A 216,050-nucleotide genomic window follows, 5' to 3' on the forward strand; every position below is an offset into this window, starting at 1 on the left:
CTCATCTCCTTCAGGTACCAGAAAAAATACAAAGTCAAGCAGGTAGAGGTAACAGACAGATGCAACACTTGGCTCTACAAAATATTGGTAAGGCCACTTCTAGAAGACTGTGTACCATTCTGGTCACCCTGTTATGGCAAGGATGTTATTAAACTAGAAAGGGTATAGGAAAAATTTACAAGGATGTTGCCAAGGCTGGAGGGTTTGAGTTATAAGGAGAGGCAGGGACTTTTGGACAGATATATGGATAGGAAAGATTGAGGGGGATATGAGACAAATGCAGGCAAATGGGACTAATTCAGTTCAGAACACCTGGTCAGCACAAACGAGTTGGGCAATATGGTCTGTTTTTGTGCTGGATGAATCTATAGTTGTGTTTGCTCTAAACTCCCATTCCAGAGCTTGATGACCACAGAAGGTGCATTTGTCATGTGGCTGAATATGGATTATTAACCTGCAAATTCTTCCAGTATGTCTATGTCAGGTAGTAAGAGTTGATCAGCAGAATCTCCTGATCAGCCATAATTGTTTCACAGTGATACCCTTATAGTCTCTGGCAATAGACCGGTGAGCTGTTTCAGAAAGAGCTAGCCTTGGAAGCAGATGGAGATGTTTCCTGAAAGAAGGATCATTTGACTCAAAGTTAATTCTGCTTTCTAACCACAGATGCTGGAAGATCTGCTGTATTTTTCAGCAGTTTCTGTTTTTGTGAAGTATATTCTTTGTCTGCTTCACACCAGTAGCTGTGGGAAGAGGACTGAAGAAAATAGAAATGCCTTGTTTCCATTAGCAGATAAGCCAATAAGTAGGAGGCATAGCTGGAAAAATAACAGAATCAGCAAACTTTTACAGCACAGGTTATAGAGTCATAGAGATGTACAGCATGGAAACAGACCCTTCGATCAACTTGTCCATGCTGAACAGATATGCCAACCCAATCTAGTCCTACCTGCCAGCACTTGGCCCATATCCCTCCAAACCCTTCCATATACCTAACCAGATGCCTTTTAAATGTTGCAATTGTACCAGTCTCCGTCACTTCTCTGGCAGCTCAATCCATACACATACACCTTCTGTGTGAAAACATTGCCCCTTAGGTCTCTTTTATATCTTTCCCCTCTCACCCTAAACCTATGCTCTCTGGTTCTGGACTCCCCCATCCCAAGGAAAAGACTTTGTCTATTTATCCTATCTATGCCTCTCATGATTTTATAAACCTCTATAAGGTCACCCCTCAGCCTCCGACAGTCCAGGGAAAACAGCCCCGGCCTGTTCAGCCTCTCCCTATAGCTCAAATCCTCCAATCCTAGCAACATTCTTCTAAATATTTTCTGAACCCTTTCAAGTTTCACAACATCTTTCCGATAGGAAGGATACCAGAACTGCACACAGTATTCCAACAGTGGCCTAACTAATGTCCTGTACAACCCCAACATGACCTCCCAACTCCTGTACTCAATACTCTGACCAATAAAGGAAAGCATACCAAAGGCCTTCTTCACTATCCTATCTACCTGCGACTCCACTTTCAAGGAGCTATGAACCTGCACTCCAAGGTCTCTTTGTTCAGCAACACTCCCCAGGACCTTACCATTAAGTGTATAAGTCCTGCTAAGATTTGCTTTCCCAAAATGCAGCACCTCATATTTATCTAAATTAAACTCCATCTGCCACTTCTCAGCCAATTGGCCCATCTGATCAAGATCTCATTATAATCTGAGGTAACCTTCTTTGCTGTCCACTACACCTCCAATTTTGGTGTCATCAGCAAACTTACACACTATACCTCTTATGCTCACATCCAAATCATTTACATAAATGATAAAAAGTTGTGGACCCAGCACCAACCCTTGTGGCACTCCACTGGTCACAGGCTTCCAGTCTGAAAAACAACCCTCCACCACCACCCTCTGGTCTTCTATCTTTAAGCCAAGTCTGTATCCTAATGGCAAGTTCACTCTGTATTCCATGAGATCTAACTTTGCTCACCAGTCTCCCATGGGGAACCTTGTCGAACGCCTTACAGAAGTCCACGTAGATCACATCTACTGTTCTGTCCTCATCAACCCTCTTTGTTACTACTTCAAAAAACTCAATCAAATTTGTGCGACATGATTTCCCACACATAAAGCCATATTGACTATTCCTAATCAGTCCTTGCCTTTCCAAATGCAGGTACATCCTGTCCCTCAGGATTCCCTCCAACAACTTGCCCACCACCGACATCAGGCTCACTGGTCTTTAATTCCCTGGTTTGTCCTTATCACCTTTCCTAAACAGTGGCACCACGTTAGCCAACCTTCAGTCTTCCGGCACCTCACCTGTGACTATCGATGATACAAATATCTCAGTAAGAGGCCCCGCAATCACTTCCCTAGTTTCCCACAAAGTTCGCAGGTATACTGACCAGATCCTGGGGATTTATCCACTTTTATGCGTTTCAAGACATCCAGCACTTCTTTCTCTGTAATCTGGACACTTTGCAAGATGTCACCATCTATTTCCTTACATTCTATACCTTCCATGTCCTTTTCCATCGTAAATACTGATGCAAAATACTTGTTTAGTATCTGCCTCATCTCCTGCGGCTCCACACAAAGGCCACCTTGCTGATCTTTGAAGGGCACTATTCTATCCTTAGTTACCCTTTTGTCCTTAATGTATTTATAAAAACCCTTTGGCTTCTCCTTAACTCTTTGCCAAATCTACCTCATGTCCCCTTCAGAGAGAGACAGAGACAGCGAAACATAGAGAGAGCGAGAGAGAGACACACAGAGTGAGAGAGAGTGAGAAAAACAGAGAGACAGAGAGAGAGAGACAGATTCTGACGAAACACAGAGAGAATTGTGGTGAATTTGCCCATCATTGTTGCCCTGCCTAGCTCAGAGTGAACAAATCAACTAATATAATTTTCCTCAACTCTTCCCATAACACTGCAAATTTTCCTTTTCGGATAATAATCCAAATTCCCCTTGGTGACCTTGTCTGAACCTGCTTCTTCTTCCCTCCCCATCATCTCTTGTACATGGAAATGGTTTTGAAGAGGTTAATATTTCTGTTACAGTGGCACCATCAATTCTACTGACATCACATGGTGTGAGGGTGGAATCAAGAGTTACTTGCGCTTTTCAGAAGGACCAGTTGCATCTGTACTCGCTCTCCAAGTTCCTAATAGTTACAGTTCTAAGGAAGGGTCACAAGACCCAGAAGGTTGACTCTAATTTCTCTTAACAGATGCCGCCAGACCTGCTGAGCTTTTCCAGCAACTTCTGTTTTTGTTTCTGATTTACAGCATTCACAGTTCTTGCAGTTTTTCCTAATAATTATGCCTGACCAAAATGTAGTTGTACTTATTAGATCATAAGAGATAGGAGCAGAAATTAGGCCATTCGATCCATTGAGTCTGCTCAGCCATTCGATTATTGCTGACGGGTTTTTCAACCTCATTTTTCTGCTTTCTCTCTTTAACCTTTGAACCCCTTGCGACCAGGAGCTTATCTATCTCTGTTTTAAATATACTCTGTGACCTGGCCTCTACAGCCTTCTGTGGAAATGAATTCCACATATTCACCAGTCTCTAGCTATTATGCAATGAATATTCTTGTCACCAAAGAGCAGTGTCTTTTCTGCAGATACTGTCCAGTATTGTACTATCAATCAGAAATCACTAGTAGGCCCAAGAGAAAGCAAAAATAGAGGATCGATGACAGTAAACTATATCACACAACACAGTGCCACATACGGAGAGAGGATCCAAATACCACGAGGTAACATGAGTGGTCAGCTGGAAAAATACCACACAAGCAGGCAGCTGATTCTAAGTCTTAATTTCTCCAAGCCTGAAAAGGTTTATCTACCCATATCCATTGCTCTTTTTCCAATTTCATGAAATCTGTACCTTCGCATTCTCAATATTTCCACCAGTATGAACAGACTCTCTCAATTTTCATTTTCCAGATTCCTTGAGATTTTGAACACCTTGAATCACTTTGGTCTTAAATGTTCTCATTTCTGAGGGGATTAGTCCCAAATATCAAACCAAAGAGTGCAGATGCTGCCGATCTCAAACAAACAAGAACAGAAATTGCTGGGGAAACTCAGCAGGTCTAGTAACGTGTGAGCAGAGAGAACAAAATTAATGTGTTGAGTCCAGTTCTAAAGAAGGGGTTCACTGGAACCGAAACTTTAACTATTTTTTCAGAAATGCTGCCAAACCTGTTGGGAATAATCCCAACGTCTCCCAACTATCCCCAACATGAGGGCAGAAAACATTTTATCCAGAAAGCTAGAGCTCTGAAAGAGTCAAAAATAGAAATTGCTGTAAAAGGTCAGCATGTCCGGCAGCATCTGTGGAGAGAAATCAGAGTTGACATTTCAGGTCAAGTGTCCCTTCCTCAGAATTCCAAAACTGCTGGGTAGAGGAACCTATAGGTGGAATAGAATAGAATCCCTTCAGTGTGAAAACAGGCCCTTTGGCCCAACAAATCCACACCAACCCTCCAAAGAACAACCCACCCAGACTGACCATCCCCCATCCTACATTTACCCTTAACTAATGCACCCAACCTATGCATTCCTGAACATTACAGGCAATTGAGCATGGCCAATTTACCGAACCTGCACATCTTTGGATTGTGGGAAGAAACTGGAGCACCCGGAAGAAACCCAGGTAGACACGGGGAGAATGTGCAAAGTCCACACAGACCAGCACCTGAGGCTGTAATTGAACCCGGGTCCCTGGTGCTGTGAGGCAGCAGTGTAAACACTGAGCCACCATGCCATCCGAAAATAGGGTTAGGTTGGAATCGAGACCGTGGGCTGAATGGCCACTTTCAGTGTCCGACACTTTGCATGTTCAGAGCATTCCCTCCCTTTCCCCCTCCACATGTCCCCTGGATCACAATCAAACAGATCCCACACATTCTGTATTCCTGATACAACCCAGGAATCAAACATCCCTGGCAGCCAGTGAAGTACCATCCTCTACATGAAAAAGTTGCCCTTTAGGTCCCTTTTGAAATTTCCCCTCTCACACTAAACTTATACCTTCTAGTTCTGGATCACTATACCCCAGGGAAATGACCTTGTCCAGTTAACCTATCCATGCCCCTAATGATTTTATAAACCTCTATAAGGTCACCCCTCAGCCTCCGACTCTTCAGGGAAAACAATCCCAGTCTATTTAGCCTCTCCCTACAGCTCCTCGTAGAGGCAACATCCTTGTAAATCTGGTACAACATTTAAAAGGCAATCTGGATGGGTATATGAATAGGAAGTGTTTCGAGGCACATGGCTGAAAATGTGTTGCTAGATAAGCGCAGCAGGTCAGGCAGCATCCAAGGAGCAGGAGAATCGACGTCGATTTTCCTGCTCCTGCTCCTTGGATGCTGCCTGACCTGCTGCGCTTTTCCAGCAACACATTTTCAGCTCTGATCTCCAGCAGCACCTGCAGTCCTCACTTTCCTTTAGAGGGACATGGGACAAGTGCTGGCAAATGGGACTAGATTAGTTCAGGATAACTGGTGAGAATGGACAAGTTGGGCGGAAGGGTCTGTTTCTGTGAGATTAGATTCCCTACAGTGTGGAAACAGGCCCTTCGGCCCAACTAGTCCACACTGATCCCCCGGAGAGTAACCCACCCAGACCCATTTCCCTCTTGACTTAATGCACCTCACAGTCTGGGCAATTCACCTGATTCTTTGGGCTGCGGGAACAAACCCACGCAGACATGGGGAGAACGTGCAAACTCCACGCAGACAGTAGAATCGAACCTGTGACCGTACAACTTTGCGGGCTCTCAAGCACCTGAAGCCGGGGGGGGCGGGGAAGTCTGGGGGATGGGGAAGACAGGGGGCGTCAACACGTCAGAAGTGGGCGTGTACACGTCAGATACCGGCGCGATGACGCGTCGGTTATAATTAAAACGTGCGTCATCCGCGCGAGAATGTGCGTCAACGGCTGAGGGCCGGCGCCACGTTCCCAGTGAGCGGAGCCGGGGCGCCGCTAGGGTCCAGACACCCGCCTCCTTTCCCATTACACCCCCCCCCCCCACCCCAACCCCAACCGCCTTGTTCGTCGGGAGCTGTCCGGATGGGAACGCCTTTTTACCAGGATGAGGCAGCGAGCGTCGGCGGCCGGCTCCAGACCGTCCCCATCATGATGTTGATGATGGAGAAGAAAAGCGCGGCCGAGCGGGAGCGGCAGCAGCAGGCGGACAGCCCGCGAGCAGGAGCAGGCGGCGGCGCGCTGCAGCGACGATCCCCCGAGCTGGAGAAGGCGGCGGACGGCAGCGGCCCCAGGCGGGAGCTGGAGGCCCTGGTCCATCCCTTTGTGAAAGGTATGGGGATGGGGAGTGTGCGCGGCGAGGCCTTGGGGATTGGCCCAGGGCTGGGGTAAGGAGGTGGGCGGGGATATCCCCAGGAGCCCAGGCTTCGGGCGGCCAGAAAACTCCGTGCTTCCCCCTCCAACACTCTTACATGTCAGCCCTTTAACTTCCCGTCAGCTCTACCCTGAGCCGGTTTGCAGTCATTTCCCAGTCTCTCATTTCCCCCAGCCGCTCCCTGCATTCTTTGGTTAAAACAAAGCTGCCACTGTACGTGTCTGAGACTCTGTGTCTGTCTGTGTTTCATAAGGAACTATCCAGCTTGACAGCCTTTTTTTTTAAAACAAACTTCTTCCAACTGCACACGAACACTTGGTGCCTGCATCATTGTCTTGCTCCTGGTAACCTTGAAAACGGAAGGTTTCGGGACTTTCGAGGCAGCCCCAGGACGTGACCTTAACACACTCCTCCCAGTCTTCCACAAAGTTTTCTTGAGACCTTGTTCTTTAATTCCGTTTTGCTCACAGACTGTTAATCCTCGGCTTGGTGCCCGTTCCACCTCATCTTGCTCCAGTCCTTTTGTAGAACGCTAATGTTTTTGTCTCGGTTTGAGGTTCTGAGCTGTTGACAGTCCTGAGCAGAATGGTAACCATAGCGGTTTTTTTTTGTGTGAAGCTGCTGTTTTAAATTTTTTGGTTTCTAGTGTGTATTTTACTGCATTCTTAACCCGTGAAAGTTTTAACTTGAGTGAAAGATGTCTTGGGTATTTTAAAAACATATATATTGTATCTTTGTATTCCAATTTTCAGGTCGAGAATTCCTAGAGGGAAGCAGAGATCAAATGGAAAACTCTCATCCCTACTGTAAGTATTTATTTAAGCCTGTAGGATCATTATTGTAGAAGTAGTTCGTTTGGGTACATACAGTGCTTCAATCTTTTTATTGGGCTGTATGGCAGATATGGCCAGTGGAGGCACAGTGTTTCATAGGGACACTGAGTTACTAAACTAGTTTAGTTTAGTGAGGGATCTGAAGATGTGCAAGTTAGGTGGATTGACCTTGGTAACTTGCCCATAGTATCTAGGGGTATGCAAGCTAGCTGGGTTAGTCATGGTAAATGTGGAGGAAGCTGGATCTCTGTGTGATGTTCTTCAGAGACTCGGTGCAGCCTTGATCGACCACATGGCCTTATCCACCAACTAGCAATTCTGTTAAATTATCAAATCTGGAATCAAGGAAGATGGATCAGAGCATTTTCAAGTAGTTTAAAAGTTCAGAATTCTGGCAGGATAGTGGTTTTGGGTTCAATGTAATGAAATTGCTTTAAAAACTCTAGGTACAATACTATACAGAAAAAAGCTAGTGGAATGTTGATCTTTGTCACTGTTTGGAATGCAAATGATGGATATTGTTCTGCAGATGTCCCAGTCCCAATAATTTTGACAGGGAGAAAGTGAGGACTACAGATGCTTAAGTTTGAAGGTTGGGACTGGGATAAGGTTGGGGGAAGGGAAATGGGGAAACTGGTGAAATCCACATTGGTCCCATGTGGTTAGAGGGTCCCAAGGCTGAAGATGAGGCATTCTTCCTCTGGGCTCAGGTGGTTAGGGTTTGGCGATGGAGGCAGCCCAGGACCTGTTTCCTCATTTTCCCCTCTCCTCACCTTATCCCAGTCCCAACCTTCCAACTCGGCACTGCCCTCTTGAACAGTCCTATTGTCTATCTTCCTTCCCACCTATCTGCTCCACCCTCCTCTCCGACCTATCACTTTCACCCCTGACCTTCATCGATCTATTGCATTCCCAGCTACATACCCACCCACCTCTCTATACCCCGATCAACCTCCCGTGTTTCTCTGCCTCCTTGACCCAGACATCTCATTGTTGATGAAAGGCTCATGTCTGAAGCATTGATTTCCCCTGCTCCTTGCACAGCCGGTCAGGCAGCGTTCATTTCCAGCATCTCACTTTCATTACATTCGCAGTCTATTGATTCTATCCTCTCCATTTAATCCTTTTTAATGCATGGATGCTATTGTGGCAAATCTGGGTTGCAATCACACCAGTACCACCATTATAATGTTCTTGAGGTGCAGTGCCCAGAACTGGACTCGGTACTCCAGTCAGTAACAAAGACCAATGTTTCAGTAGTTTTTTTTGTTTGTTGTTGTACCAAAAGTTTTCAAACAATTTTCCTACATGAATCTCTCAATCTCTCCTGCAAAGTTTTCTAATTATCAAGCTATTTTAATAATCTTAACCAACTTCCAGATTTGATAAACCTGCATTTCTCCTCTCTGAGCATCGTGAGCAAAGTATTTTTCAATTTTGCTGTTAAATAGAAATGTTGAGTAGTGAAGCAAAAATTACACTGAACTGTTATGAAATCATGGTTGGGCCATGGTTAGAGTTCTGTGCTTGGTTCTGTTTGTTGAAACTTTTCAAGAAAGGTGCAGTCCAGATTTATCCAGCTTCTGGGTTTAGGGATTTTGGTGATAAGCTTAGGTTGAGAAGCTGAAGTTGTCCTCGGGAAATGAGATTGGGAGATTTGTTGGAAGTGTAGAAGGTAATTATAGTTCCAGGTAAATTGATTAGATTAGCTTCCCTACAGTGTGGAAACAGGCCCTTAGACCCAACAAGTCCACACCAACCCTCTGAAAAGAATCCCACCCAGACCCATTCCCCTATATTTACCCCTGACTAAAGCATCTAACACTATGGGCAATTTAGCATGGCCAATTCACCTAACCTGCACATCTTTGGACTATGGGAGGAAACCGGAGCACCCGGAGAGGACCCACGCAGACACAGGGAGAATGTGCAAACTCCACGCAAACAGTCACTAGAGGCTGGAATCGAACTCTGGTCCCTAGCGCTATGAGGCTGCAGTGCTAACCACTGAGACACTTGACTTAAAAGCCATTCCTAATGGTACAAGCCTAGGAGACAATGACTTAAATCCCCTGTATCATGCCTGCTGATTTAAGGTGAAGTTTATTGATGCACTAAAGGTGTGTGGGTTGTTCAATGTTTCTAATACTTTTTTTAAGAAGCAAATTGAATTACTTCTGACCAATTGTATTTTCTTTATTTGATGTTTGAATGCCACAATCGCCAGATACTTCCAATGTTGCCTCAGTAATTATTTGAATATTATTTTTAAAGACTTTGCACCATTGTGCTGTAGGACTTCAAATTGTATAGAAGCATGGTAGTTGTGGAGGACCCATGTGTGTTTTTTGGCTTCCCTTTTACAGAGCTATGAGTGGTTGAGCTTTAAAGTTTCAAAGGTCATGTCGTTGGCTCTAGCTGAGCATGTGCACCTGGAAGTAACTTAGAACTAGTCATAGTTTTGGAAAGTACGTTAGACACAGATCATGCAAAGCACATGATCTTCCAGTTTGTTTAGTAGCGACATGTCAAAGAAAATGAATAGATTATAAATCCTTGCCCTAAACTGCAGTCTGAAAATCTCGTATACACAGATGTTGGTATGACATTGCAAGACTTCTACATACTCTGGTATGTATAACTTAACAACTTTTAAGATGTAAGCATTGCATCATCTAACGAGTGTCCTGTAATTTTATAATGTAATACTATTCAACCCTTGCAACATTCTGAATGATTAGTTTTGGTCCTTTTATTCAGCTTTCTAACTTGATGATTTGATTAGATTGGGATTGGGAAGGTTACTGGTCAGATGATGTGTTTAAAGAGAATGTGAAAAATGCTGTGATTATTGCTATAAAATAGGCTGTGTATCTAAAAATTCACCGTGGGTAAAATTCAGACTTTTGATCGTAGGCTGCCTCATAGATGACACAAGTTTCTAGAATAAAAATACCCTTTTAAAAAGGTCAGCATCTCTGTTTTGGTGACTGGACGTCTACCTTAATGTCATGTGTGGATGTCTTTGTTCAAAGGAAATTCAGTAAGATTATCAAGAGCAGGCTTGGTCTGAATGGCTAGTCCTTTTTTTTTTGCCACATTGGTTTTAACTGACAGTTTCACAGGGAACTGATGGAAGACCATGATCTTTTGTAAGCAGCAAGAGTGAAGCCAGTTTCCACTGAAAGCAAAACCTGGACTGGCAGTACAGTTACAATTGAGGGAGAGGCCAAGACAGAAGGACAGCAGGAGCTGAGGTAATGACCTATTCCCAAGAGGAATACTGAAGGCATACATTACTGTTGTATGCAATGGGTGTGAAATGATTGTGATAACCAAAGAAAACAAAACAATTCATTAACTTGTTTTAATAAGACTTGACAGGACTGAATATATAAACATATGTATAGTAGTGATAAACAAATCAGACAGGATCTAGGTGACTTTTAGAAGGCTTGTCTTGTGGCAGTACCTAACTATACTTCTTCAAAATGAATGGGTGAAATGTTGGTGTGGAGGAAATAATTGTTTTTAAATTTTGTATTTGAAACAGCTAAAGTTCAAGAACTTGGCATGGACTTTCAATGGAGAAATCATTCTATTTTGGGAATTTCCGAACTCTAATGTTCTTGTTTTAAATTTGAGTTCAAAGAAATTCACCCATTGTCAAATAAAAGCCTTAATTTTGAGATTGTGAAGTTTGAATCTGAAATAATGTACACCCATATCCTAGAAATAAAAATGGGGGAAGCTAAAGATGACGAGAAAGGAATTGGGTAGATACTTGAAAAGGAAAGTGTTTGAATCTTACATCAGATGTTAAGTCTTTCAGTTGGTTGGCAATATGCACAGTTGACTGAAAGGACTTTCTTTGCTGTGATACATAACATGGCCATTTTGGTGATTTTTGCTTTTCTTTCTTTAAAGCACTGCAGGATTTGCACAAGCAGAGCCAGCATCTAGTTTTGCCTGGAACTCCGTGCTCCGGCCATAGCTCCACTTCAGTCTATCATGGTAATCTGCATCTGACCCAGACAAAAGGAGATGTTCCTGTATATACTAACCTCAGCACCTACAATCCAAGCCTGCCTAACACTGGTCCTGAAAATTACTCCACTGGCCATGTTCCCTATGCAGGCCCAGCATCTGCATCACACCATTTCTCAACCTTGGCTCAGCTTATGTGTCCAAAATATCAAGAGGAGCCCCAGACGGTGCCTGAAGTAGGTCCACTGAATGAATCTCCCCCACTTTCTCCAATAGACCAAAGAGGGCAGCAGATCAAAGCTGAAAAGAAGAGACTGAGAAATCGTATCGCAGCATCCAATTGTCGGAGGAGGAAGCTGGAGCGGATTGCTAAACTGGAAGACAAAGTAAAGACTCTAAAGTCTGAAAACTTTGAATTAACCTCAACTGCCAGTGTCCTGCGTGAGCAAGTGGTGCACCTCAAACATAAAGTAATGAATCATGTTAATAATGGATGTCAAGTGGTCCTTGCTTCCTCTAACCTCTTAAAACCAGAAGAAAATGGCAGTTTCTAATAAAATACCCTATAAATTTAACTTGGTTAAAATCAAATTCTTTTGAAGAATGCTAGTTTGGATGCTTACCTTGACTCACTTTTGTATCCTGTAAGCTGCTAAACATGATCAAGGTTAATCAACTAAAAGATTATGTGGAGCAAATTCATCTTGAAGAATAAAGAGTGACAATCTCTAGTCCAATGCAACTCCTGTTCATATCTGATGTAATTTCAGCTTTCTTGTGAAAAGATTCTTGTTAACATTTTACTTATTCTTGGAAACTTATTTAAATATACGTTAAACTTTTCTTACTGAGCCACAAATTAACATACGTTGAGAGTTCTGTCTCTTTGCAAAGTAAGTTTCTTCACTCCCCCTGCCCCCAACATGTTACTGAGTGAAATTGAAAATTTGTACAAAAAGAATGATCTGTGATTTACCAACTGCCACAATTGCAGATTATTTCCACCCAAGAGTAATCTCAAGTATAGTTAAGACCATGAAATGTAAAATTATGAATTTCTAATTTAGATTTTGAGAATATCTTTGTGTTGCAATTTTTATACTGCTGATGGTTCCTGCTTTCTATTTGTGTTTGGGTTTCTTGGAGTTGGTGATGTCATTTCTTGTTGTTCTTCTCAGGGGGTGGTAAATGGGGTCCAAGTCAATCTGTTCCAACAGGAACTCTTATCAACAAACACATTGACTTGGACCCATTTACCACCCCCTGAGAAAAAGAAGGGAAATGACATCACTAACCCAAAGAAACCCAAACATATCGAAAGCAGGAATCATCAGCAATGCTTTGTCCGGAGGCTCACTGAAAATGTTATCTAGTATGGTGACAAAACGTCTGGAAATGAACCTTCCAGCTCGGCGAGCAAACCTATATCCAGAACCTCAACCTGAGCAACAAATCTTCTCAAAACTCGCTAAAATCAAGATACTATCAAATACACTGGAACAAATGTTTGTTTGAATCATAATGGTACTGTCAGAAACTAGGTTAATACAAGATGATTATCAAATGATTGGCACACTTGAGCAAGAGCTTGATATTGTCTATTATCACTATTTTCTGCAATTGTTTTGTTAATATCCTAAGATTTTGTTACTTTTGTATAGGTATTGCATGCTTTGGCAATCTGATGCACATCGGTGCTTAAACATTTGAAAGAAAAGTGTTTCACTATTGGAACAAAGCTGTTGTGTTGCCTGCAAATTTGGGTCATTCACCCATTCTCTTGTGTAGTGCATATATGTACTTAGGGAGAGATTAAACCAAACTTGATACCTGAGTTTCAGGGTCAAGCTCCTCTCTCTCAAGTTTGAGAACAAAACGTATGTGATCCGAGGAGTGCTAATGCATTTACAATACTGATTGAAAGACAATACCTTGAATGGTAGCTGTCAGATGACTGGTCAAACCAAAGCCTTGATATCAAGTACCACTATTTGAAGAAGGGTCGCAGGTCCTTCTGTCTTAGCTAACACCTAAAGCAAGCATGGTGACACAGTGGCTAGCACGGCTGCCTCACAGCGCCAGAGACCCGGGTTCAATTCCCGCCTCAGATGACTGACTGACTGTGCAAACCCCACACAAACATTCTCCCCGTGTCTGCGTGGGTTCCCTCCCACAGTCCAAAAATGTGCAGGTTAGGTGAATTGGCCATGCTAAATTGCCCGTAGTGAGTTAAAGGGATAAATGTCAGGGAATGAGTCTGGGTGGATTGTGCTTCGGTGGGTCAGTGTGGACTTGTTGGACCAAAGGGTCTGTTTCCACACTAATCTAAAAAATGATTTCAACTTATTTGATTGCACACTTGGATGCCAAAAATTTTCAAATTAGCTTTTCAATTCCTTCATTATGTGCTGACACTTTGAAAGCACAGTTTGCTGTATTGGCTTGAAATATTGAGACCAAAAGAGGCATGATAGAAGTAAGGTTCTTTGCTCATTTCTGTATCTGTTATATGCTCTTGATCTGCTTTAACCAGAAAACTTTATTAAATTTGAGTTTGTGATACACTTAGTACAGTGGTGCAATGTTATTTGTAGATATTCACTAACTTAAAATCATTTAACTGTTAAACTATCTGACTAATTTTTAGATAGTAGTCAAGATGTTTGTGAATTGATTGCTCTTGTATTAAGATTGAAATTGTTATAAACATCTGCCATTTTCAGTGATATTTAATACTTAATGATCATCTTATATTCAGATGAAAAACATTTAAGAAAGAGCATAAATGAAAGCACACCATGTGGCCATGGTGGCTGAAATGGACGTGGAAGAAATGTGCCAATCTCCCAGGGACTTTTAATACTAACTCCTGATGGTGTTGGGGGCAGGAGCAAAGAGGTTAGGAAATTCCCACAATTTGAGTTGTTAATGACTTTAGTTTGTCCTCTACCATGTCTTTCATATGCACTTGTGTAAACTTTTTCATTTAATCATAAGATTTATGGGTTTAGTAAATTTTACAAAGTACTTGTAGATTACTGTATTCTATTTTATGAAGTATGCCAGTTTCTTTAAGAATGAACTTTTTGTACTAATCTGTTCATTGTTAGGCTGTTCTTTGCAGTAAAACTGGGAGTAACTATCAGCGTCTTTTTAATGCATCTATTGTAAAGGATTTTAGAATTGGTGTTCTACAGCACAGGAAAGGGCCATTTGGTTCATCAGGTCTGTGCTAATCAAAGACAAACACCATTGCGTAGTTAATCTAGTAGTTCAGTGCTTTCCTCCATCCATGGGAGTCAGTGTTCAGTGAACTGACTTGTATTCTGTAATGGTCACCTTTTTTCATTGGTCTGTGCTAATTTCCTCTGAATATTTGCAGCATTTGGGACATTGCTCTCAATAAAGCTCCATTTAAAAAAAAAAGTATTGTCACCATAGTGGTTTTTTTTTAAACTCTGGGAAAACCGAAGCCTCTATTTCTCAATGTTTCAACAGATCCTCTTTCTCATCTCCTGTAACTCCCATTGTTCAAAATCAGTAAAAACTTTTAGTCTGGGACTATGCAACAAAAGTCACTTCCTTATTTTCTAACGTTTTGGCCGTAAGAAGGTTTACGTTATTTTTCAGCAGCTCTAAATCCACTTTTGCCCTTTTTTTTATATCTAAAGAAATTTTTACAGTCATTGTTTATATTACTGCTTTGCTTGTCCTATTTAATTTTTTTCGTTGTTGTTGCCCTCTGGTCCTTATAAGCTTCCCAATCCTCTGGTTCCCACTGACCTTTACCACATTATATGCTTTCTCTTTTGTTTTTATGCTAATCCTGACTTCCCTAGTCAACCATGATTACCTCATCCTCCCTGTACTATGCTGCTTTTTCCTCGGGATGAATCTCTGTTGTGTCTCATGAATTACTCCCAGAAACTCCTGCCATTGCTATTCCATTCTTTTTTTACCCCTATTCTGAGAGTTCCATCACAGACTGTAAATACTTTCTACTGAAGTAGACAAATCGAGGCAAGTGTGGGGATACTGTTCCTTTTTAACAAGGTTGTGTTGTCCTTGGTTTTGTTTTCCAAAGTGTTTTACGACTTGGGTTCTGAAATCTGACTTTATCTACTTGAAGCTTTTAAATTTAAAAAAAAGACTTGTACAATGGAAGAGGAGCAGTAGGTTGTGAATTGGTCATGCTAAATTGCCCATTGTGTTCAGGGATATGTAGGTTTGGTGTATTAGGGGTAAATGTAGAGTTGTAGGGAAGGAGAATGGGTCTGGGTGGGTTACTCTTCAGAGGGTTGGTGTGGATTTGTTGGGCCGAAGGGTCTGTTTCCACGCTGTAGGGTTTCTATGAATTTTAGTTCTCCCAACTCTGCTTTTCTCTGGTTTGGGTTTTTTTACAGTCTGGCTGTTCAGAGCAAGCAGTCAATCTGTTTTGAGGCTGATGGTCAAATAAACAGCTACATGGAAGGAGTTCTGTGCTGAATTGCTGATATCTGTCCTGTAAGACCCTGTGTTTCATTAAACTTTTGTGTCAAGGGATGTTTACTGGAGATTGTTGCAAGAATTTGAAACAGTATCATTAAGTTGGGATAATCCATTGGGGGTTTTTGATAAATTAAGTTATTCTATATCTGTTCTCTTTTTGTGTTTCATTTGGTAATAAATCTTTAAAACTCTCTGGTTTGGCCAGTTGCATCGCTCCTGGGATATCCACATTGCTAGTTGTTTTAAGCAGGTTTAAAGTTAGGATCTGGCTGACATTATTGAAATATTTTGAGCGTGTCTGGTCTGAACCGTAACAGAATTGGGGCTCTTTCTGGGATTTGTTTTTTAATTCCAGTTTGGGATTAAGGCTGCTGGACTTGAAGGAAGCAAGTAGTTGGAGTTAGTGTCTTTTGTTCTGGGTGTTGAATTTGGTTGGTTTAAACATTTGCTTGGGATAGCAATGGCTCTTTCAGTCACTCAAGAGTTTTCTGGAGGTGGAAGAAGTGACTCTGGGGATTTTTACAAAAGGTGAATAAGACCAAGCTGCTGGAATTAGCAGACAATCCTGTGAGTAAAGGAGAGATAATTACAGCAATAGCTCAGCATTTAAATTTGCTGGAAACACCATCAGAATCTTTGGAGATGGCTAAAATTCAATGAAAATGAATCAGCTTGAATTGGAGGCAAAAGACCAGGGCAACAGAAATGAAACTGTTTGAAGGCCAATCGAAAGCAGAGAAAAAGAATGAATTGCTTTGGCAGAACAAGAGCGTTTGACCTTCAGAAATTGGCACTTATAGACAGGAGAATCAACTTAAATGGATGGAGATAAAGGCTGAAGGTAAGCTGAGTGAGGATAGGCAAACTCTTGGTAGCCAAAGGCCTGGTGAGGATCTGTTTAAGTATATTCATGCATTTCCTAAACTGGATGAGTGGGATGTGTAAGCTTTTCTTCATCTCATTTAAGAAGGTGGCTAAACAAGTGCAGGGGCCAGTGACTATGTGGATTTTGTAGGTACAGCTGGTGAGGTATTTGCATGGCTATCAGAAGAGGTATCTGGAGTGTATGAACAGGTGAAGAATGCTATCTTAAATGCATATGAACTTGTGCCAGAACCCACAGACAACGTTTTAGGAATCTAAGATTGAGTTTGACAGGATCAAACAAAGTCATTTTGATTGGATGAATGCATTGATAGTAGAGCAAACCTATGACAATGTTAGACGATTATTTTGGAGGAGTTAAAAAATTCACTTCCTGAAATAGTGAGAACTTGTCTGGAAGAGCAGAGAGTTTAAAAAGGTTAGATAAGCAGCTGAAATGGCTGATTATTGAGTTGGTCAGTAAGTTGAAGTTTGGCTTCCAAAATCAATTTCAATTCATGAGGGATAGACATTGGGGGAAAAGAGAAATCCTCATGTGGAAAGGGAGAGGTAGATCTATGAAGATCAGAAGAATAACTTATCACAGGGTAAAAAGGCAACCTTTTGAAGGGGAAAGAAGTTATAAATCTCTGGTATTTTCATTGCAATAAAGCAGGCCACGTGAATCACAGTGGTGGGTTATGAAACGCACTGGGAAGCTAGTGAAATTTGTTGGCGTAGTAATGCAAAGCACAGTGAAGACTAGAAAGCTCCATCAGAATATACCTGGTCGGAGGTTGCTTAAGGAGGAAGTGCCACATCTTAAACCATATACGAGCGAAGGTAAAGTTTATGTGCATAGGCCAGGAGCAGCAGGTAAAGAGGTTACAATACACAATCCCCTCAATCTGTGACGTTGAAAGATGAGATATGTACCTCTGAAGGACTATTGCCAAAAAAGGTGCTAGTATTGGGAATTCATGGTGAAACATGTGCTCAATTATGTAGAGTGTCCGTTGAAGAGTGAAGAAGTTGTGGTAGGAGTACTGGATAAACTCTCAGATCCAGGAATCCAATTTGATCTTGCTAATGATATAACTGGTTTACAGGTAGGCGTGCTGCCTACTGTGGTTGAAAAGCCAGTGGAGACTCAGGCAGCGGAACTATTGTAGGATGCAAACCCTGGGATTTTTCCCAACTGTGTGGACATGAGATCACAAAGTCACCAGTACAGTTAAGGAAGTGGAAGTAGTAGAGACCCTGTTTGATGAAATGTTTGACACAAAACAGGAGCAGATAGGTGACAAAGCAGATATTTTTAGTTCAGAGAAATTAACTGAATTACAATGGCTTTAAATTTTCATTTTTCTGCTGTATCAAAAGGCATACATGGAAAAAGAATCTGCATGTAACCCTGAATGCTATTATCTTAGTCTCCATTTCCTCATTAAGATATCATTTCTATCACATGTTCAGGTAGATGAGAAATGGGCAGAGGTTCATTAAGTCACATCACCAGTGGGTTATAGAATGGAGGTGTTGCAAGTGGCATATGAACTACCAGCAGGGGGTCACTTAGGGGTGAGGAAAAACTCAAGTTAAAATACAGAAATCTCTTTACTGACCTGGACTGCACAAAGATGGAATTGAATTTTGCAATATATGTTAGATATTTGGAAAATCACAGGCAGTAATAAAACCTGCACCTTTAATACCTATAACTGCAATTATAGAGTCAGATGTACAGCATAGAAACCAATCCTTTGGTCCAACCCGTCCATGCCGACCAGATATCCCAACCCAATCTAGTCCCACCTGCCAGCACCCGGCCCATATCCCTCCAAACCCTTCCTATTCGTATACCCATCCAAATGCCTCTTAAATGTTGCAATTGTATCAACCTCCACCACTTTCTCTGGCAGCTCATTCCATACACATACCACTGTGTGAAAAAGTTGTCCCGTAGGTCTGTTTTATATCCTTCCTCTCCCACCCTAAACCTATGCCCACTAGTTCTGGACTCCCCGACCCCAGGGAAAAGACTTTGCCTATTACCCTATCCATGCCCCTCAATTTTGTAAACCTCTAAGGTTACCGCTTAGCCTCCGTTGCTCCAGGGAAAACAGTCCTAACCCGCTCAGTCTCTCCCTATAGTTCAGATCCTCCAACCCCAGCAACATCCTTGTAAATCTTTTCTGAACCCTTTCAAGTTTCGCAACATCTTTCTGATAGGAAGGAGACCAGAATTGCATACAATATTCCAACAGTGGCCTAACCAATGTCCTGTACAGCTGCAACATGACATCCCAACTCCTGTATTCAATACTCTGACTAATATGGGAAAGCATACCCAACACAGTTGAGGAATCTTTTACAAGAGTCTTAATTGATTGTGTAGGATTCCCGAGGAAAAGTGGGAATCAGTATTTATTAATAATAATGGATGAGTCCACTAGATTTCCAGAGACCATTCCATTATGCAATTTCACAGCTAAGAGGATTATAGAGGAATTACTCAAATTTTTCATGAGATACGGACTAGCCATAGAGGCACAGACAAATCAAGGGTCAAACTTTGTGTCAAAATAATTCAAGAAAGTTATGGACAGTTTAGGAATAAAATAATTCTAATCTACTGCATACTATCCAGAGTCGCAGGGAGCTCCAGAAATGTGGCAGCAGAAATTAAAGACCATGTTGAGGGCTTATAGTCAAGACTATCCAAAGAATTGGGATAAGGGAATTCTATTTGTACTTTTTTGTGATCAGAGATGCTCCAAATGAATTGACCAAATTCAGTCCATTTGAATTAGTTTATTAGCATGAAGTGAGAGGACCACTAAAATTGCTTAAGGAGAAATTGGTAAGTTAGAATTCAGAGACCACCTATTTGGACTGTGTGTCAAATTTTAGGGAATGATTAAATTGGGTGGAGTTGGCTAGGCATACAATGAAAAGGAAAGCAGACCAAGAAATCAAAACCTTGCAATTTTGCTATCAGGGATAAGGTGTTAGTGTTACTTCCAAAGGTAGGTGAACCTTTAAAAGCAAGGTGTTTGAGTAAGGTGAACTATTTGATAAGGACTCCAGACAGCAAGAAATCTCAATTTGTCATTTGAATATGCTCAAAAGGTATTTTGATAGGGAAGGAAAGCAGAAGGAGACACAGAGGGAAGAACTAAGTTCAGAGGATTCTGGAACCAAAAGAGAAAATGCTGGAATATCTCAGCAGGTCTGGCAGCATCTGTGTAAGGAGAGAAAAGAGCTAATGTTCCGAGTCTAACTGACCCTGGTTGGGCCAGCTGCATCACTCCTGAACCATGTGCTCCATACTTGCTTAAAACAACGAGTAAAGATAAGAGCTGGGCTACTTTCTTGAAATATTTTGTGGGGGTCTGGTTTGGTCCATAAAAAGTGCCTTGGAAGAATAATGTCAGCATTTGTTATCAAGCTGAGCATTAAGAAAAACGTCAGAAAGCAAATGGGACTTTTTAAAGTTCTTGGGAGCTCACTTGTGGCATTCTTCACACAAATTGTAGGAATTCTCTGGTAATGTATTGGTTTTATTCTTCCCCAGAGCTGGAAACACAATGTCTACTCTTAAAACCCGTCATAATTTGAAACCGCACTATTAAATCGTCTTTTTTTGTCTCTCCCAGTTTTTGTTTTTTAATTTTTTAAAATCTTTGCTTCTCCATTTGCTATTTCTGCTTTTTTCAGCATCAGTTTGCTAACTTGTTTCCCCTATCTTCTCTTTATTCCACTTGTTACTATGCCCCTTTCCTTCATCATTTTGCTATTCCCTTTTTGTTCCGTGCTACCTTTTTGCTGTTCCTCAAAACATCCTCTGTTGTCAGTTGTTTTTCCCTGTGACACTCCATCTTCCTCCCTAGATCTGATAACTGCTTGCTCATTTGGCAGCCAATAAGCTTTACTGCATAAACATTTTATATAAGTTCAAATGATTTTCTATTCCCCAGCTGCTTCATTCTGGCAGTATTCTTTGGGCATGATTGAATTAAACAAACACAAATACAATCAGCAATGAGGACTTTGTAAGCTTAATGCCAAGAATTATGAAAAGCAGTGACAGGCTTGTGGAGTAGATCAGTGAAGGGCAAGGCTTAGCTGGAAAATAAGGCAGGTTTAAAAACGTCACAGCCTACCTTAAGCAGGCATCAGCTGAAGATTAAAAGGTGCTCAGTAATAAAACCTGCCTGCATGTAATATGGCTCAAATTTTAGTAAAGCCTTATCGGAAAGATAATGATTTTGCCTCAGTGGTAAAACATGAACTGTCAATATAATGTGGGTGTCCATAGCTTGCAGTTTAAGACACAGTCTGGGCATGGAAAAAGCATAAATATATATGATTGTTACTGAAGGAGTTACAGTGCCAAATATTAAAGATTTATAATACTGATAGTGGGGAGGTTTTAAACTAATGTGGCAGGGGCCTGGGAACCAGAAGAGAAAACAAGCAGGCAGCAAGGTGGAGACTGGAGACTGTAAGAATTATGAAGATAGCATTAATAAAGGGGTGAGTAGGCAGAGAGCAGATGAGCGCAAAAAGACTGGTGGCCTGAAATGCATCTACTTTAATGCACGGAGTATAGTGTGTAAGGCAGATGAACTTAGGGCTTGGATTGGTGCCTGGGAGTACGACGTTATTGCAATCACAGAGACTTGGTTGAACGAAGGGCCTGCTGATTGGCAATTAAATGTTCCAGGATATAGACGCTTCAGACAGGACAGGAAGGGAAGTAAAAGGGAGGGGGGGGGGTGGAGTTGCATTGCTGGTCAAGGACGATATCATGGCTGTGCTAAAGGAGCACACTATGAAGGTCTTGGGTAGTGAGGCATTATGGGTGGAGCTGAGAAATAAGAAGGGTACAGAAACACTGTTGGGGCTCTATTAAAGGCCTCCCAACTGTGAGCGTGAGGTAGAAGAACAAATAGGTAAACAGATTGTGGAAAGATGTAGAGGCATTAGGGTAGTGGTGATGGGAGATTTTAATTTTCCCAACATTGACTGGGATACACTTAATGTTAGAGTCTGGATGGAGTAGAATTTGTAAGAAGCGACCAGGAGAGTTTTCTAGAGCAGTATGTCAATAGTCCGACAAGGGAAGGGGCCATATTGGACCTGGTACTGGGGAACGAGCCAGGCCAGGTGGTAGAAGTTGCAGTGGGGGATTTCTTTGGGAACAGTGACCACAATTCTGTAAATTTTAGAAAACTCTTAGATAAAGAAGAGAGTGGTCCCAAGGGAAGAGTACTTAACTGGGCCAAGGCCAATAATATCAAAATTGGGCAGGAGCTCAGAATTGTGGATTGGACACAACTATTTGAAGGGAAGTCCACATTTGAGATGTGGGAGGCTTTCAAAGATAGTGCAGGATAGGCATGTCCCATTGAAGGCAAAGAATAGGAAGGGCAAGATTCATGAACCATGGATGACAGGAGAAATTGTACGACTAGTCAAGAGGAAAAGGGAAGCATACATAAGGTCTAGGCAGCTAAGAACAGAACGGGCCCTGGAAGAATATTTGAAGAGTAGGACAATCCTTAAATGAGGAATCAAGTGGGCTAAAAGGGGTCATGAAATAGCGTTAATGAGCAGAATTAAAGAGAATCCCAAAGCATTTTATTCTTATATAAGAAGCAAGCGGGTAACTAGAGAAAGGATTGGTCCGCTAAAGGATAACGAAGGAAGGCTGTGTGTCGAACCTGAGCGAATGGGTGAGATTCTGAATTACTTTGCATCAGTGTTCACTGAGGAGAGGAACATGATGAATGTTGAGATTAGAGATAGAAGTTTGATTAGTCTGGATCACGCTGACATAAGTAGGGAAGATGTGTTGGGTAGGCTAGAGATTATTAAGGTGGACAACTCCCCAGGACCGGATGGGATCTATCCCAGGTTGCTGAGGGAGGCGAGAGAGGAAATAGCTGGGGCCCTGACAAATATCTTTGTGGCATCCTTAAATACAGGTGAGGTGCCGGAGGACTGGAGGGTTGCTCATTGTCCCCCTGTACAAGAAGGGTAGTAAGGATATTCTGGGTAACTACAGGCCAGTAAGCCTGACGTCAGTGATGGGAAAGTTGCTGGAGAAGGTACTGAGGGATAGGATCTATATATATTTAGAAAAGAATGGGTTTATCAGTAATAGGCAACATGATTTTGTGCGGGGGAAATCGTGCCATATCAACTTAATAGAGTTCTTCGAGGAAGTGACCAAGTTGATAGATTAAGGAAGGGCTGTTGGTGTCATATATATGGACTTTAGTAAGGCATTTGATAAGGTTCCCCATGGTAGACTAATGGAGAAAGTGAAGTCACATGGTATGCAGGGTGTTCTAGCTAGGTGGATAAAGAACCTGGTTGAGTAACAGGAGACAGTAGTGGTTGAAGGGAGTTTCTCAAAATGGAGAAAGGTGACCATCGGTGTTCCACAGGGGTCAGTGTTGGGGCCACTATTGTTTGTAATAGACATATATGATCTGGAAGAGGGCACGGTTGGTATGATCAGCAAGTTTGCAGATGACACAAAGACTGGTGGAGTAGCAGAAAGCATAAGAGACTGTCAGAATACAGGAGGATATAGATAGACTGGAGAGGTAGGTGGAAAAGTGGCAGATGTTTTTCAATCCAGAAAAATGTGAGGTGGTGCATTTAGGTAAGACTAATTCTAGAGCAATTTATACAATGAATGGAAGAGCCTTGGGAAAAGTTGATGGGCAGAGAGATCTGGGAGTGCAGGTCCATTGTACCCTGAAGGTTGCTGCACAGGTGGATAGAGTGGTCAAGAAGGCATATCGTATGCTTGCCTTCAGTGGACGGGGTATTGAGTATAAGAGCTGGCAAGTCATGTTAACATTGTACAAGACATTGGTTCGGCCGCATTTAGAATACTGTGTATGGTTCTGGTCGCCACATTACCTAAAGGATGTGGACGCTTTGGAAAGGGCGCAGAGAAGGTTTACGAGGAAGTTGCCTGGTATGGAAGGTGCTAGCTATGAAGAGAGGTTGAGTAGATTAGGTTTTTTTTAAGAGAAAAGGAGATTGAGGGGGGTTGAGGTTTACAAAATCATGAAGGGTATAGACACGTTGGATAGAGTCAAGCTTTTTCCCAGGGTGAAGGATTCAATAACGAGAGGCACACTTTCAAGGTGAGGTGGAAAGTTTAAGGGGGATAGACGTGGTAGGTACTTCACACAGAGGGTGGTGGGCATTTGGAACGGTTGCCAGCAGAGGTGGTAGAGATAGGCACGGTAGATTCATTTAAGATGTGTCTGGACAAATTCATGAGTAGGTGGGGAGCAGAGGGATACAGATGCTTAGGAAGGGCCTGTTCCTGGGCTGTAAATTTTCTTTATTCTTTGTTCTTTGTTTTGTAAGAGTAGTGATATACTGTACTGGAACAGTAAGATTGCATTATGCTTAAAGCTTGAGTATGAAGAAAAGAATGCCAATATTGGGAGATAGAATTACAAACAGCAGAAGACAGAAAGGAAAATGGTAATGAGAAAACTAGAATTAAAATTGCTAATAAAAAGCAAGGCCACATGAATATAGGCTTAAAATGCTGCTGTTGAAACAGGAAATATCCTGATTTTAGGAAGAAGAAATGGTGATGTCACAAACATTTTAAAATAGTTTCATCAGAGAGAAAAGGAAAAAAGGAACAAATCTATCAGGTGGTAAAAACACTGGAGGATGACAGGGACAAGTAAAAGGGTGAAGTGGGACTAGATTGGGTTGGAATATCTGGTCGGCATGGACGGGTTGGACCGAAGGGTCTGTTTCCATGCTGTGCACCCAAAGTGGAAGGAGAAATAAATAATTCTCAAAGTGAATCTCCTACAATTGCATTAGTCAACACAGAAACACTGGGACAGTTACACACTGTTCTCATATTTAGAGAAAGGATGACAGGAGGATCTTGTACAGTTACTTAAATATAAAATAATCTGTAGAGGCACACCTGAATAAACTATGTTCACATGGCATAATGTAGACATAGGAGAGTCCTAACTGATTGAACTCTGGGACAGAAGCTCAAATGGAAATACAGATTTGATACTGGAAAATCACTAGATTGAACCTAGTCAAAGCTGGAGTTCACTAGTGGTATTGATTCCTAAAGAGGATGAATCAACTAGATTTTGTGAATTATAGAAAGGAACATACAATTGCAAAAAGAAATACTAAAATTTCATGGTTAGAAGTCAACATTGATGGGGTTGATAGTACCTCATTCCTTTCTCTGATTGATCAATTAAAAGGACACTAGCAATGCTATTAACATCAAGGCTGATGAAACAGCTCTTCTTGTCACAGCAAATGCGATATATTGATGTTGTTAAACATTTTGGGATAAAGGACACCTCAGCTCCATTCCAAAGTCTTTTGAATCAAGCTGTAGATGGAGTACATAATAATGTAGTTTATTTAAACAATGTTGTAACATAGAGTTATCTGTGGGAAGAGCCATGTGAGACAATTGGAAGACCTACTTAAGCAAATACAGTTGGCTGACTTAGTAACAACTTTAGGCAAAAGTGAATTTCTGAAAGCAAGATTAACTTACCGAGTATACATTATAGGACCAGAACAAGCCTTGTCAAGGAGAACAAAAATGAAGGCTGTAGTAGTATTCCTTGTTGCTAAAGCTAAAGAGATTTATAGAATGTGGGTTTTACCGAAACTTTGTGTAATTTCAGCATAATAATACTACCATTAACAAATTTAATGGTTAACAAGCAAAAGCAGTATAGTTAGCAGAATGCCAGGCAGTCTTTGAGAAGCAATCCTAATAAATAAATGCAGGTTGGCCATCCTAATTTTCCAGACCATTTAAAATGGCAAATGATGCCAGTGACTTGGGAATAGGTGCAATTTTGTTACAGGGTGAAAAGTCAGGAATAGCGAAGCCAGTACAGTACATCTCAAAAGTTAATCCAGTATCAAAGGAAATACACTACACAAAGGAAAAAGGAAACTTTGGGATTATTATTGGCTCTTCAAAATTTTGAAATCTATGTTTGACATAGTAAGGAAGAAACATTAATCTATCCTGATGCCAAAGGTCATCAGCCTGACAGCAACTGATCGGCTCTTAGATAGCTGAATAGTTTGTGTTATGAACGATACTGACAAAGGCCTTCAGACCTCCAGAAGGGGAGGTGTAGTATGTCTGTCAGCAGTAAAATCCCTAAAATCCAGAGAAAGGAAGTTGATTTTTCTCCTGCTAGTTTATGTAAGTTCTCTTAATTTTTGCTGGAGAACCAAGGAAAGCAAGATAATTCTATACAGCTGTATCTCAGTATTCTTCATGGCACCAACTTCATTACAACTATCGACACTTGTTATGAGCATCCAAAAGTATTACCATTATCTGGGTTTGAACAATGGCATAGATAAAATCACATGATCCAATTCTTATTTTGGGCTCTTCCAACTTCATTCAATAGGAACAAATGTAGATCGGTTTCTTTACCCACTGCATTTTTAAGCTAATTTTGAATGAGTACACTTTGCATTAACCGCACTTTTATTTTGATGATATCTTCTCAAAAATCTCTTAATTCAAATAAGTTTCTCAAACTTGAAATCAGAGAAAACCTTAAGGCACAGCCATTTTTATCCTTTACCTTTATTCAAACATCTGTAACAACTATTAGTTTATTAAGCTAGAGATTATTGCATTTGAAAGCAAAAAAAAGTTCAAGCAAAGAGAATAGCAGGGTAATTTTGACTAACCCAGTTCCAAGTAAGCACCTAGGTACAACTGAATGGAAAACTATCTAATCATGGAAGGTCCCCTAAGAATGCCCAACCCTATCTTCATCTTAAATCTTACAACAAAATCACATTTGCATTCAAATAGTTCTTGCTCATGGTTGTCGATAACATTGGCAGATTTCTTGCTCCTTCTTAGAGTGATAATAAACACAACTGCAGCTCTCTCAATCACAAAACATTTGACACAGTTCAATTTGAACATTGCTGACTAAAACAAGCTACCAGGTGCTTTATAATTATTTCCAGTATTTCTTCAATAGGATCTGTCTGTGGAGAAGCATCTCATCACTGATTCATAGTACCTAGTTTAAATAGGGAAGCGTGAAGGAATGAGCCTTTCCCAATAAGTTGATTCAAATATGTAAGCATTCCAGTCTATTATGCCACTTCTTTTCTATTCAATTCCATATATGTTCAACTTCATTATTTTATCTTTTAAATATTTCAGCATTGAGTTAATCATTCATGTGTTGGTGATTTTCAATTTATGAAGATAGCACTCAACCAAATGAATGAAGCATCATCAATTAATTTAATATATTTATGCATTCTCAGCATTTCTGGCAAGGCCAGATGCTATAATCCTAATTAGCCTTGAGGAGGAGGTTTTGAGCTGTCTTTGTGAAATGCTGCAGTCTGCACTCTAAATGTATCTCTGGGAAGTCGTTAGGTCGAATATTCCAGGATTTTGATCCATCTAAAGAGAAGGAAGAGCGATCCATTTCCAAATAAGAATAATGCAAATTGAAAGGGAACTTGGAGGCAGTGAGTTTCCATACACTTGTTGTCTTTGCCCTTCTAGATAGTAGAGATCAAAGCTTTGGCAAGTTGTTGCAATGTATGTTCTAACCAGGCTGTGCAGATAGCAGAAAGAATGCAAGTGATGAATGGGGTGCCGATCAAGCGGCTTTACAAACAAGGCATCCAAACACTTTTAATAAAAAAGGAATAATTTGTTCACATTTTGTTACATGCTGGGAACTGAAAATCTTTCCAATATCAAATAAATGTTTTTAGCATAGAAAATATGCAGGCAGAAAATTCCTGCATTCTATTTACAATAAGCTCTGGTCCTTAAACTCCTAAGTAGACATACAATGGACATTTTCAATTTTCCTCCATATCTTTATACAAAGTGCAAAACAACAGGAGAAGCCTAACTCAAAAGCACACAATCTAGCTTCATGATTTACCAGTGTTGCAGTTTTCATCTAAACAACAAAAACTTACATTTAAAAAATTCTATCTCTGACTGTTCCCAAATTGGACATCTCAATTATACCATTTAGATTTCACGTCAGAGACCTATTCGATCTGTAATAATTCAAATTTTAACTCTTTAAAAAGCTTTGCAATACACAAAGATTAGTATTTCCTGACTCGTTTCAACCTGAATTACATCAGTTGACAAAAAAAATGCTGTAATTGCAAATTTAAGAATTGCATTTTTTTTTGGCTATTTATTGTTAACGTGGAGTTTGCAGAAGTTCACAGTTTGCGAAACCTTCTAACCAGGCCAACAAGAGGTAACAATATAATTTCCAGGAAATTGTGCACATTTAACTTCAATTCAGTCAGGTTTCTCTTGTTTTCGGAATATTAATTCATCTATTCAATCTTTGTGTTACCGCTTCTCGATACATGATGGAAATATAGATGAGAAGTAGAAAAATAACAAATAGGTCATCCAGAAAACCCAGAATTCCAAAAAAGGCTTCAGGAATAAAGTCCAGCGGTGATGCTAAATAGAATAAGGCACCAGCCAGACAGAGGAAGATTCGTATTCGGAACATCCAGAAAAGGCCGCTGATTGAAAACAGTTCAGTGAAGGCATGACGCAGTAGTGTGGGAACATCCAATATACGATCTATAAGCTGCAGCAAAAATGTGATAAGTTATTCATAAAATGCCCATGTGTACCAGTTGAGACTGACAGTTTCTTATTTTAAACATGAGAAAGAATATATATGAAATGAAGCCATCAAAATAAAAGGTGTGATAAAGGAAGCATTCACTTAGAATACTAAATAACCATCTGTAGTCTTTCTCTAATAACTTCTAGATCATTGAAATGAACTGAATGACCTGTACATATAAATGAATTTGTCTGTGTAATATACAGTTTTTACCTATACTTCCTTTTGATGTCTTTTTTTTAAACTTAACATATATTTTGATTAAAAGTTAGAATCAGATCACTGAGAATTCCTTCTCAGAATTAAGTATACTTTTCTGACTTGATAGTCCTAGACCTGCTGAAATGAAAGAGCCTGGGAACTTTTATAATCTATCTCAAATTGAAATGGGTTGGCCTTAAATACTCATTTGATAAGCAAAAACAGCTTCAAATGTTGAAAAAAATAGGTTTACAATGCAGATGTTCTTTAAAATTGCTATCTGAACAAAGCTGAAGTTCAGTCCAAACATAAACAGGGATTCTTACTAACATATTACAGGGAAATTCATACCAGTAATGACAGGGATTTTCACTAACACATTCCAGGGAAATTCATACCAGTAATGACAAATCCATTCCATCCTAACGCAGGAGCAGAGATTTTAAGAGCTCAAGTAATACAATCATTAGGGCTATTCAAACTGGAATCATTGATCAGCAACTTGGCAAACCGTATTCAACAGAATGGGATCAAAGGTCAAGATTTTCGTCTCCCTCATATGCAAGATTGGAATAATTAGAGAAATGCAGAGGACACTTTCTAAAATTAGTGCCAAGCAGTACAGGGTCACTGCATTGTAAAACACGGCAAGTATTCAATATAAAGGCAAATTTTGCATAGGTAAGAGTGATAGGAAATAAGTGATAAGGAAATAAGTATTCTGATCATTCATATATTAAGTGAAAGATAAATCAACATTTGAGCTTACAATTTGAATTTCTTATTATCTTGCCTTTTTGACGAATACGATAGCATGTAGTGACATTTGAACGGGCGGTAATTTAGGTCATGATAATAGGAGTGTGATGGAAAGAACGATGCGGCACAATGGCTAGCATTGCTGCCTCATAGTACCAGGAATCTAATTCAATTTCATCCTTGGGTGAGTGTCTGTTGGAGTTTGCATATTCTCCCTGTGTCTGTGTGGGTTTCCTCTGGGTTATCTGGTTACCTCCCACAGTTCAAAGATGTGCAGGTTAGGTGGATTGGCCATACTAAATTGCCCATAGTACCCAGGTATGTTCAGGCCAGGTGGGTTAGCCATGGGAAATGCAGAGTTACAGGGATAGAGTAGGGATATCAGTCTGGGTGGGATGTTCTTCAGATGCTCTGTATGGACTCAATGGGCCAAATAGCCTGCTTTCATTCTTTAGGAATTCTATAATTCTAACAAAGTACAAATAAAGTGCACCAGAGATTGCAAACATAGTAAAAAGACAGTTAATGGCTCTGTATCTGAATGTGTGCTGTGCTTGTAACAGAATGGATCAACTGTCAGCACAGATAGAAGTAAATGTTTATGACCTGGCGATACTACAGAGATTAAGTTGCAAGTGGGCAATGCTGGGACCTAAACAGTGAAGGATATTTGACATTTCAAAATGAAAGCAAACTAAGAAAAGGCAATCAAGTAGTTCTGTTAATTCAGGGTGTCATTAGTATAGAGGTGAGAAAAAGCACAATGCTGTATCATGATTTGGAGATGCCGACAGGGGTATCAATTTGCTTAAAAGAATGAAATAAGAAAAATAAGATCACTTCAGGCAGTTTCAGGTAATTGACCTGAGCACAGTGGGCCTTAGGATACCTGCTACTGGTCTCTGCTTAAGCCATTTGTCCCAGGTTCTGCTCGGGGACTCTGTCTGACCATTCTCAAAAAAGTAGCTCAAGATACAGATTTCACATTTTTTAATGCAAATTATTGAATCCTGAAGTGTAGCTGTGACACTATGATAAGTTGAAGTCCAAAAAGTCACAATCAGAGATGACGTTAAATATGAAGGACATGTTTGTACATATCTTGAAGAGATGTAGGACATAATAAACTATGATGCATCCAAGTGGGAAGCAACAAAATTAAATTGATCTTAAGGACATTTTGGTCACAGCACAGTTGATTAGTTGAACGCATGTTTGAGAAGATAATTACCCCTTGAAAATTACCAGCTGAAACTTCATGGGGAGATACACAACAATTTACATTTAACTATTTTGCATGAAATGTGGACACCAATGACTATTGAAACACAAAATATTTTAATCAAGAAGTACTTTTTAATAATAATTTTTTTTCTAATTTCTAACCGTACAGTCATAAAATTCTAGTATACTTACAGATCTGGGCTGACCAGAAAATCTTCTGTTGTAATCATTTATATTTTGAATAACCTGCATTGACTCTTGCTGCTCATCATTTACTGGAAACAGTGGGAATAATAATGTAACCTGCCAATAAAACAATTAAAATCAAATTAGTGCTGCACATATTCAAATCATGCATAGTAAGTAATCTACTAATTTATTTATAATTAAAATAATTTTAGCTGCAAAACTCAGCGAACATCCTTACTTTATGTTTTCATAATTACATAATGATATTTGTTTTAGATTTTAGTCACCTTCATGTTAATTATCCATATATGCTCTGAGAAGAGGTTAAAATGGTTAACTGAAATTCAGGATCACAAATACTATACAATACAGCACAGCAACAGGCCCTTCAGTCCCGCGATGATTTTTAATCCTTATTAGACCCACTACTTATTGCCGATACTGTACATGGTTTCCATCCCTCGTTTATGTGTCCATTAAAGATACGCCTTAAATGTAGTTAACATGCCCGCTTCTACCACCTCCACTGGCAGTGTTCTCCAGGTACCTATCACTCTTGCAGTTGATCTTCCCACCTGGGAAAAAGCCTCTGACTATCCACCCTATTTATGCATCTCATAATTTTGTAAACCTCTATCAGGTCGCCCTCAGCCTCTGTCTTTCCAGTGAAAACAATCCAAGTTTATCCAACCTCTCCTATTAACTCAAACCCCTTCAGACCAGGCAACATCCTGGTAAACCTTCTCTCCACCCTCTCCAAAGTATCCATGTCCTTCTGGTAGCGTGGTGACCAGAACTGCATGCAGTATTCCAAATGTGGCCTAACTTAAGTTTTTTACAACTTGTCAACTTCTATATTCAACGCCCTGGCCGGTGAAGGCAAGTGTGCTGTATGTCTTCTTGACCACCTTAACCACCTGTATCACTACTTTCAGGGATCTGTGGACCTGTATGCTGAGATCCCTCTGTATGTCAATGCTCCAAAGGTTCTACCATTTGTTCTATAATTTGCACCTGAATTTGATATTCAAAAATGCATCACTTGCATTTGTCTAGATTAAACTATCTGCCATTTCCCTGCCCAAAGCTGCTATCTATATTCCACTGTAACCTTTGACAATTCTCCTCACTACTCCACCAATTTTGGTGTCATCTGCAAAGTTACTAATCAGACCACCAACAGTTTCCTCCAGATCACTTACGAACATTGCAAACAACAGAAGTCCCAGCACTGATCCTTGCTGAACACCAGTAGTTACTGATTTCCATTCAGAAAATCACCCTTTCACCACTGCTCTCTGTCTTTTATGACCAAGCCAGTTCTGTATCTATTTAGCCAGTACACCCTGGACCCCATGAGACTCTGCCTTTTGTAACAGCCTATCATGAGCTATCTTACCGAATGCTTTACTTAAGTCCATGTAGATAACATCTTTGCCCTTGCCTCATCAATCATTCTTGTGACTGCCTCAAAAAATTCAAATCAAGTTGGTGAGACATTAACTTTTCCCACACAAACCCATCCTGCCTATCACTAACAAGTCCATTCACTTCCAAATTGAATAGATCTCGTTTCTCAGTAAGTTCTGTAACAGCTTCCCTACCACTGACATCAGGCTCACCAGCCTGTAATTAGCTGGATTTTCTTGGTTTCTCTTCTGAAACCAAGGAACAACACTGACCATTCTCCAGTCCTCTGGAACCTCAACGGAGGTGAAAGACGGTGCAAAGATATCTGTTAAGGCTCCAGCTACTTCCTCCCTTGTGTCCCACAATATCCTGGGATAGATTCCACCTGGCCCTGGAGACTTATCAATGTTAATGCATTTCAAGACACCAACACTTCCTCCTTCATCATGTTGACCTGCCCAAGAGTATTCATACTCCTTTCCCTAACCTCAACATCCCTCATGATCCTCTCTTTGGCGAATACCGACATAAAGTACTCATTAAAGATCTTACGCATTTCCTCTAGTGCCATACATAACCTCCCTCCTTTTTCCTTGAGTGGGCCTACTCTTTCCCTAGCTACCTTCCTGCCCTTAATATGTATAAAATGCCATGAGATGCCAGCTGGCCAGGGACATTTTATGGCCTCTTTTAGCCCTCCCAATTCTCTGTTTGAGCTCCTTCATCATTTCTCTATATTCTTCAAGGACTTTGTCTGTTTTTATTTGCTGAAAGCTTAGGTATGCTTCCTTTTTTTGACTAAGGTGGTAATTTCCTGTCATCCAAGGTTCCTGAATCCTGCCATTCCTTCCTTCATTTTCACAGGAACATGCTTGTCTTGCACTGTAATCGACTGGTCTTTAAAAGACCATGTCAAATGGGGATTTACCTTCAAACAGTCACTTCCAATCTACATTCTCCAATTAGTGCCTAATTAGGTTATCACTGGCCTTCCCCAATTTAAGATTTTCATCCGAAGTCCTTATTCATAAGTATCCAAGAAGTTACACAGTTATGGTCACTGTTCCCAAAATGCTCCCTTACTGAAACTTTGATTACGTGGCCGGGCTCATTTCCCTTCACCAGGTCTAGTATAGCCCTCTCTCTCATTTGACCATTCACATACTGCTTCAAAAAACCCTGCTGGACATACCTAACAACTTGATCCCCATCCAAAACCCTGGCAGTAAGGACAGATGCTTTTTCCCCATGGTAGCACAGAGGTATTATTATGCTCATGAAGATCTTAAAGCCCTATCTTGCTTAAACTAGTATGATCAGTCAGTACAGTTTCACCACCTGTTAAGTGCATTGTAGGCATGTCCTTTCAATACCAAACTCAAAAGCGCTGCTTGGCTGCTATCACTATTGTGAATGAAAAATAGTACTCGGATGTCTGAGTGTTTCATGGTCCTTGAACATGCACCAAGCGTATAGCTAAATCACTATCCTATATACCCAACAAAAGGCTGTAATCTAACTGAATGAAAGAAACTATGAATAGCACAAATACTGACTGCAAATATTAGACTTAAATAGAACAGTTCACAGATAAACTGTGTCAATATCAGATATAAATTGTGTAAATAGCTGTTGCCAACTGTTTGAACTGTTCAGATATATAACTTGTGAATGTAACAGATATAAACTGTTTAAATGATTCATAAATGATATTAAACAGTAAACCACTGAAAGCATGTTAGAATCAAAGAGCTGGAAAGTAATCTGTAAAAAGAAAGGACAGTTGTGACATTTTAGATACATTTCTTCTCTTTTGTCTTAAACCATGCATATATGGATTTTATGACATGGATAGTGATTTGGCATGCGTTGAGTGCTACCTTGTAGGCTACGATGGACAATGAATAGAAATTAATGTCTCTGGGTTAATGTGTAAACTGCAGGCTTCTGGTACCCAGAGGTGACTCTTGCAGAACACAGTGCATGAGTATTTCCTGTGACACATCTGCTCCTGCATGCAGACAGAGTGCGTTTCTATCCAGGGTTGGGCGGGGAGGGGAGGTTGATGTGTATGAGTGTGTTCTGTTGCACTGATATCTTTCCTTGATGCTGCCACAACTTTTAATCCACTGATCCTTTAGCAGCAAGGATTTCAAATATTTGATCATTTGAATCCTTTAGGAACAACGAATACTAGCTTGCAACAAGTTTGGATGTTGTCTTTCAGGATCTGCAGAATCCAAATTACACCATAATGTCTGTCCCATTATTGGGTATTCAGAACCCAATGGTCACTGGGTATTCAGAACCAGGACATAATGCAAGTGGAATGAATTCTTTACCTTTATGATGAAAGCTTGTGTGATCTTTATTAGCCAGTCTCTTCAGAATGTTCCAGCTGGTGCCAAATGTAATAATGCTAACTAAAGCATTAACTCAACATCAAGAGTGCTGCTGGCATTACAAGCCCTGACAGCAAAGCCAGCTCAGTTCTAGGAATATTGTTATACCACAGTGCAACCAAGCTAAGATATCTCCTAACCAATACAGGGAGACACTGGGGTAAGATAAATAACTGCTGTTTGTACATGATAAAATCATATAAAGACATTAGTCTTGTGCATCAAGCCAGGTTTATTATTTGGTTTGTAAAGTTGTGATGAATGGAAAATGCAGTTCCTTCTATGCATCCTTAAGGAACATTTGCATTTTTTAAAAACAGATCTTGAGGACACAACCTTGGGAAAACAAGGTGGTCTTCTTTGCTATAGAAATTAACCTACATGCCTCAGGTGTTTTCTGCTACTATTCTGCTTCCATCAAAATGAATTGGAAATGGTCATACTGAACCCCAAGTTCAAGGCTGTTAGGTTACAGGATCTTTGTTTTTTTTCTTAGAAAAGCCAGTTTTTGGAATATTGTGGCTCTCCGACTGGTTAAAAGAGAGAGTCCCATCTCAAACTGAAGTCAAGCTGGTTCCCAGTTACTTTGAAAATAATAGAATAATTGCACTAACAACAACTTTCATTCAGATTGTGTCTGTAGCAATTGCTACAACCAAGAAAATACACAAAGATCCAAAGTTGCTATGTTTTTATTCCTGAAGAAATAATTTTTATGATAACCTAACAGTTTCACTGTAATTTTTTTAACTGGCACTGTACTAAGTTTACGTTTCCATTTTTAAAAGGCTGTATTAAAATTTTAAAACCATCACTGTAAATTTTGATTTCTATTCTCTGGATTATTAGGTCCCTGAATTAGCACTCCAGTAACATAATCATTATTTTATCACTTATTCTTCAGTTTATAAGAACATAAGTATAAGAAATAGGAGCAGGAATAGACCATCTGGCCCGTAAAGTCTGCTCTGCCAATCAATATGATCATGGCTGATCTTTTTGTGGACGCAGCTCCATCTACCATTCACTCACCATAACCCTTAATTCCTTTACTGTTCAAAAATCTATTGACCTTTGCCTTAAAAAATATTCAACCACTTCACTGGGCAGAGAATTCCACAGATTCACAACCCTTTGGGAGGAGAAGTTCCTCCTCAACTCTGTTCTAAATCTGCTTCCCCCTATTTTGAGGCTATGCCCCCTAGTTCGTCTCACCCACCAGTGGAAACAATCTCTCAGCTTCTATCTTATCTATTTTCTTCACAATTTCATATGTTTCTATAAGATCCTCCCTCGTGCTTCTAAATTCCAATGAGTATAGTCCCAGTCTACTCAATCTCTCCTCGTAAAACAACCCTCCCAACTTCAGAATCAACCTAGTGAACCTCCGCTGCACTCCCTCCACCACCATTACATCCTTTCTCAAGTAAGGAGACCAAAACTGTACACAGTACTCCAGATGTGGCCTCACCAGCACCCTATATAGCTTCACCTACAGCATCACCTACCTGTTTTTAAACTCCGTCCCTCTAGCAATGAAGGACAATATTCCATTTGTTTCGCATACATACAAGATGCTTTTGGTGGAAACAGTGGCTATTATATTGTGATAAAGTGTTATTTCCTCTAGAAAGCCATTGACAAATCCTCGTCCTGAATACAGAAGTCTTTGGAAACTAAAACAGGCTGCCACTTATTAAAACGTCCAGCTTTTGCAATCATGTTACTAAAAAGGCAGATCCAGTTACACATCTGGTCAAGAATAATGCCCAGTAAGTTGATGGCGGTACAGCTGATAGTCAGGGGCAGGTGGCTGAGCTTTACTTGTTCGAGATCATAATTATTTGGCACTTACGCTGCAAAAGTTTTGCTATTTGCCAAGCCAAGCCTTCAGCAGAAACACTGCACAAGTAGCTAATAGCAAAGCAGGAGGAAAGAAAGAAAATGAAGCTCGAGGCAAAAGATGCTCCACCTAAACCTCTAATACAGTATGCAATTACTCACTGTGTGAAGAATTTAGAGGCACACCCAGACCATTTCACAAAAACTGCTGTTTGATGATAATTAACACTGAGTGTTTGCATAACCTCTTCCCAATTTGAATGAATACAGGGTTCAGTTTAGTGCAAGACATTCCCCTGATGATTGTCATCTGACTTCCTATTTTCTGTATGACAAACTGCTCTTTAGCTGAAATATTTATTCTGCTTAGATATGTTTTTGAAAATCAATAACTAAAAACATTACAAATACACTGCCAAACTATTGTTCGGTATAATTCTATTACTGTAACACTCAAAACTCTTTCAATTTCCTTCAATTTCATATCTTTCTCACTATCTCATTTTGTAGAATTTTATTTGACACTTATTGGGTTTAATTTTCCTCCTCCAACACGGTTCCCATTTTACATCAAACAAGCAAGAAAATACACTTATTTTGGAATATCCAGAATTCTTTCATTAGTAATATTTGTTAATAAATCACTGGAAAGGTTTGAAGAGAACTACCACCCTCTGCAACCTCAAGGATTTCAGGTCGGCAGAGTGAGGCACATTTTCCATGAATACATTTTTCTTTTAAACCTTGCAAAGGTCCTCCTCAAACCCATTCAGAATTTATTGGGAAATTTTCTTCAGTGGTGGATATGACACTGGCATAAGTAATCAATATATTTATCATCATGTTTCGAAACAGGCTTTGTTCTGAAAAGGAACATGAAGTTCACCTTATAGGCAGGAAGTGAAACCCAGATGCCAAAGCCATCAGAAATTTAGTTTCGTTCATAATTGGGTTATCTGGGAAGCTTTTCCACTTAAATGAAATATTTCCGATTCAAGTCCTACTCTAGGCTCAGATGACACAACTACACTGATGTGATTTTCTACTTCACAGTTGAAGAAAGTAATTTGAGAAATACGTTTAAAGAGTAGCTCCATTTTGCTTGAGCAATTGCAGTTTACAGAATAATAGAAATTTCAATGCAGGAGATTGTCACGCATCCCACTACGTCTGTGCATGTGCACGGAATTACCTTTACTCGAATATTCTTTTAATATTTTTCTTGAGGAATGCTTAGCATCAATACTTTGTCAGGAAGCAGTCCAAATTACAAGCCTTTATGAAATTTTTTCGAACACTAATCTAAACACTAATGACCTCTCTCACCTACTCGACCCTCACCCTTAATGAACAGATATATCTGTGCAGTTCTAATGATGGCTTGTTAGGCAGCTCCTGCTGTCTGTATTGAAAACTGCAGTAGGCGATTGTCCATGTTGCTGATTATTAATTCCAGCGTTAATCAGGAATTTATTGAAGAGGTGTAGCTTTTTATTCTGTTAATCAGCTAAGTGGTTGATTTTATTTAATTTTTATAGGTCTGATGAACAAATTTTAAATTTTTTCTTTTTTAATATTTTTTCAGCAGGTAATGAAGACAGCTTATTTTATTTATGAAATGTTATGGAAACATCTTTTTTTTTAGGTTTAGTACTATTAAGGACATATATGAAATATAGAGTGAGATGGTTAGTTGATATAGAAAAGTTATTACACTGCAGGCTCAGTTAGATAGATGGATGACTGTCGGGAAAAGGAAGAAGGTAGTTCAAAAGTGTCTGGTGGCTATTCCTCTTATCAAATAGATTTTCAGTTTTTGCAACTATAGAAGGGGATAATCTCTCGGAGGAAAATGAGGTGCAGTTAGTTATTGGACACTTGGAATGATTCTTATGTTAGGCAACATTTGACAAGATTTAGCAGAATTCTTGTTATTAGAGACTCTCTTGACAAGGCAATAGATAGGAGATTCTGTGGGAGGAAGCGTTAATCTAGGATGGTTTGTTGTTTTCCTGGTGCTAGGATTAAGGAAGTCTTTATACATTGTTATGAAGATGTGGGTGTACCGTACCATTAAGAGAGTTAAAAGCTAGCAGAATTACCTGACACAGCACCAAGTGTGCTGAACAAGATATAATGTAACATGTGGTCAAACACCTCGATTAATTGGTTGCCTGGAGATGACGAAACAAATTTGAATTAGGCCAATCAGATTAAATTATACCACAAAAAATACCAAACTCAAATCAAGTTTGAATTTAGTATATTGACAATATTAAAAGCCAATGACACAATCCGATGCTTTGGGGGTATAAGACCGGGGAAAATTGAAGTTGAGGAATAACTGCCAAGCCACCAGTATCTGCAGACTGCCTGTAGAATAGCTCTCTTAAAGGTACCTTTATCGATCAGTAACCTATGAAATAGAAATCCCTAAGAAGAAGAAAAGACAAAGGAAGATACGAAATCTGGCTGGGTTTTAGAAAATTTGAATTTTGGTAAATTTTCACCAATTGTTTTATCGGAGTAGTATTGTAGAAGGGAAAGTAAAAGATAGGTTAGAGAAAGAAGTTGTAAATAGTTGTTAGTTAATTGTGCTTTGTTATACTTTAAGAAATAAACTTGTTAAGTTTTACTTTAAATAGTTCTTGGCCTCTCGAATTTTCACAGATTACGGCATGGAATAAATCTTTTCCGTGTATCTGGTTTAAATTAAGCAGGAGGGTTTACCCCATGTTGTAACAACATATCAAGCCTATTGTCAAAGGTGAGATTGAGAAGCCAGTAATTATTGTAAAAATAACATTTTCAGGGGAAAAAAAATTAAAGAAGTATACAGTGAATTTAGGCAGTTAGGTAGAACATTTAAAAAAGGAATCTTAAAAATAGTAATTTCTGGTTTACTCCTAATGTCGAACTCAAATGAGGGAAAGAATAAAAGGATAAAAGTGATAAGTTAACGGCTGAAGAGCTGGTGTATTATTCAGGTTTTTGGACAATTGGAATATCTTTTGGGATAGAAAAGACCTGCTCAAAAAGGATGGATCTAATCTAAACTAGAAAGAGACCAATACCTTTGCAGGGAGATTTGCTCATTCCATTTAGGGCGACTTTATGCTGATAGAGAGGGGGAGTGGAGGAATTCTAAGTGTAAATAGAAAGATTGATGGGGACGTAGCAGTATAAATAGAAAAATTGATGGGGGAGGTTCTGCATGGGAGGAGAGCATGTCAATTAGAAAAGAAAACAAGAGAAAGTTAGAGTATGTTGTAACTCTGAAGAACTAAATTGCATTTATTTCGATGCAGAGGATCTTGCAGGTAAAGCAGATGAACTCAGGGCAAGTTGAAGAACATGGGATTGGGATGTAATAGGCATTACAGAAACCTGACTGAGAGATGGACAAGACAGGTAGCTCAATGTTCCGGGTTTTAGACGCTATAGGAAGGATAGAAAAGGAGGTGAGAATGGAGGTGGTGTGGTGGCATTTTTGATTAAGGAATATATTACTGCTATAATTAAGGAAGATATTTCTAGACAATTGTCTAGTGAAAATTTATGGGTAGAAATTACGAATACAGTCTATTCTGATATAACACGGTAGTTCCATTGTCATGCAATCCCGTGTTGCAAGAAAATCATGTAATAGCAGCACTATTTAAACTAATGGGGCGAGAATCACGTTACAACCAATACACCCTTTAAAAGTTCGTGCTTTCAAAACTGTGTCCCTAATTCGTCAATTGTGTTACAGTGAACTTGCATTAACAAAATGCGTATTAAAGTAGAACCACTGGTCAGAGAGGAAAGATCACTTTGAAGGGATTGCACAATAGGCCCCCCAATGGTAAGGGGGAAATTGAGAAACAAATATGTATGTAGCGAGATCTCAGATACATGTAAACATAACAATGTAATAATGGGGAATTTCAATTTTCCAAACATTGACTGGGACTACCATAGTGTTAAAAGTTTGCAGAGTGAAGAATTTGTCAAATGTGCTTTAGAAAATTTTCTTTATCAACATGTGGATGCTTCTACTAGAGAAAGAGCAAAATTAGGTCTTCCTATGGACAATAAGACAGGGCAGGTGACTGAAGTAAAAGTAGGGCAACACTGGGTCAAACAAACATAATTCTATTTGTTTCAAAATGGTTATGGAAAAGGATAACCTTCCATAAAAGTTAAAGCTTTTAATTGGAGTAAGGCAAATTTTAATGGTATAGACAAGAACTTTCAAAAGTTGATTGGATAGACGGTTTGCAGTTGAAAGGATGACTGACAAGTGGGAAGCATTCAAGAATGTGATGTTCAGAGGCATTTTGTTCCTATTAAAGTGAAGGGTAAATCTGGTAAGATTAAGGAACAATAGTGAATAAAGATATTGAGGTTCTAGTCAAGAATAAAAGAGAATCTTATTTTAGATATAGATGACTTGGTTCAATTGAATCTCTTAATCAATATTAAGAGTGTAGGGACATTCTTTAAACAGGTCAGGAAGGCAAAGAGGGGATATGAGATAGCAATGGCAGATAAGTTTAAGGATAATCCAAAAAGATTCGACAGTTATATTACGAGCAAGAAGGTAACGACAGAAAGGATAGAGCCTCAAAGATCAAGAAGTTGTCTTTGTGTTGAACTCCAGGAGATGGAAGAGATACTAAGTGAATATTCCGCTTCAGTTTTTACTGTGGAAAAAGAAATGAAGTCCAGAGAATGCAGAGAAATAAACTCCGATGTTTTAAAAACAGTTCATAGTACAGAAGAGAAAGTTCAGGAAGTCTTAGAGAATATATAGGTGGATAAATCTCCTGGACCTGATCTAATATATCCCAAAAACATTGTTGCATAGAAGAAAGTTACGAGATTCCTTGCAGAAGTATTTGCATCATCCATAACTGCAGTTGAGGTGCTGGATGACTGTAGGGTGGTTAATGTATCTTCGTTTAAGAAAAGTTGTAAGGAGAAACAGGGGAACTATTAACCTGCGAGTCTGACTTCATTTGTGTGTAAATTGTTGGAGGTGATTATAAAAGATAGGATTTAGAGAGGCAAAAATTGATTAAGAATAAACTTGATTGAGTTTTCTTTTGAGGAAGTTACCAATAAGATTGACAACGCAGATATTTATTTGGATTTTGGTAAAGCCTTTGACAAGGTTTCAGATGATAGACTAATGAGTAAAGTTAGGTCACATGGGATTTACAGTGAGCTTGCCAAATGGATACATAATTGGCTTAATGGCAAGATACAGAGATCAATGGTGGAGGGTTTCTTTTCAGACTGGAGGCCTGTGACCACCGGTGTTCCACAGGGATCGGTTATGGGTCCTGTTTTGTTTGTCATTTACATAAATAATTTGGATGCAAACATTGAAGGATAGTTAGTAATTTTGTGGATGACTCCAAAATTGGTGGCAGTGTAGACAGTGAAGAATGTTTTCTAAGATTACAAAGGGATTTTGATCAAATGTGTCAATAGGCTGAAAAATGGCAGATGGAGTTCAATCTGGATAAATGTGAGGCATTGCATTTTGGTGCAACGAACAAGGGTAGGACTTAAACAATTAATGATAGGGCTTTGGTACTGTTGTAGAACAGAGGGACCTGGGGGTGCAGGTATATAACTCTTTGAAATTTGTGTCACATATAGACAGGGTGTTTAAAAAGGCACTTGGCAAGCTTGCCTTCAATGCTCAGTCCTTTGGAGTATAGGAGTAGGGAAGTTATGCTGTGGTTGTACAGGACTTTGGTGAGACTTCTTCTGGAATACTGGGTCCAGTTCTGGATGCCCAGTAATAGGAAGAACATTATCAAGCTGGAGAGGGTTCCAAAGAGATTTACCAGAATGTTGCCAGGTATGGAAAGTTTGAGTTCTAAAGAAGGGCTGAAACTACTTTCCACTGGAGCATAGGAGGTTGGGAGGCGATAGAATAGAAGTTTATAAAATAATGAGTGGTATAGATAAAACTAATGGTAGTGGTCTTTTCCCTAGAATGGGGAATTTCAAGACCATTGGGCACATTTTTAAGGTGAGAGGAGAGAAATTCAAAAGACATAAGAGGCAATTTTTTTTTAACCGAGGGTGGTTTGCACGTAGAATGAACTTTCTCAGAAGGTGGTGGATGTGGGTACAATTACAACATTTAAAAGACATTTGGATAGATACATATTTAGTTTGGAATTATGTTCGTCATGGACTGGTTGGCCTGAGGGGTCTGTTTTCATGCTGTATGACACTATGACTTATAGAGTCAGAGATGTACAGCATGGAAACAGACCCTTCGGTCCAACCTGTCCATGCCAACCGATATCCCAACCTAATCTAGTCCCACCTGCCAGCACCCGGCCCATATCCCTCCAAACCCTTCCTATTCATATACCCATCCAAATGCCTCTTAAATGTTGCAATTGTACTAGTCTCCACCACTTCCTCTGGCGGCTCATTCCATACATGTACCACCCTCTGCATGAAAAAGTTGCTCCGTTGGTCTCTTTTATATCTTTTCCCTCTCACCCTAAACCTATGCCAAGCTCAAATCAAAGCCCACTATGAGCTCCAAGGCCTGCCATTGCAGTTCTGACTAGTTCACAAGAGAAAAAAACAAAAAAAATTGACTTGATTTGCACTGTTTCTGGTATGAGTGTGATTAAAAGAAAATAGCATGATTATCATCGTGCAGGCATTATTTAATATTTTCCTTGTTCCACAATGACAAGGCCCATCTTTAGTGTTTTTTCAGATAAGAATAACCGCATTATGTATCCCAACTATTGAAAAATGTAATTACTCCTTCATCAGTCATTCCTTTTGAGTAGCTGAATTTACCATAATGAATAATATTAATAGAAGCACTGAGTACATGAGCAAGGAGGTTTTGCGTAATATTTATATACAAATCCTGAGATCACTGTTCCTTGATCTTATTTTCAGCACAGGCCTTTGCATTATCATTATTTCCACAGATATATAAAGTAAACACCTGATAAAATTTAGCAGCTAACCCATCAATATCGACTTGAAGGCATGAAGACAAAAATGACAATTTGTTGCATAACATTCATTTCTGAAATTGCTTGTTAATTCCTTTCTAACTTCCTCAGGTATGCAGACAGTTTCTATTTTTAGAAGAACTATTTTTCTTTGTCTTTGATCTTTTTTCTCATATTTTCTCCAGACTTGGGAAATGCTGCAGCATTTTTTTTTAAAACCTCGGATGTCCACAGACACAATTTCAATTTGAATCCAATCACTGTCCTTTCCCTGCTGTTCACAGTCCAGCTTGGTCAGTTTTGACACGGTCTGTAAGAAACCAAAAGTCAAACAACCATGCATTCTGGTAGGTGACTGCACACTTCATTTCTTGAATGAAGGAAAGTGATGACTTTAGGAATTCAACCTAAAATTCTTTGCAGGACCCTCCCTGAACTTAGCCATCTCAGATCAGCACGGAGGACTGTTTCATCAAAGACCATATTAAGTTCATCGAGTAGGGATTTACATAAGCATTGCTGAAGGACACTTGCTCGAGTCAAGTTTATAACCTTAACAATACCTTTCATTACATGAGAAAATGTAACTGCACTTGCTAAAGCTTGCTGGTGTCCTATACAGTAATTAATGATTATTGATAGAAAATCAGGATCATTTTTGCAAAATACAACATAGCCTGCACTAGCACCAAGCATAGCTAGTATACCATCAGTTGTGATGGAAATCAGTTTCTTGATTGGAATGCTTTTGAACAGCTTACTTTTTGAATTTGTTGTAGATATCCTCACCGCTTATTCTCTCTTTCAGTGGCATATATGCAAAAAAATATCCTCTTTAGTTATTAGGTCCTTAACAATCATCTGCACAAAAATAATCAGCTGAGCTGTGTTGGTTGTGTTGATTCATTGAACTGTAGTGAGAAGCATTCCCAGTCCTTCAGGTCCTGCTGTACTTGCTGAAAGACACCTTCAGACTAAGATTCTATTTATGTTGCTATTGTAAACAAACACACAAAGCAAATGCTCTTATCTTTTACAGTTGTGAACAGAAATTTATTTTACGTGTAAGTTGGACATTTTCGAGTTTCTTTTTAGATGGTCCAGGTTCATCAATCATTATTATTCCTTCAACTTGGAGCTCTTCACTCTCCTCTTGGTCAAGCTGTAGATAGGCCTCTGGATCCATGCCTCTAGAAAGTTCAGAATGTTGCTGACAGTTGTCAAGTGTGGAGAGATGGAAGGTCAGTTGGTTGCAATTTGTTTCCAGGTCACTTGATTGGCTTATGTTTAAGAGATATTAGATGTAAGATGTGACCAACATTGTGTGATTAGATAAGCAGCTGAAGCAATACAGAGAACGGGTAGAGCAGGACTAACTGAATTGTTCTTCCACAAATATGACGGACAGAATAGTCTCCTAGGTTTCCAGTACTAGCATCACACATCAGTCTTACTATATTTCAAATTCATTTAGTCGAAATGGTGGTAGAGTAGGACACTCAAACTGGAGTTTCTCAGCTCCATCTGTTTATTTTCCATTTCCTTCCCTTTGTTCCCCCTTTCTCGTGTATTCCCCTGATGTACAGTGGGCTGAAGGAATGGAGCGGAGCAGGCTGGAGGTCTGAACAGAGCAGGGACGGCTGATGGGCCCTGAGTGGAGCTGGGAAAGCCAGCAGGCTGGATGCTCAAGCGGAGTGGGATGGATAGAAGACTGGGGACTGGTGCAGTGGTCAGCAGCTTGCTAGCCTGGCCAGATCATGTGTGGAAGCCCCCTATCCTGAATTACTGCAGGCTGTAATGCATATCTTTTTAACTTTATACCTTATTTTTTTCTAACTTATTTGATTAATAACTGTAAGTAATATAACTTATTTCCGTTGTTTTCTCTAGTTTGCAGCTAAGTTCTGTACCTAGGTACTTAGTATCCAAAATGGTGCCATGTGAGGCAACATTGTAAACTTTTCACTGTATTCTTCTACTTGAGTACATATTACAATTTTATATTATACTTTATTTTGCAATGCTAATAGAATAAGTTTAGTGGTGGCAATGATAAACAATCTGCACCAAATGGAAACATGATGCAAAAGCTGGCAAAGGATTTACTTTTCTCTTGGGGCCCGGACATCGGCAGGTGGTGAGATGAACTCTCAGAGATACACGAGACAAGGTTAAAAGTGATGGTCAACCGCAGAGAAAGTGAAGCTTCTGGAGCAAATGTAAAACCCTAATACAAAGCCAAAAAGGGATATCATGAAGGAATGGAAGATTTCACCATTGAGTTCAAAAACTGTTCTGAAGCACAAGTCAAATAACTTGGAATAAGGAACAGGATGAGAATGGCTGCCTATTCTGACATTGGCTATATTAACAGAGCTTCTCCAAAGTCAGCTTGAGCAGAAAACATTCCCATCTCCAGTCTATTCCTACAGGCAAAGACAGCCCCCAGCATAAATCCTGGGGTACAAGGAGTCCATCTACAGCATTTGATGGCTAGAATGATTTAATATCCAGGCACGGCATCATCTTCCACACAGTAAGCAAAAGGGTTACAGCAGCAACGACAGAAGCTTGGCTGCAGAATGGTCTCACCCAAGTCCAAGATAAGTATGACCAGGAGAAATTTTTAACACTGATGAAACAGGATTGTTTCATCTGTCTTTATCCAGATTGCTCTTTGATATTTAAAGATAAAATGTGAAATTGTGAAAAGTGAAGCAAGGAATGAGTCACTGCTCTGGCCTACACCAACATGGGTAGCACTGAAAAGTTGCTGCTTCTTACTACTGGAAAGTTGATGAACCCATGTTGATTTGCAAATGTAAAGACACTACCCATCTTAGAGGTTAATAAATTGACTTAGGCAAAAGAATCAAAGATTATTGGGGGTAGATAGAATGTGAAATTCAGAACACAAACAGAAACCACCAATGACTATACTGAATGGCAAGGCAGGCTTGGAGGGCCAAAATGCCAACTTCTGTTGCTAATACATCTATTCATATACAAGTCCATAGGATGACATGAAGCATTTTTGAGGCACACATCAGCAAAGTGGACAAAATGTATCAATGGTGATTAGGAAACTGAAAACTCACTTTTGAGGCTACTGATCTCTTAGGTCCATTTTGGAAGTTACGTTCATGATTTTAAAAAAAAGCACAGAAGATGATGAAGCCACAACCACCAAACACTTTTGCCTATGCTGGGTTCAAACCTGTGATGGATGTGCAAGATACCAAAGATCAAGAGGAATGGAGTGATACCAACTCACCTCACTAATTCTGCCCCAGGAACAAAGCTCTTCCTTAACAACATTGCTGCCTCACAGCGCCGGAGACCCGGGTTCAATTCCCGCCTTAGGCGACACTCTGTGTGGAGTTTGCACATTCTCCCTGTGTCTGCGTGGGTTTCCTCCGGGTGCTCTGGTTCATCAGCAGATCTAGCTTAGCCACATTGAACTCTAGTGTGTTTTCATCTCCTCAACCAAATGCTGCCATTAGAGTCATCGAGATGTCCAGCAGAAAACCACACCCTTCAGTCCAACTCGTCCATTATCAGCACTTGGCCCATATCCCTCTAAACCCTTCCTATTCATATACCGAAACCAGATGCCTTTTAAATGTTATAACTGTATGAGCTTCCGCCACTTCCTGTGGCAGCTTATGCCATATATGCACCACTGTGTGTGAAAAAATTGCCCCTTTTAAGTCCCTCTTAAGTCTTTCCCCTCTCACCTTAAACCTATGCCCTCTAGTTCTGGACTCCCCCAGCCTAGGGAAAAGACCTTGTCTATTTAATTTATTCATGCCCCTCATGATTTTAGAAACTTCTATAAGGTTACCCCTCAGCCTTTGACATTCCAGGGAAACCAGCAAGTCAAACCAAACAACCCTAGCAACATCCTTATAAATCTGTTGCAGAACCCTTTCAAATTTCATAACATCTTTCCTATAAGAGGGAGGCCAGAACTGCACACATTCTTTCAAATGTGGCCTAACCAATATCCTGTACAGGTGCAATATGACCTCCCAATTCCTATATTCAGTGGTCTGACCAATAAAGAAAAGTATACCAAATGCCTTCTTCATTATCCTATCCACTTGTGACTCCATTTTCAAGGAACTATGAAGCTACACTCCATGGTGTCTTTGTTCAGCAACACTCCTCATGACCTTTCCATCAAGTGTATAAGCCCTGCCCTGATTTGCCTTTCCAAAATGCAGGAATCTCACATTTATCTAAATTAAATTCCATCTGCCACTCCTCGATCTATTGGCCCATCTGATCAAGATCTCATTGCACTGAATTAACCTTCTTTGCCATCAACTACACCTCCAATTTCAGTGTCATCTGCAAACTTATTATTACTTGAGGATTATTTTGGCGAGTGAGGGCGATCTATGTTCTCCTTTTTATTACCCTCACCTTTAAGACCATGAGCAAGGACCTCCTAGATTTGATTGTCTCTATAGTTTCTTCGCCACCACTGTCACTGTCCTTTCCAGGCTAATCTCTTTCTAAAGATTCACCCCGGATTTCCTCCCCATTTGACTGTTAAGCCAATTACCTTCCCTGGCTTAAATACTTACAATATTGGTAATTGCCTTCGTTGTCAGGGTTGGCACACCATACAATTAACATCAGTTCCAACAAGAAAAAAATGTTTATTGTGGATAAACCACATGACCATTTCATTATTAAATATACATGTTTCCATCAGTTAATGCTTTATTACAATTGTAGTCACAGAAATTATGACAGTAAAAATTTTGCTTGCAAGAATCTCGGAAAAGAAAGGATTGTGGCAACATTTTGCTGAAGTGGACAGATTTATTAAATAGTACGGGATTCAAAGGTTATGGGTAAAAGAAAGGAAAATAGAGTTGAAGATTATCAAATCAAACATGATCAGGGATGTACTTTTGAGGCTTTATAAGGCTCTGGTCAGACCACATTTAGAATTTTAACAGTAATTTTGGGCCCCATACCTCAGGAAAGCTGTACTGGCCCTGGAGCGGGTCCAGAGGAGGTTCGTGATTATGATCCTAGCAATGAAAGGCTTAACATATGAGGAACGTTTGAGGACTCTGGGACAATGCTCAATGGAGTTAAGAAGAATGTGGGGGCTCCTGATTGAAACTTACAGAATACTGAACGGCCTAGACAAAGTGGATGTTGGGATAATGTTTCCGATGGCAGGAGAGACAAGGACCCAAGGGCACAGCCTTAGAGCAAAGGAAAGAGCCTTTAAAATGGAGATAAGGAGAAACTTCTTTAGCCAGAGAATGGGGAATCTGTGGAATTCATTGCCACAGAAGGCTGTGGAGGCCAGGTCATTGAGTATATTTAAAACAGAGATGGCCTAATTTCTGCTCCATATGTCTTATGGTCTTATCTTACTGAATGGCAAAGATGACTCAATGGGCTGAATGAAAATATCCCTTCTCCGATGTCTTATGGTCATATTTCTATTTTTAGCACATTAGGCCATTTCTAATCAATTTTGTATCCTTTAACATAATTAACTGACTTTATTTGTCTTACCATTTGTCTGCAGATGGGACAATTAACTGCTCCCAACCACGTGCCATAAGTCCAATATGCAACAATACAGGAACCTAAGGGGGAAAAGAAAAGGTATTGTCGCAGATAATTATATACTTTTTAAACCCCACCCCCAGTTTGGGGTAACAAACTTAGCACAAAAATATAATCCATATTAATTTTAAGAATGCTTTTCTCTCTCAGCTACTAGATCTGTAGTTCAATGTTGTTAACTTAAATTCAAGCCTTAAAGCAGAGTCAACTACCAATGCATAAGAAGTGCATTGATATGCTCTTCACATTTTCAGGATATCCTGAACCATTTTATAGTCAATGGATCTCTGTTGAACTATAGTGCAGTCTTTTTTGTTATAGTTATTTATATCCCGAATGCTTACTCTTCCTTTACAATAACAAAATCTGGAAAAGACTGCATCTACTGTACAATGTTGGTGTTCTTCATATTTCAAAATTAACATTTGGTTTTCCTTTAAATAGAATGTTATCAGCATGGAAATAAAAAGGTAAGTTTATTTATAACTTGTACTTAGAATTGAAATATAATTGTTCTTCAAACTAAAATATTTATTAATTTAGTTAAATTAGGTTGGGACTGTTAAATAAAAGCCATTAACCTGTTTGTCAGAAGAATGTAACAATTGCTTTGTCAGTGTTTCTTGTGTGATTAAGAAGCAAGAGATCAGACAGAATTACAACAGCTGGTAAGAGATTGAGTGAGTTTTAAATGATGGGTAGAATTACACACAAAGATGGCACAATTTAAAAAAAAATTGAAATATTTGCTAAGTATTTTGATTTCTCCAATGCATTTCCCCTGATTGAAAAGGTGACTTACTTCCATGTGTTTTGGTATGACTGGATACAAAATCTCAGCTTATTTTTAAAAAGGTTAATCTACATGAAAGTTGTATACCCCCTGCATTATTTTTCTATTTCTTACTGTGTATTTTTACATTGACTTTAGGAGATGTGTTGATGTTTTCAATTTTTTTTGAGGGATGTTGATATCTTGAAGAATCACTTGGTCAGGGTTTACTGCAGTGATGTGTACCTTTTGATTATCCAGAATGTTTGATCAACTGGCCCACTCCTGGTCTCATAGGTACTGGTTAATAAAATGTTTGCTGAAGTAATTTCCAGATTCTTATTTAAATGAATGCTCTGATTTTTATCCTAAAAATCTTACTCTAACGCTGCAGAATTTGTGTTCAGTTAATTTCGTTCTTTATATCACTTTTTTTTCCCGGATTCATTTTGAATGATTTTTGGATTATGGAATTTGATTATGCTTCCCAATCGAAATGAAACATGTATCCTCTGTGCACAGCTTTATGGTTTTAAAAATATTGAACATTTCCTGCACAGCAATGAGTTAAACAAACCAGTTCAATCATCTCCTTAACACCCATTATCCCCTTGAGTTAGCCAGATAAAATTATATCCTAGGCTCCTGGTTTTCTATATTTGTAAATGCCAGAGAATATTGGACTTGATCATTCTCTGGTTGATGTTCCCCTAAAGAGGTCAGAACTTCAATTTCTGCATGATATGTGGGTCAATAACTTTTAAAGATCTGTACTACTTTTAATATATTTGGTCATGAAGGAGCCTAAGTTCCTGTTGATAACCCAGTTTCCTACAGCATTCAGGTATTTCCGATATAAATTTGGTTAAAGTCTCCAAATAAAATCTATTTTAATATTACGTGTTAGTGTCCTAGACTAGGTTAAGACAAAGTGCACCTTCAGGTCATGTTTTGATCTTTGCATGTCAGCCAAACACCTAAAGAATGGCAAGGCTGATACATCAAATTTGCGAACTAAGACAAAGGTACAGAGTGACTTATCCTACTAAGCTTAAAATTTTATCGAAGTGTTTTTTCAGCATTGCTGGAGTAGAAAACTCATGAAGCAAACACACCTCAGTATCAAGAGAATCTCCACCTATCTTTAAATCTTTAAAATGATAGAAACAGCACACTCCGAAATCTCAAGGACCATGGAAAAGATAAACTAACTCATGATCAGCATAATTAGCACACCTGGAAACATTCAAAGAAGGTCAGACTACTTTTAATGAAATCCTGAAGCTAGGCATTAACAAGCTCTTGATAATGTATCACATACAAGCCAGTCTTTAAGGTGAGATTAAAACTGCAGACTAATTTTCCCTCTCTGCTGAACACAAGACTTCAGCAATTGGACATCAAGGATGGATTTCCTGTTGCCCTGACCATAACTGTCCCTCAATCATTTGCATTTGGTTATCATTTCAATGCTGTTTGGAGAACATTGCAATGTACAAATTGGTTGTTGTGTTAATCATCATTACAAAAGGTATCCTTTGGTTGGAAAACATTTTGGAATGCTGAGCCAATGAAGGTATAATACAAGCACAAGTCTTCCTTGTTTTACTAAGGTAAAACTCACCATTTTCATTCAACTTATCAAGTAAACTTTATCCAATTTTGATTTGCATATTGTACTGTGAATTTTCTAACCCTGTGCAATTTTTTTCATGTAATTCACTCATAGGATGTGGACATCACTAGTTGGGTCAGTATTTATTGCCTATCTCTAACTGTCTTCCAGAAGGTGCTGGTGAGCTGCCTTCTTGAACTGCTGCAGACCATTTGGTGTCAGTTGGGTTTGGGAGGGAGTTCCAGGATTTTGACTCAGCCACACTGAAGTGATAGTGATATATTTTCAAGTCTGGAGGGTGAGTGGCTTGGAGAAAAACTTGCAGATTATGTGTTCCCATCTATCTACTGCTCTGGTTTTTCTAGGTGCTAGTGGTCGTGGATTTGGAAGGTGCAGTCTAAGGAGTCATATAGATGTACAGCACGGAAACAGACCCTTCGGTCCAGCTTGTCCATGCCAACCAGATATCCTGAATCAATCTAGTCCCATTTGCCAGCACTTGGCCCATATCCCTCTAAACCCTTTCTATTCATATACCCATCCAGATGCTGTTCAAATGTTGTAATTTTACCAACCTCCACCCTTCCTCTGGCAACTCATTTCATATATTCACTACCCTTTGTTTAAAACAGTTGCCTGTTAGATCCCTTTTAAATCTTCCCCCTCTCACCCCAACCTATGCCCTCACCTTAGAGAAAATACCTTGTCTATTTGCTCTATCCATGCCCCTCATGATTTTATAAACATCCATAAGGTCATCCCTCAACCTTTGACGCTTCCCGGAAAACAGCTCCAGCCCATTCAACCTCTCCCTATAGCTCAAACCCTCCAATCCTGGTAACATCCTTGTAAATCTTTTCTGAACCCTTTCAAATTTCACAACATTCTTCCTGTAGGAAGAGAACAGAATTGCACACAGTATTACAAAACCAATGAACTGTACAGCCGTAACATGACCTCCCAATCTTATACTCAATGCTTTGACCAATAAAGAAAAGCATACCAAACTCCTCCTTCATTATCTTGTCAACCTGTGACTCCACTTTCAAGGAACGATGAACCTGCACTCCAAGGTCTCTTTGTTCAGCAACATTCCCCAAGACCTTACTATTAAGTGTGTAAGACCTGCCCTGCCTTTCCAAAATGCAGTACCTCACATTTATCCAATTAAACTCCATCTACCACTCCGCAGCCCATCTGATCAAGATACCATTGTACTCTGAGGTAACTTTCTTCGCTGTCCACTACCTCCAACTTTGGTGTCATCTTCAAACTTACAAACTATACCTCCTACATACACATTCAGATCAATTATAGAAATGATGAAAAGCATTGGACCCAGCACCGATCCTTGTCGCACACCACCGTCACAGGACTCCAGTCTGAAAAGCAACCTTCCATCACCACCCTCTGTCTTCTACTTTCAAGCGAGTTCCGTATCCAAAAGGCTAGTTCTCCTTGTATTCCATGTGATCTAACCTTGCTAACCGGCCTATCATGAGGAACCTTGCCGAACGCCTTACTGAAGTCCATATAGATCACGACCACTGATCTGCCCTCCTCAATCTTCTTCATTACTTCTTCAAAACAACTTAAGTTAGTGAGACATGATTTCCATTCACAAAGTTATGTTGACTACCTCAAATCAGTCCTTGCCTATCCAAATCCATATAAATCCTGTCCCTCAGGATACTGTTCAACAACTTGCCCACCACTAATATCAGTCTCATCGGTGTATAGTTCCCTGGCTTTTCCTTACCACCTTTCTTGAATAGTGGCACCATGTTAGCCAACCTCCAGTCTCTGGCACCATGCCTGTGACTATTGATAATTCAGATATCTCAGCAAGGGGGCCCAGCAATCACTTCCCTAGCTACCCAGAATTCTAGGGTATACCTAATCAGTTCCCGGGGATTTATCCATATTTATGCAGTTTAAGCCACCCAGCACGTCCTCCCTTGTAATTTTTCAAGATGTCACCAACTATTTCCCCACATTCTATATGTTCCATGTCCTTCTCCATAAGAAATACAGATGCAAAATACTCATTTATTATCTCTCCCATCTCCTGCACTTCCACAGATAGGGTGCCAAATTGATCTTTGAGGGGTCATATTCTCTCCCTACTTACCTTTTTGTCCCTAAATGTTTTTATAAAATTCTTTTGAATTCTCCTTAACTCTATTTGCCAAATCTATCTCATGTCCCTTTTTGCCCTCCAGATTTCCCTCTTAAGTACACTCCTCCTGCCTTCATACTCTTCTAAGGATTCACTCGATCTCTGCTGTCTATACCTGACATATGCTTTCTTCTTTTCCTTAATCAAAACCTCAATTTATCTAATCCAGCATTCCCTACACCTACCAGCCTTGCCTTTCACCCTAACAGGAATATTCTGTCTCTGGACTCTCGTTATCTCAATTTTGAAGGCTTCCCATTTTCCAGCCGTCCCTTTACCTGCAAACATCCATCCCCAATCAACTTTTGAGAGTTCTTGTTTAATATCAACAAAATTAGCCTTCTTCCAATTTAGAAGTTTAACTTTTAGATCTAGTCTATGATTTTCTATCACTATTTTAAAACTAACAGAATTATGGTTGCTGGCCCCAAAATGTTCCCCCACTGACACCACAGTCACTTGCCTTATTTCCCAAGAGGAGGTTAAGTTTTGCACCTTCTCTAGTACTGAATCAGAGGATTTTCCCGAGCCTAAGTGAATTTCTGCAGTGTATCTTGTGTGTAATACACATTGCTGCATCTGAATGTTGGTGGTAGAGGGAATGAATGTTTGTCGATGTGCCAATCAAGCAGATTACTTTGTCTTGCTTGGTGTCAAGCTTGAGTGTGTTGGAATAACACTCATGCAGGCAAGGGGAGAGCATTCCACCTCACCTTGTAGGTGGCTTACAATCTGTGAGGAATCAGGTGGTGAATTACTTACTGCAGATTCCTAGCTTCCGACCTGCTCTTGATAACCCACAGTTCTTATATGGTTAAGCCAGTCCAGCTTCTGGTCAATGGCAACCCCCAGGATATTGATACTGGAGGATGCAACGATGCTGATGGCTTTGAACATCAAAGAGTGATGGTTAGAATGTCTCTTTTTGGAGATGACCATTGTCTGGAACTTTTGCACACCATTAAAAGAAACACTTTGACACTAAAGAAGGAAGTGAGGAGAACTGGGCTTCTCAAAATAGTCTGACTTGGTCTCTTTTGTATTAGTAGATCACAAAGTTTCTTGTAAAGATCAACTCGGATATTTAGCTCATTTTATATTCAAGTCGTGTCACCATTCCGAAAGTCTTTGATTGGGAGATTACTTTCTATCCATCAAAGTTCTCTGTAGAGTTTAGAATGTCTTTAAATATCAAAACAAATGCTTCAATGCTACACTTATAGCCGTCAGATCTTTCATGAAAATAAGCGAATCAAAGTTTAAACTAGCTGTTAGCTACAGATAACAATATGAACAATGGATCTATCCAGACAAATAAGATGGAATGTATATTACATACACCAATAGACAGTCACTAAACTTACATTCCAGGAGGCTATCCCAAAGAGAGTCCGGATAACCAGCATGTCAATGGATGAGATTATATAAAATAAAAACACCTTTTATCAAATTGTTGAGTTCTTCAACAATGAACTAAGTTAACTAGGAAAGCAAATTACTGAGGATTTTGAAATCTGAAATGCAAATAGAAAATGCTGGAAACACTCAGCAAGTCAGGCAGCACCTTTGCAGACAGAAATATTCTGATAGCCTTGCATTAGAATCTGCAACATCAAGTCTCTCTCTCCCTATAGGCTCTGCAGATTTACTGATTATTTGAACATTTTCTATTTTTGGTTCTGAATTTTGACCTATCCATCAGACTGGTTACTCCAAGTCATTAATTTGTCAACTGCAGGAGTCTAACCCTAAACTAACATCTCAGTCAACATTATGTTAATCTTCAGCTTTGGTTGTGTCGGCCAAGATAAATTCTGCCAAAGTTTTATTAAGAATGTGGTTAGTGATGTGATAATGAGCAGATTCTGTGTTCATATTAAAGAATTGAAAAACAATTTTGTTTCTGATGTTGAGGTAAGAATAGATATTGGTCAGTACGGGGGATAAATTGCCTTTTCTTCTTGAAATAATACCATAATAACTTTTGCATCCATCTGAAAATGCAGATGGACCCACCCTTGGTTTAACATCTTGTCTGAAAGATAACAGTTTGTACTGTTCCCTTAATGCTGCTCTAGAATGTCAGCTTTGGCTTTTATTTGCTCAAGCTCTGGAACCTTGCAGTTCAGACTAAAGAGTAACCATTGATCCATAGCTGTCAATTTTGTTTAAGCTAAAGAACACAGATGCTAGACTTAGGAAAGCTGTTAGAATACAATGTGGAAAATGCAAGATAATACAGACTGAAATATGAAACATGCAACCTAAATGGTGAACAGGAGCTCACTGACAATTAGAGAAACAAAAGCTATTTAGTTGTCTCTAATGGCCTTGCCACTTCTACCTCTCAATTTGCCTAACAATCACCTTGGGTTATCCAGATGATACAAGAATCACTGCACCCTAAGTACAATTCATTAGTAGTAAAGTTTTAAGATATGGGAATGTTTTAAAGGAAGTTCTTCCCTTATCAGTGATAGTTATTGGAAATTGTATTTGGTACAGAGCTTTAACGGAAACTTTGTCTGGGAGAGAACTTAGCCACGATCAATACTGCAATGGGCCATAATTTGTTGTTTCTACCACTTGTTATAGACTCTCTGAATTTTAAGTTTGTACACTTTTTGCATGGCAAGTCACTGAAAGTGTAAGCTGAAAACATCAGTGGGGGAAACTAGACATATGAGATCATCGTGAACAGGACAAGCAGATGTGTTTCTTTTAGATTTAAGATAACTGCAAATATTTTTTTAAAAAGTGATATCCTAAGTAATTTTCATTACTTGACATATGTGGAGTTTAGCAGAACTGTGTCAACAAAAAAAAATTACTTTCATAATGACATACCACAAAACAGGTGACCACAGTTGGTTTCAACAGGAAATGCAGCTTGCTGTAAACAGACTGGACAGGACATATCTGTGTAGAATTGCTGCCTATCCCTTTCAAATCCATCCTGTAACAACAGAAAGAAAATCAAACAATCTACTAAGTAACCCATGTTTCTAGAATCAGGCTTGGCATGCTGCAGTAGATTTGAGCATTGTATCAAATGGGTATACTGATTGGCTGTCCTTTCTGATGCTGGAAAAGCGCAGCAGGTCAGGCAGCATCCAAGGAACAGAAGAATCAACGTTTCGGGCATAAGCCCTTCTTCAGGAATGAGGAAAGTGTGTCCAGCAGGCTAAGATAAAAGGTAGGGAGGAGGGACTTAGGGGAAGGGGTGTTGGAAATGCGATAGGTGGAAAGAGGTCAAGGTGAGGGTGATAGGCCGGAGTGGGGTGGGGGCGGAGAGGTCAGGAAGAAGGAGGCGGTGCTGAGTTCGAGGGATTTGACTGAGACAAGGTTGGGGGGGGGGGGGAAGGGAAATGAGGAAACTGGAGAAATCTGAGTTCATCCCTTGTGGTTGGAGGGTTCCTAGGCGGAAGATGAGGCGCTATTCCTCCAACCTCGTGTTGCTATGGTCTGGCGATGGAGGAGTCCAAGGACCTGCATGTCCTTGGTGGAGTGGGAGGGGGAGTTGAAGTGTTGAGCTACAGGGTGGTTGGGTTGGTTGGTCCGGGTGTCCCAGAGGTGTTCTCTGAAACGTTCCGCAAGTAGGTGGCCTGTCTCCCCAATATAGAGGAGGCCACATCAGATGCAGCAGATGCAATAAATGATGTGTGTGGAGGTGCAGGTGAATTTGTGGCGGATATGGAAGTATCCCTTGGGGCCTTGGAGGGAAGTAAGGGGGGAGGTGTGGGCGCAGGTTTTGCATTTCTTGTGGTTGCAGGGGAAGGTGCTAGGAGTAGAGGTTGGGTTGGTGAGGGGTGTGGACCTGACGAGGGAGTCACGGAGGGAGTGGTCTTTTCGGAACGCTGATAGGGGAGGGGAGGGAAATATATCCCTGGTGGTGGGGTCCGTTTGGAGGTGGTGGAAATGACGGCAGATGATACGCTGTTCATGGAGGTTGGTGGGGTGGTAGGTGAGGACCAGTGGGGTTCTGTCCTGGTGGCGGTTGGAGGGGTGGGGCTCAAGGGCGGAGGAGCGGGAAGTGGAGGAGATGCGGTGGAGGGCATCGTCGACCACGTCTGGGGGGAAATTGCGGTCTTTGAAGAAGGAGGCCATCTGGGTTGTACGGTTTTGGAACTGGTCCTCCTGGGAGCAGATACGACGGAGACGAAGGAATTGGGAATATTGGATGGCATTTTTACAGGGGGTAGGATGGGAGGAGGTGTAGTCTAGGTAGCTGTGGGAGCCGGTCGGTTTATAGTAAATGTCCACGTTGATTCGGTTGACCGCGATAGAAATGTAAAGGTCTAGGAAGGGGAGGGAGGAGTCTGAGACGGTCCAGGTAAATTTGAGGTCAGGGTGGAAGGTGTTGGTAAAGTGGATGAACTGTTCAACCTCCTCGTGGGAGCACAAGGCAGCGCCGATACAGTCATCGATGTAGCGGAGGAAAAGGTGGGGGGTGGTGCCAGTGTAGCTGCGGAAGATGGACTGTTCCACATATCCTATGAAGAGGCAGGCATAGCTGGGGCTCATGCAGGTGCCCATGGCTACACCTTTGGTTTGGAGGAAGTGGGAGGATTGGAAAGAGAAGTTGTTCAGTCAGTCGAAGGAGGGTGTCAGTGGAAGGGTACTGGTACTGGAAGGGTACTGATGGTGAAGAAGTCTCAATGACTTTGACGCTGAAGTTTCATTCAAAATTCAGGTGAACTGCCGTGCAACAAGTAGATGTTAGACTAAGCTCTCCAAATTAAGGCAGTAAATTGGTATGGAGTTACATTCTATAAGTTAAATTTCTGGTGGGAGTTGTGACTGGGACCATAAGCTGGAAAGAGTTATGATTGTGAAGGGGGTAGGAAGGGTGGCAGTGGTCAATGGTATGTGTGAGACCTCCAGCAGATCACCTCCATCAGTTCACATGATCTCATGATCTGTGTTGTAAACCTACCTGAGAGCAAGATCAGATTGATAAAAATTACTACCCAAAAAAACCCCAGGAAAACTGGAAGAAATTGTAATGCATAAAAAGAAATATACTTATATTTTTAGGTATTTTTCAGAAACTCAGAATATTTCAAAGTGCTGCACAACCATCGGAATAATTTGTGCAATGTAATCACTGCTGTTATACAGGAAAGGTGGCAGCCAGCTGGCACATAGCAAGCTTTCACAAATAGATGATGTGATAATAATCTATCATCATCAGGTTGATTCTGGAAAAAAAATGCATTGGTCAGAACAATTGGGCTAACCTCCCCGTTCTTCAAAATATTGCCATATTTTTGCATCACAGTGGACAGGACCATAGTTTAAGGCCTCATCTGAAAGCTGGCATCTCCAACAATACTGTATCAGAATTATTGCCTATATTTTTATTCATCTTGAGTAAGTTATTTCTAGTGGCAGCACTACACAATATCTTTGCTTCTGGAATGGACTTGAAACTACAGCCTTCTGACTCAGGGGTTACCAATTTAGCCAGAGGTGATGGGATTAATGTACTGTCTTTCACATTCCTGGGCTGTGTCAAATTGCCACAAAACTAATGAAAACGTTTAGTCACTGTGCTGTAGGTAAAATTCAGCAGCCAATTTGTGGGCAGAAATATGTCATAAACTGCAAATGGTTGAATAATAAGTCACTCAGTTTGTGGGGGTTACAGTTGAACACAAAATGTTGTGTAAACTTTGCACTCTTCACATATTAAATTCTTTGCTTCCATATAAAGTCATAGAGATGTACAGCAAGGAAACAGACCCTTCGGTCCATGCCGAACAGATACCCCAACCCAGTCTAGTCCCATTTGCCAGCTCATTTCCTAGCTCATTTCCATCTAAACCCTTCCTATTATTATACCCATCCAGATGCCTTTTAAATGTTGCAAATGTACTAGCCTTCACTACTTCCTCTGGCAGCTCATTCCATTCACATACCACCCTCTGCATGAGAAAGTTGCCCCTTAGGTCTCTTTTATATCTTTCCCCGCTCACCATAAACTCACGCCCTCTAATTCTGAAGTCCCCCACCCCAGGGAAGAGCCTTTGTCTATTTATCCTATCCATGCCCCTCATGATTTTATAGAACTCTAGAAGGTCACCCCTCAGTCTCTAATGCTCCAGGGAAAACAGTCCCAGCCTATTCAACCTTTCCCTATAGCCCAAATCCTCCAAACCTGGCAACATCCTTGTAAGTCTTTTCTAAACTCTTTCAAGTTTCAGGACATCCTTCCAATAGGAAGGAGACCAGAACTGCAGGACAGACTTGACCACAGCTTATTTTGTATGAACAACACCTCCAAAAATGCAATAACCCCCAAAAGTGTACTATGTGCCTACACTTTGTAAGTCATGTTGGGTGCTAAGTTTTGATTTTACTTATTTGGCATTTTCTGCATTTTAGAGATGTCAAACTATATCAAATTATACTTTGAAATTCTTAGTGAATTATGAAACTCTCACCTGATAACTTAAAGCCTCAGCTTGGAGGTGTTGCCGAAGCTCCCTCACACGTTCTTGGTTCTCAGGATGAATGTTCTGGTGCTCAGTTCTACTATAACAGAATTTAATAAAATTAGTTGAACTTTAAATTGCATAATAGATTTTACATGTTCCAAAAGATTAATGTCACTTCCATAAACCTTTGCAAAAGTTAGGATTTAGATGAATTTTGAATCTGGCTTCAAGAAATGTTTTAATTTGAAGATGGAGTTGAAATAGTTTTGGTACTTGCTAAAAATTTATCTCCATCTTTATTTTGGCTCACACATATGAATCTCACAAGCAAGTCCCAATTCCTGTATCTTCAAGATGTATAGCTGAGCTTTCAGTCACAGGGCCAGCTACCCAAACACATCCAGCCAAGCAATCACATTCATATACAGGAATCAAATCATTCTTTCATAAGATACTAATATAATCATTACAATTTTATAGCAACATTGTCAGGATCGCTTTAAGGTTTGAAATTATTTTCAATTTATTGTATAAAAATTTCAGTCATACAGTAGAAATACTTAAAGTACACAATCTTCCATTATTCTCTGAATAGACAAAATAATCAAAAATATAAATACAAGAAAACCAATTTTCTTAAAATCTATCTATCTCAGTCTGTAAAAATTCTACATCTGTACACATTCATGTATGGAAAAAGCAGATTGTTGAAAGGTTCTTTCATTTTATCCCACTTCAACTTCTGAAGCCAACTGCTCATATTTTCCCACAGCTTTTCATTCTTTCTGTACCATTGTCCCTGGTATTTGTCTGTTGCAAGTTCATTTAAAAAAATTTAATTTATTATTTTTTCCTGTCTCTTGTACAGCCATTAAACACATTCTAAAAGATTCGAAGGCTTGAAAAACTGGATGTTGTTTGTCATTAGGAAGATAGACATGTCTATTGAAGTATTTAACATTAAAAGTGCTTACAATTTTTTAAAAATTGAAAATGGCATAAAGAAGCAGACTATTTCCAGAATGATATAATCTAAGTCAAAGGGCCATAGCACAAGATCATATGCAAGAAGTGTGGAACAGAGACAAGAGAAACCTGTTTATATGAATGGTCCAGAATAAATAATTGAGTGAAAATTATGCCAATATTCGAGATTAGATTCAACAGGAGGATAAAGGAAAATAAACAAAAGAGGATACATATGACTAGGAGTACTGGGATAGAATAATAGTAGATCCTTACGTTGATTAATTAAGCCACCTTGTCACTGAGTTGTAATGTTTATACATTTTTACATACATCTAATTCATATCATTCTACTGCTAATCTTCTGATTTTCTCCTGCTTTTTTTTGCTCTGCAAATAACATTTTTAATCACACTGGTTTTGGTTGTGATTAATCCAGCATATTGCTTTCATGATGACTGTTAAAAAAAGTGAAACAGAAAAAGCTGGCAAGGTTGCATTTATTCTGTGGAAATTAAGAATCACCAACTGGAGTCAAAAATGGTCTAGACCAGATAAAGGTAGCAGGGAGCTCAGAGTGACCCAGTTGTCTATTTATGATCGTTCAGAACCATTGTTCAATTGTGCCAATCCATAAATGACAAGGTTTAATTAAGTCAAATTTCAAAATATGCCATTATAGGATTGGATTCTTGGTCTCTGAATTTAAAGTTTAGAACCACACTACAGTCATAATATCACTGTTACCCTTGATCTTTATTTCTACTAGATACTTTTACACTTCTGATAACTTTAAACTGCTCATTCAGACTCTCCATCTTTTTAAAAATGTGCATTACAGTTCTTGCAAGTCACGCTCTTTTCTTAACAATTTCCCTATCACATTGTTGATAACACCACAAAAGCAGTAAAATAGCACAGATCCTTTTTTTTAAATTCACTGACAGATGAGGGCATCACTTACTCGGCCAGCATTTATTGCTCATCCCAGAGGGCAGTTAAGAGTCAACCACATTGCTGTTGGTCTGGAATCACATGTAATCCAGACCAGGTAAGGATAGCTGCTTCTCTCCCTAATTGACAAATTTTAACAACATTTTCCCACATTCCTTGCATTGTTTAAATCAATAGCCTGTATCTTACTTTCAGTAGCTAATTATTAGCATTTGCCACTGTCCTACTCTGATTGTAGGCTACTCTTACAGCTGCAGCATACAGCCAATGGTGAAGTCAATAGATAACCATTGTGGCATGGCACATTGAAAGTGAAAGTGTACCCCAATTTCATAGGCTCAAGGTAAATCCTCTGAGCTTCGTATTCAGCACAGGATTAAGTGTTTCTTGACTCTCCTAATCCGATATCAGAAAATTCACTGTGTCTAAGTTTTAACATTAGCTTCCATTCTGCCCTATAATCTCCTCCATCAAGAGGTGTTTCTGATACAGGCAGGTCCAACATGTTGGATAGAAAAATGCAAAGACTGGAGGGAGGAGGGGCGAGTGCTGAGAGTGCTGAGCAAAGGCGAGTGGAAGTTGAGCCAAGTTCAGAAAAGATTAAATCTATAAATAGAAAGTATATTTGAAAGCTTGTTACTCTGTAATTGCACAATTTGATCATCTGGCAACTTTGCTTCACAAACAGTGAAAAATATTCATGTTATTTTTCTCAGCCTGTTCCATTATCTCTCTGAAGTCAGTAAGAGGCTTTTCTTACGCAAAATAATCATGCTCAACAAGTTGAGAGCACTAATAGAATAAGTAATGGTCACTGGCAGTTTAATATACTGTATTGTAGATGTGGCTTAATATTTCTAAAATATGGTGATGAACAGTTCAAAAATTGAATAAAATTATGTTCAACAAACTCTAAATTTAAAATTGCTTTGGAAGGGTATTATCTCACCTATACAGGAATGTTGCTAAACCACCCAACATTGTAATGGTGACAGCTAATGTCAGAAGTACTTGGTTGCTTACTCCTTCAATTAGTGAAGACTCATCAATTCTTGTTCCAAAAAATTGCTCTGGATTCTGTTCCATGCCAGAAGACAGCCGCCTTGGGAAGAAAACAAAATATTACACAGCTACCAGGGTAAATAGCTTTGATGAACATTATATTTATATTCAAAGCTGAAGGGAAAACCATCACAACTTAAGTGGAAAAAAGCTCTATTGTTAAAGCCATAAAATTTATTCTGTGATGAATACATAGTTGATCACCAGGAAGAAAATGGCTCAACTTATTTAAAACAAAATTATAAACTATTAACATAAAACAACGGGAATAGGAGTTGTATGAGGTTATACAGCCCTTGAATCTGTCACATTATTCACTCCGATCATGAATTAACTTCTGCATCAATTCTACTTTCCTGCCCTATTATTTATCCCCAGATTCTCCGAGTACTCAAAAATCTAACAATCTTTAAATATACTAATTGACAAAGAATTCAAATAACTAATGAAGCAATTTCTCCTCAACTCCATCTTAAGTAGCTGACTTTTTATCCTTAGTCTATAACTATTAATGCTAAAGTGTTCAGCATTTTGTTTTCTTTATTCATTCACAGGACAAGGGCATCACTGGCTAGGCTAGTTTATTGTCTATCCGTAATTACTCAGAGGGCAATTAAGAGTCAAGCACATTGCTGTGGGTCTGGAATCACATGTCAGTCAGAGTATGTAAGGATGGCAGGTTACTTCCCTAAAGGACATTAGTGATCCAGATGTCTTTTTCCTGACAATTGGCAATGGATTAATGTTCATTGTTAGACTCTTAATTTCAGATTTGTATCAAACTCAAATTCCACCATCTGCCATAGTGTGATTCAAACCCGAGTCCCCAGAACATTACCTGGGTCTCTGGATTAACAGTCCAGTGATCATACCATTAGGCTGTTGCCTCCCTATCAGATATCAGTGTGTGGATGCAGTGTAGTGGGGGACAGCCTCTCAGCATCTTCTCTTGTCAAGGCCTCTTATGAACGTCATATATTTCAATGAGATTACATCATATTCATCAAATTTCCACTCAATCCCTTCTCATAGGACAGACACCTCATCCCAGGAATTAATTATGTAAACCTTCATTGTATCTTCAGTAAAACAGGTATATTTTTGCTTAGGTACAGAGGTCAAAACCATACACTATATTCTAGGTGTGGTCTTTCCAAAGCCCTGTATAATTATGAATCTTTCATAAGGTGTTATGTAAATATAAGTTATTTCCTTTAATGCTAACCTTGTCAGCAACACTTACATTTCCTTGACCAATTAAGAAGAAATATATTGGGATTTAATGGCATCAGTGCTTCTTTAAACAATCTTGTCTGTCCTTTTCATACAACAGTTAATTGCAAATATCTAACATCTGTAAATTTGGCAAACCCCAGTGCATAAAAATGAAACTCCCTTGTAATCTTGTTTGTATCTCAGTGTCTTAAAATAGCAGAACTTCTTAAATTTCATATTATTTAGTCCTGTTTGTATGCATTTTCATTCCACATATAGGACATGAAAATATTGATTCTGGATTAGTGGTGCTGGAAGAGCACAGCAATTCAGGCAGCATCCAAGCAGCAGCGAAATCGATGTTTCGGGCAAAAGCCCTTCATCAGGAATAAAGGCAGAGAGCCTGAACCGTGGAGAGATAAGCTAGAGGAGGGTGGGGGTGGGGAAAAAGTAGCAGAGAGTATAATAGGTGAGTGGGGGAGGGGATGAAGGTGATAGGTCAGGGAAGAGAGGGTGGAGTGGATAGGTGGAAAAGGAGATAGGCAGGTAGGACAAGTCCGGACAAGTCATGGGGACAGTGCTGAGCTGGAGGTTTGGAACTAGGGTGAGGTGGGGGAAGGGGAAATGAGGAAACTATTGAAGATATTGTGCAAGTCACTTGATACAATCATTTTCAAAAATAAAGAACACACATTCATTAACTATATGGGAATTCTTAAATTCAGAAATGTTAATTTATTCTGCCATCTGTCCCATCAACCAACAATACATCTTTTTGAGTGTCCCTACTTACAGTCATATAGTCATACAGCAAGGAAATAGAACTTCCGGTCCAACCAGTGCACGCTGACCATAATCTCAAACTAAACTGGTCCCGTCTGTCTGCGTGTGGCCCAGATTCCTCCAAACATTTCCTCTACATGTACTTAATCAAAGTATGAGAAATTTACAAGTAAATCCAGAAATAAGCCTGAATCTCAGGAGCAGCTGCAAAATCCACACTATTCTCAGTCCACCATTTTAGAATTTTTACTTATTTACTTCCTTTGCAATTATCCTCTGCTGTATGTATCCTCTACTTTTACATTTGATATTTCAAAGCTGCCACCCCGTTTCAACTATTTTGTCAAAATTGAAGTGATAACCGTCTTTGTGACAGACTAATTGTTAACAACTTAGCTATCATTTTGGCTGTGTAATCAAGCCAAATTACTAGTCCCAATGATAGCAGTGTGGCAGTTTCTCCCATCCTATGACAGGAGGATTTAGTGTCAGCCAAAGCATTGGATATGGAGCTGGAGTTATGATTGGTAAGACTTACAGCTTAACAGTAAATTAAACAACAAAGGAAACAAGGTTCATTGCCATGTAAATAGCAAAACAAACCAAATTTATTTTATGAATTGAACATAATTCATAAATGTAAAATCAATTACAATCAGTTACAGAATGATTGACCTATTAAATTAAACAATCTCCATTCTGGCCAGATATAGATATGTCACTCTATTCAAACTCCGTTCTCTGTCTTTGGCTCACCAGTCCACAGCGGAGTTATTGGGAGAACTACTTCCATTCAGCCAAACCACATTAAAATCAATCATCTCCAAGACTTTGCTGTGGAAAAATGGCTGAAGAGATCCAAACCATGACAGTAGATTAGATTCCTTAGTGTAGTAACAGGCCCTTCAACCCAACCAGTCCACACCGACCCACCGAAGAGTAACTCACCCAGACTCATTTCCCTCCAATTAATGCACCTAACACTATGGGCAATTTAGATGGCCAATTCACCTGACCCGCACATCTTTGGACCGTTGGAGGAAACTGGAGTACCCGGAGGAAACCCATAGATGCCAGATAAAATGTTGTTGGAAATATAAGGGAAGGATAAGTGAAAGCAAGCACACCAATGTGAAGCTTCAAAAAATATCAAGAAAGAGAATTAGGGTTTAGATGCATGAACCATTAAAAATAGGAGGATGAGTTGTAAAAGCTGATTAAAGGTAGCACAGGAAATCCAAGGTGTAATATATAATGACACTCAATGCGAGGTGCTGCATGTTGGGAAAGCAAATCTTAGAAGGACTTATACACTTAATGGTAAGGTCCTAGGGAGTGTTGCTGAACAAAGAGACCTTGGAGTGCAGGTTCATAACTTCTTGAAAGTGGAGTCGCAGGTAAATAGGATAGTGAAGGCGGTGTTTGGTACGCTTTCTTTTATTGGTTAGAGTATTGAGTACAGGAGTTGGGAGGTCATGTTGCATCTGTACAGAACATCAGTTAGGCCACTGTTGGAATATTGTGTGCAATTCTGGTCTCCGTCCTATCGGAAAGATGTTGTCAAACTTGAAAGGGTTCAGAAAAGATTTATAAGGATGTTACCCAGGGTTGGATGATTTAAGAAATAGGGAGAGGCTGAACAGGCTGGGGCTGTTTTCCTGGAGCATCAGAGGTTGAGGGGTGACCTTAGAGAGGTTTACAAAATCATGAGGGGCATGGATAGGGTAAATAGACAAAGTATTTTCCCTGGGGTTGGGGAATCCAAAACTAGAGGTCATAGGTTTCAGGTGAGAGGGGAAAGATATAAAAGAGACTTAAGAGGCAACTTTTTCACACAGATGGTGATACGTGTATGGAATGAGCTGCCAGAGGAAGTGGTAGAGGCTGGTACAATTACGACATTTAAAAGGCATTTGGATGGGTATATGAGTAGGAAGGGTTTGGAGGGATATGGGCCGGGTGCTCGCAGGTGGGACTAGATTGGGTTAGGATATCTGGTCGGCATGGACGGGTTGGACTGAAGGGTCTGTTTCCATGCTGTACATCTCTATGACACAGAGTGCAAAAAGCAAGAAATAATGCAGAATTTATACAAAACATTCATGAAATGAGTTAATGTGTCCAGTTAAAGTGTTTTTATTTGAAGGAAAAACAAGAATCAATGGCTCGTCATTAGAATAAAAAAGCTCAAAGGACGATATAATCGATGTATTCAAAATTGTGAACTTTTGATTAAGCATATTATAATACCACCCCATGTCAACTATTTTGTAGCTGAAACTCATTCATGTATTTTTACCTTTTCCTGTATTCAAGGACACCACTCTGGGCTGGCTCCCGACATTCTGTCCTCCAAAATGTCTTAAATTGCAGTACATCCCATTCAACTACCATATCAATGTTCACTAACTGACAATGATACTTGGTGAAACAATGTTTTGATTTTATAATTCAAATCTCTTTAAAAAGCCCCACAATCTCAGAGATACCTGTGCTCTTCTAATTTTGATCTTTCTTGTGTTGTTAATTGCGATTGGTCTACCAATGATTATATTTTCATTTGCCTAAGCTCCAAGCTCTGGAAACCATCCTCGGACCTCTCTACCTTATTTCCTCTTTGAAGACATTCCTTAAAACATGGTGAAAAGGGTCGTGTCATCATAATGCTAGTGGATGAAGTTCACACTTATACACTGTAGAAATGGATTTAAATTTCACTGTAGCAGCTGGTAGAATTTGAATTCAGCTAACATCTGGAATTGAAATCTAGTTTCACTAATGGTATGTGAAATGATCTCTTATTGTCATAAAACCATTTCCGGTTCATTAATGTCCTTTAGGGATGAAAAATTGCCATCCTCATCCTGTCTGACCAACACTTGATTCCAGATACACAACAATATAGTTGACTCTTTACTGGTCTAGCATGCCACACAGTTCATGGGGAATTAGGGATGAGTAACTAATGCTGGTCTTGCCAGCAATTTTCACATCTTGCAAAAGAACAATTTTTAAATAAAACTTAACACTCACAAAGTTTCGGCATCTGGCCTAATATCTTTTGAGGTTCAGCATCATCCTTCATTTTATAATAATCCAGCAAAGCATCTTGAGATATTTCATTAGATTAAAGGCTCTCTGTGTCATATTTTACATCAGAACACATATTGGTCATTCTCTACATATGGAGGAATAAACTTTTGATCGTCAAAGGTATTGTATGAAAAATTAAGAGTTTTGTTTTAAAATAGACACCTGTTAGGACCTGAAATATTTGTATCAAAAATAGCAAGAGAAAATAAATCCATAATTTAAAAAAGATTTTGGATACATTTAAAAAAAAAGGTTTTTGAAGGAGGCACTTTGGGACTTAGGTGGATAGGGTTTCAGAGGGCTAGGACAGAAACCACATCCTACCATTCTACAACTTCATGATTTTATTGTGAAGACATTACATTCTTAGAAGCTTAGAGCACAGAAGACTCACCCTTGTGTGTGCTCACTTTTCCCTAGAGCAATCTGAAACCAATCCAATTTCCTGTTCTCTCCCTGAGCTGTTTTCCTATGCTTCAAATGTTTGTCAACAATTCCCTTTATAGAAATCTCAATTATTCACCTTTTGTGGCAGATTACCCAATCCTCCAATCCTTGCCTGAAAAGATGTCGCCGAATCCCTCTCCTCATTGCTGACAATTTTAAATTGGTGATCTATTGTCAGTGACTCACCAACCAAAGTAGTGAGTGGAAATAAATGAGACTGCTTTTATAAGGATTGCACAAGCCATTCCTTGTCTTTGTTTAGGTTGACATTTAATTCTCATCAATAAATTCAATATGTCGATATGAATAATATGAGTAGCAATGCATATATAATGCTACTGGACAGGATAGGAATGCACAGTGGAAATCCCTTGCAATTGATGTAAGTTATTTTAATATAGATTTGAATGGTGCTGGAAAAGCACAACAGGTCAGGCAGCATCCGAGGAGCAGGAAAATCAACGTTTTGGGCAAAAGCCCTTCATCAGGAATGAGTCAGTGACCCTCTGCCTCATTCCTGATGAAGGGCTTTTGCCCGAAATGTCGATTTTCCTGCTCCTCGGATGCTGCCTGACCTGCTGCGTTTTTCCAGCACCACTCAAATCTAGATTCTGGTTTCCAGCATCTACAGTCCTCACTTTTGCCTTATTTCAATATAGACTAACTGACAAATCTGAAGTAAGTTGCTATTCACAGGATATATGAAATGGTAACTTTTGATAAGAAAAACATTCACAATGAAAACTGTGCTTCCACTTTGTGCTTTCAGAAGCAGATTGTCTTGATAAATATTACAAATTTATGCATATGCGGTGTACAATTTTTCAACATTGTATTTAAATGGTTGCAAAACAATGTGTGTTCTACAATTCTGATGCATACTTCCAGTAGGCCTACATCCAGGTAAAGATCATGAAACCTAGCCAAAGCAATTCTGTCGAACTTATGGGTGTGACAAGAATTATTACTTAATCACATAGACATAATACTTAAATAATAAGTTTTTAAATGTACCTTTAAAAAGGGAAGCAAAATGATCTTGCTCACCTGTTTGTGAAAGGGAAGTTCATAATAGGGAATTTCTATTTTCTTGCTCCGCTTTACCATTATGATTTGTCTCATTTTTATATTTGCTTTGGATTACTAATGAATCTCTGATATTGGTATTCACAGCAAATTTAGGAAACTTAAGCAAAGAAGTGCAAACAAGAACTTTTGAGAACACTTGCTATCATTTGAAATGAATCAGCAAGTGTAGCACATTTTGCTAATAGCTATTCTAATTGCCACATTACAATTAGCTGCTTGATTGAAATAGCAATATTTTCTGATTCTACAATCTAATTCATTGAAGAAGCTCCACAATAATGTATCACTAGCACACACTCAGATAGACACATGTATTGATTCATAAAGATACATGAGAACACCATCATCTGCAAGTTCCCCTCCAAGACACAAACCATCCTGACTTGAACTATATCCTTCATAGTCACTGGGTCAAAATCCTGGAACTTTCTACTAAATGGCATTGTGGATTTTCCTCCACCCCAAGTCATTCAAGAAGGCAACTCACAATTCACCACAACCTCCAGGGCAACTAGGATGAACAGTAAATGCTTGCTCAATTAGTTATGCCCAAATCCCATGAACAAATAAACAAAAAAAACAAATACAGGATATTACATCACAACTGATTGCCCCTCACAAGCAGTAACTGGAATATGAATTTGCATCATCCATAGATTCTTTTGTGGGATTTACACTGTCAGTTGCTTCCTTAAGTGGTCCAATCATCTTACTTGACTGATACTGTCCTATGGTTTCTTGTACAATGGTTTAACCAAGATATTTCAAGCATCCAATGTCAAATGACAAGATGAATGTGACTTTTCCATATTTTCAATTATTTTCAATATTTAAAATACATACTGATCAAACAGTTGGCATAAAAGAACGATAACGAAATCAATGCCATTTCATCATGGTGAGGCAAGTTTCGAAAAAAACACAGGAGCCCAGCCTTTATAACTAGAGACATAGAGTACAAAAACAAGGAGGAAAGGTTCATCAATCACCGGTTAAGGCCCAGCAAGAACATTTAGTTCAATTCTAGATGTCACACATCTGGAAGAACTTTGAGACCGTGGTAGAAGAATAGAGGAGGTTGATTGGAACAATACTCAGATGAGTGACTTCAATTATGCAGTGACTATAGAATCAAGGTTCATCCTCCTTTGTGCAGGGAATGTTAAGCAGATATTTGACGGTGATGAGAACTTGGATACAGTTGACCAGATTTCAGATAATTGGCCAAAGAACCTGAGTGAAATGACTCACTTTGTTTCCCTATACAACAGAATAATGGTGGAAGAAGGTTCAACAGTAACATTCAAAAGCAAATTGGGCTTGTACTTGAAAAGGAAACATTTGAAGACAGTGGAAAAGTTCAGGAGAATTAGACTAAGTGTATAGTTCTCTCAGAGTCTATCATTCTATGATCTTATGAATAAGCTGCTTTATTTGGCATCAGATGAACATATCGAGCAGGATTCATGTCTGATATGTTTGCCCAGAGGTGTTTGCTGCCTGCTTGGTTCTAATTCTCACAATGCTTCACTCTACTTGACAAATTTGAGTTTCTTAATTTGGACCTTCAGTGCTGCCTCTGAACCCTTTGGTGTACTGCAGGCAAATTCAGTCATCTACACCGAAAGCTTTGGAATTTCCATCCTCAACCTTCCATTGAACTGGTAGTAAATCTATGGAATAGATCCATTCGGTGATACTGGAAGCAGATTGGAATGATTAATTTAAATTAGATTTATTCAGGAAATTATATTTTGGGGACACAGTAAAGGGTAATTTGAAACACTTTTTAATGTAAGAAAGTTAGAGTCATACAAAGATGTGACAAAAGTACATGGGATTTTTCAAAATGGACATGGCATAAAGAAACGAAAGGTTAATGCTAATCATGAATTCATTGATGAATCGATACTTCAAAGCTGTGGAAAGGTTCAACATGGAATGTCAGACATGTGGGCAAAGGACAGGAGTACATGACAAAAGTCACTCTGATCATCTTGAGTTCAGTGTCAAAAGATTGCCAAAGAGTGGAAACTTTGGTAGATTTAAGTGATTTGAAAGGCATTTTTGTCTGCAGGTAGATAATGTGAAAAATGTGAAGACGTTGACTTTTTGTTTTAAAAAAAACTAAAGAGCAACATTATACCTGAAATAACCAGCCTCAAACTGAAATGGAATTTGTAGCATTGGGAGAAATATATTTTTTAAAAGTAGTTAATGCAAAGAGTAGGCTTTGATGGAACTAAGTATCTTCCATTTATAAAATTTTGTGATCCCATTATAAAGATGACAGTTGTTATAAAGCATAGTCTGCAAGAGGTTACAATGTGAGCTAGTTTGAATAAGATTGCTACAATTCATTCGAAGATCATCACTTGCAAAGCTTTCAAATTTTGTTTATTAACTTGCTGTGATGAATGCTGCTCTAACAACACCAGGGGGCATAGGCTTAAGGCGAGAGAGAGGAAAGATTTAAAAGGGACCTGAGGGAAAACTTTATGACACAGGAGGTGGAGTATGTATGGAATGAGTTGCCAGAGGTGGTGGTGAAGGCAGGTACAATAACAACACTTAAAAGACATTTGGATGTGCACATGAATACAATGGGTTGAGAGGAATATGGGCCAAATGCTAGCAAATGGGACTAGGTCAGATTGGGATATCTAGTTAGCGTGGATGAGTTGAACTGAAGGGTTCATTTCCATGCTATGACTTTGTAACATGGCAATTATGGTCTGTTTCAGTGAGAACCCAGTCCCCAAAGCTTTCCAATGAGAGTTTTCTCATCTTTTGCCTAATGCTTCTGTTTGATTAGTGAAGCAATGATCTGTTTTCAAATGGATTAGTCAGCACAGAAGTCTTTCCATCAATTACTGAAAATTGAGAATAAATTAGAAATCTTGAATAAAAAGTCAATCTGTATTCTATTAAAAGGGCCTTGTATAAAATGTTGTCACTTATTCATTATAGTGTATATTGATGTGAAAACATTTTTTTCCTCTTCAACTGAAGGGTTTCTATTTCAGCAATATTCTAGTTGAATACTTTATTGTATTGCACCTCACTACACCAATAGGCTCTCACTTGAAACACTGGTACAGTTTCAGTTGTATTCGCTAGACAGCTGTTGGATGTTTAGGAGCTACCCACCTCTCTATTTACTATAGCCTGTATGCACTAGAATATTGCTGACAAGCTGTCTAGTTTGTGACACTTTTGTATTCAGGACACTGCATACAACTAGGACAGCCAACTGTGTTCACCAGACCTGCAGAATCACAATAATGGGTTGCATTGATATTATTTTATTTCACAGACCTCCTGGAAAGTTCTCCAGACTTGACTAATCATGACTATTGATTAATTATTAGATTAATTAGTCTGATTGATCAATAACTGTATTATTAGTGTAACATACAACAACCAAGATGGTAGAAGGCAACAAACTTTGGTCTGAATCTTCTGCTTGTTCAGGAGAAAAACAGACTAATCCCAATGGAAGGTTACTACTTGTGTGAACAGCTACATACGTCCAGCCATTTCCAACATAATTGTGATATTTCTGCACACATCTAAACCTCATAACACAACATGAGTCATAATATTTTCTCCCAACTTGACTAAATATAAACTTTAGTGCTGTGTTCAATGCCTTCTTCTTTGGGTTCTATCTGGTGGTAGGATAATAGTTTGGAAAAAAATTAACACCTGACTTAAGACATCATATAAGAAAATGAGAAAAATAAAATTTATACTGGTGCAGCAACTATGTACTTTTAATGTTGAGGCTTACTGTGGTACATTGGAGTGTATAGCAAAGCCAAAAGTGTGAAAAAACTGCAAATGTTCTCTTTCTCACAATCAACATCTTTCAACTCAAAACATTTCAATCCTGTGTAACACAAGGTTGGTTAAGTCACTTATTGAAAGACTTACAACCTGACATATCTAAGTTCAGTTACTGTCGCTGGGGGGGGGGGGAGGGGGGGGGGTTAACTAACATCCTTCAAGTGTTGACAGGGTTGAACGAAGGACAATTTTTTTTAAAAAAGCTCATGTACAGGATGCAAATATTTTCTTATGGATTATTCTTTGGTTATGGCTCCTTAAAAAGCTGGGTTCAATGAGCCTGTCAAAAGCTTTACAAAAGAGGATGAGGAAAACAAAGTATCTCTCATTTCGCATCTGCGGTATCAAAGACGCATTGAGAGTATTTTCATTGTTAAAACTGTGAAGATTGGAAATCGGAAACAAAAAGAGAAAAAAACGTCAGTTCCGCTGCCAGCCCTGATTGTTTCCAATTGTTTTTTTTCAAAATCTCTGATTAACCCTCTCCATGTCACATTTCCCCTTGTTGCGCCTAATAACAGTACAGGGAGTGAAATTCTCAGAGGCAACTACATTGAAAGAGGACACACAACATGATGAGCTGTACTATAGCAAAGGGTTGAGGCTTGGTACCAACAGGCCGCACCTTATTACCTGTCCCTTCCAGGAGAAACAACTCCGTCGACACTTTCAACAAACGTGAGATTCTTACTGTCCGTATTGTTCCCGTCTATGAACGCCCCTTTCTTTCCTTTTTCTAGTCATACCGTGCCTCAAAAATCCGCCCAACTACCGAACTGTCACCTTCCTAACTCCCCAAACCCACAAACATCAGACACCGTCAACACCCCAGCCCATCGACGCAGGCGCGATGAAGGGGGGGGGGGGGGCTTTGGATCAAGGGAGGAGGGAATTGGCGCAAGCGCTGTCCGTCTTCAGGGGAGGTTGGGTCCAGAGAGTGGTGGCGTTGGCGCAGGCGCCGTGACGGCGGGTGGGTCCAGCTGGAGCTGGAATGTGGTGACGTTGTGGAACCTCGGGTGGTTGGCGGCGCGAGCAGTAGCGGCGGCGGCTCCTTTGTTGTCGGCGACAAGAGACCGTGGCAAGGGGAGGGGGCGGGGAGAAAAGAGGCAGAGAGATGAACGTGGACCGGATCGAATTGTGCGAGAGCCTCCTAACGTGGGTAAGTGAGGCGAGAACCAAATGGAAAGCGATCGTCCCCTGTATCGGGGGCCCGGTATCCTGTCACTCTCGGACCAGCACCAAGAGTCTACCGTCGGTGGTCGGACATCACCCGAATACGGGGTGGAGGAGGGGCCCCTGTGGCTGATGATGCTTTTGTCGCTGCAGTTAATGACCCGGTCGCCATTGTGTGTGTGTGTGTGAGAGAAAAGCAAAGCACTGGCTTCCTGTCTTTAGTTCCGTTGGAGCTGTGAACACGGTTGACAGCGACCGTGTGGTTACCGGCATCGACATGGTCTGTGTTGGTATGTGTCAGCTGACAAGGGCGGGCGTGCAGCCTCTGCTGCTCTTTTAACTCGCTTTTATCAACGCCTTGTCAATGCCTCTGTCTCGAACACCGGCGCGTTTCTGCTTAAAATGTCCCCCCTTCCCTTCCCTTCACTTTCCCCCTAGGTCTCACTCCTCTGCCGCCTTCACTTCGATTTACATGGAATGCACTACGCGGAAACGGGCCGTTCGGCCCATCTAGTCCGTGGTGTTTATACTGCACCAGAATCTCCGTCCCTTGTAACCGCTCTTTCTCAGTCTTTTAGCATATCTGGCATGAGTGAGATGCTGGGGATCAGAGTCTAGATTAGAGTGGTGCTGGAAAAACACAGCAGGTCAGGCAGCATCCCAGGAGCAGGAGAATCGACGTTTCAGGCATTTTAGCACATTCCATATTCCTTCATGCCTGGTTTCCTTTTGAAAGTATGCAAGCTATGTGCTGCAACCACTTTTTGCGGTAGTGATTTCTCAATTTATTTATGGGCGAAAGTGAGGACTGCAGATGCTGGAGATTAGAGTCAAGAGTGTGGTGCTGGAAAAACACAGTAGATCAGGCAGCGTCCGACGAGCAGGAAAATCGACGTTTCGGGCAAAAGCCCTTCATTAGCACGGGCTTTTCAATTCTTTACTGTGTGACCTGTTATTTCCTTGCTGAATTTATTAGCAGCTATCTTATGTTTGTAGCCTCAGGTTTTGAACTCTCCTACAAATAAGATGATTATCTCTGTTTCTATCTTTCTAACCCATGAACAAATGCAAAATAAAACACAAACGTTATAGCAAACCTTCCAAAATGTGTTAAGATAGTCTAGACTCTAACGTTTACTTATTTTAAAGGTGTACATTCCAGATATAATTCAATTGCTCAAACTACTTGATGTTAAGCTAAATACCCTATATTTTTACACCACTTAAAATATAGACAAATTAAAGAAAAGGCTTAACTGTAACTATTGAAATGCAAAACAAAATAATAAATATATTAACTACTACTAATTAACTGTTCAAATATTGTAACATCCCATAAATACACTCCCGGCAAAGGCAAATTCAGTAAAATAGATTGTCTCACGTGCAATTCCAGCAGCAGGAAGAACCCCAGCTTTTAGCTGCAGAGAGGAATACGAGCATTTATGTGCAGCTTCAAGACCACAGCAACTGTTAGTGAAGGCTAAAGCTTAAAAAAATCCTGGTTCTTTGGAGCTTGATCCCACCCATTCAGGCTGCTTCTATTGTTCCAACTTTTATAAAAATCCCAAGCCTTGCAAGCTGTTTATTTTATTTACTTTGGAGCGAACTGCTCAGCACCACTCTCTCAACCTTCCTTCAAAACAAAAAAGGATAAAATACACCTCTTGAAGCCATAATATTCTCTCTCAAATTTCAGAAATGCCCAACAAGTCTGTTGGGCATCTGTCATTAGAAACAGAAGTTGACATTTTAGATCTGTGACCTTTCATCAGAGGTCCAGCACACAGGCATGTAACAGATATTATGTTAGTCTTCAAAAGCGAAATACTTTGATGCAGGGATTTTAACTAACATGATGCTGAAAATACTCAAGGTCTGGTAATGTCTATGGAGATAAACATAAGTTGATATTTCAAAATTGTGACATCATGTTTAACTTCTACAAATACTGCCTTACATGTGTATTTCTAGTGTTTTCCCTTCTTGAAGTCTCCATTCTAAAGAAGCCCCATCTGTTTAGTCAATAGCTCTGAACTTTGTACTAATTTTTCACATTTTATTTCACTTTCCCCAGTGTTTCTATTTCCCTTTGCTTGTCTTTGTGCAGCACTTTTAATGTAATAAATGATTGGTAATTTCCAGTAACTTTATCACACAAAATTTGACACTGATTCACTTACAACATGAAGGCAAATAATTAAGAGCTTTACCAAAGAAGAGAGAGTGGTTTAGGGTAGAAATTTGAGATTAGTGCCTGGCAGTTGAATGAATGTCTGATGGGATATATATTAAATATATTAACTACTACTAATTAACTGTTCAAATATTGTAACATCCCATAAATACACTCCCGGCAAAGGCAAATTCAGTAAAATAGATTGTCTCACGTGCAGTAAAAGTGAAGGACTCAAACAGAATACTGGTTGCAGGCCTGAAAAGGTCTGTGGTTTAGAACTTGCTGCCCTCAAGTCAAACTAACAATGATTACAACATTGGCTTCTACCCAATACTAAAACAAAATGTCCAGGCACACAATATCTACGAAAGCACCAGCAATCCGATTGAACTAGTTATTGTTCACTCAACAAAATAATGAAGAATTTATAGTGTACTATCAAATGGCACCAACTCACCAATAAACTGTTTATCGATACTCAGTTTATGTTCTGTCAGATTGCTGGTCTTCAGACCTTGTCCAGTCAAAGACATAGTTGCTAGATCAATTGGTGAAGTGAGAGTGACTATCTATGATATTGACAGCAGTTGACGTTCAGAGTAAAATTAAACTCCATGGTAATTCAGAAGAAACTAGCTTGTCTTGAACTTGGCACAAAAGAAAAGGATTATCGTTCGACACCATTACTTCAGCTCCAGGACATGGTTAAATGAGTTCCTTAGGGTAATCACATAGATTCAGTTACCTATCCTTTTATGATGTCAAGTGAGAATGTTTGCTGAATTTCATTTGTTGTACTGGACTGACAACTCCTCAGATAATGGAATAATCCATGCCAGGTGCATTGAGACTTGGTCAATGTTGAACTTAAGCAAATGCAAGTGTTGGACAATGAACATCTACAATGAGAAAGCCTAACCATGTCATCTTGACAGTTAATGGCATTCTAATTGCTGATTTCCCCACAATCAACATCCTGAGGGCCAGCACTGTTCATAAGCATAACTGGACTGGCCATACAGATTATTGTGGCAACAAAGGAAGATGAGAAGCATTCTACAATAAGGTAATAAAAGAAAACAAGCATAACTCCAGTGTAACACAACTGGGTTAAATGATCCATGAAGCATTCTAAATGATAATGCTATGATAAGCATTTTCATTAAAGGTGTTTATTCCAGAAATTCCCCACTCTTTGGTAAATTAACTTGTCTAGACTTAGTAGCAATCTTGAGCACAACATCAGAGTTTATCTTCTGTTTCCCCAAGGATCTTAATTAACATCTGTTGAGTTAGCTCCTCTTCAGAATAAACAGTTGCAAGTTTTCCAAATGTGGTAAGCTTAGATCTGATGCCTTAAGCTAAGCAGCTAAGTTGATCTTTTCTGCTCTGCATCTTGTACCAAGTTCAGAAATATATAAATTACTCCAGTTATCACTATATCAATGCCTTAAACAAATCAAAAGTTACCTGGACTTATGTGCACTATCTTTCTATACATTTTTAAATTATCTTGGGTTTCTTTCAACTTTTGTCATACAGTGCCGTACAAAATATCATTGATACCACCAGATTCTTGTTGTCCTGCAGGCAAAAGCTGTTCAGTTTACATTCCCACTTTTTATTTTACGTTCCCATTCTTGTCACTTTGCATTTGTTCATATTGAATGTTATTTCTCACTAAACAGCATACTTCCTAATCTGATCAGTTTGCCACTTTGATATTGCTTGAAATCTCCAAACCTGCAGTTTAGTAGTGATTGTAACTTTACAGACTTTGGATGATGTCATGCTTTCAGAGTATACAATGAGAGAGATATACAAACCACATGTTAGAATTGTCTTAACTCCACAAGTGAGGTAGATGAGCTGAGACAGTAGCATCACAGAACCATAGAATCCCTATAATGTGGAAACAGGCCATTCAGCCTGTCGACTCCACACTGACCATACCACCCAGGCCCACCTCCTTACCCTATCCTTGTAACCCTTCACTTGGCATAGCCAATCCACTTAACCTGCATATCTTTGGATTGTGGGAGGAAACTGGAGCACCCAGAGGAAACCCACACAGACACGAGGGGAATGCCTGTGGAGTTTATACAGTTGTCCGAGGGTGAAATCACACCTACGTTTCTCGTACTGCGAGGTAGCAGTGTTAATCACTGAGCCATAGAGTTAAGCAACATTATGAAGATTGAAATAGGCTCAGTTATTGCACAGAGGTATGCTTGGGTGGTATGGTCAATGTGGACTTGGGCTGAATGGCCTATGTCCACATTGGGTAGGGATTCTACGGTTCTGTGATGCTTCTGTCTCAGCTCATCTACCTCACTTATAGAGTTAAGACTATTCTAAAATGCAGTTGGCATATCTCTCTCATTGGATCATCTCATGCTTTCAGAGTATACAAAGTGTGCCCATGCCCTAAGTTCCCCTTACCTTAAAATCTCCTCCAGCTTCCAATGCTCAGCTACCTGCTACTTCAATTCTGTCCCCTTGGTGATCACCACTGATGGGTGTGCCTTCGTTTGCCAAGGCCCTAGGCTCTGGAGATGTTTCCATAAACCTCTTTGAACCTTTACCTCACGTTCCTCCTTCAAAATACTTCTTGAAGCCGACCTCTCTGTCAGTTGTTTTTATCAATTTTGCTAGCTTCCCGTTTGGGTTCGTTGTCAAATCTTAACTTTCTTATGAAATGTTTTGGGTCATTTTACTATGTGATTAAAAATGTATTTCGATGTTGATGTGAGAGTGGAATGCTAAGTACTGGATGGGCACAGAATTCCTGTGATGAACAGAAAGAAAATATGAAAGAAAAATAAGGCTCTTTGAAGAATAGATGTTGAATAAGTGCACTTATGTCAATGGTGTATGTGGTAGCACCAATAAATAATGGCACCAGTAAGTATATGTGCATTGTAGATGAATGTACAGCCAGTCCTTGGGTTGTGAATGGTTTCTGCTCCTGAGTCTTTTTGTGAGTCTATTTATACATAAGTTGGAATGCAATGCAGGCCAATATAAAATAACTGATCGGAAATTCGAGGCAATGTTCATATATTGGATCTGTAAAATTACACACTCTTATGGGATTATGTTCATAAATTGGATGATGGTAAATTGGGGGCCCCCATAGTCTACATGAATACTAACTTGCTTATATGCGCTTATTTAGTGGGTTGTTTTGAGTATTGCATCAGTAAATTTTTCATCAGAAACATTGCTTCTGAATTGTTTTTCCAAATTTTTCTGTTTGATAAATTCTCAATGATTAATGTATTCCTTTAGGAAGCCTGTAAATTTTGATGTGTTCCTTGCAACTTCTTTCCCAACTTCCAAAAAAAGTGTCAGCAATGGAAAAGAAGACCGTACTATAATTATAGGACATTATTCATTAGTTGACAGCAATGAAAATAACATGCATCACATCACATAAAATGTGGAAATCTAATTTTTCAGATCAAACAGTGTGAAGTTATATATAAACTAATAGTTTAAATTCTTTTGTATTGAAGGTCCAGACATTTGGTGTACAGGTGCCATGCAAGAAAATAGACGATTTGACAAGTGGGGTTGTAATGGCACAAGTCTTACAGAAAATGTGAGTTTGAAAATATAATGTTCCATATTGTCTGAAAGTAATCCTTTGTTCTATGCAAATTGCACCCAAATAGAATCTAATATACATTGTGAAATAAAATGCAGAAATAAGTTGTGATGCAGCTGCACCTGTTTCTCTAGCAAGCTGTGTTATTAGAATAACTATGTATATTTTATGCATAGTTTATCACAAACTTCTAATCACTTTTCTGTATTTTTGTTTGTGGATGGAAATGGAGGGAAAAACTGTTAAAAGCCAAGAATTTTTGAAAGGTTACTATACTTCCTTAAAAACAAGTTACCCAATCTCATTACAAGTGCCGTTTATACATCTGTTGTTTCAAGCAGTGGAGCAAGGCTAGTTACAGATGAGCTAGAGCCAATGGGCTGTAGATGAAACGGGAGAAATCATATTTAACTGCAATTAAAAAAAACCTTAAATCCGAAGATAGCTAGTTTATTTCTTGTTACCAGTTGTTGGAAGCTGTGACTTATAAGGTCTACCAATTACAAGTGTGAAGCAGTTGGAGTTTTGACTAGTATGCTGACAGCTTATAATTGTTTATCTGTAACAAGACTTTATTTGTAATGAATAGCAATTCTTGTTAAGTAGAGGCACCTCTTCATACTATCTGTCAGCTGGGTCTAAAAGACCAATAAATTTGAGGGAATTCTGCAAATGTTTTAAAATATTTAACTTTTGTGGTGATTCCTGGGACAGCAGGGTTTGATTTCTAGTGTGCTAACTCAGTGATGCATATTTTGCAAGTGCAGTTTTCAATCAAGCCATTTGTCAACAGGTAACATGGGAAATTCAACGTTTTCCATCACATCTCTTCCACTCCTTTTCATTCCCTCTCTTCTCACTTCTCTGCTCTGAACTCCTTATTCAGTATCAATGCAATTGGATATATTGTGCTTATTCACTTCAGCTATTTTTTTCTTTGATTGCTAGTTCCTATTGAAGCTAGACAAAAAAAACCTGCAGATGCTGCAAATCCGAAATAAGAAGAAAAATAGAAATAGCTAGAAAATCTCAACAGGTCTGGCAGCATATGTGAATTGCAATCAGCGTTAATGTTTTGATTGTTGCTTCTTCAGAACTGAAAACTAAAGAAGGGTCACTGGATCTGAAAAGTTAACTCTGATTTCTCTCCACAGATGCTGCCAGATCTGCTGACATTTTTAAGCAATTCTGTTTTTGTTCCTATGGAAGCTGTTTTGTTTCCGGTAGCAACCCTTATGGTTTATATAGTAAATAATTTGTTTTGAAAAATGGTACCTGATTTGTCAGGTATGGTTAATTTCTGGATCATGCTAGAAATATTGATATTGTCAGTTGATCAGGATTTGTAGGATGAGGCCCTATTATGATGTAACAACATAGAATTTTAGATGCTCTTCCTGTACTTGTTTTTCCTGCATTTCACCTGTTTACTTTCTCATAGAAATTTCATGATACGTAAATTCAGCCAATCAAGGAGCAACTTTGTTTCTCAGTACTTATTTTAATTTTATTTATATTAATTTAATTCTCACTTAAATTTAGCATTGTTAAATCTGGTTGCTTAACTGTTTGTACTTTCCATATCCTTCACCTTTAGACCTTATAAACTTAATCCATGCTTGACCAAAATTGAATTCAAAAAGCAAAGTAAATTGTAATTTGATGCAGTTTTAGCATTCAAGTGACAGTTTAGGTTTTTTCCAATAAAAAGTAAGATGTGTCCGAAAGGTTTGCTAGCAGCGTATGGCGCAAAAGGAGTAAATGCTTGCGGCCATAAACTTAGTAAGACTTCTTTTTGGTTTTGAATTTCCACTTTTTGAAGATGTGCATCTTAGTAGACAGCATAATTTCTTTCAACATTACTTAATTCACTTAGCCATTTATTAAGTGACTTCATTGACTTTCAGGCAATCTTTGAATTTTCATGTGTGCTTCATATTTCCACTAATCAATATCCAAGGTGAAATGTAATGTGCATAGACATATTGATTTAATGGTGCGAACATTTCTAAAAAGAAAATAAATTTGTCTTAAATTTGCAGCGATCAGTCATGGTTTGATGAAACCTGGATGAGTCGTATCAAGACAGAAGTGGGGGACAACTGGCGACTAAAGGTAATTTGTCTTTGTTTTTATTTTCCATGGCTCACTTTTAAAAATCCCCAATAGAGGAAAACCGGAATGAAACTGAGTCACTGACAAGAATAACACTGTTAACCTGGATATCATAGAGCTTTGTGCTGCAACTAAAAATTGATATATATTCTGATTAAGAACAATTTTCAGGTAACATTAGCACAAGTAACATAATCACAGCGCCAGGTACTCGGGTGTGATTCCAGCCTTGGGTGATTGTTTGTTTGTGTGGAGTTTGCATGTTCTCTCCACGCCTGCGTGGATGTCCACTGTGTGCTCTAGTTTCCTCCCACAGTTCAAAGTTGTGTAAGTGAGGTAGATTGACCATGCTAAATTATCCTGTAGTATCCAGAGATGTGCAGGCTAGGGGGATTAATCAGGGGTAAATCAGGATTTTGGGGATAGGGTGGGATGCTGTTCGGAAGGCAGTGACAGACTCATTGGGTTGACTGGCCTCTTTCTGCTCTGTAGGGATTCTATGATTAGATTAAATTTAATAGCCAGGGAAAGGACTTAACAAAGTCTACTCCAACATAAACCATGGATAGTGTAAATATTAGACCATTTCTGTCTACAGTGAGGTAGTTGCAGCAAACCAGAGGCCTTGTTTTGAGACATTTAGTGATGATTGTATTATTTTGACATAGTCCTTCGCTAGTCGAGGCATAAGATACAAAAACAAAATAACAATAGTCTAATGACTGGTTATTCGTCAACTGTCCTGATGTGTCCAATTCAGGACAGTTGAGGACTCAGAAACTGTAGAAGAGATTTACCAGAATACTGTCAGGAATAAATAACTTTGATTGCCAAAAAAACAGAGAAGTTGTTTATTTTTCAACCTTGGAGCAGAAAATTCTTGGATGACATCTAATCGATGAGTTCAAATTAAGAGATGTTGTGATAGGCTGGGCTGGAGAAGCTGACTTCGCCTCAACAGGATTAGTAACTATAGTAGGTAATTGACAAATGAAATCCAAAGGAGAAAGAGTTTTAAAAAATTAGTGAACTATGATTTGGAATGTATGACTGGTTGCATGGTGGATGCACTTTCAATATTTACTCTTTAAACAAAATTTAATTTTCTTCTTTCAAGTTGAAATTATGGGACTATAAGTTCAGAGCAGGGATTTGGGGCTCATTGCATCTCTTCTTCAAAAACTGATGTAAGCACGATAGGATAAATATCCTCCTTCTGCATTGAATGAGTTAGTGATTCAGAATCCTCACTGCTAAACTTTAGGTATTGAATGCTGGACCCATCCCTTGTTTGATATGTTAGTTTCTTTGAAGACCAGGAGAAACAGCGCAAGATGAGTGGTGTAGGAAAATCAATTCCTAAATATAGGGTATATGCTGAAAACCCTATGTGATACAGTCGTGGAAGTGCATGCACAGAAGATACTGGTGAGCATTGCAGTTGAGCCTGAGCAAGTTGCAAAGGAAGATCATGAAATGGAGGGATTTTTAAATGAGAATTTATAGCTTGGACAAGAGTAGAGGTGTTGAAAGAATGCAATCAGTGCATTCAGGTAGCTGAAAAATATTTTGACAGCTAATTAGTACTTTGAAATGCAGTTACTGTTTAAACATGGGAAATTTAGTACCAATTTATACACAGCAAATTTCCATAAGCAGTAAGGGAATAAATGATCACATAAACCAACTGTATTATGATTGGATTGCAAGTTAAGTGTTGCCCAAGAAACTAGGAGACCTCCTTTGCTCTTATTTGAATATCGCCACTGTTAGTTAATGTCTTCTCTAAATGATGGCTAATCGAACAGAGTACTGTTCCTTAGCATGCACTGAGATGGCTGAATGATTGTAGGCTGAAAGTTCTGGGGTAAGAACTGAGTCCACAACCATTTTACTCTTTGACAAATGAGTCAAATTTAAACACGTACACTGGAACTGTGATATGGATAGCAGATAGTGGGATTTAGGTAGGCAGAACTCATGTTTGAAAATTACAGAAGTGAGGGCAAAATTGGACTAGCTGCTGATCATGTGCACTTTTAGACTCTTCTCCCAGACACACACTCATGCAGAGTTAGATGATCAGCTTTAGGTTATGTATAGTTTTTTCATTTGTAGAGTGCAGCTTGTAGTGCCTGCTGCAGATCAGTTTATAATGATATCTAAGATGAGAAAATGTGGTGTTTTAACTAAGTTACTGGAGAAGCTGACACTATTTCAAGACTCCCTCCATGTTTTGGGAATAAGGACTAGACAGAATATAGAATTGAAGCATATCTAATTTGATAAGTTTGCTTTTGATCAGTGTTTTTTTTGAGACAAACAATAATGCTGTAATTAGTCTGATGCAATTCAGCTTATCAAGCTGTTCTAATTGCATTCACCATTATGAATTGCAACAAAAATAATCTAGCAAAGGGAATTTTAAACAATGTTTTATCACCAAGGTTTGGTCAACTTTCTTATTTCTAGTCCATTCTATAACCTCCTAAGCCAGTTGCACTTGGAACGATCGTCTAAACTACTGATGTCACGACTTAGCCAGTTGTTAAGCTGTTGTAAGGAATAGTTGCTCCTGTCCCTATCTGGTCTGATTTGTGAGCTTGATATTACTAGCTAATAGGCTGATAGCTATCACTTTTATATCCTGTGTTTTGCCACCAAATCTTCAAAGATTTCCCTTTCTATCAAATTCAGGCTTCAAAAGATTAAAGGTCAAATAAGATTATGGTTATTTTGTAATTTAAAATTGGCAATCACTACCAGAAAGAAGAAAAAAACTTCTGTAACAACTTTTCTCTGTAGGAAAAATGGCATTATCAAGACTTTTCCTTAGGAGATCAGAAGGATTTTGTCTCACGCCATTTTATCCAAATAAAGCTCGTAGTACTGCTAATACTCTTGGAAGAATGGATAGTTTGTTTTCCTCCTTTGGTCTGCTACTGGCTTTTAAAAAATGATTTATTCCATGGGCCATGTTACATATCTCCATTGCAGTTAGTATCATTATCACATTCTTGCCTTGTAGTCTACTTAAGGACATTAGGCTTAATTGTACTTTTACTCTGGAGCATAGTGGACGGTAAGCAAAGACTGTCATGACTTCCTGACCCACAATCAATAAAGATGGGTGACAGCACCTCCTCCGTAATGTTTAACACAGGTGCCCTGCAAGCTGCATACTCAACCCCTTATTATACTTATTATACACTCTCAATTGTGTGACCAAATTCTGCTCTAACTCCATATACAAGTTTGCTGATGGGTCAGATCTTAAACAATGATGAAAGTATAGGAGAAAGATAGCTTAGTGGCATGGTGTAAAGGCAATAATCTCTCCCTCAGTATCAGTAAAATGAAAGAGCTGGTCATTGACTTCAGGAAGCAGAGTGGATGACATGCTCCTGTCTGTATCAATGGTGCTGAGTTGGAGATGGCCGAGAGTTTCGAGTTTCTAAGAGTAAATATCACCGACAATTTGTTCTGGTCCGTCCACATTGATGCCATGGTCAAGAAAGCACACTAATCACACTAATGCCTCAACCTCTGAAGGAAACTAAAGCAATATAGCATGTTCACAATGACTCTTACCAATTATTATAGATGCACAATAAGAAGCATCCTATTTGGATACAATACAACTTGATATGGCAACTGCTCTGCACAAGAAATTAGTGTTGTGAGTGCAGTCCAGTCCATCACGCAAGTCAGCCTTCCATCCATTGACTCAGTCTATACCTCCCCGCTGCCTTGGAAAATCAGCCAACATAATCAAAGACCCGTACATCTTTATGACTGTATGACTATGAGACCCCTCCCACTCTGGTTTACTCTCTTCCATCGGACGGAAGAAACAAAACTTTGAAAACACATACTAGTTGATTCAAGAACAGCTTCTTCCCTGCTATTATCAGACTTTTGAACAGACTTCTTATTTGTTTAAGTTGATTTTTCTCTGCCCCTTCTCTGTAGCTGTAACAATTTTCTGCATTCTGTATTATTATCCTGATATACTTGTGTAAGGTATGATTTGCCTGAATAGTAAGCAAAACAATATTTTTCACTGTATCTTGGTACGTGACAATAATAAATTAAATGCCAGGCCCGCTGAGCTTTTCCAGTAATTTCTGTTTTTGTTTCTGCTTATAATTAGATTCTGGTATGATGCAGTAAGGTACTAATACTCCAGCAAAAAAAGGAACATGCAGTCAGTCAGTCTTGCAGTTTTTTTTCTTTTAATTAGGAACTGTTTGATTAAATCGATTAATTGTCAGTTGCCTTTGTATTACATTTGCACGTTTTTACTTTACAGGTTAGCAATTTGAAGAAAATTTTGAAAGGAATTATGGATTATTATCATGAGGTGAGATGATTTTGCTTTAGAATTAAATATTTTGAAAATGTTTATAAATACAGGCAGTCCTTGGTTTGCAAATGGTTTCTGTCCTTAAGTCCATTCTTGGTTGATTTGTTTGCAAGTTGGAACACAATGCAGGACGATATTAAATAGCTATTCATAAGTATGAGGAAATGTTTGTATGTCAGATCTTAATTTGATATTAATACACTTCTGTATTGGATCATGTCCATAAACATAAGTGTTCATACATCGGACGTTCGTAAATTGGGAACCACCTCTACAGTTTAAGATGTTCAGTCTTACCTGTAGAAAACAGCATTTTTGGTAAAAAGAACTGATCATTTAAAAGTTTCTCATATTTTCTTGCACTTGCAAGATGAACTGAAATTGAATCTCTCAGTTCTTGCACTGTATTCACAGTATAGTTTTCTAATTTGAGTTGTTTCAGCTGCAACAACTATGGTGGATATGCTATTTTATAATGTTCACAGGTTCTGTTCTTTGTGATGAGATCAGGATGCTATTTTAGAAATGTCATGTTCTCCCAGTTATGAACAAGGGATTTCCTTCTACTGGTTCTGCATTTGACCAGAACAACATGAGCCATGTCTTCGTTTATTTGACAGAGATCAGTACTTAAAGCTTCATAAATAAATGGAAGTAAAATAAATGATCTATGACCCCTTCAGGCATTGTTAAATACCGCAAAATCTTCCAATAGTCCAATATTGTTTTATATTTCAGATTCTGTAAATTTTAGAAGTATTTCCATGTGCACTGTATAGGCCTTTACATGTGTGTTCAGCTGTCAGTTTTAAAAATCCATATATGTCTGAAGTTGGTCCACAATTAAGCAGCTTATGTTTTTTCAAAACTGTTTCTGTTTCAAAACTGTTTTCTGGAAAATTAGTTGTACTAAAAATAGAACCACCTAAAACGAAAAAAAGCTAGTAAAGAACAGTGATAGTGAAACCCATGTTCAGCACTATTCGTGAAACCTCAGATACTGAGGCAGACTACATATGCAGCAAAGCTGATAAGCGGCAAGTAACATTCGTGCTAACAGGAGAGAATCTAACCATAACCCCTGTCATTTGATGGCATTGCCATCTCAGATTCCCCCATTATAAAAGTCCTGGGGGTTACCATTGATTAGAAACTAAATTGAATCAGCTACATATAAATATTGTGGCTACAAGAGCAGGTTATAGAATTCTGCAGCGAATAGTTTACTTGCTGTCTCCTCAATTCCTGGCCACCATCTACAAGTCAAATCTGATGAAATGCTTTTCACTGCTAACACCATCCATAAACAGCAGTTCAGTTGATTGGCACTCCATTTACCATCTTCAACATTCATTACATTCACCAAGGATACATAGTGGCAATAGTGTATACTATCTACAAGATGCAGTGCAGTAGCTCACCAAGACTCCTCCAACAACACCTTCCAAACACTTCAACTAGAAAGACAACAGCAGCAGATATACTTGAACAACATGGATTGCAACCTCCCCTCCAAGCCCCACACGATTCTGACTTGGAACTATATCACTGTTCATTCCTTGTTGCTGGGTCACAATCCTGAAATCCTGCTCTGACAGCACTGTGGGTGTCCCTATTCTCTAAGGACTACTGTGAATCAAGAGGCTCACCATTGCCTTCTCCATGTCAGTTTGGGATAGGCAATAAATGCCAGTCTAGCCAGCAAAGCATACATCTCATGAATTAACATAAAGCAAAATATTGATTTCTCATGGAAATAATCTGAATTACAGACCGTTAGACTTGTATTTCCTTTAGTCCTTAACTAAAGTACACAGTATTGAATTTATGGTCAACGTATTTTCCAATCTTGAGTCAGACTGGTTCTATTTCCAAAGTAGGAATTTATAAAATGTCACATGAATTGACTACCTGCAGATTGTGTGCTTTTTCAGCAAAATAGAATGTATCTGCAAATACAATTTGCAGTTAATTGATGTGACATCTTATAAGTTCCTACTTTGGAAATAGAATCAGTCTGACTCAAGATTAGAGTACAGATAGACACTAACCTCACACCTTTAATGCATTGTTTGAGCTGAGATGCCACCTTTTGTTTTAAAACCTTAAGTTTTGTTGGGAATGTGATTTGAAAGAAGTTCAGGGATTTACATGTTAATGAATTGAAACCTGCAGCCCATTCTAAAAGCAATCTAGGTTTGGTCAATATATTGTATCAGTTGCATGCATGACACTGTGATCTTTTGCTATAAATTCTGTGTCTTATAACCATGCCCCACTAGTTACCTGATGAAGGAGCAGCGCTCTGAAAGCTAGTACTTCCAAATAAACCTGTTCAGAGATGTTATTACGCACCTGTGGAGCAGAGGTGTCAGACTTCGTGGTTCAGGGTTAGGGACACTATCACTATTCAGCAATGACCCTGAGTTCCTGTAGAATCTCTCTCTAGAGTAATCTCTCCAAGGTAAACAATTATACATGCAAAACTGGAGCTGTATTAACATGAATCATATTCTCAGGAATATTTTTAATTGTTGCAGCCCAAGGTATATTACATCCATTCATTTGGTATAAATGACAGTGCTAACTTTTAATTTAATCTGTTTTACAGGTCCTGGGACAACAGATTACTGACTTTCCTTTGCCAGATGTTAATATGATAGGAGAACACTCAGATGCAGCAGAACTTGGACGAATGCTACAGCTCATTCTTGGCTGCGCTGTCAACTGTGAGCAAAAACAAGGTGAACTAGACAGATCTCATTGTGATAGCCTGTTTGCGAGACTTTTCTGTATGCAAAGAGGTCATTGTGGTTATGTACAGTGACAATCAACAAGTAATTCTTGCTGTGAGGTGCTTTGGGATATCCTGCAGACTTGCTGTGTGCTATAACATTCAATATCGTTCTTTAAGCAATTTTTGACATCTATATTGTTTATGTTAGTTAAGACATCCAGGGCAACTGATGGAAAATATAAAGCTATTGTATGTATATATGTATTAAATGGGATATGGCAAAGAAACCAAAATGTAACAGATGTTATTAAGGCAACACAATAGAAAATAATTCAAGATTTTCTAAGTATGTAAATAAAAGAATAAATGATGGAACATAATATATGAAGTACAGGAGGAGGATGTGATTGATTTCTTTGAAACTCTTGTGTCCTTTGTAAAATCACAATTCATCTACCTCATTTCCACCATACTGCGTTATTTTCATTCCCTTCAGGTCTCAGTATTGAAAAACCTCTCTACCTCATCTTGAATATCTTCAATGATGGACCATCCATAAATTCTCTATGGTAGAAAATCCCAAAGGTTCACAACCCATTGAGTAAATACGTTTCTCTTCATTTCAGTCCTAAATAGTTGACTCCTTATTCTGAGGCTGTGACACATGTTCTAGACTTCCCAGCCAAGAGAAAGATTTTTTTCATCATTCACCCTGATTTGTTCATGAATAATTTTGTGCTTTATTTGGATCAAGTCTCATTTTCCTGAATGGCAGGAGATGTAACCCATGTCTTGTCCACCTTTCTTCATAGGACACTTTCTTCGTCGCAGGAATTTATTCAGTGAACCTTTGCACTCTCTTTATATATGCTTTCTTACATAAGGAGAGAAAAAGCACACATAACCTCTTTACTGTTATATTCCAAATTGTTGTTGATTAAGACAAGCATACCATTTGCCCTCCTAATCACTTGTTTGTCCACTCGTGTTACCTTCCAGTGATTTGTGTTCAGGACCATGCATGTCTGTATTCATCTCTTTAATTTTTCCTTTCGGTGTAGATAATTTTGCACTTTCACACATTTTATTCCATCTGTTATGTTCTTGTCCACATATCCAATCTATCTTATCCTTTTGCATAATCCTCAAATTTACTTTGCCACTTCTTAGCAAACTTGGATATGTTATACGCAGTCTTCTTATCTAAGTCATTAATATTAATTATAAATAGCTGAGACCCAGGTCTTAATCCATCTGGAGCCTCACTAGTGACAGATGACCAAATTGAAAATGTCATATTTCTACTCATTCTGTCTAATATTTATACTAATTAGAGTACCTTTGACAGGCTAGGTACAACTTTTGAGATTCAACTTAGCACATAGGTTTTTAATCTGGAGACAGCAGTGACTTCTTGAGATCCTTGATGTAATCAATTTCTGCGTGGTAGAGCAAAAGAGAATCCTGATTATCTTATAAGAGTTGTCTCAATGTTTGTAGGAGGTAATCTACACCGGTAAAGCTGAAAAATAGGTTATGTACTGCTATCATTTCTTGTCACGAAAGTATTATTTATCACTGAACGTTACTGATTCCTCATTTAAAATCATTAAAAAAAATTCAAAAAGCATACTTCTCTTTTCATGGATGAATTGTTTCTTCAATACGTTTCAAAACGTCTCTGCGTGATCGAGATCTAACCCCTTCTACGAAACTCCAATTCCTGGTCTTTACACATATTGTAAAATGCTTCCTTATTTGTACTCCAGATAAGTAGCAACATCTCACCTTAATTTATTTTTCAGAACAAATACAAACTATCATGATGATGGAAGAGTCTGTTCAGCATGTTGTCATGGCAGCCATTCAAGAGGTAGGTTGCATGTGCATATTCCTTGCTTCTAAGTTACCATTGGGTACTTCATTTTGCCAAGTTCCATAGGTTTTTTTTTCCAACTGTATTGCTACTTATCAAACAGTAAGGGAAGCAACTGTCGAGTAGTATAATCACCTGACTATTAATCGAGAGACCCAGGTAATGTTCTGGCAACCCAGATTCGAATCCTGATGGAACTTGATTCGATAAAAATCTAGAATTAAGGATTTAATGACCATGAAACCATTGTTTGCTGGAAAAAGCCTACCTAGTTCACTAATTTCCTTTCGAGAAGGAAACTGCTCTCCCTACCTGGTCTAGTCTACATGTGACTCCAGACCCACAGGAGAAAGTTGATTCTTAATTGCCTTCTGGGCACTTAGGGATGGACAATAAATGCTGGCTTAGCCAATGATGCTCACATCCCTGGAATGAAATTAAAAAGATATTGAATTAAATTGGAAGGGTTTCTACAACATAATGCTGACAGCTGCTCTTTCAAATATAAAAAAAAAGCTGTAATTGGCTTTATTTTCCCTCTGTAAATCAAATCATGAATTCACAAAATTTGTTCTTTTCTGAGCAGTTGAATTTAAATACGTTGTATTATTTAATTAAATCTTTACCCAAAGGCTGACGCCTGTTTGTGCTTATACACCAGAAGATGTACTTTAAATATTGATTTGATAGGCTGTGACTAAGAAAGTTCAATCCTAATTGCCAATAATATTCTTTGACATTATCTTGCTTGTTTCACACTGCCATCATTGCCACCCCCTTCAAAAAACCTATCCTAGAAACAAAAGTTGTTAACATTTGTGTTGAGAACTAACTGTATAAATATTTAAATAAGAGAAAATACAATCTATATGGTCTCATAATGGTTAATCTTAGTGAAAATTTTGCACATTTTGGTTAATCAGCAAACCATGTTTAAAAAGAGGCATCATTGTTTTTATTTAAGTAAAACTTATAATTTGCAAAGTAAGTTTTCATAAGACAAAGAAATCAAATGATTCGGAAGGGGTTGGAGGGATATGGGCCGGGTGCTGGCAGATGGGACTAGATCAGGTCTGTTTCCATGCGGTACATCTCTGAGTCTATGACTCTGAAACAGAAGTCGAAGAATCATCCCTATGACTGGAGAATATTATCTGTCCCTATTCTGGGAAATACTTATTCTTTAGTCAATATCTCTTTAAAATAAAACCTTAGCTTGTAATTTGTCATGGCTGTTTTGGAAATTTTCCTTGTGCAAATTAGCTGCCACGTTTCCCCACTATAGCAATAACACATAAAAATTACTTCAAGCTATGATGTGATTTTTGCATGTTGCGAAAACAGCAGTTTGTAATAAGTGCGTTGTCAATGTATTCTCTCTTGGCCATTTTTTAAAATAATAAAGCAAACAATATTGATATTTTTAAACCAGTTATACTTTACAAGCTGTCTTGTTCAAATGTTACCCAGTGGAACAGAGAAGTGTTTGATCGCGAATCTTAATTTCTTTATGTTTCGTAGTGACTTATGAGTTTTCTGTTTGTTTTCTTGTTTTATGTTCATTTTCTAATTTAATAGCATGTCAATACCTGCTATTTGGGGCTTCCTTTTTCCACCTACACTTGATCAACGTAATACAGATTAATTTGGTCTGTTTTTGCAGCTTATGAGTAAAGAAACTCCAGCATCAGTTGGGAACGATGCTTATCTGGATCTTGATCGCCAGGTAGGAGCCTAGTCAAATAAGTAGTTAGTTCAACATCCGTTGAGTGTGTTTTGCAGCAAACCCCATCATAAGCACACTTCTGGTCACTATTGGCAGAAGAATGTACTTATGGTGCCATAGTTGAATATTTTCTTTGCACCCAGAGAGTGCTGGGGATGTAGAACTGACTTCCTCAATGTATTAAAAAAAATTGATTTAGATATGCACTAGAGCTGAAAGTTGGGATTAAATTGGGTAACTCTGTTTCAACTGGTAAGGTTATAGTGGGCTGAATAGTTTCCTCTATGTCAGAAACTTTCCTATTCTGCAACAAGGTTAAGGCTAAAAAGTTGGAAACTTGTGTATGACAAAGTTGTAAGGGGGAGGTTTGTAATATTTTTAGACATAAAAAAAATTATCCGCATGCATGAGCTATCAATCTCTGTAACATGGTAATTGAACAAGGCGACTTTTCTTTTGTATTCTTCATTAGTTGAAGAAAACTACTGAAGAGCTAAATGAAGCGTTGGCTGCCAAGGAGGAAATTTCGCAAAGATGCCATGAACTCGACATGCAGGTACACTTGCATCATTCAATTAATCGTCAAATTTGACTTTGTTCCACAGTTAATTTCTTAAATGGATGACATTTGATACCTGTTTTAACACTATCTAGGTAAACCCTCAATTCTCAAGAACTGCAGCTGTTCAGGGTGTCCCACCAAAACCTTTCAGGCTATTTAGGAATGGACAATAAATATGGCCTAGCTGGTGTTACCTAAAATCTAAGAACTAAATTAGAAAAGATACTTTAAAGTTGCAGTATAAAGTAGTAAGTGCAATTTCTCATACTACCATCTGGATTTAACACTGGCAATGAATGGTGTTCCAAACTTGAAAGTAGAGGTTTTTGGCAAGTTTCATAATATTTTGCTTTTTTGTGCTCGGAAATATATTCTGAAAGAAATGTTGGTAGTTTTTGTTGGAAGATTATAAAGGAATTAGTTTGGATTTAGCATGAGTTTAGTGCTGAAATAACAAAAATAAGCGGTTAGTTGAGAGTTTTTTTTTGATTAGTTGAGTGCAGAGTTGCATAAACGTTGGCAGAATTAGGATCAAGGCTAATAACTGATGTGACAAACCAGTGTTCTGAGAATCCCAGATTTGCAAAGTGTTCAGATGAAATATATCTTGAGTATCAGACAGATGCTTGAGCTGAGATCTTGGATTAGCAGGTCATATTCCAGAAAATATGAGCTATTAAAACTGTACCAATGATATAATGATGGTTTAACAGAGTGATCTTGAGATGTAGTTTATTTTCTGCTTTTACTTAGTGAGAAAAAAGGATGAGAAAATTCTTTCAAAGTTATTTGGGTGTGAGTACTTTGTCCCATTGAATGGCTGATACTGGCTTATTTTTTAATATAAAATTAGATAGGGGTTTGGAGTAGGAAGATAGATGATGGATGAAACCATCGATGTTGGTGGAAGTGAACATGACATTTTGCGAACTGTCTCATTCAATGCACAGAAATAGAAGAATTAATTTTGAGCAACAGAAATTATATTAGTAAAGGTACATAAAATGGGAAGATTCTTAATCCAGTGGAAGAGTGTGATGAAGAGTAGCAATACATAGAATCAAAATTATGGCAATAGGATTCAAAATTGGTTACTCTTTTAAGTGGGAAGTTAAATTTGGATTTCAGAGGTTTTCAAAGTTTATGAAAAGTGTGGAGAGTTGAATGTTGATTTCAGAAATTGATAAATCAGTTTTGTAGATTAATATATCATGAACCATGAGGAACATTTAAAAGATTTCTTCCCTTTGGTTTATTTGTAGAATGATTGCTTTATCACAAATAAGTAATGATGTATAGATTACAAGTAGTTTACAAGAGAATTAAATAGATCTTTGAAGAGGAAGGATATAGCAGGAAACATGGAGAGGTAAAGAAATTTGGAATTAGTATTGTTAGCATTTCTTCAGCTTTATGAGCCAAATTGATTGATGTGGCAATTTTCATGATTCTCATTTGATGAAATAATACATTATCTGGGTATAGTTGTCATTCTACTTAAATTTCAATCTAATTTGCACATACAAAGCTGTGCTCATATGCAAAGAATATAACCTACATTGCAGCAGAGTCTGCATTCCAGAGTACAGTGCATTAGAGGCATTAGTTGAGGGCAGATCAGTAACTAAGCAGGGGAACGAGTACGAAACCGAAGTTATAGAGTGCGCAAGGACAAATCTCCTTATTAGTTTGCATGGTCGATAAAATTCCTGGATTCAGATGTTGTCATCTCATTCCCCAAAAGCATCAAGGGTCATCTTTTGTTACGCTGTGGCCTTTGCCAAGCAGTAGACTTATGAAAGCTAAGTATAGATTGAGCACTGCCTAACTAATTTCTGGCAGTCTGCATCAAAGGAGAAATGTATTTCATTAGTTAGACTGGATCTAAAATAGGACTTATAAAGTAAATAGAAAATAAGATTCCAACATCTCTCAAGTCTTGTTGATCCTTGAATGAAGGAGAGACAGAAAAATGCAAAGTTTTTTTGTAAAGTTGAGTTCTTAACTCAAGAATAAAGTTTGCATTAGTTAGCAAATATCAGTTTTGTAGGAAAACTTAAAATAAACATCAGTGAATAGCTTCCATGGGTTCTGTTTTGTTTCTCCTGCCTTGTCCCTTTTCATTCTTTTGTCGTTTTCCCCTCCTCTTCATGCCTGAGCTGCATGAGAATTTGGTGAATGAATTAGTTTGTTTAATGATGTCACAAGTTGCCATTATTTGGCTTCAGCCTACTTCCAGGAGCTTAGCACATTGGATGTCAAGAATGTACATACAGAGTATAGCTAGATCACCTAGGATCCTCCTCAAACACAAAATGATTTGGAAAAATAGATAGGAAGTATCTATTTCCAGTGATGAAAGAGTCTAGAACAAAGTAACAAAATAAAACAAAGATTTAAGACAAAACACTAATTGTTCTTATTTTTTAAAAAGTTGTAGGGTATTGGGATGCACTACAAGAATTGTTGATTTAATGTGGAAACCATGAAAGCATTTTCAGACTGTATCGTAAAACATGCAGAGTTTTAGAGATCCTTTGATAAAGTATCACATTTAAATGGAGCAAATTGGATCGAAGACTGGTTAGGAAGTGATGAGCCATTGAGGGCTGTTTTTGAGTAGTTGAGAGGCTTCCACAAGGTTTGCTTCCACAATGTACACTTATGAACCAATATCACATAATGTTTCACAACTCTGTTTGCTTAACGGTGAAATTTTGTTTTCTCCTCTGTATTTTTCACAAAGAATATCTTTGAGTAAAGTCACTGTAGTCTTACTAGACCATATGGCTGCTCTGTCATTAGAGAAAGATGACTGGTGGTTTAATTTGAGGATCACCACGTCTCAGGTGAGGGGAGGGGTTGAGAAGGAGAATTCTCCATGGTAGCCTCAGTTGATGTGGGAATTTAATCAAGCAATTGGTATCATTCTACATCACAAACCAGCCAGCCAGCTAACTAAGCTAAACAGGCCAGCTGTAGAGTAGATAAATACTGAATGAATTCAGGACTTTATGGAGTATATTTAAAGCTGCTGAGGGAAATGGAGTAAGAAATTGCAAAATTCCTACAAGCTGTATTTCATCATGTTATTGAAAGTGACTAGGTGCTGGAGTACTGTTGTTTGGTTAAGGTGCTACATGTTTTCAGTGAGAAAGCCACAGCTACCCTAGATGGTTAGAGACCAATCACTTTCACATGATGAAAATTTTGAAAATGTTAAGTACCTAAACAATGAGAAAAGTAATTAGAAGCATGTTGTATTATTTTCAGGAAGAAAGACTCTGTGCCTGAGAAGGCATGGTGGATAGTAGAAATGTAGTTCATAGTGTACTCAGTTTCAGAAATCTTCTGTACCACAAAATTGGAAGGAGGGTAGCAAATTTAATCAAACTATTTAAAAAAAAATTGAGACTGAGGGCAGATTCTGAATAATTGAGAGGATCCCATGAGATTTTGTTCAGGGACCACCAGAGTATAGTTTGTGCATTGATGATTTGTATATTGGACTAGAGGGATTGGTATCCAGATTTGCTGAAAATATTAAAAGGTGCAACAAAATAAGTAATTTTCAAGACCAACAGAAGGTGCACAGAGAAATTGGCAAGATGTGGATTGACTAAAAACTCCCATATAGACTTCAGTCCACAAATGTTAAAAAGGTAACATATTGTTACAGGCATAGAATATTAAAAAATGAGATGGTATGGTGTATCTAAAAACTTTAAACGCTATGCGTCATGGTATTGGAAGGATGTTGAGGCAAACAGAGTATAGCTAGATCACCTAGGATCCTCCTCAAACACAAAATGATTTGGAAAAATAGATAGGAAGTATCTATTTCCAGTGATGAAAGAGTCTAGAACAAAGTAACAAAATAAAACAAAGATTTAAGACAAAACACTAATTGTTCTTATTTTTTAAAAAGTTGTAGGGTATTGGGATGCACTACAAGAATTGTTGATTTAATGTGGAAACCATGAAAGCATTTTCAGACTGTATCGTAAAACATGCAGAGTTTTAGAGATCCTTTGATAAAGTATCACATTTAAATGGAGCAAATTGGATCGAAGACTGGTTAGGAAGTGATGAGCCATTGAGGGCTGTTTTTGAGTAGTTGAGAGGCTTCCACAAGGTTTGGCTTTGGAACCACTTGTGTTTCCTGTGTACTCCAGTGAATACAAATACAATAAAGATATGAGAACAGTGTAAACATATAAATTGAAAGTTTGTGCTCATTTGAATGATTGACATCATCCTGGGGCCTAACAACCTTTTTATGTCCTGTAACCTCCATGTAATTCAACGTATCGGTTTGAAAATTATTGAAAAGTAAATGTGAATGCATTTATTGTGGAGGATTATCTTGGGTCTGATTAATAGTCATGGTGTTCCAACAATTCTTTGACAAATGTATTTTCATATTTAGTTGTTTACTTCTGTTGAGTTTTCATATTATGTAGCAAAATTCAGTATTACTGTAGCCAGTGAAGTAATGTATCTTGTCCCAATATCAAAGTAATCCACATTTTGTTTCAGTAGATCTGTTACTTAATTTAAAAAAAAGTAATATTATAAGTAAGAATAGATTTTGATGTAGACAATAGTGAATAGGTATATGAGCTTTATGCAGTAGATTAATTTGCAAGTTTAGCATACATTTATAATCTAAGCTTCCTTCTTGTATTTCTCCTTTCAACAGCACAACTGCAGATACAATGATGCTTTCTTGTCGAAGTGCATAATGACAAAGGGAGCTTTCACATAACTCTAATTTTCCTTGATTTCAGCAAGGTTTGGATGCTTTGTCCCTAAATCATCTATCATGTACAGTTTTACTTGTTTGATCATTTTTCCTCTTTTTTCTGTGTCCTGTTTGAAATTCAATTTTAACATCCTTCAACTTTTTGCCTTGCTTTGAAGGCATACCTTTCTCGAGATGTGATTGCTAGACTGAGATTAGAATGCAATGAACTAGAAGAAAGGGTAAATCTATTCTTTATCTTATTGATTTGTAGCATGCAGCTGGAGCAATGTATTAATTCTACCTTTATCGAAGTGCTAACTAATACTGCTTTGGTTGTCTGTGTGTTTGTGTTTTGTCTTTCCCAGAAATGATAGGGTGTGACTTTTAACAATTGATAGCAGTTTAAAAGAATAGCTGCTTAGGATTATAGGCCCCATGTTTGTAATGTTGCAGGGAGGTTGTAAGGTGGTTTGGGTAACTCACTAATACCAGGGGTGTAGAGATGCTGCCCATTTCCCACCCAGCAGATAACCAAATTGACAGGTTAGCAAGCAAGAAAACTAATAGAATGAATGTACAGTTAGGAACCCTGGGGATATTGTCCAGCAATTAAAAGTTGGGGGAGAGAAGTGGAGATCAGAGCTTCAGGAGGTGGACTATTGCAAGGGAAAGATTGGGACTAGAGAGGGTGCCATTGTGGGAAATTGGCAATTAAAGATGAGGGAGGTCACTGATCATGAGGAGGAAAATAGTGGCCATAGTTGGCAAAAAGGAGGCCTGAAAGATTCTGTGAAGGACTGGAAGAAGCATGCCTGCTCCAAAACCAGCATCTTGCATGACATGCAGCTTGCCTTTCTAAAATGGTAATGGCTGTGTATGATGAGTTTGGAAATTGTACCCATTTAAACATTGTGAAAACGCCTCCTTATGACCCTGTGCTGCTTATTGAGAGAAGCTTAATATCAAGGCCCTTGAGTTTAAGTAAAGGAGGCACTTTGGTTCACTACACACAGCTTTCTAAATGCTTGGATGTAATCCCAATCCCCAGTTTTCTTTCTACTTCAGAAATTAACATATAAATTGAAGATTGTTTGAAGTGGGGCAGAACAATGACAGATGAACCCTAACATGTTAACAAAGTAATGTGCTCAGGAAGGAAAATTAAATTGAAAGAACAGTTGACAATAGTATATTGAACTACATGGTTAAAGAAGTGAAATGATGAGGGCAAGAACAACTTGCATTTATATAGCATCTTTAACTAGCAATGAAACATTCCAAGGCATTTTAAAGACATTACCTAACAAAAATTGTCATGGAGCCACAATATTAGACTGATGACCAAAGCATTTGTCAAAAAAGTAGGTTTCAAAGCTGTCTTAAAATACAGAGAAAAAATTGGGATTTAGGTTTCGGGCTAGGCAACTGAAGTGACAGCTGCCAATTGTGAGTGATGGGGGTGGTGTAAACTGAGGATGTGCAAGACATCACATTTGAGGGCTACAAGAGGATATAAAGATAGGCAGTAATAGAACTATAGGGAAATTTGATGTCTGGAATGAATATTTTGAACTTAAGGCATTTTTGGACTCAAAGCCAGTGTTGATTAGCGACCTTAGGAGTTCTGGGTGATTGGGACTTCTTGTGAATGAAGCTATGACAGCTGAATTTTGGATGGGCTTAACTATAGAAGTGAGGAAACTGGTTAGGAAAGCTTTAAAAAAATTTGAGCTTGCGGCCCAAAAAAATCATAGATAGGTGTTTCAGCTGGAGATGGGTGCAAGTGCAGTGATGGTCTTTCTGGTGATGAGGTTATTGGATTGGCAACTCAACTTATTGTAACAGTCTGGTTCAGTTTATGGTGGATAGGAGAATAGTTCAGATTGATCATGAGGATCCACAATTTAGTTATGTGATCGTAACTACAGTAAATGATTTTGCGTGACAAACTAATATACAAGTTGCACAATGGTCTGCGGGACATGAATTATCCATTGAGCCAAATAAACGTCTTTCCCATCAATTGCTGTTAATTGGACACCACCTTCAAAAGGACCAAGAGTAAAATATTCAGGTCTGCTGATGGAAAGGTAATTAGGAGCATTAGCCTGGAGGAGGCTGCAAAGAGATGCAGTGGTATATAAGTAAATGAGCAATTCAGAGGAGTACAATGTGGGGAAGTATGAAATTAACTTCTGTAATGAGAATAGAAAAATGGGATATTTTAAATGTTGATGTTCAGAGAGACATGGGTGTTCAAGGAATGCAGAAAATTAGCATGCAGGTTCAGCAGCTAATTAAGCAGGTAAATAGCTTGTTATTCTTGATTGTGAGTGGGCTTGTGTACCAGAGCTCAGCCTTGCTACAATTACATCAGACTTCAGTGAAGTAATTCCTAAATACAGTGTACGGTTTTGTACATCAAAGAAGAATACAAAAATAAAAGTACTACAGAGGCTTGAGAAAGTCAGCAGATCTGGAGCATGTATGGAAAGAGAAACTGAGTTAATGTTTCAAGTCCTGTGACTCTTCAGAAGAGGAGTGACAAAGTCATCAATTTTATTCTGTTTAAAAAGTGAGGAAGATGAAGCGGAACAAAGGGTAGGTCACAATGTTTAAGGGTGATTGGAGTTCAGAGGTATCATACTACAAAAACATGAAGAAAATGGAGAAGAACAAGAGCAGACTCAAAGTCTGTGCTAATAACTGAAAACCTATGAGTTCTGTCTGAAACCAAAACACTTGGAGACACTTTTGCAGGTGTGCTGCAGGGTTAGGGGGGCATGGGAGGAATTGGTATAGAACAATGTGGATGAGAGTTTGTGGTCTGAAGATGCTTTTTAAGTCCATCTTGTGTTCAAATAGTTGTGAAATGCCTAAATGGAAAATAGCTAGCTTGGATTTCTGCAATAAGCCTAGGACAGAAGTATGAGCAAGAGATTAGGGTGGTATAATGCTGTCATCTAGATTGAAGAAAATGCTACTTCACTTGGAAGGAGTGTTTGGAGCACGGGAACTGTGAGGTGGCAGGAGGTAAAGGAGCACATGAATGGGAAAATGCTGTGGAAGGGTTGGGAAATGAGGTGTTTGGGTTGATGGTGCAGTAGGCCTGGGTGCCTTTGAAATGCTAACAAATTAGGGGAGGTGATGGCCTTGTGGCATTATCGCTAAACTATTAATGCAGTGAACCAAGTAGTATTATGGGTACCTGGATTCAAAACCTCCCATGGTAGAATTTGAACTCAAAAATTTGGAAGTAAGAGTCGATGACTATTGTGATTTGTAGGGAAAACAAATTGGTTTTCCAATGTCTTTTAGGGAAAGAAACTGCCATCCTTATCTGGCCTACGTTACATGTGACTCCAGATACATAAGATATAGGAGCTGAATTAGGCCATTCAGCCCATGTGATTTGCTATGTGATTGTGGCTGATATGTTTTTCAACCCCATTCTCCTGCCTTTTACTCGTAAGCCTTAGAACATAGAACGGTACAGTACAGGCTGTTTAGCCCTCAATGTTGTGCTGGCCTTTTATCCTACTCTAAGATCAAATTAACCTACATACCCTTCATTATACTAACTTCTATGTGCCTTAATCCCCTTACTAATCGTGATCCAATCTATCTAACTTAAATACACTCAAATACTTGGCCTCCACACCCCTAATGAGTTCCACAGATTAACCACCCTGTGGCTGAAGAAATTCCTCCTTATCTTCATTCGAAAGGGTCATTCCGTTACTCTGAGGCTGTGCCTTCGTCCTAGTCTCTCCTGATGGAAATGTTTTCTCCACATCCATTCTGTCCAGAATTGATTATTCTGTAAATTTTAATCAGATCCCCCCCCTCATCCTTTTAAACTCAATTGAATATAGACCCACAGTCCCCAACTGCTCCTCAAATGACAAGTCCTTCATCCCTGGGATGATTCTTGTAAACCACCTCCAATGTCAGCACATCCTCCCTTAGATATGGGGCCCAGAACTGCTCTCAATATTCTGAATGTGGTCTGACCAGATCCTTATACAGCCTCAGCAGTAAATCTAGCTCTTGCATTTACTTTAAAATGAATGAATGTCTGCTCTTGTTCTTCTCCATTTTCTTCATGTTTTTGTAGTATGATACCTCTGAACTCCAATCACCCTTAAACATTCCTAACTGCCAACTGAATCTGCAAGTTAACCTTAAGAGTCAAGGCCTGGTGCGGATTTGAGACTAGGTCCCAGCATAGATTCAGTTGGGAGACAGTTGAGATTTTTTATTTTTCCATTTTATAATTTATAAAATTTTCAATGATGGACTTTTTACTTAGCTATTTCTCTAAGAATAGTAACTGAAGAAGCTATACTGGGGGACCTTTGTAGCTAAGATGGTGCCGGAAGCAGTGATTTGTACAATTTTCACTGTACTCATTTGAGTACATGCGACAATGAAGCTAATTCGAGAATCCTGAAGTAGGATTCCCAAGACCCTTTGTGTGTCAGGTTTCCAAAGCCTTTCCCCCTTTAGAAAATTGCCTATGCCTGTATTCTTCCTACAAAAGTGAATAACCTTGCACTTTTTTGCCCAATCTGCAAGCCTATCTAAGTCCTTCTACGACCTCACTGCTACCTCAACACTACCTGTCCCTCCATCTATCTTTGTCATCTGCAAACTTAGCACAAAGCCCTTATTCGTTTGTCTGGATCATTAATGTACAATGTGAATAGTTGTGATCCCAACCTCACCCCCTGCAGAACTCTAAATTACTGGCTGCTGTTCTGAGAAAGAACCCTTTATCCCTAATCTCTGTCAGTCAGTCAATCCTTTATCCATGCCAGTATTTTGCCCCGAACACCATGGGTTTTTATCTTATTTAGCAGTCTCCTATGTAGCACTTTTTTGAAGGCCTTTGGAAATCCAAATAGATCATTTCACCTTGCTCCCCATTATCTGACGTGCTTGTTACCTCTTCAAAGAATTCTAACAGATTTGTCAAATATGACCTCCCTTTGATGAAGCCATGCTGACTCAGCCCTAATTTACTACACATTTCCAAGTACTGTACAGCCTCATCCTTAATAATTGATTCTAAAATGTTACTAATGACTGGGATCTGGCTAACCGGCCTATGGTTTCCTGTCTTCTGCCTCCCTTCCTTCTTAAAACAGAGGTGTTACATTAGCCATTTTCCAGTCCTCTGGGATCCTCACTGACTCCAGTGGCTCATGAAAGATCACCACTAATGCCTCTACAATCCCCTCAGCTATCTCCTTCAGAATTCTGGGGTGTAGTCCATCTGGTCCAGGTTATTTATCTACCTTCAGACCTTGCAGCTTCCCAACATTTTCTTCTTAGTGATGTCTACTACACCCATTTCTGCCCCCAGACACTCTTGAAGTTCTGGTATGCTCTGGAGTTTTCCACTGTGAAAGCTGATGTAAAGTACCTGTCAATTCCTCCACTATCTCTTTGTTCCCCTTACTACGACTCTGGCGTCATTTTTCAGTGGTCCAGTGTCCACTCTTGTCTGTTTCTCATTTTAAATATCTAAGTAAATTCATTGCAATCTACTTTTATGTTACTAGCTAGTTTATCACTGTGATACCCGCAACATTCATACCTACCAATTTCAATCTGTGCTATAAAGTCATTTCCCTTGTTTTATATACTGCATGCGTTTCAGTACAACGCTCAGTCGTGCATTGACTGTCCCCTTTCTCATTGTCATCCCCTTATCTGCTGTGCCTGAAGTTGGATTCTTGACCCTTTGCATACTCCCAGTTTTACTACTTGTTCTGGAAACTAAACCTCTGCTGAGACGGAAGGTTTTCCATAATTTTCCATGCACCTGAACCCACCCTCCAAAACAATGTAACTGACCGTACGTACCCTCTGGGCCTTTAGGAATTAGTAATAAATACTGGCCTAGACAGTGATGCCTGCATCCTGTGAATGAATTTTTTAAAAAGTCACATTTGGAATTGGAAAGGATGATCCCTCGAATATGAAGGCTTGTGAGGTGGAAAGTCAGGACAAGGGGAATCCTCTCCATGGCCCTTGGAGGGAAATGGGTGAGGGCAGATGCAGGAAACGACTTAGACATAGCTGATGGACCTATTGACTATAGTTGGGGAGACCATAAGCTGAGGAAAAAGACCTGTCAAAAATGACATTGTGTGGAAGATGTGACAAAAATGGAGAAACTGGGAAAATGGAATTGAGCCTTTACAGAAAGGAGACTGAGGAAATGTAGTCGCGGTAGCTATGGGAGCTGGTGGGCTTATAATGAACAATAGCAGACTGCCTTTTCCTGGAAGTAGAAATAGAGAAGTCAAGGAGAGAAAGAGCCAGAGATAGATCAGATGAAGATGAAAGAACTAGAAGCAAAATTGATTGATTTTTCCAGTTCTAAAGAAATACAGGAAGCAGTACCAATACTGTAATTGATATATCAAAATTTGCTGGAGGCTGTCAAAGGGCTGGAACCAGGAATGTTCCACGTGCTGTCAAAAACGGGCACAACTAGGGCCCATATGGTTACCCATAGCCATACGTTTTACTTGGACAGATTGAGACATGTGAAATTATTTAAAGTGAAAAAGAGCTCAGCCAGCAGGGGAAGGTGGTGGAAGAAATGAAGGATTGGAGATCCTTTAGGCTGTCATAGTGAGATAGATATAAAGAGGAGAAACATGTCCATAGTGCAGAGGAGCAGTTGATGTCAAGAAAACCTACCTTGGAGTACAATGGAGAAGGTTCATTATATTGGTTCCTGGATGACAGAGTCATCATATAATTAGTGGCTGAGTAAATTGGGCCTGGTATTTTGAAGGATGGGGGAACGATCATTTTGAAGAATTCACATTCTGAAGGGATTGACCGGGTAGACATTGGGAGGTTGCTTCCCTTCGACTTGGGAATCTAGAAAATGGACACCATTTCAAAATGATCAATTGTTTAGGATTTATTTGAGAAGAAAAAGCTTCACAAAGTTGCATTTCTTTGGAATTTGTGAGCATAGTTGTTGATGCTCCATCATTGGGTATAATTAAGCCTAAGATTGATTTTTGAACTCCCATGGACTAAAGGGTACTGGGAATGGATGAGAGAATATAGTCAGATAGAATCATAATTGTATCTAGCAGAAGAGCAGGCTTGAGAGGTTATCTGGTTGATTCTTCCACTTTCCCATGTTCCCCCTCAATCATTTCTCAATTAGATTTTTTTTTACAGCTAAATACTTTTACTTACCTCTTCAGTAAATTGTTTCACAGTCTCAATGATTTTTTTTAAACTAGCAAATCTAGGCTTTTCACTCCTAAGGTTCCCCTTCCTGTGCTTTAAAACTTTAATGGATCCCTGCAAATGGTATTTTCCCTGAAAATTAGTTGTACATTCAAATAATATCATTATTTCTGTTTCACTATATGTGCAACTTGTAGTTTTTATTAAGACATAGAGGTATCTTTGACAATAACAAGCACATCATGGTCAAGTAGGAAAAAGTGAGGACTGCAGATGCTGGAGATCAGAGTTGAGTGTGTAGTACTGGAAAATCACAGCAGGTCAAGCAGTGTCCGAGGACCATGAGAATTGACATTTCGGGCAAGATCCCTTCATCAGGAAGTGATCTTGCCCAAAATATTGATTCTCCTGCTCTTTGGATGCTGCCTGAATTGCTGTGCTTTTCCAGCAGCACACTTTTGACATTGTGATCAAGGTTGGATGTGGCTCAGTTCGCTAATTCCTTTAATTTCATTGAAAAGTCAGCTTTATATCAGGTAAACATCACAGTGATGAAATATGCTATTAGAGAATGAATGTACTAAATATTATCAACGGTTTAGTTTTCATGTTGAACTTGGTATTGGAAATGCTTGCTTCAAAGCAAGAGCTGAGAGATCAGTTGAGTCTGATAACTGACATGAAACTCATTAAACTAGGCAAAAGTGAGGACTGCAGTTGCTGGAAACCAGAGTCTAGATGAGAGTGGTGCTGGAAAAGCACAGCAGGTCAGGCAGCATCTGAGGTGCAGGAAAATCGACATTTCGGGTAAAATCCCTTCATGAAGGGCGTTTGCCCAAAACGTCGATTTTCCTGCTTTTCGGGTGCTGCCTGACCTGCTGTACTTTTCCAGCACCACTCTAATCTAGACTCTTGAAACTGATTCAAGGCTACCAATTATCAGTAGGTAAAAGCTCAGCTCGTCCAGGGACTAGATTAATAAAGTTTGGGGAAGCTATGGACCAATGACAGTGTAAGTGTCTAAAAGGCTGAGGACTACATTAAGTACTCTGCCAGTGAGAACAATTTCAGACTTTGAAAGATAAGACTTAACATCGGGATCTCCTTCAGTCTCAGTTACATTGACTCAATTCCTGACTTAGCTTGTATCCTGCTATTACCTACATCCTATTTAAGACTAGGGCCATTTTATTTTCTAATCCATTAACCAAAGTGAGCATTGATGACTAGAGGACAGTTAATGGTCAACCACAAAGCTGTTTATCTGGAGTCACGTGTAAGCCGGTCCAGATAAGGATGCCAGCTTCTTTCTTTAAAGGATAGTTGTTCAACAATTGATAACAGTCATTATTAGACTCTTAGTTTCAGATTTTTAAAAATTGAATTTACTTTCCAACATCTGTCATGGCAGGATTTGAGCCCAGGTCCACAGAATATTATCTGGTTCTCTGCATTAGTAGTCTAGCAATAATGCCATTAGGCCATCAACACCTCTACTCTGTTCACATTCCAAAGGGACTGTACCATCCATTGAACCATCACCTCTAATATCTCATTGTCATTAAAATGCCAAATAGTTTTCCTGCACCACACAAGATCAGATAGACTCTGTAGATCCCTACCAAGAAAGAGAATTGTAGCAACAAATCTTCCAGATGCACCGGAAGCTGTGATGAGGATGCAGTACTCAACAACAATAGTCTCCTTGAAATCTTCATGTGGACCTTTGGTTGAGAGTTCTGTTCTGTATGTCAGTATTCTCTGGTTTCAATACTTTTCAAAACAAGATCAAGTTTATCAACTTTGACAATGACTTCTGTGCTGGTAAATGTTGTTACAGGAAAATGAGTAATATTCTGCCCTAAATTGTGTCTGCACTTGATTCTTAATCTAGAAAACTTTCTGTTTTGGTGATTTTATTTTATACAAAGTATAGCTCTACTTTCCCTCTTCTACTGATTTGAGTGAATACAAAAATCCATTTCCTCATTACCTTGAATGACAAGTTGTTCAATTCTGTCTTGAAAGGTCTTTTTCTTAACATTAGCCCTAATTATTCATTAATTTGCTTTATGACTGGGCTGTTTCTTTATTTTGCTATTGGCAACCATTCTTTTAACTGTACAGATCCTAACTCCCTCTTTAAAGCTCTGACTTACCTCCTTTAAAATACTCCCTAAAACCTCAACTAAAACCAAAATACTGAGAGTGCTTGAAATCTGAAATCAAAACAAAGTACTGGAGAATCTCATCAGGTCTGGAAAGAGCTTTGGAGAGAGAAATATCAGTTCTGAAAGCAGACTCAAAACATTAACTCTGTTTCTCTCTGCACAGATGCTGCAAGACCTGCTGAGTTTCTCCAGCACTTTGTTTTTACTTAAAACTTGCCTCTTGATCAAGCTTTTGATCACCTTTTCTAATATCTTATTCATTTATCTCAATGTCATTTATTTGTCTGATTACACTTGAGTTGTACCTTAGGACAATTTACTGTACCAAAGGTACTATGCAAGTACCAGTTGATGTTGTATGGTATAAGATAGCTGCAGCATGGGACCAGCATAGGGAATCTGAAAGAAGGATGGCAGGAAGCTTCGTAAGGATTTTTTTTTCAGTTATAGACTTTGGGAAATGTATTTTTTGCTCAGAAGTACAGGGGACTTAAAAGAAGGACTTGTAAAACAAAAACAATGAAAGACTTAGTTCAAGCAAAGGATTTTTTAAATTTTAGGCTCACTGTGTCATATTGAGTACTATCTCCTTATAAGTAGTCTGTTTGCCTTAACATTGACATCAACTTTGTTTCAAGTCTGATAACTTGCTATCAATGTAATTCTCTTATGTCTGCATGTTTTCATCATGTATTCACTTTAAACCCTCTGAAACATCCAATTGACAGTTAATAGACACGACATGGCTTGGTTCATGCAATGTTCTAAATGCTTGATACAGTAACTATTCTAGAGTCCTTGGCATTAATTGAAAAGATTTATTAATATAAAATGGGTGACACAGGAAAATAGTTATGTAAAAATCTAATGGTAAGTGTGAATATATTTAAAATGGAAAATCCCACAAGCAGATGTTTACATAATTTTACTGACAGAATTCAGTAATATAATACATTCCTACTTGTATTTCTCCTCATTTAGAGGATTTGATCTTTTAAAGTAGAGTGTCAGTAACAGTGGAATTCTGAATACACAGTTCCTGATATTTAATCAGTTTATTTTTCATAAAAATGTTGCTTTCATCTTCAAAGAACTTCATAATAGCATTAGGAAAAAGACAATTGTGCAATGCATATTCAACAAGATTAATGTATTATCTGCAGAGCTAGAAATTGATGGATTTGTTTTAATACTATTAGCGAGATGTGGCTACAGAGTGATCCAGGTTGGGAAGTAAAGATTCCAGATACTAGACTGTTAGGCATTTTGAAAAAAGAGGGTAGGAATGTAGCCCTGATATTAAAGGATGAGATAACGGCAGCAGTAAGAAAGACCTTAATTTGGAAAATGATGGCAGACAATTAGTTTGGTAGAGCTAGAGAAAAGGATGGAAAGCACAGGTTGCTGTATTTTGAGCTTCCTCACGGTAATAGCCTGTCTGACAATACAATTAATCAGGAAGTTAGAGATCAATGTAGCTGTGGTAAATCATAGGGTACTTCAGTTTCCATACAGTCCAGGAAAGCCAAATTTTGTAGAAATACTTTAAAGAATGAGTTAATAGAATGTTGTAAGGTAGTTTTCTAGATCCGATTGTTGAAATAAAACAGGAGGGGAGCAACTTCTTTTAAATCTTAAATTGTGCAATGAAAATTGTAAAGGGACCTTCAGAAAATGGTGATCATAATATAATTTTACAATGTGTTTAAGATGGATTTAAGTTCAAAACTAGAATTATAAAACTGAACATAGCAAATTGCATCATTTTGAGAAATGGGTTGACCAAGATAGATTGGGAATTAAATTACAAGAAACTGTTTTAGCTAATCGGTGATGAAAGCTGAAATAATTCATTAATCATTTTCAACAAAATGTATTTTTTTTAAAAAAAAGGAAAAGTGGTCCAACTGTGGATAATAACCAGTTCAGGACAATATAAGATTAATGGAAGAAGCCTCAGAAATTACAAAACAAAAAGTGGTGCAGCTGATGTGTCCGAATTTTAGAATTTAGCAACTAATAATCAAGAAATTGATGGAGTAGTATACAAGAGGAAACTAGGAAGATTGAAAAAGTTGAAATATGTATGCAAATAGAAAGAAATCAGCTAAAGTAAATATTTTTTTTTTACAAGCAGAAACAGGAGATATTATAAGAAGCATAAGAAAATAGAAATAAAATCAAACAAATACTTCCAAAAAAATTCTGCAAATAGCAGAGTCCAGCAAAATTACTAATTTGGAGTTATCATTCATAAATAGAGGAGTTGAAGGAATTTAATTTCAGCACAACCCCCAGGGCACTTAGTTCTGGAGAGCATTCATAGCTGACTTAACAAGTTAACTCTGATTCTCTATTAACAGTTGCTGCTGGGCCTGCTGAGTCTCTCCACATTCCTTTTGTTTGTCTTAAGTTTTTTCAGTTCAATACTGAAACCATAGTTGTTGATCATGGTCAAGTTATGACAAGAGGCCAGAATTAGAGCAATACATAGTTCTGATAGTTGTAGGGTAATGAGGTCAAGGAGGGAACTGAACATATCATGCCATTGTGATAAGAACAGGGGAAGGTTGGGTAGTGTTACAAACTTGAGATGTCTCACTGTATAAAAACAAGCTTAATAGACACCTGGAAAGCAATGTTCAGTTTCTTTAAACAAAATACTTATAATTTAATGCTGGATTGCTAAAGACAAATGTGTGGAGTGACAGAAATTTTTATGGGATATTACTTGAAGTAATATTGCACATTTGGTGAGAGATTCCAGTATTAATTGCTATTAATCAAGTTAGCTCCTGAATGATGTGGGAGGAAAGCCTTTGGAGAGAACAACAGGGAGACAGGTTATTGACTGGGTGCATAAGAGTGAGGGTGGGAGAGATAATGAAAGAAGGTCTTAGTACATTAAGATTTGCCTGGATTATATAGAAAAGATATTTCAGATTGTCAATATATTTAAAAGTATTGTGTTAAAATTGAAAGCTTTTGTGTCTGGAATTAAAACTGAAGCAGAGAAAACTCCCCTCCCCTTGTAACAAAATGTCTGCCACAACAGATGGCAAAATTACTCAGGAACCAGCTAGATTATGGCAGTATAGGCAGATTTGTACTTATCGTCTTAATAAAGGGTTTTGAATAGAGAACTAGAAGCACTATGAATTGGAAAATGCTAAGAGTGCCACTTTTTATCACTGGCAGTTTTAAATGTGACGGGACTGTGATCACAATTCGCCTCAAAATACTTCAGTGCAGACAGGTGACTTGCCAGAAATTCCTCCAACCACCTTGGCCTTAAGTTCAGGACTTCCCTTTGATACTCTTTGTTCCTCCTTTATGAAGCACCTTAACGAAACATTTAGTTCCCAGTGCTAATTCCATTTTTTTTGGGTTTTGTATTAATATGCTTCTAGAAGTTTCAGGATTTTTAAAATATATTAAAGACTATACAAGTGCAAGTTGTTATTGACATATTGATTTTAATTATGATGTATTTTAGAAGGAAATACATAATGGACATTAGATTTTCTGTATAGTATTTATCGAAGAATAACTTTTTCTCTATTAATTCATATAGGTTGCAGCTCTACAAGAAGAAAAAGGCAGTTTACTTGTGGAAAATCAAGCTCTTATGGAGCGCCTCAACCAATCTGATTCTATTGAAGATCCAAACAGCCCAGCAGGACGTAGACACCTTCAACTACAAACTCAGTTGGAACAACTACAAGAAGAGACCTTTAGGTATTAATAACAAAATTACATCATTTTCAAAATATGAAGTGTTACGCTCCTTTCTCAATGATCCCAGGATCCTCACTGTCATGAAATCAGTGTTGCTTACAATACTCCTGAATATGCTAGCCTTTTTTTGGGGGGTGGGGGGTGGTGGTGTGGAGTTGAAGAGGAGACCGATTGCCATGAACATGCTCACAGATCTTAGGCTATATGAAACGAAATACTTTGGGAATTTTTTACAACCCTCCTGTCGTCATGTCCCAACAATAGGGTTACCTCCAGCTGTGGTGCAATTACCTAATTGTGTATAGTTGACGGATTAAAACTGTGGGACCTTTTTGTCTTGGACTTTAATCTGCCAATAAGTTTCAATTTGCTTAATTGTTAATAAAGTAAAGACTTATCTGTTGTTTCACTGGAGGATCAAAATGTTTAATTCTTTAAAACCTAATACCTTTGAATCAATACGCATGTGATGCTTTGACAAAAAAAAATCGATGACCGTTCCATCTTTTTCGCTGACACATGGAAGGCGTTGAATAATCTGTAGTAATAGTAAATTGTTGTTGCAATACTCTGGATATTTGTAAGTCTTTGTAATTACTAGTTTCTTGATGTTAATTTTACATGATTGTGAATTTCAGATTGGAAGCAGCAAAAGATGATTATCGCATTCGATGTGAGGAACTTGAAAAAGAAGTTTTAGAATTACGACAACAGAATGAGGAGCTTACGAGCCTTGCAGAAGAAGCTCAATCTTTGAAGGATGAGATGGATGTGCTTAGGTAATTGGACTTGACTCCTGTTTCTCACTCCTTTGATGTACAGCTCTTTTTTTTAATACTCCAGTTCTTCAGTTGCTTTTAGTTTCAGTCCTCCAACTCTTAGTTTCCTTGCAGGTTTTTCTTGTTTAAGTGTTTCCCTTGACCTTCAGTACATCCTTGGAAATTCTCTAATAAAACTATTGTTTTTTGACCCTTTTGCCTCTTTAGAAGATTGCCTTAATTTTAAATCAATTTCATTTTCTTCAGTTATTAACTTTCTCTTTAATCTAACAGTCAATCCCTATGTTACAATGAGTTGCTTGACACCAAATCCAACAGCAGAGTTACTCAAGTAACTTGCTTGAACATGTCAGAAAATGATCTGTGAATACTTATTTACACTTTAAGTCCTCCCTTGAAGTTGTCCGAGATAGCCATTGAAATCTCATTTAGTACATTATCTAATCTGCTATAATCCACATTTGCACCTAAGTAATCAGTGCCACCTCCAGGACAAGTTCATACTCTGCATAGCAGCATAATTAAAATTTCTTTTTTTGCTTATTTTCTGGTTTAAATAGTTTGTGGAAGTCTGTTGAGATAATTTAAAACTTTGTCACCTCAAATCATTATCTGATGTTTAGACAACTTTTGTTTGCCAATTATTTGAATAGCAATATTATATTTTGAACATATTAGTTTAGATACTTAAATCTCGGAATTATTTGACTGTAAAGCATTTTTGTACATTGTGAAGACGTGAAAGTGTCTTTTATAAATGCAATTTAATTCTTCTAGGCATTCTTCTGATAAAGTGAGTAAGTTGGAGGGCATGGTAGAGTCATACAAAAAGAAGCTGGAAGATTTGGGTGACTTGCGTCGACAGGTGAAGCTTCTTGAGGAAAAGAATACAATGTACATGCAAAACACAGTCAGTCTAGAGGAGGAGTTACGAAAAGCAAATGCTGCAAGAGCCCAACTGGAAACCTATAAGAGACAGGTATGGAATTACAGAACAGTAGCGATTTTTGGGAAGATGTGTAGTTCAGGTTGATGGTAAGTCTGTAAGTTACAGATGTTTCGCCACCATTCAAGGTAACACTGTTAGTCAGAGTCTCTGGTGAAACGCTGGTGGTGTGTCCCACCTCTCTCTCTTATCCCATTTAGTCCAAGTGATGTTCTTCTTTGTCTGTATGTATGGAAGCTAGTGAGAGTTGTCCCACTCTCATTAGTTTCCATACATACAGACAAAGAAGGACACCACTTTGACTGGGACAACACACATCCAAGGACAGGTGTTGACATGCATGAAAATTCTTAGAGGTATGGCATTCTAACCAGAACTCCATCAATAAACACATCAATTTAGATCCTATCTACCTTCCCTTGAAAAAAGAGCCAGAAATGACATCACCCACCTTAAGAAACCAAGGCCTATAAATAGAGAGGTGGGACTTACCACCAGCGCAGAGAACTTGGAACAATATAGTGCAGAACAGGCCCTTTGACCTTCAATGTTGCCTGTGAACACTTCTAAGCCCATCCCCCTACACTATCCCATCATCATCCATGTGCTTATCCAAGGATTGTTTAAATCTCCCTAATGTGGCTGAGTTAACTACATTGGCAATTAGGCATTCCACGCCCTTACCACTCTGAGGAAAGAACCTGCCTCTAACATCTATCACCCCCTCCATTTGTAGCTATGCCACTTCATACAAGATGATGTTATTATCCTAGAAAAAAGTACTTTCACTGTCTCTCCTATCTAATCCTCTGATCATCTTGTATCAAATCCCCTCTTAGCTGCCTTCTTTCCAACGAGAACAGACCCAAGTCTCTCAGCCTTTCCTCATAAGCCCTTCCCTCGAGACCAGGTAACATCCTGGTAAATCTCCTCTGCACCTTTTCCAATGCTTCACATCCTTCCTGTAATGGGGCGACCAGAACTGTACACAATATTACAAGTGTGGCCGCACTAGCATTTTGTATAGTTGCAGCATGACATTACGGCTCCGGAACTCAATCCCTCTACCAATAAAACCTAACACACCATACGCTGCCTTAACAGCACGATCAACCTGGGTGGCAACTTTCAGGGGCCTATATATATGGACTCCAAGATTCCTCTGCACATCCACACTACCAAGAATTTTTCCATTGACCCAGTATTCTGCCTTCCTGTCATTCTTCCGAAAGTGAATCACCTCACATTTATCTGCATTGAACTTCATTTGCCACCTCTCAGCCCAATTCTGCAGTGTATCCAAGTCCCCCTGCAACTTGTAACATTCTTCCACACTGTCCACTACTCCACCGACTTGAGTGTTATCTGCAAACTTATTAACCCATCCACCTATGCCTGCATTTAAGTCATTTATAAAAATGACAAACAGCAGTGGTTCCAAAACAGATTCTTGTGGCACACCACTGGTAACTGGACTCCAGGCTGAATATTTTCCATCAACCATCACTTGCTGCCTTCTTACAGAAAGCCAGTTTCTAATCCAAACTGCGAAATCACCCTCAATCCCATGCCTCTGCATTTTCTCTTGACAGCCTACCATGTGGAACCTTATCAAAGGCTTTACTGAAGTCCATGTACACCACATCAACTGTCCTACCCTCATTCACATTCTTGGTCAATTTCTCAAAAAACTGAGATTTGTGAGACATGACTTGCCCTTGACAAAACCATGTTGACTACCTGCAATCAAATTGTTGCTTGTAAAGATGATCATAAATCCTGTCTCTTATCCTTTCCAAAACTTTTCTTACGACACACGTAAGGCTCACTAGTCTATAATTACCTGGGTCATCTTTACTGCCCTTGAACAAGGACACAACATTTGCAATCCTCGAGTCCTCTGGTACTAAATCTGTAGACAATGACGAGCCAAAGGCTCCAACACCTCATCCCTAACTTCCCAGAGAATCCTCGGATAAATCCCATCTGGCCCAGGGGACTTGTCCACTTTCACTCCTCCTAAAATTGATAATGCCTCTTCCTTACTAATCTCTATCCTTTCTAGTCTAATATCTTGTATCTCATTCTTCTCCTCTACAATATTCTCCTTTTCTGGAGTGAAAACTATGAGAAATATTAGTTTAGCACCTCTCTGATCTCCACAGGGTCCACACATGACTTCCCACTTCTGTCTTCGAGTGTCCCTATTCCTACCGTAGTCATCTTTTTATTCTTCACATACGTATTGAAAGCTTTAGGGTTCTCCTTTATTCTGCCTGCTAAAGACTATTCATGTCCTCTCTTTGCTCGTCTTAACTCTCTCTCTAAATCCTTTCTAGCTAATCTGTAATTCTCCATTGCCTCATCTGAAGCATCTCATCTCATCGTCACCTAAGTCGTCTCCTTCCGCATAACAAGAGAAGCAATTTCTTTAGTAAACCACGGTTTCCTTACCTTATCACTTCCTCCATGCCTGATAAGGACGTGCCTATCAAGGACACTCAATATCTGTTCCTTAAACCAGTGGCACATTTCGATTTTCCCCATCCCCTGCATTTGCAACCTCATTCTATGCATCCTAAGTCTTGCCTAATCACATTATAATTACCCTTCCCTCATCGATAACTCTTGCCCTGTGGCATGTGCCTATCCCTTTCCATCGGTAAACTAAACGTAACCAAATTATGGTCATTGTCTCCTACCACTAAATCAAACACCTGGCCTGGTTCATTACCAAGCACTGGATCCAGTGTAGCCTCCCGTCTTGTTGGCCCTTTGACATACTGTGTTAGGGAACCCTCCTGCACACTTTGGACAAACATTGATCCATCAGACGGACTAGAGTTATAGCATTTCCAGTCAATGTTGGGGAAGTTAAAGTTTCCCATAATGACCACTCCGATCCCTTCACTCCAGAGTAGTTTTGCCAATCCTCTCCACATCCCTGGAACTCTGCGGGGGCCTATAAAAAAAACTCCCTGTAGCGTGACCTCTCTCCTATTTCTTACCTCGGTAGACAAGTTCTCGTCAAAAGTTCTTTCAGCCTTCATTATACTATCCTTGACTAACAATGCCACACCTCCCCCTCTTTTACCGCCTCCCTGTTCTTAATGATAGATCTCAACCCTGGAACCTGCAACGTTCATTCCTGACCCTGCTCTACCCCTGTCTCTGAAATGGCCACAACATAGAAGTCCCAGGTACCTATCCATGCTGCAAGCTCACCTATCTTATTTCGGATACTTCTGACGTTGAAGTAGACACACTTCAAACCAGCTTGATGCCTGCCAGCACATTCCTATGACCGTGAAATCCTGTCCATTCCCTCCCTACTCTCATTCTTCTGTGCACTGGAACTACATCTCCAGGTTCTCATCCCCCTGCTGTGCTAATTTAAATCCACCCAAAAAGCATCAGCAAATTTCCCACCCAGGTTATTAGTACTCCTCTGGTTCAAGTGAAGTCCGCACCATTTGTAGAGGTCCCACCTTCCCCAGAATTAGCCCCAATTATCCATGTATCTGAAATCGGCCCTCCTGTGCCATCCCTGCAGCCACGTATTCAGCTGATATCTCTCCCTATTCTTGCCTCGCTATCACATGGCACAGATAACAAACCAGAGATAACTATTCTGTTTGTTCTAGCTCTCAGTTTCCACCCTAGCTCCCTGAAATCCTGCCTTACATCCCTATCCCCCTTTCTACCTATGTCGTTGGTAACTACATGGACCACAACTTGGGGCTGGTCACCCTCTCCCTTCATGACACCAAAGATCCTACAGCTTCACCGGAGGCTCTCACTTATGATGTTATCTAGTATGGTGATGAAACATTTGAAAACAAACCTTCAAACTCAGCGAGCTAACGCACAGAATTATTATAGAATAACATTGAAGGAATTTCTATTCAAAACCTTTTTGTAAAATGTTTCAGTCGACAAACAGATATATCTGAAGTAGTATAGAAAATGTGAAAGGTAACGTCTTAGCAAGATAGTAGGAGTAGTCAAAGTAAAATACTGCATTGTATAGAAACGAAAACTGAAAAGCCTGGAACAGGTTAGTCAATATTATTGGCGTGAGCAGTCATTCATATTAAGCATGTTCCCCTCGATATGATGGATAAATAGGAGATAAGCTTGAACTAAATAAAAATAAAATGGAAATTGCTGACGAAATAAAGCAAGCCTACCAGCCTAAAAAGAGAATAGACCAGTTGTGAAGGAACATAGTGAGAGAAGTTTTCCTGATGTGTACCAGTCACCATGGCAGACCACACATAATTTCCTCTCCTCCAAATACTTGACAGTCTTGCTTTACATCACTTGCAATTTTTGCTGTAAATGAAATGGACATGACTAAAATGGCTTAAGTCAGTATTTAGACCAGAAGTGCACAGGAGAAGATTATCCATGAATCAACCAGAAGAACTAAGTGCTTGCAATCATTTGGTAAACAGTAATACCATTGTATTCTTTCAATTTTCATAGATCTGGTGAAAAATTATAAAAGTTGAAATCATATAAAAATCTGTGTATTTAACTTTATTTCAAACAGAAGGACTATAAGGACAATGCCTTTTCCTTTCAAATTAGGAAGTGCCTTTGAATATGACAACTTGCAGCTGGTCTGTAGCATAAGCTTTACTTCATTTTGCTTTGGATTGTCTGCTATGTTAGTTAGGTGTGTTCTAGTGCACCCATTTCTTTTCATCAGAATATATCCACAATGGTACAGTTGATGAGTCATGTACAACACCAGTCACTGAAAAGGTTTCTGCAAGTTTGTTGATTTTTGTATTGGTTCCTTGGTTGGTCCAAATCACAATCTTCATTGCATTTCGACGATTTGATTCTATGACATTCCCTGTGAGTAAAACCATGCGGTAGCCTATCAGACATGAGCTAATATATAAAATAGAGAACACTTTCTGAACCTGTTCCTTTTCAGTTTCAAAATGGCTAAGTAACAGTTGTTATTATTTTGACCTCCAGTAAACAAGATATTTGTTGGCCATATTTTGGGTTGTTGAAAGTTCAGGGAGGACATAGAAGATAGAAAAGTGCAGCACAGAACAGGCCCTTTGGCCCACGATGTTGTGCCGAGGATTAATCCTAACGTAAAATAAAATACCCTAACCTACGCATCCCTCAATTCACTGCTGTCCATGTGCATATTCAGCAGTCGCTTAAATGTCCCTAATGACTCTGCTTCCACCACCATCACTGGCAACACATTCCGTGCATTCACAACTCTCCGTGTAAAGAACCTATCTCTGACGTCTCCTCTATACCTTCCTCCTAATATGTTAAAACTATGAACCCTCGTGTCAGTCAGTCCTGCCCTGGGGAAAAGTCTCCGGCTGTTGATTCTATCCATGCCTCTCATTACCTTGTATACCTCGATCAGGTCACCTCTCTTCCTCCTCCTCTCCAGAGAGAAAAATCTGAGCTTAGTCAATCTCTCTTCATACAACAAGCTCTCCAGTCCAGGCAGCATCCTAGTAAATCTTCTTTGCACCCTCTCCAAAGCCTCTATCTTTCCTATAGTAGGGCAACCAGAACTGTACACAATATTCCAAGTGTGGTCTCACCAGGGACTTGGAGAGCTGGAGTAAAACCTCGCAGCTCTTGAACTCGATTCCCCTGTTAATGAAAGCCAAAACACCATATGCTTTCTTAACCCTATCCACTTGGGTGACAACTTTGAGGGATCTATACACTTGAACGCCAATATCCCTCTGTTCCTCCACACTGCCAAGAATCCTATCTTTAACCCTATATTCAGCATTCAAATTCGACCTTCCAAAATGCATTACTTTGCATTTATCCAGGTTGAACTCCATCTGCCATTTCTCAGTCCATTTCTGCATCCTATCCATGTTGCTCTGCAGCCTGCAATAGCCCTCGATACTATCAATGGCACCTCCAAATGTCACCTGCAAATTTACTAACCCACCCCTCATCCACCTCATCCAAGTCATTTATAAAAGCTACAAAGAGCAGAGGCCCAAGAACAGAGCCCTGCGGGACACCACTCAGCACTGACCTTCAGGCAGAATACTTTCCATCCACAACCACTCTCTGCCTTCTGTCAGCCAACCAATTCTGATCCAGATAGCCAAATCTCCTGGTATCCTATATCTCCGGACTTTATGAATGAGCCTACTATGGGAAACCTTATCAAATGCCTTGCTGAAGTCCATATACACCACATCCAGTGCTAGACCTTCATCGACCTGTCTTGTCACCACCTCAAAGAACTCAATAAGATTAGTTAGGCATGACCTACCCCTCACAAAGCCATGCTGACTGCCTTTAATCACGCTATGCTTTTCCAAATAGTCATAAATCCTATTCCTCAGATTTTGTTTACATTAAATTTGTGAAATGCTTATAAGCAACCCAGAGTTACTTGGTAGGATGTCTCTCTAGTTTTCCACTAGGGAATTTTCATAGGTTGCTGTCCCTTTTGGTTTTTGTTATTGTATTTCAAATGGCTGGAAGTAACTATGGAGGGATGTTTTTTGAATAATAAATTTTGAAACTCTATTCAATTTTTATCTTTGTAGGTTCTTGAACTTCAAAACAGGTTGTCTGAGGAGTCAAAAAAGGCAGACAAAATGGAGTTTGAATATAAAAGATTAAAGGAAAAAGTGGATACTCTTCAAAAAGAAAAAGATGCAAGTTTCCTTTTCAATTTCATTTTAGATTTTGGAAGAAAATTCTGACTTATGAATTTCATTTGAAACAAGAATCTACCTTGATAAACCATGGAGAAATGTTATAAACATTATGTTTATGTTTTGTTTGTTTAAAATAGCATTATAGTTTTATTCCTACAACTAACCTTTAAAGTTCAATCATAACATCAATTTTCTGAAAGTTACTTATCTCACTACTACTTTTATGCACAAGATTGAAAAGCATTTTTGTACTTGAACTTATTTTGAATTCACTAACGAAAGTTTCAAAATATTCTGAGTCCATGTTGTCATCTCTAAGCTGTCTAAAACTCAATATTTCTGCAGAGGTTAAGAACCGAGAGAGATTCTTTGAAAGAAACTATTGAAGAGCTGCGATGTGTTCAGGTGCATCAAGGCCAACTTTCAGCCGGTCTGTAGTAAAAGTTTTATTTCATTTTGCTTGAGATTGTCTGCTACATTTTTAAGGATTTAATGCTCGTAGTTGAATCTTGTATAATAGTAAGAAATGTTGTTTTCCAATAGGACTTATTCCAATGAATAGTCAAGAGGCATCAGACAGTTTAGCAGCCGAGATACTCACACCTGAAATCAGGTATATAGAAGTCCTATTTTTTTCAAATGATCATAATAGATTTTCTTTCAAAAGCAAGTAATGTGATTTAATATAGGCCTGGAAGTTAATATGTATCTGTTGTATTCAAATTCAATTTCGTTACTCTTGTATTTAATGAGCCCTGTACCTTTATTTCCATTCCTATTATTTCTCTAACTTGGATGAAGGCTCTTGGATTCTATTTTAACTATTTCCGGTCTATTTGTGGTTATAAATCATTAAAAGACCTGACTGGAAGACTGATAGTTTTCAAGGTGGTTGTAAGCTTGATAGTTCTCAAAATGCAATGCAATACAATTAAATGAGGGATGACATAGTTGCAAATAGTAAAACAAAGAACTGCAGAGAGAGACATACAGATATACAGTATGGATACGGACTCTTTGGTTCAACTCATTTGTGGCAACCAAATTAATCTCTTCCCATTTGTCAGCACTTGGCTCATATCCCTCTAAACCTTTGCTATTCATACACCCATCCAGATGCCTTTTAAATTTTGTAATAGTACCAGCCTCCACCATTTTATCTGGTAGCTCATTGCATACACGCGCCACCTTTTGCTTGAAGGGGTTGCCCCTTAGGTCCCTTTCAAATCCTTCCTCTCTCACCCTAAACCTATGTCCTCTAATTCTGGACTCCCCAACCCCAGGGAAAAGACCTTGTCTATTTATCCTGTCAATGCCCCTTATGATTTATAAACCTCTATAAGGTTACATCTCAGCCTCCGACACTCCAGGGAAAACAGTCCCAGCCTACTCAACCTCTCCCTTTAGCTCGTGAAGACTTTTTTAAAAAAGTAAGCAGAAATTGCTGGAGAAACTCAGCAGGTCTGGTAGCATCTGCAGGGAAAATGCAGAGTTAATGTTTTGAGTCCACTGACTGTTCATCAGAGATTGTAACCAGAGTCACCTCTGATTCTTTTATTATTCACATTATATTCACACTCTTTGGTTCTCAAGCACTGTACCAGTGAGAACAGTTTTTGTCTACCTTTTCCAGCTTTGTCATGATTTTGAACAGTTTGAAAAATTTTCTCTCCACCTTCTTTCAAGAGAATAGCACCAACTTCATGTAACAAATCTCTTGTGCCTGGAACTGTTTTTATAAATGTTTTTGCACTTTCTCCAATACCTTTGCATCCATCTTTAAAGGTTGTGCCCAGAATAGAACACACTATATTTCAGTTGAGCCAGATCCAGTGTTTTACACATGTCTTCTGTCATCTTTGCTTTTGCACTCTGGTTCTATTTATAAAGCTCAGGATCTCACATGCTTTATTAACCACTTTCTCAACCTGGCCTGTTCCTTCCGTGTTTTGTGCATGTATAGCCCTGAATCTCTCTGCTCCTGCACCAATTTTAAAATTGTATTATATTGCCTCTCCTTGTTTTTCCTACCACAATGTATCAGTTCATACTTCATCTTTATCAGCCTTGCATTTTCCTGTTTCTCACCAACTTGTCTATGTCCTCTTAAAGCGTGACAGAAGCCTGTTTGTAGTTCATTTCCAGGCTTTGTGTTATCTGAAATTGTGCCCACTACACCCAAACCTACATCCTCAATATAGATCAAGAAAAGAGATGATTATGACTCCGACCTGTGGGGAACTTGACTGTATGCCCTCCTCCAGTACGAAAAACAACTGTACACTGCTGTTGCTTTCTGTCACCCAGTCAACTTTGTATCAATGCTGGTCTGGCCACTATAATCCATATGCTTCACTTTACTGGTAGATCGTTATGTGGCCCTTTATTAAAAGCCTTTGTGAAGACCATGTGCACTGCATTGATCACATTACCCTCCTCTACCACTTCTTTATATTGAATCTGCTTCCACCCAGCCTGTTAACTCAATGAAAAACTGAATCAAATTAGTTAAACACAATTTGCCGTCAACAAATTAGTGCCAGTTTTCTTTGATTAATTCGTGTTTGTTCCAGGAGAAGTTACTTTTGTTCTGGAATGTCCCCTTCTATGCTGTAAGATGCACAATACCAGTTCCTGTAGCCTCTCAACATAACATAACTGAAGTCTCTCAATTAGGAAACCATTCTGGCAAGTAGTCCTAAACCCTTTCCCTCATGTTGTTCTCAGAACTTAGACAATGCTTCAGCTGAAAACTAATAATTTATAAAGGCATAGCATAACTTTTTTTTTGTATTGCATGCTTTGACTTATGAAGCTCAGAATCTTTTTTAAATGTCTTCCCACCTTCAAAGATTTGAGTATGTGTGATCCAGCTGCCATGTGCCTCTATTTTTGCACTCATTTTAGAATTGGACTATACAATTTATTACTTCTCCTCCAGATTCTTTCTTCCAAGATGCATCACTGTTACAATAGAATTTATAGGTTAATTTTTTTCCCCATATATAATGAACATGTGTGTTCAAAGTAATTAGTCCAGAATATGTAAAAAGAGTTACAAGAATATAGAATGAGACAGGAGCAGCATAGGGGCAAAGGCTTAACTGTTCTGTTTTAGTCCTTTGAGCTTTTGTAGTAAAATATTTTGTGTGAAACAACTTACATAACGTGCTATATGTGGATTTTATATTTCTGTTCCAGGGAAAAGCTTATCCGGCTGCAACATGAAAATAAGATCCTGAAGTTGAACCAAGAGGGATCAGATAACGAAAAGATAGCTCTACTGCAAAGCTTGCTGGAGGATGCCAATAGAAGGGAGAGTGAACTGGAAACTGAGAATAGGTAGGAAACATTTCAGTGATGATTTGCTATAGTGAATAATATTAACACACCAATTCAGTAGATGTACTAATGCCAGATGCAACACAAGTATTTTTTAAAATGTGTTCATAGAATTTGGGCATCATTAGCCAGGCAATTTATTGCCCATCCCAAACTGTTCTGCAGAAGGTGGTAGTGTGCTGTCATCTTAAACTGCTGCAGTCCTTGCAGTGTAGGGACGCAATTAGAAGTGAGTTCCAGGATTTTAACCCAGTGAGTATTGACACCGTTGTTATACAGTCATTCCTCCATATCTGCAAGAATTCTGTTTCTGACAAACCCAGCAAATGAGATGACATTTGCGAGTACAGAGCTTGTTTAAAAATAGGTTAAAAATTGCGTAAACACAACAAAAATCACTGATGTTGAGTTTTGTTACTTATCCTTTTTGGTGTAGATCAGCAAATTTGTGATTCATTATTTTTGTGGATAAAGAGGATTTATTGTACTTGGAAATAGTGATGGTCTGTGGTTTGAAATGGAACTTGCAAGTGGTGGTGTTCCCATGCATCTGTGCCTTAGCCTTCTAGGTAGTAGAAGTCACGGATTTGGAGCCTTGGGAAGAGGTTAGAGTGCATCGTGTAGATGGTACACATCGCTACCACTGTGTCGGGGGAGACTCAGTGGTGATGGTGGTGGATAGGGTTCCAACCAGGTGGGCAGCTTTATCCTGCATAATGTCAAAGACTCATCGAGTGTTGTTCGAGCTACACTCATCCAGCCAATTGTTGCGTATTCAAACACTTTCCTGATTTGTGCCTTGTCGACGGTGGACAAGCATCGGGGAGACAGCAAGTGAGTTCCTTGCCACAGAAATCCTAGTCTATGAATTGTAGCCACAATATTTAAAAGGCTAGACTAGTTCAGTTTCGGGTCAATGGAAATCCCAAGGATGTTGATAGGATTCATCGATGGAGATGTCTTTGAATGTCAAGGAGCAGTGTTTAAATACTTTCTTGTTGGCATTTGTGTGCATGAATGTTACTTGCTATTTATCAGCCCTGACTGTCCAGGTCTTCCTGCATATTGGACGTAGATTGCTTCTGTATCTGACGTTTCTCAAATGGTGTTGAATATTGTGGAATCATCAGTGAACATTCCCACTTCTGACCTTATGGAGGGAAAGATATTGATGAAGCATCTAAAGATAGTTGGACCAAGGGCACTGCCCTGAGGAACTCCTGCAGTTATCAGTATTGTTATCCGTATCCTGCAGTTTTTTTATCCATCAGGTGAATTCAATCTTGTGGAGTTTGTAATACTTCTTATTTTGAAATCAAAACACTTTGATATCCAATGCAAAACCTTATTTCAGCTACATTTGTCCCAGAGAAGTTGAGGTGGATTTCAGAGGGAAAGTGATGCATTTGCCTGGTACACTTAGAGTAGTTAAGTTATGGCTGCATCCAGAGCTTTCTCAGCATAACCAATTTCTGGTCCGTATAGGACTTCCAGCAGAGGGTACAAGTTTGGTTACAGGGAGATAGTCAATTGCCTGTTAAGTTATATTTTGGCTTGTTTTGTATCTCATCATAATACATTATATCCAGGAACATATTAAATAATTATACTTAATAGAGTACAGGAAATGATGGAACTGAATTAATTATCAGTGACATCAAAAAAGCAGCTTTTTATCTTTGTTCAACACAGTGAAGAGGAAATGAGAAAAAAGATCCATTGCACAAACAGAACATGCTGGAAATATTAGGGGTCATACAGTCTGAGGTGGGAACAGAATAGTTGACATTTTGGGTATGGGGCATTTATCCAAACTGGACCATGTTACAGGTAAAGGTTCTAAAAAGGGGCAGATCAAATAGCTGTGAGACATAGTAGCAGGCTAGACAGCCCCTTAAGCCTGTCCTGTTGTTCACCGGGATCAAAGTTGATCTTCAAGCTCAATATTTTTCCACATGATCACCACATCTCTCAATTCCCTTCAAGGCTAGAAGTCTATCAATCATTGTTGAATGTACTGAATAACTGGGTAACCTAAGCACTCTGGGGAAGAGAATTCTAAAGGTTTACCTGAGGGAGGAATTTTCCCTTCATCTCAGTCCTAAATGATTGCCCCATATCCTGAAATTGTCCCCAATACTATGTTCTCTAGCTAGAGGAAACAACTTCTTCATCTATTCTCTCAAGCACTCAAGGACTCTTAAATTTCAGTGAGACTACCTGTAGATTAGGACCATTCTACTCAGCCTTGGGTCACTTGACAATTTTCTCGTCCCAGATACAATCAACTGCACTGCTAAAGCATATATATCTTTACTTTGGAACAAAGACTGCTGTAGAATATGCAGATCTCCTGAAAGTCTTGTACAATTGCTGCACTCTTTCTTTATTTTTAAACTCCAGCCCCTTGCAATAAGCCACCATATTGGTTCTAATTGCTTACCATTCCCACATATTTATTAAATTTGTATTTCTTCTGCAAAGACATTCAAAATCCCTCAACACCAGTGTTTAATAGATTTTCATCATTGACAGAGTATAGTTTTCTTTCCTTCCAAACAATTTGAATAATCTTCTGTTTCCCTGTTATACTCCATATGCCACCTCTTCCTGCTGGCTTAACCTGTTGTATGCTTGCACAGATTCTATATTTCTCCATAGCCTGCTTTTCCATTTCACTTTGTATTATCAATTGTTTCATTGCCTGTGAAGAACATTGGAGATCTTAATCAAGAAAGACAATATAAATTAAGACTTTATCTTTTGTGGAAAATATATTGTCCTCTGGAATATGGCTGCAAAGAAGTTAAAAATAAAACACTGCTTAAAACATTATTGTTTGGGTTGACCTCATGAGGGAAAACAAAGGAGGTGGAGGGGGCAAGATGTGTTAAATGAAGGATATCAAGAGCAACAAAGGAGGATGAATTAGTAGAGGATGTATGGAGGTGATAAAATCCATGGGAGCTGCAAAGGGAATTGGGGTAAAGAAGGTTGATGGCAAGATAAGAACCAAGTAACCAAAAGCAGCAAATGGCATGTGAGGGAGAAGGAGTATTTGTTTTGCAATTGTATCAATGTGTGAGCGTAGCTTTTTCCATCTGCCATAGTAAGTTCATATCCCATCATGGCAGCATCCAAGGAGCAGGAGAATTAATGATTCTCCTCCTCGGTTGCTGCCTGACCGACTGTGCTTTTCCAACACCACACTCTTGACTCTGATCTCCCAGCATCTGCAGTCCTCACTTTCTTCTCATATCCCATCATGACTGATTGTGAAATTTGGCTTCAGTGAAGGAAAGGTAATGGCATAGGAAGATAGTGTCAGTGGACTAGTATTCCAGAGGTCCAGGCTAATGTCCTGGGAGCATGGGTTCACATCCTACCATTAGACTAGTTAAAGCATTCAGAGATGGAAGTGTTAATGTTGAATTTATATAAGAAATTGATAGACCTCAGCTGGAATATTGCAGAGTTGTGGATGTTGTACTACAAGAATAATGTGAACACATTGGAGAAAGTACAAAGAGATTTGCAAGGGACGAGAAACTGCAGTTAAGATAGCTTAGGGAGGTTGGTACTGTTCTATTCAGTCAGAAAAACAGATGTGATAGAAGTTTTGAAAATCACGAGATCTGGATAGAATAGATATGATATGGTATCTGCTGATATGGATCAAGAAGTAAAGGGCACAGATTTAAAACTATTTGCAAAAGAAGCACAAGTGATATGAGAAAAAAAATATTTTTCTCAACGTTTCGAGTATGGAATGCACTGTCTGGAAGTGTGGTGGAGGCATGCTCAATTGAGGCAAACAAAACAGTTTTGGATGATTATATATAGCGAAACAATGCATGAGGGTCTGGGAAAAGGCAAAAGAATGGCACTAAGTCATTTGCTGAATTGGAGAGCCAATGCAGGCAAGAGCTGAAACGCTTCCTGCACTGTAACACTTATGTGATTCTGTGGACTGAAATGTGTTTTGAATTTTTTTGCTGAAAGGCTAGCCAATCAAAGGATTTTGGAAATACAGTCTCAGGTTGAAGAGCTTCAGAAGGCATTGCAAGATCAGGGCTCAAGAGCAGAAGATGTGAGTGTGCCTACAGTGCCAAAATTATATTTGATACATCAATGTCATGCTCAGTGAGCTGCATGGATTCTTTTAAAATAAGCTTAACTAATTAACAGTAAGACTTTCAAATAGCTTAAAATCATTTGCCTATGCTATTTAATTGTATGTTCAATTTACTTTCTTTGCTTTTTAGCTCAATGTCTTGCAGCTTGCCAGTACAAAAGACAAGCATCAACCTTTTGTGTCATTACGAAAGTTCTATGTCACTTACCCCAGCGATAGGTTACGAGAGTGAAGTGAAATAACTACCTGAGTCCTCCTGTCCTCCTCCTCTCTTCTCTTCTCACCTCCCCCCCCCCCCCCCCCTGCAATATAATATCTGGTTTAGTTCTGCAGTACCCCTGAAAGTGATTGGGATCTGAAACTCTAGATCATTATTTGCTGCATTAGTCTGACTGCTCTCCTAAAAATGTTTTCCTATAAATACCTTGACTTGTAAAAGTAAATTATTTATTGATGGTAAGCAAGAAACATTAATACTCATTAGCCATTGTGCAATTATGACACCCTACCTATCGTACGTCTATACAACTTCCAGATGGATTAATTAAATACCTCCAATTTTGCAGTTAAATTCTAGTAAAAAAGAATTTAAAAATCCATGTTCTGTATTTGTGCTACTAATGGAAATCATTATGAAAGGAGAATTGAGTAAATCTGTTAATGCCAGTATCCAAAAGGAACTATTTCAGACATAAAGAAAATACAACCTTATCTTCTGGGCATCCAAACATCAGCAACCAACAATTACAATTGCCATTACTAAATTTTTTATTAATCGTAAGCACAACATCCAAGCAGGGTAAAATAAACTATCCAAGAAAGTACTGAACAGTCTGCCATTTTTTGAGCTTGAAGCAAGTTTTCAAAAGGAGGGCTATTTATCTTATTAAATATCACAGTTATTCCCTGACATATAGAGTCATAGAGATATACAGTAAGGAAACAGACCCTTGCCGACCAGATATCCCAACCCAACCTAATCCCACCTGCCAGCACCTGGCCCATATCCCTCCAAACCCTCCCTATTCATATACCCATCCAAATGCCTTTTAAATGTTGCAATTGTATCAGCCTCCACTACTTTCTCTGGCAGCTCATTCCATACACGTACCACTCTCTGTGTGAAAAGGTTGCCCCATAGGTCTCTTTTATATCTTTTCCCTCTCACCCTAAACCTATGCCCTCTAGTTCTGGACTCCCCCAACCCAGGGAAAAGACTTTGTCTATTTATCCTATTCATGCCCCTCATAATTTTGTAACCCTCTATAAGGTCACCCCTCAGCTTCCGACGCTCCAGGGAAAACAGCCCTAGCCTGTTCAGCCTCATCCTATACCTCAAATCCTCCAATCCTGGCAACATCCTTGTAACTCTTCACTGAACCTTTTCAAGTTTCACAACATCTTTCCAATAGAAAGGAGACCAGAATTGCACACAATATTCCACCAGTGGCCTAACCAATGTCCTGTACAGCCGCAACATGACCTCCCAACTCCTGTACTCAATACTCTGACCAATAAAGGAAAGCATACCAAAAGCCACCTTCACTATCCTATCTACCTGTGACTCCAGTGTCAAGGAGCAATGAACCTGCACTCCAAGGTCTCTTTGTTCAGCAACACTCCCCAGGACCTTATCATTAAGTCTAGATTAGAGTGGTGCTGGAAAAGCAGGGGGGGGGGGTAGTGTTGCTGGTACCTGTGCCCACACCACCTCCATCACCTCCATCCAAGGCCCCAAGGAGCCTTCCACATCCATCAACGTTTCACCTACACATCCACCAATATCATTTATTGTATCCGTTGCGCCCGATGCGGTCTCCTCTACATTGGGGAGACTGGGTGCCTCCTAGCAGAGCGCTTTAGGGAACATCTCCGAGACACCCACACCAATCAACCCCACCGCCCTGTAGCCCAACATTTCAAGTCCCCCTCCCACTCTGCCAAGGACATGCAGGTCCTGGGCCGCCTCCACCGCTGTTCCCTCACCACCCTACGGCTGGAGGAAGAACACCTCAACTTCCACCTCGGAACACTTCAACCCCATGGCATCAATGTGGATTTCACCAGTTTCCTCATTTCCCCTTCCCCCTCCTCATCCCAGCTGCAGCCTTCCAGCTCTGCCCTCATGACTTGTCCTACCTGCCTATCTTCCTTTCCACCTATCCACTCCACCCACCTATCTGATCTATCACCTCCATCCCCACCCCCATTTACCTATTGTACTCTATGCTACTTTCTCCCCATCCCCACCCCCACCACCCTCTCATTTATCTCTCCAACCTGCAGGCTCCCTGCCTCCCTGCCTCCCTTCCTGATGAAGGGCTTTTGCCTGAAACATCGATTTTCCTGCTCCTTGGATGCTGCTTGACCTGCTGTGCTTTTCCAGCACCACTCTAATCTAGACTCTGTTTTCCAGCATCTGCAGTCCTTGTTTGTACCTTACCATTGTGTGTATAAGTCCTGCTAAGATTTGCTTTCCCAAAATGCAGCACCTCGCATTTATCTAAATTAAACTCCATCTGCCACTTGTCAGCCCATTGGCCCATCTGGTCAAGATCCTGTTATAATCTGAGGTAACCCTACACCTTCACTACACCTCCAATTTTGGTGTCATCTGCAAACTTCCTAACTGTGTACCACTTATGCTTGCATCCAAATCATTTATGTAAATGACAAAAAGTAGAGGACCCAGCACCGATCCTTGTGGCACTCCACTGGTCACAGGCCTCCAGTCTGAAAAACAACCTCCACCACCATCTTCTGTCTTCTACCTTTGAGCCAGTTATGTACCCAAATGGCTAGTTCTCCCTGTATTCCGTGAGATCTAACCTTGCTGTAAGAACTTTAGTACATGAATGAAAAGATGGTACTCCCCAGATCTTCAAATTTGGGGCAAATAACCTATCAACAGAGTTTTGAAACAGATTTTAGGGGATGGTGGGGTTGATGGTGGAAGGAGAGCATTCACTATCTATGACCAAAGACTCAAGTGTATTTTGATAAATAACTAAGTCTTACCAAGAAGTACAGACCACAAGGCAAGCAGTTTTTAATTTTAACTTTCAAACAGTTCAATTAAATATTGAAAATACCTCCAAGTTAGGACTGTTTGCAGGAGATCCTGAGTTTTGGAGAGAACTGAGTTGGGAATTGGCCTGAGTGGGTCGAGACTGAAGCTCGCAACACCACCAATGGATAAAGTAGGTACTGTAGGCATTAATTCAAAGTGATTTACAGTTGAAAAGCTCCTTGGGTTAACACAATTGTGCCCTGAGGATACAAGCTGCTAATTTGGGAATATATATTGGAGTATTGATTTGTATTCTTTCCTTGAACATAAGTCACTAATAACAGAAACAAACCCTTTGGTCCATCTCATCTGCGCTGACCAGATATCCCAATCTGACCTAGTTCCATTTGTCGATATTTGTCCCACATCCCTCTTCTTTTTCATATATGTATCTAGATGCTTTTTAAATATTGCAATTGTACCCCCTCCACTTCCTTTGGCAGCTCATTCCATATGTGCACTACCGTCTGTGTGAAAAGGTTGCCCCTCAGGTTCCTTTTAAATCTTTTTTTCCCCCCCCTCATCCTAAACGTAAGCCATCTAGTTTTGGTCTCCCCCACCCTAGGAAAAAGACCATAACTATTCACCTATCCATGCCCCTCATGATTTTATAAACCTCCTATAAGGTTAGCCCCAGTCTATTCAGCCTCTCCCTATAGCTCAAAGCCTCCAGTCCCAGCAATACTTGCTGTACCTTTTCAAATATAACAACATCCTACCTGTTGAGTAGTGACCAGAATAGTATACAGTATTCCAAAAGTGGCCTCACCAGTGTTTTATATCATTGCAACATGATATGCCAACTCCAAAATCTTGTCATAATTTATTCTAAAGGCTTGCAATAACTATTAGAAAGTAGTTTCATACATTTTCGAGCAATGAAACCCTGAGATAAAAATTGAATTTTCCACAGGCTTTTGTAAGGTTTTTCAAAATATTAGATTCTAAACCTCTTAAGGTGACATTGGAAAAGGTCGAATTAGTTCCTTAAATTTTCCTTTCTGTTGTCCATTTGTAGTCAGAAATGCTGATGCTCCTCCTCGGTGATCAGAAATGGCAACCTATACGTGTGTTTCATTTCTGTAAATATCGTTTGTGTTTTAGTGTGGAAACTGGAAGCCACTGATATACTTGAAAGCAATGTGGATATTAAGAGATATGTATGAATAAAGTTCTCCAGATCAGGAGAGATGATGGAACTACCACTCATACCAGCTGAGAAGACAGACAAAACATTCATGTGCCAGAAATTAAGAGGCTTAAATTTTTCTCGTTCACCTGTAACTGAAGAGTTTCTTCTGCTGGCTGGTGTTTTTGCTTCCTACTAACATATTATCTCTGTTTCTTGGCATGGCCATCTGCTGTAGGCTATTGTGAGTATGTCTTTATTTAAGTAACATGTTACATTGCTAACTGCTAGCATGTACTAATATGAAACAAATATTAAATTTTTGAACTCAGTTATAATTATTATAGAAATTGCATCAATAAATTTTGTATTTTGTATTTTGTTATGTTAAACATAGGATTGTATTTGGAGCTTAATTTTTCTTTTTATGATTGTCTTCTGTATTTTCTTATTTTTTGTAGTCAATTCTTCTGAAAAAGAAACTGGAAGAACATCTGTAAGTACTTTATTTTACCAAATGGTCAAAAATGCCTTGCCTTGATATCATTGGCAAACTGGATGTAAGCATCATGGTTTAGTTTTCACTGGTAACTTCAAACAATATTTCTTCCCCACACCTCTTCCCAAATGTTCAATGTTCGGCTGCGTAAATTTCTGTTGAACATTTTTCCATCATGTAGGTGTTCAGAGTTAATGAATCAAATCTTTCATAAGGTATTGCAGTAATTTGAAGGCCAAAATCTTGAATTGTGAATGCTGACTCACAGATGAATTTCCCTTGCCCTTGGCAGTTTATCTGGAAACAACTAAACCAGTTAGCATCTGCTCCATTCCACTCTGACAGATTGGCAAATGCATGTTTTTTGGTTGATGGCATGCCTATAATTTCAACCATTTCATTAGCAGAAGCAATGATTAAAATAACAGGAATCTAGATGCATCACCAGCAAAAATCAAAATATACTTGAGACGAAAGTGAAATCTTGTAGTAGTGTGTGAATTGTAAAATTACTAAAATGGTCTATTGTTAATGTTATGAACAGAGTTTATTACAAACAAGCACTGACAATTGTGGAGAAATTCAGGTCTGGCAGCATCTATGGAGTGAGAAACTGAGAACTTTTTGAGTCTGTTATGACTCTTCAGTTCATAAGATTCAATGTTACTGCTGCTCTGATATTTTCTATATTGTTTCAGATTTCTAGTAACTGCAGTATTTTGCTTTTATTTGAATATATTGCCTTGGACTTGTAGATTTTATGTCTGCCAGACAAAATAGTCAGTGCTTTTGTGCAATGGTCCATTACTCAAAGTTGGATGCAGTGTAAGAACAGCACTTAAGAGTCATAGAGTCTTAGAGCTGTACAGCATGGAAACAGACCCTTCAGTCCAATTTGTCCATGCCGACCAGATATCCTAAATGAATCTAGTCCCAATTGTTAGCATTTGGCCCGTTTCTTTCTCAAACCCTTCCTATTCATTTACCCATCCTGATGCTTTTTAAGTTTTGTAATTGTACCAGCCTCCTCCACTTCCTGACTGCTCATTCCACACATGGCACCATGCTCTGCAAGAAATACAAATCTTCAGTGAATGGAACATGGAAGGACAACAAGACACCTGTTTTTTTCCATTCCACTCTCTTCCACCAATCTTTTCTCTCGTGTTTACACTGCATTTCACACTTAGAAATTGATATAACTGAAGGTGTTTACAGTTTTTGAGTGGCCTATATCCTAGTTTGCACCCATGTTCCATTCAGATATCGACTGTATGCTCAATAATTTACCTTGACTCCCTTTTAATATTCTTCTGTTTGTTTTCAAATCCCTCCATGGCCTTACCTTTCTCTAGCTCTATAACCTCCTTCAGCTCCAGAATCCTTTAAAATATCTATGCTCATCTAATCCTGACGCACCTGAGCATCCACTATTTTAATTGCTTCATAATCAGTAGCTTTACTTTCAGTTGTATATGCCTTATGCTCTGGGATTTGCAACCTATTCCCCTCTGCTTCACTACTTTGTTCCTCTTCGAAGACTTTTTCTCAAAATCCACTTCATTGTCCAAGTCTTTGATCATCTCACCTGATAGATCTTTATATGGTGTGTTTCTTTTGTTGTTCAATTCTTCTGAGAAGCAATATGAGATGTTTTATCGTGTTAAAGATGCACTATAAATACAAGTTGTTTTAGGTTAAAAGAAAAGACGTGGAATGAAAGTCTGTCTTTTGAAATTGAGATCCCTCTTTTGCATAGGCTGTTAACATCTTTACATAGGATTGATTGCAATCTTGCAAATACTGAAATTAAAACCACTTTATTTTTAATAATCCAGTAAAATCCTAATATCTCATGGTACAGTGATACTAGTAGATTGTTTAAGAACTGTTTTCTGTGTGGAGTGCATTATCATAGCACCATAAAAGTAAATAGTTCTGGAAGAGAAGACTGGGGACTCTATTTGCTCTGTACTTCAATAGATTCAACACTGACCTTACATTACATAATTTGGTATGAGATAGGCGGTATTAAATGCAAGTTGTTCTGCAATGGTGCTCAAGGTGGTTCAGTAGATATACTGAAATGAAAGAACACTGAGTGACACTTTGCATAGAAGTGTGTTCTACAATCAGCGTCTTTATTTTATTAACATATCTTCCACATATCCTATTTATTTAGTATATTTGAAAAAAATCCCTAAACTTGCATGTTTCCAGATTTTCAAGTAAACTTATTGGATTTGTTGACATCTCAAATTTTAAGAATATTGTATCATTATGTTATATGTTTCAGGGAGAAGCTTCATGAAGCCCACACTGAGCTTCAGAAGAAACGAGCTTACATTGATGATTTAGAACCAAAATACAACAACAGCTGTAAGTCTTTGTAAATTTATAAATAGATCTATTGGTTAATAATTTTAATTATTCATCCTTACTTTATCAAAATAATTTTTTTAAACATTTATAAATGGGTGACACAGTGGTTAGCACTGCTGCCTCACAGCGCCAGAGACCCGGGTTCAATTCCCGCCTCAAGAGTCTGCACATTCTCCCCGTGTCTGCGTGGGTTTCCTCTGGGTGCTCCGGTTTCCTCCCACAGTCCAAAAATGTGCAGGTTAGGTGAATTGGCCATGCTAAATTGCCCGTAGTGTTAGGTGAAGGGGTAAATGTAGGGGAATGGTCTAGGTGGGTTGCGCTTCGGCGGGTCGGTGTGGACTTATTGGGCCGAAGGGCCTGTTTCCACACTGTATGTAATCTAATCTAATCTAAATGCCCCGATTCTAGCATTTGTTGTGATAGCTTATTGTTCATTTGGCATACTAGTAAATTATTCACTTGTCTGAGTTATTTAGGTACTGACAGTACAGTTGTTGAATTTTTTTTTATTATTGCCATGATCAAGTAGCTTTCTGAAAATTGCTGTGCCCTTGTATATAAATACCATTTAATGAAGCAAATTCAACTATTCTGCTTCTGCTTAATACAGCTCAAAAAATTGAAGAGCTTCAAGAGGCCTTGAGAAAGAAAGATGAAGATATGAAACAAATGGAGGACCGATACAAAAAATACCTAGAAAAGGCTAAGAGTGTGAGTACAATTTCTCTGAGTTTTCATAAGGGCATTTACTATCAGATTACCTGAAATCCATTAAAGTTCCTGTTAAATCATATGATGTTGTTCATAGTATTTTTGTCATGTGGTATTATGTAAATTGTAGTGAACTATGAATCACTGTTGAAAAGCTGCAGAGCAGAAGAACTTGGAAGTCCTTGACCATGAATTACAAAAAGCTAGCATCTAAGTTTGGTGGGTAATAGAGAAGGCAAAGGAAATGGGGAAGTCATACTAAAGCTGTACAAGGCATGAGTCAGACCATAGTTGACATGCTTCAAACAGTTGGGCCCCTTTGACCAAAGCATGATATACCAACAATGAAGGCAATCCTGAGAAGGTTTACAGAGGAATCTGGATTATCCAGCATTCGAATATCAGAATATTGGATTATCCAGCAAGATCCGGATGCTTGGTGAAACTGTGTTATCCGGAATTCAATTAACCGAATGAAATACTCCCTGCCCGTTTCCTTAGGATAATTGAGGTTCCTCGGTGGATTGATCCTGGGTATGGGGGGTATTTTTCTTATGAAGAGAAGTTGGCTGTACTTGGGAGTTTTATTGAATGAGAAACTTACAACATTCTTAGAGGATTTGACAGGGTAGATGCAGAGAGATTGTCTCTCCTATTGGGAGGGTCCAGAGGCCATAATCTCAGAGTAAGGGATTGCCTATTTTAAAAAAAAGATGAGGAAAATTTTATGAGGGTAGAAATTTGTGGAATTCTTTACCACAGAGGTCTGTTGAGGTTGGGTTGTTAAGTATATTCAAGGCTGATAGACAGATTTTTACTCCATAAGGGAATCAAGGGTTATGGGGAAAAGGAAGGAAAGTGGAGTTGAGGATTATCAGATCAGCCATGACCTCATTGAATGGTGGAGCAGACTCACTCTTCTGAATGGCCTACTTTTATGTTTTCATCTTATGCATCTTTTCCATTTGAGCCTCTACGTTAGTCCAACATCTGTTATGGGCAGATAGTCTGTTTTACTTATTAGTCAACAAGCAGTTCCAATCCTGACCTCAGGAGAGATGGAAGATAATTGACGAAGCAGTTGAAAATGGTTTAACCAAGAATCCTGTCCTAACGATCTTGTGCAACAATGTCCTGTTGACCGTAACCACGACCATTATAATTTTAGCCTAGATAAGGATACTTAGCAGGTATTAAAGGTATACAATCCTTTATCCGAAACCCTGGGGACCTGCTGGTTTTCTGAATTCTGAATTTTTGGAATTTCGGAATAAGTGACAGTTGAACGGTGAAATTTTTAAAAATCTTACCAAACAGCAGACTCTGAGAGTAACAGGCCCTGAGACAGAATTGAGGCATGCCAGTGCGTGCCCACCCACAACACATCTGAGTGATACTTATCGACTGGGTGTGGAGTTGGGTTAACTGTTTGCATGATAAACAACCTCGTTAGTGAGATAAAAACTTCACAAAAAAAACCTTTGAATTTTGGATTTCAGATAAAGGGTTGTCTACCCTTTGCATGTGGCTTATCCATTCTTCTGTTTAGTTCTTACAGAATAATTGTCAATGTAATTTCCTATGTTAGGTCCATATCATTTTATAGTAAGCTTACCTTTTAACTCCAATCATCCTTTCTAAATACAGATGCTCAAAATATCCAGTTCTTCCATTGTATTTGCAACAGCCATAAATAGGTACCATCCTTCATTCCTGAACAGTTTTTCACTTTCCAACTCTTTTTTTTGCATGTGCTTATAAACTGCTAATACCATTCCCTTTAAAACCTTTGTTTATAATACAAAATTGTATTATTCTTTGCATTCACTCATAACACACAAATGCACTTTTATTAGGATATATTTACTTCATGATATTTATATTTCATATTTGAAGATTTTCTTTCTCACTGCTGATTCATTGCCCTGTTTGCTGACCTTTGATTTTTAACTGTATTCTTTTGTATCAAGTGAATGTTCTTGTTCAGAGTACCATGAAATTACTATATCATTTAAGAGAAAGCCTACCACTAATCCTTGTCTTCTCAATTATGCTTTTTTGATATAAACTAGCTGTTGCTTCATTTTCCTGAAGAAATCAAGCAATAGTTTTGGGTTACACTGAAACATCCTAATTGAGGAGCCAGTTTTGGTTATTTTCTGAATAGCATTCTCCACTCTGACTACATCTTTATTCCACTTGATAGTTATTGTCACCCAGTTGACTTATTGGTTTTGCAAATTTCTCTGAGCTGGCCTTAAATCTCACTTTGTCTTTTGACCACCTGCTGTGCATTTAATGAAGGCAGCATTTCCCTTTTTCTTAACTCTTACTCCATGAATATTGTCTTAACAACCATATTCTACATCCTTAAATTTTAGCTCTGTGGCAAATTCTCCTGCTAACATGGTACCTACTCTTCTATTTCCCAAGAAAGTCAAATAACTAGGTATATAAAACGTCTAGTTGTCTCGACATATGCCATGTCTCTTAAAACTGCCACCCCTGCATATTTAATGGTTCTGATTTCAATTTGTTTTAAATGGATTAACTATGCACAGTGTTACTGCTCTTACCTCTGGGTCAAACCCCAATTCACTGACAAAGCATATCATTTCAGACTACTGTGGATAGATGTGTCTGTACCTTCATAATAGATGACAAGACAAGGTCACTGGTCATGAAGTACAGAATATGTTTACAGGGACGTCACTGAGGCTAAGATACAGTGAACTCTTTACGAACTGGTACCTGGGACCAGGTGTGTGCCAGTTGATCAAATATTTTGGTTGATCAAGAGGTCCCCGTATTCAATGAAAAAGCATGCAAAGTATTGCAGGGGGTATGCACATCACTCTTCTACTTTATTTACAGCATAACTCACTGAAATGATAATGCAAAACTTTGCATTAAATAAAACCTACCAGTAGAGAGCCTTGTCACTTGCAACCTTGACTACTCTGAGATCGTGATATAATACTGTAAACTTTTGTTGTTTAAGGTATATAATTTTTGTCGATTTATCAAGAATGCCAGTTCATAGGGTGCCAATTAAAACAAAGTTTGCTGTAACTAATGATCAGGACTAATGGTTGGGTGTACTGGAATGATGTAAGAGTGCCAAAGCAGGTGTTTTATCAGAACCGGTGGGTAATGAAGAAAGCAGGGCAAATGACCGTGATGTTGTCAAGACAGACTGAAGATTTGCTTGAAGTATTGTAACATGTTCATTAACTTTTGGGAGACCCATGTTCATGAAGAAAGAAATGGTACTGTCGTGACAGAAAGAGCAAAGCTTTTGAGCTACAGCATTGTGCCAATGTAGAGGCAAAGTCTGAGAGATAAAAAGGTTTATAAAGTCAGTAGAATCCACAAATGAAACTGCCAGGAACATGGGCTCTTGGTGAACAGTGTCTAAGATGTTTTGATGTACGTAGTCATCAATGGTTCCAATCTGCTATAAACTTATCCTTATTTATTATTAGCTGCATCATCTTTGAGTATGCTGCTTTTTATTAATTATTTAAGTTTTCAGTGTTTTTTCTTGTGACATATACATCATTATATTAATAAATAAAATATGCTTAAATATAATTGCCCATTTTCTTTTAGGTTATCAGGACTTTGGATCCCAAGCAGAACCAAGGAGCAGCCCCAGAAGTTCAATCTTTGAAAAATCAGCTGCAAGAAAAGGAACGAATGTTGCATTCCTTAACGGTATGGCATTTTACATTTGGCATGATGGTCAGTTATCTGAGCAAATTATTCCTGGTTTGTTATGGACACATTATTCGAAGCAGATTGGATCCATTTTCAGAAAGTAAGTTATTGTGAACCTTCATTTGTTTGCTGCACAACCCATCTGTCAATATTGACTGTTATTATAAAAGCTTACATTTATGTAGTGCCCATTATAGAGTAAAATATCCAGTGTGCTTTATCCTTGGGGTTGCTTCATTCAAACAAGTGGAAGAGAAACATTTGAGTAAGTGATTAAGTGAAATAGAAGGGAGAAATCTTCACACTTCTTCAGTGTGGAAAGGTGAGTAAGCAGACATTCAGATCAACCTCCTGTTGCAAAATGCAATACAATTCAATACAGCACAGGAACAGGTGCTTTGGCCCACCAAGCTTGCGATGATTCCTGTTCCTTATTTTGACCTGCTACGTATTGTCCATGTAAGATTCTATCCCTGTGTTCGCCTCCTTTTCATGTGTCTCTCAAGATACACCTTAAACATTACTAACACGCCTGCTTCCACCACTTCCACTGGCAGTGCATTCCAGGCACCCACCACACTGTGTGAACGGTTTCCCCTAAACTTTCCTCCACTCACCTTGATTCTGTGCACTCTTGTAGTTGACCTTTCCACCCTGGGGGAAAAGCCTCTGACTGTCCAACCTGTCTAAGCCTGTCATAATTTTGTAGATCTTGATCAGATTGCCCCTCGACCTCCGTCTTTTCGGTGAAAACAATCTTAGTTTATCCAACCTCTCCTCATAACTAAAACCCTCCAGACCAGGCAACATCACAGTAAACTTTCCCTGCACCATCTCCAAAGCGTCCACATCATTCTGTCATTGTTGCGAATAGAACTGCATGCAATATTCCAAATGTGGCCTAACTAAAGTTTTATACAGCTGTAAAATAACTTGCCAACTTTTATATTTGATTCTTCAGCCAATTAAGGCAAGCATGCTGTATGCATTCTTGACCAACTTAACCACCTATGTTACCACTTTTGGGGTTCTGTGGGCCTGTATGCCCAGGTCCCTTTGTAGAGTCACAGAGATGTACAGAAACAGACCCTTAAGTCCGACTTGTCCATGTGACCAGATATCCTAAATAAATCAAGTCACGTTTGCCAGTGTTTCGCCCATATCCCTCTAAAACCTTGCTATTCATATACACATCCAGATTCCTTCTAAAATGTTGTAATTTTACTAGCCTTCACTGGCAGCTCATTGTACACACACATCACCCTCTGCATGTAAAAGTTGTCCCTTACGTCCCTTTAATATCTTTCCCCTCTCACCTTAAACCTATGCCCTCTGGTTTTGGATTCTCCCAATATCAATGCATCTAAGGGTTCTACCATTTATTGTATAATTTGCACCTGAATTTGATCTTCCATAAAGCATCACATCACCTTTGTCCGTACTAAACTCCATCTGCCATTTCTCTGCCCAGCTCTGCAATCTATGTTGTGCTGTGTACTTTGACAATCCTCCTCTTTCAAATTGCTACTTTGTCAATTTTGGTGTCATCTGCAAACTTACTGATCAAAATCGTTAAATAATAGAGAACGAGGAATACACAGAATCAGAGTCTGAAGTGTAGATGTGGTAGTTAAATGCTGCTTGTGCTGGTCTAGCAACCCAATTAAAATTCCAAATCTGTTAATGGTAAATTTCAAAATTGAGAAATAAAATTGATATTTTATAGTGTAACACCAGATTTAACCATTAAAACTGCTGGATGTCATAGTCAGATTATTTCAATGAAGGAAATAAAAATATTGAACAGTTTCCATGTAACCAACTGTTGTGAGTCATCTTGTTTGACTTTAGTAGACTTCTGCATCCTGTTTTTATGAATCACATTTAGCTGTTTTGCTCTTAATTTGTTAGAAACCTTTCCAACTATATCCATAAGATCATCCTCATCGGTGATCGAAGTGTTACCCTCAAGCAGGGTAAAAGATGTCTTTCTGAATACCCAACTACTAAATCACTTGCTATTCACTCTCTGGGGGAAGAAAATTTTAATTAGCTAACTGGTTTTAATTGTGTACTTGATTTTAAAATCCTGTACTTATATTAAAAAAAATTCCTTGACTGTTGCCTGGCAAAATGATTGAAAAAATCATGGCAGCTGGTGAAGTATTATTACCTGCATTGATGACCATGCTTGTGGATTTAGCACTGTAGAACATAAATGATGAATTGGAAAAAGTTGCATAGGTTTCTTTTGATTCAATCTTCTCATTTTATAAACAAAAATCTGGTGCAGTCTCTGTACTGAATTAGTTCATAAAAATTTAGTAAAGTGATGTTTACACCGTATCTGACATTGGACTGAATTTTGCTGCCGACGTGATGAAGGAATTTTTGATTAAATCAATTGATATGTCTCAGTTTCTATGAGTGTGCTGATGGGATTCAAACTTGATCCTAGATGCATACAAAAAAAAATCTCCCATTCATTGTTACTATTTTAGTAGATTTATGACTATTGGCCATGCTTCTAGGTCTGGAGCTAATATTACAACATCTCACTGAAGGCTTTTGTTATATCTTTTTAGCACTTATTACGCCCAACTCTGGGCTATCCAAACTCTAGCTTGCTGTATAAGATGGGAAATTCTATACTGGCCAACCGAAGTGGACCATTTTAATCATGGTTTAACTTCCAGTTATATTGCAGCATTTAAGGTTTTCTCATTCAGGAAGATGGAGAGTATTTCAGCATACTCCTGACTTGTGCCTTTGTAGATGATGGACAGGCTTTGGGGAGTCAGGAAGTGATTTACTTGCTGTAGTATTCCTAACCTTTGACCAGCTGTTCTAGCCACTGTATTAAATGATTAGTCTTATTCAGTTTCTGGGTAATGGTAATTTCCAAAATTTTGATAGTGGGTGATTCAATGGTAACACTGTTGAATGTCAAGGGATGTTTGTTAGGTTGTCTTTCTTTGGACACAGTCATTACCTGACACTGTGTTGTGTGAATGTTACCTATCTTTCCTTCCTTTTTAAGCTAAGTAACATTTAGTTACTTTGTTTTGCCTCCTTCCCTGTCTGAATTAGGGTCTTACATTGGCAGTTTTCCTCTGGGACTTTTCTAGAATCTGAGAATTCTTGCAACATTATTACCAGTGCATCCACTATCTCTGAGCTACTTTTTTAAAATCCTAGAACATCCCATCATGTCTAAGGAATTTAATGGCTTTTAGTCCCATTCATTTCCTCAGTACCTTTTCTGTAGTGATAATTTATTCCTTTATCTTTCTGCTCCTTAATTATTTTGTATTTTTAAAGAGTGCAGCCATGAAGACTTTGCAGTGATGCAAAGTATTTATTAGCTCCTCTGTCATTTTCTAGTTCCCTGCTATTTCTCCAGCCTCATTCTTTAAAGTGGCTTATGTTCTTTGGCCCCTCCCTTTTTGTACACTTAAAGAAGCTTTTCCTGTCTTTATATTAATTGCAAGTTTATACTCGAGATTATATTGTGCCTCTACTACATTTGGCTGTGTTTTGTTATTTTAAAAAAAATTCCTAATCCTTTTGCTTACCATTAATCTTTGCCAAACTGTATGATATTCTTTCAATTTTATGCTATCCTAAACTTTCCTGGTTGGCTTATCCTTATTACTCATTTCTGCCCTTCCTAAAGTATGATCCTGTGAATTGTATATTATCCATCACTGCAGGTTCTCAGCCTGAATATTAAGGTTAAGCATGATTTATTTGATCTTCTACTTCTCAGGCCTTTATTTATTTGGCCAAGGATTTTTAAAATTTTTACTGACCGCCCCGTGTACTTCTGTAACTGTATCCCTTTTAAATTGTGCCTTTTTATATTGTATCTCTTTATTTTCCTTTCCAAGTGCATCATAATATACTTTCTTGTTTAATCTGCCAGCACATTTCACCAATTTGTATATCTACTCTTGATGTCTGCTATTATCCTCCCCTTTGTTTACTTAGTTTATTTCCAGGCTTTTTGTTCTCTGCAAACTATGAAGTTATACTTCCTACATCAAATTCCAGGTAAGTAATTTGTATCAAATGTCTTCTATTTGTCAGAAAGAACAGTGATTCTAATGTAAACTTCTGAGGGGTACCTGTCTTTCCTTCAGTTTGATGAACAACCGCACACTCAGTTTTCCATCTCCTATCCTCTCACTGTCCTTAGATTTTATTGTCCATTGTAAATGATATTGTCAAAGGTTACTATACATATCAACTGTACTGCCTTGAAGTCTTCGTTGTTTTAAACATAATATTCATGAATCCTTTAGAAGTTAGCCAACTTCCCAACATACTTACTGACTTAATTCTAGTTTAATAAATTAATGGTTTCTAATTCAATTTTTTTAGCTTTCCTTAAAAGCTGGCGTTAAATATCCAGATTGAAAATTACAAATTTCTGTAGGTTATTTTCCATAGTCACAGCTTATGCAGGCACATTTGTACATTTTAGTTATTGAGTTTTGTAAATTTTAGATATTTATTTATTTCCCTCAGGAATGAGACTTTGGATAATGTTTTGTAGAGGTTAGTAAATTTGTGCAGTGCATTGTATATGCTTGCTGGATGAGACCAGGGAAAGGTTTGAGCTCCAGAGTCCCTGTAATCCACAATTTATTTATGTGTTAATACCATTTGAAGGTAGCAGTAATGAAGGAGTGCTGCAATGTCTGATATACCATCATGTAAATAATGGGTTAACAGCAATGGTTTGCATTTTCATGTTTAAGATCTTATGTTACTATTCAAAGTAACATTTTCTCCCTTGGTTACCAGTTTCAGTAAAATTTAACTAAATACATATTTCTTTGGCCGTTATGCTATCTTACGATCTGGAAAATGACATTTGTATTTACCTATAATAAATCATTGCAGTATGAATAATTGAAATAAACTCTTTTCACCTTGTCAACAAGTTTTGTTATCAGTTGAATAAACTAAAAGTGTATTACTTACTAATGATTGAAATATATTCTACAATCTAGCAAATTAGGTGCAGGATATTCCACTCCAGACTAATGATTTATCTTTATATAATAAATTTTTTTTTAAGCATTTGCAGTTAGACAAAAATTAATGTCTCTGGACTAAATATTTTTTTTTCTTTTGAACTTTTAGAAAGAATATGAGAAGACAAAGATTCAGAGGGATCATGAAGAGAAGCTGATTGTTAGTGCATGGTATAACATGGTAAGAGGTTAAACAATAAAATATTATTGGTAAACAGCTAAGCAAGAATTTAACATAGGATAGGGATGTGCAGAATTGGAAAAAGCTGCAACTTGTGTGGATGGTTCTGAAAATCATCTAAGTTGCCCACAATTTCAAATATGTCATTTATATATCTTTTCCTTAAATTTTATAACTAGATTACTGGACAGTTCATTCCATATTTTTATCATTTGTATGTTTTCAAAATAACCAATTGTTCATCATCTGAGTGTGATTGCAATTTTGTAGTTTGAGGTAATGTCAAATCTGTTTTCAGAATTCTAGTAATCCCTTATTAATAATCTTGAAAATACCTCCTGCTCAGTTCTTCGAATAAACAATCTCCAGGCCTTTCAAAATCTTTGCAGTTTTAGATGTGTTAAGATAGGCATCTGTTTGATGAGCATTTTCATTTTGTCTCCAGCACGCAGACTAGAATTTGTTGTTTTTGTTTGTTCATTGATTTAGGGGATGTGGGTTTGTTGGCAGGATCAGAAGTATTGTGCATCCCTAGTCACTCTTGAGAAAGTGTTGATGAGCTGCCTCCTTGAACTGCTGAAATCCAATGTATAGATTAACCCACAGTGCCAGTGGCGAACGTGTTCCAGGATATTGATCCAGCAACAGTGAAGGAATGGTGACCTGTTTCCAAGTTAGGATGATGTGTAGCTTTGAGGGGAACTTGAAGGTGATGGTGTTCACATGTATCTGTTACCTTATTGTTCTGAATGGTAATGGTCATGGGTTAGGAAGGTGCTGTCTAAAGAAGCCTTGGTGAAATTCTACAGTGCGTCTTATAGATGTTGCTGCATCTCTAGTATAGGGAGTGAATGACTGAAGGTGAGTTGCTAATCGAGGGGGCTGTTTTGCCCTGATGATGTCAATCTTATTGTGTCATTAGAGCTGCATTCATCCACTGAAGTTCAATATTCCATTCCTGATTTCTGTTTTGTAAATGAGTTTTGAGAAGATTTGTAGCTAAGGTTGAGGTTCAGGATGTAGGTTTGCTCTATGGAAATGAACCTTCCAGCTCAGCGAGCAAACCTACATGCAGAATGGTGTTTGGGCTTTGGAGAGTCAAGAGTTGAGTTAATCGCTGTAGGATTTCTAGGCTGTCACGTGCTGTTTCAGCACAGTATTTATACTGGCTAATGGTAAATCCCAAGATATTGATAGTGGAGGATTCAGCGATGGTATTGCCATTGAATGTTAGAGGCAAATCTTTAGATTCCCATTTGGAGATGGTCATTGCCTGGCACTTATGCGGCATCAACATTACTTGTCACTTGTTAGCCAAACCTTGATACCGTCCAGGTTTTGCTCCTTTTAGTGTCTGAGGAGTCATGACTGATGCTGAATAGCTCTACTTCCAACTTTATGATGGAAGGAAGATTATTGATGAACTATATGGGGTTGGTTGGGCTAGGACTCTACCTTAGAACTCAGGAATGACCTTCAGGAACTGAGATGACTGATTTCTGACAACCACACTGTCCATCTTGTTGCAAGGTATGACTTCCAGTGGAGTTTTCTCCAGATTCTCATTTATTCTAATTTTGGTAGGACTCATTGACACCACAATCAAATGGAGTCTTGATGTCAAAATCAGTCACTCTACTCTCACTGTGTGGTTCAGCTGTTTTGACCATGTTTAAATCAAAACTGTAATGATGGCAGGAGATAAGTGGCTACGGCAGTACCCAAACTGAGCATCTGTGAAGTGGGTTACAGCTGAGCAAATTCCATTTGACACTGGTAGTTAGAAAAGGAAGTTGTGAAAAGCACACAAGGTGGTTAGAAAAAAGATTTTAATATTTAAAATGAGTGGGCAAGGATCTGGCAAATCGGATAATATGAAGCATCTACTTTAGCAGGAAGTGGTGGAAAGTAGTATATTATTTAAATGGTGATAGATTGTGGATCTCTGAGATGCAGAGAGGTCTGGGTGTCCTCATGCATGTATCACAAAGCGTTAGTATATACATACGACCATCACATAAGAAAACTAATATGTTGTCATTTACCATGAGAGGAATTGAATATAACATTGGGGAGGTTTATATTTCAATTATGCAGGCTAGTGATAAGACTGTGTAGAAAACTGTGCAGTGGATTAATCACCCTATTTCAGAAAGGATGCAAATCTATTGAGATGGTTCTGAGAAAGTTTACCAGACTAGCCCTTGGAATTGGCAGGGTTGGACAGGCTAGGCGTGTACCTACTGGATTTTAGAAGATTCAGAGGTGACTTGATTGAAACATCTAAAATCCTGAGGGGTCTTCACAGGATTGATGTAGGAAGGATGTTTTCTATTGTTGGAGAATCTAGAACCGGAAGTCACTGTTTAAAATCAGAGAATTGGTAAGTTTTTTTAGGAGAAAGTGAGGACTGCAGATGCTGGAGTATCAGATTGAAAAATGTGGTGCTGGAAAAACACAGCAGGCCAGGCAGCATCCGAGGAGCAGGAGAATTGACGTTTCGGGCATAAGCCCTTCAGGAATTTTTTTTTATTCTGCATCATGAGTCTTTGCTTCCACCAACTTTTCAAGAAGAGAGTTTGAGTCCTTGCAACATTTTTAAGTCAGGTGATTCTTGTTTAGCAAGGAATTGAATGGTAAATGGGGTAGGCATAAATGTGGATTTGAGGTTATAATTGGATTAGCAATGATCTTACTGAATGGCAAAGCAGGCTCAAAGGGCTGAATGGCCTAGATATGCGCCTGATTTGTATCATGCATAAATATAGAATCTTTCCATGTTTCTCCAGTCTTGAACTGTAACTTGAACTCTTTCTGTTTCTCTTCTAATCTTAATGAATTGTGTCCTTTGAGGTCATCCTATGAGTGATTTTGTTATATTCAGCAACTAATTGGGCCAACCATATAAAGTCTGTGGCTATAACAGCAGGTCAGTCTAATAGTTCACCTCCTTACTCCTTAAAGTTTGTCCACCATTTATAATTTACAAGTTAAGAGTATAAACAAATACGCTTTCACATCTGTAGGAGCAAATTACTGCAGATGCTGGAATCTGTACTGAAAACAAAAAATGCTGGAACTCACAGCGAGTCGGGCAGCATCCCTGGAGAGAGAACAAGCAAACGTTTCGGGTCTAGATAACTCTTCATCAGAGCTCTGATGAAGAGTAATTTAGACTCAAAACGTTAAATTGCTATCTCTCTCTCCAAGGATGATATGATTCACATCTGGGTGAGTGCAATTCTAATATGCAAGGAGCTTGACACTATCCAAGCCAAAATAGTGTGCTTGATTGGCAGCCCATTTACCATCTCAAATATTTATTTCCTCCCACTGTTGCACAGTGGCAGCAGTGTGTACCATACACAAGATATACTGTGGCAAGTCACCAAAGCTTCTTCGACAGCAACTTTTGAACCTCCAACCTCCACAGTTACACAGTTGGCAAATGTTGCTGGTGGCGTTTCCAAACAAGATCCCCTCTGAGTCACATACTATCCTGATTGACACTCTTGCGTTTCCATCCCCTTCACTGGGTCAAAACTGGTTTTTCTTTTCAGACAGACTGTGGGTTGACCTAGAATCACACAGATGTAATGATTCAAGGGATGGCCAATGAATATTGCCCTGGCCCATGATGCTTGCAGTTCAAGAATGAATAAGTTAAGGGCCACCACCTGGTAGGAGGAAGGTGGTATACAGCCAAACTGACCTCTGGAGATGAGCAGCCCAAATGCCACAGACCGTCTTGGAAAATTGAGAAGGTTAGGTGGAAATGTCTGTACCTGTTTCTCTGAGCTACAAGAACTAATCAAATACTCCGATCTGAGGAAAGCTCCATTCCCTTTATCCGTGAAAGTGAATTGGTCAGGACGCTAGGTATGCCTGACTTGAATGACAGACTCTGGCTTTATATTACCTTCAAGGGAAATAAAGCTCACATCCATATGTAGCATCAAAGGGGTGGACGTTGCTTTTCAAATTTTTTTTTCCCTCACCTTTGTAACCAGAACAGAGGTTTTATTTGTGGGGCAAAGAGCAAAGTGAACACTTTTTTTAACCTGCTGTGCTCTAGATTTTAAAACGTGCCTATTATTCTAGTAAATACCTTTACTTGATTATTTTGTTTTACTTAATAGGGAATGGCTCTTCATAAAAAAGCAGCAGAAGAAAGGCTTGCCAGCACTGGTTCAGGACAGTCCTTCCTGGCTAGACAGAGACAGGCAACAAGTACACGGCGACCTTATCCTGGGCATGTTCAACCAGCAACAGCAAGGTAGAAGGTAGAGCCAATGGCTGTAAAAACCAATCATGCAGTATATGATTTAATGACTATCTTCAGTTACTTGGAAAGTTTCTTCTGCTCATTGTTAAATTTTTAAAAAAGATTATGTTAATGTTTCAATTGAATGTATTGTTTATTTAGCCTACATATTAAGTTTAAGCCACAAGTGTAATATAAAATTAGTACTGGAATAAAGTTCTGTTCCACGTTCCCTCACTGGCATAATTTATTCGGCACTGGTAATTGGGAATGCTTTCCTTCTCAGCTTTCAATTTCCACAACAGTATGGTTTAATGCTGTTTTTAAAATTGAAATTATTTCACCTTTTTGTTCATTATCATTTATTTGTAAAATATGACCTATTCCTTAATGTAGGAGATCAATAAAGATGACAAGATCGAAAGTACCTGGTCAGTGATATAATTGCACATGGCTGTTACCTGACGTTAAGTTGACTGGTTACAAGGCCTTTTCTCGATATTGTGTGTATCTTTATCAGGTTTATTTTATTGGAAGAATGTAAACAGAAATAAAGCCATCAGGACAATTTTATCAATGACTATGATAAATAACATGAACTTACGTTCAAGCAATAAGGTAGTGTGTTCTTATTTTCAAATCTGAATCCCATGTCCTTATATTCATTTTCTGAAATGGAAAATGTTGGTTAGACCTAGCCCTTTTGTTACATTGGTTGACAAGTTAAAACTCCTACATTTAATAAATTGATAGTCTGAGTGCCTGTAAGAATGGCTTGAATGGAAAATAAATGTTTCCATTTAATGCTGAATAATTGTAAAGTATATATTTTGTCCCAATTGATATTTGATGTTGATTCTGCATTGCTTATCATTAATAGAAGTGCCCTGTTTTGCAGTCCTGCCATCTTTTACAGTAACATTAAAGATTTAAAGTAGTAACTAAAGCATGCTTTTACATCTAACAATGCTGGAGTTAAAGTGCAAATGATCCGTATTAATTTGTTTCCTACTAAATTATGATCCAATTACAATGCTTTTATAGAACATGATTTTTTTCAACATCTTTGAGTCATAGTGCAAAGTAAATGCATGATAAGTGAGTTAAATATTATACTTCTAATTGCTAACTCCATCTAATAATTTTACAATATGCTAACCAAAAGTAAAGATAGATATTGAGAGTAGTTTTACAGAACCCTTTTGTGGTCATATAAAGATTAGTTGGTCCATCAAGCCTGTTGTGTTCTGCAATCATACAACTCTACACTGCTGAGAATTAGAAAATCGCAGTCAGCATGTGGCCAGATTTTCATCAGGGTCTGCAGTGGTGAAGTTTCTGCTCTTAACAATACAGATTTGTAAAATTACCTTTCAAATGTTAAAGCTATTGATATGAGGGGAGCCGTTTGTTCTCCAGATGGTATTTGTACATAAAAGCACCTCCATAAAAGTGACAACAAATGACACCTACCAACTTCTAGAATGCTTTTCAAATCTTGAAACCTATGTTTATCAACTGGGTGATTCAGACCTTTGGGTGTTCTGCCCTTCTAATTATCAATGGCAGATTTTCCTGTTTTGGCTTTATACGCTGGAAGCCGCTGTATTTAACTGATTAATATTCATTCTAAAGGATTAATTATGATGCAATCGTTTCGAAAGCAGAGGAACATTAGTAGCCTGTTATGACTCATGACTGATCTCTCTCTCTCTCTCTCTCTCTCTCTCTCTGTATCTCAACTCCAGCTACTAGCCTTAGGTTTTAGTCAAGGGTTACAGAACCATCAGTCTTATTTTTGATGTTTTCAATAGAACTAGTCGTGACAGTCCTTTTGTGGGAGACAGTTGCAGATTTCCACTACCCTTTTGTTTTTTGAAGGATTGTTTTCTGACATCGGCCCTGAATCTGCTGTATTTTAGGACAGTTTTGAGAAACAATTCAAAGTTGATTCTTGGAAGTCTACACAGTTTAGTTTAAAATATATTTTATAGTACACTTGTGGTACAAATAAAATATGCAATATGAAAAAGCATCAAGTGAAAAATAAAGAAACTTGAGTGAATAAGCAAGCCTGTCTCATTACCATTGTTGCTTTGAAATTCATGATTAATTTCCATAAAGATCGCTCCTACTGTTTGTTGTAATGCCATTTACTATGGTTTCTGACACTTTTCTTGAAATTACATGTGCAAATGAGCAACTTGATATGAATTGCTTTCATAATTGTCTTAAACCTAATATGTTGATTTCAGAAATCTAGTGGAGTAAAATGGCTCTGATTTTGTGATAAGTGGCAAATAACTATCTTCTATTGCTCTTTATGCTTATAGCCACTCAGACCTTTTCAGAGATTTTGTGTGACAATTCATGATTATTCATTGTCTAATACAAAACAGTGCCCTCCATCAATAGCTAGGATCTGAGTGAACAGGCCAAGCAATTGTACATCCCTTCACCTAATCAAATCGAAGAATCCTTACTGAGGCATACACAACCTGAGCCAGGTAGTCTAAGGTAGAATGTAAAATTGTATATGGAACTTGAAAGAGAAGGGATTGTGGGAGAAATGACAGCAAAAGCAAAAAACAAAATTAATTAAGACTTTATCATTTTCAATGCCAGAGAAATTGTTTAGGTGTAATTAGGACCAATGCCATTTAAAATTTCACTTAAATGGACACCTTTAGTGTCTAATGGGTAAATACCAGAACTTCGAATCCTTTAAATTTTAAAATGCTGGGTCTCTTGGCGGATGCTAGTTATAGCAAAGCTTGTGCAGGATCAGGAAAAACGGACACCAGCTTCCTGTTTAGCTGTTAATATGTAGATATCAGAACTTGCTGTACAATTTCTGAGTGGTGATAGCCTCATCGTTGTTCTTACCACAAAATCTGGGCCCATATGTTTGACTCTGTAAATTGAAAGATTTATTTATCATGTGTAGACATCAAAACATTAATATTATTTTGAAACTAGAACCTTTTTTTTGCATAAAGTATGTTATGTAACACAAATGTTGCAATGTAATCAAAATGATTTTGCCTAGATTATCATGATGTTACAAAGTGTGGAGTTTTCCTCTACAAATAAGCTGCATTGTAGAATAGATGGTAAATCTCCATACAGTTTCTTAATGTCTTAAGTCACATGTTTATACTACACTATTTATGGTTAAAGAACATGCGTGTAAATCAGACATTTGGACTATCATCAAACTTGTTTAAGAACAAATTACTGTATGAATTTTATGTATTTGTACTACAGACTTTTAAAGGAGGTTGGCATTCTAACTCTCCTTGTGTCAAACTTCTTCCCCTCTGGCTCTTATTTGCACACTGTCCCTTGTCTCCCTCTCTCCTCCTCTCTACACCCCACTCCCCCCAAATTCTCATCATGCTCATCTTAATCAGTGTTTGAAACAATAATGTTTTCTTTTTTTTTAGTATTTCAGCTATCTACATTTTCTATCATGAGAAAAGACCATTCAGCCATCAAATCTACTCTCTCTGGGTCAACACTCCCATCACAAGATCCAGCTCTGTTTGGAACAAACCTAACATTTTTACCTTTTCTACCTTGCCTGGCATATAATTTCACACATTTATCATTCTTTAGGAGATGTACTTCTGCCTGATTCCTGCTTTGGAATATTTTCACCCATTTTCACTTATGCTTTCCTTCTGTTCACTTGAAGCAGTGATGTGAAATTATGTTTCAGTGCTACATACTTTGCTGTGCCTTGATGGTCTTATTTCCAGGACATAAAGCTGTTTCTCATTGGGTTTGGACTTCTTTCTTCTGTGTTCTTTACAGCATAAGTACATATCTCTTTTTGTGATGTGCTGTTTAGAATTGGATGCAGTAATTTATGCATAAACACCAGAAATGCCAAAAATGCTCAATAGGTCAAGCAATTGACACTTCAAGCATGACGTTCATCAGCATCTGCAGTATTTTACGTCTGTTTTGTAGTAGTGTAAATTGTTGTCCCACCAAGATACTGGAAATCTTACAACAACTTCATGGGCTTCTACTAATTATCTTATATGAGCTGTTTAAAATACTTAGTCATACTAGCTATATGTCAGAAATAGTCTACTCTTCTGATTCTTTTCTAAATATGTCTGAACTCCATTGTAGTCCTCTATATAATTTTTGATCTTTATGTTGATCAATAGCCAGTTTTGACTTTTTTTTGGAAAAGCTATTCTACCATTCTAGAGCTAGCCCAACAGATTTGATGCATTTAATTTCAAGTTTCGTATGGGCTAAAATAGTCCCTTTAGTGTCTTTGTTTAATACCTACCTTCAGTCTGTTGACACACCTTGGTTTTCTTTTTAACCAGTTTCTTGCCTGGTCCCTTGTTCTTGTAATTAAACTTGAAGAAAAGGTACGAGGCCAAGGATTGCGCTCCCATCATGTTGGTCCCAAAAGAATGTTAGCTCTTTGTGAAAATATTTTATCCAACTTGTAGTAAAAAGCGTTCTTCAGAAGGCCCTACCTTTCTAAATGTTTGCTGGCAGTATCTAATAAAGTAATTCTTATATATATTCTCTTCTAAACCGTCCCTTTTAATAAAGATTTACTTCAGTTTAAATTATGTACTTGGCTGCAGTATAGTTTGATACCAGGAAAAATCGGATAATTGGTAGTTTAGATGCTTTTCCTAACTCCTCCTCCTCCTCTCTCTCTCTTTCTCTTCCCCCCCCCCCCCCCCCCCCCCCAATTGTTATTGTTTTTGTTTGTGTAGGCAAATAAAATCTAGAAGGCGTATTCTTGTCAAATGAATAGAAAGCTTTATTATGCTTTATTTCTTCCTATGCCTAAATGTAAAGATATTTGAAGTTTAAGTTTTGCATTAAATCAATTACTTTTGCAAAATCCTTCAATAAATCACAAGTTACAGAATTGTTGCATTACCATGAGCTATATATGAGCTTTCAACACTTGCTTCACAATGGCTTGGGTAGCAGAAATTGAGACAATTTGCCAAAATGCATTAACATTTGTATTATGAAAACTACGCATTATTACTGAATGTTGTCAGTGCCCTTAGTTGTTATCAATAGGTGCACCATTCAAAAAAAACCTATCCTCTTCATTTATCAGCTACTTTTGTTGCTTACGCAGGTTACATTACTGTCAATAATAATTGAGTACCTGGTTTGGAAAATAAAGTCTGAGTTGCTCATTTTTGAACTATTAATGATTAGTCAAGTGGTGTTTTAATATAAAAGAGATTATGATAAGCATGATGACTTGCACATAACTTAAACTGTTATTTATTTTGTAACAATATTCCATTCTGGTAGTTATCAAATTTAGAAGCACTAACCCTTCCCAGTAAATGCTATATAAAAGGCATGCAAATTAATCTGTTTAATTTTTTTTCCTTTTAATAATTTGTTTTTGTTCTTCATTTGCAGTGACTTGATTGCATGATCTGCAGCATGGCTTTCCAGTACTGGTTGTTCATTTGCATGAGAGTTTGGATGCATAATCTATTAACCTGCTACTGTTCAATTTTCTAACCTGCCTATACAACAGATGTAATGGCTCCAGGTCCTCTATCTAACCTAAATGTCTGGACAAATTACTAGAAGGAACTGAACAACACTGGTTAAGCACACTGCTTTTCTGGAAGCTGACATCATTCTAACAGACCGGTGGTTTTATCTTTCTGCTAACAATTGAAATCAGTTACCTGATGCTGCATATTCTAGTTGTCCAAAGTGAAACCATGATTCCACCAGTATGGAATGCCAACTTGAGCACAAAAATTAAATTTGTTTCCTGAAATGAGTACCTCCAGTACCATCTTGTGCCATTTTCAAGCCAGTTATTCAAGTGCAAACTGAGTGTATGGGCTCTCCATAATAAAGCTCAATTAAGATTTACAACAAAAGGACTTGTAAAAACATGAAGCGCCTCAGTACTTCAATGAATGTCAGTAGCTTTAATATTTGCTTAGGCTGCTTTTTGATTTACATTCTCTTGACTCATAACATATTCCTGTTTACTATTCAATAATTTTCTGCTTTCTTCTCCAAGTGGAAAGAGGAGCCACAAAGTGCAAGTATTCATAATATGCACTATAACATAGTATTGTATTTATTTACTTTTCTGTATTTGGATTGAAATGCAGTATTTCAGACAGTGTTGGAGAATTAAGGAAAGGTTGTTTGTTTATGTCCCAAAACATGTTAAAATTATTATTGTTGTACTTGAGTTTATTCTCTGCTTTAACCTCATTGTGTAATTGCCTATCTAATGCTGCTTATATAAATTATGTACATATAATAAGCCAACAGAACTGGGTTATCTTTGTTCAGGAAATGTTCACCAAGTGAACAATGTTACACAGTATCTTTCTTCAATGTATCTTTGCTCCACATGCTGCAAAAAATGTACAGTTCAATATATTGTAAATAAAGTCTGTCAATAGTTTAAAGTGTTAATTCTGTTCAATGCATTACTTACAAAAGTAATAAGCCCTAACTACAGCATGCTTACAAGTAATGATTTGTCACCTACCTGAATATACATAATTGGTTAAAAGAATTTAGAGTAGATTACTTACAGTGTGGAAACAGGCCCTTCGGCCCAACAAGTCCACGCCACCCCGCCGAAGCGCAACCCACCCATACTCCTACATTTACCCCTTACCTAACACTATGTGCAATTTAACATGGCCAATTCACCTAACCTGCACATCTTTGGACTGTGGGAGGAAACCGGAGCACCCGGAGGAAACCCATGCAGACACGGGGAGAATGTGCAAATTCCACACAGACAGTCACCTGAGGTGGGAATTGAACCCAGGTCTCTGGCGCTGTGAGGCAGCAGTGCTAACCACTGTGCCACCGTGCCACCCGAACTCACTCAATATACAGGAGCAAAATTGCCTCCTTGCATTTTGATAATTCCTTAAACTTGAAGTCATCATGGATTCTAATATAATTATTTGATGTATGCTTAATTTTTTGTAGCCATTTTATTTCTATGTCAACAATTTTAAGGGAGATAGCTTCATAATAACAGCACGACTGTCCAAATACGTGATTTAGATTAATTTTAAAAAGTTCATTCATGAATGGGGCCTCGGGCAGCATTTTGTTGTGTAGCTAAGAGTCCACCAATTTCCTGTGGTTTTGGAGTCACGTAGGCTAGACCAGGCAAGGATAAGTTTCCTCTCCGCAGGATATCAGTGAATGAGATGTGGTTTCTTGATCATTATCAATTTCAACATCTGCCATGTCAGGATTCAAACTCTGGGTCTCTAGATTAGTAATCTAGTGATAAGACCACAAGGCCATTATCTCCCCTATGTTATGAAAGCACTTAAATCTAATGCCACTCCGTGATAAAGATTAGATTTTTATGAGAATTATGAATATGAAAGACGTTGCTTTAAGTACTGCAGGTTAGATTCCCTACAGTATGGAAACAGGCCTTTCAGCCTAACAAGTCCACACCGACCCTCAAGAGTAACTCACCCAGACCCATTCCCATACCCTATATTTACTCTTGACTAATACACCTAACACTATGGGCAATTTAGCATGACCAATTCACCTGACTAGCACATCCTTGGATTGTGGGAAGAAACCAGAGCGCCTGGAGGAGATGGGCATAATGTGCAAACTCCACACAAGACGGTCGCCTGAGGTGGGAATTGAACCTGGGTCCCTGGTCTGAGCCACCGTACTACCCTAAGTTAAGTTTGTATTTTTTTAATTACATGTTAACATTGTGTAGAGTGTCTCCTCTGTGTAATTTGAAGTATATCTTTGTAACAAAGAAATTGGGGCATGGGGAGGAGGAGAGGGAGGAAAAAGTGCAGTTATTTTCTAAAAGAATAGGAGATTCAGAGGGAGAGATTTTAAAAAAGTAATGCTGATGCAAGTGTGGCAGATGTACAAATTTTCCCATATCATGAGTGAAATCTTAGATCAGTTAATCCAAGAAAAACATCCCCGTGAGTTTCAACCATTCGGAGGTCAGGAAACCAGCTCTACTAACACCATCTTGGTAATATAAATTCTGGAAATATTGCTAACTAGTGGATATTTTATGTATGCAATAGACTGACTAAAACTATTGATTTGTCAGTGGCCTTAAAGAACAACTAATTTCAAATTGACACTCAAAATAATTTCTAACTGGTACACCAATTAGTTGTTTTGTCTTGTGTTGTAATTAATTTTTTCCCATTAACTGGAAGGAGGCAGAAACTGGCTGCAACCTAAGCCTAATCCCTGTGCTCTCTCACTAAGTCTTTCACCTAAAGCAGTATTCTTCATTATGCAGGCTATGTAAGCTTTTAACACTTTCTCACCTGCCTCTTTCAAATCAGTGATTTTAAATAAGGAAACCTGTCCAAAGGGAATTTTACGACTGCCCCCAGTAATGATCCAACTAAAGATACTTGAAGTACACAAATCTGAAGATTATAAAACTGACCCAATTACTATACAAAACATGCTGATGAAAGTGAGACATGACTCTTTAAATATTATGCTAAATAATATCTATTATCAGTATGTTCGTGCAATGGTGGTCACAAAGAAATGACAAATCTGAAGTCATGGAAGTAATACTCTTCTGGAAAATAAGTCACTTTATTCTCTTGCTTTGAAAAATAGAAATTTAACTTCTATGGATCATCAAGCAGACTTATGAAAAAAAATTTTTTGTTTTACTAAGTCCTGTTTATAAATCACACAATCTAGTCCATTTACACACTTTTTTTTGAAAAAATTAGTGTAACTCCTCAATTTATTTAAATGGAATGGGCTCATTAACAAGCTCATTAATGCCACTGTGGTTCATCTGTCTGCCCCAGTGTGCAGAAAGTATCCCTAGGCAAAAGTGAGGATTGCAGATGCTGGAAATCAGAGTCTAGATTAGAGTGGTGCTGGAAAAGCACAGCTGGTCAGGCAGCATCCGAGGAGCATTAAAATCAACGGTTCAAGTCCTGATGAAGGGCTTTTGCCCAAACTGTCGATTTTCCTGCTCCTTGGATGCAGCCTGACCGGCTGTGCTTTTCCAGCACCACTCTGATGTAGTAATTATCCCTATCTACTTTTATCAAATCTAACAATCCCCATCTGTCCTGATAGAATAAGCTATGTAACTGGTGGCAAGTGTAGAATGATTTGTATATTAATTCTTGTAGAATTTTAACACTGGCTGCACTGAAATTCTGTTGGACAGATGGGGAGGACAGTATAGAAATGCAACTCTACGTTTTGTCTTTGTTCTTTAGGTTCTTGTAAACATACTTAAAATCACCTGATCTTTCCCTTCTCAAGTCATAACAGGTTCTGAAGCATGCATGTTTAATCCCAGTTATCCATTTAGTTTCCCATTGCTGCAGGCTCTGCCATTCTTGATGTCGTGGACTAAGTTAGACTCAATACAACAGGTGAGGCTGAAGTAATAATCTGCTTAAGCTTAATCATCCAATTTCATTTACTTACAATAATGTGAATTCAGGTTAAAATGCCATGTAATAAAGTATAAACCTCAAAAACAATGGCAAGATTGATGAGCTGAGTATTCTAGCCCTTAGTTAAATTTTTTGAAGCATGAATTTATTTAGTGTTGGTCTGGGATTGGTGAATTATGTAAACTTGACTCATAAGACCTGTTGGTCTTTGCTAATGTAGTCTCATGGACCAGAGCCAACTGTTCTACCAAAAATTAATTCAAATGAAATTTCTTGAAACATCGTGGTGGGTTCAAATCTAAGTCAGTCACCAAAACAGAACTTTTAAGAGGCTGGTTTAAAAAAGAGAATGATATTTGAAATTTGCTGCTACAATCTGTTTTGTTAAAGTCCATAAAATTAAATTTTTGAAATAAAGGTATACTGAAGGGTATGGAAAGAGGAGTGAAAATAAACTGTATATGCGGGATCTCTTTTTCGTATGGGCAATGTGTTAAATGCTCTCAAAAAGGAAGACTCTGTTCAATAACTTCAGGGTTGGGGTAAGGTAATAAAACTAATCTTTGGTAGCAGCAAAAAATGGGTAATAGATTCATTGTTGTCCATGCTCTTCCACCTCTTAAAAGTTCTTTTGGGTGCAGATGTTTAAGAGTTATAAAACAGAAGCAATAGTTTTATCTTGCAATTTCACACAATCCCAACTATTTGCTTTCACAAGAACTGAAATTACATTATAGATTTTGAAAATTTTTACAAATATACACATGAATCCAGTACACTTGTTCACTTTTTTAGGATTGTTATCATCCGTTTCTGATCCATCGCTGTGAACATGACACAGGCTGCTGCTGTCACAAGTGTATGCATACTTTCGTACAGCAACTTTGGAGAGAAAACACTCCAGACAAATAGATGATAGCGAAGAGAGGTAACCAGAATAATATAAACTGACGCTGGGATTGCTCGTAATAGAACTAAACAGTAACAGCTGTGCCCCACTGCTGCGGAATACCTGTCACAGGAAAAGCAAGAAAGCTTAACATGAATAACATTGCTGGTCAAAACCTGCTTAGGCCAAGATTAATTGAAGCTGTAACCCTGCTTTTCTCCTCTCATTTTCACACCTAGTGGCATGTGAGGCAAATAAAACACATGGCTACATATCTCTGGGACAGCAAAAAATATTAAAACCAAACAATAGGGTCATCATAATTTTTACCAATAGAACTTCTGAATTTTCAATTTTAAGAACTATATTGAAGACACTTGACAAGGAAAGCCATTGATATAGCAGTTAAGGATCTTTTATTGAAATATCCTGTGATAATGTGCTGGAACTGTGATGACTGGCCTCTGACAACTATAACCATCATTCTTTGTGTCAGGTATAACTCCAGTCAATGGGTGATATTTCCTTGGAAAAATAAATCCAACCCTGAAGTAATCAACACTGAATTCATGCTTTAAGTAGATCACAAAAGGAAGATAGCTACTTTCTTACTAATGATCCTGAACAAAACATAGCAATGAATAGAACAGTGTTAATCCTAGATATAACTTTATGCATCTTTAATCTGTTATCCATTATGGAAGAACATAGCTATATGTCATGCAGCAACAACTGTAGAATTCAACTTGAAAACTGTAGTTATTAAGTTAAGTCATATTTAGTATTCAAAGTGGATAATACTGCAAAAAGAGATGAGATTTAAAGTAGTGCCCAAATTAAACAAGTTGTATTTATCTAGTACCTTTTATTGTAATAGCGCATCCTAAGGTACTTTATGGAGGTGTTATAAAAACAAAACATGACATCAAGTGAACACAAAGATTATTAGGAAGGTTGGCCAAAAGCTTGGTCAGAGAAATAGGTTTTAATGGGTGTCAAAAGGAAGAAAATAAGATAGAAAGCTGGAGGTTATTTCACAGATTTAGGCTTAGGTACAGCCACCAACAACAGAGCAAATCAAATATGAGCTGCTCAAGAGGCCAAATCTAGCACTGCAAATGCAGAGGATTGTAGGAAGATTAAAAATAGGAAGGAGCCAGGCCACAGGGATTTAAAAATCAGGTTGAGAATTTTAAAAATGAAGCTTTTATTTAAGCAGAAGCCAGGGTGTGTCAACAAATACAAGGACGATTGTTGAACAGGATATGGGCAACAGAGTTCTGGGGGAACATACAAAATAGTTGATCCAATTGCGTTTCAATTCAACATTTCCATTCACTAAGATAATCTTGAACTCCATTGCCAAAAAAATGTATTGCTGCCTGCCTTAAATAGTGTTCCAAAGTAGCACAAACCTTACAGATAAAATTCTCTACTCTGTCCAAGGGAAACCTTTAATTTTAATATCCCATCTAACCCCAAGTTTAAATTTATTTGTTAGATTTACAAAAGACTAAATTCTGACCTGGGATTATGAAGAAGCGGTGATTTCCCCCCCCCCCCCCCCCCTTTTTTAATATAGATATCAAAGGACAAAAACTAAATAAATCATTACCTGTTTCTTTCTGAGCTCATGTAACATGTTAGATGCACAGCCCACAGTAGTGGGCCTATATAAGTGCTGAATAGTGTAAGGAAGACTGCTGGCAATTCCACATAATTCTCGAAACCCACAAAACCAGCTGATACGTCCACAGTTGCAATGCTATTCGAATTTCCCTGTACAGAAAATTAAAGTTCAATGAAATTAAAATGATTGCATATCTGATTTTGAAGTTATCTCTCCAATATAAACGGACTGCCATAAGTGACAGAACAGATACAAAAAAATCAAAAATTGTTGTAATATATTCCATCTGACAATTTACAAATGAAAGACCGTTATGTACAAAAAAAATCAAAAACAGACAGACATCAATTCTAAAATTCATTTGCACTAAAAAACAAAGTTGCCACTACATAATACAGATGAATTTTATCTTCTAGTATTAAATCTAAGATAGGCCAGGTGAGGTGGAAAAACTGTCACCTTTCAATGCACTAAAACACATTGACAGATTTCTTACGGTTGCAATCTGCTGAAATATATCATTAAGTCTGACTTGTTTAATGGTGGGATTTTGAACATCAAACAAATTAAAGTTGCTAAAACAGATGGATAAGTTTTGTTACGTTTACAAAACTGTATGCAAACCAGAGAAACTCAGATCTGTAATGCAGTTAAGAACTGAGAAAGAAATAGTTTCATTTTAATTTTCATGGCTGAAAAAATATTAAGACATTCAAAGCCTCCATAGATAGTGCTTTTATGTTGCTTCAACTTTGTTGTAGATGTGTTTATTTGTTTAATGGCTTAGGTTATCTAGGGATAGATGAGTAAGGCCGTGAAAATTTCACGCAATGATACTTCTATCAGCACAGCATTGCAAGGTAAGTGTAAACCAAGTGTAAGGGGCATTAATACAGGAGATAATGTAATGCCTTTTCCCTGTAAATGAGAGAAACTATTGTAACTGTAATGTGAAATCATCATTGTGTGCTTCCTCTAAGTAGCTTTTCCTTAAAAATAACTGTAAGCGAAGACTCTGGTGTCTATAATTTTTATATCTTGCACAGAGACAACAGCTCCAAGCTTGTTTTGAGAGTACAAATCAGAAAATGATGCTGATCATAAGAAAATGATGATCCTGTACACCACTACACTGAACCCTGAAGCTGCTATGTTTTGTGGAATATGATGACAGTGGATGAATATGATCGTGCACAAAATTAGAAAGATTGTATTTAGGACTTTTTTTTGTGGTTAAATGATAATAAATTAGTAGCATCTGCAACATGTCTAACATAAGTTTTCATAATAACAGGCAGCTTTTTCTTTTGTAGGTAGGTTATAACTTTTTGGAACTCAAAATCTGGATATTTAATTTATCCTTTCAGTAGCTACAAGTACACAGACAGCTCATGTGATGTCTTGCAGTGCACCACTGGGACAGGTAAGTGAAAGCTACAGAGCTTTCACAGAACGAATCAAATGTTAGGAATGCAAAACATACTTAAACTGGTCTTGGCAAAAGTTAACATAGTACTGTTGTTGCACAAAATTAGAGAAATTATGAGGTGGCACCGTGGTACTCAGCTCAGTAGTTGTAACACAAAGTCTGCCATAGGCTTTGCATTATCACTGGGGCTGTCTGATCATTTCCTGTAACTCTGCATTTGGAGCTGTCATTCCTGGTACAAGTATAATGATTCCAAGATTATCCTAGCATTTTAGCAACCAAAAGGATGCAGACTCTTCCACTTGGGAATCCATTCTGTTGTATAATTATAAGTCATTATGGAAGTTTATTTTACCTGAAACTGATTCTAGAACTTTTATGAATCCATGATATCAATATTAAATGGACATGTCAATACATGCAGTTTGGAAAATTGCATCTTCAGTTATAGGACACTGTCTTGTTAGTTCTAGTTGAACCTTTGAGATTTCAAACAAAAGGGAAAATTTCAATTTGCAGCACAGCAAGTCTGACACTGTTATGATGATGACTCTGCCCATTACCCCGTCCTGCCAAAGACTGTAGAGTGCTCTTCAGAGTCTGAGTTAGTGCAAGCTAATAAGAATTTGATATTCATTTGAAGATCAGAGGGACCGTAGTGTGCATCTCCACAGGTAGAAGGGCAGGTGGATAAGATGGCTAAGGCATTTTGGATACTGCCTTTATTTGCTGAGACATGGAATACAAGAAAAGGGATGGTCATGCTAGAACTGTATAATTGGGCCACAGCTGAAGTATTGCACGTAGTTCTGGTCACCACATTATTGGAAGGATGTGACTGCATGAGAGAGACTGCAGAGATTTACCAGGATACTGTGTGGGCTGGAGGGTCTGAGCAGTAAGGAAAGATTGGATAACTGGTGTTATTTTCCTTGAAACAGTGAATGTTGAGAGGGGAATCTAACAGATATATAAGGTTAAGGGGCATTGGGTAGGAAGGCACCTTTTGTCAAATAGGTTTTAAATAATTCAGGACAACCAGAAAGGAGGAATCAAAATCTTGAAAAAAGCTTTAGTGAAGTTAGTTTTGCATTTTTCAGATAAAATCTTTTTGAGTTTTGTAACAGTCGTAAGTGCATTACGAACTTGGAAACTGATGTTGGTGGTAAATAATTAGCATCTTATTAAGGTCCAACAGCTTAAAAACACAAAACCATTATCCTTTGTTAGAAACTAAGCTTTGGAATTATGCATGCTAAAAAAAACCAAAAGAGAATAAAAATGTACCTGAAAGTAAAAAGAAGCCTGGCCAAACCAGTAATATATTATGGTAATTTGTGCTGCATCATAATCCAGTATTCTCCATATAAATTTTGTTAAAATTAATTGAACGACAAGGATAAACAACAAGACTGGCAAGTTGTGAGGGCGAAGAAGCAGTGCAGCCAAGAGCACAAGTCCGTTGTACATTTCCCAGAGTCCCCTACTGTTTGTTGTCGTGTCAGGAAAAGCGAATGCAGATTTCAACAGGTCTTTAACTCCCGTAAAAAGGATTCCGAGGATAAACACATAAACAAAACGTGCTTCAATAATTCCCCTAACAAAAACAAAACAAAATGGTGCATTTGTAATATGAACAGTACAATTCACCAATGGGTTGAATGGCTTCCTCTGTGCTATAAATGACTATGACTTTGAGTTTGCACTAACTCAAATTCTGAAGAGCACTCTAGTTAGATCTAGTCTGACATCTTTCCACATATCCCTACAATCTTTCCTCCTACAAGTATTTCTCTCTTTTCACCATCCTAAAAGATGGTATTCTAATCCAATCCACTGTAGTTTTCCACTAGTTGACTCTAGCTCTTTTGCCAACTGCTTCCAATCAGTGTCTTCTCATTATTTCTCTCTATTAGCTGTACACTTTTCATGATTTTAAACACCTAGTATCAGACAGAAGGGGCAATAGCAAAACAACATTTGCAACACAGGATTATAGTAAGCACAACCTTGGAAACCACGTTTCTTGAGTGATTCGACACTGATAACAACAGTTACAATACATGGTGCCCTTCTCAACCCACACCCCGCATCCTTCACACTAGCTAGTTAAGTCAGAAGAACTAAAAAGGAAATCTCCAATGATCCATAGTCTGCCGACAGTGACTTTATGCTTTTGGTCAGCTTGAGGAACAACATATGTAAAAACCATCACCAAGTTTATGAGTTTTCTCTACTGTGAAACAGTGCAAGAAACTAATGCAAGTCGACTGTCAACTATCCAATATGGAGTACATACTCTTTCACTTTATTTACCCAAATTCAGAATTTAAGTACAGATTGACAAAGCAAAAACCTGTGGTAAAACAATTACCAAAAGAATTCAACTAGTTAAAACCCCAGAAATTATTGGGAACAGTAGTTAAACATTTTCGACTGCTTCTCCAACCAGCAGATGTGGAGCAGATCAGGAAGAATCCTAGTCTCCAGTCCTACTCCACCTGGATGATGATCCATAGATAATTATTCAATTTACATAACATATCTAAAATTATGAACTTAATTCTTTAAATGTAATGCTTAAATTGTGACATTAATCTTAACAAATGTGACAACTCCTTCAACATTATCAAAGAACTTACTTTGAAATATGTTTATCTGGATTCCAGGGGAATGTTAGGTTTCCAATTGCTGCCCGATAGCAGTAAATTCCCACCAACCCCAGTGCCAGTGCTGCTTTAGAAACAGTGGAACATGTCCTCTGAACCAAAATAAAGATCAAAAAGAGCGATACTGCTGCCAGTATGGAGAGTTCAGTTCTATGACTGGAGCTGCAAAGCAAAAACATGTAATCAGCATCTGTTGAACCAAGTTATCAAGATAACTTGACCAAAATGAAGTTTTGGAGAAACTCAACAGCTCTGGCAGCATCTATGGAGAGGAATTAGAGTTTGAGTCCAGTGACACTTCTTCACCACCACTGTCCACCAACCCCTCAATTCATATTTTGGAAATACTGTAATTTTACATGATATAATGGCTTGGATTCTACAGTAAGAATAGCAATGGGGCTATCAGTGCTCACTGTTATTCGAGAATAAACCGGATAGCAACTTCATTAATTGTACATACAGAGTTAAATGCAGAAATCAGGAAGTTACTTAGTTGCCTTGTTTCCCAAAAAGCTTTGCTCTAAATGTATCTCAGCAATAAGAGCGTGAAATTATGTTACTTACATGATTGATACTGATTAAACTCAATAGAAAGAGTTAACGCTTGTCCATACCAATATAAGTAAATTTGTACAGCCATGATCAGTCTTTCTTACTGTTAAACATCCTCTCTGGCACTGAAAATTAACTAAAATGTGGAGTCTCATTTCTTCAGATTTCAGTTATTGGTATTTTATTTTTAAAACCTTTTTTTCCTAACCTAAGTTGGAGTCTAATTCATGATTGATAAAAATCTTTGTCAAGATGAATTACTATATAATATATATTTTAAATTAAGTGTTCAGAAAGAACTAGAGAATCTTTAAAACATTTTTTATATTTTCTGAGATTACCCAACGGGCAGCACGGTGGCGCAGTGGTTAGCACTGCTGCCTCAGCACCAGGGACCCAGGTTTAATTCCAGCCTTCAGCAACTGTGTATGGAGTTTGCACATTCTCCCAGTGTCTGCGAGGGTTTCCTCCCACAATCTGAAGATGTGCAGGTGAAGTGGATTGGTCATGCTAAGTTGCCCCATAATGTTCAGGGATGTGCAGGCTAGATGGATTAGCCATTGGAAATTGGGATGGGGGTTGGGCTGGGTCAGGATGGGATGCTCTTTGCAGGATTGAGGTAGATTTGATGGGTCGAGTGGCCTCTTTCTGCACTGTAGGGGATTCTAAGATTCCATTTATAAAAATTGTATTAAAATGAAGTAAATAATCTAAATGCATTCCACCAATTATAAATAAAGCTGGAGGGAACATGAGTTAGAAACTAAAGAACCTACTTGACCAACCGTTTTTTTTGAGGAAAGGACAAGCTAAATAGACAGTAGAAATCTTACAATATATCATTCTCAAGCCTTTCAGAGGCACTGAACAAAGTTCTGGATTTAAGAATATATATATATAGGTAGGATTTAATCTATGGGTATACATGATAACTTGTTCAATCCAATATGAAATTAGTTGCAAAATTGGAAAACAATTAGTACTTGTCGGAGCAGTAATGTTGGAATGGAGGCAAGGAAATGGAATAGATAGAAGAGTGTATGGAGTTCAGGCATCAATGCTGAGCGTAATTCAGCTTTTAATTAACAAATGATTTAAAGTTAGAAATCCAACTTAAACCAGTCAAGTCTGATACTCAACTAGAGGGAGCTGTTGTATTGAAGGAGACAGGTTATAATTGACAAAATGGTGGTTACAAAATAAACAACAGAATAAAAAATAGAAACAGAGTAGGTCATCCAGCCCCTCGAGCCTGTTCCACCATTCAATGAGATCAAGGCTGATTTGTGACTTAATTCCATATACATTATCTGTCTTTGGCCCATATCCCTTAATATCTTTGCTGAAGAAAAGAAAATGTCAGATTTAAAATTAACAACTGATCCTGCACCTACTGTAGTTTGTGGAAGAGAGTTCCAAACCTCTCCCACCTTTTGAGTGTAGAAGTGCTTCCTAACATCTCTCCTGAATAGTCTGGCCCCCTACAGGTGGCACAGTGGTTAGCACTGCTGCCTCACAGCGCCAGAGATCCGGGTTCAATTCCCGCCTCAGGTGACTGTGTGGAGTTTGAACGTTCTCCCCGTGTCTGCGTGGGTTTCCTCCAGGTGCTCCAGTTTCCTCCCACAGTCCAAAAATGTGCAGGTTAGGTGAACTGGCCATTATATTGCCTGTAGTGTTAGGTGAAGGGGTAAATGTAGGGGAATGGGTCTGGGTGGGTTGTGGGTCGGTGTGGACTTGTTGGGCCGAAGGGCCTGTTTCCACACTGTGTAATCTAAAAATCTCATCTAATTCTCAGACTGTGACCCTAGTTCTAGAATATCCGAACAGTGGAAACTGTTTATCTTTATCTACCCCGTCGTTTCTTGTTAATATCTGTTAAAATTCTAGGGAAAACAAACCTCTGTGTAATCTCTCCTCATAACTTAACCCTAAATTCTAGGTGTCATTTTTATAAACCTACAAGTGGAGTACTGCAAGAAGCACGTAGAATAATAGACGGAATAAAAGACACAAACCGTTAACCATGATGATTAAAATACTACAAGTTGCAAGAAACAATAGTCATCATAAATATTACAAATGATGGTGAAATTGCTACAGGTGACAGTTACAGTGTCATGAAGTCTAGAAAAGGGATGCACATATAAGTTTAAATGCAAGAGAATTAGAATAGGTATCAGCTGAGCTTTTATATTCACACATCGGGTTGTGAGATGTGGTTATGCACTTCCAAGTTTCAGTAGTTAGTGATTGATGCAGAACCAGATCATATTTTGGAACAGTTAGATATACAGTTGCTTTATTGTCCTTCACTGTGGAGTAGGGCAGACTGGGGTTCAACAACAGAAAGGGTTGCTTCAGCCTGTTTTTATGTGGTAATTTCTGTACTATTTTGAGATTCATGAATTGTTTAAAATGTTGCTCAGCACTGAACAGCCATACACACACAAACTTAATTGTAGCATTTATAGTGATTACTGGCCATTGTGCTTAGACTTAAAATAGCCAATTTTCAACAAAATTATTTTGCAAAAGGTTGATTATAAAACATGGAAAAAACAACTTGCATTGATATAAAGCTTGTTATGACCATGTGGTGTCTCAAAGCATTTTTCAACCAATGAAGAACTTCCACTTTTGAAGTGTAGCCATTATTGTAGTGGAAGAAACATGGCAGTCAGTATCCGCACAGAAAACTCTCACAAAGAGCAATGTGGTAATAACTAGTTAAACTGTTTTTGTGATATTGACTATAAGATATATATTGGTCAAGATAGCAGTAATAATGCCCCCAGACCTCTTCTCACTGGCACCATAGAATTTACCCAGGGAGGCAGATGGGACTTCAATTTAACCTGTCATCTGAAAGGCAGCAAATTTGACAGTGCAATGCTCTCTCAGTGCTGGAATGTCACCTTTCACTTTTATACTTGCACATGGAAGGGGACCCGAATCTTGCGAGTCAGAAGCGAGAGTGCTACCAACTGACAATTTCAATGTTTTGTATGTCGAGGAAGAATCAAATGCAAGACTATACTTATATCTACCTAGTCAGCCAGTGGCCAAAGTCTGGTTTGTGAGCCCATTTGATCCCAGTCTGGTTGAGGGAGCGGAGTACCCGACAAAACACTAGGATAATCCAGGGGCTCAATAAAGTCAGCCACTTTTCATAGCTTTCACCCGAATATGTATAACCTTTGGATGTATCATCTTTCTGGTCACAACTGGAAGTTTCAAATAAGCCATGGATAGCAGTTTGCTGTTCATGGCAATCATCGTCTTCTGGATTCTTGCTTTGTTTTGATTTGAGGTCATTGGCTGCAAAGTATTTTCTGCAGACATCTTGAAAGAGCACCAGCAAAAGCGTGTTGGTAAGGAAGTACCACGTTTGATGTTCTTCTTCTATAAAACTGCTGGATCCGAGGCTCAAGGTATGTCCAAATGTCCCAAGTAACAGAAGCAAATCTAATTCAGACCAGCTCGAATTGGCTGCTGCACAACTCTGTGCGGGAAAGAAAACACACAAGTTAATAAGAAGTTACACGACAGGAAACTGTTTTAATGGATTTGTTCAACAATTGTCACTGATTTTATATCAAATTCAATTACATTATAAATTTTGTATTAATTTAGAATGTCAGCAAACAGTAGAAAAAAACATGAAAATTCAAAACATGCTTCAATGTTATTAAAAATAAAAATCACAACAGGAACAGTAAATAACCTCAGGTGGAAACTTCTAATCCATGGGGTTGGGTGAATATAATAAATACTATTCTATAATATTCACATACAAATAACTGTCCTATTATTGACCCACAACATTAATTCTACTAACACAAGAATCTGCAGTGAAATGGAATGTTGGACAGCTTGTGCAACTTGGATCAACAGTGTAATAAATCCACAAATAGCACCCATGCCAGCAGCAGAGGAGGTATTAACAATCCAGAGAAAAAAAACCAAAATTTCCAATATGGCCCAACTGGGCATTTTAGCTCTTACATGAGAAAATAATGAAGATTTTATTCAACAATCTTTTCAACCCCATTTCCTTTGGCCACCAACACAACCTAAACTTGAATGCAGATGTCATTCCTGCTTCAAGCATTGACCCAATAATTAATTCCACAGCCTGAACACCTTCCCCTTTATTCTAACTTCCTTAAAATTTAACTTGTGTTGACAGCCCCTTCCTCTAGACCCTCAATTAAGAAAAAGCACAAATAAATAGGCTATATATTTATATGTTCACAACCTCAGTGCATCCCAGTGCCTGTAAAGTGCTTTGAGGTTTTGAATTGTAGTCACTGCTTGAATGTTGGGAGATACAAAAAATAATCTATTTTAATGACACTGATTGAGAGATAAATATAGGTCAGCACATCAGGGAGAATACTCCTGTTCCTCTACTTTCAGATCTACATGACATTGTAAACCTGGTTTAATGTTTCATCTGAAAGATGACACTGCTGACATGACAGCAGTCTGTCCTTATTACAGTCTAAATTATGGGCTCAATTCACTAAGTATGACCTTGAACCTACAACCTCCTTGGACACAACAGTGTTAGCACTGAACCATCTGTGACAGTCTGCTGCCTTGTACCCTGTTTTAGCATTACACCATTTACAAAATACAGTCACCACATTTCCCTATTACTGTGCCGCATAACAGAAAATGTAAATTCTTAAATTTTCTGTGAATTTGTATTTCCTCATACTGGGTAAACTTCTAGCAAATGTGCACTGTACCCTCTTTAAAGACTCATTATACCTCCTACAATGTTTCCTAACAACCTTCTGATAGCTTAATATTTTACACAAGTTCATCATTAATACCTGTAATAAAATCCAGAATATAATTTTTATGGTTTTATCAATTGAAGCTATCACCTTCATTACCCTATAATATGGACCTCCAAATTCCTCTGGTCGTGGACAGCCTAGAGCTTATTTTCAGTCACAGTAAAATTATCAATGTTTATTTCTGGAACATTTTCACAAGAGCTCCACTAGATGCTATTCTCTCATCAATATCCTTTGGTTTTTTTAAAAAAGACAATTAAGTAGACCTCCCATTTTGACATCGGCTATACATGTTCAACCTTTGAGGTTGTAAGATCTGGATGAACTGCACAGATGAGGTAAAAAATTAAATGGTCACAACCTGGACAAATAAGTCCATTCACGAGCCACGAGTCACTCCTTTGTACTTTGTCATTTTGCGATATCTAACAAAATGTACAGGTGCCAAAATCTAAACATTTGCAGCAAGTACCTTTGCAAAGTTTAGAGGGGTACTTCATAGCACTAATGTGAAGAATTCCAAGCCATAAAAACACACAAACCTATAAATGGACAGTGGACTCCTTTGCACAAAGTCAAAACTTCCACTTAATTTGTGTAAAGAGAACTGCTGGTATTTTCCTCAATTCTCTGACACATTTCAATATCAGTGAATCACCTTGTGTTGAGGCTTCCCGTTTGTAAGACGTTTCCAAAGAGTTGAAATCAGCACACACTGCAGGGCAGATATCAATACAATCACTGTTGCAACAAGTAGCCAGGATACATTGCAAAAGTAGCAAGATGTCTTTGTCGATGTACATACGATAATATGAATAGCTGTCAACATCAGACACAGCAGATAGAATAGGAGGGAGTAGAATGCTGCTGACAATGGTACTTCAAATTCAGCAGTGCTGCCCAGTGCATCTGGAGTACTTACTATCAGAAGGAGAATAACCTAAAAAATATAAACAAACATGTCAGATACAAATGGATTTCTCACAGAAACTAAGAAATAGGTTAAAATTTCATTAATACAGTCACCATGTAGCTGGTAGTGGTATAGACACCTGTAGTTTTGGAGCTTGTCAAACTCCAGCCAGCAGTAGAAGTGCACAATTGCAGATGTGAGTTGAGGTGTATATAATTGATCTGAATAAAACTGCTCAATAAAGGTTCATAATTTGATTAAAGTACTTGGTCTAAGGATTTTGAAGACACCAGATGTATCTGGTTGTCTTGATCTGAGAATGTTATAGAGAACTCAGGATTTCGACACAGCAACAATGAATATGAGCAAACAGCAGGATTAATAGAATGTGCATTTTGAGGCAACAGCATTTCCCTTCTTCGTGGCTGCGGTTTTAGGATTAGAGGTACAATAAATGCAAGCTCATAAGATGCTGCTGTGCATCCTGTGAGCAAAATGCATTGTACATCAATCAGTAAATGATCTTATTTGGATAGTATTAGGTTTCTGACTGCAAAAATCCAGGTCCATGTTCTATAACACTCTTGCCTGGAGTCTGGGAAATAGGAGAAATTCACTGAAGCATTATGAAATGAAGCACAAATCTCAATCTTTGCTTTGTGCTTGGAATCAGTGTTGGTTCTGTTAAGTTGCTCATCAATGACGATCCTGAGTACATTAAAGGAGTAGGCCTGGGGTAAGGTTATAGCAGTGAAGAGCATAGGTAAGTGAGTTGGTTCTTTATGTGTGAGGATAAACAGTGCCTGACACGTGAACGAGACAAATGTCACTTGTTAGTTCAAACCCGAATGCCATCCAGGTGCTTCTAAAAAAAGTATTCATGGGATGTGGGTGTCACTGTCTAGGTCAGTATTTACTAATTTCCCATAGGGCAACAACAATGTCGTAGGTATGTAGGAAACAGCAGTTTCTTAGCCGAAAGAATGTTAGTGAGCAGGTGGTTTTTCTAGCAATAAACAATGGTAATCATTCTTAATTGTAATTTATTTTTATTGAATTCAAAGTCCACCATCTGCCATGTCAGGATTTGAACCTGGGTTCCCTAAACATTATCTGGGTCTCTGGATTAATAGCCTGTAGATAATAGCACTGGGCATCACCTACCCCTTGGTGCTGACAAAACCTTCACCATGTCCTGTACACAGGATTACTTCAAAGTATCATGTTCAGTGAACAAGGTTGGTTTGACATTGACATTAATGATGATGGGATCTTTAACAGGAGTCACCTTTACTACCCAAGCTACAAAAGATTCTTGCCTTTGTTTTGCATTCATGGGCTGGACTCTTACCACAGTTGAAAAAACCATTTATTGGATGAATATTTTCTCAGATTTGGAATTGGCATTCAAAGACATTTGATATACTGGAAATTTCAAATAGCCACTGGTTATCATGAGAAATCTTTAAAGGTTACAGCACAGAAGTATTTTTTGTATGAGGTATAGAGTCATAGAGATGTACAGCATGGAAACAGACCCTTCGGTCCAACCCGTCCATGCCGACCAGATACCCCAACCCAATCTAGTCCCACCTGCCAGCACCCAGCCCATATCCCTCCAAACCCTTCCTATTCATATACCCATTCAAATGCCTCTTAAATGTTGCAACTGTACCAGCCTCCACCACATCCTCTGGCAGCTCATTCCATACACATACCACCCTTTGTGTGAAAAGGTTGCCCCTTAGGTCTCTTTTATATCTTTCCCCTCTCACCCTAAACCTCTAGTTTTGGACTCCCCGACCCCAGGAAAAAGACTTTGCCTATTTATTGTATCCATGCCTCTCATAATTTTGTAAACCTCTATAAGGTCACCCCTCAGCCTCCAACGCTCCAGGGAAAACAGCCCCAGCCTGTTCAGCCTCTCTCTGTAGCTCAGATCCTCCAACCCTGGCAACATCCTTGTAAATCTTTTCTGAACCCTTTCAAGTTTCACAACATCTTTCCGATAGGTCGGAGACCAGAACTGCATGCAATATTCCAACAGTGGCCTAACCAATGGCCTGTACAGCCGCAACATGACCTCCAAACTCCTGTACTCAATACTCTGACCAATAAAGGAAAGCATACCAAACGTCTTCTTCACTATCCTATCTACCTGCGACCCCACTTTCAAGGATCTATGAACCTGCACTCCAAGGTCTCTTTGTTCAGCAACACTCCCTAGGACCTTACCATTAAGTGTATAAGTCCTGCTAAGATTTGCTTTCCCAAAATGTAGCACCTCGCATTTATCTGAATTAAACTCCATCTGCCACTTCTCAGCCCATTGGCCCATCTGGTCCAGATCCTGTTGTAATCTGAAGTAACCCTCTTCGCTGTCCACTACACCTCCAATTTTGGTGTCACCTGCAAACTTACTAACTGTACCTCTTATGCTCACATCCAAATCATTTATGTAAATGACAAAAAGTAAAGGGCCCAGCACCGATCCTTGTGGCACTCCACTGGTCACAGGCCTCCAGTCTGAAAAACAACCCTCCACCACCACCCTCTATCTTCTACCTTTGAGCCAATTCTGTATCCAAATGGCTAGTTCTCCCTGTATTCCATGAGATCTAACCTTGCTAATCAGTCTCCCATAGGGAACCTTGTCGAATGCCTTACTGAAGTCCATATAGATCACATCTACTGCTCTGCCCTCATCAATCTTCTTTGTTACTTCATCAAAAAACTCAATCAAGTTTGTGAGACATGATTTCCCATGCACAAAGCCATGTTGACTATTCCGAATCAGTCCTTGCCTTTCCAAATACATGTACATCCTGTCCCTCGGGATTCCCTCCAACAGCTTGCCCACCACCAAGGACAGGCTCACCAGTCTATCGTTCCCTGGCTTGTCCTTACCACCCTTCTTAAACAGTGGCACCATGTTTGCCAACCTCCAGTCTTCCGGCATCTCACCTGTGACTATCGATGATACAAATATATGAGCAAGAGCCCCAGCAATCACTTCTCTAGCTTCCCACAGAGTTCTCAGGTACACCTGACCAGGTCCTGGGGATTTATCCACCTTTAACAGTTTCTAGACATCCAGCACTTCCTCCTCTGTAATCTGGACACTTTGCAAGATGTCACCATCTATTTCCCTACAGTCTATATCTTCCATATCCTTTTCCACAGTAAATACTGATGCAAAATATTCATTTAGTATCTCCCCCATTTTCTGGGGCTCCACACAAAGGCCACCTTGCTGATCTTTGAGGGGCCCTATTCTCTTCCTAGTTACCTTTTTGTCCTTAATATATTTGTAAAACCCCTTTGGATTCTCTTTAATTCTATTTGCCAAAGCTATCTCATGTCCTTATCATAGAGTCATATAGCATAGAAACAGACCCTTCAGTCCAACTCATCCACGCTAGTTTCCTAAACTAAACTGGTCCCACTTGCTTGCATTTGGCCCATATCGCTCTAAACCTTTCCTATTCGTGTATCTGTCCAAATGTGTTTTAAATGTTGTAACTGTATCTACCACTACCTCTGGCAGTTCATTTTGAGAAAGTGTATAAGGTATGAGCAGGTAGGGAAAGAGTTAAGTTTTGGGTTTTATGAAACAAAGGCTCAGCTAGCAAGACTTGGATCAGATAAGAACTTGCAGTAAACAATGAAGTGCTGGAGGCAAGGGTGGTGAGTTAACAAGGTGAAAAAGCATTCATTATGTAAAGCCAATTAACAAGGCGAAAAAAGCATGCATAAAGCCAGTTAACAAGGTTAAGAACATCCATTGTATAATGCCAGATGGCTTAATCTTTAGTGTTGATGATCGCTGATTGTAAACGGTCACCCAGTCAATTTATATGTTGCCTTACTTGGAAGCTGCTCCCTGTAAGTAACTATATATTTCCTTAAGAATCTGCTGTTCAAGAGAAAACTGAGATCTCATGTTTCTGTGCACATGGGTGATTATTCTCTCTCCCTCTAGGGCCCGGAATAAAGATGAAGGAGGTAAAGCCATACTGTTTCTCTGAGAGTTTTGTTTCGATGAGGCAAGAACGGGATGGCAATTCCACACAGCGAACCCAATTAGAAAAGACCCATTTAGTTTTATTGTCCTTTTTGTAATTGAATAGAAATTAGGAGTTAGCCTCACTGCCCATGGCTGATAAGGAGGGGAGTACTTTCATGGATTCCTGTTCCTGCTCATTATTCAGAAACAACTTACACCCTGTGGAAAGGACAGAATCAATGTGCAGAGTCCCCAGGGTCAGTCTAATCTGCTAAATCTGGATGGCTGGGTTCACACAAGGGCAAATTAGTGCCATTATTTACTTTTTTCTTCAAAGGCTTGCAAGAGTTTTCCTTTTCAAACATGCACCTGATTTCCTTCTGAAAGTTTTTTTTGTGTAGAATCCCAACAGTGTGGAAATAGGCCATTTGGCCCATCGAGTCCATACTGACCTCCCTGAAAAACATCCTACCCAGACTCACTTCCCTATCCCTATAATCCTGCATTTCTCATGACTAATCCCTCTAACCTACACATCCCTGGACACTATGGGCAATTTAGCATGGCTAATCCATCTAACCTGCACATCTTTGGACCGTGGAAGGAAACTGGAGCATCTAGAGGAAACCCACGCAGACACAGGGAGTTGCTCAAGGTTGGAATTGAACCTGGGTCCCTGGTGCTGTGAAGCAGTAGTGCTAACCAATGAGCCACCGTGCCGCCTTCATTCTTTCAGGTGATGTATTCCAGATTGTTACAGCTTGTTGCACAAAAAATAATTAACCAGTCCGTTGTCAATATCTTAAACCTGTGCCTTCTAGTTACCCACCCTCTGCTTGTGCAACTAGTTTCCCCACATCTACAACAACTTATCATAATTTTAACTACCATCATTATCTCACAACTGCAATGAATCTCCACTTAACCCTCTCTTCATCAAGATGTAGTCTGAACTTTTCCATTCATGAAACCGAAATAATAAATTATTGAGACTTTGAAGAAGTGCTTTGACATGTGTACTTTGCAATTAAACATTGCAGAAGAACCCATAAACAGACCCTTCTACATAAATCTAAAGCCCTAATGCTTTGTTCAGCAGTGCATCCTGGATGCTTACAAAGTGTCTTTTACTAACATGATGAGTGATGCACTCAAGCAGAGAATATATGTATGCACTGTGTACCTGTAAAATAGTTGCATTGCAATCCAATTGCTTTGTCACTGTCCTCTCTATACAGTATAAAATTGTAAATACCCAAATATGGAAAAGGGAAGAGAAAATAAATCAATGTGCAAAAGTTCCTACCTCCAGCACAATAATCGTGCCCATAATCATGGAGTACATATCATACTGTGCCACAATTTTGGAAAGTGAGGAACTCATTAACTTCAAGGCATCCAAATACTGCCTCAATACCTTCTTTCCTAGGTTTGCGAGAGTCTCCGAAGTATTACCTTCGAAGTAAAGTTTTATCCAGGAACCATGAGATTTTTGTGCTATTCCAAATAGTTTGTACCCAACATCTGTAAATAACAACTTAGTTAGTCTGAGGGAAATTATTACAATGAAAGCATTCAACATTCTGTTCCCTATAATAATCAGCTGTGCCCAAAGAAGGGCAAACCATTCCGATCCTCTCGGGAACATGAAACGTTTTACAGCTAGCAAGCCTGAAGGTAGCTTTAGGAAGGTGATGTATTCTTACTTTAAAGCAGGCACATGCCCAAGCTCATGATACAAATAAATCTTTGTTGTCCATTAATCAAACAATTATATTGTTTCACTTCCTCTTATTCCAGAAATCTAAAGTTTTCTAAAAAGTTCCTGTGGGACACCTTATAAAACACATTTGAAAACCTACTGCACTCCATCCATCTATCTAGCTATCCAGAATTCAATCAATAAGTATTAATTTGCTAAACACAACTTAGTATTTAGAAGTGCCACCTCAAGGTAGCTTCACACTAACAATCCTTAAATTATGGATTTCAAATGTTTATCCACAACTGACTAGTTTATTATTGTACAATTTATAGCTGAACTTAATTGGATGCACTCTTACCTCTGAACCATTTGCTCCAGTTTCACATTTGATTCCAATGCAAAAAGTACCAAGTCAAGAGACTGGATACTGAGTACTTTGTACTGAGTGAATGCTGGACTGTTTCTGATGCCATCTTTTGGATGAGGTGCTAAACCAAAGCCCCCCACCTGCTTACATAAGGTGCATGTGAAAGATTTTCAAATAAGACCAGGGGAATTAACACCAGTGTTCTGGCCAATATTTATGGCCATTACTCCATTGTGGTTTGTGAGCGTTTACAGTACATAAATTAGCTGTCGCATTTCCTACTTTACAGCAGTGACTACACATCATAAACTACTTAATTGGCTGTAAGCCCTGTGGTCATGAAAGGCACTATATAAATGTGAGTCTTGTTTTCATTTTAGTTTATGCTCTTCCCTTTCTTACATAATTTGCTCCTAACAACCTAGTTCATATATTTAGAAATGGCACTCAGAGCCTCTCTTACTTTTCTGGCTATTTCACAAGCCTAGGATGAATACAGTCAAGGTCCTGTGGCTTACCACCAAAATCTTTTTGAAAACCGATAAACGAGGTGATTTGAACATAGTAAAACACCCCAAGATTCTTCACGGGAGCATTATCAGACGAAATCTTACACATATTCACATGTGAAGTCAGGAACTAAAAGCTTTGTCAAAGAAGTAAATTTTAAGAAGCAGCTGAAATAAGGTAGCAAGGCAGCAAGAAATGTAGAAAATGAACTGCAGAACCTAGACAACATGGCTGCCAATAAAATTGGAAATACAAAAGGTCAGGATTGGAGAAATGTAAAGCTGAAGTGTTGTAGAGCTATTGGAGTTAGAGATTAGCAATCTGTTGAGGCAATGGAAATTGGAAATGTTCAATTCAAGTTTCTAGTAGGAAAGAAGCTAACATAGGTCATTGGGTGTGATGGCCAAAGGGCACTTAGTGAGCTGAGAATAGTCACAAATGCAATAATTGGAAGGGTGGGTAACTTTATAAACTATTCTGACATTCTCCCACTGAGGGTAGATAACAATAGGGCTTTGCATGTGATTCAATTTGAATAAACTTGGAACAAGGAGGCTTGAAGGTGCATAGTGTGCCAGAGGTCAATATACTGTGATGTAGAAATCTTAAAAATCTCACTGTGTATGCACCTTAAAAAGCCAAAAGCACTTTATTTTCCAAAACTGACTATCAGGACAAAATGAAGGGGAATATTTTCTAAGCTCTCTAAGAAAGATTCGATTTTTGGTCTGACAATATTAAAACACATGACAGTAAAGTGAGCTGGCAAATACTCAACATCTCTAGCAGTTTTTAAACAAATCTCAAGAATTGTTTCTCACCTTTAGAAATTGACATGAAATCTTTCAAAATTCAGTGTGGTGCTGGTCTGACCTTACCTTTTTCATATGTAGGAATACTTTCTTGAACCAGCTTACTAAGTTGGTATCCATTAAGATGCAAATATCTAAACTGTTCCCTTAAAGACCTTTCCTCAAGTACCCTTAGGATGAGACACCCCAAATTGTTCCTTGGAATAGGCAAACCCAGTCCTAACGCCAAAGTGGAGGTGAGGTCTGTCTGCTCAACATATTCAGAAACAGTGAATGAATCTGTAAATTAGAAAAGTAAAATTGAATAATTATAGTATCTGAAAATTTAACATCAGACAAAACGTATTAACTCTAGATAATTTAATTCCCAACGAGGAAATGGTAATAGCAGAATTCCACTTAAAATGCATCATATTCTGGCCTACAAAAACACATGAGAATTTTCAAGAGCCAGGCTTACAATTTACGATGAATTAGTAATCAGTGCCAGTTTTTTCAAAACAAAAAAGATCAACGTTGTACGAGTCCTTGACCAAAGCTGTTCACATGTAACAGACCTGGTTGAAAGTCTCAGCAGCAGTATATTTATAACTAAGTCAATGTAATGAAACAAAAACAGAAACTTTTCATCAGATCTATGGGTGGCACGGTGGCTCAGTGGTTAGCACTGCTGCCTCACAGTGCCAGGGACATGGGTTTGAATCCCGCCTCAGGTGACTGTCTGTGTGGAGTTTGCACATTCTCCCCGTGTCAGTGTGGGTTTCCTCTGGGTGCTCCAGTTTCCTCCCATCACCCAAAGATCAAGCGAATTGGCCAGGCTAAATTGCCCATAGTGTTTAGATACATTAGTCAGGGTTAAATATAGGGTAGGGGAATGTGTTGGTCAGGTGAATTGGCCATGCTAAATTGCCCATAGTGTTTAGGGATGTGTAGGTTAGGTGAATTAGTCAGGGGTCAATATAGGGTAGGGGAATGGCTCTGGGTGAGTTGCTTTTCAGAGGGGTCAGTGTGGACTTGTTGGGCCAAATGGCCTGTTTCCACACTGTAGGGATACTAAGAACTGGTGAAGCATCAACAGACTTGAAACGTTAACTCTGCTTTCTACTCACAGATGCTACCAGCAAGTTCGGTTTTTGTTTCAGATATCCAGCATCTGCAGTTTCTTTTTAAATTTTATTAATAATTTTAATATTATGTAACATGGTCTTCTTTAACAATATTCCAAGTCATTCCATAATGGATGTGTATTCTACCTGTATGCTGGAACACAGCTGTCAATGATAACCTTGTTTCGTTATAAGAGCTAGACACATCCTGGAAGCAGGAATTTTCTATAGTTGAATGACACAAAATGGGGAATACTTTCTATAGATCATTTGCTCTGTGACACCAAGCAGGACTATGATAATTCTAAATGGTGCTAAATGTGGGTGCTTGCAAACTTATTAACTTTTCGCGTTTTGTTTCCCTGCAAGATTATAAGTTATCAACAGAATACTAACTGTTAAAATACAATTTTATGAATAGAAATTAAAATTTAATTTTCATAAAACTTATATAATCAAGTAGGAAAACCTAGAAGTCAAACACAGTATAGAAAATATATCAAGACAGAGGGATTTTGGGAGGTCATGACAAGTTTTGCTGCATACACTAGTCAAAAGCTAAGAGTGAGAATTAAAATCCCTACAGTATGGAAACAGGCCCTTCAACCCAACGAGTCCACACCGACCCTCCAAAGAGTAACCCACCCAGACCCATTCCCCTACATTTACCCCTGACTAATAACCTGCACAATGGGCAACTTAGCATGGTCAATTCACCTAAGTTGCACATTTTTGGATTGTGGGAGGAAAGCTGAGCAAAACCCACGCAGACACGAGGAGAATATGCAAACTCCACACAGACAATTGCCCGAGGCTGGAATCGAACCTGGGTTCTTGGTGCTGTGAGGCAGCAGTGATAACCACTAAGCCACCGTGCTGCCCGAGTTTTTAAAAAAATTGTCTTATCCCTAACCCCAGTCCTCAGATCTTGAATACTGTCTATGAGAAACTGGTGCAAGAATGGACTGTAGGTGAGTCTGTCTGTGGGTTAAGAAAACATGATGTAAACCCTTGATACAGTAATAAATACAAAGGGTATTATGAAAATTTGAGAAGTTAGGAACAGAAGGATATGTAGACGAGAAAGAGAGAGAGAGAGAAAGAAAATAAAGGAACAAAAACAGAATTTGCTGGAAAAGCTCAGTGGATCTGGCAGAATCTGTGAAGAGAAATCAGAGTTAACACTTTGGGCCCGGTGACACTTCCTCAGGGTCTGAAATATTAACACTGATTTCTCTTCACAGATGTTGCCAGACCTGCTGAGCGTTTCCAGCAACTTCTATTTTTGTTTCTGATTTACAGCATCCACAGTTCCCTGTTTATTTTTTCAAAAAATAAAGGAGCTTGTGGACCAAAAGATCTAAAAAGAAAAGTCATCATGTAATCGCCATCCAGTCATAGTACAAGAAATATAGGAAGTGTATAGTCCATGTTATACTATAAATCACTACCTGTGTTCATTGCTATAGCTTACCTGAAAACTTAATAAACGTGTTTTGATTTGATCTTATTAAAAATAGTCTTGAGGCTGAACTTATTGTCAATCCATTGTCAAAATGATAAGGGGCTCAGAATCAACATTGTAGTAGAGTACTAATAATAATGTGGTTAAGTTTAGCTAACTGAAGATGGCTCGAATACAGTGCAAGCTGTATTGCAAATGGCTGCTTTACTTCTTTCCTACGTACAATGTTCTTCTGGATTTCTGTCCTCCCACACTTAAACAGTGCAATGACATCAATACTGCACTCTCTTCTGAATCCAAAGTATGTGGGTTCAACTTCCCACTCCAAGTTAGTAAACTAATTAAATGCAGATGCTGTTTCAAAAGAATAATTTATCTTATCATCCCACATGCAATCTGAATTACATACAATTCAATACAGAAGAGATGTAACTGGTGGGCAGGCAATATTCAGTGTCTTGAAGAAACTCCTTCACTTCACACTTTCCAAGATAATTACTGTACTAATGCAAGAATAAATTAAGGGTGAAGGCAGTTAATAGGACAGAAACAGAGAAAAAGAAGTTGATAATGTGTTAAAATATTGCTTTTGCCACTGGGTTCAAATGCAATCCACAATGTTGGGTAAACGTTTCCTCTCAAACTACATAAACTTAAATGGTCTAAGTAACATGAATTTAGGTAGTCCAACAGGTATCTGCTTTTAACACAAAACTTGCCTCAATTCATCAATTTCAGCATCAATCTGAGTGTTACTTCCCTGACTTGTTGCAATAAATAGACAACTTGCATCTTCATTTAGCAAAATGTTTTCAAAATCAGTAAGCAGCTAAATAGAAAGGATTGGTGATGGAGAAATCAAAATTGAAAATTATTTACAACTATTTTTTGATCTTTCTAATTAAGTTGTAATCTTTTACATTCATTTAAAATTTCCACAGAGCTAAGCCACAGTCATGGCTTGAATATAATTAGGACGATTTAATCAAGAAAAGTTGGAATTATAAAATTAAAACAGAAGTACTCAAAAGGCTTAGCAGCAAAAGATCTAAAATAATCAAACACATCAGAAAACAGAATTGTTACAGTGTTCATTCGAAGCTGCTTCCTGATCCTCACCTTTCTTTCTGAAAGCAGGACTGAGAAGAACCAATGGAGTGTTCACCTCATGACTTGAAGCTCCTCCATGACTACCTGTGTCTGACATTCCATGATCTCCGCACAATATCAATAAACTAGGCAGAGTCGTTTCACCTTGCTGCAAATTGCCATTCAAAACAAAAACACAAACTTTATACCAAAACACTGGATATAATTTGCAACAGATTTCAAATATATTTTTTAAAATGTAAAAACATGCGATATTCCTAACATTTCCAAGTAGAAATATGTTCTTTAACTTGAATTTTCATTAATGCAGTATTCTTTACTACAGGCTCACATCTAGGAATCACACAACATCAGGTTATAATCCAACAGGTTTTTTGGAAGTATATGCTTTTGAAGCGCAGCTCCTTCGTCAGGTAGTTAATGGAGCAGGAGCATGGGACACAGAATTTATAGTGAAAGATCAAAGTGTCATACAACTGATGTGATGTATTGAACAAACCTAGATTGCTGTTAAGTCTTTCTACGTGATTTACTATAAATTCTGTGTCCTCTAATCCTGCCTCACTAACTACCTAAAGAAGGAGCAATGCTCTGAAAGTTAGTGCTTCCAAATGAACCTGTTGGACTATAACCTGGTGTTGTGCAATTTTTAAATTTGTCCACCCCAGTCCAACACCGGCACTTCCATATCATCAAAAACTAGGGAAGATGCTTAGGAATTGGGCGACAGGTTTAGACAGTAGATTTGGATTGGCTCAGGCTTGGAAGGCCGAAGGGCCTGTTGCTGGGCTGTAAATTTTCTTTGTTCCTTTACAGAACAGATTTAGTGAAGAAAAGAGAACTGTAGGATGGGAGGAAAAGGATAAAAGCTAGAAGGAAAATGATGAAACAGTAACTAAGGAGGACTTAACATTAATAACTCTTCAAAAGTATTAGTAACTTCTTGGTGAATCTGCACAGTTCAACCTCCAGAATTAACACATCTTTCTAGATGTTTGGTTTGCAAAATTGAACACAGTACTCCAGTTTAGCTCTGGCCAAAATTCTTTGCAATTGAAGGATCACATTCTCATTTCAGAATTCAAATTCCCTTTCCAGTTCTGGTCGCACATTTAGAGGAAAGGTATTATTAAGCTGGAGAGGGTTCAGAAGGAATTTACCAGGATGTTGCTGGGTATGGAAGGGTTGAGTTGTAAGGAAAGGCGAGATAGGCTGCCACTTGTTTCACTGGAGAAATACAAGTTGAGAGGCAACCTTATATAAGTTTACAAAATCATGAGGAATATAGATACGATTAGTGATAGGAGTCCTTTCCCTTGGATGGGAGATTTCAAGACTAAGGGATGCCTTTATAAGGTGGGAAGAGAGAGGTTTAAAAAGACATGGGAGGCAAATTTTTTTTACATAGAGGGTGGTTCGCATGTGGAATGAACGTCTTGAGAAAGTGGGGGACATGGGCAGTATTATAACATTTAAAAGACATTTGGATAAGTACATGAATAGGAAAGGTTTGGCGGGATATGGGCCAGGAGCAGGCAGGCGGGACTAGTTTAGTTTGGGATTGTGTTCGGGACTGGTTGGACCGAAGGGTCTGTTTCCATTTTGTATGATTCTATAAAGGTCAACATTCCACTAGCCATTATAACGCGAGTGAAAAGTTTACATGTGCTGTACAAACCTTGGACAGTAATTCCATGTGAATCTTCTGAACAATGTTATCCATTTCATTGAGTTTTGGTCCAACCAGATGACTATCTGGTCCAGCCAGATGACCAATATGATCTAATCCAAGGTAATGCAAAATTAATAAATCCCAGTCACTTCTTTTTAATACATTGTCCAGATGGCGTGTTACATTATGATCCACCTGTTAAGAAAAAATGCATTGGTAATGGAAAGTCACAATCTGCATAACAGTCAATATAGTAGTATACATCTACACCTATTGTTTAGCCGAGAGAAATTAAAAGTCTTCACTTTTTTTGGGACTACAGGATGAAACCTGTTTTCCACGTGATGAAAACATCTATATCAAAAGAACTTTTGTACTAAACATCTGAACACAATTATTTTTCTAATAATCAATGAAACAAGGACATGAGTTTGCATGAAGAGAGCTAATTTATACATTTTCACATCCTGAGGATGCTTTACAACCAATTAATTATTTTAGAAGTGCAAACATATGCCAACAACTCAAATGTGGCAGCCAATTTACACAATGTCCAATAAACAGCAATGGGATCAATGATCAATTGAAATATTTTTGTGGGTTTTCCAGAATCACTAAGACTCTGGAAAAACTCTCCTAGAAATACACATCAATTTAATATTTTCATGAATATGCTTATTAAATATAGGAGTGGGAATAGGCCATTCGGTCCATTTAACTTGCTCCAACATTCGATAGGATCATGGCTGATCTGAAAATGTCCTTAGGTCACTTTTCTGCTTGTCTTGCACCCAAAACCCTCAGCACCCTTGCCATTCAGAAATATGTCTAACTCAGTCAATGATACAGCCTCCATCATTCTCTGCGAAAGGCAATTCCAAAGTTTAATGACTCTCAGAGATAAAACACCTCCTCTGTGTTAAATTTTAAAAACTGGGCCCAAAGTGCTAGATTCCCCACATCAGAAAACACCTTGCTGTGTCTAAACTGTCAAGCTCTGCAAAATCATACAAGCTAAAATAAGGTACCTACTCAGTCTTTTAAACCCCAATTAGTGTGGGTTCAACAAAATAACGTTTCTTAAAACAGTCCCCTCATCCCAAGAACCAGCCTAGTAAATCTTTTCTGAATTACTTCAAATGCAAGAATGTCCCTCCTAAAATAACAAGACCAATATGGTACACAGTACTCCAGGTCCAGTCTCACCAATGCTCTGCACAGCTGTTACAAGGGTTCCCTACTTTTATACTCCATCCACTTTACAATAAAGACCAAATGTCAATTTGTCTTATTAATTATTTGCTGTATCTGCATGTACCTGCTGTACCTAACTTGTTGTGATTTACGTACAAGGCCACCCAAGCCCTCTGTACTAATGCATTATGCAGTCTCTCTCTAATTAAATAATATTCAGCTTTTTTAATCTTCCTACTAAAGAAGACAAGTTCATAATTTCTCTCAATACATCTGCCAAATTTTTGCCTACTCATTTAAGTTATGTACATTGCTTAGCAGATGTCATTCCTCCTCAGAACCCGCTTTCTACTTATCTTTGTAACATAGGCAATTTCAGCTACAATACAGTTAGTCCCTACGCCGGATTTATTAACATAGATCGTGAATATTCGAGTACCCAGACCGATTCCTGTTGTGCTCCATTAGTTACAGCTTGAAATGTGTTGCTGGAAAAGCGCAGCAAGTCAGGCAGCATCCAAGGAGCAGGAGAATCGACGTTTCGGGCAAGAGCCCTTCTTCCTGCAGAAGGGCTCATGCCCAAAACGTCGATTCTCCTGCTCCTTGGATGCTGCCTGACCTGCTGTGCTTTTCCAGCAACACATTTTCAGCTCTGATCTCCAGCATCTGCAGTCCTCACTTTCTCCTATTAGTTACAGCTTGCAAACCTGAAAATAACCAGACTCTGTTTCCTGTTAGTTAGTCAATCCTCAATCCACACGAATACATCACACCCAAAACATTTACTCTTACTTTTGGCACTACTACCTGTATTGCTTTTTTGGTTATCCAAATGCACTACATTCACTGGTTCCTCTTTATCCACCCTGTTTGGTACATCCTCAAGAAACAAGTTTGTCAAATCTGACTTTCCTTTCACAAAACCACATCAGCTCTGCCTAATTCCATTTTGGTTTTGAAAATATCCAGCTATTACCTCTACAAAAATGGATTTTTAATTTTCCCAATAACAGATGTTAATGTTTCCTGATTGCTGTTGCTCTCCTTTCTATAGTTGTGATTAGTCAAACTGTAGTGACCTGTACAGAACCTGGGGAATTTTGGAAGATGATAACCACCCTTCCACTACTTCTAAAGCCAATTCTTTGAAAAGCCTGAGATTCAGGCTATCAGATTCAGGGAATTGCCGGTCTTCCATTCCATTAGTTTCCTTGTATGTTTTCACTGGAGATTGTAATTGGTTTAAATTCCATGCTCCTTTTTGTTTTCTGTTTTTATTTTACTTCTTGAGACTTCTCCTTGAAGACAGACAAAATACTTGGTCAAAGCCTCTGACATTTGCTGGTTTGCCATTATTAATTCTGCAGTATCACCCTCTAAGATGCTTAGTTTAACTACAATTATAAAAGGTTTCAACTATATGTCTTTTATACTACTTTTTATTTTTCCTCACAACTCAAATTTCTCCCCCCTTATTATATTTTTAGCCATCCTTTGGTGTTTTCTACAATGTTCCCATTGGCTACCATTAATCTTTGCAGTACATCTTTTCTTTCAGCATGATACTACCCTTAAAAGCTTAATTAGCCCTAAATGGTGTATCCTCTCAGAGTCTTTCTTTCTCAGCGGAATACATCTTTGTTGAGTCATGAAATAGCTTCTTCAATGTTGCTGTCCAAGAGCACGTGGTTTTGTTGTACATGAAAAGGGAACACAGTGTAGGGGTATCATATTGCATGGTTAACAAAGTGGTTAGCTAACAGGTTGTAGTAAGTCGGGATAAATAGATTGCTTTTGGGTTGGTGAGTTGTAACTTTGGAGTATCGCAAAGGTTACTCTTGGCTTCTGAACTATTTACAATCTACATCAATCACTTGGAAAGGGAGACTGATTTATGCTTGCTACATTTACCAATGACACCAGGGAAGGTAGGAACAAAAAGAGAAATCACTAGGAAAGCTCAGCAGGTCTGGCAGCATCAGTGGAGAGAAATCAGTTAACATAGTTTAAGAAGCAAGACCGCCAGAGGAAGTAGAGAGTCTGCAAAGGGATGTTAAGACAGGTTAAGTCATTAGGAATGGAAAATAACTGGCAGATGGAGTACAACATGGGCAAATGTGAACTTGTCCATTTTGGCAGCAAGATTAGAAAAACAATATGTTATGTAAATAGATAGAAACTTTAGTGTTCTGGTACAAGAATTACAGTAAGTTAATGTACAGGTACAACAAGTGATTAGGGAGACAAAGGTAATACCAATGTTTATTGCAAATGGAATGGAATATAAAAGTAGACAACTGCAGCCACACAGGCAGTTGGTTAGACTGCATCTAAAGTATTATTTCAAGTTTTGGTTTCCTTTTTTGATAAAGATATAACTACCTCAGAAGCAGTTTGAAGATGGTTCAGTAAATTCATCCCTGGCTTAAATGGCTACTGTGTGAAAGGTTGAACAAACTAGGCCTTTGTCCTGTGGAACTTAGAAGAATGAGAAGTGATCTTACTGAAACATACAAGGTCGTAAGGGAACTACATTAGGTAGATACCAAGAGGAGGTCTCCTTATATGGGGAGCTCAAACTAGGGGGCATACATTAAGAATAATAGTTCTCCCTTTTAAAACATAGATGATGAGAAATGCTGACTCTTATAGGGTCATTACAGAGTAGGTTTCCCTTTCACAGAAAGCAATGAAGGCTAAGTTAGATACATTTTTGACAGTCAAGGGTTATAAGGCTGCACACAGGAAAGGGGAGAGGAGACCATAACCAGTTCATCCATGATGTGATTAAGTAATGCAGCAAGCTTGAAGGGTCAATGGCCTACTCCTGTTCCCTTGTCTGCTACTGTCTCACTATTATGTGAAATTTTAACCATTTTACCTGACTCACAAACCAACTCTGCACATCTTGATATTTGCATGCATTTAAGTTTAATAAACTAAATTTTAGATCCACATTTCTCACTCTTAAAATAAACATGAAACTGTGTTGTAATTATTCTTACCTGGGGGATCCTTCACTATGAACTCATTAATTAGTCCTGTCTCATTACACGTACTTGTCCCCAGCTGGATGCAGAATGTATTATTCTAAGAAGGTTTGCCAATTTCAATCACCCAGTTACATCTGCCATTTCAATTTTTCTAATATGTTGAAGATTAAACGCGTACAACACCCAATCATGCATCAATTACAAATTGGAGGCTCTGTAACTAAATTTCAGATTCTGGTCAAGCTTTTTGATCTTTCCCAAGTGATGCTTTTGCAAAAGTAAAACTTTTGGTAGCTTAAAACTAAAAGGAAATTGATATTTTAAAATGTTTAAGTTTAAATTTTAGTTTTATGCAGCATTAAGTTTCAATCTTTCCTCTGGGCTTAAAATAAACATTGAAGGGTTTGGGAAGACAGGATGGAACATCTTTCTAAGAAGACTTCCCCTGACTGTTCCTGAGGTTACCTTGATCTCCTTATTGTGTTACCATTCAAGCTCCTGTAAAAGCTCCATTTGATCAGAACCAACTGCTTTAAATGGGAATTTATTTCACATTAATCAAAGAAACACTGTGTTTAGCCTCTTGCTCCATTTAAACACATGCACAAGCATTTTTTGCTTCCTTTCTCTGATAAAAATCAATTTGCACAGTGAATTGAATTGGTTATTTGTGGCCTTGATATCCAAAATATCTAGACAGGCCTCAAACATTCGGACAAAAATCACCCACATTTGGTCCAACACAAAACGTGTCGAAAATTTACTTACCTCAGTATAATCAGACACAAAGAAAGAAGTAGTCCCATCATATTCTACAAAGTGATCTGGAAACATTCGAATCCAAGTGTCATCACCGTAGAACATGATTCTTTTTCCAGCACTTTTTACCTGCCAGATCAGATTGTCTTCCAGCAGAGTAGGAGAATTCAAGTTCATGACGACATCAATAAATCCAGGAATTCTGCCAGTCATCATTGCCTAAACAGACCCATACAGTTCACAGAAAAACACTGGACTATTTCATGCATTTCAATAAATATGTCCAAAGTACAGCATTAGTTTTCAAATCCTATTGTACAAAATGTTTAAGGATGAAAAATAATTCCCACTTTTGACAACTCAAGCAACCTTTCTGGGATTCCATTCAAACACATTCCTCAATCATGTACCAGTTTCTCTTACAGCTCTGAATGAGCCAGAATCTTTTATTCAAAGTACGCAAGAGTTGCCAGTATAACACCCATGTTAAAAAACATAATAGAAGAATAATTCAGCTGGTTATCTAACAGTCAGCCAGCCAATCACAGGTAGTACTTAAGTTCATAAAAACCAGGATATAATTAACACGCAACTGAAGCAACATGGATTGATAGCTGGAAAAAACTGACAAAAACCCAACATTTCAAAAAATAACAGAATACATTGAATTGTCCAGTCTATTAGAATATATTCTTTCAACATTATGCACCACTCAGTCATGAAACAATTAGGAAAGGAAACTGCCAGAAGATCGAGGGGAGGTACAGAATTCCTCACTTTAGGTTGCCCCAGCTTAAGTTAGTTTGATGTAATGGTGGATTTTTAAGGGGGCTGGAATTCATATTTGCATTAACGTTGTCCCACAGCAAACATGATATAGGGTTGTGAGACCTGATTAGTGCAGTTTTAGAGGGGCCTCCTCTGCTTTATGACCCTCTCACTCAACAATCACAACGAGTGTTCGGGAAAGGGAAGCAGAAAGGTCAGTTAGCAGGAATGGTAAAGAACAGTGATCAAGAACTAAGTATATTTCTTAAGGTAACATCTTAAGAGATAAATATATTTCTTCTTTTTTATTTTATTTAAAAGTCATTTGATTTATCAAAATATCAATATATCAGGTATATCTTTAAACCTATAAGATAAAATACATTTTTTCTGATAGTAAAGGTCCAACAGAATCCAAACAAAATTTACTATGGTTAAAATGGGAAAATGTAATTCACCTTTCACTTAAAGTTACACTTTTCAGGAGCACAGCAACAATATTAAACAAGGAATTACTGTCATGAAATGGACCAAAAAAATGACAGGTAGAATTATGGAGAAATAGAAAAGTGAATAAATTAGAGTTTGAAATTAAAAAGATATATTGCACGTTCAATTAGGGACAGCTAAGCTATATGGCATCAGATTCATAAGACATTAAAAGCTACACTGCAAGTGATGTGGGGCCCAAATAAAACTAATGGAATAGTCGAGTTTTGTGGCAAGACATATAGAATATAAAATTCCCCAATGTAATGATAAATCACTCAACATTAGAGGAAAATTAACTTTTTCAATTCTTACCTTAATTCTGGGCATTGTGACTGTTGGCGGCCAAGCTTTAGCAATAAAGTTGAGAGAGGAACCATGTTCAACCATATGTCGTGTATATGGCATGAACTGTCGTCCTTTTGGTCCAAACACAAAGTCTTCTCTCAGAGCATCCACCAACATAATAACAACCTTTCCAAACAATGGAGATGGCAGTTTTGTCCAGTTTGAAGCAAGACCTAAGTCAAAAGAACATACAGGTGGTTTATTCATATTTTAACTTAAAAATAATTTGATATCCCTTGCACTGTTCACAAGTAAATTGGTATTTTCAGCTACAGTATGAAACAAAAAGCTGCTAATTGTGACTATCCTTTTCAAGCCCCTGCTCAGTTACTCTAGATGAAGCTTGTTTAATTAAGATATGGGTTCAAGTTTAGATTAGGTTCCCTACAGTGTGGAAACAGATCCTTTGGCCCCACACCGACCCTCCGAAGAGCAACCCATCCAGACCCTTGACTAATGCACCTAACACTACAGGCAATTTAACATGGCCAATTCATCTAACCTGCGCATCTTTGGACTGCAGGAGGAAACCCACGCAGACACGGGGGAGAAGGTGCAAACTCCACACGGAAAAGTCACCTGGAATTGAACCTGGGACCTTGGTGCTATAAGGCAGCAGTGCTAACCACTGAGCCATCATGCTGCCCAGACTATTTCTGATGTTGTTAGCTTAAAGAATCTCAAGAGCTTTGTCAGGCATCATCTATCATATTTCTGCATTTCAATATAATTCAAGTGTCATTCCGTACTCCTTTTTTATCCACTTGTGGGTGTCGCTGGCTGAGCCAACATTTATTGCCTGTCCCTAGTTACCCTCGAGAGGATGGTGGTCAACTGTCCTCTTGAACTGCTGTAGTCAACATGCTGTAGGTTGACCCACAATGCCCTTAGGGATGGAATACCAAACTTTTGACCTAGCAGCAAGGAAAATCAGCAATGTATTTCCAAATTAGGAAGGGGAGTGGTTTGGAGGGGAACATGCAGGAAGTGGTGTTCCAATGTATCTGTTGCCCTTGTCTGTCCAAATGGATGTGGTTGTGGGTTTGGAAGGTGCTGTCTAAGGATTTCTGGTGAATTTCTGCAGTGTATCTTGTAGATAGTGCACACTGCTGCTACTGATTGTTGTTGCTGGAGGGAGTGGATACTTGTGGATATGGTGCTGATCAAGCAGGCTGCTTTGTCCTGAATATCAAGTTTCTTGAATTATTAGAGTTACGTATGTCCAGGCAAATGAGGAGAATTCCATTAAACTCCTGACTGGTGCCTTGTAGATGGTAAATATGCTTTGGAGAGTCAGGTGGTGAGTTACTTGTTGCAGTATTCCCAGCTTCTAACAGCTCTGGTAGCCACTGTATTCATATGGTGAGCTGAGTTATGTTTCTGGTCAATGGTAACCTGCATGATGTTGATGGTGGGGATTCAGTGATGGTAACACTGTTGAATGTCAAGGGGCAGTGGTTAGATTGTCCCTTATTGAAGATGGTCACTGCCTGGCATTTGTGTGGTGCAAATGTTATTTGCCACTGGCAACCCAAGTCTGAATATTGTCCAGATCTTGTTGCATTTATACATGGACTGCTTCAATATCTGAGGAGTCATGGATGTTGCTGAACATTGGGAATATTTGCTAATGTTTGCACATTCTGACCTTAAGGTGGACAGGAGGTCATTGATGAAGCAGCTGTAGATGAGTGGGCCTAGGATACTACCATGAGGAACTTCTGCAGAGATGTCCTGGAGCTGAGATGACTGACCTCCAACTCGGCACCGCCTTCTTGAACGTCTCCCACCTGCCCATCTTCCTTCCCACCTATTCTGCTCCACCCTCCATTCTGATCGATCATCATCACCTCCAACCTGCATTCACCTAGCAGCTTTCCTAGCTACCTTCCCCTCCCTCCAGCCCCCCCCCGCCATTTATCTCTCAGCCAACCTGCCCCCCCCCCACACACACACACCAGTCTCCTGCCCCGCTGTGCTTTTCTAGCACCACACTTCTTGATTCTGATCTCCAGCATCTGGAATCCTCACTTTCTCCTGACCTCCAACAACCATGACCATCTTGCTATGTGCCAGGTATGTCTCCAACCAGTGGTATTTTCCCTACTTACCATTGTTTCCAATTTTGTATCACCTGTATCTACAAATTGTGTCAAAATGATGACATATAATGTGAGATCATCACTGCCTCTTTTCATAAACCACCATTATATTCCCTTTTCCACAGTCCTAGGCACAGATAATGTTAAAGGATGCTCCAAAGGTATCAGCTAAAATAATGTATCCTCTATCGAAATTCAAAATTACAGAACAGTGTTTATAAATCTCTCAATTTGAATGGGTAGAAATGCAACAAAAAAAAAGGCAGCAAATGTACTAAATTAAATAACAACACTGAATGACTCACCGGGCCTTTAAATGGTTCATCTTTGCCTCAAAAGTGTGCTACTTCAAAATTTTGAATATATTGAAATGTTTATGCAAATTGTTGATGAAGCAATGTAAACAACCATACAGCACAACTTGCCTGAAATGTAATTGTGCTGTTCATCCACACTTTCAAATCTAAAAAGCTGATTCTCAATTTTAAGCCAGATAGACTTAATACTCAGTTATTGACTTATAATGAAGAACAAGGACAATGTTAATTTTTACAACTCCAAAACAACAAGCTGAAGGATAGGGAGACGAGCTATATAAATGACCACTAAAGTAATGCCGACCTTTCTTACCCCATTAGTTCAACAACAAATATAATGGGTTTACTGTGCTACTCAAATATGTTAGCATTTAGAAATGTTACAATTTAGGCATTTTGTTCTATTGTCTGTGAAACAGATTAGGAAACGAGACATTTACTTTGTTCTGCTGTCCATCAAACAGGTAAAGAAATAATCAGATACAATATCAAACAGAACAAGTGATTCATCGACTGTATCAGAAACTCAGAGGTATTTGGCCCAAGCAATTCAAGCTTTAATACATAGAATTACCATCTCACAAAGAACTGCACAGGGATGTTGAACCAAAGAAGCATATGGTACATCGGTTCTTATTATCACTGAAATAGTGGCCTGTGTATCAGTAGAAGAAAAAGCAGATCTAGCCTTGCCGCTGCCTTATGTTACTGTCGGCACTGGCCTCAGTAGCAGATGTGTGGAATTAATGCTCAAGTGGCAATGGGTAGAGACAGGGAAGCAGCAAAATTGTAGGGCACTTGGTGCAGGGACAGGGAAGTGGCAGCATTGCAGGGTATTGGGTGCAGGGACAGGGAAGTGACAGCATTGCAGGATATTGGGTGCAGGGACAGGGAAGTGGCTGCATTGCAGGGCATTGGGTGCAGGGACAGGGAAGTGGCTGCAGTGCAGGGCACTTGGTGCAGGGACAGGGAAGTGGCTGCAGTGCAGGGCACTTGGCGCAGGGACAGGGAAGTGGCTGCATTGCAGGGCATTGGGTGCAGGGACAGGGAAGTGGCTGCAGTGCAGGGACAGGGAAGTGGCTGCAGTGCAGGGCACTTGGCGCAGGGACAGGGAAGTGGCTGCATTGGGTGCAGGGACAGGGAAGTGGCAGCATTGCAGGGCACTTGGCACAGGGACAGGGAAGTGGCTGCATTGGGTGCAGGGACAGGGAAGTGGCAGCATTGCAGGGACAGGGAAGTGGCTGCATTGCAGGGCACTTGGTGCAGGGACAGGGAAGTGGCTGCATTGGGTGCAGGGACAGGGAAGTGGCTGCATTGCTGGGCACTTGGTGCAGGGACAGGGAAGTGCAGGGACAGGGAAGTGGCTGCATTGCAGTGCATTGGGCGCAGGGGCAGGGAAGTGGCAGGTTTCCAGGCCGGCGCTCAGGGTGAGTGAGCGGGAGAATGTGGGACCGATCCCTGCGGCCGGGCCCACTCTGCAGACCGGGGTTACCTAGCGCAGGCTCTCCCGGGATCTCCGACACCTTGGCTTTCGCGGAGCCAAATGACTTCAACGGGCTGGGGAAGAATCCGTGCAGGAAGACGGCCATCCCGAAGAGAAGTCCCAGGAGGCCGCAGCAAGCGAACAGCGAAGACCGGAGCCTCATCATCTCGGCGCCGGCCTAGCCGGACTGCGCAGGCGCGGTGGGACCAACCAGAATCAGGGGCGTCACCATTGGCTCCAGGGGCGTGGCCAGTTGCCACGGGGCGAGGAGATCTCTGTAGGCGGGGTCAGGCTGTCGGGGGGCGGGGCCACACGTCTGGGGGGGCGGGGTCAGCTAACCCGGTCTGTTCCGTGGGGAGGGCGGGGCCATACTGTTGGGGGCGGGGTCAAGCACCTTTTACCTTTCGTGCAAAAAAAACCTTCCCACATTAAACCTATTCCCCTGAAGTATTTGATATTTCCATCCCGGGACAAAGACTGCTGAGGGGTGACCTTACAGAGGTTTATAAAATCATGAGGGGCATGGATAGGATAAATAGACAAGGTCTTTTCCCTGGGGTCGGGGAGTCCAGAACAAGAGGGAATAGGTTTAGGGTGAGAGGGGAAAGGTATAAAAGAGACCTAAGGGGCAACCTTTTAACTCAGAGGGTGGTACATATATAGAATGAGCTGCCAGAGGTGGTTGTGGAGGCTGGTACAATTACAACATTTAAAAGGCATCTGGATGGGTATATGAATTGGAAGGGTTTAGAGGCATATGGGCTAAGTGCTGGCAAATGGGACTAGATTAGGTTGGGATATCTGGTTGGCATGGATGAGTTGGACCGAAGGATCTGTTTCCATGCTGTACATCTCTCTGATTCTCTGAATCTATGACTTGGACTATCAACCCTACCTATGCCTCTTATAATTTTATGTACTTCTATCGGGTCGCCACTCAGCCTCTGACTCTCTAGTGAAAACAATCCAAGTTTGTCCAACCTCTCCTTTTGGTGGCATCTTCCTGGGCAGCCTACAGCCCAGAGGACTTAACATTGAGTTCTCCAATTTCAAATAACCTCCCTTCCCATCCCTGACTCCCTTTCCAGCCCCTCCCACTGCCTTCAATTCCTCTGATTGATCCTGTCTTCCAACTCCCATCGACCAACTAGTTCATACCCTCTACCTGTGTTCAGCTATGCTTACCTGACCACCTCCCCCTCTCCCCACCCAAAACCCTCCCGCAACCTCCCCCTTATGTGTAGCTCCCCTTACATCCACCCCCAGTCCTGAAGAAGGGTTACATCCAAAACGTTGACTTCTCCACATCCTGATGCTGCCTGGCTTGCTGTGTTCTTCCTGCCTACTGCTTGTCAACCTTTCCTTATAGCTAGTACACTCGAATCTAGGCAACATCCTGGCAAATCTCTTCTGCACCCTGTCCAAAGGCTCCAGATCCTTCCTACAGTGTGGCAACCAGAACTGCAATTAATACTCCAAATGTGGTCTAACTAAAGTCTTATATAGCTGCAAATGACTTGTCAAGTTTTATAATCAATACTCTGACCATTGAAGACAAGCATGCCATACATCTCATCCTGAAGAAGGGCTTATGCCCGAAACAGCGATTCTCCTGCTCCTTGGATGCTGCCTGACCTGCTGTGCTTTTCCAGCACCACATTTTTCAGCATACATCTCATCCACTTGTGTTACCACTTTCAGGAAGCTATGGACTTACAGCAAAGATCCCTCTGGCTATCAATGCTCCTAAGAGTCCTGCCATTTACTGTACACATTCCTCTTGTGTTTGACCACCTAAAGTGCATCATCTCACATTTGTCTGGATTGAACTCCATTTCCCATTTCTAGGCCTCAGTTTCCAACTGATCTATATCCTGCTATATCCTTTGATAACCGTCCTCATTATTCAGAACTTCAATAACTTTCAAGTCTTCTGCAAATTTACTCATCAGACACCTACATTTTCATCCAAGTCATTTACATGTATTACAAACAACAGAGGTCCCAGCAGTGATCATAGAAACATAGTCATTCAGCATGGATACACACCCTTTGGTCCAATTGGTCCATAGTGACCATGTTCCCCAACTAAACTAGTCCTCCTTGCCTTAGCTTGGCCCATACCTCTCCGAATCTTTCCTATTCATCTATCTATCCAAATATCTTTTAAATGTTATAACTATACCCTCATCTACTGCCTCCTCTAGCAGTTCGCTCCATACATTATGAATGCATGCACTCTCTGCATGAAAAAGTTGCCCCTCAAGTCCCTTTTAAAATCCTTCTCCTCTCACCTTAGTGATATGCCCTCTAGTTTTGAACTCCTCTACTGTAGTGAAAAGACCTTTGCTAATCATCTTATCTATGCTCCTGGTGATTTTATAAATCTCTATAAGGTCTCCCCTCAAACCCCTTCGCTCCAATGAAAAAAGTCCCAGCCTGTGCAGCCTCTCCTCTAGTCCCAGTAACATTTTTATAAACCTTTTCTGAACCCTTTCTAATTTAACAAAATTCTTCAAGAAAATAAAGGTTTGTCAATAAAGTCATGCTCAGAGTGAAAAATTGTACTTGCCCTCTGTGGAACACCACTGCTCACAGACCTCCACTCAAAAAAAAAACACCTCTTAACAACCAGCAACTGTTTTCTATGACCAAGCTAATGTTGTATCCAATATGTCAACTCCCCATCGATCACATGTGACTAAATCTGGACAAGCCTACCATACATTTGAGTTGATATTTCTCTGCACCTTTCCTGTATCTGTAACACTATATTTTGTGTTCTGTTCTATTACCCTGATGTACTTAGGTAAGGTATAATTTGTCTGGTTAGCACATAAAACTATATTTTTCATTGTATCTCAGTACATGTGACAATAATAAATCAAATCAAATCAATATTATTACCATTAATATTGGTAATAATGGTCACCATTAGCAGCTGTTCTTTCTCCCAGGCTTACCTTTACCCATTCCTTTGTCTCCCAACTGTTTCTCTGTCTCCCTCTGGGCTCCACCTCTACTTATCATTTCCTCCTCCCCACTTCCCTATAACCACATTTTCAGCATGTATACCAACTGTTTCCCAGCTAATATCAGTCCTGAAGAGGAGTCACTGGATCTGAACCATTCGCTCTGCTTTCTCTCCACAGATGCTGCCAGACCTGCTGAGTTTTTCCAGCGCTTTCTGTTTTTGTGTTTGTAGTGCTAACGTAGAGGTGGGCAGGATGGATAATATTTATCTTAATCTTCCTTTTGTAGTAATTGTTGAATTCAGCTAAATCAAAAATAGTTCAACCTGATTTTTTTTATCTGTGCTTGTTATTTCAGAGCTAGCTTTAACTAATTTATTTTAAATAGATTAATTCCTCTCTTTAAACATAATACTGCTCAGAAAATCTGGACAGATTTTCACAAGATAAACTCAAAGTCTGATTAGTTTCCTTTATCGCTAACTTCTACTTCGCTATATTGTCAATGTTATTATGTTAAAAATAATGGAGATACATTAAACTTTTATCAATTCACTATTTTAATCCAACACATGTACACACTGCACCATGTTCACAAGGGAGCAGAGCAAGCCCAGACCAGCCAGGGGGATGAGTCCAGGACACAGGCCAGCGCGTGGAGGCAGCGAGGCCTTGTGTTCTGAAGCTTGGTGGGCACGGACTCAGTGAAAAAGGACTATAATTTGAGTGCTTTAAAGACACTTTTTATTCTAATTCTGGGCTATTTATACTCTGTATCGAGTATTTCCATGCTAGTCTGTTTTTCAACTATTTCAATTGTGTAACAACACAAAGTATCTGTACCTAGGTACCCTCTACCTGAGATGGCCCCGAGAGGTGACATTATAGACCTTTCTCTGCACTCATTCAAGTGCACTTGACAATAAATGCTATTCTATTCTAAATACAAACAGGTTACATTTCAAAGTGTACCAGAACACCACACTTGAAATGATTTAGCGGATTAACTTCCATTGATAGTTTACAAATTAACATGCCCATGTGAGATCCTCTCAGAGTAAATTAATAATTTTACTTTAAACAGTTTAATGACAACATTAAAAGAGCACATGGAATAGGATAAATAGACAAAGTCTTTTCCCCGAGGTGGGGGAAGTCCAGAACTAGAGGGCATAGGTTTAGGGTGAGAGGGGAAAGATATAAAAGAGACCTAAGGGGCAACTTTTTCATGCAGAGGGTGGTACAATTGCAACATTTAAAAGGCACCTGGATGGGTATACGAATAGGAAGGGTTTGGAGGGATATGGGCCAGGTGCTGGCAGGTGGGACTAGATTGGGTTGGGCTATCTAGTTGGCATGGACGGGTTGGACTGAAGGGTCTGTTTCCGTGCTGTACATCTCTATGATTCTAAACTGAAATGCTCACAACTGTGGATGTTTCAATGCTGCAAATCTACAGTTATTCCATTAGGTGGCAGCAGTGACCCACTGATTGCTTGTTGCACCCTTACAACATGCTCCAATTCGACACTGACAATTTCTAATTATAAAGTGCTTTTAATATAGTCAAAAATCCGAAGGTGCTTCACAGAAACATTATAAAGAACGTGTCACACCAAGCCACATAAATAGATATTAGGACAGAAAATCATAAGGTTGGGTGGCAGAGGTAGGAAAGATGCCTTAAAGGAAAAAAAACGTTAGGTTGAGAGGGCTGAGATGTTCCGGAAGGGGTCTAGGCAGCTGAAGATACAGCCACCAGTGGGATAACAATGAACTTTAGAGATGCAAAAGCGTCCTGAATTAGAGAAGCACAGATATCTTGTCAGGTTATGCAGTTAGAAGAGATAGGATGGGACAAGGCCATGGAGAGATTTAAAATTATGATTGAGGATTTCAAAATCAAGTCTTGTAATCAGAATTCAATGCAAGACTGGATTACAGCAAATTAAGAATTGCTGCAGGTTAAGACACGGGTAGCAATATTTTGCGAAACTCCAAATTAATGGAAGTTAGAAAGTAGGAGCAGGTTGGAAGAAAGGTATCAAAACGGTCTGAGCAGTGCATAAGCTGAGACAGGATGACATTGAGCAATGTTACAGATGTGGACATAGACTGTCTTAGTGATGGCACAAATACAAAGTCAGAAATTCATCTGAGGATCAATGCAGGCACAAATGTTATGAAAAGATTGGCTGAATCTCAGAGCCTAGGGATGAAGTCAGTAGCTAAGGAACAGAGCGAGGTTCAAACACAATGGTTTCTAAAATTGTTCATGAGCTAAAACCTTCTGGTGAAATAACAATGAATTTAATGCAGATGCAATTATTAATGCATAACACATCCAACACCTTGTGGCAAGAACAAGTTGCAAACTGCTGCAAAATGCTGTACCATTAATGTTACTCTGATGTTAGCCACGTGGAAAGGGCAGGTCAGCCACAGATGATGAGATTTATTGAGCTGCAACAGCTCTCAATTTCACAATCTCAATCAACTTCAGCTGAAGCTGCAGAATCTCATTCCTGTGCACACAGTATCATCTGTATCTTCCAACTGTGTATATTCTTTATGGGCTTACATGGTGTAGTGTGTGATGGTAACTACATTATAGTCTAAGTAGAGTTTTGTGTAATAAACAGGAAGTAGCTAATTGGTTTTTCTGTAATTAATTCCAGGTTATAAATATAGTTCTTCATTACTACCAAGACTAATGTGAGGACTTAACCTTAGCTCGGTCTCCCACAAGATCCTATTCTACACCTTCTGCCAGCTCCTCATTGCAGTTGGTCAAGAATTAACCCTATCTGACCCTTCCAGACCCATATACTACAATTCATATGGGTTCTAAATTGTTAGAATAAAAAGACATGAGAAATGTTAAATATTTATAATTTTTTGTGTGTTATCATTTGGTCTTCATTTCTCTATTATTCCAATATATTATTCCCTCTATTTATCTTCCAGAACATCATCTTACCCTTCTACAGCATCGCTCTTTGGCAATTGTGCCATTGTTCTTTCTCTATCCTTAAATCTTATTGATTGAGCAGATTATAGATCCCACCTGAGGCTCTGATGTTCTGTTCCCTGTATGTGACATACTTCCAACTGGCTACAGAAGAGAGGTGGACCTGAAGAGTGAAAGAAGCAGCCTAACAAATGGAGCACACGATATGAAATAGTGCAAGATGCAATCCTTTGTACACCTGCTCTTGCACTCAATAAACATTCCAAAGCCTGCCTTTACCTTTTTTAAATTTCTATAAAAGATATTTATTTGTCCTCAAACCTCAATTTTCTCAGATGATGATCTCCTTTCTCAGTCGCAAGTGCAGAAGAAATGCTTGACTTCTGGACAAGAGATCAAGCCATCAGTTACAAAAGAATGAAAAGTTATTGTGTGAAGCATGACACACATACAATGCTTCAGCACAATTCACTCTGTTTTCAGCTGAGCAAATTAACTTGAATTAAATCCTGTGTGCACAATACTTTAACTGTTGTTCGTGGGCTGTGGGTTTCACTACTAAGGTTAGCATTTAATGTTCAACACTAATTGTTCTTGAAAAGATAGTGGTGTGCCATCATACTAACCGTTGCAGTTCATGTTTGTAGATACACCCACAGTGCTGTTAGAGAGGGACTTGCAGGTTTTTGATCTGACAACAATGATGAAACAATAATATGTTTCCAAGTCAAGATGGTCAGCGGTACGGAGGAGATCATGAAAAATCATAATGTTCTCATGCATCTGCTCTCCTTGCCCCTCTTTGGAAGGAATCTTGATAAGTTAATGCAGTAAGACTGTTATCATCATGCCATAGTGGTATGGGGAGAGTCTGTTTGAAGTGATGGATCATATGCTGATCAAGTGAGTGCATTGTACAGGAAACTGTTAAATTTCTTGAGTGTTCTTCAGGCCAACCAGGCTAGTTCTTAATGTTACAAATACTTAACTGTGTTGAACAGACATGTTTTATAAGACCTCCCTTAAATTAAGGTGAAACAGAGAGTTCTGGGAAGAGGGGTGATGAAGTCATATTAGACACACCTGCTCGGAGATGTGCAAAATGGTCATCATGATGATTAAAATACAAACCTATTGAAACATCAAAAGATTGACTTTATACTTGGGACAGTTGCTTCTTGAGACTTAGAGCAGCAAAAGGTACAGGTAAACGCAGGTAAAGTTCTTTTAACTTGCCTTTTTCGTTTTGCAGCAGTGAAGTTGCCAGCTAGGGCAGTTGCATGGTCTTCCTGCAGAATGTGGGAGGTCGGGGAGACCACCATCAACCCTGATGACTACACCTGTGGGAAGTGCACCCAGCTGCAGCTCCCGGGACACCGTGTTAGGGAGCTGGAGCTGGAGCTGGATGCACTCTGGATCATCCGGGATGCTAAGCGCTTCATGGATAAGAGTTTTAGTGAGGTGGTCACACCTAAGGTGCAGACAGAGAGTAGCTGGGTGACCACCAGGAAAGGCAAAGAGAGTAGGCAGACAGTGCAGGAATCCCATGTGGCCATTCCCTTTGAAACCAAGTATACCACTTTGGATACAGTTGGAGGGGTGGTGGCCAGTCGGGGAAAGCAGCAGTAGCCAAGCTGGTGGCACTATGACTGGCTCTAGGGCACATTGGGAAAGGGTAAAGGTCAATAGGACCTTAATAATAGGAGACTCGATAGTTAGGACAGACAGGAGATTCTGAGGCCGCAAACAGGAATCCAGGCTGGTGTATTACCTCCCAGGTGCCAGGGTTCAGAATGTCTCGGAGCAGCTGCTGAACGTTCTCAAAAGGGGAGGGTGAACAGCTAGAAGTCATTGTGCATGTTGGCACAAATGACATTGGTAAAATGGGGATGAGGTCCTGCAGAGTGATTATAGAGAGGTAGGAAGCAAGTTAAAAACCAGAACCTCTTTGGTGATAATCTCTGGCTTACTTCCAGTGGCACGTGCTGGTGAGGATAAGAACAGGACAATATGGCAGATGAATGCATGGCTAAAGAATTGGTGCAGGGGGCAAGGATTCAGATTTTTAGATCATTGGGGTCTTTTCTGGGGCAGAGGTGACCTGTACAAGAGGGACGGGTTGTACTTGAACTGGAGGGGAACCAATATCTTGGTGGCCAGGTTTGCTGGTGCTGCAGGGGGGGTTTAAATAAGATTGGCAGGGAAGTCAGGTGGGGTGTGATCCTCAACAGCAGGAAGGCAAGTGCAAGACTCGAAGGAGATGCTTTAATCAGAAATAGTAAGTTGAAGAAACAGATCAGGCTGGAACACAACAGGGAGCAAGGAATGCCTGTTGGATTAAATTGCATTTATTTCAATGCAAGAGTGCTGATAGGTAAGACTGATGAACTCAGGGTGTGGATAGGTCCGTGGGACTGGGATGTTATAGCCATTATAGAAACATGGCTAAGGGAGGGCAGCTTAACGTGCCAGGGTATGGGTGCTTTAAGCAGGACAGAGGTGGTGGTGGAGGGGTGGGGAAGTTGCATTTTTGATTAAGGCGAGTATCACAGCAGTAATCAGAGACGAAATAACTGAAGGATCATCCAGTGAGGTTCTGTGGGTGGAGCTAAGAAATAAGAAGGGGATGGTGATGCGATTGGGGTTGTACTATAGGCCCCCAAACAGTCAAATGGAATGGGAGGAACAAATACGCAGGGAATTTGGTGAGACTTGCAGGATCAAAATGTTTGCCGTTGTAGGGAATTTTAATTTTCCTAACATGAACAGGGATTGCCAGAGTGTAAAGGGCTTAGATATAGTGGAACTTGTTGAGTGCGTTCAGGAAAGTTTCCTCAACCAGTTTATAGAGGGTCCTAGTCGAGAAGGGGCAAAACTTGACCTATTCTTGGGAAATAGGGCTGGACAGGTGACAGAAGTAACGGTGGAAGCACACCCTGGGACCAGTGACCATAGTTCTATTAATTTTAAAATAGCAATAGAGAGGGACAAAATTGGTCCACAGGTTCAAGTTCTAAACTGGGGCAAGGTGAAGTTCAATGAAATTAGACAGGAACTTGCAGGGGCTGATGGGAGTAGTTTGCAGGCAAAGGGACCCCCGGCAAGTGGGAGGCCTTTAAAAGTGAGATCGATAGAGTTAAAAGTCTGTATGTTCCTGTGAAGTGAAGGATAAGATTGGCAGGAATAGTGAACCCTGGACGACACGAGATATTGAGGCTTTGACCAGGAAAAAGGAGGTATGGCTGAGGTACAGGCAGCTGGGATCAAGGGAATCCCTGGAGGCATACTGGGGATACAGGAGTTTCCTGAAGAAGGAAATCAGCAGGGTGAAAAGGGGACACAAGATAGGCTCAGCTGAGAAGGTTAGGGTGAATCCAAAGAGGCACGGTGGCTCAGTGGTTAGCACTGCTGCCTCACAGCACCAGGGTCCCAGATTCGATTCCAGCCTCGGGTGACTGTCTGTGTGGAGTTTGCACATTGTCCCCGTGTCTGTGTGGGTTTCCTCCGGGTGCTCCTGTTTCCTGCCACAGTCCAAAGATGTGCAGGTCGGGTGAATTGGCCGTGCTAAATTGTCCATAGTGTTAGGTGCATTAGTCAGAGGGAAATGGGTCTGGGTGGGTTACTCTTCAGAGGGTCGGTGTGGACTGGTTGGGCCGACGGGCCTGTTTCCACACTGTGGGAAATCTAATCTAATCTGTATTAAAGGAAAAAGAATAACTAGAGAGAGATTAGGGATCCTCAAGGAACAAAGTGAACATGTATTTGTAGAACCACAGGAGATGGATGAGGTTCTTGGTGACTCTTTCTCCTCTGTGTTTATCGTGGAGAAAAACATGAAGACTTGGGGAAGATTGTGGTGATATCTGGGGATAGTCCATATCACAATTGAGGAGGTGTTGGATGTATTGGAATGTATGAAAGTAGATAAATTTCCTGGTCCTGATCAGATATATCCAAGAACACTGCAAAATGCTAGACAAGAAACAGCAGAGGCCCTGGCTGATATTTTTTGCATCATCGTTTGCCACGGGTGAGGTCCTGGAAGACCGGAGGCATAGTGAATGTTGGGCCATTATTCAAGAAGGGCTGCAAAGAAAAGCCTGGGAACTATGGACCAGTAAGCTTAACATCTGTGGTGGGTAAGTTACTCGAGAAGATTCTGAGAGATAGGATATACATGCATTTGGAAAGAAAGGATTTGATTAGGGGTAGTCAGCATGGCTTTGTGAGTGGGAGAACATGCCTCACAAATTTGTTTAGAGTTCTTTGATGAAGTGACCAGGAAGGTTTACGAGGGCAGGGTGGTAGATATGGTCTATATGGACTTAAGTAAGGCCTTTGATAAGGTTCCATGTGGTGGGCTGCTCTGGAAGGTTAGATCACATAGAATCTGGGGGAGCTGGCAAATTGGATACAGAATTGGCTTGATGGTAGGAAGCAGAGGCTAATAGTGGATGGATGCTTGTCGGACTGGAGGCCTGTGACTAGTGGAGTGCCTCGGGCCCATTGCTGTTTGTTACCTATATCAATGATTTGGATGAAAATGTACTTGGCAAGATTAGTAAATTTGCTGATGACACTAAAATAGGCGATATCGTGGACAGTGAGGAAGGTTGTCAGAAATTGCAGCAGGACCTTGATCAGCTGGGGAAGTGGGCCGAGAAATGGCAAATGGAGTTTAATAGAGATACAAGTGAGGCCTTGCATTTTGGAAAGTAAAATCAAGCTAGGAGTTTCATGGTGAACGGTAGGGCCTCACGGAGTGTAGTGGAACAGAGGGATCTTGGAGTTTGGATTTACAGTTCTCTGAAAGTGGAGTCACAGGTAGACAGGGCAGTGAAGAAGGCTTTTGACAAACTGGCCTTCATCAGTCAGGGCACTGAATACAGAAGTTGGGAAGTTATGCTGCAGTTATACAGGACATTGGTGAAGTATTACTTTGAGTACTACGTTCAGTTTTGGTCACCTTGTTATATGAAGGATGTTATTAAACTGGAAAGAGAGCAAAATAAATTTACAAGGATGTTGCCAGGACTCAATGGCCTGAGCTATAGGAAGAGATTGGATAATTCAGGACTTTTTTCCTTAGAGCATAGGATACTGAGGGGGAATCTTACAGAGATGTATAAGATCATGAGAGGCACGGAGAGGGTGAATCCACTCAGTCTTTTTCCCCAGGGTTGGGGAATCAAGAACCAGAGAATGTCAGTCTAAGATGAGAGGGGAAAGAACAAAGGGGAACCTGAGGGGCAACATTTTTACACAGAGGGTGGTACGCATCTGGAATGAGCTGCCAGTGGAAGTGGTTGAGGCAAGTGCATTAACAACATTTAAAAGGCATTTGGACAAATACATGGATAGGAAAGGATTAGAAGGATTCTGGCTAAGTGCAGGGAAATGGGGTTAGTGTGGGTGAACATTTTGGTTGGCATGGACCAGTTTGGGCCAAAGGGCCTGTTTCTGTGCTGTAGGACTCTATGACTCTAGAGAGGCAGCAGGCTACAACAGATACTGTTTTGTGGAAGAACAAATTAGATACTGTTGTGAAGGACAGACTCTTGTGTTCATTAAAAGCAGGATGCTCCTGTTTGAAAGGTACAAGGGAGGAGAAGTGGGGCTCTTGAAGAACTAAGGAACAAGCGGTCATCAAGTTGTGCCTTCACTTCCTGATCAAAGTCGGATTGGAAGACCTAAATGGAGTAGAACAACCTTCGAAAGACATTGAAGGTTTGAGCCTCAGGTAAAAGGAAGTTATGAATCTTCTGGAGAGCTGGGAGTTACTTTGAATTTGTTCTTGTAATGTAATCCAACTGCAAGTCGTGTAGCGCACATTAATAAGGGTTATAAAATGTAAATGATTGTGTAATGGGGGAATACTGTTAGTTTGGTCTTTTGGTTACTTGTTAAGTAATGATTAATATATGTTGAGTTTACTTTGTTTCTAACAGCAAAAGTCTTTTTGGTTACTTTTATCAATTGCTGAAAAATTTGTCTCATTAAAACATTACTGATCTTTACAGTGATCCCATCACTTGTCAATTGTGGGAAACCTTTAGGAAGTTAGGAGGTGAGTTACTGTCCCAGCCTCTGACCAGCTCTTGTATCCACAGTACTCATATGGCAGGAGGTGTTCAGGTTCAAGGAGGTTAATGTTTAACGGTAAGTCCCAGGAACCTGAGTGGTGGGTAACGCAGAAAAAAAAATAAAGCTACTGAACATGAAGAAGAGATGGTTCTGTCTTGTTGGAGAGGGTACTTACCCTATTCTTGCCTGATACGAATGCTCCTTATCAGCCTATGCCTTGTTGTCCAGGTCATGATCCACATGGACACAGACAGCTTCAGTTATGAGGAGTTGCATAAAAAAATTCAATCATCAACAAACATCCCTTCTTGTGGCCTTGTATTGACAGGAAGGTCACTGATGAAGCAGCTGAATATGTTTGCATGTAGGCTTTTGGAACTTTTGAATCATGTGGGGGTTGAGATGATTGGCTTCCATTAACCACAGTAATTTTAGATATGATACTAGCCAGTGGAGAGTTTATTTCCCGCGATTCTGGTTGACTTCAATGGTCCCTAATACCCCAGTTAGTCCAAACTGTCTTGATGTTAAGGGCCATCAAAATCACATTGTCTTTGGAATTCAATTATTTTGTCTATTGTTGTATCAAAGCTATAATGAGATTTGTAACTCTGGAATGGTCCTGCCTGACCTGAAGCTGACCCTCAGTGAGTAGATTTTCGATGAGTAAGTGTTGCTTGATAGCTCAATAGCACCTTCCATTGGTACGCTGATAATGACAGCGGACTGATGGGTGTCAATTGGCCAGAGTGGATTTGATTTATGTAATAAAGGAAACCATTTGGGTAACCTGGGCTAGGAGTTTGAGGAAGGGACTGTGAACATGGGTCTTGAGATAATGACAGGTGTGGTCCACTGTCTCTGCATTTCCACTTGGTAGGTCACTCAAGACCTCACTGCAACTAACCAGCACTGCTCATCTTGGAAAACCAAGCATTTACAACATCCAACAGAAAGTACAGAAATGATTCTAATTAAACAACATTTTTGAGCGCTTGAATATTATACAGAGTTGCTGCCACACTGATGGCAGCAAACGTGTGATCAAAGCAGGTGGTATATTTGGTGTAGAGAGTATTTCATTATGATTTTTCTTCAACTGCTTTTATTACTGCTAAAACAAAAATAATGGATGATACAGCTAACTTGATTGTTGATGCCATTCTGACAATACACCACTCCTTTTGCCATCATTTTCTACTGCTCAGAAAAACCTTGATTAGTTTCATGAGATGTATTACCATGGGAACACCACCCTTTTAAAAGCAGATCATTCTAACAATGTAAACAGAAGCTCCAGAACACAGTGAAAGTGTTAGGATATGGGTTGACAGGTGCAAATGCTGTACATGGACTTCCAGATCAGAGTCTTGTCACTGCCATGGAACAATGGACTGAACTTTCCCACATGAGCCATGACCCAGATGGGGAGGTCAGCTCCTGGTCACGATTCAGGAACAGTGACAGGATGTTGGATGGTATATTCCTGGAGATGGTCACTTTGGAAGCCATCTCCAGGAGCCCTGTTCACTAAGGGGACAGTGGCTGGGGACTACCATCTGAAGGTTTAATCAATGGGGCCATCCAGATGACTGCCAGCCATCTTCACATAATGGGTGATGCTTGGCCATCAGCCATTGCATTGGTATTACCTCTACTGGGAGCAAAAGTGGCTGGCATTGCAGCAGTGCAGGCATTAGTGGAAACGTAGGTCTCTGTAAAATGCCTTCAAGTGTAGGGAAATAAGTGCTGGCCTCGCTGGTGCCACCCTTGAACAAGTGACACAATGGACAGATCTGCTGCTTGGAGATAGAACCACTTTGTGAATTACTGCTGACAAATTATTTTAAATACCCAAATGAACCCAAGCACGAACTTCTCATTGTGAAACTACCCCCCTGATCATTTTTTCAATCATGACACATCAGAGACCCCACGTGCCATCAGAAACAACCCTTTTGACTTGAAAAATTGAGGTTAAGTGGTTCAATATCATTTTTAGGTCAATTTTTGTTGATGCCACATGGCATTAAATGCAGTAGTCTGATTCTGGAAAGGGTGCTTGGAGTTGAGACTGCTTTGGGGAGCTGACTCAATGCACATTTTTCCAATTTCGTCAAACCCAGGCTTTGGAGAACAATATCCTAGAATTCTGAAGTTAGGAAGCTGATACTGGTTAACTTGACATGTGGTTTCTCCTATAATCAATAATGAACCTGCAGATATATTCTATCCTAAGATCATTTCATTAGTCTGGACGCTCCTCAAAAGGAGGACACTTCAGTATAGGGCGTTAGCTACTAATGCCCTTTAATAAAATGAAATGTTTCTTGTTGAAATTAGATTCCCTTCAGCCCAACAAGTCCACACCGACCCTCCGAAGACTAACCCCCCCAGACCCATTTCCCTCTGACTAACACTCTAACCTATGGGCAATTTAGCACGGCCAATTCACCTGACCTGCACATCTTTGGACTGAGGGAGGAAACCCACACAGACACAGAAAGAATGTGCAAACTCCACATACGCAATCGCCTGAGGCTGGAATCGAACCTGGGACCCTGGTGCTGTGAGGCAGCAATGCTAACCACTGAGTTACTGTTGAGGTACTGATCTAATGATAAGCTCAACCAGAAACGTTTGCTTTGCCAGGGATAAAGATGGCAGAATCATTAACGTAGCTATCCAGAACTCTATCACCAAAACCATTGTACAAAATCTCCAGTTCCCTTCAATACAAAGTCACTGACAAGTAAACTGTAAAGTTGTCATTCTCCTACCAGACCATAGAGACAAAAAAACTGCAGATGCTGGAATCCAAAGTAGACAGGCAGGAGGCTGGAAGAACACAGCAAGCCAGGCAGCATCAGGAGGTGGAGACGTCAACATTTTGGGTGTAACCCTTCTTCAGGACTGGGGATGGGTTTGAGGGGAGCTGCGTATAAAGGGGGTAGTGGGGGCAGGGATTGAAGTGAGGATAGGTGAAGACAGGTAGAGGGTATGACCTGGTTGGTCAATCGGAGGAATGAATCCACTTGGTGGCAGTAAGGAGTGGAAGGGAGGGGGAGCGGCTGGGAAGGGAGTCGGGGTATGGTGAAGGAGGTTATTTGAAATCACATAACTCAATGTTGAGTCCTCCAAGCTGTAGGCTACCCAGGCAGAAGATGAGGTGATATTCCTCCAATATGCAGTGTGGTTCGTTGTGGCAATGGAGGAAGCCAAGGATGGTCATGTCGGACAGGGAGTGGGAAGGGGAATTAAAATGGGGGGGGTGACTGGGAGATCTGGTTGGCCCCTGCGGGCCCGGCTGAGATGCACGGTGAAACATTCCCTAAATTTATGTTCGGTCTCTCTGATGTTGTGAAGAACACTTCAGAAGCATCTGATACAGTAAACTAGGTTGGAGGAGAGGCAGGTGAACCTCTGTCTCACCTGGAAGGACTGTTTGGGGCCCTGGATGGAGGAGAGGGGGGTGGTAAACTGGCAGGTTTTGCATCTTTTTGGGTTGCAGGGGAAGGTACCTGGGGTTCAGGTGGATCAGTGGGGAGAGTGGCACAAACCAAGGACTGTTGAAGGGAATGGTCCTTATGGAAGGCAAAGGGAGATGGAGAGGGGAAAACATTCTTGGTGGAGTGGTCTAGTTGGAGTTGGCAGAAGTGTTTAAGGATGCTACGTTGTATGTGGAGACTGATTAGGTAGTAGATGAGGACAAGGGGGACTCGGTCTTTATTGTGTTTGGAGGGGGAGGGTTTAGAGCAGTGGAACAGGGAATGGAGGTGGAGGGCTGTCTGCATGACAGACAGAGGAAAAGCATGTTGTTTGAAATGCTGTGATGCTTGGGAGTGGAACATCTCCTTGTCTGAGCAGATGCGGTGGAGGTGGAGGAATTGGGAAAATGGGATGGAATTCTGGCTGGATACTGTGTGGGAGAAGGTGCAGTCCAGGTCGTTATGGGAGTCTGTGGGTTTGTAGTAAATGTCTGTCTGGAGACTGTAGCCGGAGATGGAAATGGAGAGGTCAAGAAAGGGGAGGATGGTATCCGAGATGGATCAAGTGAACTTGAGGGCAGGGTGGAAGTTGTGGCCTAAGTCGATGAACTGCTCCAGTTCAGCCTGGGTGCATGATGCTGCACCGGTGTAGTCATTGATGTAACGGCGGAAGAGTTGGGGCACAGTGCCTGTGTAGTGGCTGAAGAGGGACTGTTTGATATCGCTAACAAAGAGGCAGGTGTAGCTGGGGACCGTCTGGGTGCCCATGGCCACCTCCTGCATTTGGAGGAAATGGGAGGAGTTAAAGGAAAAGTTGTTGACGGTGAGGACCAGTTCGGCGAGGTGGAGGAAGGTATTGGTGGAGAGGGCCTTGCTGGGACTGTTGAGAGGAAGAAGCAGAGGGCCTGGAGGCCATCCTTATGGGGTATGGACACACATCAGGACTGAAGCTAAAGCACTGGGGGCCGGGGAACTGGAAGTTACTGAAGAGATTGAGGGGTGGTTGGTATTTGGATGTTGGTGGGAAGTGCATGAACCAAAGGGGAGATGGTGGAGTTGCGGTGGGGCAGGAGCATGTCAAGATGATGGGTCAGGGTAGTTGGGCATGTGGATCTTGGGGAGCAGGTAGAACCAGGCAGTACAGGGCTATGAGACTATGAGTTTGGAGGCAGTGGAGGGGAGATCACTGGAGGTGATGAGGGCATGGACAGTGCGAGTTATTTTGGCCTGATGAGTCACAGTGGGGTCATGGGCAAGGGGGAGGTAGGATGTGATTTTGAAGAGTTAGCTTTCACCCTCTGCAACATAGAGGTCCATTCTCCAGGCTACCACCACCAGGACGGAGTGGAGTGTTGCGCGTTTGGAAGGGGAGAGGTTGGAGTGGGTGAGGGGTGTGGGGAAATTGAAGTTGCCGATGTCACATTGGCAGTCAGCAATGAAGAAGTCTAGGGCAGGTCCAAGGCCGGTGGTGGGTGACCAAGTGGAGGAGGAAGGTTGGAGGTGGGAGAAGGAATCGTCAAAGGGAGGTTGGGAGATTTTAGTCAAAGAAAAAGGCATGGAGGCAGAGGCAGCAGAAGAAGAGCTCCACATCATGGCGGGTCCGGAATTCGTTGAGGTCAGGAAGTGGCTCACGTTCATACCCCTTCCGCCCCCATCGCAACGAATTCTGGACTCACAAGGGGCCAACAGACCTCCCAATCAGTGCCCAAAAATCAAATATATTCAAGAAATCAACGCTAATATTTTGGGTTGAGTGACTTGTCCTCAGAAATGATAGTAGTGAGGAAAATGTTGGTTTATATGCAGAAGATGGGGCGGCTGGAGGGGATAAGGAGTAAACGATAGGTAGGGATGGAGCTCAAAGAGAGAGAGAAGTACAGTTGGACAGACAACGAAATAGATAATGATCTGGTGGGAGGGTGAACAGCTATTATTGGGGACTGTTAGTGGCCAGTCATGGGTTGTGTGTAATAGCAGACTATGTAATAACAAGGTCTGATGTGTGGGGGTTGGGGTAAGGACATGGGAGATCTCAAGCCCTAAGGTTATTGAACTCGACATTGAGTCCAGAAGGCTGCAGAGTTCCCAGGTGGAAAATGTTCTTCCAGCTTGCACTGAGCTTTGCTGGAGCACTTGCAGCAAGCCCGAGACAGAGATGTTGGCAAGGGAATAGGATGGTGTGTTAAAGTGGCAGGCAATGGAAGTTCATGGTATTGGGGGAAATGCTAGCTTCTATCATAAAGGCTGTGATAACAAAACATTTAGAAAGCATTCAAAGAATTGAGCAAAGCCAACTTGGCTTTTGAAAAGCAAATCATGCTTAACAAATCTACTGGAGTTTTTGAGGATGTACCAAGTAAAATAGATCAGGGAAAACCAGTTAATATGGTGTATTGGATTTTCAAGAGGCTTTTGATAAGTCTCTCATGAGAGGATGGTGAAAAAAAGTTAAAGCAAATGGAATAGAGCTAATATGTTAGCATGAATTGAGAATTGGTTTATGGTTAGAAAACAGAGAGTGGGAATAAATGGGTCTTTTTCCAAATGGAAGGCAGAAACAAATGGGGTAACCACAGGGCTCAGTGCTTGGGCCCAGTTATTCACAATACATATAAATTACCTGAATGAGGGAACCAAATGCAATATTTCCAAGGTTGTCACAAAACTGGGCAGGATTGTAGTTGTGAGGAGGAGGCAAGAGGCTTCCTGGGGATTTAAACAAGTTGAGTGAGTGGACAGATGAAGTACAATGTGACTAAATGTGAAGTCTTCGGTATGAAAAACAGAAAGGAAGAGTATTGTTTAAATGTGATATATTGGGAATTGAGGATATACCAAGGAATCTAGATATTTACATCGAATAGAATCCCTACAATGTGGAAACAGGCACTTCAGCCCAACCAGTCCACACCGACCCTCTGCAAAGTAACCCAACCAGATCCACTCCCCTACTAATGCACCTAAGCTACACATCCCGAACACTATGGGCAATCTAGCCTGGAAAATTCACCTAACTGGCACATCTTTGAACTGTGGGAGGAAACCGGAACACCTGGAGGAAACCCACGCAGACACAGGGAGAATGTGCAGACTCCACACAGACAATGACCCGAGGTGGGAATTGAACCCGGGTCCCTGGCACTGTGAGGCAGCAGTGCTAACCTTAATATCTTTACACACCAGTAAGTGAAAGCAGACAGGTAGGTGTAGCAAGCAATTAGAAAGGTAAATGGTATATTGCAAGAGGATTTGAGTTCAGAACCACACCTGGAGAATTGCATACAGTTTTGGTCTCCCCACTTTCTTCAAGACATATTTGCCATTGAGAGAGTGCAGCAGAAGGTCACTAGCCTGATACTGTGAAAGGTAAGAATATCTCATGAGGAGAGATTAGTTCATCTGGTCCTGTATTCACTAGAGTTTGGAAACATAAGAAGGGACCTGATTAAATTCTAACAGGCTGGACAGACTATATTGTGATGATGCTGGCCTGGTCCATAACAATATACAGAGAGGACGTTTTCCCTGACTGGGGAGTCTAGAACCAGGCCACATGGTCTCAGGACATAGGGGAGACCATTGAGGACTGAGATGAGGAAAAATTCCTTCACTCAAAGGATAGTGAACCAGTGGAATTCTCTACCACAGAACACTGTGGAGGCCAAGTCACTGAATATATTCAAGAAAGAGATAGATATGTATTAGATTTTAAAGGCATCAAAGGGTATGGGGTGAAAGTGGGAGTATGGCATTAAGAGGATCAGCCAAAAGGCCACTGAATGGTGGAACAAGTTTGATGGGCAAACTGACCTACTTCTCCTCCAAAGTTTCTATGTTCAACAAGTTCTGCAACAAGGAGAAAGTGAGGACTGCAGATGCTGGAGATCAAAGTCGGAAGGTGTGGCATTGGAAAAGCACAGCAGATCAGGCAGCATCTGAGTAGCAGGAGAATCGACGTTTGGGGCATAGGTCCTGCCTGACCTGCTGTGCTTTTCCAGCACCACACATGTTCTGCAACAAACCTGTAAAGTGAGAGGATTAATTAATGAATACAGAGTAAAGGTGTGAGTATCGTAGAAGAAGTGCATTTGAGTACTGTACAGGGGTGCTTTAGTATTTTCTTCATTTCTTATGCTTAGTAAACCTCTGTTTTATTGTTAAAACAGAATTGCATGTTTATGTTTCACTGAGATACCACTTGATTAAAATGAAAACAAAACAAAATATGATACATGAAACGATATTTCAGTCTCCGCTCTGACTTAACCAATAGTAACATCAGCTAGGACCATAGCAATTCCTTAAACTCCTCTTCTACCACCTTCTGTTTCTGGAGCTTTTGCTTACTGACAATTACCCTCTCTGGATTTTCTTTCAACAGTGACTGCTTTGGAAACTGCTGATGTATTAGTGCCTTTGTTGCTCTGAATCTGTTCTCTCTAACAGAAGCCTGCATTTTGCCTTAAAGAAACCTTCTGGATGGTCCTATATTTCTTCTCTTTCTGTCTTCCTGTATCTGAGGACATATTGTTGCTAGGTGACACACTGATTTCTTTTGTTTCTTCTGCCCTTGTTTTTTCTAAATCACTGAATTATTCATCTCCAGGGTATTGTTTCTAAACTTCATTTAAATGCACATAAAGACATTTCTAGACACCACTCACAGAACTCAAAAATAACACTAAATCCTTCTTAGCCAACACAATGTAGGAATACAAATCAAACATGATGTATATGATCCTGTCCATGTTGAAACACAAGTTTCAAAATAATAATATATATACATATAATATGAACTTTCACTACACTACAGGGTAAAGTTCTAAGGGAAGGAATGCTACCTGTGATTCAGTGAACCATCAAGCTTAAGAAGAAAGCATATGATTAGACAAAGCTAAGTGTAAGATCAGCTAACTGCAAAGAATATAAAGAATTGCAGAATATGATTAAAAGATTAATCTGGACAAAGCCATTAGTGTAGTATGAGAAAAGACTAGCTAGAAATGTAAAACTGGGCAGCAAAGTTTCTACCAGTACTTCTCAAGAATGAATAGCTCTCCACCTGAAAGAGTGGTAGAGGTGTGAGCCATCACAATATTAGGAAACATCGAGATGATCATTTGAAGTGCCATGTCATCCAAGGCTACAGGCCAAGAGCTGGAATATTGCTCTAGAATCAATGGATATGTGACGACTGGTGTGGACAATGAAATGGCTTCTTTTCAGATTGTAAAACTCTATGATTCTGTGAAAAAGCATAAGTAAAGTGAACTTGGTTCTCTAGAGACTGAGAATAGGGTGATAATAGCAGGCAATAAGAAAATGGTGGGTAAAATTATTAAGTATTCTGCTTCTGTCTTCATCTATGGGGGTATAAAAACAATACAGTAATAGCATAAATCAAGAGGTGGAAGGAAGAGATGAAATTGCAATCACTATGAAATGAATACTGAGCAAGTAATGGATCTACAGGCTGACAAGTCTATAGGTCTTGATGGACTTCATTCTAGGATCTTCAAAGAGGTGGCAAATTAAAAAGTAAATGTGTCAGTGTTAATTTTACAAATTAGACTTTGGCAAGGTTCCAGCAGACTGAAGAGTAGCAAACACAACTCTTTCAACCAAGAAGGGAGGAAGGCAGAAAGCAAGAATCAATAGGTCAGTTAGCTTGACATCTTTTATTGGACAGGTGTCAAATTGATAATTAAGTAGGGTTATAGTTAGATGCTTAAGAAACCTCAAGCTAATTAGGAAGAGTCAATATTCTTTTGTGAAAGGAAAATAAAGTTTAACCAATTTATTGGAGTTCTGTGAAAGATTGTCATTCATTATGTATAATAGGGAGGACATAGACATTCAAATTTGGATTTCCAGAAGGCCTTTGACAAAGTGCCATTTCTCATTGCAAAAACTTAAAATTTCAAGGTGTAGAGGTTTAAATATTAACATAGTAGAAGATTGGTTGACTTCCAAAAAACAGAGTATGCATAAATGGGTCTTTGTCTGATTGGCAGGATGTGACGAATGGAGTTTCACTAGGGTCTGAGTTTTTTCAATTTATATTTATGACTTATGTAAGGTGAGCAAAGGCTTTGTAGCTAAATTTGCAAATGATGCAGAGATAGGTGAGAAAGTATGTTGAGAAGAGGACATAAGATGGATACAGATAGATATGGATTGGTCAAGTATGCAGGCAAAAGTCTGCCAGACTGAGTATAATGTGGGAAAATATAAAGTTGTTCACGTTGGCAGGAGAATTTTTTAAAAAGTTAAGCGTTATTTAAATGTGGAATAATTGCAGAGTTCCACAGTGTAGAGAGATGCTGCTGTTCTAGTGCATGAGTCACAAAACGTTAGTACACAGGTACAGCAAATGATTAAGGCTAAAGAAATGCTATCCTTTATAATGAAAGGAATTGAACAGAGAAGTGAGGATGTTAGGTTTCAGTTATACAGGACGTTAGTGAAATCTCGTCTTGTATACTATGTCCACCTTTGGCCTCCTGATTTAAG

At 39.1% G+C, this 216,050-nt stretch overlaps 4 protein-coding genes across 19 annotated transcripts; 2 read left to right on the forward strand and 2 right to left on the reverse strand.

Annotated features, from left to right (window-relative positions):
* The first annotated feature begins 5,985 nt into the window (after positions 1 to 5,985).
* Positions 5,986 to 13,767, forward strand: LOC140485644 (transcription factor Jun-like). The gene is made up of 3 exons (XM_072584001.1): positions 5,986 to 6,337; positions 7,132 to 7,185; positions 11,140 to 13,767. The coding sequence occupies exons 1-3, from the start codon at positions 6,091 to 6,093 to the stop codon at positions 11,751 to 11,753; spliced, it is 915 nt and encodes a 304-aa protein (XP_072440102.1). The 5' UTR covers positions 5,986 to 6,090; the 3' UTR covers positions 11,754 to 13,767.
* A 13,499-nt stretch (positions 13,768 to 27,266) lies between these two features.
* LOC140485645 (E3 ubiquitin-protein ligase RNF170-like) lies at positions 27,267 to 74,200 on the reverse strand. Of its 7 annotated transcripts, none has more exons than XM_072584006.1 (7): positions 73,992 to 74,200; positions 62,844 to 62,922; positions 59,907 to 59,997; positions 56,308 to 56,416; positions 48,841 to 48,914; positions 30,651 to 30,761; positions 27,267 to 28,232 (listed from the first exon to the last, which is right to left on the reverse strand). In XM_072584006.1, exons 4-7 carry the CDS (start codon positions 56,375 to 56,377, stop codon positions 27,963 to 27,965), a joined length of 525 nt encoding a protein of 174 aa, XP_072440107.1. In that variant the 5' UTR covers positions 56,378 to 56,416; positions 59,907 to 59,997; positions 62,844 to 62,922; positions 73,992 to 74,200; the 3' UTR covers positions 27,267 to 27,962. The 7 variants fall into 7 exon arrangements, with proteins under 7 accessions (XP_072440107.1, XP_072440105.1, XP_072440103.1 ...); XM_072584004.1 differs by having other exon boundaries at positions 59,907 to 59,994; positions 62,770 to 62,922; XM_072584002.1 differs by having other exon boundaries at positions 62,770 to 62,922.
* Positions 74,201 to 74,343: 143 nt separating this feature from the next.
* Positions 74,344 to 154,930, forward strand: LOC140485648 (protein Hook homolog 3). 7 transcript variants are annotated; one of them, XM_072584015.1, is made up of 24 exons: positions 74,344 to 74,517; positions 80,229 to 80,314; positions 82,363 to 82,435; positions 86,748 to 86,798; positions 89,413 to 89,545; positions 91,344 to 91,411; positions 93,078 to 93,140; positions 93,613 to 93,696; positions 98,626 to 98,688; positions 111,422 to 111,585; positions 112,224 to 112,364; positions 113,142 to 113,343; positions 119,880 to 119,990; positions 120,339 to 120,423; positions 120,537 to 120,606; positions 123,195 to 123,335; positions 127,338 to 127,425; positions 132,131 to 132,165; positions 134,465 to 134,547; positions 135,161 to 135,261; positions 138,874 to 138,978; positions 144,133 to 144,204; positions 148,344 to 148,487; positions 153,899 to 154,930. In XM_072584015.1, the coding sequence occupies exons 1-23, from the start codon at positions 74,473 to 74,475 to the stop codon at positions 148,482 to 148,484; spliced, it is 2,205 nt and encodes a 734-aa protein (XP_072440116.1). In that variant the 5' UTR covers positions 74,344 to 74,472; the 3' UTR covers positions 148,485 to 148,487; positions 153,899 to 154,930. The 7 variants fall into 7 exon arrangements, 6 of the variants coding, with proteins under 6 accessions (XP_072440116.1, XP_072440113.1, XP_072440115.1 ...); XM_072584012.1 differs by having other exon boundaries at positions 148,344 to 148,480; positions 151,915 to 154,930; XM_072584014.1 differs by having other exon boundaries at positions 148,344 to 148,480.
* On the reverse strand, positions 153,176 to 194,204 carry pigg (phosphatidylinositol glycan anchor biosynthesis class G (EMM blood group)). 4 transcript variants are annotated; one of them, XM_072584010.1, is made up of 13 exons: positions 194,032 to 194,204; positions 190,088 to 190,293; positions 188,525 to 188,734; positions 183,576 to 183,764; positions 181,907 to 182,045; positions 178,283 to 178,495; positions 176,129 to 176,346; positions 170,562 to 170,843; positions 168,143 to 168,597; positions 164,514 to 164,702; positions 163,159 to 163,468; positions 160,428 to 160,591; positions 153,176 to 158,935 (listed from the first exon to the last, which is right to left on the reverse strand). In XM_072584010.1, the coding sequence occupies exons 1-13, from the start codon at positions 194,186 to 194,188 to the stop codon at positions 158,707 to 158,709; spliced, it is 2,961 nt and encodes a 986-aa protein (XP_072440111.1). In that variant the 5' UTR covers positions 194,189 to 194,204; the 3' UTR covers positions 153,176 to 158,706. The 4 variants fall into 4 exon arrangements, 2 of the variants coding, with proteins under 2 accessions (XP_072440111.1, XP_072440112.1); XM_072584011.1 differs by lacking the exon at positions 153,176 to 158,935 and adding an exon at positions 162,227 to 162,350 and having other exon boundaries at positions 160,443 to 160,591; XR_011962398.1 differs by lacking the exon at positions 163,159 to 163,468 and having other exon boundaries at positions 158,796 to 158,935.
* Positions 194,205 to 216,050: the final 21,846 nt, after the last annotated feature.

This window comes from Chiloscyllium punctatum, chromosome 14 (assembly GCF_047496795.1).
Source record: "Chiloscyllium punctatum isolate Juve2018m chromosome 14, sChiPun1.3, whole genome shotgun sequence".
Classification (NCBI taxonomy): Eukaryota; Metazoa; Chordata; class Chondrichthyes; order Orectolobiformes; family Hemiscylliidae; genus Chiloscyllium; species Chiloscyllium punctatum.

What these genes read in the sequence shown, in the direction of transcription:
- LOC140485644 (XM_072584001.1), top strand. Translation starts at nt 6,091, where the DNA reads ATGGGAACGCCTTTTTACCAGGATGAGGCAGCGAGCGTCGGCGGCCGG. An exon ending in GGTCCATCCCTTTGTGAAAG is followed by an intron (nt 6,338 to 7,131) that starts GTATGGGGATGG and finishes TCCAATTTTCAG; the next exon opens with GTCGAGAATTCCTAGAGGGA. An exon ending in GGAAAACTCTCATCCCTACT is followed by an intron (nt 7,186 to 11,139) that starts GTAAGTATTTAT and finishes CTTTCTTTAAAG; the next exon opens with CACTGCAGGATTTGCACAAG.
- LOC140485645 (XM_072584002.1), bottom strand. Translation starts at nt 62,906, where the DNA reads ATGGAACAGAATCCAGAGCAATTTTTTGGAACAAGAATTGATGAGTCT. An exon ending in CTGAGGCTTTAAGTTATCAG is followed by an intron (nt 56,417 to 59,906) that starts GTGAGAGTTTCA and finishes CTGTTGTTACAG; the next exon opens with GATGGATTTGAAAGGGATAG. An exon ending in CTGTGGTCACCTGTTTTGTG is followed by an intron (nt 48,915 to 56,307) that starts GTATGTCATTAT and finishes TTTCCCCCTTAG; the next exon opens with GTTCCTGTATTGTTGCATAT.
- pigg (XM_072584010.1), bottom strand. Translation starts at nt 194,188, where the DNA reads ATGATGAGGCTCCGGTCTTCGCTGTTCGCTTGCTGCGGCCTCCTGGGA. An exon ending in GCACGATTATTGTGCTGGAG is followed by an intron (nt 170,844 to 176,128) that starts GTAGGAACTTTT and finishes TATATTTTTTAG; the next exon opens with GTTATTCTCCTTCTGATAGT. An exon ending in AGGCTTCTTTTTACTTTCAG is followed by an intron (nt 160,592 to 163,158) that starts GTACATTTTTAT and finishes TTTTCTGTACAG; the next exon opens with GGAAATTCGAATAGCATTGC.
- LOC140485648 (XM_072584012.1), top strand. Translation starts at nt 74,473, where the DNA reads ATGAACGTGGACCGGATCGAATTGTGCGAGAGCCTCCTAACGTGG. An exon ending in ACCAAAATACAACAACAGCT is followed by an intron (nt 134,548 to 135,160) that starts GTAAGTCTTTGT and finishes TGCTTAATACAG; the next exon opens with CTCAAAAAATTGAAGAGCTT. An exon ending in ACCTAGAAAAGGCTAAGAGT is followed by an intron (nt 135,262 to 138,873) that starts GTGAGTACAATT and finishes ATTTTCTTTTAG; the next exon opens with GTTATCAGGACTTTGGATCC.